The sequence below is a fragment of the Anser cygnoides genome, chromosome 21, assembly GCF_040182565.1.
Source record: "Anser cygnoides isolate HZ-2024a breed goose chromosome 21, Taihu_goose_T2T_genome, whole genome shotgun sequence".
Classification (NCBI taxonomy): Eukaryota; Metazoa; Chordata; class Aves; order Anseriformes; family Anatidae; genus Anser; species Anser cygnoides.
The window spans coordinates 3,503,939-3,790,628 of NC_089893.1; the positions used below are offsets into that span (position 1 = coordinate 3,503,939).

At 46.0% G+C, this 286,690-nt stretch overlaps 5 protein-coding genes and 3 long non-coding RNA genes across 22 annotated transcripts in view; 2 read left to right on the forward strand and 6 right to left on the reverse strand.

Moving 5' to 3' along the window:
- The first annotated feature begins 229 nt into the window (after positions 1-229).
- On the forward strand, positions 230-27,759 carry DRD2 (dopamine receptor D2). Of its 2 annotated transcripts, none has more exons than XM_013187290.3 (8): positions 230-461; positions 19,396-19,708; positions 22,488-22,597; positions 24,161-24,297; positions 24,931-25,121; positions 25,973-26,059; positions 26,852-27,044; positions 27,529-27,759. In XM_013187290.3, exons 2-8 carry the CDS (start codon positions 19,427-19,429, stop codon positions 27,720-27,722), a joined length of 1,194 nt encoding a protein of 397 aa, XP_013042744.1. In that variant the 5' UTR covers positions 230-461; positions 19,396-19,426; the 3' UTR covers positions 27,723-27,759. The 2 variants fall into 2 exon arrangements, with proteins under 2 accessions (XP_013042744.1, XP_013042743.1); XM_013187289.3 differs by having other exon boundaries at positions 232-461; positions 26,705-27,044.
- Positions 27,760-48,208: 20,449 nt separating this feature from the next.
- ANKK1 (ankyrin repeat and kinase domain containing 1) lies at positions 48,209-57,443 on the reverse strand. Its single transcript, XM_013187203.3, has 8 exons — positions 56,970-57,443; positions 54,313-54,607; positions 53,768-53,919; positions 52,783-52,832; positions 52,523-52,678; positions 52,138-52,256; positions 51,178-51,223; positions 48,209-50,799 (listed from the first exon to the last, which is right to left on the reverse strand). Exons 1-8 carry the CDS (start codon positions 57,155-57,157, stop codon positions 49,451-49,453), a joined length of 2,355 nt encoding a protein of 784 aa, XP_013042657.3. The 5' UTR covers positions 57,158-57,443; the 3' UTR covers positions 48,209-49,450.
- A 590-nt stretch (positions 57,444-58,033) lies between these two features.
- Positions 58,034-71,533, reverse strand: LOC106039792 (uromodulin-like 1). Of its 2 annotated transcripts, XM_013187199.3 has the most exons (7): positions 69,741-71,533; positions 68,479-68,716; positions 62,188-66,676; positions 61,394-61,633; positions 60,549-60,705; positions 59,926-60,055; positions 58,034-59,436 (listed from the first exon to the last, which is right to left on the reverse strand). In XM_013187199.3, exons 2-7 carry the CDS (start codon positions 68,534-68,536, stop codon positions 59,285-59,287), a joined length of 5,226 nt encoding a protein of 1,741 aa, XP_013042653.3. In that variant the 5' UTR covers positions 68,537-68,716; positions 69,741-71,533; the 3' UTR covers positions 58,034-59,284. The 2 variants fall into 2 exon arrangements, with proteins under 2 accessions (XP_013042653.3, XP_047919444.2); XM_048063487.2 differs by lacking the exon at positions 62,188-66,676 and having other exon boundaries at positions 58,106-59,436; positions 68,479-71,533.
- A 141-nt stretch (positions 71,534-71,674) lies between these two features.
- On the reverse strand, positions 71,675-89,364 carry TTC12 (tetratricopeptide repeat domain 12). 2 transcript variants are annotated; one of them, XM_048063490.2, is made up of 21 exons: positions 89,206-89,364; positions 88,828-88,979; positions 88,188-88,218; positions 87,604-87,681; positions 86,974-87,095; positions 86,122-86,181; positions 85,070-85,141; positions 84,316-84,376; positions 84,045-84,233; positions 83,388-83,457; positions 82,230-82,318; positions 80,981-81,146; positions 79,296-79,388; positions 79,031-79,094; positions 77,869-78,003; positions 77,236-77,337; positions 76,865-76,933; positions 75,910-76,011; positions 74,927-75,026; positions 72,954-73,179; positions 71,675-72,007 (listed from the first exon to the last, which is right to left on the reverse strand). In XM_048063490.2, exons 1-21 carry the CDS (start codon positions 89,264-89,266, stop codon positions 71,932-71,934), a joined length of 2,118 nt encoding a protein of 705 aa, XP_047919447.2. In that variant the 5' UTR covers positions 89,267-89,364; the 3' UTR covers positions 71,675-71,931. The 2 variants fall into 2 exon arrangements, with proteins under 2 accessions (XP_047919447.2, XP_013042658.3); XM_013187204.3 differs by having other exon boundaries at positions 80,981-81,149.
- Positions 89,365-95,095: 5,731 nt separating this feature from the next.
- NCAM1 (neural cell adhesion molecule 1) lies at positions 95,096-209,373 on the reverse strand. 9 transcript variants are annotated; one of them, XM_066981306.1, is made up of 23 exons: positions 209,100-209,373; positions 151,514-151,588; positions 149,760-149,978; positions 148,873-149,016; positions 147,877-148,014; positions 147,268-147,385; positions 146,886-147,055; positions 146,211-146,353; positions 141,748-141,777; positions 137,870-138,020; positions 137,117-137,301; positions 136,633-136,729; positions 135,709-135,879; positions 135,408-135,539; positions 134,238-134,252; positions 132,331-132,366; positions 130,539-130,580; positions 118,949-119,073; positions 117,404-117,584; positions 104,431-104,638; positions 103,895-104,011; positions 101,289-102,071; positions 95,096-98,891 (listed from the first exon to the last, which is right to left on the reverse strand). In XM_066981306.1, exons 1-23 carry the CDS (start codon positions 209,149-209,151, stop codon positions 98,771-98,773), a joined length of 3,453 nt encoding a protein of 1,150 aa, XP_066837407.1. In that variant the 5' UTR covers positions 209,152-209,373; the 3' UTR covers positions 95,096-98,770. The 9 variants fall into 9 exon arrangements, with proteins under 9 accessions (XP_066837407.1, XP_066837409.1, XP_066837412.1 ...); XM_066981308.1 differs by lacking the exon at positions 101,289-102,071 and having other exon boundaries at positions 209,100-209,364; XM_066981311.1 differs by lacking the exons at positions 130,539-130,580; positions 132,331-132,366; positions 134,238-134,252 and having other exon boundaries at positions 209,100-209,371.
- Positions 159,964-167,328, forward strand: LOC106039771 (uncharacterized). Its single transcript, XR_007163163.2, has 3 exons — positions 159,964-160,100; positions 165,728-165,802; positions 167,026-167,328. It is a non-coding gene; the product is annotated as an uncharacterized lncRNA (long non-coding RNA).
- A 266-nt stretch (positions 209,374-209,639) lies between the features above and the next one.
- LOC136786729 (uncharacterized) lies at positions 209,640-220,672 on the reverse strand. 4 transcript variants are annotated; one of them, XR_010826229.1, is made up of 4 exons: positions 220,574-220,672; positions 211,501-211,590; positions 210,455-210,811; positions 209,640-209,827 (listed from the first exon to the last, which is right to left on the reverse strand). It is a non-coding gene; the product is annotated as an uncharacterized lncRNA (long non-coding RNA). The 4 variants fall into 4 exon arrangements; XR_010826227.1 differs by lacking the exon at positions 209,640-209,827 and having other exon boundaries at positions 209,835-210,811; XR_010826228.1 differs by lacking the exon at positions 209,640-209,827 and having other exon boundaries at positions 209,835-210,811; positions 220,532-220,672.
- A 46,229-nt stretch (positions 220,673-266,901) lies between these two features.
- LOC136786723 (uncharacterized) overlaps positions 266,902-286,690 on the reverse strand; it is a 21,565-nt gene continuing 1,776 nt past the window's right edge. The window contains exons 2-3 of the long non-coding RNA XR_010826178.1: positions 278,428-278,543; positions 266,902-268,995 (exon numbers count right to left, since the gene is read on the reverse strand). This is a non-coding gene — a long non-coding RNA (uncharacterized lncRNA). The remainder of the gene's footprint in view (positions 268,996-278,427; positions 278,544-286,690) is intronic.

Here is a 286,690-nt window from a genome sequence, read left to right on the forward strand (position 1 = left end):
CCGTCGCCGTCCCCGTCCCCCCCCCCCGGGGCCAAGGGAAGCGCCGCGGGTCCCCGCAGCCCGGGGGCAGCCCCGGGGGTCTCGGGGGGAGCAGGGCGCTGGGATCGAGGCGTGCGAGGAGGGGCGAGCCCAGCCCAGGCTCCGCGAAACGGGGCCGGAGCCGCCGCTTCTCCACCCAGCGCTGAGCCGGGGGAAAGGGCCGGGGGATTTCGGCAGGAAAAAAAAAAAAACCGCTCCGAAACCGCTCCGCAAGTTCCAGCAGCTGCCAGAGCAGCTTGGGGTGGCTTTGGGTTTGCTCCTCTGCGTGAGCGTGGTCGGGAGGAGCGCCAGCGAACACCCAAAAGTCTGCCCCCAAAACCCGGGAGAGCCGGAGGAAAGCCGCGGCGGAGAGTTGGGGTGCTGTGGATCTATTCGGCACAAAGTCCTGCCACCGCTGCTGGAGACATTCGTATGGCTTGAAGGTAAGAGAGAAGTGCTGATGCTTTTCTGCCAGAAACCCAAGCGTTGTGAATATGCCGGGAATGCGATAGAGACAACAGCAGATGTTGTAAACCGCCACTGCCTAGCAGTGCAAATAAAGACAAGCAAAAAAGAAAACGCTTGGCATTGTACCGTCTGGTCTGTTGAGGCTGTTCTCTTTTAAAAAGAGTAGGTGAAAGCAAGTTTTGAAATGAAAAAAAATAATACAGAGTATCCTGATTATTTTTTTTCTTCTAAAACACTAACTGCAAACCAATGAACAACTGCTTTAAATACTAAAGATGCATTTAGGGATGCTAACAAATTAGGGTTGTTTGTAGAAGTTTGGTGCTCGGTGTTGCTCTCACGTACACACAATGGAAATAAAGTGACAGGGAAAACTGTAGGAGGAGGACGCGTAGATGGAATATCGTGTAGGTCCATTCCCCAAAAGAATGAGAGTGTGCAGATACAGTGTTTGAGGAAAAACACTCTTACCACACTCATTTTTATAGATAAAGCAAAGCTTCTGTCCCTCCCCTGCTTCCCAGCACCAGTGTTGATGTGGAGCTATCCTTCCCAGTGAAGGACGGCAGACCCGTGCTAATCACGCTTTCCAGTGAAAGCCCTGAAAGGCAAGCTGTCAGAAATTCTCCTCTAAATACTGGGAAGAGATTTTCTGCGAGGTTTGGAGTAACCTCTGTGGCATGAAGGAAGCCCGAGTTGTTCCTGTTTCTGTCTTAATATTTTCCGTTGTCCTTCAGCTACAAGTTGCATCTGCCTTTTTGCAGACGGCATAAAGCAGGGAGATGGGGCAGGCAGGCAGACAGTAAGGTTGTTTTGGGTCAGCACTGTATTGTATTCAGCACTGAAGTATTTTTGTTGCAAGTTGTTGACTGTAGGTGGTTTCTACACAGCTCACACATCCTCACATGTTAATTGTCAAGTCTCCTCAGCCTGACTTACGCACATGCAGAGCCTGGAGCCACAGAGCTAACAGCATGTGGAGCATGAATCACTGCTCTTCAAGTAGGGTTTGGAGTCAAAAAGAAAAAAATAACTTTATTGTTTTATAAATAACCAGCCATGAAATTATGATATAACTCATCAAATAGATTGCACACACAATTCACGGCAAAATAGCATGGGTTGTATTTCTCACATGTTCAGTGTTTCGCTTAGTTGTTCCTCTTTAAGCACACAATGGTGTTCAGAATTCACGTCTTAAATTAAGTAAAAGTCCGTGAGTTTCTCTGTAGCAATTTAGAAAAAAAAAGTCTATTGACAGTATTACTAAATCCATCAGAGGAGTGTAAAGAACCCTAACAAAGAAGTGTGAATAGCACAAACTCCGTAGTTTTTGTGTATTTTTTTCTCCATTTATCTTCTTTTCCATGCTGCAGAAATTCTGCTCCCTTAGAACCTTTATTCTTTATGTGCCATCCTTCCGGGCAGAGTTGCTGTGAAAGTATTTCCACTGATCTGTGTAGCCTGTGATTACCTGCTGCTTGCATGGACAGTGGATGGCATTGCATGCAAACGTGGTGGAGAGAGGAAGAAAGAAGGGAGGACTTTACCATTAGAAATGGCAAAACTGTAAATAACCATCTATCTACAGATTATACAGGTGTGAGTTTGGACACTGCCTTTCCCCTTATTATTATATCCTGGGAAGTCCCCCATACGTACTTCATGCAGCTGTGCATACCCAAACCCATTGTGTGTAGCCTGCCGAGCTTTCCATTTGCATGTAACTTCCATAGGCACACAAATATTGGGATTGCTTGAGTGTAAAACGGCTTCAGCTTGGTGCACAGTGGCATTCATAAGGCAGAAGTGCATGTGTCAGACCTAGAGGGAAGTACATGAACCTCTGGAAAGCAGCTGAGGCTGGGTTAATAGTACAGGTCAACTTGTAGTGAACATGGACCGTATCCAGAAGCAAACAGCTTCCTTTTTACGTTGCATATTCCTTCTGTGTCACTCCCATACTCTGCATGAAAGCCTAGGTTATGATTAGATAGGTGGTCACCCGGTGCCCATCCTGGCAGTGCTGCACAGCCCCGTCCCAAATCCTCACCCCATCCTAAATCCTCGTGGAGCCTGCTGACGTGGGCAGGCTCCATCCCTGCAAACCTGCAAAGCGAAGGCGATTTCCTGCATGTGCTCCTCCCGCGAGGGGATCGCAGCTGGCCGTCCACTCGCTCTGCATGCGCTGCATGCATGCACGCAGCAGGCACGGAGATTGCTCTTGAATCCTTCCCAGCTTGGCTGAAGTAGGAGACACCTGCCTGGGAAAGACACTCAGCATTTCCCTTAACGGCACTTCATTGCGGGTTCGGTGTATTCTTCCTCACGTCCTCGCAGGGCAGCAGACTCAGGCTGTTCCTGCTGTTACCAAAGGCACTGGTCAATACATAACAGGAGCGATCAACGTGCTGCTAAATGCAACTGGAAGAGAACAGCAGCGTGCTGCAGTCAGGTTGGAAGGTCTGAGCACTGGCACAGGCTGCAATGAACAGGAAGGCCCTGCACATAGCTGCGAGTTCTTGTGCGTTCTTCTAAAATCACACCTTTGTATTAAAACAAACAAAATCTCACCCTCCCACTCTCTGTTTTCTCAAACTTTGGAATTTAAATTTGCCTTTAAAGAGCTTATAATGCTTATACTTTGGTGTGTCTCAAAAGGCCACAGGGAATTGCGCTCTCTGTGGTAAAACCTACTCTCGGAAAGCGTAATTACCCTGGGTGCCTCTGTGTTCACCACTGGACTAAACAAAAAAAAAAAAAAAAAAGAAAAAAAAGAAAGAGAAAAAAAAAAAAAAAGGACTGCCTTATTTTAAAGCCCCTTGCTGCCGAATGGGTCACTTCAGTCCTACTGGGTAGACGGAGCCCACACTGTGTAACATCCGAATCGCCCTGGGGTTGTGATAACCCCAAGGAGCAGATAAGAACTGCCTTAGCCCGAAGCTTTCTCATCCTTGGCATCTGAGGTATTATACAGAATTATCTTCTGAAGCTGCTTCTGAAACTGCAGGGAATAGTTGGATGGGAAACAAACAAACAAACAAACAAACAAAACCAAACGAACCTTACAAAATCAATCTTCCTCCAGAAGGGAGCAGAATTTATATTACTTGGAAACATTTGGATGTTTTTATTTCCGCTGTGTGAATAAAGCCACGGAATGCACTTCTAAACCCTACTCTCTTTTTACAAAGCATTTGCTTGCTCATCTCTGACAACCTTTTGCTTGATTTACCCTTTTTCTCATATACTTCTTTATGTAAATCAGAATATTTTTGACAAATCTTACATACAGATTCTCTAATACAACAAGGAACTTAAAACAAAATACTTATCTTCAAAGGCACAACTGTTCGTAGCTCTTTGGATGTGAATAAGAAGGATTTGGCTCATGAACCTTACAAGCATCTCATAATAACTCTTTTTCAATTTCACCCTCTGTGCACAAAGTCCTTCTGAACACTTAGGAAATCTGGAAATGAGCATTGGCTCTCTCACACGGACACAGCTGACTTTTCATAGCTAGGAGATGTAGGATGGGGAGCAGGTTGACATAACATGCAATTTAGCTGTAAAGCTTCTTGCCACAGGATGCTAAATGTGCCTAAACGCTGTTGACCAAGGTTTAAGGGGAGACTAGGCAATATCAATGCCAACGGAGGAAATCCACTGATGGTTAATAACTGTATAGAAAGCACCCTTGCTCAGTGAATGCCTGCAATATAAACTGTTGTATGATGAGAGAGTGTTTGTAAAAACACGTCTGCTTGCTTCATTCTTATGCTCTTGCCCAGGCAATAGTTTTTGGTTAGCACTGGGGAAAAGATGCTGGGCTAGGTGAACTTTGTCTGATCTCTCGTTGTTATCCTTTAAGGCTACAGGCAGAAAATACAGTAGGCTACATTTTAAATCACATTACAGTTTGAAATTTATGGAGGAAGGATTTATAAAGATTTGTTTGGGGTCTAATGCCGCTGTATTTTACGAAGGAAAACTTTTAGTAACTGCATTTGCTTTGGCTAATTCTTTAGGCGCGCACAAATGAGACTGATTAATTTGTGCCATGGAGTTGCTAACAAGCTTCTCTGGGGAAGGGGGAGGCAATTGTTTAAGTCCTGTCAGATGCATCACTCCTTGTGCTGTTACAAAACCAACCTATATTCAATCTAAAATGGTTGCTAATAAGTATTAACTCCCCTACCAATTGTTCCACCTCAATCATGTTTTCTCTTGCTGTCCTTCATCTGGATATTTTTAGCATTATAATTTTTTTAAAGATGTGACTATGTGTTCAATTGCTTCTCTGCTGTACATCCCTCCCAATTATCTTGGTGGGTATTTTTCTCTCAGCCCCCTAGAACGGGTTTATTTCTGGTTTACTCTTCCCTGTTGGTTTCCATGTGGTTATGTGGGAGGCTGCACACTCTTTATCAAAGCAGAGAGCCGTGATTAGTCCATTCAGAAAATGTAAATGCAGCCTGATGTGTTATGTAGCACTGGAGAAAAAGAGATAGACTGTGAGGAGCAATAAAAGCAGGCAGGCACAGAACACAGTGCCGAGCCCTGTAGGTAGGCCTGGGTGATCAGAATGACGTCCACACTTCAAATTTCTAATGGAGCTGAATAAACACCCAACCTGTGCACTGCTGTCTGGGGAGGGCTAATCAGAGTGCAATGCAGTCCTGCTGAAGTAAGTGAAATCCGCTGTGACTGTGCAGCCCTGGCAGTTAACATTCATTTTGATTCGTACCTCCCTTCCTGTGCGTGTTCCATTATTTATCCCAGATCTCAGACTCTGTAGCCTCAGCTGTTCCTATCTGAGATGTCCCAAGAGATGAAAACACACTTATTAGCTGATAAATACATGTATTTGATTTTACTCGCTGCTTCAGGTTGCCAACTGCTAGCGCTGTGGATGTATCAGCAAAATCAACACTATTGAGGACGCGCTGCACAATTTGCAGCTTTATAGAAAAATGAACTCTTCACCAACATCATAGGTTTTTGAATCATGTTCCCTGGGATGCTAGAACTGAGAAAATGTCTCGGAAAAGTTAAATGCATTACCTCATATATTACACCTTGCAAATTACTTGTCTGAACAAGTAATTGGGCTGAGTACCGGCCCCAAACACTATTTACATTTATCTGATAATTTGGAGTTTTAACAAATTACGGTTCTGTCTGGTGCAGGCACTCTGCTGACCTCCAGTTACCTCCCTATCTGCATATTTCAAGCTTTCACGTGTTTCTGTAACAATCCAGAGAATTGTGATTATCTGCAGGATTGCAGAAGCCTGAAGTTAGACGTCTAACCTTTTTATCTGCTTTCTCTGGTGGCCACTCCAGGCAAGAATACCTCTGAGGTAGAGCCTTATCTCCACGCTTGGAAATCTCACCCTCTCCCACATCAGAGAGAGCAGGGTGCCTGCAGCCAGCCTGCTCTCCCTCAGACATCTACGTGCAGAGACTCATTTCGGTTAATCGTGCTTGAGAAGCTTCAGTTATAAAGATCTTATTAATTTAAAAAAATTAAAAATTGGGAAAAAAAAAAAAGCCATATATGTGATTAAAGAAGAACCACCCTGGTCCCAGTAGGTGCATCATTTATACTCTCTGTGGGGCCGTGGATGCTTTAAAAATGTGTTTGTGGTGGTACAGGAATACCTCGGCACACCATGACTGTGTGAATGGGCTGAGCGTGTGTAAGCTCCTTACTTGTGCTTTTTAGTGGCAAACTGACAGTAATGATTGGAAGGTTTTAATTATCTGACTATCTGGGGAATCACAAAGTCAACATCCAAATCCCCGTGCTGGGAAAGATTTCTGCGTGTCATTAGTTAACATCGCTGTTGTTATTCACAGAGCGTGGCTCGCGTTGGCCACGATCCATGTCTGGGGACCCCAGACCTCAGTGTAAAGAAGGACGAGGAGGTTATTGAAGCGTTGGGGTTACTGTTACTCTTTTACAGCTGCACACAAGGGTACCAGGCAGCCTCTGGGCTCCCCATGTAAATGGCGAGCCCCCAGCGCCCGCCCAGGTGCAGGACAGGCTCTCCTAGGCATGGGATGGGGCACTGGGCGAGCTGAGTATTTCCCAGGCTTAATTAAAAACGTCAGCTCCCCACAGGTGCAAGGTGCAAAAGGTGTCAGGCTCTGGCCACACCGAGTGTTTCCCAGAGCTGTACGGCCCTGGAGCCCTGCAGGATGCTGCGGCACACGCGGAACTGGCACGCTGGGAATCACAGCGTACCGAGAGCTCGGCTGGCACAGGTGTGGTTTCAGGAAGCTTCGAGTAAACTGGGAGGTGTTGCTGCGCTTGGTGCAAAAGGAAAAGTGCTCGTTCAGCAGGCTGGCTGGGGGGAGGCAGCACTCATGGAAAAACGCTGATTTGGTGCCCCCAGCCACAGCACTGCTTCTGCAGAGCTTTAACAGCCAGGGCTTGCCAAAAACTTCATGGCCAAAGCCATTTCCATTGGAAGTTGAACTGAATCAATGTTTCGCAGAAAATAATCCCTTTTCTCACACGTTTTCTTGCTTGCTTTTTTACCCAGTACAAATTCAGTAATATTTCCTCACTAACATTTGGTTTAGCTGCAAAAGTTCTGGGTTCAGAGCTTCCGACAGAGATTAATGGTCCTGAAAGAGAGATCATCTCTGTCACTAGGATTTTACCATCCCCTTGTTGCACACCACCAGTAAAGCCCCAATATTCTTTCTAAAATAGAGGCATATGCATTTCCTTTGAAAGATGCTTTACTAATAAAAAGAGAACTCCATGCGATGACGCTGTGCAATTACTCGCTATGTAGGAGGATGTTTGTCTACATGTGATGTCTATTGCTTTGCAATTTCCTTTGCCGTCCTTCCAAGTGTTATTTTTATTTATCTGTAGATTTTTTTTTTCTTACTGTGAAAGAAGAATCAATTAGGAAATTACAACAGCAACAGAAAACGATGAAAAAGGATAATAATATACTTAAGATCCTTTGGCACTTCACATCGCAATTCAGCTAACTGCTGAATTTCTGATTCAGAAGGCCACAGAAACAAACCCACAAAACCTCACGTAACAGACGGTTTATAGAAACAATAAATGTATTTTAGAAAAAGAAAGAAAAAAAGAACATTAAGAGGAAATTATAAAGAAAAGCAGTGACTAAATATGTGCTGGAGACAGTCCAACACTGTGGCCATTTCTACCAGCATTTCACCCCACAGGTCTTTTCCTGAAGATGTCCTTCACGTGCCAGGCGTGGCAGCACCTCGACCACTACAAATGTGTCTGATTTTCAGCTGAGTGAAAAATTCAAGTCAGAAACAACAACAGCAATCCATGCTCACACTGCAAACTGTTTTACTTACAGACGTGGGTTGATTTTTTTTTGGTTTGTTTTCTGTTTTTCCTGGAGAGAACCACACACTCCAAGGCCGTGCCGACTGCTACCCTGGCACGCTGCTGCTCCACGTCCTCTGTTGCCTCTGCTCAATGGGAAAGGTGCAGCTTTATCATTTCATGAGATTCCCATCCTTGCTGTAGATGTGATTTCAGCCACAAGTACCAAGTTTCAGCAAAACAAATATATCTCAGAGGTCCCTAAGGCAAAAAGAGATGTAGAATATACGGAGGGGTATAATGGAAGTGTTTGCATCCATCACTCCAGGGGCTCTGAGATAAATGAAAGGAGGGCTTATCAGTGATGGCAGCTGGGAAGAGGGCTTAGAATTTGTCCAGCTCAGCATTTGGTCTGCTGGATATGGGGAACCAGTAGTTTCCCCTGCAACCCTTCCCGTGTGTGTGTGTTCAGAACCAAATAATAGGTGCTGGTGCTTGCTCTTTGCTTCAGCCTTGCTAAACACAGCAGAGAGGCCACAGATGGCGGCAGCACCGCGAGGCAGCAGAGGCAGGCCGGTTTACATGCGCGAGGGATGTCACATTCACACGTTCCTGACTGAGGCTTTCCACTCTTCTGGCTTGTGTTTATCAGAACGAGAAAATATTTAACACTAGGAGAAAATTCACTGTTATTTTGGTACTGTTACACAACAGTTTGCAGAGAAGAATCAGACACGGGTTTGGTAGAAAACAGCAATTAAAACCTCCTTTGAATCTCATTGCAAAGTATTTCTTCAGAAGGGGATGCCAACACTGAGCTTTGATGGGAGGATGAAGGGGACTGTGTCTGCAGGATGAGCATGTAAGAGAACACAATCCTTCTTGCAATGTTACCAGGCACTTCTGTTGGGAAGGCTGGTGCCTGCTGGAAGGTTTTCCTTGGACTTCTCCGCTTGTTTCACCTTCAGCAAACAGGGCGTGTTTGTTCAGACCATGCACATTTTGCTTTTAGTCGTCCCTGCTCCCTTATTTATACTGCTGATGAATAAAACAGCCCCTGAAGATAGCACTGGGTTTAGTCCTGCTTTAGCTGTCACAATTACTTGTGCCAAGCACTCCATAATTAAAAACATTAGTGGCTCCTCGTAATGTTTCATCGGAAAGAGTATCTGCTCCCCCCGAGGTAGGGTGGAAATATTCATGACTATCTGGAGCCCCATTAATGACGTTCTGGATTAAATGAATATGCAAAGGATATGGAAATCATAACTAGAGCAGGTCCAGCTTACTGGGTGCATGAATTGGACTCCTTACGGCTGCTGTTTGCTGTGGCTGATTTAAAAGCTTCCGATTAAGCCAAGTCCTTGCTGTGTTAGGTGGGCACCTAGGCAGTGCTTTGGGACAATGGTCACAGCCACAGCATTTTTCCAGCTGCACCCACCCAGGGAATTGTACTGCAGGAGCTGTCGGTGCACAAATCATCCCCAGCTCTCTCTCTTCCCTCGCTTGCACAGAGGGAAGCTGGGGACGGTCCCTGGGGACCGAGGCATTTCTGCAGTGTAAACAGCAGCCGTGAGGATGTTTCCTTTCTCGTCCTCTCCCGGTGTTTGTTCTGCTGATTCAGTTTACTAACTTTTCAGGGCAAAATGCCTGCTGTGTATACTAATGCCTTTTGTACATTAATGGCTCGCAGCAGGAGGAAAGTTTCACAGAGGACGTGAAAGCCACCAGGTAAAACCTCCCAGAGCGGCTGTTCAGTGTGCAGGGAGCCAGAGGAGCACAGGCAGAAGCCTTGACCAAGGTGGGCTGTGAGCAGAGGCCTCGAGATCCGCAGCCAGTGTGTGTTGAAAAGCAGCACTCGTGTGGCCGAGCTCCTGCAAGCAGCTCTGCCAACTGCGGCTGCTCCGAGCTGGCCTCTGGAGCCACCTCCTGCTTGCAGTAGCTCTTTTCTGCGGGTTTGAAACCCCAATGACTCAAATCACTCAGGGGATCAAACATCTCTCGGACTTTGAAATTGCTTTTGGAGCTTTGAATAACATTTTTTCCTCTGGCTAAGGATTTGCTGGTGATGCTCCATGGCAGAAGGGGGGGCTTCATTTGGTCTCAGAGCTCCCACCAGCCCTGCTCTGCTGCTGAAGGATCAGCCCAAGGGCACCAGCTGGGCAAAGGGGCTGCAGCAGCAGGTGGGTTTCCTTGGCCGTGAGCAGCACATGAGCTGCAGCTGGACTTCAGCATGCTAATGAGCTTATGGGGTGCTAATGAAGGCCTCTGTGAGAAGCTCAGTTTGGTACCTCCTGACCAGCAAAACCGAGCAGGACAGGCACGATCTTCACCCCCCCTGCTTCTCCCATCTTAGCTCAGGGTGAGGCGAAGCAGCCACGTGGTCACCTGGAAAATGAATGCACCGTGCACCAGGGAAACACAACGCCACCTGTGTCACCCACACGGGCTCTCGGAGATCTCTGACGAGGCACAAGGAGGTGGCTGCCTTCTTCTCCCACTACCAAATTCCACTAAACACGGAAGCACCTAACACGCACTGTAAACCCCCTGTGGTCTCACACAGCTTGTTTGACACCAGGCAAAGGGTTCATAAGAGAAAAATGCACCCCCATCATAGACAAAAACCTCCCCTCCTCCTGACCCTGCTCAATGCAGCCAGGGGAGCATTGCCATTTAGGAAACCAGAAGAAAACCACTCAAATCAAGCTGGTGAGGGGTTCAATAAGACATTTAATTTCTTTGGCCATGCTTGAAATCCCATCCTGAGACACTGGTGGGATGAAGGCCGGCCTCTCTTCAGCCCCTCTGCCTCCACGAGAGGCTGGGACCGCGGACGCTGGGTGCTGCAGGAGGACACAGGGCAGCGCTTGGCTCCCACAATCCCAGCGAGGGAGCCAGGCAGGGGCACCACCGGCATCTTACGGGGCCGTCTGATCACGAATGACACTCCTTGTCACATCGCATCTCCAGGAGCTCAGCCAAAAGGCTGGGGGAAAAGGCGCCTGAGTCCTCTGGAGCCTGCCTCCCCGCCGCGTGTGCCAGCAGGAGGGGCTGTCCTCGGGTACCCCAGGGACAGGAGGGGTGGCAGCGAGGCGTCACTGCCTTGGCATCACGGCCAGGCACAGCAATTCCCCTCCCCAGTCTCTGCAGGGTGAGGGAGGACACCAGGGAGAGGGTCCTGCCAGGGGGCCCGATGCTGGTAACTCTCTGCAGGCTCACTCTCTGTACAGTTTATGTGCTTTCTTCCTTTTTTTTCTTCCTTTTTTTTTTCTTTTTTTTTTTTTTTCAATCAGTGCCCTGGCACTCCTAGGCAAGTTTTATCTTAAATATTGCATGTGGCTCTTTCTCTCACTCCCTTACATGTCTGCTTGAGATCCAAGTACATATGCTATTTCTGCTCCGTGAGCTGGGGGCCAAATCCATTTGAAATAATGACAAAGCTCCCACTGGGAAGGAAATCATGCCTAGTAGCAATAATTCTTCTAGGAATGCGCGCTTCTGTATCACAACAAGTAGCAGCAAAAAAGATCTCTGCCTCCATGGGCCGACTGAACTGAACGAGGAGGGGGACACGATAACGCAGCATCATTAGAGCTGCACATATATTGCTTGTATGAAAGGGAACGTGCTGCTTTGCATATCTGCAAGATGCTCAGGAAGGCTGGATCGAGATGATCAGACAAACACTTGCCGTGGAACGGCCGTGGTGCAGAGCAGGACCCCCACGGTCCCTCCCTGCCCTTTCCAGCACTACTGCTAGGACGGCAGATGCCAGCTTGCTGAGGATCCAGCCCCATTCCTGATGGCTGAGCGCCCGCTCTGCGGCAGGAGATGTGACAGGACAGGTCCCGGCCTGGACCTCTGTCCTGCTTCCATTTACATTTTGCTTGCAAAGCTGACCAAGGTGGGTGCTGGAAGTCAGCATTTAAGCTGATTTAGGCGGAGCTGATTTGGGTCAGGGATTAACTGATTAAAGATCATTAGGATGTGAAATTTGAGAAGCACTGGTGGATGTAGGAGGAATACACAGAGGCTCCTCGCCTCCCCTGCTCTGACTGCGGCTGCCCTTTGTGGCCGTTCGGCAGGAAGGACAGGGCAGAAATTCATCTCAGGTACCCCTGAAGTTACAAACACAGGGAAGTGGCACGGGGAGCGAGACGGAGTCACGGGATCTGCTGTGTGATTGACACGGCTGCCTCGAATCTGCACAAAGAGTCTATTAAAAGGGGCTTCATGGAAACTATTAGTCACGTACAGTTCAGGGCAAACACCCACAAAATCTTGGAAAAAGGGGAAGGGAAGGGAAGGGAAGGGAAGGGAAGGGAAGGGAAGGGAAGGGAAGGGAAGGGAAGGGAAGGGAAGGGAAGGGAAGGGCTCGGCTCTGCTTTCCTTTGGAATTTGCTTCTTTTGGCAAACATTTTTGCAAACAAGCTTAGTGACAAGAGTGGCAATGAAAAGAGCAGATGTTAAATGAATGTTAGGTGGCATAAGTGGAAGGCAAATATTTGATCTCCTCAATCTGAATTATTATTATTTACTTTTAATAAAGTGTGGCTGAAGGCCTCGGTGCTGAAACATCCTTGTGCTAGGTGCTGCATAAACACAGCAAGCCTGACTGCAGGGAAAAATTGTTTATTCAACCAAGGAATTAACACAATCTACTTCTGCAATCAAATTAAGTTATACTCTTCAAATACCAAGCATCAAAATGCGGAGCGAACGTTAAACAGACAAAACCAAGTAATTTTTAAAATCCTTCAACATTTGCCACATTTTAACCAGGACTTAAATAAACATTTTGTTCAAATTTCAACCACCTCTGTAGATAACTCCTGCAGATGGGAGAGAGGAGATTCATCCTTTTCATTTCCTCAGAAATAATGCAATTATCTCTACCAATGATTAAGGGTTATTTGCAGACATTGGTGGATGATCTCAAATATATAACAAAATCTAAAAGGATCACCAGCATCATAAGGCTGGGAGGTTATTAGATTAGTCAGAGTCTCTAGTCAGAGATTTAGCATTGGTATACGTATAAAAGAATTAGGGAAAAATGGTCTTCTGTACCAAACAGGATGCTAGGTCTATAGTAAAGCAATAGTTAATCAGAACCGATGTCTTTCTAGTCAGAAGACCTGTCGCTGACAGCAGCCATCTCCATGTGAGAACACTGGAGCGAAGCGATGTGCGATATCTACCCTATTAATTCACAGCCTTATCTGTGGCTGTCGCAGACTTCGCTAGATCCCGCGGTACAAGATCTGGTGGTTTCCACAATTAGCTTTTGGGTGGGCCTGACAGAAGACTTTGGAAGGGGTCTTTGTTTTTGGGAAGGGAATTGTTCAGCCTTAAACACTGAAAATCGAGGTCTGTGCAGTATCTGGCTGGGTGTCCAGAACCGAGAGCACATACAAGTGATTTAAATCCTTGTCTGCCCATCCTTTCCACCGAGCTGAGAAGTGTTCAAGTGGGCTGCGTTTGGAGCAGCTCCAGCCTGCAAAATTCTTAATCTGCCAAATGCTCAGAGGATTAAAGCTTGCCCTGTACCCACGTCTTCTTCCAGAGTAACAGGAATCAATGGCTCTGCCCCAGCAGCCTGCCAGGCAGGAGCCAAACCTCTCCCGAATTACGTGGGTAAAGGGAGGGATGGGGTTTTCTGGAAGGAGATTATTGCTGGAGGAAGCTATTTATACGTACTTCCACTTTGGAAGGAAAACTACTGATTTGCAATGTAAAGTGCCCTTCTGCCTTCGAGATGCCTGTGAGCTGCCAAGCCTGCTTTCAGGAGGGCCAGCAGCAGGAGCGTGTGCTCTAGCGGCTGCCGGGGACCTGGAGGTGCCAACGCTGCAAGGCTGGGGAACCTCACCAGGGCAGGAACAGCTCGGGATTGTCCATATCACGATAGAGGATCAAATCCCTAGAAATGCTCACAAAATGTGTTCCAAACTCGGATAACCAAAATGTTTTGAGTTAAAGCTTTTCAAGGAAAAGAGCATGATTTAACTAAAATTTCAGAGCAGGCACTTATTTTATGTTTCTTAAGTTTTATTTTTTCATTTTGATGCAAGATGTAACAGGTTTGAAGTCTTGATGTACTCTGAAAACTTCACTTAAAAAAATCCACAACCTTTTCTTGCTAACATTATTATTTTTGATTTTAATATAAAAATGGTAAAGTTGGAAAATTCCAAGTAAGTTCTGGTAAACCCCTTTGAGAAGCTGCAGGTCTTGAATGAAGAGATGGCCTTTTTGGAAACAAAATCTGCATTTCGTTGGCAGAAAGAGATGCTAAGGCAAGGTGTATGTGCAGTTCCCCCGCTCTGGGGAGAACATCACCGAATTTCTCCCTTCCAGTAGATCTTGCAGGAGAAAAACAAGCCACACACCCCATAGTGGCAAGCCCTTAGTTCTGGGCACTTACAGGAGGAGCTGCCTCCGTTAGGTGCTTTACAACATGCTCCTGGGGGACACACGCATGCTTCCTAGTAGGAAGACACAATTAGATATTACACAAGACCAGGTGAACCGCAGCAAGGTTTCTGACTCAGAAGTGAACAATAACTGTGGTTAAAATGCCGTGCACTTGTATTTTGAATAACAAAGGACTTGAAGAGTGGGGACCCATAGAGGAAGGCAGGAGAGAAGGAAGCCTTTCTAGAGGCTTTTGCAAGGAGCTGATGGGAAGAACTGTTGTATTGGGTAGATACGAAGGCTGTGTGATGCTGGAGAGCTAGATTTCAGCTCCAAAAAAAAATCTTTGTCTCCAATCTCTGTACCTCTAGGTGCAAAGGTAGCTAAGACTACTGCTTGCACAGTGCTTCTGAACAGGGAGACAAAACGTCTCTTCTAAACCAGTTTCCCTTTCTCTTGCTCTTCCACCACTTCCCTCCAACATAACATGTCATTCCCCTTCACTGCAGTGCCTGAGCAGCATTCTCGGTGGAACCCAGTAAACAGCATCAAGAGGCATCTTCAGGACAGAAAGGATGGCAGTTTGACAGCTTTCCTGTGGCCCACTGATTCCCAAATTTCAGAGGAAAATGACAATATTCCGGGAGGCACTGTACTGTGCAAACATCACTTAGACATTGATTTCTGTGAAACTGCCTTTGGAGCAATTCTGTCCCTGAACACCTTTCCTATCCAGCCCTAGGCTAGGTGCTCGGTAACCTGCTGGGCACCTCTGGGTAGCTGCTGCAGGGGGAAACAGGCAATGTGGCTGCAAGAAAAATCTTGGGAAGGGAGGCAGGGGATGCTCTGGGGCTGCAGGAGGAACACCTGCCAGCAGGGTGCTGCTGCTGGTGGGTTTTGTCGTCGTGCTGCTGGTGGGTCTGCGCAGAGCTCAGCCACCGCAGGTGCTGGCAGGCGGCAGTGGAGGGACGGTGATGAAGCTCCGTCCCCCTTGATGTGTTGTGCTGGGGCACAGCCTTTGTGCTATTTTAGGATGAACCAAAGGCTGGCTGCATGTTTTGGCAGCCTGGACCAGCTCAGCCCCTCACCAAGGCTCCTAGGGCTTGGGTTGTGGTGTCACAGGCAAACAGCTTCAGGGCTGCTAGCGCTGAGCACCGCACGAGCACCAGGGTTGCGATGCCTGTTTGCCACAAATCTAATGAGGTGATCAATCACCAGGAGCCAAGGAGAAATACCTGCATTGCAAACAACTCCATTTCCAGTTTTCTCTCCAAACAGAGCAGGGAGTTACCTACAGAGGGGAGAAAATCCCTGCGCTCGCAGCCTCCACCCAGCTGCATGCAGACCCGTGGGGAGAGGCTGATTTCCTCAGGGTGGCAAACAGCTCCCAGGCAGGCCGTGCCGACCAGGGGCTCTCGAGGAAGCTGGTGTGGTAGGGATCAGCCAGGGCCGGCCGCACGCAGCTCCCATGCAGGGGAAGGCAGCAGAAATGCTCCGGGTGGTGCTGGCTCATGGCTGTGCCGCGGCATCAGGTGCAAGGCTGCAACCGTGCTGCTCCGTCCTGCCCTTGACCGCTCGGCAAATCCGCAGCTGGATTAGCCCTGGCACGCTCACGGTCTGTGTGGGCTCTGAGTGCGAATTAAAGAGGCTTTGCTGCAGTTAATTCACCAAATAATTTGTTCTGTTTCAGGACTCTACCCCCACCCACGTCCCGAGTCACTGCACTGACAGACCCCTGAGGTTCCCTGCTTTGCCTGGGGCTGCTGACACTCCACAGGTCACACAGGGAGGGCCCTGAGACCTCCTTTCCTGTGCATTTGTGGTCCCTTCCCTCGGCCACTGTAAGAGCATGCAGGTGCCTGGACAAAGCACCCTTTTCTCGAGTCAGCTTTGCAAAGTGCTGCCGTGAGACTGTCAGCAGCAGAAGAAGCAGGGCTCCGCACCGCAGCGCTGAAAGTCTCACAAGATGCTCTGATGGCCACTGTAACGCTGCCAAGTGATGCCAGTCTGAGTCGGGAGAAATTAAGGTTATTTTTAGGACTGAAAACTCAAACTGTCCCAAGTTAGGAATTAACAGAGATTAACAGAGTTGTGCCTGTAACTGTTGTTTTCTACCATATAGATATGTACTCGGTACAGCCTTTAATTACACAATCACAAATTGTGCTGTTTTAGTTCCCTTATTTCAAACAAAATATTTGGAATTTTGTGTTTTATTTCCCCATATATATATAACAGAAACACCAAACCTTTCCGTTTTTCCCATGTTCAGCCATAAGCTTTCAACTTTTCCCGTGCTGACCAGCTGCCTGCAGGAGCACAGAGGAGGCAGAGCAGCTGCGCTGTCAGACGGCCCCACCGGCAGCTTCCACAGAGCCTTACACAAACTCCAGCCTTTGCTTCTGTTTCTGTGATATTGTTTGTTTGTGTGAAACTGTGGAGAAAAGGAAAATAATTCCCTGCTGACCTCATCTCTCTGTCTAGCCACACCAGAAAACCAGAGCAGACCTGCTCAGAGCCTCTTATGACAGCGGGTTTGGGAAGGGTGGCAGGGACATACACCTGGGGTTTGTCCCTTCCATTGACCTTCCAAGCCTTCCATTGACCACCTGAGCAGCAGGGAAAGAGGGGTTGGGTTGCAATTCTCTCATCAGGAAATGTCAGGCAGCATCCATTGGGTTACCCTAATTCGCAGCTGCTGAGAATATGTCACGACTCTAGATCCAAAAACTTAAAAATCCTGGTGTACAAAGCCCTTGTGAAAAAGAGAAACAAAACAGGACAAAACAATTTGCTGTATAGATGGGTCTATTTAAAGAAGAAAAAAATCTTGCAGAATCTGCAGAGGAAAAGGGAAGCGAAGTTTTTGCTCAGTTTATCCAGGGTTTTCAATATCCCCCCAGCCTTGCCAGGTAAATCACCGATACCTGGACCTAGGGGACTGGCTGTGCACAGATCCTCCACTTCCTCATTTCACAACTCATTCCTGAAATGAAAATAAAGGTTGAGGATGCTGGTGGCTGGTGTAACAGTTCTGTGGTGCAGATGTGTTTGCAACCAAAAGCCAGTCACATGCTTTCCTCTTTTTTGCACCAGGCTAAAAGCGGAAACAGACCAAAGCCGCCACACAGAATTAGGAGAGGCACAAGGTTGCCTTATTATTCGGCTCTCTAAAACAACCTTGCTGTTCATCAATATGATGCCACTGTGGCCTGCACAAAATGGTCTTGAAAACACCTCTGCAAGACATGCTGTAAATGAAAGCGTTGTAGTTTTAATGCGTGAAGCCTTTCTGCCTTTATACACCGTGAACTTCATGCGAAAGCCACTGACGTGGGCAGGGTGCTCAGGGAAGGGATGCGCACGACCTTGAGCTGTTTTTGTTCCCCAGACCAGAACTGAGCCCGAGCTGTTCTTTGTGACTCCCACTGGGAGCAAACACCCTCTCACATCACTTCTTCTTCTGGGTTCTGAAGTGAACCTGACTTGTGGTTTTGAAATTTTGTGGAGTTACCAGGTTGGAAATGAACTGCGGTCAGAGCTCAGGCACTGGAATAGCCACGGGGCTGATCCTGCACATACCAAGTCATTCCACTCCTTTTATACTTTCCAGATACTTTTCTATATTCCTGATTTTTTTTCTCTATCCTGCATTTTATGCATGTTTCTGCCTTCTGTAGATAGCTTTGCATTATCAAAGGGCAATGGGAGAAAAGAAAAAATTGTTGCTGCATTTAGCATTGATTTTTCCCCTTCACTCTGAGTCACATAAGCTAACATTTAATTAATTTCTGACACTTTGACAGTTTTTAAGAAGACATTTGTAGAGCTATCAAGTGCCGCTGATAGCACTGTCAGACAGACACTTTTTGAATTATCAGCTATTAAGGACCCATATGCAACAAATTTCCAGGGTTTATTATACAAATTGTTCTTTGAATGAAAAAAGCACACAAAAGCTCAGTGAAACATAAAGAAACCATTGTTCCCAGGTGAATTTGATATTTGCAAATGTTTTGCTATTTTGATCACTTGCATGGCTTTATAAATCTAATTCGCTTTGTCTTTTATTAAGAAAATGAAATGGCCTGCTTTAGGATGTCTTGAGAACATGGCCAGATTTTCACATCGCAGTGGTCTTTATGGAGATGCAGCTTGAGAAATATGAAACCCTTGATTTTAGGAAGTGCTGAGCAGTGAAATGAGGTCTGTTTAAGATCTTTCAAAGCTGAAACTCCAAATCCAAAGCAGCCAAAATCTCCAGTTGCTTTTAAACAGCTCTTGCCTTTATACTTTAACCGTGCTCTCTGACACGTCACCAGTTCTTGATATAATGACTGCTTCAGGTAGAGACCGCAACCCTTTGCTTTTAAACACACGTTACCTCGGGAGGGGCGTGCAGCACGAGGCCAGCAGCCAGGAACAAGGGGACAACTTGCCATGGTGCCCCAGGTGCCCGAAGTGACTGGTCCTCCCAGTGCCAGATCTGCAGAAGCTGGGTTCTGGGAGGCTCCCAGGCGTGTCCTCCTGTTCTCCCCTTTGTGCTGCAGCCTCACCAGGAGAGCCACAGAAGGCAGGCACGGTCCAGCACTGACTTCCAAACTGCTCTGTCAGGTCTCATCTTCATCACAATTCAGCCCGTGGTTCTTTTATTTATTTATTTCCCTGCTGGGGGGGAAAAAAACATAATGAAAAGCAAAGAAAAAGAAAAACAAACAAACAAAAACAGAACCCAGCCCAAAGCCCCATGAAAAATAAACCAACTGGGTCATGGCTCATCTGCTCTGAACCTTGTGCACCTAACATAGAGCAGTTAGCAGACAGGGAATGTCAGGAGAGCTGATGCAAAGATCGCGAGCTCTCTGCCTGAATTAGCTGTGGCACAGAGCAACTGATATCCCACACCACGGAAACCTGGGGATGAACTGCGAGTAGAAGCAAACTTCCTGAATCCCTGCCTAGTACCTGACCACCAGCTCAGCCTCCCCTCTGGCTCTTCATCACATTTCCAGCCCGCCAACCATCTGCACGTAATTCAGGGAAGGGGGAGCAGGATCTGGGGAATCCCAGGAGTCAGGTAGCACATGCACGACCATTTTATTCTTTATTTTACATGTTGACATTTGACTGTCTTTTCAATACCTTTTTTGCATCAGGGTGGAGCTGGGACCTGGCACATTTATCTTCATGGATCCCCTAAACCTCTCCTGGTACAACGGTGACATCGGGGACAGGAACTGGAGCAAGCCGCTCAACGAGACCAATGCGGACCAGAAGCCTCAGTATAACTACTATGCCATGCTGCTCACCCTCCTCATCTTCGTTATCGTGTTTGGCAACGTGCTGGTGTGTATGGCTGTGTCCAGGGAAAAAGCCCTTCAGACAACCACGAATTACCTGATCGTGAGCTTGGCAGTGGCAGATCTCTTGGTAGCAACTCTGGTCATGCCGTGGGTGGTCTATCTGGAGGTAGGTGACCCAGCTGTTTCTCCCAGTACTGAACGTTTCTGGCAAGTGGATGGAGAGAGGGAAAGTTTAGCAGCCCAGACATCAGCTATTTCAAGGCCTCCTGATTTTCACCAGACAAAGGTGTTTTACATTTCCTAACAGTTGATCAGATCTTGCCAGGAAATGGACATGCTAACAGATGACAGATTCATTTGAAAATACACTGGTGTTCAGAGGGCTGAATTACAACCTAATTACATTGAAAATCTGGCCTATAAATGTGGAGTGAAAGGACCCCAAGTTTGTTTTCAAAACTACGCGGGCAAACCATACATTCCCAAGCATAAGACTGAATCTGCAACTACATCACGGATATCGCATTAAAAAAACTGCAACAAACAGTAATCAAAAACGTCTTTCTGAAGGACTACTGTAGTAAGAGGAGCACGCAATTGTAGAAGTACGATGTAAATCCAGAGCTTTTATGTCACAATATATGAGAAACAGAATCACAAGTGAGCTACTTGTCACATTCCTGCCGTTAGCACGTCGCTTCAGTACAAAAGAGCTCTATGCCTCTGCATACAGAGCCATATTTGAGTGGCACAGTGTTTTGTGAAAGCCAAATACTCCCAAGACTGCTACCTGTTTACCCGACAGCAAATTATCCTTGCAACAGTAAATAGCAGGAAAGAACAAAATACATCTCTAGAGGAAAGAGCAGGAGAAGCTACACTTTCCCCTTGCTGGGAAGCCCACGTTCTTCAGCCAGCCTGGAGCTGGAACACCATGCATCACGACCAAGAGAGAAACCATAAGGCTGAAGCTCCGTTCAATTTACTATTTATATTCATGCATTTGTTTAGGAGAGAAAATGATGAAACAGAGAGGCGAGCAGTGGAAGCCACAATCAATCAGTCCATTAAGTATTAATGCGAAGCAAAACAAGCCCACTGACATGATATGGGCTGTTGAGAAGCCACAACACTAATTATCACTCTAGTTAATTATTGTTTGTGTTGCACTTTAAAAATGTAAAGCATTGTGCATGTGCTAAAGCGTATTAACATGACCACAGGCTGGTTGTGATTGTAGTTAATGCCTCTGGGATTAGTTACACTCATCTATTGTATTTCTCTCTTATAACACTCCACTTTAAGCAGAGGCTCATGCTGTGAGGAGCTCTGGCTCTCTGAAGGCCAGCTATGAGTCTCTCAGACATGTTGTATATAATGTGGAAGAGTAAAGCACAAATGATGTAAGATGCTCCCCTCTTTCTGCACTCAGATGTGCACGGAATTGGCCAGGAAGCTCAGATTTCTCAATCCGCAAAGTGAGACAAATCCAGCTCTCTAGATTGCTGCTGTTATTGATGGACTTTTGCACTCTCTGCTCATATCCACACTCTGCTAAGCCTACTGGTAGCTTGAAGCAACAAAACCCCTGACGATACTTGCTGGCAGAGACGGAGCTATTGCCATGATGTGTGTTAGGCACACTATGGTGCCTCGCTGGCTCTGCAGTCTGAAATGAAAACTGTCCAGAGCCCTTTGTTCTGTAAATATCTTCATGGTTTTTAGGCTTTGTGTCACAAGGTGGTGCAGAAATGAAAGTCAAAAGACAGAAAATGCTTTTAAAAATCCTTCTGGGTGCAAACAAACTTCCTACCTCCAAACTTCTGACGTTTCCCTTACATAAATGAAAGCACTAAGAGAAAGAACTGCTGTAGTTTGCAGCATCTTCCATAAAGTCAGATCTGGGAGTTCAGGAAACTGATTTTGCACAGGCTTATGTCTGGCTGGAAACCTTTGCCTTCGGGCAAATTCTAGTCAAAGTTACTGATGTGACTTTGTCTCAAGTGCTTTTTAAATCACTGAGTGTTCATCTGTCACTCAAGCTTCAATGCAGTCATTCTTTCTTTCTTCTTCATGCTGCCTATGGTTATGTATATCAGAGCAGAAATAACCAAAGAATAGATATCTTATTCATTCTATTTTCAAATGCAGTAGGACTCTATTTTTATTAGAGGGAAATATACTTTTTTCATCACATGCCAAATACAGTAGTCCTAATAATTGCTATTAAACTTTATTTTCAAAGTTTGGTTTCAACAGCAAGATAAGGGAAAAGAAAAAGTCTACTGGTAACTAGAAGTGTTATCATAAATTATTTGTCTTTATCGCAACATGTAACACATCAAAAAAATTCACTATGAATTAAATTCATTTTGGTCACAAGAAATGAGATGCAAGGAATTACTTCCCCAATTTCTAAAACTAAGAAACAAAGGAAAGCTTCTGCTTCTCTATTACTGATCTTTGCTATGTATAATTAATAAAAAAAAAAAGTGTCTAACAAAAAACTACAAATACAATTGGGGTTGCTTATATAAATAATATAATATAAAATTAATGTATTTCCTTTCTGATTCTTATTTGTAATGCTTCAGAGACCTACATAAGTTACTGCATAGTTCCCTGGCTTTGAGGAGACTTGCGCTCCCATGTCTCACTGCAATACGAGCCAAGTCTGTGTTTGCCATTTGGGCTTTGCAGCTTGCCCCACAGACTAACAGGCTGGACCCGAGAAGGATAAAACCCCCACCAGACCTCAGGGAAACGCTTTAGAGGATGGTTTGGATGATTTTCCTTCTTGCAGTGCCATCATTTGAGACACCTTTAGTCTAGAGAGAACAAAGACCTCAAAGGGATCAGTGGACAATCCTGCTTGGCTCAGCATGGGACTGATCGAATGCGACCTGATTCCAGCTGCAATTTGACCACGTTCCCTCTCTTTGCAGGTGGTTGGTGAGTGGAGGTTCAGTCGCATCCACTGTGATATCTTCATGACCCTTGATGTCATGATGTGCACCGCCAGCATCCTCAACCTCTGTGCCATCAGCATTGACAGGTGAGGGCTCTGCGGCAGAAAGCCATGGCCATCTTGACACGGCCTGGGGGACTCAAAGACTCGGGAAGGGTGACAGCTAGTGGTGCTAAAGTCTTTGGGAAGAGTGATTTAGAGGGCATAAATGACTTTAAATAGTACAGTAGTCGAGGCCGGCTGCAGCACCCTGCCCCAAGCCGCAGGTGGTTTGGGCCCTGCCTCGCCAGAGGCTGATGGGGGGGCGGGCTTTGCCCCTGGCCTCTGCCTACAAAAGGCCCTGGGAGGGCAGCTCCATCTGGGAGGGCTTTGGGGCCATGTGGAGAGCTGGTTTTTTTTTTTTTTAGTGAAGGGAAGTGTGCAGTGTGCCTGGACCATGGATATCACCAGCACACTTCCCAGCCTGGTATGCTCCACAGGCTGCTGCCTGCTGCTGATCTCCCAGGCAGGTGGGGAGAAAGCTGTGGGCTGAGGGGAATGAGGAAAGGCCTCAAGGCTTTGGGATGGTTCATGAAAGAGTTTGGGGTGCAAGTGTTTTTCTCTTCCCCCCTGCTTCTGTTCTGGGGTGATGATGTGGGACAGAATATAAAAATCCAGTCCACAAGTGATTGGCTATGTGACAGGTGCTACAGGCCTGGTCTTGGGTTCTTTCCTAATGGCTGGTTTTATAGGGCACCAGGCCTGACAGTAAAATGTGGGAAAGGTTTATCTCCCAGGGGCAAAACTGTTCTGGGACAGGAATTAGCAGGGCTTGTTTGCAAAGCTGTAAACTAGATCTGAAGGGGGATGGGGTTGCAGCTGGGCTTGCATAGGTGGGGCAGAGCTTTAGCAGTGAAGAGCACCTCTGTGATGAGGAAAGGCTGTGGGAGCTGGGTTTTTTCCTCTTGGAGAAGAGGAGACTGAGGGGTGACCTTATTAATGTTGATAAATATGTAAAGGGGGAGTGTCAAGAGGCTGGAGCCAGGCTTTTCTTGGTGACATCCAATGATTGGACAAGGGGCAGTGGGTGCAAGCTGGAACATGGGAGGTTCTGCTTAAATATGAGATCAAACTTCTTTGTGGTGAGGGTGACCAGCCTGCCAGGAGGGTTGTGGAGCCTCCTTTTCTGAAAACGTTCAAAACCCTCCTGGATGTGTTCCTGTGTGATGTGATTTAGGTGTTCCTGCTCCAGCAGGGGGATTAGACTAGATGATCTTTCAAGGTCCTTTCCAATTCCTACTGTTCTGTGATTCTGTGAGGTCTGAGCCCAATTCAGTCAGAAGCAGTCATAGAAACACCCCCTGAGGATGTAAATGGCTGGCTGTGTGTATCCCCATTAGTTCAGTCCTTCTGTTTATAAGCTTGAGTGATGGAGCAGTGGGCAGGCAGAAACAAGGAAAGAGTGGAAGAAAAGAGCTATGCTGAGCAGACCCCAGCATCGTGCTCTCCAAAACAGGGAGTGTGGAGATCTTGGAGATTCAGCAGCCTGACTCACCCTGTGCTCTCACGCTGCTCCAAGCGTTCAGACACAGTAACCAGCTGTGATTTCCTGCAAAGTTTGTTGGCACTTGCAGAATAACCAAAGCCTGGGTTTGTATCTTCACTCCGCAGGTACACAGCGGTAGCGATGCCAATGCTGTATAACACCCGCTACAGCTCAAAGCGCAGGGTCACCGTCATGATTGCTGTGGTCTGGGTGCTTTCGTTTGCCATCTCCTGCCCTCTCCTGTTTGGCCTCAACAACGCAGGTGAGTTCTGCCACCTGCAGATGGCTATTGGCATCAACCTGGCTTTACTGGCTCCCCAGGTAGTCTTCTGTTACAAGATAGGAATAAAGGCGTGAGTCTGGTTTTAGGTGTCCTAGGATGCATCCATCCCTGTTTCAGGTATGCCCTCCCCACACCAGTCCAGGATATGCCAGCTGCTTCTAGTCCTGTTTCATCTCTCGTTGTTCCACACCAGGATGGCAGAGGCCTCAGATCTGCAGTGACACGAAGCTTACACGATGCTTGTCAATGTCACAATGTTTGTCGGCTACAAAACCCAAATCTGTGTTACATTAAAACGTGATAAGGAAAGGCATGGAGCAGATGTCTTCAGCGAGACTGGAGAGAAGGGAAATGGCAGTTCAGCTTGCAGTTTCATGGGAGGACTGGATTGCAAACAGCATGGCATCAGCACGCTCTCAGTTGTTGGCCAAGTAATAGCCAGGGCTCTTGGCCTTGAACTGCTTGCTCAGGGTCTCTGGCCTTGAACTGCTTCTAGCTGATGTGGTGGGCCCTCCACTCTCTGGGTATCTCTCTTCAGAGAGAGAGAGAGAGAGGAGGGGGAAGCTGGTGCTAGCCCTGAGGGATGATGAGCCCAAACTTTTTGTCTTCCAGATGATAATGAGTGCATCATTGCCAATCCTGCCTTTGTAGTGTATTCGTCTATCGTCTCCTTCTACGTCCCCTTCATCGTCACCCTGCTGGTGTATGTGCAGATTTACATCGTGCTCCGCAAGCGGAGGAAGCGTGTCAACACCAAGCGCAGCAGCCATGGCCTGGACTCAGACACGCAGGCACCGCTGAAGGTAACCAGACCCTCTGCCTCGCGCTCGCCTGCCGCCGTCCTTTCCCTTTCCTGCCCCACTTCATCCCCAAAGCGCTTCCTCCTCTCCCCAAAAAAGACTGTCTGGAGGATGTGAAATATTGGATTACAAAGGTGAATGCTGTGTCGTGAGCTGTTTGGGAGGCCCAGCTGCACACGCTGGATTATCAGGTCACAGGCTGGTGTTTCACAGGGATGCTTCAGCAGGCCTGTGTTAGGAGCCATGTCACTACCTAGACTGCATTCCTTTGGCTCTGCTGAGTTTGGGTACCCCAGACTACAAGCTGTGCCACCTTCTGAGTCAGCTGTGCTGACAGAGATGCAGAATTTCAGTGGCAGTCAGTTGTTGCATGGCTGGGGTACCAGCTCCATCCCTGGTAACAACACATCTGCAGAGCAAGCAGCCTCTTGAAGCATGCAACAGGCATGATGCTGGTGGAGTCAAGCTGAGCATGCTTAGTGTGAGACGGTGAGAACTCTACTCTTGCAGCATGTGCAAAGCAGCTAGCAGGGATATGTAGTCCTGGAAGTGCTACCTCCAGCCCACATCGCCCCAGAGGCCAGGGCCATGGCAAGCAGAGGAAGCAGCGAGGCAGGGTGGACCAAAACATAAACAGATCTCTGTAGCTTCCTTCCTTTGGTGAAGAGCACAAGGGATACTTGCCTCCACTACTGCTTCTCTAGGGTAGTTTTCCATCGCTGTTAGCACCTTAGTCAAACTGATGAATTTCTGCTTCATGCCCTGTGTTTGTATTTTCACTTGCCTCCCTTACCAGCTACCCCTCCTAATTACTATCTGCTTGTGTAACCTATGAGCTGGTGCTTGCCCCTTAGGACAAATGCACTCATCCAGAAGACGTGAAGCTCTGCACAGTTATTGTGAAGTCCAATGGGAGTTTCCAAGTTAATAAGCGCAAAGTGGTGAGTGTTAAAGAGAAGTGGTAGCTTTTCAGAGCGCTTAGCTTTCCCCTTTTCTCTTCTCAGGACACAAAATGAATTTATGCAGTGTGGGAGAAAATAAGCTAAGAACAAAGGTTACCATTCAATCTAAAAATTTAAATATTCTTCCTGTTCCTTAGAGTGAAGCAGGGGGTTTAACATCATAGAGCTCAAAAAGCCAGACTAAGCTCACCTAAAGATCAGCTATAAAAGCCATGACATTTTAACATTTTTTCTCTTTGATTTTCTTCTCTCTATTGTTTATTTTAAGTCCTGGACTGCATTGGCTATGTTGGGCTTTGCTTGTTGATTTTGTTTTCATTTACCTACATTCTGAAATAAAATACATGGGGAGTGGAGACAGCGTCTCCCATTTCTCAGCCTCCTTGTGTAATACAGGAGTCAGAGTCATTCTCTGCAGTTCTGTCAATCTCATCTACCCAAATGTATCCTTATGTGTAAATGATTTATAGCCCGTTCTTCAAACATCTACCAGAAAAGGTAGGGAGGGAGAAGAGGGGTTGGTTGTTTTTCAGCATCATCCAGCTTCACTCTGTAAGAAACATTCATTGCTGCTCCCTGTATATTTACCTGTCTTTATGTTGTGGGCATTTGATTCTTGTTCAGGAGGCAGAGAGTCACATAGAGATGGAAATGGAGATGGTGTCCAGTACCAGTCCCCCTGAGAAAACCACCATCAAACCAGCAGCCCCAAGCAACCACCAGTTGGTTGTGCCGGTTGCTTCTAATCGGGGCACCAACTCAACCCTGCAGGCACACTTGGGCAGCCCTGGGAAACTGGAGAAGAATGGACATGCCAAAGAAAACCCCCACACAGCCAAGGTCTTTGAGATCCAGTCTATGCCCAACGGGAAGCTAAGGACCACTCTTCTCAAGGCTATGAACAGGAGGAAACTGTCACAACAGAAGGAAAAGAAAGCCACTCAGATGCTAGCCATCGTACTTGGTGAGAGTGCGCGTTGGATTTGTCTCGTGATCCTGTAGAAAGCCAAGAGCTACCCAGAATTAGGGCATCCATTTTGAATGTCCAGTGTAGACTTGTTTTTTTTTCTAGGCCTCCACAGAAATAGTTGCACAGGATGCATCAGAGTCTGTGTGGCTCTCAAGAGGAAGGCGACCTCCCTCCCAGCCAGGAACAGCACACAGTGCTGTACAAGGGGCTCACAAAACTGTCCAGCTGCAGGGCGTGTGCATTGCCAAAAGGCATGGGTGCTACAGCACAAGAGGCAGTGTAGTTCAGCAACAAGCTGGCACCTCTGCAGGACAGATTTCTTTAATGTAACCAGTCTACTTAAATCAGCAAATAAGTTCTTTGCTACTTGGGCACTCAGAACGAAACCAGACATAGCAAACAGACAGAAGGCTTACTGTTCTCAGTCTCAGAAATTTTCCCGTTTTCAGCAATCAAAGTCTGTTTTTTTTTCCCTCAGGTGTTTTCATCATCTGCTGGCTCCCATTCTTCATCACTCACATCCTGAACATGCACTGCGATTGCAACATCCCCCCAGCAATGTACAGCGCCTTTACGTGGCTTGGATATGTCAACAGTGCTGTCAACCCAATTATTTATACCACCTTCAATATTGAATTTCGCAAAGCTTTCATGAAGATCCTCCACTGTTAAAAGGAAAAACAGTAACCGCATTTTTAAGAATGAGTGGGGGGGAAAAAAAGAATCCAATGCCATTCACGCACACAGACAAGTGGGCAGCCGTGGAGAGGTCTCAAGCTGTTGCACTGGGCAGGGGGAGTGCAGTGCCACAGCAGCGCCGTGCCCATGCACCTCTTGGCAGGGACGTAATGAGGACCTTCATGCGGGAGGGAGGTTCTCTTGCCCCTTGAGGTGACCTTTGGACTCCAGGACATTGAACCCAAGGGCAGTTCTAAGAGCTACCCTCACACTGTGCTTGAAGTGGAAGCAAAAATGGAGGCTCTCACTTGATTGTTCCCTGTGGCCACCTGACCTGGAGTGCATTAAACAGATGCTTGCAGAGCCACATGCAGGCAACAATGGGTCACTGCCGCTGGCTTGCGTGTTAAGTCATTGACACAATCTCACCAAAGACAAGACCATCTTTTCCGCTTTGCAATAGGAGCCAGACAGAGCTTGCGGAAACTCCGTGCAATAGCTTTGCCTTCACCTCCAGCTGACTTACCCAGTATTAAACTGCTGCAGCCTTGAGGGGGAAAAACAAAAAAAAAACAACAACAGGTCCGCAGGTGCGTTAGGAAGGTTCTCCCACCTATGGATCCAATCCTTGCAACAAGCAATGGGTAGAATGAGGAAAGGGAGCATAAGTCTCAGGTGGGACCGCTACATCAGCGTAAATACAAATAAACAAGATGAATCAGAAGCCCAAGCCAAAAAAAAAAAAAAAATAAGTGGAGAGAAATTAAAGAAGTGATACCTGGTACTGCATGGTATGCACTTAGATCAAACAGGACCCCACCTCCCATCAGCCAGCCCAGCAGCAATTTTTGCTCACCAGCATTTCATCTCCAGTCGCTCACAAGAAGTTACAAGGCGAGGTGAGGAGTGATAGCATGATGAATGTAGAAACATGAAGACTGTGCCAGGAGCAGCATCTGGAGCCACGTCCGTCTCAGATGTGAACTTGGACAAGTCAAAGTTAGGTCCAGTTCTTCCTACCTAACTTGAAGGCATCATAAAGCCAAGGATCACCTCAGATATGATTTGCCTAAGTCTCTCAATAGAGAGTGTGCAGAGTGACATCGTGCCTAATTTAAATCAATAGCAAATGAGATAAAGACTGTGTATTTTGGAAAAAAAGCCAGAATAAAAGCCCAAGTATATCCTTACCTAGATCTGCTTCTGTGTCCGAGGTCGACTGTTGAAAGGTCTGGATGTTTCCAGCTTCCCTTACCCTCTGCTAGCTCTGTTTCACAGTTTAAAACAAGTGGAAATCCATAACAGCATAACTTCACCGTGCTGACTCTGGCATTGCCAAATCCACTCTGTACTTATTAATTGTACTCAGTTCACAATATATTTTGTAATATCTCTGTAAATAAAATACAGTAAGACGAATAAAATGACACAGAAATAGGTCTGGCTAGAAATTAATGTAGGCTCTGGAGAGCTCAATGATTACAATAGCCATATGCAGAGGCAGGCTCCCACGTTTCAGTTACCTGCTGTTTTCTAAAGATGTTAAAATATAATCTAGAGAGCAATAGAATCCCTTTTTTCTCTATGCAGTTTGTTGAACATCCGCATAGTTTCTGCTTCAGAAGAGATAAAGACCGCTACCAGGGTGGACTTCTTTTGTTACCTTTTTTCCTGTATTGTTAACAAAGCATTTCGCTGTGGGATGGGCTGTGCTGGCAGTTGTGTTCAGTATGTGTTCCAGCTGCATAGCAGGGAGAGACTGTGTCAAGCAGCTGTAATGTACGCTCTTGGCAGTCTTCTCACGTTGCAACAGGAGTCCCACCTTTATCCAAAGGTTTCCTATCTAATCCTTTTGTTGTGGAGGAGGCCGATAACCAGTGTTATTAGAATTTACCCCATGGGTTGTATAACATTTGAATGTGGCTCTTCAAGATCTGGTCGTAGCTATAAATTTAAATTACAAATGCCTAAATGTGTCCTGCCTTAGTGAGGGGTTTTTGCATATACTTTCTGCAGAAACAGATCCTGTGTAGGAAAAGAAGAGCAAGCCCCTGCTTATCAGAGCAACCTTTTCTTGAAGTACATGAACCAGCTGTTACCTGATGCTGCCAGAACCAAATGTTATGAACATATAGGATGTGGCCAGTCACTCCTGTGTTGGCACTGTAATGCACATCTCGGGAAGCTTTGTACTTTGTAAGTTAATGGGATTATAAGGGTAAACGGTTTTTACAGAAGCATAAGAAAATTGTTTTTTCATTTGAAGACTGGAAACACCAACAGAAGGGGTTTCAGGCACAAGATTCAAAGACATTAACTGTTCTTTTTATGCCACTTTTAACCATGCACATTCACTCAGGGATGGGAATCATTTCAGACTGGCCCGAATTAAAAGAGTCAAAAAATCATATAAAGTGTAAAAAATAGTAACAAGCTACTACTCAGTTTTCTAGCATATTTATAATTGCAAGGTAAAAAAAGTGCCATTTGGCTTAGTGAATTACCGGGTGGGGAGCTGAATCAAAATAGAAAATAATAAGCTTTAAAGCATTTTGAAGTTGCCATAGGTGATATTTTCCCTGTACTAAAAACCGGTGTGAGCCCCAAAAATAAGTTGAATGTGAACAACGTCTTAATTTTATGCCATACCTTTACTTCATGTTTAGTGTTAACCCAGGATGGGACAAAACCATCATCTTTGATACTCTGTACCTTTTCCTGATATTTTTTTTCTGATTTGAACCTTATAGCTCAATACACCTGAATTACTAGATGAACAACTCTTCCAAAGCATCATGGAGAAAAAGCTGCTGAAGAAGGGCCTCCGTCCTTCTTAAGTTCTCTAAATTGTACCAAAAATAACAGGTATCATTTCCTAGAGATTAAGTATTAGTTGGAAAAATTACCTGCAGCCCATCATTCATCCCAATGACATTCTAAGCCACTTGTTCCTAACACTTCGGACTCAAAGGTATCCTATGGATTTAGGATATCTGTATGTGCATCCCCACTGCCCTTGGAAAGGAGAACAAACTACAGCACTTTCCACCCATGAGTCAAGCCTTCATAACTCTGAGAAAAGACAAGAACACATCATCTCTGGCTTTGCAAAGAATAAATGAATGCCGAGAGCAAGCACAGCCTTTGCAACCTGTGTTTGTACGGTTCCTGGCACAGTGACATGCGGCGCTGGGTTGTGATGGAAGGTGCTTGTAGAAACTTGTGAAAGCGACGAGGAGTCAGCTGCAGCACGCAGGGCTCCCAGGCCTCTTGCCCCCAGACCTGGGTCTGGCAAATGCAGTCCTCACTGTCACTTCCCTCTGAAAAGTACTGCTTTCCTCAGGACTTCAGATGGCAGAACATGATGATGGCGGCGAGGGTACTAATTTTCTTATTTTTTTCCTTTTTTCTTTTATTTTTTTAAACACAATATGAGAAGGTTTTATTTCTCTGTTCCTGAAGAAAACTAAAAATTGCAAGGAGAATTCTACTAAGAAAAACTTGTTTAGACCCTTGCGGTAGTCCCTATTTTGTGATTCATTATTTGTGTTTGAAGCTTTAGTTCTGCTTATTGAGTCTTCCCATTCCTGCTTTTCCTCCCTGTGATTCACGGCTCGCTGAAGCCCAGGTGGCTCTGCACCCCGAACGGGTTTTAATTAAGAAGCTGGTGAATCCTGCCTGCACTGTATCGGCGCTTGCCTGCTTGCTCCCACCACAGTCATGAGACTGTTTATCTTCCTGATTGAAGAGTAAACTAATTACGGTAGCTCTAACCAGCTTGTTACGTCTTGGTGAAATAAAAAGGAAAACAGAAAAAAAAAAAAGCCACTACCTCTGTGGTGAAAATCTCCAGTGAGAACATGACTCCCTGAAGAGTCGGGAATGTATATTACCCATCACAAATACGTGTGACGCCACCAAATGTCCTCATCCAGCACTGTAATTAAATAGAGACTTGCACAAGCTACCCTGATGTCATATGCTTATTTTGTTCTTTTTACCAGAAGCTGCAACAAAGGTGCTTTGCTGTAATGGGTCGGTCTCTAGGGACCTGCGGTTATGCTGTACATCACACAGACTCATAACAGGAAAAGATGGCCTTCAGGTGAGATCTTGCCTTTTTTCTGACTTGCTTTGCAGACTAGTTGCATTTTCTTTTTCTCCCTTATCTCAGTTTCTGCTCAAGAATCCTAGCTTTTCTCTAGACTGAAGCCTAGAAGCCTCAGACTGGGAAAGGAACAGAGACACAGGCAGAAAAGAAATGGCTCTTATCTCCCCAGCTCTCCTCTCTCTAGACAAAAGCAGACCGGGGAGGATTTGGGGGAGGAAGGGATGAAAACCAGATGAGTACCCAGCCAAGAGCAGTCACGCTGGTGCTTTTGGCATCACCACGGCTGCCTGCATTTACTTCTTGGCACTGCTCATTCTGGCACATAGCAGTGCAGGTTGAAGGTGGTGGTTAAAAGCCACTGCTCTCACCAGGGCACCATTTGTCAACCTGGCTTGTAAGAGTCAGGAGAAACAAACAGAAATGAGTCAAACATAAGCACCAACCTGTTACGAGCTTGGTTGGCAGCAGTAAAAAATTTATTCAAGAACTAATCCAATAGATGCATGTGAACCTCAGCCAAGCTTAGTCAGCACGACAGCAAAACCTCAGCCTTAGCTGGCATGCAGATGGGGTTTTCTCCGGATTACTTTTCTTCAAACAAACAAGCAGAACAATACAAACAAACAAAAAAGAAGAACAAAACCACCAACCCTTCTTACTGCTAGGGTAGAAAACTTTCAATCTCCAAGAACTAGCAAACTGAAATTTCAGCTTAATGGCAGTTTGCATCCTTGGCATGAACCAAAGGCTTTGGTCTACTCGGTTTTGAAACAACACAGAACAGAAAGGTAATCCTTGCCCTGAAGCCTTCAGTTTCCACAGTAAGCAGGATTTCCAAAGCTACCACGTTAAACACGTGCTGAACTCCCCTTGCTGCGTGACCCAGCTCAGCGCCCCCACAACCACCCAAAAATCAGGCACTGAGATGACTTCCCCTTCCTAACATAGCAGAATTAATGGTATTCCCAGATGAGACAGCAGGACACACACACACCAGCTTGTTTTTAGCATGTCTAGCCCCAGCCCGTCAGGATAAAAGGCCAGCGACTATGGAGGTCCTCCCTTCCAGCAAAATTTTATTTTGGAGCCTGCAGACTACAAAACAACCCCAGCCACCAGCGCCAGCCAGAGCTGTTCACACCACTCAAAAGAAATAAGGCAGAGCTGATCTGTCCATCTCCTGGGGCATCTCAGTGAGCCCTACAGTTTCATATCAGCCCTGACAGATTAATGGAGATGCTTTCTTCTGCACTTCTAGGAGGGGGGAGACAAAACAAAACAAAGCCAAAAACAAAAACACAGCCAGTTGTACCTGTTAAATTAACTCATTCTCTGTAATCAAAGCTTTTTTTAATAATTAAAACAAGTCCCTCAACTCGCATCTTTCTGAGGATACCAGACTGTCTGTTTCATAAATAGCTTTTGACTCATAAACAAAAACTTTCTTCACCAAAGAAATAGCGACGAAGACAGACTAAATATAATTAATGTATGATGAATAATTAACAGACCTAGAAACGAGTTTAAAGAGATTTAAAAAGCAAAGCAAAATCCAGGCCCTTTAAGTGAGGAAGATCTGCCTGCATTCCCAAGCCGCCGTGCTTGGCGAGAGCATTTACCCAAGCTTAGCGGCGCTTCCCTGCTGCATGCAATCAGCTGTGTCCGTAGCTTTGATGAGTCTGTGAAGATTGTGTCACTTCAGCCCCAGCTGCAGGATTTCATGCCAGGCGTGCTGAAGGGAAGCGAGCAAGCAGCACGGGGGCTGTGATGGCTGTGCGGCAGGAGCCAGCGCTCCTGGTTGTAACCAAGCCACCGCAGGGAGATCAACGCGCTGCCAGGGGAGACCGTAACACGTAACTGCAATACGATGTGCTGTATGTTCGCAGTGAGCTTTATAAAAATAAAGCCCAAAGGGGGTGACTTTAGCCCTCTGGGGACAGCATTGGGTGCCTGTCCTGGGGCTGGGGACAGTCACTGCTTAGCGGTGGTGCCAGGGATGCCCTGAGGCACAGCAGATGCCTGCAGCAGGGCCTTGCTGCTTTCCAAAAGCAGCAGCTCCGGGCTGGCAGCAGGACAGGGAAGCACCAAACCTGTGCCTGTGGTCACAGGTCTACTGCCAGGCCCCAGCTCCTCGCACTCGTGGAGCAGGGCTGCACACATCCCGTGCGAGGGCTGTGCCGCGTCTTTCTGCAGGCACACGGGGCATGACTGGGACGTGTCAGGGTCAGGGGCTATGGCCATGGGCTTTGGCGGTGGCTCCTGCGTGTGGGGAAACAATTTAGTAGATGACAACTGTCTTCACAGACCTCTGCTTTGCTTATCCACCTGTGGTTTAAGCACCATGCAAACCCTCTCGAGTTGTGTGCAGAGCAGATGGAAAGGCAGCAAGCCTCACCTGGGGGAAATCAGGCCATAGCTCCAGGCTTTGTATCTGCATCAGGCATGTAGTGCTAACTATTTTGAATACAGATTTATGAATGCAGTCATGAGGTTGATTTTACAGACCGCAAGAAAAAGCTAGGAAACCCCCAAATTAGCATTAGCAAGAGACCTAATCTTGTCTCCAAATAGTAACAGTGACTCAGGAGTCAACAACCCAGAAAACCTCTGCAGAGCTCGTGAGCACTGTCAAACCAAGCTGTAAAATGTCCAGGGCTACAGAGGAAAACACAGGAGCTGAGAAGATGATGGAAAGAGACAGGTTATGAGTTTAGAGCTTGTCTATGTGAAGAAATCAGCAGTCACTGCTAATCTGAATAAATACTCCTGCACATGGCTTTCAGAATCCCTCCCTGCAGGACAGCTTTAGTGCAAAACAAAATCGGCTTTGATCAGACATAATTCTTCTGGTTTACTAGAAAAAAAAATATAAAATAAAATTAAAAAAAAACATGAAGGCTGCAGAATGGCTGCGATGGTTCCTCACAGGGCACCAAAAGGCTCCAGCAGCAGCAGGGCGGCCGATGCCTGGTCTGAGGCTGATCCAAACCCTGACATAACCGCGGTGCCAGCAGGTCAAATACGCTCTGACGTGCCCACGTCTGGCCAGGATGAAATCCATTGCATCAGATGATTCAGTGGCACATAGAGCTGATGTTAAAGAGCTGAATTACAGCTTTGACAGCCCCCTGGGCCGTGGGCTGGGCTCACTGACAGGGAATAGCATGGATGAGGATGAATGAAAGGGTTTGACCAAAAACCAAAACTGGTGAGTCTGGAAAGGGGCTGATCCAAGCCTAATGAGTAGGCTGGCTAAAGGCAGGGACGCTGGGGACAGGGACTTAGGCACATGTAGCACAGTGCACTCATTTTGCTGTTACAGAATCACAGCATCATGAAGGTCAGAAAAGACTCGGAGAAGACGTTTTGCTATAAATGACAGTACAAACGCAGAACAACAGGGAATCGGCTCCCGCAGTATATGTGCAGGCTGGAGTCTAGATGAGAAAGTCACACCAAATTAACCTGAGGATGCAGATTTATGACTGAATTATTGTGGCCTGGCAATTTACTGCGCTATGGTAATTGAGTTTGGGCATGTTCTCAGCTGGTGGCAGATGTGCAGCAAAATGCTCTGGGTTACGCGCTTTCATTGCGTTTACAATAACACACTTACCTTGCACTTGCTTTGAGTTAAGATTACACAGAGTGATTTACTGTGGCTCAGGTGCATGGAGTAACCTGTTTAGCCACGGAGCTGTGCCCGTGTGTCTGAGCCCAACTATGCACAGATCCCCCAAGGCCTGCATGGGGGATCTCAGGGCATGTCCGACTGCCTTCTTGGAAAACAAGCTCAGTAAGTGACTCGAGGGATGAAAGCAGAATCACACAGGAAGATTACAGAGAGTGAAGCACCAGAATGTGATCCAGAGAGCTCAGTGCAAGGGAAAGGATTGGCAAACTTTATCTACTTAATTAAAAAAGCAACAAAGTTTTCCATGAAGCAGCCTAATTTTGAGACTTTCTTCTTCACCCCCAGTCTGACAAATACAGGCTCTCTGGGTGACGCAGCGTGGTTGGAAACAGATATTTAGGTATAGAAAAGTAGACTGAATGTTTCACCCTGTCTGCAAATGCAGCTAAGCCAAGTCCCAGAGCGAGAGGGACGCATCAGAGCTGGACTCCAGACCCCGGTCTGCAGAGGAAAACCTCTGCTCTGGTGGGACAGGGACCGCCAGCTGCTGAGCACAGCACGCACAGCACACACATCTCCTGCTGCTGGAACACATCCTGCAGCTTGTAGAAAGGAGCAGGCAGCCCCCTGGGCCAGCGGTCCCAAAGGGGCTGTTGGCTGGTCCAGTGCAGCCCCCTGCACGCTCCGTGTCTCCTCGCCCAGCACCGTCTGCCTTGCCCCCGGTCTCATTCGCCAGCTGCCTCCGGAGGCTGCCCCGACCCGCTCAGCACCTCTCCCGCTCACCCGAACAGTCTGAAACCCTTTAATCCCTGCTGATAACCAAAGGTGTGCGTCTTTCCACACGGAGAGGGCAAAGAGTAGATGAGCTGAAAAACATTCAATAACAACAATCTGGGAGTCGTTTCTCTGTCGGACGTAGGGCGGAAAAATCCCTGGTAAAGCTTTGGCCTTTCTGCTCACATCATCTAAAGCTGATTTCCTCCTGAAATGAGAGTGCAGCCAGCTCCCAAGGAACTAATCCTTGCAATTTAGCCCCTGCTACCCACACTAAGACAGCTGAGCACAGGGCACTTGACTCCGAGGTTCAAGCAGCAGACCAGGCCGTCTTAAGCATCTGTTGTATTTGCTGGGTTCAGCTAGATCAATGCAGCATAGAAGAGGCAATTAATCAATTGTGCCCAGCTGCTGTGACCCAGGAAATCCAATTGGAGGCAAAATAATTAATTATCACAATGACCCTGGTATGTTCTGATGGGCTGCAAGAGGCAACGCCCCAGGGTGTGCACCCAGGGGACCGGCTGAGGATCCCAGCACTGCGCTTACGGGCGGCAGCAGGCAGCAGTCCCTCTGCCACCCCCAGGTGCTCAGCACAAGCAACTGGCAAACCTCAGCCTGGCAAACCAATTTTGCCAGGCAAAAAGGCCAAAGAGATCCATTTCAAGCCAGGGAAGGAACATCAGAGAGCCTTTCTGAGCTGGGGAGGGAACAGAGCTCCTGTTGGCATGCACAGCCATTCCTTTCTAAATTCAGAAAAGCTCCCCAGCCCAGGTGCAAAGGGCAACATGGGGTTCCTCTGTTGCTCCCTTATGGATGTTTTTCCATCAGGAAGTGCCCATTTCTCCCAGCCCTTCAGCAACATCAAGAGTCTTGACATCCTGAACATCTTGTTAACGTGAAAACGATCTAGAATGCTCTTCTTCTGCCAGAGCCTCAGCAGGTTTTGGACAAGTTCCACCTTTTGTCTGCTTTTGTTTTACGGTGGCTGTTGGTTTTGTTCCCCCCATTACTCTTTAGAAATGTCTCAGAGGGTTCGTGCCCTGTGACATCTCCCTGCTCTCACTGGGGTCCCTGGGGACGAGCCCTGAGCGGGGCACAACCGTATGCAGGCACCGGGAACAAGCTGGCTGCCAAACGGACCCACTCAGCTCCCACGGGAGACAATAAATATCCCAGCAAAATATAGGCAGGTCAAGCTCTCCAAAACTTTTCGGCAGACTTGTGTCGCTTCCAAAACAACACATTATTTCCCCAGACCTCTTATAAAGATTTTTTTTTTTCCTGTTTGGAGCAGACAGATACATTTATCCAAAGAAGAGCAATAACATCTCCAGTTATATGAAAACACTGCTCTGCCTCACTGAGAAGCAAGCTTTTATGAAGAGCAGAAGTGCCGTGGAATAAGCCCAGATATGCCCCAAACTTAAATGCTGTCGAAGCCAAATTCTGTCTGCATCCATGGGGTTTCTCTTTCTGAGGCAATGGCACTGTACCACAACATTCACAGCGGTGAACAAAGTCTCGTTTTATCCTTTATTGCAGTTAATTTCTGTACCTCTTTATTATCGACCCTAGCCTGACCATCCTCTCCATAATTGCTCCGGAGAGAGAAGGAATATCTTTTTCATTTTTATTTTTTTATTTTAAATTCAGAAGCACAATTGCCACAAGTCTCTGTGCTGGAGAACCAACTTGTGTTCTGTGGGGGCTGGCTGAGATTTCTGTCCATTGGAAAACTTTGATCTTTTACCTCCTTCATTTTCCAGTTTTGAAACCTTTTTTTTTTTTTTTTAACAAAAAGAAACCAATTAGCAATTAAATAACTAACAGGCTAATGAGCTATCACTTACGTGATTCACAAATTGCCTCTGTTACCTGAATGGCACTCATGCAACTCAGGGTATCATAAATGGATATTTGTATTCTCGAGATATTGCAGCCAGCAGATCAAAAAAAATCTCTGGGATATTTATCCCGGGAGTTCACACCTGCCCTCCTTAAGAAGTGGCATGAGACAGAAGGGAGCTGTAACAAAACCAGCGTTAAGCTCTTCACACTGCCCTGCTGTGGAAATTGGTTAACTTAGGCTGAGCACGTATAGGGTTGACTCGGTTAAATGGCTGCACATTACAGATTCGGGACCCAAAGCCCCAGTCTGTTAACCTGCGTTCAGAAGTTCCAACTCCAGCAATAAATCTCGGAGACTCGCTTACAGAAAAGCTCCACCGTCACCTCCCTGCAGAAGAAGAGCAACTTAATAAATGCAGCAGTGCTTATTAGTGACTCATGAAAGCATCTGCAGTCTTGCCTGCGAACTAAACAGAGCGCAGCTTTTCGACAGGGATACAATGAGCAACTGCCTCTCTGAACCATTAGGTGATTAATTCTGTTCTCATGGGATTTTAGCCAATTTGTAAGCAAGCTATACAGGAGAGCTTGGCCCATGATCCACGGCTTGCTAACAAAAATAATAATGTTACGTATACTTTTAGTTTGGGACTGACTTATTTGCAGGTGCAATTATTTGAATCCTTATATAAACTACAGCAGGGAAAATACAGATTAACCTCTAGGTCTTTTTTTAGTTTGTTTTTAAACTGTAACAACAGTGCAGCATTGGAGCAATTGGAAGGAGAAGATATCTCCTTGCCAAACTGTCCCCATGCTGCTCAACTCAACTACAATGACACAAAGCATTAAAAAGAATAATTTTATTTTATTTTATTTTATTTTATTTTATTTTATTTTATTTTATTTTTTATTTTATTTTATTTTATTTTATTTTATTTTATTTTATTTTATTTTATTATTTTATTTTTTCCCAAAAAGGAGAAAAGGGTTTCATGCTTTGCTCTAAGCCAGAATAAAGGAAAGCAGCAGCTGATGAAAGGATCAAAAGATGTTCAACTTGCTGGGGACGAAATGCCTGGCAGAAGAAACCAGCACATGCTCCTTGATGCCCAGTCAGGCATTTCTTCCCCTTCCTCTGATGCACGCGGGGATGGAGCCGGGTGGAGAGCTGCTGTTGGGAGCCGTGAAGCCTGGCCCTGGGAGCTCCGGTTCCCCACATCAGCCCTGGCCAAGCCCACGAAGGATGAGCAGTGTTTTGCTCACCTGGCACCTGATACATACAGACCCTACAGCTGCCTCCTTGTAAACACACAGAATTCACCACTTCTTACATTAAAATCACATCAGTGCTGTCAGACATCTTGATTCACTGCACCTATGGGGCCATGTGGGAAAAAAACAACAACAGGCATTTCCACTGAACAGACTTCTCCTCCAGCTGTATTTTATTCAGATCTCCCCTCCCCAACACACAATTATTTTAACTTAATCTCATATCTATCGTAATTCCACTGCTGCTGAACAAACACCTTTGTCACTGCAGGGCAGAACGAGTTTTCCCCCGGGGATTTCCCACTGCCGAGAAAAAGCCACTTAGGGAGGCAAACACTGGAAACGCAGCCAGGAGAAAGTGGCGGCTTCAAAAGCTTTCTGTTGTGAAAATCCAGGGCTCTAAAACACTTCAAGCACAACAGCGCCTATGGGGTGAGCGCGGCTTCAGCCCGAGCTGTCTGGGAGGAAGCGCCACGGATGCAGACAGTCTTTGAAGACGTATTTGTGTGATAAAGTACGTCAGGAGCTTTGGAGACAGCAGGGAACAAAAAGACAGAGGTTGTGACAAAGTTTGGCGTGCTGAAAGATCTCATGTCTTACACCAGGGTGCGGACAGGGTGGACAAGGAAGAGCCTAGGTTTTAATGGGCAATTTTTAAAAACAAGAATTGAGCAGCTGACAGTAGAGAGGAAGAGCAGTGTGTCGCAGGCAGACGTGGGGCACCCCAGGCAGGAGGTGCAACGATTTAAATGACGCCGTGCTGTGATCCTCTGACCAGATTCGTCCCGACAGAGGAGGTCACCCTGCAAGCAAGCTGACTCAGCATGTAGATAACACCGGGGATGGATTTGTACTGAGGCAGGACAAAAACTTTCCGATTCCTTTCCAGAGCACGACATCCTCCTGTCTGCACTGAGCTGAGGGCAGATATATATTATTGGGGAAAGGGTTTTCTTCCCCTCATCCTCTCCCGCTCTGGACCACCCTCCTACCAGTCTCTGCAGCAGAACCGAATGGTGAAAAGGGCAGGAAACACTGAAATCTTTTCCTTCTTCTGCCTCTTCTTATGAACAACTTTTCAAAAGAAACACAAGATGATGATGGGAGGTTAGAAAGGTGGTTCCCAGAGCTGGACCTGAATTTAAAGGTTGGGAATATTTTTTTCCCCAGAAAAGTCTCTTGGTACTGAAGAGTGTCCTCGTTCCTTTAGTGATGTTTCCCAAAGAGCCACAGTGAATCAGGAGGGATAAATTGCAGAACTGCTGGAGAACCATAAATCATGCACTTATGCACGATAGCCCTTAGTCTGGAGAAGAATCTCTTGGGGGAGTTTTTTCCCCTGGTTTTGGAAAGGGGAGGAGATAACGGGAACAACTGGCCAGTCTTTGCCTCTAGCCCTGTTCCTAGGAGGACCCCAAGACTTGTCTAATCACAAATGGAAGTTAACCCTCCTCAAGCCAGATACTTTACAGAGCTCTAGATACTTTCTTCTAGAGGAGAGGTTCTAGGTGTGACACCTGAATTCATTTCAGATCAGAAAAATGCCAAAGCGTTATCAATTTACATTGACCATTATTTTGATTTCAATAATATTGAAACAAAAATATTTCACGTTTCACCAGTACAAAACACAAACTGAAATACTTCAAGGCATTCTGCTGTAAAGAGTTCCCCACAGAAAACCTAAACCTCTTACTGAAATTCCCACAAATTATTTTGATCACGACAAAAACACCTCTCCTGCAAACAAATTTTTCATCAGAACTTTTATTGTTCCATGCTAGGCATGACGAATGCCACTTGCTCGCTTTCCCTTACCAGACTGTGAATTTCTCATGTGAAAAATTGTTTGTAGTCAGATACAGCACTAAGAGAGCAGACAGCACTTAAGAAATCGATAACAGCCCCAGCTTTCACCCCTCTGGTAAGAAAGTGAGATGTGGCAGGACCATTCCCTGCTCCTGCAGATCTGTTACCTCTCCACTGAGTATATTTGTGGTGTTTGTTGAGAACTGTGTGTGGTAAGAGTCAGAGAGGAAGCAAAAAGCAGGGTACTAATAGCATCCACTGCACTCCGAGATGCTCCTTGGGATGACTGGAGACCTTGGCTTGCTATGGATACAGCTGTTTTCCTTCGCTTAAATAACCTGAGGAGATTTAGGAGGTTTGGGAGATGCTATGGGCATTCAGTAATATGGGCAGAAATCCTTGGTCACTTAAATGTCTGCAAGTGGCCATTAATGCAGACGGTCTCAGTGCATGGAAAGCCTCTGTCCTGAAAACATGGGATTTCCCCACTTACATCGTGTTAACACCCTAGCCCTTTCTCCATGGATCTCCTGGGTGGAAGCAGTGAGAACTGAACGCAGACAGCACGTTCAGCACTCCCAGATTAGACCGGTGTGGTTAATTGAGTGGGAATTGCTGCAGGAAGAGCAAATAGGATCGAGGTCATCGGTGCCTCCAACCCAGTGCAAAAGGAAATAAAATATCCATCTGAAAAAATAAGTGACCAGAGTGGTTGTTTATTTTATTGAAGAGCTAGTAGAAGCTGCTGGGGTCCAGTCTCATCACCAGAGCTGTAGAGAAATACTTTAAAAGCACCCCTCCACCCTCTGCATTTCAGCAGCAAGTATTTAATTAACTAAAGGCATCTGAAATTGTGTATGAACCCAGTTGCCTCTGGAGCTGATTCTTCAACATCTTCTACAACGCATAGTGCTAAGTAAATGGAAAACACTGTGAAATCAGACCGGGAATGAATTGCACCAATTACCCACGTGCATCTATAACTCTGCGAGGTGCCAGATGACAGAGGTTCAGCCTGTCTGGCTTTAGCTTTTCAGCTTCACAAGTACAAATCACAGAAAACCCGAGTTCCAGACACATTAAGTCCTTTTTGTACCACGCACAGCGCTGATGTAATCTGAACGTTGCCCCCTTGCACTGTGAAGCGTTGCATTTCCCGAGGGATTTGAGCGACAAGGAAAGAGGTTTTGGGGAGGGTTGGTTTGGGACCGGCCCAGCGGCAGGGGGCAATGCACGGGGTAGAGGTGTTGGGGTGGCTCTCCCAAGCCATCCTGCCTCAAGCACAGCTCCACAGAAACCCCGACACAAAGCACCCATTGCAGGAGGAAGCTGCTTGGGGTTGTGGATCGCAGCAGATGCAAGTGAAGCATCCATTCTCTGCCCGTGTGTGGGTCACCGAGGGCTGCTCAGCCTCACAGGGACTGATTTCCCTTTCCCAGGTTGCAGCCAGCCTGGAGGGTTGTAGCACTGCTTTGTTCTGCCAGCTTGAGCCCCAGATCCAAATTTTTCTCAGCTCTGGGCTGCTTGCAATTTGTCCTCCAGAGCAGCTGTGACCAGCAGGGAAAAGCAGCCACTCAGTCACAAAAGGTGCGCCCATCCCACACACCCCGTGCCCAGAGCAAACTCAGAAGCTTCCCTCCAGCCTCAGTCTCACAGCAAGATGCAGAAGGTGCTCTCAGTGCAGGTCTGCTGTGAAAAACATCACGAGGAGCCCTGCCATATAAGATCACTGACAGGAGCATGCTGCTCAGCACCATTTACCAATGGCACTTTTCAGATGGAAAAGAGAAAGTTTGTTTCCAAGCGCACGGGTCCAAAAAGAGCCAGGTTAAGTTTGGCCTACACAGGCTGATGAGAAATAAAACTTGGCACTCCTTCCTCGATTTCCATCCACAAATCTCAGAGCCTTTTACAAATATTAGCAGAGCAGTGACCTTCCCGGCTCGATTGCAGAAACCAGACACTGGGAAAGCCTCATCCAACCCCCCCACCCTGTATGTGGTCCTCACACTGTGGCTGCAATAAAAGCATTTCTTCTATTGCAATAATAATAAAATATAATAGCACTGCAGAAAACGAGAAGCACAACATGACTGTGTTGTGTATCGGGGCAGCGAGCAGCACTGCTCTGAGTTCTCCCAAGCGACTTCGGATACTTTAAAGACATGATTTTCGTGAGGCTTAGGGCTCGACAACATAGGTCTTTAAGGGAGCCGAAGCGGTGCACTCAAGCAATGAGCTGTTCGGAAGATTTACGTCCTGCTACTGCTCCTTTCGAAAGGCACAGCTGATGTGCTGCCTTGGCTGTCAGCGTTGGCAGCCCTTGGTTCAGAACATGATATAATCATCCGTATATTTATCAGCGGGGACAAAAGACTAAAATGTATTTGAACAAGGGAAAAGGGGGGATGGAGACCCACGATTAATTTTAGAAATAACAAGCTGCAAGTTGCACAGTCACAAAGCGGGGGCTGGAATGCAGTTTTCCAGAGTTTGTAAAGACTCATTTAATTTCTATAGAAACTGAGCAGCAAACAGGTAATTTTCTCTGAAAATTGCTTCTATCACCTCCGTAATGCTCTGTAAGAGGAATACATTTCCCTTGTGCCTTCTTAATCCCCTGTTATTTTCATTATAAATTTAATTAAGCTCTTCTGGAGAACGCTCTATGACATACGAGCTGAGTTTTGTTTTTCTATCAGGGCGATGATAGAAATGAGCTGCTGAATTATGTGGCAATTGCATTTCTTTATTCTGTGTTAATTTTTCAAATGAGATTAAGCAATTTGCTCCCGCAGGTCAATCTGTACCACCAAAGCTGAGTGCAGGAGATGCGTGGGGATGCCCAAGAGGCCGAAGTGCCTCCAGCCGCTCCTCTCCTCCTTGGTTCAGCGCTGCAGCTCCCACCTTGCAGAACATCCCCAAGGAAAGCAGGTGAATTAAAGCAGCTCTCAGCGCCACAGCAGAAAGGAATCCAGAAGCATCGCACTCCTTCTGGTGAAATCGGTGTTTGAGGATCCTCCCTGCACTAGGGCTCAGCTGAACACCGCGATGCCTTCTGCTGTGGGCACTGGCCCTTGGAGCAAGATGTTGGTGCTGTTCCTGGGGGGCTGCAGCTGCCCTGGGCTTTACGGGGCCAGTTACCAAGCAACACGTGCAGCATCTTCCCTGCTCCTCAGAGCAGGACCAAGGCACCTCGCCTTGTTGTTTGCCTCTCTGCACATTTGGAAGAGAAGATTTATTCGAGGCTGATCCCCTGCTTCTCAGCATCCCGCTTGCTTCATATAATTAGTTGATAATCCTGGATAAAATCTATCGAATCATGAGATTACCAGCATCTGCAGTTGTACAAATTACGTCTGAAGGCATTATAATAATTACAATTTATGTTACCAACACAAGGGTTCTCAACACAGAATCTAGGCTGTCTCTTGTGCGAAAACCAAACCCGTGCCCCCTAATTTTCCATTTTCCCCAAGTGGCAGCTGAGAGCAGCTGCCTCTCCTCCCGCCCGGCAGGCGGCTGCAGCACTGCCTCGAGCTCTGCTCGAGCTCAGCACCTGGCTTGCCAAAGACACACACGCAGTCTTTCCACATCTCAGCCACAGGGTTTCCAGAGCTGGACACAAAGATCAAGAATAAAACCTCAGGTGGCACCATCATTACTGAATAATTAAAGACTGAATGCCTGTCATTGCTCAGCATTTGTCAGGGATGCTGCTGTCCTAAAGCCTTCAGTTCAGTTTGCTGGAAACAGAGCGGTAACGTAACATCAGCATCCCTGAGAAGGGAAGGAAGTAAGCAAGAAAAGCTCATGTGACATGGGCTGACATCAAGGATGAATAGGTAAATATATATATATATAATTTAAAAAAAAATAAAAATTATTAGTATTAATAAAGTCTTAATTTTACACATTAACACACTACCTGGTTGCTTCTCCCCTCATCCATCATGACAAATGCCATCACATGTAGGAGTACGGAGGCCAGCAAAGCAGCTAACATGTATGGATAAGACACAGGGAAGGGAGCTCCCATGTCCCTGCCCCTTGCTGAAAGCCACAACAGCACAGACAGGCTGGGACACAGGCCCTGTGCGCGGGCAGAAGCCCGTCCTTCACGCCTCACTTTTCTCCCTCTGCCTCTCTATCTGGAGATTATAGCGCATAAAATGAACACCAGAGGTTCCTGTCACAAATCTGGGCCCCTGGGAGTGCACATTGACAATCCCCCCCCCGACTTACTTCAGTTACCACTGATGGTTTGGGTTGTTTTTTGGATTGTTGGCTTTTTTCATTAGCAAGACACTACCAGTGCAGGGAGACAGACATGCCTGCTGCCAGTCACATCCATCATCTCGCAGAATTTCAAGCATCACTGCTAAGAAAAACATCTTCAAAGTGGTGTTGGAGAAAAAATGTCACACCAAGGGAGAGCTATCTGTCTGCGCCTCATCCTTCTTTAATGTTACGCCTCTGACAGCTTAACAACAGCTAAACAGCTTAGGTCTCAGCAAGAGATTTCCAAGCTGTTTGAGAATGAGAAACAAGACGTTTTAATTAGAGGCAAAGCTTCCGCTTTGCTGCCGCCGCCCCTAGGCGTGAGGCTCGTGGTGAGGAGCGCTGCGGCGGCACGGCGTGCGGGCCCTGGGCGTCACTGCACACGCTGCCTGTCCCCAGGGAGGACACCCGTCCTCTCCAGCAGGCATGGAGCATGGTGGTGGCATTTTAGCCAGGCACCCATTCCCAGCTTTGCTGTTGTCGATAACAGCGCAATGAGTTTTGCCTCCAGCACGCCCAAGAAGTAACCGTAACAATTGCAAGATGCGTGCAGAGGTATTGTCCTTTTTATTCTCCTGCAACACAGACCCACAAGAAATAGAAGATATTTGCCACGGTTCTGCTGTCCACACGATGTGGTAAAACTGCCTTGGATTTCAAGCTCCCATCAAGGCGCCAAGAAGCACAGGGAGGTAATTTCAGTGCATTAAATTGCAGGCTTTCCCCTGATTAACGAGAAAGGGATAACCCCACCCAGCCATCCCTGCCAGTGGAAGGTCCCCAGAAAAGTGGCTTTGTGAGAGTCACCGGGGACACCGGCTTTAGTCTTTGGTTAGCTGCCTCCTCCCCATTTCTTGGGCACTGACTTTGTGCAAGAAATGCAGTTATCCTTCCACCCTTACACTCCAACCGTTAAGAAAAGCACCAGCAGCAGCACAGCCTCTTCCGAAGCCCAGCCTGTGTCCATGCCCTGGCCTGAAGTCAGGGCACATTTAGCAGCCAATGTTGGGAAACAACTTGGAATTTCAGAACTGGGCTCCAAAGCTAAACAGACGGGTTTAGCTCTTTGTCAGGGAACTATCTGAATGGCGGAGAAAAGCATGGGGACCGAACTGAGCTAATGAAGCTCCCCAGTCATCTGCGGGGCAGTTCTGCAGATGCTCTCTCTGCACACAGTGCTTCATCCTTACAAAGGGAAGCTCATCCATGAACAGCCGCTAAAGGGTCTGTCTGAAGTGATACAGCTGATGTATATATACAGTCTCCACACTGCACAAGGCGTCCCTTAGGGAGATGTAACTGGGGAAAGGAAGGAAGGAAACTGAAGAGATAACAGCACCATCTGATAAAGGCTTCACCCTGTACTGCACAAAGGGCACAGGCTACAGAGTTCCTTTGTCTCACTTACGGCAGCCTCTGAACCCACCCTGAAAGTCCCCTTCCTCCTCCAACTCTTTGGAAACTCACATCAATATCTGTAGTTAATATAAAAATTAAAATGAAATTAGTAGATATTCTTTAATCTTATCAAGATAGAATATTTGGATTTTACTAGGGAGCAGTTAATGAACCACTTCATTTTTTTTCCCATAAGTAACATTATCCATTTCCCCACAGAAAATGGTTCAATTGAAAACAAAGTCAATTACATCCCATCATATTGTAATAAAGTTAGTCTTCTGAAGACAGCCAGAAGAAGAAAACCTTTTTGGCATATGAAAAATGGGGAAGGTTTCCTTCAGGATCCGAAGGCAGAGAACAGCAAAGCCGTGTTGCAGACGCCAGCCCTATTCCCACCGGGTGAGGCAGGTTCCAGAGCCCAGCCGAGGACGCTGCTGCCCCCTCCCTCTGCCTGGTTTATGGCACAGCCCTCGTTACATCTCCAGCTGGTCAAATATCAAAAGAAAATAAATGTGCAAGGAGTGACTAAGAGATTTTTAATAGCAGCCATGGTCATTACAGCCATCCCACCTGATCTTTTATTTAGCGCAGTCCAGAGAGCTTCAGTGGGTTAAAGCTAATGTAAGGAAAAGCACGCTGTGCCGAGCAGTGAAATACAGTTATGACTCACACTTGACAATATATCATCGTTTCCACGGAGCACTTGAAGCCTGATGTTTCTGTTCCATCTCCCTGCTCTGTTCTGCCCAGCCAGCTGCCAGCTTTCCCCATACAACAAGCAACCCTCGGGCACAGCGAGCCTGTGGGGAGCTGCTGGGCACAACCTCCCCATGTTAGGGCAAGTCCAGCTTTTGGCCAGGGAGGGCGAGGAGCTCCCTGTCCTCTGCCATTCGCCCTGCTCACACAGTACAACATTTCTGAGTGGGTAAAGCACCAAAGATGGCACTGGAATACCAGCAGAGCAAATGAAAACAGTAAGAGCCATCTACCTGGAGGAGATGGAGCCTCCAGCACAGCTATGTTGCTTTTCAGCCTGAGCACAGCTACCGGAGCTCATACAGTTATTTTTCTAGAGCCCACTGCTGGCTCACTGCTGGGGCAAAATGACCTGTTGGCACGATGGCTGGGACCTGGAGCAGGGCTGCTGGGGGTTGTTACTTGTAGGGTACTGCCTTCCAGTCACTTTACTGCGGGGTTTGAGACCAACGACTAATCACTGTGCACATAAATTGACATTTCTGTCCCTTCATCTACAAAGGCTGAGAAGCAACGCTTGCCAAAGCAATGGCTCCCAGCTACTAACGTCCATAAGGAAAGATGCACCCCCTCTGGGGAGCTGTGGAGTGTTTGGTTATGTTGCCGTATCTTTCTAGCTAAGACGAAGGAAGAGCCATCGTCCCATGCGTGCTTTGGAAGTCCTTAGTAGATCACAGTGGGATTGGCACAAGCTGTACTAAAATACTACTTACTAGGACAAAATAATCAAATCCGTGAAGACTGCATGTTTTCCAGAAAGATAATCAAGCTTTGTGTGCTAATTACCTGAAGCTAATGGGTGTAAGCAAGCCCCATCTGACTGCTTCCACGGAAGTGCTAAGTACACTCCCAGCTACTCAGTGCCTTTAAAAAAGCAGGCCATGAGATTTGGTTACCCAGATTAAATACTGCTTTTCTAAGAAGGAACTCTTTTAACCTGTGAAAATCTTAAAGCAGCATTTTGTCACTAGGACTGGAGGTTATTGGCAGCCTTTATGGCAGAGAACAGGATCCAGAACTGCACCCCTTTCTTGGCTTATCCTTCAAGTCCTTCAAGCCATCTTTCCAATGACAGCCTCAGTGCTGAAAGTCTGAAGTGTGGAGGTGGTCAATAAATAATTTGAACGTTCATGAAAAAAAGCTCTTGGATCCTTTTTTTATTTTCTGTGAAAGGATTGGGTGGAATTATTCTGGAATTTCTTTTCTCTATGTTGCATCAATTTAAATCCTTCTTACTAGTGATTTTTCTTCCTAGTTTTATTTTTAATAAAGATTCTTGTTACAAAAATGAGATGTCAGAAAATCTGACACGTTGCTGTACCATATGCTTAGTGTCTAATTCCAGCAGCAGGTGAGAATCTCAAGATTCAATTCCCACCTGTGCCAAGCCATTTTACACCAATCTGCTCTGTAGGAAAACATGGAATAAAAGCAATAAAATCTGTGGAAGACATGTATATATGTGCACTGCTGTGCAGTTTCAGCATTGTCCTTATAAAAAGGGAGTGCATATATCCATTTCCATCCCCACACAATGAGTATCACAACAGGAAAGCATTGCCTAAAGCCAACATCACAAAGTCAACTATAAACTTGATCAGACTCAGCTATTAACTTCTATAAACTTGGTCAAACTCTCAAAAATAACCTGTCATCTTCCTTCTATAGCTCTGTTTACTTTTACTTTTTTAGTGTTTATACTTAGGAACTTCCATTAAAGAAAAAAATAAAATAAAATCTCCTGCAATCACCAGGTGCCAGGAGATGGTGGTTTAAGACACAGCACCTGATGTTGGAAAACTCAAGTCGTAAATACCAGACTTGATGAGTCTACAAATCTGTCCTTCTTGGAACAAATCTGGGTCTTGAAATCTTTGCATCATTCACCAGAGTCCTATTCCCTGATTTATTCATCAGTGAGTCCTTGCCTTGGAGCAGCGTAATGATATTTTCCTTCTGATGTCTAATTGCCAACTGGAGGGCTGTACAGCCAGTAATATCTTCCACATCCAGCAGAGCACCGGCCTTAATCAAGGTCTTGATAATGGCCATATTGCCCTTGAGGACAGCAAGGTGCAAGGGTGTCCAGCCCACTTTGTTCTTAGCATTGACATCTGCCCTGCACTCCAGCAGGTTGATGACGGTCAGAAAGGAGCCCCGCTGGACTGCAAAATGCAGGGGGGCCCACTCCGACTTCTCGGCGATGTTGGGGTCTGCCCCACATCTCAGCAGCTCGCAGACCACCGGCTCTTCGCTGTAGCGAGTGGCCAGGTGAAGCGGCGTCCAGTCCATGCTTCCTCTGGCGTTCAGCTTGGCGTGGCTGTCCTTCAGCAGGTGGATGATTTCAATGTGCCCTTTGAAAGAAGCCAGGTGCAGCGGGGTCCAGCCTTTGTCCGTCCTCAGCTCCACGTTGGCTCCGTATTTGATGAGCTTCTCGCAGATGAGGTACTTCCCCCTGGCCACGGCCAGGTGCAGGGCACTGTAGTGGTTTTGATCCAGGCTGTTGACAGAGGCCCCGTTCTTCAGCAAGTAGTGGACGACCCTGAACTTCCCCCGCTCCACCGCGACATGAAGCGGCGTCCTGTGGTTCTTCTGCTTCTTCTCCAGGTCTGCTCCTTGGCTGGCAAGGAGTTTGACCAAGCTGACGTGCCCGAAGCAAGCTGCCACATGGAGGGCCGTTTTCCCGTCTACCTCCTGGGTGTTGGAGTCAGCCTGGCGAGACAGCAGCACTCGGGCCACGTTCTCGAAGTTGTTCTGTGATGCCAAGTGCAGGGGGGTCCACCCGTCGTGCTCCTGAGCATTGACCTGTGCCTGGTGGTCCAGCAGGAGGCGGACAATTCTGTCGTCCCCATTCTGAGCTGCAAAGTGAAGAGGCGTCCAGCCATCCTCATCGGGCATGTTGATGTCTGCATTGTGCTCTATCAGCACCGAGCAGATCTCCGGGGACCTCTTCTGAACAGCCATGATGAGCGGGGTGTAGCCGCAGACTGCCTGGCTGTTCACGTTGACTTTACAGCTCAGGAGAAACTTCACCTTGTCCACGTCTCCCTGGATCACCATGACGTGAAGCAGCGTGAGGCCGTTGTCGTGGACTCTGCAGATCTCCTCGGACAGGATGTCCTCGGGACTTTCGGTCTCACCCTGAGAAGGTGGCACATGGACCTCCTCTTTACCCGTTTCTAAAGGTGGGGGAAACAAAACAGCAGGAAGGGAGTGAGACCAAGTGAAATGGCTTGGTGTGCACAAAATGGGAGGGAGGGACGGCAGGTGAATCTTCATACGATGCGATGAAATAAAGAGCATCTTAGAGATAAAGAACATGAAGTTAGGCAAGACGGCTACAGGCAGTCTCTTACAAAGCAAAGAGGCCAACCTCTCCATCATGGGAGCTCTGCTATTTCCTGTATGGTTCATTTTCCTTCACTTAAAATGAAAAGTCACCCACATGGAAAACTTCCTTGAGCCACATCCTTATCTGTGGAGAACAAGGAAATAGGCTATTCTTGTGGTTTTCCCCTTCTTTACCTTTGAAATATGAATAAAAGTTCCGTACTCACCAGCACTTCTGGGGACTTGGGAGAAGATAAACTCTTCTTTGTCACTCTCATTTTCAGGAAGGGGAAAAGAAAAAGCCATAAGAGAAAGTTGTCTATTTGCATTATATACTTTTTGCAGATTTCTTCTTTGCTCTAGAATTTCGTATTACCATTAATGCAGTTTTTATCCAGTCCTGTGAAAGTCAGCAAAGCAAATCATGACACTAATGGGAATGCATGAACTTGAAAATGATCTCTGGATATCAGTGAGGTTTTGCCCCTCTCACTCCTCTGCTCCCAAACATACCCGTACTCTACCTCCTTATTTCAGCACGTGCCCATGGCAGCATCTCATCTGCTCATTTCCCTTGTTGTGCAGAGAATCCAGACCCCCCCCTCCTCCTCGATGTGCTGTGCTGGATGCTCTCGTTTCTTGCAGACTGCACAACTAGGCAACCCCCCAGAATAGCACTAGTCCTCAACTACTAATTCTGCTGAAACCTGATTTTTTACTAGTCACAGAAACAAAGGGATTTAAAACTCTTTTTTTTCGTTTTTTTTTCTTTTTTTTTTCTTTTTTTCTTCAGACGTTATTTAAACCAGAATGTCCTCGGTTCCCTGAAGCTAGAAAATGACCAAGTGAGCTCATATGCCAGTGCCATGAGCAGAACCTGAGTGACTCTGTCTGCTTGAGCTTCTGTTGATGACCAAGGCCTCCATGACAAACCCCCTTCCTCTCAGCAGGCAGAAAGAAGGGTCTTCCTCTTGGACTGTCTATCATTTAGCCCACTGGCCAGCTTCCTAAATTTATTTATTTATTTTCCCATCCCCCTAAAAGAACCATGGGCTTAACCCTATGCAAACAAACTGGGCAAAGTGTGCCCAGTGATGTGAGAGGAAACCTAGCCTCGGGAAGTGGTAAGATGAGGGAAAGGTGTCAGAGAAACTTCCCGAGGGCGCTGGGAGGCCTCCGAGGCTCACCTGCTGGCTCCCCGAGATGGCAGGCTTGTGGGACATCTTCCTGACAAGGCGCTCGTTCTCCGGATCTACGACGAGGCTTTGTATCAGGGACAGCAGCATGTCTGTTTCCACAGGGATATCTGCAAGGGGACCGTGAGCTGCACCGACTGCCCACATGCTCAGAGCCCAGTCGGCGCCCAGGGCTGTGGAAGTCCTCCGCGCAGCCCCCGCATGGGGAGGGAGGAAAAAGGGAGAAAGGGAATGTGTTGACAGCAGATGGGCACCAAGCATTTCCACGGCAACAGGCGATTTATCTGGCAACGACTTTTACACAAGCTTATCCCCCCCCTTTGTGAATCCCTGCAGCTGACCTTTCCCTAATCCGTGCCATGTTTGGTTACTGCACCTGTAAAGCTTGGCCGCTGCTTAGGGTCCTGGTCCCAGCACCTCTTCATCAAGTCTACCATCTGCTGGCACTCCCCTGGCCAGTCGTCGCTGGTGGGCTCCAGGCAGGGCCTCTTTCCTGCTGCAACCTTGACTATAATGGCCATCATGTTGGCTCCTGAAAAAGAGCCACAGCGGTGTGTGCTGGGCTTTTCTCCGTGAAGGTGGGTGTAATAAACATTTCATAAGTGCAGAGCATGTAAGAAGTGCTCTCATATTTACCTGCATAAGGTTTCTTCTGCATAAGCACCTCCCAAATGACGATTCCGAAGCTGCAGGCAACGAGAGATCATGAGCAATCATTCCCATCGTGTTCTCATTGTGCATGGACATAAAATCCACTTATTGCTTTCATCTTCTTGAGAAATGGAAAAATTAGGAACGGCGTCCTTCAGGATGGAAGAACTAGGATTGCATCCCCCATGCCCCAAAAGGACAATATCTTCTGAATCACTGCATACACCTCTAATGTCTCAGCCGCAGGGCTGGTGCAGTGAATGAGTGACTTACAGCATTTCCCATGAAAGTCAGGCTCTAAGTCCCTTTGTAGTCCATTTTATCCCTATTTTGTCACACAGTCCCCGACTAGTGCAAGTTCATGTGCCCATGCAAATCCTTTGCTTTTTGTCTTGGGTTGCTGTGTAATGCAGTAACCAAGGAGCTGACAAATTTCCATAATGTACCTTGTATATGTGGGTTGCACAGCAATTTGGCCAAAAGGAAAAAAAAAGTAAAGCTAAACATCTTTTCTCCACCTGCTACTGACCAAAATGAGGCTGAATACCCAAGTAGCCAAGCAATGTTACAGTTGTCTTAAAAAATCAAAATAAATCTTAGCAGTGACTGCTATGAAAGAGCAGACGCCGTCTGCTCTGTGCTCTAATCCTACTCCTTTCCCATAACTGCTCCCAGCAGCCTAGCAGGGTGCGAGGGAACCTAAGGCAATGCAGTCTGAAGCTCACATGGGACCTGGAGAGGCTCCTGGAAAGGAACAGCTGGTTATCCACACACCATCCCCTGCCCCTTGTTTCCACCTCTGAGGTCAGAGCAGCACACATCGCTCCCAGTGCTCCCAGCGTGTCTCCCACCAAGGACATTTGCAAGGCAGAGAGCCAGGGGGCAACAAAAGGAGGCGATGCCGCAGTCTCTCTTCCTCTGTGTCAGGTGGCAACCCCGTCCCACCTCTGCACAGAAGGGCAGCCCTTACCTGTACACATCGTATTTGATTCCTGGGGGCTTGGTGTTCTGGAGGAACATTTCTGGGGGGATGTAGCTCAAAGTGCCTCTCAGTGCAGAGCTTTCAATGTATTGCATTCGGCTCGACTGCTCCATCCATTTGGAGAGCCCGAAGTCTGAGATCTGCAAGCAGAGACAATGAGAGGCCCCCCCCCCAGCACTCGCACACCTTTCCCTATTTCAGCTGGGAGATACCTCCATCCTTTGCAATCAGGAGGCTCCTAGCAGCTGAAACACAACAGGACCCTGGTAAGACTGAAGCCAGTACTTTCCTCTGAGTCCAGCAGATCAGCATTTGCCACAAAAATGGACCCCAAAGCTCCCACTTCTGGCGCAGATTGCCTGTATGATCTGGAGTGCACCAGGCAATTTGTTTACCAGCTGCTTCTTACAACCCAGTGGTCAATTGTTCACTGAGTGTTCCTGAAGACCCCACCTCATTAGGTTTCTGGACTGAAAACAATACGCACTACTGCTAAGCGAAATAACCTGTCCCTACAAGCATTAAGGCCGTACCTTGACATGCATATTCCCGTCTAGGAGAATGTTCCCTGGCTTTAGATCTAAGTGAAGCAAAGGAGGTGTCATGCTGTGCAGGAAATTCATAGCCAAGCCCATCTCATGGATAACCCGGAATTTGAGCTGCCATGACATTTTGTGAGTGGGGAGAATTTTCTCCAAGGACCCTCTGGCCATATATTCCATCACTATGCCCAGAGGGCTGTTGCAGACCCCATAGATAGTGACAATGTGCTGGAATTTGATTTTCTCCATCTTGGTTGCCTCTTCCATTAGACAGTTCACACTGGTTCTGGAAAAAAAAATAAATAATAAAATAAAATAAAATAAAATAAAATAAAATAAAATAAAATAAAATAAAATTAAAATAAAATAAAATAAAATAAAATAAAATAAAATAAAATAAAATAATAAAATAAAAAAAGGAACCAAGGGGTGTCATCAGTGTTGGTCCACAGGCAGAGTTACTGAGAGACTGTATAGCTAGGGATATCCAGCCTTTCCAAGCAGCCCTGCAGACCCCAGAAAGATTCATTCCCACAAATCTAACGCACGAGGTGTTAGGACTTTACAAAATGACCTGAGGATTTTGTGGGCAAATTCAACCGCCAGCCTCCTAGAGGAATCCTCGTCCACCCGCTTGTTTTCACACCTTGGTGCATTCCCCAAGTGCCGCTTCCCCGCGAGCACGACATGGGGAGCAGCAGGGTGCTCCCTGCCTTTTCCATGCCCCGTCCCCAGCTCACGAACCTGCAGGGACCTGCCCACGGCTAACCTCTGCCTGCAGCTTTGGTCCCGGGGCAGTCTAGACGTGTCTGCCCATCGTTGCCAGCTTTGCCAGACCTGTTCCACTAAACCTTCGCATTTCCCAACCTGTTGAACAAGCCGGGGTGCTCAGAGCACGCTGACAGCAGCCAGGCAGTAAAAGTGCCAAACCTGCACTCATAAAGCACGCCTGGGAATGGATCTGGGCTTGCAACTACATTATGCCAAGACACTAATGTGTCTAAACTTAGTTCAGCTAAGCAAATCCCTCTGCCAGACTTCCTCCAGCAGGCTCCCCCCAGTAAAACACAGCTCTGAAGGAGTTGTCTCAGGTATTTTGCTTCCCACGGAGGAAGAGAGGCTTACCCCAGGAAGGCAGCTGCTACCCGCAGCACGGCGCGGCCCCTTGGTGCTTGTCCCTCCCAAAGAAAGAAGCGATACGAGTGGCCTCTGGTTCCCTTCCTGGGACAGGACCAGGGCTGGGCACAGCAGGAAGGAGGACGCTGGAGCCCCAAGAAATGAGGCTTGTCAGGGAGAAGAGCAACAGCCCCGAAAGCAATTCTATAAGAATCCAAGTGCTTTAACTGTCTAGGAAACCTGTGACTGCATCTGTGGCTCTATTTTTTTTTTTCTATGTGTTCCCTGGGATTTTTTTTTCTTTTTCCTCCCTAAAAACTGTCATCCCCAGCAGATCTGCAGACTAAAAGCCTTTGCAGCTGACAAGGGTTGAAGCAAGAGCACCTTTCAGACACCCCTGTCCTCCCAGGTGATGCACAGGTTCACCGAGCTCCTGCCCTCGTTGCATGTGCGTGCCCACTGGGATGTCTTGGATCATTCCACTAAGCCACTGAACAAAATCCCACAGATTCGCAGGGCTGTGGGACGGATGCTGGTCCTTCCAGCCCTCCTGGAAAGGAAGGATTTGGGGCAGAGCCATAGTATAGGACAGGATGCTCTTGCCTTGTAATCCAGAGCTTGTGGGGGTGACAAAAGCATGTCGCTAGCCAGAGCAGTCCCAAGGCTGCTTGCCATACGTAAGGGGAAGGAAGGCCTTTGAAAAACGTACATTAGAGTGCTAAATTGTTTTAAGGACAAAATAGAATAACCTCAGTCCCTAGGAGACCCGTACAGTAACTCATAAAGGCACATGCACTGCCAGATATTTTTCCTAAACTCAGATTTTCAGATTTTTTTTTTCCAAATCCTGGTGACTGCAGAAATATTTTTTAAATCAGCTAACATTTCTGCTTGCATTCAACAATTCTTCTGGAACATCTACTAGGAGTTGAGATAATCCACAAGATCAAACTCATTAGAATGGTACACACAGAATTAAAACTGATTGACTTGACACATTTTTTTTTTCCCCAGAAGAAAAGTGCAAATCTAACATCTAAAGAGCGCAAGCATCGCAAACTAAAGGAGACAATCATACAGTCTATGATCCCATGAATCACTGCCCAAATGAAACCACCTCAACTGTTGTCAGCAACATTGCAAGAAAAGTCCTATCGCTATGTGATTTTTAACCAGACAGGATCCTTTCAGCTTGAACACAACAAAATTTTAGATAAATAACTTCTTTGTCTCAGCAAGCGCAGCAAAAACAGCTGGAAATTCTCTGTCCCTGGGCTTTAAATCTGGCGACTTTACTAATTTAGTTTAAAGTCTACTCCTAACTCCCAGATTTCAATGCTGGCTGTCAGAAATAAGCGCTCCTTTCCCCTTGCACGTGCACATACACGTATAGGAAAGAGAGTCAGACCTCCAGGTCGCCGGTGCTTGCTGAGTACCCAAAACCTCTGGGGTCCCCCTGTGGACACCTCGGCCAGTTTTAGCACCACGTCACTGCAGACGGCTGTCCTTGGTGGAAGAGAGCTGGCGGTTACCTCTCCGCGCTGGAGTCCTGCAGCAGGTATGGCGAGCATTTCACCGCATAGACCGTCCTCCACCTCCTGTGCTTCACTTGGTACACGCACCCAAAGCCTCCGCTGGCCACCTTAACCCAGTCCTCTTCGAAATCCTCCTTGCTGAAGACGGTTAAGCTGCCCAGTTGCGGGTCTGCCTCCGCAGTCATGACAGACAAGGCAGCCTGGCTGGCTGCCTCCCGCTCGGGCGCTCTCGGGGAAGAACCAAGGAGCTCCTCCGCTCCCGATTTGCATGGGGAGGTGGGGAGTTACCCGAAATGAGCCATGTTACTCACTGCCAAGAGGTGGATCCCGAGCATCGCCCTCGCCCCATGCGAGGAGCCGCACTGCTGCAGTGCCTGGAGCCTCGCTGGGCACAAATCCCCGTCCGCCCGCCTGTCCCACATCACGCAGTGCTTACACCAAGCCAAGGACTTTCCAGCTTCTTGCTCTGTCCTGCCAGCGGGCAGGCTGGGGGTGCAGCAGGAGCTGGGGGGGGGGGGGGGGCAGACCCGACCCAGGACAGCTGACCCAAATTAATAATTAATAATAAAAAAATTAATAAATTAATACGGGGTATTCCGTACCATAGGCCATCATGCTGAAAAATTATATTGGGGGGCTGGCCGGGGTGGGGGGACCGGTTGCTCAGGGATAGGCTGGGCATCGGTCGGTGGGTGTTGAGCAGTTGCGTTGTGCATCACTTGTTTTGTACACATTGTTATTAGTAGTACTCTTATCATTGTTGTTGTTATTTTCCTTTATTTTCTGTCCTAGTGCACTGTCTTTATCTCAACCCCCAGGCTTCATTTTTCTGATTCTCTCCCCCATCCCGGAGAGGGGAGGGTGAGGGGGCGGCTGTGTGGTGCTGAGGTCAAACCAGCTCCTCCCCCAGATAACTCTGACCCCCTCCACCATAACCATGTTACCATAGGGTGCCTGCTGAGCACCACCCCGACAGTTCCCCGCCTGCCCCAGAGGCAGCTGCTGCCCCCCGGGCCCTGGTCCCACCACGGAAGCCCCCCCTGTGTGTCCCCCGCACTGCTCCTGGCCGTGCTTGGGCACCGTGCCCAGCTCCTGAGCCACGACCAGCTTCTCTCCATGTTCCTGAGAAGCTGCCATGCTTCAGACGGGGCTGTGTTTTGGGCGCACATCGGTGCAAAAAGCAGCATGGCTTTCTGTGTCACTGCTCCACTCCCTGCTGCTGGTGCAGAGCCTGTTGTTGTAGGGAGGAGGGCAGTCCTTCGGCTAAACTGCAGGGCTGGGGTGCAGGAGAGCCAAACTCTTTGAGCTATGATGTACACAGGCTTTTAGTTTGCTTTATGCCTTGAAAGCTGTAAAGAGGGTTTAATGACACTTGTCTGGGGCATAAATGGCATTAACAACAGCACAGGGACGGTGTAGGTAAGTCACTGTCGAATACAATGTGGTGCTGATTTCCTTAGCACTACTGCTGTGCAAATAATAATTAGTGTTTCTGCAGGGTAATTGCCATCGGGTTTTGACCTAGAATTTGTAGCTACATAGCAGATCTGCAGAGATTCTTGTAGGGAAACGGACCCAGGTAGAAGTGTGAGCTACTCCTCTGCTGCATTTGGCACAGGTGCTCTGGCAAGGGCCCTTTTGCTGCCTGCATCCTGGCCCCAGGGGTAAAGAACCTTAGGACTTAGACGGTGAATGGGGTTTTTTATGTGCTCTGAAATGCAGACTTACGGACAAAGCTTTTACGTGCTGAACTTTTTCCCCATTATGTAGATTTTACTAACAGGCAGACACTGGAAACTTGCTTCCACCAAAAGCAAGAGACCACCAGCATGAGCACAGGCAAAGAGAAAGGGGACCCAGCTCCTGAGACGTGAGACACGCCAGTGAGATGAGCTGCTGAGCTGGATCTCTGAAGCTCTTGGTTGCTGTCCCTGTTCCCAACCAGTAACCTTGAGTTTTTTTATTTTCTCAACAATCTGGTCTCCCTGATGGCATGGCTCTAGTCTAGTGCTTTATTTTAGGTAGATCTACTGCACCCTGACAACTTTTCCATTTCTGTGAACAGACTGTGTGCTGGTGCTTGCACATATGGCATTTTAAGCTCTGCTCTCCCTTTTAGCTGAGCTGCTCCTACAGCCCTCTCCATGCTGCAGCTTGTGGGTCTCCTTCACACTTAAAGCAGCGGCTGGAGAGCTTGCTCCCTGGGTCAGCAGAAGCTCTACAAAAGCAATACAGTGTGCAATGCAAAATCAATCGCTCTTCTGATCATTGTAGCTGTGGTGTGGGATCTGCAGAGGTCAGCTGCTCCTAGTTCACAGGCCGCGGATTTCTCCAAACTGTGGACAACCTAGGCTTTTGGTTTTCCGTCTGTGGTGCAGCCAAAGGCTGATGAAAGCACTGCCCAAAACAGCAAAGCCAGTCAGGGACCCCAGCAGAACGGGCACCAGCATGGCAGAATCAGGACCTGGAAATAAAGTAATCGACCTGTGAACAGCGTTAAGGAGGTAAGGAAGAAGAAAGGGGAGGCTAAAACCCCATCCATCTTTACAGCACACCAAGCAGGTAGGGCTGTTTCTTCCACAGAGTAATCTGGATGGGTAGTTCCCTTTCTTTGGGAAGACCCAAACACTTTGCCTTCAGATCTCACAGTAAATAGTCTTTGCATAAGAATGTCAGACACAAAAGTTAAGTGACTCTCAGAGATGGTGCCACTGATTTAAGTAGTCTGTCATGCTCGTGACATGCTGGAATGAATCTCTCTCCTTTCTAACTGCTGGACAACAGCTGATTAACATAAACCAGCTGCTGTATTTCACCTGCGGACAGAAAGAAAAATGAAAATGCTCCCAATTGGTGACCAGCCTTATTCTGCTATCATTTTTCTTACAGCAGAAACACTGAGCAGAGACTTCTGCAGGAGAGAGGCAGAGAGAGATGCAAATCAGGGACCCACCTTCCACAGGTTTATAGAGAAACCTGTCCTTGGTTCGCAGAACTGGACCAAACGAGATCAGGTTGTGCAGCTGCCCAGGGCTGTTCCTGTCACCTGGCTGGGGAAGCGGCTCCACACTGTCAAAGCAGCCCTGGGGAAGATACGTGGAAGGCTCTGAACGTGTCCCGAACACGGCGGTGCCTGGGCAGAACCCCGCACCAGCGGCTCTGCTCTGTCCCCATAGCTGGAGCCGTCCCCTGGGCTCAGGCTCCATCCAGCTCTGCTGCTGCTCCAAGGATGATTTGCCCAACACTTGGACCTGCCCCTGTGTCAATTCCATAGCTCCTTTCCCTAGCGATTAACTTGCTTGTTATTATGCTTCTTAGGTGGACTACACGAGGCAAAGGTAAATCATCTGTGGTCAGAAAGTGAAAATAAAGCACGGCGAGCTCAGTTGGCTTAACCAGGTGTAGAAATTCACCTGGGGCTTTAGGAGACACACAGTGTGCAGGAGATTAAAAGGAGGGCAGGAGGCAGAAGGTGGAGCTCTGTAGCCTACCATCAAGGCTCTTTACATCGACCGCACTTGCTGGAAGCACCAAATCTTTTCAAAAGACCAGCGAGGGCGGACCCTTCCCACTTACCTGTTCGCAGCCCGGTTTGCCGTGCAGACAGACATTGAGCTCGCAGTGCAAATAGGCCACCGAGTGATTCAGCACCTGGAACGGCTGGATGGTGAAGCTCGCAGCTCTGGGCTCGCTGCTCTGCAGTAACTGGATGTGTCTGCATTCGGACAGCAGCCTGGCAAGGACAAATGGAAGCAGCTTCAACTTCCAGCACCCCCTGAGTAAGGGAGGGAGGAGGGAGATGTGCTGGCACTGCTCTGCACAAGCTCTAGGCCAGGTGTCTGTAGCTGCAGGCAGAGTCAAACAGAAATCCAGCAGCCTCAGCACCCCAGCCTGGACGTGTACCTGCTGTGGAGGCCAGCACCCTCGAATAGCAGAACTGTTTCTTGGAGGGTTATCACGCTAAACCATAACAAAGGCTGCTGTGATGTGATGACCCTTCCCTGAGCCAGACATCTCCAGAGGCAGTGCAGAGGTGACCTCCCCTTATATCCAGTACAGGTAAACCTGAAAGCCCTTTTTACTGATGGCACTAACATGCAGCACTTCCAAGACACATTTCATGCCCCGGTGGCTTTATAAACATCAACCCATGAATCCTCCAACACCCCTGTGCTCAACCCAGACAGGTTAGGCAGCAATAGCCGTGAACTTCACGTGGAAGTGGGACGGCTCATTGCATAAAATAACGGGTGAAGGGAGGAGAGCCCCACGTCTCACGGAGCCCTTGGTGCTGACAGCGAGGGGAGCAGGGCACTCCTGGACTCATTCCCACCGCTTTCATTTTGCTCAGCACCAAAGAGGCCGGGCTGCAGCCCTGGGACAGGAGTGAGGGGTGTCCCCAGGCCAAGCCCATGCCGTACCTGGGGAGCAGGCAGCACACGGCGCTGGGGCCCCCCGGGCTGCTGGACGGCGTCACGCAGCAGGAGCGGACCCGCAGCACGGGCTGGCTGCTGCTGCTCCGCACGGCCAGGGAGGCCAGGAAGGCGTCCTGGGGAGGTGCTGAGCCCTGCAGCTCCGGGCTCGCTTCTGCCGCAGGGCGCAGGCTCATCTGCACCGTGTAGTTGCCAGAGCCACAGGCCTCGTCGCTGACAACTGCGATCCTGGAGGGAAAGAAGGAAAGAAGCTGAAGCCCAGCCCAGCTCTGCATTAAGATCAGGTCCCTCAGTGAAACCAAGCAGATCGGTGAGCTCAGTTTGCAAACGAGCTGAATTCAGGTGAACGGCAACTGGACCCTGGCATGGCAGAGCCTCCCATGGACAGAAGAGCCTCCTGCGGCTGCACAGGCACCTCGTCTGAGCGAGGGAAACGTGGGAGCGTGGCGCTGTGTGGGGATATCTGCCGCTTTGCTAGCACATTGATCGTACTAGCAGATGCTTCCACTTGCAAATCTGCACGTAGAACTGTTTTGGGAGGCGAGGCAGAGAGTCAAAGGCTACTGTGAAAAAGAAAGCGAGGTCCAAAGGACAGCATTAATATCTGAAACATGAAAAGATTTTTTTCCTGTAAGATGTGAGGTCATTGCAGAATGAACTAAACGTTTTGGAAACAACAATACATCATACCCGTGATGCTGAGCTCATGGAGCCATTTGGATATTAACCCCTCACACCCCATAAATCACACAGCCCAAACACCAACTCGCCGTGACAATTACCCGCTGAGAACGGCACCGTCCTGCTGCAAAACCCTCCTCTGCCGGGATTCACTCAGCAGCGCCCTGGGCTCCGAACCCGGGGGCATTAGAGCAGATTCTGAGCCTGCGGGGTCTCCGTGGGTCACCCCGTGTGGTCCGGCCTCCTCCTCGGCCTCTGTGCCCGGGAGCAGCCCCTCGGTGGGTGCAGTGGCCGTAGCACCCGGCCAGGGATCGCTGGCTGCTGTGCGTGCTGCCACGGCCCCCGCAGGATGCGAGGGGCTCCCCAGGCTTGGAGGCAGCGGGCTCAGGTCTCTGGTTAGGAGCATCTCAGCACCATCAGCAGCTGCTTTATTTAAGGCAGCTGGCCGATTGGTAACCTTACTCGCAGGCACAGAAAGTGATTTTGCTGTAGACGGCCCCGCGGCCTGCCCAGCAGCGTGCTGGCTGGAGTGGCCAGCCTCCTGCTCCGTGCTGGCTCCCAGGGGCACCTTCTCCTCCCGTGCCCGAGGTGCTGAGGAGGTGGCTGCCCGACCAGGCACCTGGCTGGCGGTGGCTGTGTCCCCTTTCAGAAACACGCCCTCGCTCTTCGCCCCCGATGCAGGGACCTTAGCTGAGCTGCTCATTACGGCAATTGTAGGAAACACCACGTTCGGGTCAGATTGCAGAGCCGATGTTGGCAGGAAAAACACTTTCTTTTGGCTAAATGAAGCGGTGATATAATCATTCTTAGCCGCAGAGAGAGAAGTCACCGCTAATGGAGATGGCGAGGTGGTCTGTGTCAATTTAGGCTCGCTCTCGAGAGCAATCATAGGCTCTGCAGCCGCAGACGGCTGTGCTGGAGCCACACCAGCCTGGCTGCCGAGAGCTGCTGCGGGGGGCTGCTCTGTCTTTGTGCTAAACACGGCCGGCAGAGACGTGCTGGTTCCCAAGAATCCACCAGCTCCCATTTTTCTCGGGCTTGCGCTGCCTTCGGTTGGTTTCCCATTTTCTCCCACATTGGCTGGTGAGAACAATGCAGAAGGTGCTCGACTGCTTTGCTCACGTTTCACAGCCGATGGCAGGGGAACGTGGGCAGACACCGGTGAGGGCAGGCTCGCGGGGGACCTGCCGTACATCCTCGGGGGGGTGCTGGTCGCCAGCAATTTCCCAGAAGCTGCTGTTTTGACCTTTGTTGCAAATAGGGTACGCGCTGGTACTGGTGTTGGGGTCTCCGTCCTGACAACAGGCTTGGGCACAATGGTAACAAATTCCAAGTGCTTGGTGAGATCAGGCTTTATAGAGGTGGGGGGGACGGGTGCTGCTTTAGCACGCAGAGTGACTCCAGAAGAGGCAGTGCTGCCCGCTGCCGAGCCTCTGCCATCATTGCCAGCTGGAAATACTGAGAAAGCCAACACAGCGCTGGGTACAAATGGAACTTGTGACGGCAGCCTTTGGAGCGACTCGGTGCTTAGCTGACTTTGCGACGTGGACTGCAAAGGCACGATGTTTGGGGACATCTTTAGCGGGTATTTTACAGTTCTAGCTGAGCTCAAACAATCTGTGCACGGTGCACGGGCAGAGGAAGACGGGCTCACTGAGCCCTGGCCATGGGTGGTGGTCTGCAGCGTCAGTCCCGTACCGTGCTGCACCTGACCCACAGCCCCTGCGACAGTAAACGGAGGCTGGGCCGGCATCGGAAGACCAGCGAGCCCCACTGCTGACAGCAAAGGGGTTACAGAAAAAGAAAGCGGCTTTTCAGCTTTGAAAAATCCTGTGGGGGCTGTAGGGGGGCTGTGCTGTGCCCGCACCAGTACTGGTGGCCCCAGGGAGGCGGGAGGCTCGGTTGCCATCCCACCAGGGGAAGGCACCTCAGCCCCTGGGGAAGGGGCAGCAGCTGCCTGCAGCTCCTCAGGCAGCCCCTGTAGGTGAGGAGCCTGCGCTGCTGTGCTCGTCCTCAGCTGCGGGTCCAGCAAGCGAGCTGCTGCTGGGGCAGTGGCTTGAAAAGAACTAGGGATGGCCACGTAACTCGCAGTAGTCAGCACTGGCTGAGAAGTAACTTTGGCTTTCTCCGCTCGCTGGTCAGAAGCAGTGGAGAGAGTAGTTTGAGGTCTCAGAGACTCACTAGTGGGATGCGAGGAACTAGTTTTCTCTGGGATATCACGGCTGTGTTCATGGGTAACCACGGTCTGACCTTGCTTGTTTGTGAATGAGAGGGCGCTTTTGTGGTCATCTTCACCCTGAGGAGAGGGCACCATCTGTAAGTCTGCTCTGTCCGTGGGAAAAAGGATAAATACAGGCTTAACCAGAATTAAGCTAGAAGGACTCCCATTTCGCAAGTTTGCAAGATCTGCTAACGAAGAGTTTGATGCTGCCAGGATTTGCTGAACAGAAACCAGAGTCCCAACACTGACATTAGGGAAACTTGCAGGCAAAGGGGACTCTTGCATGGGAAGCAGGCATATCATGCCATCGGTATTCCTAAGCAAAAAGGACAAATACAGGGATGACGGGAGCATTTTAGGGTGATCGGTTCTGAGAGCACTGAGGTTTTTGGTAGCTGCATCATGCGATGCACCAAACTGCTGCAGCAGTGCTTGGGCCAGATGTGCTGGGATCTCAGAAACAACAGGTACCGCTGGCTCAGGACGTGCTGTTGTTGTGCTGGACTGGCTTTCCTGTGCATGGGGTGGGTGCAGTCTGCCAACAAAAGCTTCCAGGCTTCCAGCGTGCTGGATGGGGGAGGCTGAAGGGGCAGAGCTGTCAAGAGAAGCTTTCTGGTTCTCATCATGCAGTCCAGAGGGGCTGGAGACCACGCTGGCTTGTGGAGTCAGGGGAGGAGAACCAGCCTTATCTATCTGATGTGGAAGACTTTTCTGTCCCTTGGAATCTCCCACCGTGCTCATCTGCGGCACCACAGCGAACGCTTCCCGAGGTCCGGGATGGGCTGAAACGCCTCGAACCTGAGACCCAGAACCAGCAGCAGCAGATGAAGTCAGTATGTGGAGTCCTCTCGCGGCAGAGGTGGGGACACCCATCGGCTGCAATCCAGCATAGGAAGCAACAGATGTAGCTAGTGGCTGAAGTGCTGCGTGAACAGCAGCAGAAGTGGTTACAGGTGGAAGGGCTGTCTTCTCAAAGGTAGATGCACCTGGAAGGAGTGGAGATGTTGCTCCTTTTAGCTCTCTAGTAGTTTGGGAGAGGTTTAACGTGAAGCTTTGTGACTGGCCTGATGAAGATGAATTAGAAGAAGCCTGCGGGCTTTTAGAGGATCTGGATTTTTCAGGCTTACTTGTCATCATCAGGTGATCTGCATCTCTTTGTAAAGCTAGGACTGTGCTTTCCTGAGCGCTCCTGTTGGTGTCATGTGAAGCATGGTGTTTAGTACAGTTGAGAGTCTGGGACAAGAGGAGAGGCTGTGGTTTATCGGCTGCATCAATGGGCCCTTGAAATGGAGGTGGAATCAATTCGTCATGACCTAGAGCTTCAGGATGCATCAGCAATGAAGACAACTGTACATTGCCTTGCAGGAGCTGCTGAAGAGCAGGCAATAGGGTTGTGTGTCTAGAGCCATTTATTACAGCTGTTACTGAGTTTCTGCCTTCACTGCCTGCTGGTTCTTGGTTCAGAGATAAAAGAGGGGAAAACTGAACAGCAGTTGTCTGTGTCACTCTGAAATAAGCTGCATCAAGGCCCACCGAAGCTGGCTTTTGTGGGAATGCAGAAGTAGTAAATTGAGCATCCACACTCCGAGTCCTCTTCACGTATGTAGGTGTCACAGCAGCTCTGCTGTCAGGCTGGACTTGGGGACTTGCATCCCTTGGCCTTTTGGTAGTGGGAGGTGCTAATGGTGGTAACCGGCCCAGCCCTGCACTTACAAAAGCCATCTTAACGCTGGTCGGAAACGGAGATGGTGCTGTTTCTTTTCTTGGAGGATGGAAATTTACCGTTGAAGTCAGAAGAGAAATTTTAGGACTTGGCACCTCCGTCTGCTTGATAACAGGAATGGGAGAGACAGCTGCAACCCCCCGAGAGTCTTGGTGCACCCCCCCAGTGGGAGTGGGCTGGGGCAGCCCAGCGCTGGAGCTGGTCGGGCTGACAGCAGCCTCAGGGACAGTCTGTGCTTTGCCTGGCACTGACCTCTCTGACTGCTCTGGATGGGTGGTGGCCTGTGAGCCTCGTGCAGAGGTGGGGACACTTACATTACTCAGGAGATCGTTAGAAAATGCATCTCCATCCTGCAGTTTTAAAGCGGACTGTTGATCAGACCCCTCCAAGTTTCTAACCACCTCCTTAGGCAGCGTGGCTGTTGCTCTTGCAGCTGTCTCTGTGCGGACAGGAATGAAGTCAGCTGTCATTTCACTGGTAGGATCAATCCCTGCAGTCTGGAAGTGGAACGTCACCTCCGCCGAGTCACCTCCTGTAACGGGGAGCTCCTCGCTGGGCACCGGGCTGCTCTCGGCTCTCAGCTGGGCTCCTCCGGGAGAGCCCAGGCCTGGTGCTCCACTGACGGGAAGCTCGTCTCTGGAGGCACCTGATGAACAGAAAGCAAGCTTTTGTCTACTTCCTCGTAGGTGAGCTTTTCACAGTTTGCAGCAGGCTGAGAGGGAAGCAGAAAGTTTCAGAAGGAGGACGGGCAGCTCCAGCACTGCTGTTCTTACAGGCATTACAGAGAACGAAGCCCCCAGGTTGCCCAGGAATAGGCTGGTAGCTCTTCAATAGCACCACAAAAATCAATGTATCTGTGACTGAGCTCTCCCACGTGGCCCCCCAGCACCCCAGTCCTGTGATGAGTTTCCCCATCCGTAGTGAGTGACCAGGCTGCACAAAGCTGTTTTGTTTTGAAAAAGTGACACAGGACTTAGTAAGTTTGCTACCTTTAGCTTTTCACATCCAAAGCAGACACCGTGTCATTTTAGAGGCAGACCTAAGGTTTTAAATGCTATTGTTTTGTCCGCACATTTTATTTTTTTCTCCTCACATTCAGAAGGTTGACATTTGCAAGGATGCTTTCAAAGCCATGGACTAAAATATTAATGTACTTTCCTCCCCCAAAACCTTTAAGCATTTTTCCTTAGGCACCTGCCAGCAACTGCATGCATCTAAAAACTAAGATGTGATTATGCATTTAAGTGCTATGCATTTAAATTGTGTTTTTGACAAAGCCAAAGCAGAGGCTGGGCAGCTTCATTTCAGATAAAAGCCCTGGGGTTGGTGCCCAAGTGCAGTGCCTTGAGAGGAGATGATGACTTGCCCATGGTCACCTGCAGAACCAGTACTACTCCAGTAATAATGAGCAGGGGAAGCTGATAAAAGGGAACCCAGGGCGCTGATATATTGCTAAAAAACAAATGGAAGTTAATGGGTGATGGAGACAGGGATATTAAGCTTACAAAATATTTTGAATTGTGATTTTGCATAAACAGACAGAATTCCTGTTGTTTAGCCCCAGCTCGGCAAAGCAACACAAGTGATCTGCCTAAAGATATGCATGCACTCAAATGCTTTACTGAATCAAGGTCTCAGATTAAGAAAGTGTTATAAATATACATAAATACACCTCGCAATGGGACAAGTTAATTTAAAGACAAGACAAATCGAATTACAAATTTGGTGGAAAATTCCTTGAACGCCCACTCCTAAGTTTATCTTTACAGAAGAAACTACCCTGCCTGAAGACACAAGGCTGCTTTCAAGAGCCAAGTTTAATTTATGCATCCTTGCAGGGTATGCTCAAAGGCTCACAATAAGAGGTAGAAAGTGAAGACTGACTGGTGCCCTGCTATGAGTGACAGTAGCCCTAGGAAGTTGCTTGAGGCACGACAGCATTACAAACTCACCACTGCTTTCAAACTGTCAGAAATGTTTGGCCAGCCAGCTGTACCCAAAGAAAATGCCGAACAGTGCACTACTGTACGGTGAACAGGCAAGACCATGCTTAATGTAATCAACAGTGATGCCTGGAAATATATTTTTTAACCTGGGCTGCAGCAGACGTGAGTTTGGCCCCCAGTTCTGCTATTGACCGGCTCTATGAGAAGTGGCTGTTTGGCTCTGCTTTCCCCCGCACCCTTCAGGGAAGGGACCCTCTCCCAGTTCAGATTCATATCACAGCTGTGCCCTGATCCCAACACTCCCATAGCAGAAACCATTCAAACCAAATCTTGAGCCTTACAGCACAGCTGCACAAACGAACAAGTTGCTCCTTCATCTCCTTTCTGTCTCACACCTGAGACTGATGGCACAGTACCTGACATAGGTTTTCTGCTCACTGACACTACAGGAGGAGGAGACAGAAAGACAGCACATGAGATTAGGACAGGGCACATCACTCACCAGATAAATCCAATAGTTCAGATGCAATCAGGATAAAGATGGGAAACTTTTCCTGCATTTTGTGAAGCAGCTCCTGAGTCACCCCAACAACAGTCTATCCAGATCGGGAGCAGCTTGCTAAGGTCTCACTGCTGCCCCGTAGCAGTGAGCATTTGCTGGGATTGTTCTGGAAGAGTTTTGTTTTGGGCAGAGTATTGGGTTACTTTATAAGAGCTTAGGCCAGGCAGCAACCAATAACCTGTTCCAAAAAAAAAAATAAAAAATTAAAAGCCTTCACCAATTGGAATCAAATGATTTTTAACAAAAACTTGTGTTCATGTGAATGGCAAAAATAGAAAATGTGAAACGTGAGAGGTTGCCTGTGCAAAGCAGCACTTTGTTTCTGAATTAAAGGTTAAAATGGTGCCTGGGCCAACAAGGGTCTGAAGTTTCTGACAGTTTGTGCTGAGGCAGACATACACAGGGATCGGCCTGGATGCCCGACGGAGGCACCTCACTAAAAACCAAACCATTCTGACCGCTCTTTGCCACCGTGAGCCCAAGGGGCACACATTCTCTCCCCACGACCTGTCGGGTAGGACTAGGCCACAAAGGAAAGTGGCTGTGGTGCTGTCACCACCACCCCGCTGTGCCCAGCCTGGGTTTCTTCCCCAGGCCGCAGGATGAACCTGGAGAGGCGGGTCACAGCATGGGCCTGACCCTTCTGGCTCCTTCTGTGAGGCTGGAGTAAGGACCACGGGGAAAGAGCAAGCATGACAAACAGCTTAACAAGTACAGCTTAAACTTTCATAACAACAGAAAAGGCCAGAGGCTTGTTAAGCAGTCACAGTTACGCCCCTTTCTCCTTCGGGAGTTAGGCCCCAGCGTCCTCGCAAATGTTGGCCTGAAGTTTGCAGGCAGTAGGGGTCAGGCACCCTTTTAGCACCAGGCAGCTGCACACATACAAAAGCAAGAGAAACTCTGGGAGATGGGAAATTTAGAGCAATGCAGGCTAAGGAGATAAGAGAGAACATTATTACATAGCCGCGAGTGTTGTGAGTGCAGTGGAAATCGCATCTAAAAAATGAGCAAAATTCAGATAAGCAGCATAATGACAGCTCAGAAAAGCACTGTAAAGGACACCAAGGAAGAGGTGATTGCTCTTGAGGGTTATAACAATAAACCATTATCCGCCCTTCAGCAAACTGATGAAGTGTTGTGCAGATAGCACGGCAGGTTCGGTACTGACAGACCCCATTTCCAGTCCCAGCCACGTCACTCACCTGAGCAGGATAAGCAAGGTCAGGCCACTTCATCTCTTTCCCACTCTGTAAGATGTTTGGAAACGGAAATTATCCTGACTGGCATTTGTACAGCACCTGACACACGGGGACGCTAGTTTTAGTCAGTGCCTTAACCCCCAACCAGCACACAGTAATTTGTCGTGTTAGCTAGCACACAAAATGCTCCATTTCCAGGAGCTCCACACCTCCCAGCTGCAGCCTCCTTCCTCTGCTGCTCACTAGTCTGACCCCTGCCTGGCCTTGAGTGCACACAGCTGACAGCAGGCCCAGTCCTGCAGTTCTTAGATTAGAGCTGCTCTTTCTGCTTCCAAGGGACTGTGATCAAAATTTGAGATCTGCCGTTCAACCTGTATCACGCTGGCAGGTTCTTCGTACTTCAAATGGGATTATAGCTTGTACAAGCTCAATGACCCTTCAGAAATGGCCCATTGGCTTGGGTCCATGCCCCAATCCCAAATGGCAATAGTGCCCGGCCTGCTCATAAACACTCTGCAGTACTAATGCTTTTTGATGAGGATGAGTGAGTTCAACGACCTTTTGCAGAGGGAAGTTAGAAGCAATTCTGTTACGAGTTCACCATTTTCTTTTGGGAGCAATAGCAACTGGAATGTCAGGGCTTTTTTTTAAGCAAAACCCAACTTGTCAGTCAAATTCAAGAAAGACCTTCAGCTTTCAGGCTTTTAAGGGGATTTCAACTCCTGCAATTTTCTGGTGACACAGTACATCTGCAATTCCCCTCTGACATCCTACCTCTGTAAACACAGGGTTCAATGGATTTTTTTGCTAAAACAATGCTTGGCATTTGTCAAAGTCAAAGAGCAGTGCTTATTTGAACTCGAACACTCCACGAAGGTAGCAACGTTTGTTACATATTTGCCTAGGCAGCACATAATTTAAAGGTAGTGGTTTTAAAAAAACCAGGGAGATTATTGATTTTCATTGTGAGTGGAGAAAAACCAGGCACATGAGAAATCCTTCTTCTGAAGCGAGAAGATACAGCTGCTTTTTGAAAAAGGAGATGATCTGTAATTTGTCAGCCACTGTTCTAAAGGGATAAGTTTACATACATAGACTTCAAAGTCTTCAAGGGATATGTTTTAAGAAGCATCTTAGAAACCCACTAAACCTGTGCTTTTTTTGATTTACAGATGATTAACACACACTCCTAGTACTTTGCCTTGATTCTAAGGCTGTGTTTTATTGCTGACGATGAACTTTGGCAATAAAGCTGCTATACTTTAATGCAGAAAGCAGGTTCTTTAGACTAAACTCTTCTTCATGTGATTTAAACTGCCTTTTTAGAAGAACACATAAGAGCAGCAATGGATTAATGCCTTGCTTTTCAAATTACACTTTCCTTGCCCTTACCCTTAAGTCATTATTGACCTCCCCAGAAAACAGACATTTGAAGGATGCACTACTTGTGTTATTGTGTAAAAAAAATGACCATAGAGCTGATTAGAGAGGAACACAGAGGGCCACAAGAAAGTACTTAGGATCAAGATCAACTACTGTTCTTACTCTGCACAAAACTAAAGGGCAATGGAATCTGACTAAATTTACCAAAACAGCAAAACTGATGCTTTTAAAAGTAACCACCCCTAAATTGTACACAAACTGCATTACCATAAGTTATCACAAAGGCTCACAGCTTAGCGAAATTAAGACCGAAGTATTTAACCACCTAAGAATGATGTTTAAGCAAAGCGGGAGGTGATATCACACATGCAATACCAAAGCATAATTTAGCAATCAATGGAGAGTGCATGGGGAAAAGGATTCTCCAAAGTGACACCCTACTCCAGAAGTGTAGAGGATTATTTCTTTTCTTCTAAACATTGGGTTCTGTCACCAACTAGAAAGTAGAGTAGATGACCCATTGCTCAATAATTAAACAGCAAGGAACTTGCCGCTAAGAAAGGGTGACATCATTTATTAAGGTAAATACAAGCTTAGCAGAACTGTTATTTTTGTAAGCTTAGATAATAAATTAACTTCTTTCTCTTGATATTTACATTGATGTTGTTTCACTGGCTTCTTTGTAGGATGAGCACACACTTCTGAAAAGTGGTTGAACAGGTTATCTGCTTTGAGTTAGTTTTATTAGGAAAAGAAGATATTCAACAGCAAGGGCTATTAAACAGCTTATACAAAAACTTTCTTGAGGACATCAGATGCTATGTACATATTTCATAGAGGAGTTCAGGATGGCCATGCCATTGAGTTCACGCAGTTGAACGATATGCCTGAAAAGACAACAGAAAAGTTGCTCAGAGATATGAGGTGACTAACAAGAGTTTTAAGCTACCACTGCTCTGCTGTACCCCATGACCAAACCATCCGGTATGTTTGATGCTAAATTTGAAGTAACAGGGCAAAGTGTTTCTAAATTATTATTCCTCACAAAAAAAAAAAAAAGGAAAACAGAAGTTCTAAATAATACTTGACAATTGTTCAAATAGGTGAAATTCCAAATTAACAGAACCAACTAAACAAGGTCTTTCCCTTTCATTCTTGCGAGTGTTTTGCAAATCTCAGAGCAGATAGTTTAGCTATTGCTCATCTGAGAGCTCCAGCAGGAGCAAGGTCCTTGAACTTCCAGAACCTAAACGTTATCCTTTGCTTTCTGCAGTGGTTCTGCAGGAGTAGGAAACATGCTGGAATTCAGTTCTACCAGAATGCAGCTCGGTGTCCAACTGACAGTTTGCAGCTAGCTAGGACTCGGCACACTCTTGGTAGGCAGCAGCACAGGCATTCTTTGCTGACATACTTTTGTTTTGCGTTTATTTCTCTGACCTCTACAAAGAGAGCATCACTTCTCCCATTCTTCCAGCAGAAGCAACAACAAACAATGCAAAATGAACTCCAAGAAACAACTTACATAGGACAACTAAGAACACAGAAATCCTAAAGCAAAGCTGTGTGGACAGTACCACAAATGGAAATTCCATTGGAGGAAGAGTGATACATTTCACAGAATAGTTAAACTGCTCATCGGCTCTGTACCTGCCAGGTCTATGAATGGAATTGACTTATGCTGTTTTGGTGTTACTAGATTTCCTCATTTTTCCCCGCACCAGACTCTAGTTCCCAAATAAGTTCCCATATCAGTTTAAGAATTATCAACTAGTAACAAGTGAACAGTGCAGGAGAAGAATAGTGGTTTTTTGGTTTTTTTTTTTTTTTGAATACCTTGGTTCAGCGACACACAGCTTCCCCAGCGCAATTGCAGCATTCTCCTGCACTGAAGTTCTCGTAGCGTCACCACCAGCATGTTTCAACAAAGTCATCACAACATTGGAATTCAGTAAGGATGTCGCTGCTCCAGGAACTACAAGGCACTGGCCAAGGCAGAAAGCAGCATTTCCCACAATGACTTCATTCTCTGATTCCAAGAGCTTCAACAGCACGCTGAACCCTGTGAGCAACAGATTGCTTGTACAAGAAGTACAGACTTGTTCAAATAGCATTGATATTTTCTGTTGCCTTTACCTACACTAGAGGGCAGGCATTGTTCCATGGAGTGTATTTTTCTACATTTTTTTTTTTCTAGAAAACTTGGAAGAACAAGGGAATTTCTTAGCAAGGTTCACGGTCCAGTACGCTTCACCTTCAGGTCCAGTCCTGCTTCACCTACCCAGATATTTTTCTCACAAAACTCAATCTACACTCTACTCTCCATTTGTTAAGTTTTCCCCTGAAACTGAACATGCCACCTTTGTTGCTTGCTAAGGGATATTGCACTGAACTTGAAAAAGCAACCCCTCTCACCCTACCATACCAGCAAACCAAGAACAGGGCTGAGATTGTGGAAAGAGCAGCTGGGAAAAAAAGGAAAAGGGACATAAAAATGCTGTGTGTGTGTGTGTATAAATGTATGCTTAGCTAACACAGAGCAGCTCAGCTCCATGTACTTCTGCAACCTACACTAACGTACAGCAGCAGACTATTTGGGCTATACTCCCGACACAGAGCTGTAGAGCAGCTGCTGCTGGCATCTGTGAACAGCAGCCCCATCTCCTCAGGCCATAGAATCTAGAAAGAGGCTGCTTTCAAAATAAGATACACCCATGGCCTTCACATGCATGAAGTCTCCTTGGGGTTACATAAGTTTGATTTTATTTCCTTTCCTGTCCCCATCTGTTCTTCCTAATCACATTATGCTTCTTCACTTTTCTGCTGCAAAAATACCTTCTGAAAAGGGAGGGCTGCTTCAGACTGCCACAGTGGTACCAGCACGGGCCAGTGAAGGCGAACTAACTGGCCCAGCTAGAACATCATTTCATGTCATAGGCTTTATAGCTTGATTTCAACAGGCTCCTAGCAGCAGAGCAACGTCTGGGTTGGCAAACTGAGATGACAAAAATAGTGACTTTTCAAAAGATGAATATCCAGGGTTTTGGCAAAAGCAAAGAGAATTGCTATCGCTAATCTGAGGTAATGTAAGCTACATCTGTATATGACAGTGAAACTAATTTAGGGTCTACAAAAGGAAGACGGTGCTCTGAGAGACTTTTAATGAGGATAAATCCTTAGGGTTCAAGTTGAACTACACGAGCTGACAATTTCTTGACAGGTTCAACCATTTAGATATCACCTAGGTATTCTCAGTTGTAATTGCATAAGCATTAGTTGAACCTGGATTTCAAAGCCATTCAGGCAGTATTATACCATACAACTAGAGCAAATATTAGTAACTCAAAAATACTCCAAGACACCTACCTGTCTGATAGCATCATTCCATCTCCACTGCCATTTCCTTTTAATAGCAAACTCTAAACAACTTCAACCTCTTGAAATCAGATGTCTGAATGAAGTTGCTTGTTTTAGCCACTAACATCTGGAAATATGACCCAACTCAGTTAAACTTTACAAGTACTGTTTTCAAAGATACAGATTTCTGGCCCTGAAAATGTATAGCAAGCTATTTTACAAAAGTAAAGCACAGTTTGTCTACATCAGGCTCATTATCTGACGTGCATGTTTCCATCCACACACAGAGCTAAGGCTCATTAAGCATTATGTCAGGCTTTGTTATTCAGAAAACATCACTAAAGTCTTGCAAGAGTAGAAGTGTTCAGTTCTGTTCTAGGGAAGAAAGTCATTGGATGATGCTGAGATTTCATCTCTGCATTCAGTCTCCAATTAATGAAGTTGTCACTTACTTTTATCTGACTTCACCACCTCTTCTTGAGCTTGTTTGTTACTTCTTGTGCAGATGGAAAGAGTCTTTATAGCGTAATTGGATGTGATCTGTCCTCCAGCCTAGATTTTGATTAGAATAAAGTGTACACTAACAACCATACAGTTCATGCCCCAACTTGCTCAAGGTTACAGAATAGCTTAGGTACCATGGATACAGTTATTCCTTACGCCTAAACCCAAATACAAAATTAAGACATTTGTAGAGTAGGTATCTCAAGACGAACAGATGCTGAAAACTAGGACAAGAACCATCTCTTCCCTGCCAACAACACGCACACACAATTCCTTGAATCTCTGGAGCCTAATTCCTTTCAAATTAACAACTCCTCTGATGCTGGTTACTTACAAGAGCTAAACTGAACACCACAGCCTTTTTCTAGACTTATTTTATCCACTGGATAGCAGGACTGTGGCATCTACACCAGCCTGGGAGGATATACATTCCACTAAATATACAGACATACAGCAAAACAGTGTCTACAGATTCATATATGTATATATTTAGGGATAAATTCCTCCCTGGCTCGATTCAACACTCACTGGTAATCAGGGTAAAGGGTTCCATTGACTTTCGGTGGTCCAAATTTGACCACTCCTATTTTAAGCTTGAATCCTCCAACTGAGCCTGCAGTAGCAGATTCTTAAATTTGCACATCCCTGCAAGCACAGTTGTACACAGGTAGAGACAACTGGCTCATACGTAAACCACTGAAAAATTTGGGCTACAGACTACAAGGCAGAAGCCTAGGCTCAAAACTCCTTAAAACTGTACTTGAGACCACCATTACCCTGATACAATGGACAACATAGGTGAAATTCGTGCAGTCAGAGTGACTGCACGGGTCTTTTTCCTTAAAAAAGAAGGCTAAACACAGGGGCAACTACAGTTTTCTTCAGGGACTATAATAACACAATTAAAGCGAAGTCAGTTGACATAATTTACCTTCAAGAATTTGATCATTTTCTTCACCACCCCTTCTTTCACTACTGCTTCTACTGCCAAAGAGGATGCCGGCAGGACACGACTTAACACTCCAATGGCTCTCTTAGCAAGAACAGTGTGGGAGGAAAAAAAAAGTAATTTATTTATACAGAAAATTTTATTTAAGGAATTTTCACATTATTTTCTTTCTGCAAATTGTTGAATAAAAGCAAAGTAATTAAAGCAATAAAAGTAGAAGTTTACAGAAATATTAGGAACATTCAGGACATGGCTTTATTTTTGCTTACTGGAAACTCAGCTCAGCACAGTTTCTAAAGATTCAGTGTAGAGAGAGGTGAGACCAAACCAAGATCGGGACAACTCCCAGCATACTTATTTATTGAAACAAATACCTAGTAGAAACCAGCCCAGCACTGCTGGCATTGAGTCAAAGTAATTGCAAATAAAACAGATCAGAACAGTTCATGTTAGTTCAGAGAGGTGAACCGACTCCCAGCTGAGACCACATCTGCTTCTACCCATTTGCCTTGAATAATTGCTATCTGTGGGAGTTACACACCATTAATAGGAGTACAGCCTCCTAGGAATGATTCACATAGAGGAATTGTAAAAAGAAACAGCTGTTAAACACCCAAATTGTTCTTGCTCCTTTGCATCTCCATTGATTTAATGCTTTATACTGAAAACGAGCCTAAGGATGAAATCTTTTGTATAAGCTTCTATTCAACAGATTTCAAGGGAACGCTGAAAACTCTTGCACTAAATGGCGTACCAAAACCCAAATAATTTAAGTGGTATATTATTTCGTTAGTAATAACAATACTCAAATCTCATTGTAGGCTTTAAAGCCTGAAGTACAGGCTTCCACAAGAGTTGCACAGGGCAGTAGTTTGCACAGGAGTGTTCAGGACAGATCATCTGTCAACCTCTTCTTAGTCTACAGATATCTACTTACAGTCACAATTCTTCCATCCTTATCCCCGAGGAGAGACATGCATCTGCCACTTATGTCCACAGCAAGGCACTGAAAAACAGTGTCAAGAACTCAGGAACAGCCGATTGCCGGAAAGCATTAAAGCAGGAACAGGTTAATAGACAAATTACTCTACACGAGAGAATCCAGGGGAGATTAGGGCACCCACGGCTCTGTGTTACTAACAGTTCAGCACCCTGTTGGAATGTTCCTGTATAGCTTCAGAGACTCGCATCAGGCCCATTTACAGGGACAAGGGAGGAAGATGCTCCAACTGCTCAAACACCTCTGAATCTCCAAGAAAGTGATCATAACAAGAAAGCTACTGAAGAACATTCACAGATCTTGCATACCTGGATGATCGCATTTGATTCAAGCAGTAAGTTCATCATTAGGCCCAGCACCGCAAACAAACATTCCTGATACTTGGGAGTGTTCACATCAAAGTACTCATCCTATGCACGAAGGAGAGAAAAGTGCAGTCAATTCAGAGGTTCCAAATGGGGGCTTCCTCAGACTTCTGTGTGCTCACCTAGTGACCAGTGTTCCCCGATGCACCAAAAACTCCAGGGAAGAAAAAGTTCTGTCAGCACCAGTGACAACGACACCTTTTTGATATGGATTTGTTCACGTGCATGTTTCGCTTTGAAACTTATGATGTGTAGGAAGTTAACAAGATCCTTTCCCAACCCCTGAATTCTTCAGTTCCTGAGGACTGAGTTCATATTGCATCCTCATCCTGAAAGGGGCTGCCTACAGTTAAGGACCAGTCATTCTCCTCTGTCCATCTATTGAGCCACAACTGAGGTGAACAACAGACTGCTTTGAGACTTCCTATCATGCTATCAGATTTAAAGGATATCAGTCAAGGGTCCAGGGCTACTACGGGAGGCAAGCAAACCCAAGTCACCAAGATCACACAAGTGCCATTTTCCAAACCAATAGGGTTGAAAACACTGTTGTAGGGAGCCATCAAGTCTCCTTACCACAAGCTTTATGCAGGCTTGCCAGCACTCTTTGCTCTCAGCCATCTGCATTCGGATGACTGCATCTGCACACAGATTCCCCATGATGCCAATGCATTGGGCAAGGGCTGCCTGGTTCACCATCTTGGCAGAGGTCTAAAAAGAGAAAACAGAAGAGTAGTGTAAGAAATTAAGAACACATGACAGGAATACCTGTATGTTGTTTGCTTACCCCCCTGTCTGGGATTCCCAAATCTTTCTTGCCGGTACTAAAGCCAAACTGCACAAAATTTGCAAATCAACCCCATTTTCACAGCTAATCTCCCGCTGAAGCTCTGACAGTCCTACGTCTCAGGAAAAAGTGACTGGCTTCTGTAGCCCCTAACCTCGAACTGGGAATGTAGCCTCTAACCTCGAACCTCTTACTTGGGCCACCGAACAGAACAACCTCTGCTTCAGTTGCAATTCTAGGAAGTTCCGTTCAAAAGGAGAGAGCAATAAGCCATATAAAAATGGTATAATTACTGCATTTTCTTGGTGCTCAGCTGGAGAAGTGGAAATTTCTGAGCAAAGTGGAAATGTTTACTTTCCAGCTGCACCTGCTCTTCTGCAACAGAACCCGTCTCCCCTGTCAACTTCCTTCTTCCTGAGGATGAATTTATGTGTCAACAGTATTTTAAGTTTGTATAGTTTAAATAAATGATAACCAGAGAAGGGATCTGAACAACCCAACATCTTTTACTTGTAGCCTAATGTGATCTTTTTACCCTGATCTCTTCTTAGGAGAATACAGAATAAGCCACTATCCAAGATCTATTTAGTTAGTGACAGTGGATTAAAGTCTCATTACGAAAAGAGTAAAACAAAGCTGAGGGGTGAAATCATCGCCTGACAGATTACCAGCGGGAACCTGCAGCCAAGTCTAGAGCTTTCACTGAATATGCAACATGTAGAAACAGCAACATGTAGAAACCAAGCACTAAATATTGAAGACAGAGCATTTTCCTGAGGGAAGCGTATGACAAAATTGGATTTATTACGCCTACAGAACTCGAAATGTAACTACTGTAGTCCTGCCACAGAGGAGTTCTGTCTATGAGCATCTGGCTATAAAACTGGAAGGAGTCATGAGATGTGGTACAGGAGAATAAACCAGAGATATAGAAACTGAGACTTTTCGTACCAGGAACTGGGTGAATAAAGGTAAAACACCTGTGGAAAACATGATGCGACACTGGGTTTTGAACCTGTTGGGGATAAAGAAAGCCATATTTGGACACTTAGAGCTTTAGACCAAAGTTACACAGAAAGGCAACAAAACAGCAACATCCAGAGAAGGTAAAATAAGTCAACAATGTACCCGTGCAGCAAAGACCAACAGCCTCTATCAATAGGTCATTTAGTACATTTCAAAGCACAACTTATCAAAATGAAGAAATGCAAGTTACTTCTCCTCTTGAGTTAAATCAGACAGTATATTCATGGCACTGCTAGCTCTGGCATCAGTGTTTTTGACGAACATCACCAAGATCTGCAGCCATCTGTTATTAAAAAACAAACAAAACAAAACCAACAAAACTTACATCAGCTCTGCCTTAATAATTAAAGATCAAAATTTTATTTTAAGTGTACCAACACAGTTTATAATCTTACGAGCTACTCTCCTTGAGCTCACTAGATTTTGCCCAAGTTTCACGTACTAGGCCCTACAAATACATTCAGTCACCTAACTGCCCCTAGGATTTTGGCACTATATTCTCTCGCAAGGTCATACCTCTTTGCACAACCACAAATACCATGTTCCATCAGCATCAGAACACTTTATCAGCATCTAAGCTTCACAAGACATTTGAAGCCTAGCTGCTTTGCCACTGACAAACATCTTCGAGATGGACAAGTAGAAGGTAATAGTCAGGGCGGAGAACACTGTCAGCATAGCCTAGTACTGAACAGCTTCCGCAGATTGTAAAGGCTCACAGGGAACGTCAGTGACGATTGCATGGCTTAAAAGGACATGCTGAGCAAACCCAACAGCCTGTGAGTGCGCGCGTATGGGTCAGAAGGTGTTAACTTACAAACTTTATAGTAGCAAAGAAAGATTAATCTCCTGCCTGAATAAAAACATCCTACCAGTCACCTTTTGAGCTTTTGGAACAGCATGCTTGCTGCTATGTGATTTGGAGCTGCATGGAATTTACAGGACTGCAAACCCATAACCTCTGCCCCACAATAAGCACCTTTGCAGACGTGCTGGCATTTCCACGTGCTCCTCTGGTGAGCTTAAATTCCCTGCTGCTCTTCTCCAACTTCGTAGTTTGGTAAGAGAACCTATAGTTATCAATTAGCTCCTGAACATCCTAACTCTTTTATAGCAGTCAATCCCAGGATCTCTTTCAGAAGCTGCCTGAAGTTTTCAGACTCCTGATATTCCAAGGCGAAGTAATATTATTTGCCTCTTTTAAGCTTCCCCTTAGACATGGCTCATTTCTTTAGCCTTTCTTGCAAGGAAAAAGGTCTTGTGATTAATGTTGTATATAATACAGTGAAGTGTGTACATCTGTTGGAGAATATTTTCTGTTCACCCGTCTCTTTAAACCATTTAGTGCAAACCAGTACATTAAAATTTCTCCTCTGCTTAACTCTAGAATAAAATAGCAGGACAATAGCATAGAGGTAATAGACTGTTTCTTTCTCCACTCAGTGAGTCATGGCAACACTGAATAATCATAAATGCCAATTACCAGATGAGGAGCGATTCGCAGCTTGAAACCATGAGCTATTAAGAGACAGCAATGTAAGCTCTTGCTGGAGTGCTAGACAAACACACACTTGTGGGTTTAAAAAAAGGTAACTATGCCTCAAAATTACGTTACTGTCCTCAGAAATAAGCCCTTTCTACTTAGTTGCAGAGGCCTCTGCAAGTATAAAGTCTACTGAAGTTGCTTTCTCCATATGCCTAACTTCCACTTTTGCTCAACTAGGCCTAGCCCTCTAGGGCAGAGCCCTCAATATCATTATATTCCTTTCAAGAAGTCTGACATTTATTGCTCAATGTGGTGCTAGTGGAACGAGTTCAGGATCTCTGAACCCAGGGATTAAGCAAGCTTTGCTGAATTTTAGTTGCATTAACTACCTGGATAGGTCCTGATGCCTGACCAACAATCTCCTCCCATTCTCATTCTCCGAGTAGAGCATGATTAGTGCCAATGTCTCCTTTTGGATCTCCGATGCACCAGAAGCAAGTAGTTTTGACAGCTGTGCATTTACATCAGGGTGAGTCAATAGAAGCCGTTGATTTTCTTCTGAAATCAGAACACATCTCAGAGCAATGTCACACATGATGAAATCCCCATTATTTGATACTTCTTTCTCTCTAGGTGCTGATTTAACCGGTTTAGTATCTTTATTTCATCCACTAACGTGCTCATTCACTCTGACGTGTTCACCTTGCATAACATTCCTGCAGAGCAATGGTAAAGTAGAACTCACTAATCTGCTCTCAGCTTCATCACTTCATCACACACACAAGTGTTGGAATTTCTACTCTCACAAGCTACATGTTAGCTTCTCAGGCACCATACGTTGCTTCAAAGGAACAGACACCAGAACCGTGAGCACAAAGTGCTCCTCTCAACAGATCCACTTTGTCAGCCGCCTGCAAACTGCTAGCAGCCAGGCTGTTCAGGCGCAATAGCACACTGCCCCACCAGGCGAACATACGTAGCTGCACAGGAGTCTGTTACTTTCTTTTAGCTACTGATAAGAATATAAAGCAAGTTTTCCTCCTACCATGCTGCATGAATATTCTCTTGGGCATCAGCTGTACCCCAGCCTAGGTGCAGATACCAAACTTTCTGTATTGTCCTCGAGTGGCAGTCTTGCCACACCAGTGGACACTTCGCTACCCCAGCCCATTTCTGGGCTGCCTATAGACTTCATAGAAATAGAGGCTAAGGCTACCTAACCGGTCACTGCTTACTGTGAATGACAAAGGAATTCACCCTTCCCTAACACTATTTCTACACAGCCCTGTTTTTCAGTGGTATAACTGCTTAAAAAAGATAAAATCATAGAAGTGGTATTGTCTTAAGAGCCAGCAATAATCACAGGGAATTTACTTTCTGCCCCTTCAGTAGATTTAAAACGTTCATAGAAATAGCCTGTAAGTTTCATCTCACGATAGACAGAAGCACCACCGCTGTGGCTGCTGTTAGCAGCATACACCCAGCACTCGTGTTTGACCTTTAAATCTTTGTTTACAATAAGGTCTAGACCCAAGTGCTCTGGGAAAGTGATGTTCATGCCAAACAACCATTTTAGACACAGCAAGTGCCATATTAACAGTACATTAACAATGATTAATGTCGGTTACACCGTTTTACCATTCCCGGCGCAGACAGCTTGCCAAAGGAAGAGAAGAGAAACAGACAAATCCACTTCAGCCATGTTTTTTCTCTCTGCACAGAAGCCCCTAAATTAGAAACGTGAGCTTGTAAAAAGAACTAAGGACAGATGAAACAATTAGGGTTAGCTCTTTGGCTAGGAGAACTCAGCAAAGCCTCGCAGAGATGAGGCTCTGCCAAACGAACACTTCAGCTTATAAGCCCCAATACCAGCTTATTAGTTAAACATTCTTAGGACTCCCACACTTGTTTTCCCCGGGACCTCTTCTGAGGCCAGATTTATGAACTACTAGCTCTACATGATCCTCAACACACACAGACCCTACACGATCATTGTAAACCACAAGTAATAAATTCAGTTCTGCACTGACAAAGTTGTGGCTAGCCAGGGCATACCAGCTTGGTGCAAATTTGGAATTATGCCTCAGGAGAAGAATAGCTCTCGTGCCTTGTTTAACCAGATCATGCTGCTCTGAACCAACTTGGCTGTGCAAAATTTTCAGATCACAACTTCTGCAGAACTATTATTTGTTTCCATCATCTGTCTGGAACTGACTCAGATATACATTCAGACAGGAGATTCCTTATGAGGCAAAGATTAGAAAGCAATTTAGATAGGTATTAGTCAGACGTGTTTCTTATTTACCAAAACACGGTGTAATGGCTGCCAAGAAAATACAGCAGCAGAAGATACAGGTCTCCAAAGAGAATCCTCTTCCTTGATTACAGGAGTGAAGAGTTTCACAGGTTACATTATAGAGCTGAGGCTATTTACCTACATCAATTACTAGCACCACGGAGTCCAGCCAGCATACTTAAAGCAACTAACTTCTTACATCAGATGTTCTTTTATGGAAAGCTTTTACAAAATTGCTCTCACCACTAAAGATAGGGTAACTGCAGAAATAGGAGATCACAGACAGAAGCAGGAACTCAGGAATTCTGTCCACTGCATCTAAGAGAGCACTATTTGTTTGAGTCAGATATAAGCCAGTCTATTCAGACATTAAAATCAGTTATTCCATTATTATGTGATCATTTCATCTGCATTTCATGAGGTGATTGTGTTTCTTGAAAACAGTATTTTCATTTCCTTATGCTGTAACATGCTACTGTTCTCTTTTGGAGAGCTCTTACCGTCTTACGACCTCGTTGTCATTGATGATACTGAATCCATTGTTTGTTCTAAATAAAGTTTGCTCAGTGCCTGAAAAAAAATCAGAGATAAACAAGTCAGCTCTGTGAGCCATCTGGCTGATGCATCATTGTGAAGGCAGACACCTGCTCTTCTGTAATACAATGTTGAAGGAAAAGGTCACTGGATCAACAGCTTTGGGGAAAGAATGTTTGCATCATGAAAAGAAGGCAAAATCTTCAACAAAATACTTAAAGTAGAAACTGCTTTGAAGCTAAAGACTACTCTAATTCATGCCTGGTGCTGTAAAAAAATGATAGACTTCACATTAAAGGCTTTTTAGGATGGCTTAAAAATGAGAATAGCTTTGAAAATCCATATACTTTAACCGAGAATTACCTACTTAAAAAAACATAAAATTAAATACCTCTTAAATGACCCAAATACTTAAGGAAGTCTCAACAGCTCTGCTACAGTATCAGTTTAGTTATTCAAAAAAATAAAAAAATCTACTGACCATAAATTTTGAAATATCAAACAATATTGATTTTATTTTTTCAGAGGAACAGTGCTTTTGTTCCTTTAAAAACTACTCCAGTTGTATTCATCTAGTTGGATTACAACTCCCATGACCAACCACCTTTGCAACAAGTACTCACAGTCTTTCACGGCTCCTGTCAGAGCTCTGATCCCTCCTGTATAGAAGAGGATATTCCGGTCAGGCCTGTCAAGTTTCTGCAGCAATTCTTTTACTGACAGAGCCTCAAGTTTTCCGGACAGAAATTCCTTCATTGCTCTGTCTTCTTCTTTCATTCTTTTTTCCTCCAAGTTCACCTCATTTATACAATCTTGGAAACCAAAAGAAAACAAAGCAAGTTGGTTTTTGATCAGAAAACAAGAGTCAACAGTATAAAAATTTATATTTCTTACCTTTGAACAAACTTTCCTTTTGGGGATCAATTTGTAAGATCTTCTGGTAACAATGCCTAGACTTAACTCAGAAAAGAAATAGGCTCTTAACTTATGATAAAAATGGCAAGATGATAAAAAAAAATCCTAGTCAGAATCATGCTGTTTAAGCTCAAAAGTTTTTGGGCTACAGTACTTAGAAAGTCTGAAGAACAAGATTTATGAAGCAAGGCAAATCAAAACTTTTTTTTTTAACCAAAAGTGTGAGATAAATATTATTATCAGTCCCTAGATCTGAAAGAGCAATAGCCTGCTATTCCAAATTAGAAGGAAAAAAGTTAAGTACAAACCTGGGAACACAACAACAAGTTCCAGTGACAAAACAGCAAATAAGGCATAAAACGAAAATTGCACGAACTCTAACTATCATTGCACGAACTCTAACTATCATCTGGGATTCAACTTGTGTGTCTTGTTAGCATGCTTGGAATTAAACACATCAATAGGCTTAGGATAGCAAGAACTTTCTTCACAGACCAAACTGCCAACAACACTCTCACAGTGGACTTGTATAGACTTCTATGGTCCATCCTCTATAGCTATTTCTATTAGAATCATTTCTGAAAGGTTTCCTCAGCTAGGCTCTTTGTTAGTTTTTGAACCCTATTTTTTTTGTCCAATGCACAAGACCACAAATTAGTCCCTCTCACTCACAATGTCACACCAAAATCAAACTGAAGCACGGTCTCACAGCCACAAGATTTAGTCAACTTACCTCACTGTAGTGCTTAAGGGCCAGGTGAGCTTTCCCCATTAGAAAATAGGCTTTAATACATTTTTCACTGCACTGTGTTAAAAAGGAATTATTCGTAAAGTATTTAGAAACTTGAGATGTTAAATACTTTTTCAGATTTCTAATTAATAGCTAAATGTTGGACTTGATGATCTTAAAGGCCTTTTCCAACCTACGTGATTCTATGATCTACTAGAGACATCTAAAGTTTATATGCTGAATTAGTACCCCCCGGTACTAACTTCTCTTCTGCATGCAAGGAACACAAGCTTTGGTCTGGTTAAATGCTGAAAGCCGCTAGTGCTAATATCCTTCCCAGAAAAACTTACCCAGAACAAGTTAGGTAATGTTAAGGCCTGCATCAGTAAGTCTGTAATCACAGAACTTGTATAATAACAGAACTTCCAGACGTGTTTTTATGAATTCTACCATGAATGAAATGAGTAGTAATTTCCATTAGCTGTACACAGATAAATAAATCTAATTGTTGAAACATCTAAGTCAAAACTAACAATCCAGGTGACCTTTTGCAGCTCAATTATGTGTCAAGAGTAGTGATTTCTTTAAATGATGCTGCCAGTAATATTAATAATCTGTTAATCGCATTGTACTCATGGGCATCCATGGGCATCACTGGTGTAACACAACTCAATTTGGATTCAGCTATTTGGCATTTTATGTAATATTCACCTTTCCACCTGACATCAATACTTGCTCTTTGTGAGCTTAAAGACTCACTTTTTCCGTTTCTGAAGGATGGGCAAGGTATTGCTTGCCAAAGTGCATAGTTATAGTTTATTGTTACTTTTTTTTAAATGACAAGTTCTTAAGAGCTAAGAAAGTTCCGCATACAGGTAGCGCTGAAATATAAACTGCCTTACAGCATTCAGGTTAACTCAGGATGCAGAAGTCTGTGCAACACCACCACATACTTCCATTTCCATTAGCAAGTTGTCTCCGTATCATCAGCTATACACACATCCTTCCTCCAAGAGCATTTAACCTGATCATAAAATACAGACTGCTGAACTTACCTTCAATGCCCATTCGCAATCACCAATGGCTTTTTCATATTCATGCATTTTCAGGTAGGCCTGAAATATGACCAAGAAAACCCAGAGAGCAGAATTAGAATACGTCAAATGATTTCCAAAAACTATTGCACGAACATTAGCTAACTAAAAAAAATTACATTGTTGATATGCCTAGCTATTGATTTTGCAGGGTAATTGCTAGCTGTTTTTGAATTTCTTTTCCTTTTCACTGGAGTTTGTAATTTAGAATACATGTAATAAAACAAAATTTAAATGATACATATGGATTAGACCAGGCACTAAGAGAATGCAAAGTAAATGTTAACATTCTACAATTATAAAAGTGACCCCTAAAAAAAAGGAAAAAGGTAATGCATTTAAACAAAACTATACTCCATAATGATTTTTCCCCCCATTTATTCTGGGGGGAGCAGGAAGGAGGAGGCATGAATACCTCCCCAAGGACTTGCCCCTGCCAAAGGGAAGGTTCCTGGGAGCATCAAGTACCTTAATTAAGAGGAAAGAGTTTACAGCTCTAATCATCTTCTTTGTGCAAGTCTTTCATCAAGTGTGTAAAAAGATTAAAAACTTCAGTCTGTACTGCCTTGCTGTTAACTTGTAGCCACAGAAGAATTTACCGTTGGTAGTATTGCAGCAAAGCAGAACTCACTAATTCCTGGAAGCGGAGAATGGCCACGAAAAACTGCTTGCACTGCACTTTAAGCCTCTCTATAAGGCGGCATATTACCTTCTATGAAATTCACTTAAGTAACAGAAAAATCCTTTTTGGATTCTATCCTGGCAATGTAATACTGAAAACAGTACACTGGTAGCTCACTTTCACGTGCTCACCTGTGCTCTGTTGGTATAGAGCTCCTGCTTGTCTTTCAGTTTTTCCAGACCTTCAGTGTATCTCTGAATGGCTGTGTCATAGTCTCCTTTCCTGAAGGCATCGTTTCCTTTCTCTTTCAGAGCTGTATAACAACACGTATGCATTCAGAATAACATTTTGGCATTTATTTTTGTCCCTAAACGGTGACTGAGGAAACAAGCCATATTCTCCTGTTGGAATAATCATCAAAATTCCAGTCCAGCTCCACTGCAGCTATCTTTGTTAGTCATTATGTGCAAGGGACCTCTGAGCTCTTCAGTGCACAGGGTGCCCAGCCCTCTTTCAAAGAGGAAACTGAGCGTCTTTGCCCAGCCCATCTTTTAAGCACTGAAACCTTCTCCCTCCATCCCAAACCCTTAATATAAGAAAGGGATTATGGAGAATAGCCTGCAACGCTATATGAAGTATATAACCCTGTTATATCCTGCTAATCGGCAATGTCCACAAGACCACTGTCTCAGAAAAGCAAATCATTGCCTCAGTGTACCTAAGAATCGCATTAACAGAGTACCACAACAGACACTAAAATCATCCCAGTTCCTGCTAGGTAGTTTCTGAAGGCTTTAGCTTGAAAAGCCTTTAGCACTTACCATTCGCTAAACGTTCATTTCTTTTCCTTCGTTTAGCTCGTTCTCTTGCATCTTTTTCCAAAGCTGCCAGAAAGCCATCTTTGAGACAGAAAAGTTGGTGGCATTTTAGTTACAAAAATAAAAATAATTGCATTATTAAAATCAATCTGTAGATGAGAAAGAAGTCATTTCTAGGGGATTTCTTCGTCATTTCTCTACATAGGGAATCTTAAGGGGATATTTCAAAAGTTAAACTGCAACGTGAATGTCACACTACTACACAAAAAGACCATCTTACCTTTCAGGATTTGCATACTTGCCACAAAATAGCTCATGTCTAGATATAAGCTTGTTTCTTTTCAAATTCAGAATACCAGCTTTGTACATGAGGCCAGAATATGATGACAAACTACACCAACAAACTTCCTACTTATGAACGAATGCAACCATACTGGTAGATTTCTAGATGTGACTGAATTCTAAAGAAAAGTTAGCTTGGATTTTAGTGGGAGTGGAATTCGGTCTTGCATGAAGAGCAATCCTCACTCCATTTCTGCTAAAACAGATGGAAGAGCTGCTAAATGCTAGAGGGAACACTGTCCTACCTGGGTTCATTGCCTCTGCAGTTGGCACGTCCTAAAAAAGAGAAATACAGCACACACATGTACACACACAGATGCTTCAGTGAAACAACAAAGGAACACGTGGTTAAGTTGCTCAAAGCTACAAGGGCTCTGAAATACCTGGACTGACACATTACGAATGTCAGTTTGACGCTTTACCGAGAGATGGCAAGGACAGGCTTAATTTCTTCCAGCATTACCAGAAAGCTTCCATACGCATCATTAATGAGGCAGGTCACTGAAATCCAGACCTCCCACATGAATCAGAGCTTAATGAACTTAGCAAAAAGACTCTTGTGTCTTCAACTGGTTTAACTTATACAGCTCAAAGCCCTGAAGTGCAAGTAAAAGTTACAAGTTTTAGCAACCCAATACTTTCATCCAGCTTGAATAAATGGGAAGTACTTTGTGTCATTAGCAGCCTTAAGACAAAGACAACTTGACATCAACTAATTCCCAATAAGATAGCTAGGGAAAAAAATTTAAAAAAGTTTACATTCAGAAGAGGTTTTTATGTATTGTTCATTTTTTTTTTTTCCTACTGGGCAAGGTATGTGAGTTAGTATTAGCTGAGAACACCTAAACTGCATACAGCTACAACTCTAAAGGGAAAAGCCCTTACAGAAGCCCGCGTGTTGATGACTGTTCTGTTCACCGTAGTCTTGCTTTCTTCCTCCTTGCCAGCCTCCTGCTCACGGAGCCTTTTCTCTGTTTCCACAATGGCATTTTCCTTCACAGCTGGGTCCGGAGAGTTCAGGCCTTGAAGTAAGTTGGCTAAAAACGGGATAAAGGAACCAACAAAGGGATGAAGAAACCAATAAAGGGATAAAGGAACCAATGGCCACCTCTGGTCACAAAGCAACTCCGGCACCAGCAGGGCCTCGACACAGGGCAAAGTTTTCCCCTTTTTCCCCCTTCCTGCCCCATTTTTCCCCACCCAGTTTTTCTCCCGGCGCCCTGCCCGGGGACTCCCGGCCCCCTCCGGCCCGGCCCCGCTTACTGATGTCGTCCACGCGGCGCAGGAAGCGCTGGAAGTCCTCCTCCTGCCGCCCGGCCAACATGACGGCGCGGTGCCGAGCCGAGCCGAGCCGAGCCGGGCCGGGCCGAGCCGAGCCGAGCCGGGTCGGGCCGGGCCGAGCCGGGGCCTAGCGGGGCCCGGGGGCCGAAAGATGCGCAGCGTCCTCGGCGTTGTTATGGAGACCGCGCCCCTGACGTGGCGGCTGCGGAAATGGCGTCTGGGGGCGGGGTTCTGCAAACACAGGGGCGGGAGGGAGGCGGCCGCCATTTCGCGGCCCCTCAGCGGGCTGAGTGGTTCAGGGCGCCGCGGCCCGGGCTTGGTTTTCTCGCAAAATCATGGAGTCATTAGGGTTGGGAGAGACCTCCAAGATCATCTGGTCCAACCATCCCCACCGATGTCACCCACTAAGCCATGTCCCCAAGCACCACGTCCAACCCTTCCTTGAACGCCCCCAGGGACGGTGACTCCACCACCTCCCTGGGCAACCCATCCCAATGCCTGACCGCTCTTTCTGAGAAGAAATGTCTCCTAAATCCCAACCTAAACCTCCCCTGGCGCAACTTGAGGCCGTTGCCTCTAGACTGAGGCCTCCTGCTGCTGCTGCTCTGTCAGACACCCACTGGGGCTGCTTTGGCAGAGCAGGCAGGCTGTCTGTCCCGCGGGCAGGCTGTCTGTCCTACTAGCAGTCTGTCAGTCCTGCTGGCAGGCTGTCTGTCCTGCTAGCAATCTGTCAGTCCTGCTGGCAGGCTGCCCGTCCTGCTGGGAGGGAGTGCAGCAGCAGCAGTACAGGCCCTTCTTTCCTCCAAGGAGCATTTCAGATCCTCTAGCCTCCCCAAAAAGAAAACAATTAATAAATAAATAGTGAAAAGGGGTTTCTTGGGTCAAAATAAAAGTTACCAGGCATGGATTAGCAGAACCAGCCACAGGGAGAGGGGGCCTCTTTTAGGAAACGTGCATGCTCATCCACAGCGATATCCTTGAGCCCTTTGTGCCCTGATTTTTATACCACACCGAGTGTTTTTTAAAGATACCCTGCAAAGACTTGGGCACAGCGACCGCTTTCTGTCCCTGGGAGGGTCAGGCCCCGGGTTTGCAGGGCCTGGGGGCTCCATTCTCAGGCGGGACACGCAGCCTGCCAGCAGCGAGACAGCCAGAGGATGGCACCATCCTCCAGCACAAACACATCTGGGCATCTCTCCCAGAGCTGTCATTTCAGACCTTCCTCTGCTTTGTCTCCCGAGTCCCCCAAGCAGCCTCCACGCAGCCACCAGTGCGTGTGCAGGCAGACCCCAGCTGTTCGCCCAGCTGTGCTGCCGATGCCGGAGCCCTCCGGCTGATGAAGATGCAGGAAAGGCGACGCGGGGACTGGCTGATCTCCGGCAGCACACACGCCGAGGAGCAGCTCTCAGGAGCTGCCCAGCCCTCCTTTACACCATGTGGCCCTGCTGGGATGCGTCAGATGCGAGGTTCAGAGCACTCCCTGCATCCAGGTCCCCCCGCATGGGCACTTCACCCAAAGCACGTCCCCATCAGGTCACGCACGAGAGCTCGTGTGGCTCCAACAGCCCGATGGGGCCTTGTCACCACGCTCTGGAGACACATTATTAGAGCCAGAAGGTTGGAGATTGCAGCAATTGGAAGACATCAGCTTCAGAGCATCACTGAGTCCCTGCTGCCCCAGGGTATTTTAATCCCAGACATGGTAACGCAGCCATCTGAGGAGAGGAAAGTGAGGAACGGAGAGGGAGGTGCTCTGGCGAGTCTCCTGAAAGCGGCAGCGTTGCCTAAGACATGGAATACCAAGGACAGGCCACTGCAGTGTCTGCTGGGCGTGAAATTAGAAATCTCACTGTGAGCTTACAAATCTCAGCCACGTTCATCCTCCTGCCCATCAGCACCCCACGGCACTGCTGGGAGGAGAAATGCGTTCCTGGGCTGTGTGTGCCCACAGGGTGCTGAGCTGCACCATCCCTGCAAGCCCCTGGCCCCAGGGGCTGCCAGGAGTTGCCTTTCGTGCACATTTAATAAATATGCTTCCTTCTCTTCTCTCGCTGCAAGGCAGCTCTGCTCATGCAAACCTCCATCCCAGAGGCGGGGCTTGGTTCACTAATGAAGCTGTTTCAAATCCAGTGTCTATGGTGTCCAATTAAAAATACCCAGGAGGCAATAGCTATATTGCTGAGATGCTCAGCAGTCTAGCTTGTATTCGTTATCCTAGGAAATCAAGGGAATAAAGCCACCCCTAAGGTCTAAGAGAATAAAAAATGTTATAAATAAGCCACAGGCAAAACAAAGAGCTGGGCTTGTCGGTTCATTAAGTCTGCTTTGGAGGTGCTGAGCTGCAGCAGGCAGATGCGAGGCAGGCTTCCCCGCTTGCCTCTCTCTCCTGTCCCTTGGGTGCTGCGTGCGAGCAGCAGCATCGAGCCCTGTGTGCTGATGGAGAGGGAAGCGTTGGGTTCTGCCTCTTCCTGCCACAGCACTGCGAGACAGAGAGAGGGAAGGGGGGCACTTCGGAGGGTTTCTGAGCGCTGAGAATTTGCAGATGTACCCCTGCAGATGGGCGGGAGATGGGCAGGCGCTGTTCCTGCAGGCTGTCACTGGGTGCTGCAGTCCAGCTGCCCCTGCACTCTGCTGCCGGCTTTGCACTCTGCTTTGCTCTATCCTCCTCTCCTGCCTCCCGGATACCCTCCTGGGTCAGCGGCCCGGATCCAAAGCCTTTTGGATTATAGCTGTGGCATCTCACATCACCTGCATGAAAACGGCCTTTATTTCTGCCCCTCCCATTCAGCTTCCCATTCTCTCCCCGTGCAAGAAGCTGCCGCTCATTCTGCTGTCAGATCCATTGTTTATTCCTCCTGCTCCTCAGGCTCGGCAGGAGGGCTACAGAAGAGAGCAATTTGCTAGCGCTGCACAGAGAGCCGCTGCTCGCTCCCCGTGCCCTTCACATGCTCCTGTAGAGTAACTCCCAGGGCAGCCGCGGTGCTGTTCTGCTGTGGGGCCCCTGCCGTGCCAGTGCCCCCGCACAGCGCCGTGCCCACCAGCTGCACCCAGCAGCCAGAGAAGCCCGAGGAGAGAGCTGAAGGACGTGAGCCTCTTGTGGGCAGAACAAAGCTAATAACACGGCTGCGGAAAGTAGAGTTGGGATTCATTTAGCAGCCGGGCAGAGATTTCATTACAGCAAACGAAATGAAAATCTCGGGTCAGCTGTGCCGTTCAGCTTATGAAGAAGGCAACACCTCCGCTGTAAGCAGATCTGCTTAATCCCTCCCGGCGAGCGTGGCTGTGGCGCCTGCTCCCCGTCTCAGCTCGGTGCAGCCCTGGCAGGTGCAGGATTTTCCTGCCACTTCGCAGCTAACGGGGAGAGCTTACCTGGCGACGTGCAGGGCGGAGAGCTGCCTTCACGGAAATGGTGCCAGGGGGGTCACGTTGCCATACAGCTCTGTGCAGAAGCATTTAAAATGATGTCCTGGAAGTGTTTGCAAGTCTATTCATAAATCTGTATTGGTTTTTATTATAGCTATGGATCAAAACATATTAGGTATATATGAAAAAAAATATCTGTCAGGGATTTATATCCTATCCAGGGATTATATCCTATTTATTAGGATTGGTGAGGTGAATTTGGGATCACACAGTCATTAGCGGAGTCTACCAGCAACAGAAGGAAACATCTTCAAGCTCACTCTCCCCTTGCATCTGTTCTCTCCTTGCACCTTCCTGACGTACCCATTGCCTTGCTGCAGGCCTGCGGGTTGCTGATGCAGCAGCAGTGAAGCTGGCCTCGCCCTGCCGAGAATCCAAGAACCATTTAATTTGTTCAGGGGGTATGGGAAGGTGGGGGCTTGAGAATATCTCCAAAAATTCAGGCAGCATAGACTTCATTGTCAGGTGGAAATTTCCACTTCGCTGGAACAGAGCCGTTTTCACACTGATTAATAGTTCCGTTAGGATGATCGCGCTTGTACTTTTTATTCCTTCCCCACACTGATGCACTTTCTGCCACCCGTGTCCTCCTTCGTGCTTTGCTTGGAGTCCAGCACAGTGTTTGATCCTGGTTGAATTTTCCGGGTACCACGAGGATGTGAGTGTTGCCCCATGACAATAACACCAAAAGGGCCCTGGTGCTTTCAGCCCTGCTGTTGTCCTGCCCTGCTCTCAGCCCAGCCTCCCTGCCTTTAACCGTCGGAGAGAGAATTACTGCCACTGGCAGTACCTCTTGGACTTTCTTTGTAATCACTCCCTGTAATTCTCAATGATCTTTGATTTCAGTTTACTTCTGTCCAGATCTCGTGTCATGCAGTGTTCTGGTCCACTCCAGTTGCTTTTTGGTTACCATTATACAGAAATGAGAGACGTGGCTGTTTTCCTGCAGGATCTCACTGTGCTGAAAACAGTAATTACGCTTGTTGGTACTACTATTTAATGGACACGCACCCTGCTTGAACCCTGATTCTGCTTGAACACCTTTCCCAGCAAATTCCTTTCCTCCAGGAGTTTGGACGCCACAGGTTTCAGGCTTTTGAACGGTGACGGTGTTTGCTCTGGGGTTTATCAGTTACATCAGCAGCAAAAACATTTCCCAGTTCCCGGGGGATTAAAGCTTCCAGAGAGCTGAGCGGGGCTTCCAGACCAGACCAACGGCGGGGCGATGGTCCCACAGCGTGCTGCTCCGCCACTGCACGCGCTTCTGGGCCATTGTCTCAAACAGGGGGTGGGAAACTGTGATCCCTCATTAGCAGACCTGCTCTGACATTTGCCTTGCAAGGAGGAACTGAGAAAGGGTTTTAGAAGAAAATGATGCCAGCGATGCACCCTGAAGCACAGCGTACACACAAATCTTTTGTTCAGCTGCATTCATTTGGAAATGAAAGCAATAAAGGGATTGGATCTGCGTTGCCTCGGGCTAGGATTCAGCCCCCTGACTAGGGTGTATTCAGAGCCCGAAGATGTGGTTTTCCTACGGAAGCCATGTTATAAGCTAACATCGATTTTGACTGCTTCAGGCTGCTGTCATTTTCCAAGAGGAGACTGGGACAGCCTTTTCGAAAGCAGTAGCACCAGGCACATACGGGGCCAGTCACAGCAGCTTTGCTCAAACACTGACCGCAAAACACATCGCAAGCTGCATTCAGGAAGAGAGAGGAGCGCTGGCGAGGAAGCAGAAAAGACAAAGCTGTTCTCTTGGGATAACAAGTGCTTTAGCTCAACACACTTACCACTTTTTTTTTTTTCTGTGAACAATTCTGGCAGCCGTGTACTGCCACGTACCAGAGCTCTCATTTCCCCGTCCACATCTCCTGGGAGATGGGTGCTTAGGACAGAATTGAATTTGGTTACGTTAGTCCAACATTAGCCCCGGCCAGGGCCCTGATCTGGGATGTGATAATGCCACTTTTATAGCCACCACTTGTGCACGCACACACACAACACTCACAGCCAGTGAACAGAGCAATGTTTTTATGGGAAACCCGGCGGACTCAGATCCACAGCGGGCATCAAACAGCATTTGTGTGCTAGTGATCTCAAGGACAGAACCCGAGGTGCGACAGAGGCTCAAGCTTCAAAAATACTCCTCTTGTAGAGCATTCAGCACTTGGGAAGCGCTGCTCAGTGGGGACACGTGCGGTCAGGTGCTCCTTCTGCACATCAGGGGTTCGGAAAGGCACGCAGGGTGCCCACTGGCATCGTTACGCACCTGGTTGTGTTGCCTGCTTCGCTACAGCCCAGGGCCTGGCTCATGCTGCCGGCATCCCATGGTGGGATGATAAACACTGGGAGATGAACATGCATGCAAATACAGCCCAGGGAACCCATGCTTGTGCACGGGACCTAGCAGAGAGCATCTGAAGAAGAGCAGACGGTAGGCGTGAGCTTTTTTTTTTTTTTTTGTAACTTTTATTTGAACACAGTATTCTGACAGAATGCAAAGTCAAAATCCTCAGTTAGTATCAGTATTTACACCAGTGAGAATGGGAATAAAGGTGGAATCGATGTTTCACTCGGTAAAAAGATTTTTTGTTTTTTCGTTTTTTTAACAAGATAGAAGGCCCCCAAAAGTAGGGAATGCTGGGTAAGGATGTCAATGGAGGGTCTGAGAACAACTATCAAAACAGCCTAGTGTGAAAATCTGGGGTTTGAAGGCTCCATAGAAAAGTGTGAAAATAAAACTCCACTCTAAAAGCTGAACAACTGGATGCACTATTATCTCATCATCTTTACGTATGGTGCAGCATGAAATGCAATCACTCCACAACTAGAAGCTGATCAGTCTGAGTTGCCATATAGATATATATATGTATGGCATGGATACATATATAAACATATACAGCGCAAACGGCATCAGGTTGGTCCCTCTTCAAAAGGTGAAATAAAACCAATGAAGCCTAAGCTATCTTCGGAGCGGGATACTTCTAAATTAAAACAAATTCTTCTCTGGTAAGGGGAAGTATAAAAACACTCCTCAGAATGGATCTACAAGCACTGGGTGTCGGGCGGTGTCACGGGAGCACTAACAGCAGGAGGACAGACAGACCCAGGGCTCAGGCACCACGGGGGGACTCCTGCCTTGGGACGATGCTCACTCCAGCAGTTGATAAAAACCCACTGCAGCCAGCAGGGTAATTTCTAAAGACGTGGCTGGGTGGTGGATCGGGCCCTCAGCTGGTTACCTGCTACGACAGAAATGCCAGCCCAAGGTGAGAGTCACAGCTTTCACCCGGCAGGCGCTGACCAGCGTCCCCGGACAGGTTTCTGGTCATTAGCATTTGTTCCCTATCGGCTGCTCAGCTCTCAGCGGGTCATAACTTATGAGGTATAACATAAAGAGGACAACAGCAGTCAAAAACGTCACAGAAATGAGGAACAAGCTGTTGTGGCCATCCCAAGGAACAGAGGTACGTATTGCCTGCCACCAGTCAGTCCTCCGCTGCCCCAAGGACTCTCCCCAGCTGTAGACCATGGTGGGTTTTTATGGTGGACTGATTTCTTAGAAAAGAAAAAGCCCTAGGGAACACAGACCAAATTTTGCCTTACTTACACCAACACTGCTGTCCTGGGTCAAGCAAAGGCCAAATCTGCCACAAGGCTTTGAAGTGAGGACCTATCCTGCCCTGATGTCCTGCTCGGGATGGGTATTGCATGCGTGTCTGTGCCTGCATATCCAGTCATCCTCCATTTCCATCCCCAGGAGCTGAGGAAAAAAAATGCAAAAAACCCCACACTTAGCAAATGACAAAACCATTATTTTCACAGCTTGAAATTCTGCGATGCCACTGGAGAAGACTGCGTACTTAGAAGAGTACATCAACGAGAGTGGCTCACTTTAGCTGAGCCAAACCGCAGTCTCTCTGCCCCCCATCATCCTTCTGTTTGTCACCTTCGCACATCGGAATGGATGCCATCGTCAGCTCGGTTTTGTTTTTCATTTAAAGGCTTCTGTTCCTCGTAAGAGTTGTTCTCTTTTTTTTCCTGAATAAATTCTTCAAATCTGAACTATCCGCTACACCTTCCACATTCAAACTATGTTGAAGCTTTTTTTTTTTTAATTATTTCAATACTATGACAAAAAACACGTTTCACACTAAAATAGTCACGCACCCACAGTGCACAAGCTTGCAGATCTAAAGTAGAATTAAAAAAAAAAAAGAAAAAAAAAGAAAAAAAGAAAAAAAAGAAAAAACAACCCCCCCCCAGAGAAGGAACAGCTCTATACAACGGGCTGGTCTACCCCTGTACACCTCTGCCTTCCTTCTGCTCAAGCGTCTTCTCACCCCTAAATCTCGGTATTACTCCGTGACTCCCAATGATAACTCCCACTGATAAGCTCCCCCCTGCACAATGATGCCGCATCAGCCCCTTTTCTGACTCTTGAAGACATGATCCAAAGACCAGGGAATCAAGGGGAGCCTTGGCACCGCTTTCCAAGCACTGATTGCATGGTTTTGGTTCTGCAGAGCACCCACGGACAGACGAGCCCTGCTGGGGCTGCCTTTGCAGGAGGGGGCTCACACGCTGCCAAGCATCCTTGTGCTCAGGAACTTCACCCACATGAGAGAAGGACGTTCCTTTTTTTTTTTGGTGTTACCACTCCTCAAAAGCAAACTTCATTTTTCTCTAAGTGCAGAAAGTCATTGCTTTTAAATCAGCTTTCTGGGGTCAAAGGAAATGGCGTTTACTGACGTATTAAGGAGAAACTGATGTCCTCGAACATCTGAGATAAGACCAGCCCAGCCCTAACTGTACAATCTCTCTTCTGCCTCTCAAAGCTCTGGGAGGGTTCCATGAAGGAAAAGGGAGAATGTCCTAAAAAAGCAGAGATGATATTTTTCTTATGCAGTCAGGCCCAGGTCCAGCAAGGGACTTACACTCTTCATAAATTTAGGCATATAAGGACTCTCGCCAGCAACTCTCTCATTCCAAGCTAAGCGTGTGTTTATGTGGACTGCTGGGTACAGACCTCGATTGGTGACAAGTGGTTGGAATATCCCCACCCCCCGCCCCCCAAAAAAACAAACCAAAGACCAGCATTACTCTTTTTCTTACTCCAGTAAGAAATAATAATAATAATTATAATTATTATAATAATTAAAAAAGATAAAGGGGAAACTACTGTAAACATCGATATTTAAAAATGTCTCCCTTTGCAAAGCAAGCATGCTGCTAACCTAGTATCTATAGACTGGATTCACTTAAAAAAAAAAAAAAAGGCAGCTATTTTACACATACATTTAAACACAACAAAACTTAAAAAAAATATTTGTCAATTGTAAACACTGGAAAGAACAAAAGTTGGCAAAAATTAACATAAAATTTAAAGAAATGTAGAGTCTGAATACTGCAAATTGAAATATATCCCCCGAAGCTGCAATTTTGGCATTCTTCCTAAAAAAAAAATAATAACCCCCCCAAATAAATGTCTAACGTGGAGAACAGAATTCAGCCACAAAGAGCTCAAGACACTTTGCATCCTGAACAAATACAAGGTGAACAGAAATTATAACTTATTTATGAGGCTTTACATATTTCAAACTCGACTGAAAAGTATAAAAATAAATTGTGGACTTTGTTCATTAAGGACCATCTGTACCAAGTAGTCAAGCAGTACAGTGGTTATATCTAGTATACTAACCAAGGAAAGAACAGGGTCTTTTTTTCTTTCTTTCTTTTTTTTTTTTTCTTTGTCTAAGACTAGTTGATTTTGAGCTCCTCAACGATGTTGTAACTGGTATTTGCAATTTTGCCTATTTGAATATACAGGGTCAGCTAAGCCCTGGTTTGGTTGTGGGTTTAACCCTGTTTTTAAAATGTATTACTTTTTAAAAGCAAGTGCACAACAAATAGAACCTTTCTAAAAATCTTTTTAAAAAAAAGAAAAAAAGAAAAAAAAAAAGAAAAAGAGAGAACCCCCCCCCCCGTTTATGCATTTTCTGTTTTGTTTTGTTTTTTTTAAAAAAAGGCAACAGACACTAGAGGAATGAGATGTGTGTTGTGTTTCGTGTTTTAAATGCTTGGGTGAAGTTGTTCTGTCATTTTTTTCATCTGTCGCTGATCATGCTTTGCTCTCATTTTCATTTGTTTGTGTGGCTTCGTTTGGGACCGTCTTGACTTCTGCTGGAGGTGTCTTAGTTTCCGTTGCTTGCACTTCAGATTTGTCTTCTACTGGGGTTTTCCTGAGGAAGAATCACCAAAATGGCACAGTTTAGAGACAGAGAAATACAGACCATCGATGGTGAATTAGCGATAAGGAAAGAATATGTTCCTGGAAACATTCAAACATAGCTCCTTGACAAATGCAAAGATAAATAAAACCAACCTCCCGTCCCCCTCCCCTCCATTCCCCCCAGCATTTAGCTCTAGGATTTCCCTCCTGCCCTGAGCTGACACACGAGCAGGATCTGGTCTTAGGCTGCAGCAGAAGCACGAGGCGTGCTGCGGTGTGAAATGCCACGGGAACGAACAGGAAACCACACAATCGCACAAGAACTGGATTTTTACCGTCACGAATTACGTCACCCACACGTCCTGTCGGAACAGACTGCCCCTCTAGCAGCAAATCTCTTTTTCTACAGGAGCTCGTTCTCGGAATTTCACAGTACGCAGAAGGAAACGCAACAAGGGGATTCTGTCAGATGCCTTTTCGCAAGCATGCGGAAGGCCAACAGCTTCCCATGCTACAGCTCAGATTCATCAGCCTGCCTTTGGCACTTCACTGAAGAACGAGAGACGCCTGCCTGTCCGACACTCTCTTCGTAGTCAGAAGCGCCACGTCTCTGTAGCACCCAGCAGCACAGGGCGGTAGCTTTTACCCGCAGGGAACTGAAGCGGACGGGGGTTTCTCTGCGCCCATCAAGCTGCCTGGCTCCCTGCAGCCCCAGGGCACCTGGGGAGCCACCAGACATCCCAGGGAGGATCCGGAGCTGGGGGGGCACAAGGCAGTGCTGTGGAACCATCACGTGGCAGCACGTCCCCTGATTTAGGAGAGGACAGGAGCACAGCAAGGGAGATAGGGAGACCAGGCCTTAGGATGAACAACAGAGTAAAACAGCATGGGTTTTCACTCCGCTGTGGGAAAAAGCCTAACTCTCGGCTCTGCGATGTCTGCCTGACTTCCCTTCTGAAGTGTGAGCACCACGGGAACCACAGTGTCAAAGCAAGACAACCCAGGCCCATGCTTTATTTTGGATGAAATGCAAAGCTTCCAGAATGAGGCGATCTTCCTGGAGAAATGAGGGTGGAAGAAGTTCTAACCAAACCTGTCGCTTAGGATATGCGTTCACTGTGGTAGCTGCAGCATAGCTTAGAGGTATCAGCGTGAGCTGCAAACCTGGCTCACGAGCAGCTACTTAGGGCCTGGCAGCAATCTAGCTGAGGCAGTGTAGGGCCCCGTGTCACCAACACGCCTTCCTTTGCCAAAGCCCAAGATGCGGTGTGGACTCAGCCTTCTGGGAGCTTCTCCCAGACCAGATCTGAGCTGCCTGTTCAGGAGTCTTTCTAGTTACAAAGCACAGCCCCTGCTCAGGCAGGAAAGAGGAGGTGTTCCTTCTATTTGATTCTCTGCCTTTGTCAACACGTGGAGAACACACAGGAAGCCCGAAGGAACGGGGAACTTCAGTGCTTGTGTCCTAAAGAGAGGCTCATTCAGCCAGCATTTTCCAAGCTTCTGCTCTAACGCCTCTGTCACCACCACTGCCCAAACTGCCACACCAAGAGCGCTCTTGTCCGCCATCTGCCTAACAGCTGAGGACCCTGCCCCCAGTTAGCAGGTGGGGACTTCAGGCTTTCACTCTCCAGTTACGGCATCTCCTGCCAAACACCAGGTGCAGACTCATCTCAGCTGAGAAAAGTGCGTCCTGGCCAGAGGGAGTAAGGCTCCAAAGGACTTGTATGGCTGTCCCGCCTCGGGGCGTGCCGGTGCTCTCTGAATGAACCAGCTGGGTATAAAGGTGACCCAGAATGGTGGATGGAGACTTGTCTCTGATGAACCAGGACAACAAAGACACCACCCAGTTCTCCTGACCCAACTGTGAGTGCTCCCCCTCTCCCAGACAGGATCGCATTGCATCCCCTTACCCCTCTGCCTTATCCTGTCCCTTCAAGCACAAACGCAGAGGTACCACAATTTAGTTTCACATGGCACTACCTTCTGCCCTGCCTTACACTGACGTCAATTCTGACTGGCTCTGCTGATCTGTTAGGAAATGGAATCTGGGTGGCTGCAGGAACTCAGAGCCTCTGAGGACAGCGCTTCCTTTGCACCAAACCAAACTGTTTCCAATCTCTTTCACAAAAGAATAATCTATGATAGATAAAACTGCAGAAAAATATAAAGAATCACACGTTCATGATAAATTCCTGGGTTTGTCTTTTCTCTGCTGCCCTGGCACAGCCTATTCCTGCTTTCCTCCTGGACCTTTAAAGCCAAGCCCTGCTTAGTTGGTTCACTGGTGAGTTAGTTTGCTATGGAAACAATGAGATTAGTTCAGAGAACACCCAACAAGAACACAGCACAAGCACCAGTGCACAAGAGAGACAGCACACAACCAACAGAAGATTAAAGGCAGCCATACTCGGTCTTTGCAGGTGCAGCAGGTACAGAGCTGTCTGCAGTGGAAGAAGCAAGCTCGCGAGCTTGCCCGCTAGTCACACTGGCAGGAGTAGTAGTGCCAAGAGCTGCAAAAACATCCTTTGCAAGATCAATGTCTGGTGTCTTGAAGGTCCCTTCGTCCATTTTAAAGTCCTCATTCTGGGAAGGGTTTGTGGTGCTGCCTGAAGCAGCCTCGCTCTTCACATTGCTTGGGTTCTTGGTTGTCTCTGTTGGGCTCTTCACTGTGCTGGGCTGCACAGTTTCCTTCTCGGGGCTCTTGGTGCTCGAGACCTCCTGCTTGGGCTCTGATGGAGCTGAAGGGCTAGTGAGGTTTGCAGGGGTCGGGGCAGCCGACTTGTTACCAGCTGCCGCTTTGGAGGTCTCGGCCACATTAGCAACAGTGCTGGGGCTGAGCACTGCGCCTTGGTTGGACAGGACACTTGAAGACAAATTATTAGCAGCTGGAGTAGAGCTCGGGGTGTCGCTGAGATCGACAAGGGGAGCCACTTTGGGGGTAGAGGAGGGCGGTGGTGAAGAGACTGAGGCGGCTCCCCCTTTGGCTGGAGTAGCCTGGCCAGGCGACATGGAGTTGGAGTCGGGAATGGCCGCGGCTGGCATGGCAATACTGGAGGTCAGTGTGGTGGTCTCGCTGGTGGGGCTGTTCTGAGCAGTGGCAAAAGTTTCAGTGATAGTGTCAGAGTTAGTGGTGCCCGTAGTTACAGAAGGCAGCATGTCCTCAACGGTAGCTGCGGTATCGGCGGTGTGCCTGTGAAGAGGACAGGAGTAGAAGAGAAATAGAGACAATGAAGCCCATAAACGACAGCAAGGGAAAGGGAAGCAGAGCGTAAGCATGAGAAGGCAGGTGGGTGGCACGGCAGCAGCAGCAGCAGCAGCATGGCATGTGGTTACGACACAAACACAACATGGAGGCAGAGAACGAGAAACTTTTCAGAGATCGTATGTGCAAAGGGTAGCAAGGGCTGGCAGGGATGACTGAAGGACAACTAGGAAGAGAAGGAAGAGCAGAGAGGACACAACCTTCAGGAATGGCTTGTTCGCGCAGATTTTGGTTCAAGTCTTAGTCAACGTAACCCCATCGACTTGCAGAGAATCTTCTCTTTTAGCCTAACTTCCCTCTCATCCTCCTACAGCTAACCTTACAAGGAAGCTTTCTACAAATTCCCTAAGCTTGCAGCCTGGTGCCATCTGTAACCATGCAACAATGTCCCGGTGTAGGACCCCTGAATTCTCTCCCTTGTCTTGGCCATATCTTTTTGCCAAGAAGTCTCAGATCTTCACCACACAGCACAGAATATTTTCTCATACACACACTTAATATATATACATACACACGTAGCTTTGGGATGATGTTTTCCACCCTTCTGAGCAGATTCATGTCTGCCTATTGTTCTAGATGGAATAAAGCTTGCTTCAGGAAAACGTCTGACTCTAACTACGCTTTAGTAGCCGTGCTATAGCACTGATCAGTGTAAGAAGTACACAGATGAGGCTGGAAAAAACAAACAAGAACTCTTACTGCATGAGAAGCCAGCGTGCCTCAGAACACCACCACAGGCTTATTAACTAAGAGAAAACCTTTGTAGAGGAAGGTAACTGAGCTAAAACCCTGGTAAGACAAGGCAAGAAAATCATGACAAGATAAATCCCAGCTATTCTACAGTGCGTCACTTCTGCATTTCCGTACCGCTTGTGGACACGGCCTCCTTTCTCCTCTCGCCTCACACAGACTTCCAGCAGAGCCGTAGGAGCAGTGGGCGCCACTGCTAACCTAATCAAAGTTGGTGAGACAACGAAGATGGAAGAACCTGACCACATCACCACTGTGGTGACTCTGCTGAAGGAACCCAACTTGTTCCATCAATCCCAAACCTGACCCAAACATTACCAAGCATTTCAGCAGCTTCCTGCAGTGAGCTGCTGCTTTTATTACTCCAGAAGTTCTGGAAACGTTCTTGGAAGGCTCTAGAACCTCACCAATTTAGGAAACAGTTTAAGGTAGGCAGTGGGCAACACTTAAACCTTATCGAAACTCTGTTAGCAGGGATTCACAGATTCAGGTCCTGAACAAATTCTGATATGAACAAATTTTGTAGGTAGTTTTCAGCCCTCCCAAGGAATAATCAGACTTACCATGCCTCCCCCAACATGCAGAGCACAGCAACTCTGCTGCTGTCAGTATAGAGGGCTACTTTCACCACAGGGTGTTCACACGCTCATTAGACATCGGTAGGGCTGAGCTCAGACAGGATTCAGTGCCATCTCAGGTCTAACTTTTGCTCTGGATCCCTTGCAACAAACCACAACGGGTGCTGGATCTACACACTGGACTGGACCAGCAGAGACAAGCCTTTCAAGCAATACTGCTTCATTCACCCTCCAGTGCTGGAACTAGGAGTCAGTCAGGAAAAAGAGGAAGCGTTTTCTCACCAGTATGTTGGGAATCAAGTACGGAGATTTTACCTGTCTTCCTCTCTTCCTGCCCTAAGTCACGTGCATTAGAGATCAGGGATTAAGGCAACTAAGGGCACTGGACTGACACTGCGCTAAGATCAATGGTTATCAACATACTCTGGCTCTGTCAGTGGGGTGGTCTCGTTGGGCTCTGTGTGTTTTCCCCCGTCATGGTTGGGGGTCCGCTCCTCTTCAGTCCGCACTTCCACGATAGGCTCCTTGGACTCATCTTTCCTGTAACGAGGGAATTACATAGAAAATGTTTCCCATTCATGTTAGGAATCCTCCTGCAAAGACATACTTGAAATACCAATGGTGACTGACAGAAACAGGTTGGCTTGGTCAGCAGACCACTTTTTTTTGTCACCCCTCCTTCCAATTATTAGCTACGGTACAGAAGACCACTATGATGTCCAGCATATGGGTCAGCCATTTGATAGCTACTCAAAGGAACGGGACAAAACCTGAGAAATGTCTGAAGGAATCCCTTCCCGGAAATAAAAAGCAGAAACAGCATGGCCCCGATTATTTTCAGTACCCTCCCAGCAGAGATGGGAAAGCCAGAACTCCCTGAAACACAGTTTCTTTTCTGGAGTTGCTGCTGGGACACATTGCTCAACAGAAGGAGTGAGAGAAGTGATAACAGTACTCACGAAAAGGCGGCTTTGCCCTCCTCCATGTCTTTGCCCTTGGCTCCTGGTCCAGACTTGCCACATAAGTTGACAGCAATGCACATCAGCAGGCCACATTTGTTCAGGAAGTAGCAGGTGACATCCACAGCCACCAGGAGCAGCACAAAGATAACAATGAGAATGCCTACAATGGCAGCAGTCCCAAGGCCTGATGTAGGGCTAGTGCTGGCTTTAGAGACCAAAAGAGAAAAAAGAAGGCGTCGTAGTTAGAAAAAGGCGACTTGGGGCTAGCTATGGCTCAGATTTGGCAATACTAAGGTTGCAAGCATGGGAAACTTAGAAGGCATGCACTCTTTCCCTAGCAGCCACGTGCTATAATTAGTACTTTATCCTTTAGACATGCAGGACAACCTACCTGAAAAGACAGATTCACTGGGACCTGATGGGGCTTATCTAATCTCTGCTGGACTAAAGCCAGGAAAGCAGACTACAGAGAACTCTCCTGCTGCAACGTACACCCAGCTGGAGCTCTGAACTGCTCCTGCTCTCCTTCACCACCTCCCCCAGGTGAAGGCTGCGCCTGGGGCACACAGCGACTGCCACTGTCAGCCAGAACAGGACTAGTGTCACAGCTGGAAGCGAAGCCTAGACTCTGGAGCGTGATGTACGCTGGTGGGACACAGAAAGCTGATGAACACCAGCGAGGCCTGAAGGTCGACTAGCCCCTTACGTGGCAAAAATGAACGCGGTGCAACCAGCTATGCAGCACACAAGCTTCGTTTTCACAGGGGTCGTGCAAAGGTGCTGCCTGTCTCCCCACATGTTCTTGTTTCCAAGCAAGCACTTGTGTGACCAGGGACTCATGAGCTCTGCCACCTGAGACCAACTTTCATCAGCATGAAGGAGGCAAAGAGCGGCCCCTGGCAGGGACAGATCAGCATCTCTCAGGGTTCAGGGATGTGAGCAAGGCAGGCAGCAAAGCCGGGACTCACTCCAGGAAGTAAATGACATTGCTGGAGGAACCAGACTCGCCAAGGTTCTCCCTTCTGCTCGCCTTGCTCTAACAACTGCAGGCTGGGGAGGTCTGCTAGCTTATCCAGTGGGGTGCTTGAAACAAGCTGGTGGTGGCAGATCACCCTGAAGAGGAGAACTAGTGGCTCCCTAAGGAAAGCTCCAGGTTAAACCCCAGATCCATCCTCCTCTTCCCCTGCCCCCGTGAGAGGCACATGCTTGCCTCAGAGCACAGAGGGACCGGTGCCAGCAGGCTCCTCAGCAGGTCAGTCGCGAGAGTAGTACAATTTGTACCAATGAAGTCTGAAGCGATTCTTTAAGGCAGCAGCCAGGCAATAAGCAGCAAAACCCACAGGCAAGATATGCATGTTCACATGCGCTGCAGTAGAGAACTAGGCCCAAACTCATGCTGCTATCCGAAACTTACAATCTTCGATGATTTCAGTATTTGAATACAAAGGCGAGACATTTGTACAAGGCAAACCTCCAAATTTACAACAGCCAGGGCAATTCTGCAAGGCTGCAGGAGCGAGCCCTCTAGAACCAGGTCAGGAAACACCCTCTGGGCACGGTGCTGTGCAGGTCAAGCACCGATAACGCTGCCTGTGGTGCTGCCTGGTTGCAGCTTCCCCTGCCAGCTTCCCCGACCAGCATTAAAGAAAGGACACTTAAATAACTGCTTGGTTATTCATTTCTCTCTTACCAGCTAAAACATTACCTGCAGAAGGTTAACACAGTCCGGAGCATACCTGGCCCACAGAACTGTGCTATCCTAGCAAGAATTGACCCCTTCCTGAAGGAAACTCTCCAAACTCTATGAATCGGTTGTGGTTTGCAATATAACAATACCCTCCTTTGCTGAGTGATATCCCAATATGTACCTAAAGGAGGAGCTGCTCCTGAGACAAAAATCTAAAACCCCACATCAAATCTCCCCCCCGACAAGCCTCAGAACTTACAGACACTGTTATCTGCAGTATCACAGGCAGCTTCAAACAGCTGGGCGGTGTTACTTGGGGCCTTGGGCTCTGCGAGAGGCATGGCCTCAGGTTCTGTTGGTCTCTTCAGGAGGGGGAGATGACTTTTACTGTGCATTTGACTTCTCTTTTGTGCATTCCTACTTTCTTATTACCTCCTCTTCCGATAGGAGGTGACAGCAGAAATGACTGAATATGGATCAGGGTACAGGGAACAGGCCACAGGAGGAGGCGCACCCCTTCCTCCGGTAAGACCCAGCTATCCAGAAGTGAACCAGAAATGAGAGGGAAGTCACAAGCTGTTCACGTCTAGTCCACAGACTGCTGAGCCGACTAGCGAATGCTCTACGAATATTTTGGCTTAGGTACAGCCAACGGCCCAAGCAACCTTCTAAGGAAGCAAATGGCAAAGGCAGGCAAGTTGTCACTCTGTTGACGCCGTCCTGGTCACAGCAGCTCCCTGTACCAAAACCCAACCTCCACCACGTTTCCTCAGCTGTGAGACAGAAAAAACTCCTTTGCCTTTTCCGGTAGACAAAATGTCAGCAGCTGAGAGGTGCTGAAGGAAGCCTGGATAACACACGGGGTTGCCCATACACTACTAACCTTCAGACAAGTGGTTTTGACTTCCTACCTGCTTATCAAATGCCAAATACTTCCTTAGAAACAGGAGCAGATAAACATGAGTTAATCCTGGCAAAGCATTGGATTGTCACAGAACCAGTAAGAATGGCCTTGAATGCTGTCAGCTGGGGCTTCCCAGCCTCTTGCTAGCACGCCCTAAGCACAAACTACTTTTTGTTCCACTTGTTTTATTCAGTGATTCTTCCCAAGCTGACCTGCAGGCAGAGATTTGGCTGTTGGCTCTCAGGCAGTTCAGCACCGAGCAGATGTACCGAGCCACCCCAAAGAGCCTGCTGGTTTCAACCATCACGTACCCTGCGCCTCGCTACGGGACCGTGCAGTGAGCAAAGGCCTGTGCATGTCACAGAGCTTATCGCTGATGTTTGCAGAGACAGCTGAACAGGACCAGCACGCTCATCATTGTCCTTGGAACCTGTTTTTTTTCGTTCAATTAAGATGCGATTCTCTTTATTTCTCATACATTTTCACCACTGGATGTCACAACCCCCAACCACTTGGAATCTCTTTGCTGAAGAGCCCTGCAAAGCACCCCTTGACCTGTGAGGCTAAGTGATGTTGACTTTGGCACGTGGAGAGATTACTTCCAGGGCTCTCACAAAGAGGGTCAACTCCTGTTGCTGTTCTTTTATTACTTAAAACCAGGAGGTGGGACGTCCTTAGCACGAGGTAGGTAGGTGTTGTTTCATTTTGTAACACCAACGTGTACTGAGAAAACCAGACTCCAACAGGAAAGGTTTTTTTGCTTATTTTATTGTATCTAGAAGTCACTCTTAGGCACCCAACGCTGACACTTCCATCACAAGTCCTTTAAATGCTTGGCAAAATGTCTGTGCCACAGACCAGCCCCAGCCAGCACCTTGCAGGGAGCTGCATAATTAAACAAATGAATGAACCTGTGGTACATGCAGGAAGCGAGGGGGACATACATTTGGTCTTCTAATGTATTCAGTATTCTTTCATGGATTATTCAATAGGTAACACGATCCCGTTCCCAGCAGCTCCTGGAGGAAAAACTAAGGATGTGTCAAACTTCTCATCTACAACATCTTTCCAGGAACGAGCTCCTTGTCATGCTACTAAAGATGCATAAGAGAACGCATCACCCGTGAGCTACGCAGTCATACTTTCTCACTGCACCTCCCAACTGTACCTCATCCCAGGCCACCACTGCTGGAGTGACACAGAGGCAATCTTCTCATGTGACAGAAACCGTCTTCTGGAGAATTTCATTCAAACAAGATTCCTACTCTTGGCTTCCATTCTGCACCAGCTTTTTAAGGCCTGTCAGTATCAACTACAAGTCTCAGGTCAGGAATTTTCTGTGGCATAGATCACACGGATAGCCTTATCACTACGCTGCCCACACGCTACAGCCCACCACACATGACCCACTGGATCGGTGAGGACTGCAAACCCAAGCCAGGGCAACCAGCCTCGGTCTCTGGAGCACAGCCACCACCTCTGGTTCCTCAGCAGGCAGTGCAGTAATGTTTTTTTCAAGTGATTTAGTGTTTGCACATCGTATGGGACTTGGGCAAGCTGCTTTACATTAACGGGATGGAACCGACTTCTTCCCCAGGCAGGAGGCACAGTTTGCTGTACCACAGGAGATCAAAAGGTTGAGGCATTCCCAAGGGAAGGCGGGCTGGCCTCTTACCACTTCACTTCTGGCAATACCCAGCACGTACATAAGCAGGGACACAAGGAGCTAGAGATGAAAGTACAGTTCTCTGGGGCACGGGTATGACTAATGGGGAAAAATTCAGGAGTATCAATAGTTGCTGTTCCCTACCAATGCTGAGGAATGAGGCTAGTCAGGGAAATTAAAAAAAAAATAAAATAAAACAGGACTGACTTAGGAAACTCAGCCAATATAACTTAACAAAAGAAATGTGCAGGAATGAACTAGGTCAGCGTAACCCTAAAAATACCTAAATGCAGCAGAACGGCACGTACAATAAGGCACTTTATTCGAGAAAAGATACAACAAATTTCAAAAGCTGGAAACAGAAGGTGGATGAGCTCAGGCTAGAAATAATGTATGAAATTTTTACAGAAATTCCCACAAGAGCAGAATGCCATGTCTTCCTCTACCAACACGGTTGCACATATCTGCTTTACTTACTAACCAGAGGTGTTATGGAGATTACTAAGCACTACTGCAGAACAGGCTGTCTGAATACTCACCTTGCTATTTAGGATTAGTAAGAGAAAGCAAAAACAGATGAAAAATGGTTCCTGTTCCAAGTAACACTTGCCGCTCCACACAAAATGACAATAGCAGGTTCTCCTGTTTGCATCTGCGTGTTTGTACACAGAAATGTTTGTGCATTTCTGTGATTCATGTTTGGGAAGCAGAGTATCGGGTCTCTGATAGCCCTTGGCAAGCATGAAGATCCATAAGGGCAGCAGACTCTCTACTTTGCAAAAAAAGCAAGCAAAAAAAAACCCACAACAAAACCAAACCCAAACCACCAGTGAGTATCAGGCCCCACGAAATGACTGATCTTGCTAATTGCAACGTGTGCAATGGAGAAATTGATTGTACATCACCCAGTGATGGCTCCATGATTTGATCTGCAGCCTCAATTTTGCTTTTCCCTAGCTTCCGTTAGCTTTCTTGAGAGGCACTGAAAACACTTGCAAATGGAACGTGAACAAAACCCTACAGGTTTACAAACAGAAAGCCTGGAAACTGCTGCAGGTATTGGAGGTTTGATGGATCTTGTCCAAACCATAGGCACATGCTACCAGATAACCTGCAAGGCTTTTCCCACAGCAAAGGTTGGATATAATTGAGAAAACATGCTTCTGTGAGTAACAACAGATACAGATGTTCAAGCCTAGCATCAGTTCTGTGTTATGCCACTGATTTTCTTTGTGACTCTAAGCATCCATGAAAAAGCAAAGCTTCAGACACTGAATACTACATATAACTGCCAGAGATCTGCTGAAAACAATATAACCAACAGTTTGTGTCGAAGATGAGCCCTGCTGTCTTTCCTTCTGCCTTGCAGAGGAATCCAGATCGACTGGAGCACTGGGCAATCATCAGCGGGATGAAATTCAACAAGGGTAAATGCCGGGTGCTGCGCCTAGCTCAGAGCAATGCGGGACACAGGCACAGCCTGGGAGCTGAGCGGCTGGAGAGCAGCCCTGCAGAAAGGATCTGGGGGTGCTGGCTGACAGCAGGCTTAACGTGAGCCAGCAGGGTGTCCTGGCAGCCAAGAGGACAAACTGCATTTTGGGGTGCAAACGCAGCACAGCCAGCTGGCCCAAAGAGGTGATTTTCCAGCTGTATTTAGTGCTGGTGCAGCCTCACCTTGAATATTGCATGCAGGCCTGAGCGCCACAATCCGAAAAGGCTGTTACGGTCCTTGAAAGCGACCAGAGGAGGGCAACAAAGCTGGTAAAAGGGCTGGAAGTCACGTCCTGTGAGGAAGGCCGAGAACTCTTGGGTTAGCAGGTCTGCAGAAAATAAGGCCAAGAGGTGACCGCATTGCTCTGCAGCTTCCTGAGGAGGGGAAGTGGAGACAGAGGCACTGATACCTCCTCTTTTGGAATGGGTTACAGGACACATGGGAACAGCACAAAGCTGCACCAGGGGAGCTTCAGACCAGATATGAAGAAGAATTTATTTACTGTGACGGTGGTCAAACACTGCAATGGGCTTCCTTGTGAGGAAGGCGATGCCCAACGCCTGTCAGTGTTCCAGAAGCATTTAAATAACGCCCTTAGCAAAATCCTTGAATTTTTGAGTAGCCCTGAAGTAGTCAGGCAGTTGGACTCAATGATCTTCGTAGGTCCCATCCAAGTGATCTAATTCCAATCTCTCTTAGGGCCCTTTTGTATTTAGGAAGCAGGAGCATAAACCTTCTCTACTGCTACGCTAGGAGGGCTCCCATATAACTACAAAATAATTCCAAGTCTCCTCAGGGGTCCTTTTGGTTTCGTTAGCATGCGGATACACTTCTAACAGAGACTGCTGCTGTTTTGCAACCACAGGAAATGATCTGCAGCCAACCCACAAACTCATCACGAAGAACACCCAAGCTATACTGAACGTGCTGTCAGTGAAGCTCTTCAGCGTGAGGTGCTGCAGGACAGCAGTCCCGAAGAACTGCTGAAACCTCGTGGGGCACTGACTAGCTCTACACGTTTGGAACCCACTGCATAAGGCCATAAAAACCACCGAGCACTTCTGTTTACAAAGATTCGGTTTCTTCTGTGATAGCTACAAATAACTCCTTTGTCTCTAAACACCCAGAGGACAGCTCCGAATGGGAGATCTCCCTCCTTTCTTCTCCAAATCCTATCTTTCCTGCTCCGACCCTCTGGCCCAAGGGATCCCAAGTAGCTGCAAGAGGAAAGGCAGCCAGGCAGAAGAGTACAGGGAGAGTAAGGGCAGATCTGCAGAGGAACGGCCTTGTTTTTGCACTATTCTCAGGTTTTGTATTTCAGACAATGAAACTGGGCCAAGTTAATTTCCTGCAATTGACTTGGGCCCAGAATTGTTTCTTTCCTAGGCTGGGAAGAAAACCCTGCGATTTTCATTAACTTTCAAATCTCCTCCGCTAGTTCTGGTCTCATAAATTCTAATTCACAACACAAATTGACATTTCAAGCCTTTCACAGACTAGCATTAAAAGTAATATAAGAATCCTTATAGACCTCATGTTGTTGATGCTAACCTACTTTGTCTGTGTGCATTTCGTAAAGGAATTTTGCTGTTGCTATAAAATGCAGGAAGCATGGAGTATATTACTCGGCTTCAGGGACCGGTGCATTTGATTAAATTCCACTGATCTACAAATATTTTAAGAACCACTCATTCCACCCTACAGCTAAAATGATTTAGTATTTAATCAAATTAACATTTAGACTCTTAATATCTCTAACTAGTTTGCTGGAGCCCCAAACAATTAAGTATACAAAAAAAGCGTCTCTGTACATAAAATGCATCTCTGTAAAAATGTAGAAACTTAACAACAAACTGGGAATACAGGTGCTGGAATCCCATGGGCCAAGTAAGATCCTGCAAAGCTCTGCAGTTCATCACACACACATGGAAGCACCTCTTCTAAAGCCCTCCTGTAGGTATGAGTTATTCCCCCAGAACATTTACTTGCAAAATTGTACGTGTGCTGAAAATCTGAGTGCTTAAACCTCTTCTGGGTCCAGATCTGAATCTCTGTCTCATCTCCGAGTCCACAAAAATAGCACTGGCTTTTCTGCAGGCTTTTAAAAACTTTGTTCACATCAAGAACAAGACTTGGAATCTTGTCCAGTTTTGACTGTCAGACCTCAAGGATCTAACATGTTACAACCTACATAAACAAGAGGTGAAAACACCACTTATGCTCCTTATTTTTGCAAGCACAGGGATAGGAGCTCTTTTTGCTTATTTTCTATATCAATTGCATTTTCAGCTCAATAGGGGATTCATTTCAAATAACTTGAGCCATGTAAATGATCTGGGCTTTGCTTAGTCACTAAAGGGAGCAGCCCATGGGAGGGTAATGCACCTCCAAAGTCTTCAGTGGGAAGAATGGCTTCTGGAGGCGGTGCTCTCTCTTCACCCAACAGTTATGAACTCTAATAGTTTAGGCAAGATCATTTTAATACTCTGAGTTGGATGCTTACTCTCACCTAGTAACCTCTGTCTGTGGATAAAAAAGAAAGCCACAGGACGAGCTGGCGTCAGATCTACAGATGAGCTTAAACTCAGCTAGGTGGAAGTTCACACGACTTAGAATTACTTAGAATTACATTTACTTGAGCTGTACTTCAGTAACGCTAAGGTGTAAACTCAAGAGACCAAACAAGTCTGCTACACTCTAGAATACCAGAAGCAAGAAGGTGTTGCGTTTTCCTGTTTTTTTTTTTTTAAATAAGAAATCCACATGCTTTTGTGTGCGATGCCTGCAAAAAGTTTTCATTTATAATTTCGACAGACAAGAAGTTCACAAATTATCATGAACAAGGTCTGAATAAACACAGCAGAGTCTTATGTGCAGAGCATAAAATGCATAGTTAGACAAGACTGATGGCAGAGTTTGTTCTTTGTCCCTCTTAGCACTTTGTTAGGAAGATTAATCCCATCCTGGACAACTGACAGAATTTGAGATGTTCGATACAGACAGCTCAATAACTACATCAACAATTCATTCTTTTCAACCCCAGGCCCACTTTCAGAGAAAGAGACCTAGATGGAGAGAGCGCCCTTTTTAGAAGAGCAACACATCCGAATGGATTTCCCATCACAAAAGACAATTCATGAGGGGCACAGGGTTTTGTTGTTTTGTTGTTCTTTTTGAATAAAAACAGCAAAGAAGAAAGTCACCTGAAACTTGTTCATCAAAATGCAATACACAGAACTCGGTAACAAAGCTGCATATTTACACCATGGATTAATCCTGTCTGACAGCGTCACATGCACAGTTAACCGTGAATATGATTAAGGATCAGTAATAATAAGCATTTAGATCATCAGGTCACTTGATCCAAGCTAATCCTTCCTGTTAAAATGGCAAAGAAAAAAAAAGGATCTCTCTAGGAAGTTGGTAATACAGTAAGTGGAGGAGCAGAAGACGTTAGACAAGCATCCATTGCAAACTTCAATGTTCTTGGGCTGCATTACGCCCCAGAGATCCGCTATGGGTCAGGAGATATTTGACTGCTCACAAGGGGCCAGTGAAGTCCCAAGGACTGAACCACATAGAAGGGGAAAGAAAGAAATGTCTTCAGTGCAATTCCCACGAGATGTTTATATTCAGGCCACCACGTCAGGAAAACTTTCTGACGGCCATCAATTCGAACCCACATGCAGAAGCCCACAGAGAAATATGGGCCAGCAATAGGTTTCTTTCCTTTTTCAGTCTGCCAGGTTACATTTGTGGGTGAGGCTTTAGAGAAGTTTTGCACAACACAGTGGTGATCAGCACCAGATGTGTGGACAAATCAGTAAAGATCAGTTTGCATGGGGTTTTTTCGTTTGTTTTTAAAAGACTTTCAATATTGTACCTTCTTATGACAAAAAAAAAGCAAGCAAACAAAAATATCTTCCTTTACATCCATTAAAAAGGACAAATTCATTACAAGTAACAAAAAATTGTTAAAACACTTGGCTTAGACCATTTTTCCTCATTACAAAATATTAACTCTTTCAAATCAAAGATTTTTGTTTCCTCCTGAACTGACAGGATCCTCTGAAACAAAGTTATCTGCTTTCACACCTTGGCAGGACCCAGGCCTTTTCAAGCAAATATTGCTTTATTTTAAGTTTCTAACAGAGCAAAAGCAGAGTCACTGCAGAAAGAAGCAATGAAACAAAGGAGGACGACGTTGATGGACTTCCCAAGGTCGCTGCAGGTGCCAGACAATGGTTCCCAGGAGGGGAAAATATGGTTGTTTAAAAAGCAAATTTGGTGCATGTGGCAAGCGTGGATGTGTCCCGTGAGATCCAAGGTGACATGTATGACGACAGACATAGGAAAGGAATAAGGGGGAGAGGGGAGGGAAGAAAGGACGAGGAAGAAAGAAAGAAAGAGAAAGAGAAAAATAGATAAAAAAAATTAGGTCATAAATATAGAAAACATAAGAATCAAAGGTTTCTTTAATTTAGTAAATTAAAATGGCTAAAGGTTAGAGGATAGCATTAGCACATTCACACCGACAAAAGGGTCAGGTTCAGAAGCTCAGCAATGTCCAAAGCCGCAGAGCAGCGTCCGGGTCAGGGCTTACGGGGTTAGCAAGCAAATGAGATTAAAAATGATGGAACAGAAGGCTCAGTGATCAACACGAGAAAATGGCTGGCTGGTATTTGAAAGGACAACACTGCCTTTTACAAATAAAGAAAACAAAAGCTTTTGTGGAGCAGACCATCCACCTGCCTGTCCAAGTTCTTCCCCCAAAGCCTGCTGTACCAAGGATTTGGATAACAGATCCAGGTGAGCAAAACCTCAGAGGCAAGATGGACTCAAGAATACGGGGCTGACTTCCATTCGGCCTTCTAGTTGCGTGTGAACTACTGTAATGCAATTATTATTCTTTTCAGCAATACTCTTATCCTTCCATCCACTTTAGGAGCACTGTGAAAATTCTACAGATGATGGTCCTACAAAGGACTCTACTCAATAAACATACATTTAGTTTGCATAAAATATCTAGCTATTACTGTCAAGCACAGCAATGCTATTTTGAAGGTCTTGGCTCTGGCTTTGCTTATCCAGCTCATTTCGAAATCAAAACACAAGCTAAACTCTATGAAAACAAGAGATGCTAAAGCAAAGTAGCAGACAGAGCCTCTTCCCTACTGCAATTGGGCATAGCTGCCTTCATCTCCAGAGAGGCCGTGTCAGAAAAAACTACCCTGGCCTCCTGAAGTATTGTGCCAAACATGATCAGTTTGGAGTACAGCTCGGGGAACCAAAGGATCTGGAAATACCTTGAAAGGCCTAATGTAAGCCGAAGTTCTGTACAGAATGAAGACAAAAAAGCTAGAGAAACTGAGTCACCCATCCAGCATCGGCAGCAGTAACCATGTCACTGCACAGTGCTCTACTTGCTCCTTAACCGAGGCACGTTCTTCCTGAGGATCAGCTGCATCCATCTGCTGGGTCAGCCCTGCAGCAAGATGCAGTTTGAGAACAACTGCTTTCCTACGTGCTTCCAACATTTCCAAGCGCAACACTGGAAGCTGCAAACTCAAATACTGATTCCTCCTGTGCTTCACATAGTAATTCCAGAGAAGCCAAAGAAATTACACCCATGAAAACAAAATGGATATTTCAAAAATTCCCATCCTTTTAAGGAGTCCTTGCCCATGTTTCTGCTGCATTTAAAGGGCTCGGTGACAGCTGTGCTCATCGCTCCTCACATGCGATAGACTGCAGCACGAACTGTATATTGCAAAGGAAACAGAGTTCTCCAAGATTGCTCTTAGACCTGCGCAAATCATCCCAGCTGTTCCAGGTACCTCTTGGCATCCCACTGGAGCATGTAACAAAGTCTAAGAGAAAATACCAGCACCAGAAAGCATCACTGGCTGCAACCAAGGAGCATGGAAGAACAAAAATGTTTATCAGTGCTTGTAACTTTTCCCTGAGGAGATATACAAGAGTGTAAAGGAACCATCTATTTGCTGTTCCAGCCTACTGCATTTGACTGTTCTGGTCTGAAATACCATTAAGGCACGCTTTGCCAAATACTCCCCACCTTCCCCTGCCACATTAGTCACAGTTGTCCTTCAAATATGTGAGGGTAGTAAGTAGTAGTGCTGCTGAAAATGAGAATCAGAGGGTAAGTTGCTTAATGAGTTACTGAGTATTCTTCCAACCAAAACTGCAGCCCTGTTCAAACACACGTCCCAGTCCCTTTTGCCCCATTTCCCCTCACTCTCCCTACCCTCATCTTCCCTGCCACAAACATTTTTGAGCCCCAACCACCCAGGTCACTCCTTTGTATGTCCAACAACGCTATCTGACTTAATCCAGTGGAGTTTCGGCATGCAACTGCACGAGCTCTCAGCTGTTTACTTCAGACAGGACAGGAATAGGGGCAGATTAAGGACTGAAGTCTCAGTGCAAGGCGAACACTGATGAAAACTTTCTGATTGTTCTAAGGAAAACATGAGACTGAGTTAGAATCCAGAGGACAGAATGAAATCAAATCACTCCCTTCAGCACAGACTGTCAGCACCAGTCTCGGCACGAATATGCTTAAATGGGGCTGCGCAGTCAGGAGGTGGCTGACACATCAGCTTCAGGCCAGCTGAAGTTCGTCCATCTGCCTTAAAGCAATCAGAACTTCAATTCACAGGTGGTCCAGCAATTTCATCCCTGAAGTTTTTGTTTTGTTTTGTTTTGTATTTTTAAATTGTGCATTACTATACCTGCGCAGAAATAAATAAAAGAAGGATGAACTGGATGGACAAACGGGCAGTAAGCAAGCACCAAGCAGGTTTGGAAGGGAAATCTGTATCGTGAAAAGCATTGCGCCAGAGAGCTCTTCTGTGTCAGTTTAAGCTGGGGATCCTGTTTTCAGAAAGCATTTTTCTGTCCACTGCTTTTCTCATCTGGTAATCCCATTACCCTGATACAAAAAGCCAAGGTTCCCTGTGAACAGTCAGACAGGGTGGTTGTGCAGCATTCCTGCCCGTGTACTGCTAATGCTGTACATACTGTAACAGGGACTGCAGTACACGTATGTACGTGGCAAAAACTAAGCTTTGGATGGGTAACCAATTATGATAATGGCTTTAAGCAAGCAAGTTGTCAGGGTTACTCAGGCACATTAAAAGATGCAGCACTGTTGCATTAATTGGAAGCAGAAAACAATGGTAAAGCTTATGACTGCTGTACCTGGGATGACAGTGGGCTGAGCAGACGTTCGGAAAGCGTAGTGAGCTGGTTTGGACTTCCCTTGCTGGTTTTCAGCTATCACATAAACCTCGTACTCTGCATTCCAGTCCAGAGACTTGAGCATGACGTGGTCGCTGCCAGAAGGAAGTCTGATCTCTGGTTTCCATTCTGAGGAGTGCTTCTGCAGAACAGCAACAAGGCAGGCAGAGATGCAAAACATACAGCACAATGTTAGCAGCCAGCTTTGTGAACAAGGTAATAGCTAACTAACAAATGGAAAAGTGGGGAGGCTTCTACAGAAGGCACATGCTTCTCAGGTAATTCAGAGGTGCAAAACAACATTTGCTGATGGCTCTAAGTGGACAGGATAAGAGATGCTGAAGCAGTCTCTTTCCTGCTCGGAAATCTGTTTTCTGCAGTATTACCATGGCTGAATCTGTCAATTCTCCCTCTCGTCTTTGTCACATCATGAGACTACTTCAATTTTAGAGGAGAAAAGCTGCAACTTCTGTACGTCTCTGCTCCACAAAGCACTTTAAGCGTGTTCTTACATGTCTTTAAGTATCAGATTTTTATCATCTGCAGGACACACTGACCTCTTACCAGGGGGCTGGCACAGCTTATCAGGACCGTTCTACTCTGCACTGTTTAAGAAAGATTTTAAAAGGGGCATAGAACTATCAACTTTGATAATTCCTACTCCAATTTTTCAGGGAATCCAGATGTCCACTTTGCTTGCACTTATTTGAAAAAGCTATTTCCAAGGTAGTCATAGGTAGTTATGGGGCAAGCGGAGTGGACTAACAAGCTGCTTCATCTCTGCTGGAATTTATGGTTCTGTGACACTAAATAATCCTTTTGATACTCCAAAGACGCTCTCCATTCTAAGAAGCTCTTGGTAACCCAAAAAGCACAAAATGATGGTTGTAAAGAACCACAGTGCAGGTCAATTACAAATGAGATCTGATTTAGTTAGCCCTAAAAGGGAGTTGCTTCCAATAGCATCTCTTACCTTATTATTTGGGTCTAAACTGTTGACGCTGAATGTTTTATTCCATAATCTGGAGAAAAATTTGGTACTGAAGCACCTGTTACTCAATAATACGTGACAGTTTTAATGACCAATTGAAAGCTGTGGTTAGACACACCTCTGAATATGGGCAATGCTCTACACTATGAGCCTCTGGTCTCGTTCCAGTTGCTGCTGGCAATCCTGTCTCAGAAGCATATGTAATGAAAAAAAAACCCCTAAGTGTATGTAATTATCATATGCTGACAGCTCCACAGAAGATAGAATGGAGAAATAATCTTTTATAATCAAAGTGAAAGGAAAGAAAATGAGACAAAATATTTTCAGTTGCTCCTGCGCATATCATGTCTCGTATCCTGTCCGCTTCCACTACGCCTGCTTAGCACGTACTTCTCTACTGGCCTACCTGCAAGATCTAGCTTCAGGGTTGTCTGCCAAGGTATCTGCTTGCATCATAAAGCCTGAGCACTGAACAGGCTACATACAAATCAGGCTTGAGTGTCAGTCATACTTACGGCTTTGTATTTGATCAGGTAATGTCTAATTGGAGAGCCACCATCATCCTGCTTGATAACATTCACTTTAATGGAGTTTCCGTCTTCTCCCATCTGACCTTCCAGTTTGGGTGCACTGGGTTCCCCTGAAACAATGGTGGATTTACATTTGTGAAAAACTCATTAGGAAAAGAACACTCAAAAATCAGAAAAATACTTCACTACGCTAAGCTGCCAGGGTGTTGGCCTTACCCTGGCTCAGACACATAGGATGCTGCATGTCTAGAGACACGAGTATTTGCAAGACTCAAGTACTTCTTGAATTTGGTAGTTTGTTTCCACTGATGCACTTTACCATTTCTGTGTGTGCCTAAATTGAGTCAGAGGCTAAGTGAAAAAGACACAATCATTCTGCAAGGATACCCTGGAGCAAACCCCAATTCTTCCCTTTTTCTGTTCAAAAATGCTTGTGTGAAACAACCTGGAAAATTCAAGTTACAGAACGTCGCAAACAGGCAGGATTCTCCTGTGCAACACGGAAAAAGGGAGCATCACTGATAAGGGACATCACAGCTGTCATACAGACCTGTGTTTGCACTTTGAATGCTGTTTAGGTTTTATAGTCCCTGGACCAGAGACTCACTGTTTGTGGCCGCTTAAGCGGGTGTGAAAAAGTGGTACTGCATTGCAACAGTTTCTGTTTTCAGTCTGTTTGCACTGGTGCATCTAATTGCAATAATGAACACAGGCTGGAGAGAACTAGAACCCTTTCGCTCTTCTGTACATTTTTGAAAAGAAAAAAGCCATCGTTTCCCAATTTGCATCCCTGACATCAGCAGAAAAAAAATGAAATTTCATTCTCCTCTTCCGGGCACGGTGATTTAAAACAACATCCTTTCACACCTGTGTCTCTAACAAGTGCCCTTTCCTAGCCAGTTTCTCCCTAACTTTCACAAGCAACCTGCAGAGGATGCTTTCTCTCTCCCACATGCAATCATCCTGTACCACCTCTAACAAAAGTAAAATCCACAGGTTGATTGTATATTCACAACATCCCACTTCAGAAATACTGCAGCAGACTGATAAAGAGACATTCTTCCTCCTTCCACTTTCGTACTACCCCAGGGATCAATTGTTTCTCAAGTGCTCTGATAGCCTGTGAACGCACTGTGCAAGAGACGTTACTACGTGCTTATTTGCTTTTATGGAATAAGAAACCAAGCAACCAAACAACCCCAATGACATAAGCATCAAATTAGCAAAAGTACTTAAATGATAAAAGAACATTGGTCTCTTTTTAAAAATGACACAGACCACAGGAGAGCTCAGATCCTGCTAACTTTGTCATTGCCTGGATGCTCGCTTTGCTCCATTTTATGCAAGATAGAGGCACAGGTTCCTCTATGCCAGTGCTCATCTGAGAGTGCACCTGGAGCTATTATTTCTACAGCTCTGAAATGTCTCAGGAGCTTAAATGCTACTGAAAGGCTGTAAGATTTGAGAAAAATTATCATAAATCTCGCTGAAGCTTGCCAGGTTGTTTTATAGTACTTACTGACTTCTTTACTATCGGCTGCAGTCTCAGTGTTTCACTCATGAATTCTGGGCTTAAAAGCTGTTTAGGAACTTCTGACCATTTCAGCTGTTATTCTCTAAAGGCTAATCTACCCAATTTCTTTATGGGTAATTTGAGCAAAAGCAACACTGCAATTATTTGCAAATTAAAGCTTACAAATCAGCTGCAGTTGGCAGTTCCAACAAACTCCTGAAATTAATTGCGCTACGTTGACTGGTCTCATTACAGGCTCCTAATTCTTACCAGTATTTTATACATCTATTAAAGTGGCTGGGCGTTAAAAAGCAGAAAAAAACCTCCTACACCTCCATTTAGCCACAGTCTGTACAGGTCTGCTAATGCTGAGCACGCACCTTACCATTCTAGCTTCAAGTGGCTATGGTTCTGCTAAAGCACTTTTGTCTTTACTGGTAGTGCTGCCTGGGATTTGGACAACAGGCTTTCTTAAAGACATGCCGACATGTGCCCCAAAGTGTGGTGAAATGTACAATTACAACACGTCCAATTCTGAATGTATCCCCCAAGGAGAACAAGACCAAAACTCGGTGACGTTTGTGACTTAAGAGCCTGAACGACTGAGAACAAAGCCAGGACTCTGAAATAACATTTGTGACCTTCAAGTTCAGCCCACTGCCTAAAACAAAACTTTTAAAATTTAGTTCTGCTATATTACACTAAAAGTGGAAATAAATAGTAAGTCAGCAGTTGTATTAACTTTGGCAGGCAACACCAGCTACGCAAACTTACAGGAGCTTCTGTATTTCAGCCCAAAAACCATTCTCAATTCTAAATCTCTTCTGTCTGGATTTGTATTCAGCTGTTAATGGAAAGCACATGCAGTTTTGACTGGCAAGAGCAAGGCTAATGTTCCAATAACTTTCAGAGTTCATCTTCAGAAGTAATTTGAAGCCCTTCCCCTTCCACCTCCAAAGCAAGAAATCATGGGGATTTATTTTTTTTTTTGTGAAACATCAATGAAAAAACCCCAAGACCTAGACTGAAACAGTAATTTTAGATTAATTCCATTTCCTTGCAGGATAACACACCAACTGTTCCAAAAAGGTAATTACAATCCACGGATACACAGTTCTTTAATGTAAAATGCATTTGTGTCTCACAAAGTCCTAACTTTTCTTAAAGATGTGAAGATGGAACGCTCCTGTTTGCCATGCTTTTCCATGTTTTTCTGTATTTCTCTTTTCCAAATCCTCGCTTCTGCCTACATCCCCACGACAAGGCTTCCACGGCAGGAGGAGCAGACACAAAAGCTCTGCATCCCGACATGCAGCAAGTTTCTCCGTGGCTGTACGTTGAAAGCACAAACGCAGGGCTCTCAAGGTAAGTGTGGAGCTGCCCTTGCACGGACCTCTAGTGCAGTTTGAAGCAGCCCGAGTTCTATTGCCGTGTGCCATATTTATCTTACGGGAGGTGCTACGTGCTCCTCTGGAGCTGTCCGGGTTCACGCAGTACAGGGCCAACTGCATCACGTCCTCAGTAAGGACGAGAGAATTTCGTGATTAACTGCTGACCGCATTTGCCATCTACCATACAGACAAAGGGGTGGATTTTTGTCTCTGCTGCCAGCTGAGGCTGTATATTTGAGAATCTCTTCCCAGCCCGTGTTTTTCCTGGAATTATGAATGCTGAAATCAGGGAATGCGTTACAGTGAAAGAAGTGTGAACAGGTGAGTTCTTGATGAGCAGAGGTACCTCACCCAGGCATACTGAAAACACCAGGTTAACCAAACTATTATCTGTCTTTCCTCAATCCTGAAAGAAAATATCACTGAAAAGGCTTTGATTTTGAATACTGAGATGAAGAAGCTATTACTGGAATAACCGTCCAGACTACTAGCCAACAGTGAAATGAAAGCAGGAGCAAATGTCCTGCTCTATGTTTATTTTCCCCATGCAAGCAAACTAGCTCCCAGTAACAACCGGGCTGTTCAAGGCCTCTTACTTTGCTAGATGCTGAGACACCTGACACTGCCAAAACATTCATGAGCAGCAATGCTCGACTTCTGCCTTATTTGTAACAGATTTGATGAATGGCTTCACTGATAACTAGACAGTACAAGATCAACATCTCCTTGGTACTCTTTCCCATCCTCATCTCAGAAAGAGAATTATTACTAGGCAAACAGATGCTGAAGTCATAAGGGAATACTGTAAATAAAGAATCAGACCTCTTATCTGATATAGCCTAGATTTTTTTTTCCAGTGATTGAGTACCAAGACTAAAACGTGAATTACCATCCCTTGTAAAGATGCTCATTTCTGATACAATGCTTTTATAAGCTACATTTGCCGCTGTACTTTATACACAGCCATTCCAATGACTAATTACCCTCCCTGCTGAAACCTTTCTTCATTTTGAATCGCCTAGTTTCCACATTCTGGTTCTTTCTTTTCCCAGTTGTTTAAATATGCTCCTGCTCCAAGAAACATTCCCTTCAGATAAGAGAACACGGACCAGTCCTAGGGCTAAAGCCCAACAGTTCTAGAGGTGCAATATCTAGTGAAGAATATTTGACATTTCTTTCTCCATGAATAGATAGAATTTAATTCATCTTAATCAGGCAGATACAATCCAGATAGAGAGCTGAAAAATTAAACATGGGTTAGTGTGTAGTTCCAAACAAAGGAGGAAGAGGTTTAGTGGGAGAGGTTTAGTCCAGCGGAATCAGCATCTCTATAATAAGTCAGTGTCAGTAGCTGAAGAGAAAAGGTTGTCGTAAGAAGGTTAGAGAAAAAACTCATGCTCTTGGAACATGCATCCTCCCTACAGGAAGAGGGGCTGAAAAACAAAAGTGCATTATGAAGGTGTGCTACATGCCTGGGGTCTCCCATTTACACTGGGCCCACTGGACGCATTGCAGAAAACAGCCTGTTCCAGCCACACTTCGTGGTTCTTTTTAAAGAATCCTCCTTGTGACAACACTGCTTAGCTTACTGAGAGCACGGCTCCAAACGTGCCAGACTTGCTCCACTTTGAATTCGCTCTGCTGCAGAGCAAGGGATGCAGGATCTTATGCTTTCACTATGTGGGGTGCTGATGCTGAGCAGTTACGCCTGAGCCATAGGGCGCCCTGCACACTCCTGTGACTGCACTGCCCCACGCTCAGCCCAGCAGTCAGAGCACCAAATCGTACAAGCGGAGCCCACTGGAGGGCAGGATAAGGCAAGTAACTAAAATCTTCCCACACTTCACTTGGGAAATGGTGCATTTTTGTTCAGAGATGTAAAGTTTACAGGTTTCAGCAACCCTGTGGAGTTTGCTAGAGCTTGACAACTTCCACTGACTTCAACTTCACCCACAGAACACTTTTCCGAAAAGGAAGAGAATAAACCAAATAGTGTTTTACACAGTCTGCTTCTCCCAGTTGAAACTATATTTGAGCAAACCCTCTGTGAAGCTGAATTCAAGGCAGCTCAGCTTTTGACACGGGGAGAGAAGAGCCATGGAAGTGCAGTACAAACTTTTCCCTGGTCAGAGGGCACTAAATTTGTGCTGTACGCCAGAAGTAGCAGTGGTGCAACGACAGACTGTCACCTCTCTTCTCTTGTCCTACCACGTTTTCCTTTTGCCCATTCATTGAAAAGTGGGTCAAATGTGGCACTAGACAACTGCACCGCTTGAGTCTATGAGCCTAAATCCTTGTCCAGCTGGCACCCGAGAACAATCCTGCATCCTTGCCTTGCGTAGAGAATACAACTGCAATCTGTCTATGGTAATTTCTGCAATGCATGAATGAGGAAGCAGCTGATTTCTGCATTTTTTGACCGCCATGTAAATGGGATTAGACTGTGATCTACAGTGTCACCATTTGAAACTAACATCAGCCACAGTTATGCAAAGTCTCCACAAGTGGTAAATACACAAGGGTGAAAAAGAGTAGGACGGGAGTCTTCACAGTGTACACAAGAGAAACGAACACTGACAGTAAGAAATAAGGAACAAAAACAGAACATGCGAAAACGAGACAACCAAGCCTTCAACCCTCCTGGATTTCACCCAGAGATGGAACAGACCAGGGAAAGAGGGGCTGCCTCCACTCATGCAGTCATGTGGGAAGGTTACTGGTGTTAGTTTTGTTTTCCAGGCAAACCCCACCTCAAATCCTTTCCTGGTGGTGGTCCAAGACAATAAGGTCATTTCAAAACTCATAGATTGAAAAAAAAATTGCTTCCTGGGTTTCAAAATGGTTTATTTACTTGGGGAAGCAGAGAAGCAGGGTTTCCCCACCTCTCTTTAAATTATGCACATAGTAGCAAGTGAAGTTGCAAAAAGCAAAAGGTTACAGAAAACGTTTGTGCTACCATATGTCTTACTTGGAGACAAATTTCATCTCCACAAGCTGCAAGGGTCAATCATTTGCTTCTTGATTTCATGGAAATCACCAGCCACTCTAACTGTTCCTGTTAAATGAGTTCAGACCTGGATTAATTCCCTTGCCTGGCACTGAGACACTGTGTGGGAGGAACGAGGTGCTCTGGCAACAGAAGTGCAATAGTACTTCTCATGCATATAGCATGAAGTGCAGTTCCCATCATCTACTCTGGGCGTGCCTATACATACCCTACGCTATAAAAGCATATTTCCTGCTCTAGCTACGGTTAAGTTTTGCACTTGAAAGATTTCTTTCTTAAATCATAATGTGACATGCTTACCAGTAACTGACTTTGAGAGATGAGGAATTTCTTATCCTTTTGATAAGCGACTAAACGTGTAGAGCATGAACATATGTACATAAACATATAGCACAAAATGTTGCTGAAACAACAGCAAATACAGTGGTTTGTATCACCTGAGCATCTCACCCCACAATTTCTCCAAGAGCCTGTAGTTGGCACACCGATCATTTAAAATGCAAAAGGATTTTTGCCATCGGTTTTAATGGCAGACACAGGCTTGGATGCTGACTGGGGGATTCTGCCAGGGAAAGAAGCAAATGACTGAGCTGCACGATTTTTGTCGTCCTGCCCCCCAGCTAGCTTCAAGCTCAGCGCAGAAGACCGAAGTTTAGTTCTTCGCGTGCGGACAGTGCTGGGCAGCTTCTCCAAAAGGCCTGCGGGAGGATTTTGGAGCGATGCAAGTTGGAGGGCCCTGGCCGCTGACCGAGGGGCTCCTCCCCCAGAGCTAGGCAACCCGTCAGAACAAAGCGTTTTACCTTCTGTTCACCAGCGAGGACGACATCAGCAGCACCATGCAAGGCACATGACAAAGTCACATGATACGCACGCACATGATGGGTTGAAAGGAAAGTGGAGTAGGTCACATGGAAAATACAAAAAAATCAAAAAACTGATGTAAACAATGGGCAAGGGAAAAAAATCAACAACAGAATTACAGACTAAATAAAACAGGAACCAAATTAAATTAGCCAGTATATCTCAAACACTGGGGAGACAGTAACAACGCCTGCAAATAGAGAACATTAACCCACGGGCGGCGCGGAGTTAGGGTGCGCCAGGCACAGCCACACCACTGCTCAGTGACAAATACCGAGTCGAGGAAGAAACAAAAACTGCAAGAGGAGGACTGCGCCCCACAGCTTGGGCAGCTGAAGGACTCCACGCGACTGTTGGAAAGAAAAAGGGAACACATCGTTATTCAGAAACACTCCACGCATCAGAGGTGAAATAGTCAAAATCGTAGCTCACAGTTCAGTGAAGACAAACCTCGGCACTGCACATTGCGGTGTTCTCCCTTCTGCTGGAAGAAATGCCTTCCTAAATATTAACAGTATCTTAAAACCCTACTATGTGCATACATTTCCAAGGACAGGGCTTTTTGTCTCAGCTGCAGCCAGGGTTTGGTCAGACGGCCAGTTACCACTGAGAGTGCCCAAGCTCCACCCAACACACGAGCCTGATGATTCAACGATACACAATGAGTCCCGTGCAATGCTTTACACTGGTGATTTCATGTCTGCGAGGGTATTCTCTGACAAGGAGGAATGAAGTGCTCTGCACTGGAAGTTAATGACAGAGATGGCACGAGGAAGACAGCTACTGCTGGCAGAGATGAAGAAGCCTACAGACCGTATGGCAAGAGTAAAAACAATCAAGTGTCAGACGGGAGCACACCACTACCTCCATACCCAGTTTCTCTCCCTAAATTATGATCTGATTTTTCACTCGCCTCATTAAAATGAGGCTACTTCACACTGCTCTGGCACTTCCCCGGTAATTTTGTGTAAAGGAGAATGAATCCCTTAATCTTTCACCTGCTCCTGTCTGACAAGATTAAGGGCATGCCGTTATTGGGAAAAGAACTGATAATACAAAACGTAAAATCAGTTTGTTTTATCTGAGCTTTCAAGCCATTGTTTCTAGTTACAAACATAGACTCATGGAACTCCAGGCAGGTGCACAATGAAGGAGGGAAGTTTAGAAGTTGGACTGCCTGGAAGGGCATTCAGCACCTTCTGCTCACGAGGAAACACACTGCCAAATCCCCACTAAGTGCACTATCAATCTTTACGTGCTGTAAGTACATGAGTAGGTTTAAAATTAGACGAGAGAGGTTGCCCTTAAAAATCACTTCCTCCCGAGGGAGAGATTTAGTTAAAGATCAAGGGCGAATTAGCAGTGTAAATACGACTGAAAGCAAATTTGGGTAAGGCTTCTAAGACACAGAAGACTTCTGAAAATATTAGTTAGCTTAAAACCTTGAAATTCATCCTATTGTCATAGGCTGAAGCCAGACAGTCAGAGCACTGATTGCCTTGGAGCATTCAAGAGAAATGAGGCCCTGGTACGCACGGGCTGCTACTCCCAGGCAGTACTTACCGTGTGAATTTGGAAATGCAAGGGCCTTCATAATCAGACCTGTCTCTCAGGATTACCAGTCCAAGGAACACAATAAAAATGTCATTTACAGCTACTGTGATTATCGTGGCTTGTTGAGAGATATGGACCATTGACCAGCTTACTTGCAGACCGTATTTAAACAAAGCACGAAAAGCGGAGATGCCGTTTTGTCTGCCCTGTGAGAACGCTTCTCCCTCACTCCCTAGCTTCGCTAGCCAACTAGATCTTAGATTGCAGTTGTCTATGAACATTAAATTCCTTTGGGTGCAGCGACCCAGGGTAGATCTTTCTGGTAGCATTTTGGTCAGAGCAGCAGAAAATATACATCTGTACTTACTTCCTGGCAAATCTGAAATGAGTGAAAGGAAAAAGAAAAGGAATATGAAAGACAAATTACTTAATGGACAACTGCTATTGAACTTTCATTTTCTTGTAAATTGGCTCCCTCCCCTGCCATTTTTATCTTAATATAAATAATACCTAGTGGCCAGCCTCATTTCTTGGGGAAAGAAATTGCAAAGCAAAAAGAGTCACCAGCACTATGGGATGCCAACGTGACCTTTTTCCCCAAGACTGCAACCTATTTTGACTGGACACACTGTGCAAGATAACAAAGATTTTATAGAAAAATGCACTTGGCTTTCCACCTGCATGTCACTTGCTCAGTGTCCTCAACCTCCCTACCTCCCTTACCCTGCAACTTTGGAATCCATTCACTTGTATCTAGCAAATATGACAGAAGTTCCCATAGCTTCTGGAAAAACAGCAGCCTAGACAGAGGAAAGACCCAATTCACCACCTCAACTGGAAGAAAAGAGGAAAAAAAAAACAACCTTCTAATGTGACCTCAAACATTTTGCTATGCAAAACAGATTCTACAGTGGAAACAGCTGCAAGAAAGCCATCTTCATCACTGTCTCTGATACAGAACTAAGTCAAATGAGGTGCATGTTCCTAAATCCCTTACTAGGCTCTAGACATCTCTTCCCATACATTACTGATCACACATTGAAGTAAAAAACTCACTGAAGTCAGCTAAGAAGCTCTCTTCAGCTTCATTAGGTTTCAGTTATATCCATTGTTCATTTTACTGACTTCATGGTGCTACACAGGAGCTTCAATTTCTAATTGCTCTCACTTCCATTCGTTTACCCACTGAGGTTATCTCGGAGCAAGACACAAGCTCATTCAGCAGTGTCATCAATAATTAAATGAACCGAAGTTCTAGGAGCATCTGCCTTGTGCAAATGCCCTTTTATGCTGTTGTGTATAGCATATTCATGTGCTGCAGAACAGCTTAGCGTGGAAAACAAATGTGCCTATTTGCATAAATCAACTATGTACACAAATGACAATGACACAGTGAGAGGCCACATCTGCTTCTGCTCAATAGAAGAGCATGAACTTCAGCGTAGGTGTAAACGCAAACTTTTACCCTTAAAATAAAAAAAAAAAATAATAAAATAAACCCACCAAAAGAACCCTCCGAAAAAACAAATGAACAAACACATAAAAAAAACCAAACTACAACAGCAAACAAGCAAAAACAAACAAATCACATGGAAAATGTCTATCATGAATAGCTCCTGGTATCTTTTCTGGATAAAAAGACCCGTTATTTTTTTAAAGAACAAGGAATGTCCTACAGAACAACAGCAACACATTTTCCTTCACAATTAAAGCCTACCCCCACACATGTAAAACCAGAATGGAGTACCTGCCTCCTCAAAAGCAAACTCTAAGACCATTAGTAGACCTGCTGCTTGCCCTCTTTTCCCCTGCCCTTCATCCTCTCTACTCAGCCCCAAATCTGATTAGAATTAAAAGTTCTCTTCAGCAATGCAGAACTGCTGTCACTTCAGGTGTGTCAGGAATTAGTTTGACGTATTTATCCATAAAAAATACAGCAAGAAGAAAAGCGTTTCCTGTAGTCACCAGCATGTAAAAAAAGTACATTTCACGTCATGTGTAAAGGCCATGGAGCGTGCCAGTCGTACATAGTAATGCTTTTATTTTTATTTTTTAAAGCTTCCTTTGACAGTTGTAGATTAACTTTCCCTCCATCAGAAAACCGCCAAGTAACCACGTATTTCATGCTTTTAGTATTTTCCATTTAGAGGTCACGAACCATTTCTAACCCACTACATGTAAGCACACCGGTCTTTATCTCAAAGACCATAGTCACAGCCATACGCTTTATTGAATCAAAAGAAAAACATTTGGGTTTGTCTAAATGATTAGTTGTTGAAAGCAAGCACATGCACTAGATAAACCTCTCTCTTCTTAAACTGGTTGTCTTCATCTTCCAGGACTGCGTGGCAAATATTTACTTGACTTCTGTCTGCATGTGATAGGCTACAGATCGTTTGCAAGCAGGGTCTGAAGTTGCACATCTAATACATCCACTCTGTGCCAGGAAGGTGGATCACTGAACTGGGAGCAGATCATCTAAAACAGACTTTTCGCAATGGTTCTTCTGCCTTCGAATCAACTAATTCAAGTTTTATCTAGTTTTGGTGACTACTTGGATCCAGCATGGAAGCGTCTGCTTACCTGACTCAACCTCACGAGGAACGGCTCAGTACCAACCATGTACTGAGCAAGAACTGAGGGGATCCCAATTCCATCCCCAGCTGAGACGAAGACTTGTGAAGTCTTGGACCTCTTAATGCTGGCAGGGGATCACTGGCACGATGGGAGCAATGCTCCCTCTCCCTGCAATGCCCTCTCCTGTAAGATACTCTGTCTCCTCATATACATCTCCTTTCAACATCCAGTATCAGAAGTTGCAACGCTACCTCTCTGTCTCTAAATTCACAGAAAATAAGCAAGACAGGATATCAAGAAGGTTATCCAGTCCACGTCCCTTTTGTGAGGGCAGCTTTAACTCTAAAATTCACTAACGGAAAGCATGAAAAGAAAACATTCCTTTTTGAAATCACCATCTAAATTTCTTTCTTTTTTTTCCTCTGTGTGTCTTCTAAATCCTCTATTTCAATTTTTTACCACATGCTTGGTAGGATGACAGGAAGAAGAGGAGTCAGAGTGGTACCGTGCTGGGTTCTTAACAACTACGTGCTCACATAACACTTTAATGCCAGATTGTTGGTTAGCAGACATCAGAACAACAAAGCATAGCGCTTTAATTCCCTCGACGGAAGGGCTGCAGCATAACAAACAGCACTCCGGACCAAAGGGGAGCAGTTCCCATCTACTCACTTGGCGGCTCTGTGCTCTCGGATTCAGTAAGAGGCCGAGTTGCTATGGAAACATGAAGGATAGATAGGACACGTAAAGGTGAAGCATAGCATGAAAGTGAGTTATAAAAGGCAGGGAGCAGGGGTGATAGAAAGGAAAGGGAGCAGGCCTAATGAAGAGAGAATGATACTGAATCCTCATGGCAGATGTTTTTTACCTTAAGAGCCTGCAAAATTGGGCCGTACCGCTGCTATTTTCCAACCCCTCTGAATCTGATTTCAGAGGTAGCTACGGTGTTTCTGACTAATTTTGACCCAAATAGCAATCTAGGTTCACATCCTGTCATCCGCTAAGTCCTAGATGTGCCAGAGGCCCTCCAGAACAGCATCCCATTGCTAGCTTTGGCCAGGCCCAGCTTTAAAAGACAAAGGAGCAAAGATTCCCGACGACTTACCCTCCTGATACAGAGATCTCTCTCACCTTCATGCGCTGGGGCCAGGGTACAGGCAGAGAAAAGGAGGAAACAACATGTCTAACAGCCCAAAAAGAACTGCCCTGAACTTCTTTCTGTTCACAGGATGGCCATTGAAAGCAGAGCTCTCCAAAGACCAGCACTAATCCACCTAGCTAGCTTTAAGGGAGAACACCCTCCGTTTTGGTGCTCATACATAGCCACCACATTCTGGTTCTCTTCTCTGCACTGTGCATTCATAACTTCTCTTCCTCGCTTGTTAGCCAGAGCTCTTGCAAAGAAGAAAAAATGAAGCAGAATATGATGGAATGATAGATGACTGCTCCATTGCTTTCTCAAAAAAAAAATAAATTAGGGAAATACTGAAACGAAGAGAAATAAGGCATTTTTTTGAGAGAAGATCGCAGACTGAAAGCCCCTTAGGATTGTTGCTAAGCACTCCACTTCCAGGAGCTAGGGCAGACTGTACAAGTACCAAATACAAGGATTAGAGGGAAAGAAGGACAAAAAAGAATGTCTCTACTTCCAAAAGCCCTTGGGAGAACGCAGCATGAGAGATGTGAGTTGTGATGATTTCTCTACTATAGAACATCTTGAAAAACAAAAGAATCATCACTGGCATGTCTTTGTGACTGAGCAGAGTACAGGTACAGCTACAGAATGAGGTCAAAATCAGATCTCTGGGGTTCATTTCTTTTCCTTACCCATCACGGCACCAGTCCTACTGGCATGAGGGGCGAACAGGATGGACCTTTGTGCGGCTTGCAGCCTAAGTCTGATTATGCAGATTAAAAAAAAATGAAGCAGGATATAAAGAAATGAGTTTCCTTACACAGCTCCTGAATGTGACTAACTAATAGGGTTAATAAAGCACACGTCATTCACTGCTGATCACTAAAATATCCTCCCCCTCTATTTGGCTCTGAAACTAGACTCTTGTTTGCTGGGCTAAGATGATTTCAAGAAATTTAACCTCACATCACAAAAGCTGAGCAAGTCTCATAAAATGTTGCACAAAATGGAAAAAGCTGATCTGAAATCTTAAAATCAAAGGCCAGTGACAACACTTTTACCAGCTTTCACATGGGCAGGCTTTCACTCTGCGACCTTCTCTTGATCCCTTTCCCTCCACCACGCCAGCACGCCTGGGAGCTGTCTGTGGTTTTTCTCTGTCCTGGAAGCTCCTCTACCAAGAGACTCAGTTTTTACTCAGGGGGAAAATATATATAGAAAGAGAAAAGAAGGAAAACACCCAAGGTTGTTAGCCAGACCGCACCACACTCAGTGAGGAGCTGCATGCAGAGCAAGGCGGAACAAGACAGCCTCTTCCATCATACTCACTCTCTGCTAAGCGGGAGGTGGGGGCAGCAGTACTTGCTAAAGGAAGAGAAAGGAAAGTGAGGAGGGGAGTTGACTCCTGTTCAATGCTGCCAAAAGAAGGACAACTAAAGAGTAAAGTGTTAAAGTTTTGTCAGATCGAACCTCTCTGGACACAAAGCCCAAGCAAAGCAAGTGCTGCCTCCAACTCCAGACTCGGCACTTTGCCAAACCTGTATTCTGGACACTGAATTCTTGCTTTAAACCAATTTTCTCATAATGTAGGATCACTGAACACATACCATTGGGCCTTCATTTGCCTCTAAGATAGGGAGAAACTACTTTGGGGGAATGTGCCTGGGGGAGATGGAAAGGGTAACGACAGAGACATCTCAGCAGGCTTTACAGAATGCCCTCAGTTTTTAGACTATTTGAAGTAGAAAAAATTGGTTATTTTCTCTGGTTTTGACTTGGCCCATAAACTGGTAATATCGTGTGGCCATAATTCAAACACAGATGAAAAAAACGAATTTTTGCTATGCCAGTGATCTCTTCACCACTGCTGCAACCCAGTTTGGGATTTGAGAGCCCCATAGAGCACAGAAGAATTAGAGAACCAAATGCTCGGGTGGAAACACAGGGCACAAGCTTGCTTGAAAGAGCATCAGCAGAATTGAATTTGGAAATGAAAAAATGCTATACTCCACTAAGAAGGGAAAACAAAATAGAGCTTCCCATACAGGGGTGCAGAGTTACGGATTACAGACTAATTAATGGCTGATTGCCACATTAAAAAAAAATAGCAAAAAACAATTGCAAAAAAACCCAAACCACTCTACAAGAATTGTGATTTAATATTCTCCTTCAAAGGCACCTACCTGTCCCCAAGTGGTGAACACGAGCTTTGGCACACAGGTCTGTGGACGTGGCTGAAACAAGGCTTTTAAATATTCTTTTTCCTCTCTGCTGTTGGATCTTTTCCCATGGTACTGATCTGCACGGAGGCTAAATGCCTACGGTCTTATCTCCCTTGTGTATCGTTGATGATGTTCAAATTTAGAAGGGCCTACCAAACCGTTTGCCTGACAGCTATAACACCAACCATGAACAACTTCATTTAAGGGCTGAGTTACTTCTGCTGAAATTAACAGGCTCTGAACAACTTTAGGCAGCATTTTGCGCACGCAGTTCAGAACCACGTCTTCCAGTTGACTCTGCAGGTACTGAAATTTGCCATTCTGCCTGTCCATCTGTCCATTCAGCTCCCCACCTTGACTACCTGTCTGTCTTGTTAGTAGTCTGCTAAGTATGAGCTTTTGTATTACACAATCTTCAAGGAAAAACAGTGCAAGTGTGGTTCAGTTAGTTTATTCAATTAGTTTAGTATACAATCTACACAGTTACTGGAAGACTGTTCAAAGAGTACTACATGTAAAGAATACTAGGGAGAAGAAGGGAAAAAAGTGATGTGTTTTTTTTTCCTCAAATTTTTTGCTTGTTTCAAAGTTTTGTAAATATTCAAAATTCGGAAGTTTTCAGTTGGCTCTTAATTGGTATAAAACACCTGAAATTCAGCCAAAGCTTTTGCCTTAATTTTTGAAAATTTTTAATAAATTCCTAAGCACGAAGCCTTCCACTACTCCACTGTCATCAACAAGCTAACCTTTATTATTAGGCAAGCACTTTAAGTTAAATGTTTGAATCACATGCTGTACAATAAAGACTAAGATGTTAAGCCCATAGTTCTGTTCTATAAACGACAAGTATTAACCAGCACAGGATGACTATTCTAGTGTCAGTTTTGTTAGGAAACAGACAGTACCAGACACTTCATTTCTAACGACCCTAGAAGGAAAAAGGCACTAGATTAAAAGCTAGTGCTATGTATGTTAGGAACAGAAAAAGTGAAACAAATGCAGAGAGGCACTTACGTGAGTGAGGGATACCTGCAGTTTTTCCATGGATGGAACACAAACAAAAAGAAGACAGATAGAAAAAAAATGTAGAAGAGGTGAGAAAAGGAGATAATGAATATGGAGCTGGAAATTCAAAACACCATCAGCTGTCCCAAATCCAACCCTAGGGAGTGGGGTAGGCAACAGGAGTTACTGCAACCAACTGGATATTTATTGGGAGGGCTGGCTGACTGCAGAGGGCCTGGATTTCTAAGCAGCAAGACGCGTACTGTTCCGTTACGCTCAGCAGCTCTGGTGAGGCTGAAGTCGGCAGACCAAATCAAGACCATGCACAGATCTCGGGGCCTCCCAGCATGCACATACATGGGGTAGGAATAATGCCAGCTCTGAATTCAGAAGACAGTCCTGGACAGTGGTTTCAGAAAAGCTATGAAATAGGTACGCAAGTATGTGTGCGATGGCAGAAGAAGAACAGGCTCTAGATCTAAATGCAAGGAGAGCAGGGAAGAAAATCCCAGGAGTTGTGAGGGGTTGACTGCAGATCCTAATATTTGGATAAGGCTGGGTACAAGGATAAAAGACGACCTCTTCCCTTCCTGCTTTTGTCACATGTCCCCTACCCACTCTACACTCTGCCGCAGCAGAGCATCCCGCCATCAGAGTGGAAGATTGCCCAAGTAAAGCAGATGAGAGGCTGTGGAAATTGCTCACATGCTGCATGGACATCTTAAAGCAGTAATCTGCAGAAGAGAGAAATCCTCCTCCCTCCTGCCACAGTTCACGGCCACTCCTTTGCTGAACTTATTAATTTCTGATTTGCAAAAAAACCCGGTCTTGCAACAACGAAGAAACATTACATTCTTTATGAGCATGCACTTCCCAACCCACTGCTTGTTCTTAAAACATCGTTGAACTCTCCATTGCATAACCCCTTTTCTTGACAGTATGCAGTTTACACTAGTAACCCAGGGCACACACTAGTGCGAATAGCTTCTCTGCCTCCCACCTTCAATGAAGATTTTTAATTAGTGAAAGAACTCATTACTATCAAAAAGTACCACAAAAACAATGGGTGCAGCAAGGTCTGCGAGAGAAGAGGGCGTTGTCCATGCATGACAGAGATTCCCTGGAAAGATGCAAGGAAAGAGAACCAGAGAAGCAGAGGGAGGTCTCAGTTTTACTTACGAACTGGCTGCGTCTTGAAGTCGGATGGCAGGCTGATCTCACCCACACCCTTGCCGTTCACCGCAGACAGTCTCACAGAGTAGGTTGTCTCGGGCTTCAGGCCACTGATAGTGATCGTGCCCTCCATATTTGCTGTGACAGAAACAAAAGAGGAAAAACAAAGAAAGGCTCAGACAACAATAAATGCCATTTTCCTACTGTACTCATGCCATGTTTACGCCACGTAACAAAGCCGCCTTCTGGGTCCAAGCTCACAGTCACGAGACGCAGATGGAAGAGGTAACTTCTTTTATCACCCTACCTTCTTTTGCATCATACAGCCTCGAATGCCATTCTCCCTCGCCCAGTGCTCTCCACTCTGCCTTATATTTGAGGATGGGCACCCCACCAGTAGCTTCAGGTTCATCGAACCCCACCCGGGCGGTACTAGAGTATGGCTCCACTCTGTCAATAGAAGGAGAGGACGGAGTATCTGGGGGAGGAAGGGGAAACAACCAGTGATACATAAGACAGCGGGAAGAAAGGGTCCCCAGCTCCAGTGGCAGAGTAAGCAGAAAACTCAAAATATCAAGAACACCTTGTCATGGCTTGATAAAGGAGAGAAAGGCAGGCCTGAGGCTCCCCTCAAACGGCTTTTAAGAATGCTAATTAGTGTAGAGACCTTAATCTTGTGCCTCCTCTAACATGTCAGAGCCTCGAAGTACATTCTCCAAAATCACATCTTTTCTTTAAGAAAAAAGTACAGCCTGAACGGAGCAGCAAGAGCGTTCTGGATGCTGTTCTGTCTCTACAGAACATCAAAAGAGTTGATGATTTAGGAACACCAGAGGCCCTTCGGGTCTGCTGTGCAGTCAGACAGTGGCCTTTTCATTTGGTACATAGTGGCTTCTGTCTTGCATTGCTTATATTATTAGGTGCATTTTCCTAAGTTTGAGAAGCACACCCACATGCATGTGCACACTGACAATGTCTGTCAGAAATCAAAGATCATAGCTCTGTCAAAATGTACTGAAAACACTGAAAAGAATGAGACCCTTCAAAAACAAGGAAACAGATGGCAAGATCTTGTCATCTATAACCCACCCCAACTCAAAAACCTACGAACAATCTCTTTCAAAGTGGAAACTGGCTGTCCTGTTAACCTGAACTAGAAAAAAAATGTCACTGTCACCCCAGCTCAAGGGCTGCCTTTGCCTTTCCATATCTCCCTGTCTGGGATGCTCACCCGCCTGCACAAGAATGAACTCTGAGGACTCCTGGCCAATGCGGTTCACAGCAGTGCAGTTGTAGTTTCCAAAGTCATTTTCAGAGTCTGGTGTCACCTGTAGAAGGAATGAAGGTGCATGCTCGGATCAGAAAATACGTTTCACTCTGCCAATTACATTTGCCTTTTTATGTTTCACTCTGCCAATTACGTTTACATTTTGCCAGGGGAAGAAACAACAATATAGTATGTGTGCTGACACTCTGAGGGCTGTCCACAAAGGGTAGAACTGCAGTGGGCAGAAAGTCAAAAGCAAGGAGGGAGTGGTGTTTTCCATTACCCAATGCCCTTTGCATTTGTTTTTCAGAAACACCGCACAACTTCCTGCCCACTAACAGGGTGCCCTGATGAAAGACTCAACTTCATCTACATCAAAAACAAATTACTTGATAGCACTAAGCCTTCTTGGCTGCATATCCCTTCTCCCCTCCATGCTTATCCTCACCTCCAGGTAGCTTGCTGATGGGGTGTTGTAGATCTTGATGTTGCTGTAGTTTGAGCTGGGAAGCAGCTGCCCATCCCGGAACCAGGAGATGACAGCACTGGGGTAAGCAAATACCTCGCAAGTGATATTCACTTGATTCCCTTCCCACGTATAGACAGCCACAGGGCCCTGAAGCTTTGGGGCATCTGAAAGAAACATATACGTGAAGGCAATATGAGCCAGAAAAACTCTGGAAGTAGTCTAGTCAAATTGACTGTAAATATTCCTTGTCTGGGGCCCAGTCTGATGTAGGAAAGGGAAACTAATGTAGGAAGAGGACAGCCTTCTCATCCGAGGGTTGGTGGTGGTGCTGGTCTTTTGCTGAAGGACGTAAGGAAGAAGTCAGCTCGGTCCCAAAGGCTGTTCCTAACGCAGTGTTGGAGGATAAACGGAGAGCATGCTGTGCATCTGAGGAAGTGCAACACTGACATACCCAATGAACGAGGCTGTGGCAGATTCACAGCCCTTAATCTTCCCGGGGTGCAACCAGCACCTCAGCTGGAGTTAACCAGTGCAACCATTTGTGTGTGAGCACACTGCGAAACGCGACTCCAACGGTAGCGTTGTTTCAGACTGAGCTGCTTCTCATGCCCTCTACCAAGATAATATTGATTTCCCTAGTTGTACGTGCCTCTGCCTCACCAGGAGACAAGAAATCAGAGGCAGCCCCCTCCCCGCCATCTAAATACACGAACCACCCCCCTCCCTTCTTACACTGCACTTCGAGGTACATGGCTTGGGAGTCCTGCCCGATGGTGTTGCTAGCTGTGCATACATACTCTCCGGCATCTGTGTACTGAATTTCTTTCAGAGTCAGGGATGACACCCGGGCGTGGCTCCGCACTACGATGCGCCCATCCAGGGTCTGGCAGAAAAGGAAGAAAGAGTCAGAGGCTGAGCTGTGAGCCTGCGGCGCAGACTACAGGGAAAAGAAGAAACGAAAGTCTACCTCGCGCCAGCCCTCCAGTGCTCAGAATTTCAGAAGTGATCACCTGGCACATGAAATCACAAGCATGGAGCAGCATTTCCAAAAGCCACTCAGCCTTGTTGCACAGGACCAAGTGCCATGAGTGATTAGAAGGACTCGGGTGATGGGAAAAAAATTTAAATGAAAGACCAAAGTACCAGATGTGTCTGAGGACAGCTGGATAACATCAAGCTGCTTCTCAAAATAACAACTGTAGAGATCCAGCTCTGTTAAAACATTTTTGCTAGCATGCTTTTGCAGAAACCCTCCCCAACTGGTTCTGTGTTTTCACTCTGAGAGAATTCAAGACTTACTCTTCTCTCACTGATACTTGTTGTATTTCAACATCCTTGAAATGGCACTAATGAGAACACAGATCCAGCCGTCAGAGCTAAATCAGACAAAATGAAAGCTCAGAGCTTTCACCCGAATGCGGCACTGAACAGTGAGCAGGGCAAGAAAACTACATGACCCCTCTAAACACAACCTGCTTCAATGTGTTGTGATGCTTCAAGAAAACTCCAGAGCAAACTCCACTGGTTACATGCCAGTTCAGAAATTGCTCCCACAAGCAGGAGAGTGTAGGGACATCAATGACAGAGAAACAAGAAATGTAAAATCCAGGCTACCATCTGTTCCAAGGGATTGCAACCACCCAGGGGTCCCAACCCATATACCATTCCCCCCCTCCGAAATTGGATTGCGGCCTCTTTGGCCTGGGACCAAGCCCAAGTGCTCTCTTAATACATGAAGCACAAGTGGCTCTGGACTCCTTTCTCCACACTGGTGCTTGTGCAAGCTCTTGCTGCTTGTGATCAGCTCAGAAGCTTTAAAGGACAAACTTTCTCATCTTGTTTCCAAAACGACATAAGTACAGGTGAACAAATTAGATGCCCTCATTGCTGTGCCTGCTGCTGCAGACCGATGCCACAAACTCTACTTCCTCTCCTGCACTTGTTTTGGAACCAGTTTTGGAACCAGTTTTGTATTCCATGAACACACGCCATGGAAACATGCGCTGTTTCCTAGAAATGGAGAAAAGTCCCTTAATGTGGCATTAGTCCGCTGTGGTATCTTACACAACCGAGCTCTGCTTTTGTCTTTCTGCGTTGGCCAGTTATGCTGCAATCACTTTGCCTGACCTGTGATCTGACTCCAAAATCCAGCTCACTTCTGAAATTATTGCAGCAGGATCCACAAATGTAAAGGCTCCAGAACTGCAAAGGCTACCAGCCTTCCTTCAGCTCCCAGTCAGGTGAATGGTCTGTTTGTCTCTATGACTCCAGTAGACAAGAATATGAAGATGGCAAAATATCAGCCCACGAGCATTGCAGCAAAGCTAATTGTACGTTGTGTCACCTCCTTTCTCCTCACTGCCAAGATGCCATACAAACAAAACAGTGCCAGGCAGTTAAGATAAAACAAAAAACTTTAGCAATAATACAACCAATCCTGAAGAAGAAGCTCTACCTCTTAATATAAAAGGCACATGTAAAGAGAAAGACAGATCGGGAAAAATATTCAGAGAGAACAATATCCACACAAAAAAAGCACACCATCACTTTTCTTTATCGATATTTCAGCCCAGCAGATGCTAATAATTCCTGGCTATTAAGAGGTACAGGATAGGTAGAAACTTGTGAGGCAGAGACGTGGGCAGCTGTAATCCCTTTACCTAGCCTCCCTGGTTCAGCTGTTTTGCATCCCACTGTGTCCTAGCGATGGCGAAAGCACCTAAGAGAGACAGGCAAGAAGTCATGCCATACCAACTGCCAACGCTACAGAAAAGGGTACGATGGTGCTCCACACTGCCGACTGCTACAGGTTATCCTGAGATGCACACAGGTGTTTTTCTCCAAATTCTGACAATGCCACGGCATACAGTCGCTACATAAACAGCTGGTGGAGATTTTAACACCCTAGTGTTAAGACAGCCAAGAAATCTATTTACCGTCTTTCCCTCCAACTGAAGGATTTTTCAGTCCTTTCATCAACAAGCATCCGTGACAACTTCGCACAGGCTCCTCACCCATTTTCCACCCAGGAGATGTCATTATGGAGCAGCACCTGAAAATGCTGCCCACAGCACCAACTCCTGTGAAGGAAGATGAGTGCTCCTAGCTCTGTGCTCGCACTTCACTAACCGGAACCCATCTGCAGCTCTTCCCACCTGTAAAGTTGGGCTAACTCCCAGTTACCAGCCTGTGATGATGCAACAGAGGTGCAATTTTGCTTGTAACTGAGTTTTTGTATTAGCCACTTATTTTCCAGATAAGTCTACACACGCTGCAATAATATGCTTCAAGAAGTTCTCACTGACAAGTCAGATACTTTAAGACAGAGAAAACAAGGAATTGAGAGACAGCAAGCTTATTAGTATTAGTGTTCACATTAACAAAAAGCTTGAGATAGAGAGTACACTGAATACACTGAGGGGGGAAGGGATAGACAATTGTAACAGGAATTAACAGGAAGAAGGAATTAACTTGAGATGCGACTACTCAAATTCCAAATTCTTGAACGCAAACTGATCCGAGTCTGATGCTTTCACTTGGCACAATTATTCTGTTTCAAGAGATTATTTCAAAGGAAGAATGGACAGTAAGTTCTCAGCCCCAGATAAGAGAAAGACTGGTGGGGCTTAAGTTAGAGCTTCAATTTCCCTCTGTTTAGGCTACATCACCCTTAAGACAGCTTAAAAAAAAAAAAAAAAAAGAATTCAAGATAGTCAAAGCGTCCACAAAGCTGATTCTAAACATACAGATTGGAGTCATCATCCGGTTCTGGTAGCTCATTTTGTTCTCCACCTGACCTCCATTTATTTGCTTGGAAACAGTTTCTGGTCCATTTTGAAGCAAGCATTTCTACAGATCAGGTGAATGTAAGGGTGTACTACTGTGTATAGAATACACAGATGTATATAACGATCATTATTATGTTTAAAATACAGCACTGAATGTGAAACAGAACAAACCAGACTTGCATCAAACATTTACTGTATTATCCTGTACCCTTTCACTGACCCTTGCAAATTAAAGTCAAATAACAGTAATTTGGGAACTGGGAGCATTTTTTTTGAAAAATATAACTTGTGAAAGATTTAACTGCATTGATTTTGAAATGGAACATGATGCAGTTGTCCTTTAAAAGAAGGTCAAAACTTAAGAAGTGCCATGAGCAAACAGATGAGTTGGCTGGAGCAACAGGCTATGCTTAGAAAAAAAATACCATCCCAGACTGCATGCTGTGGCTAATTCTTGAAACTCTAGAAAAGAAACAGGATCCATGCTTGTAGCATACAAGAAAATCATGGAAGTGGTATTTGTCAGGTTTCGCATTGGTCTTCCCTACCTTCCCCCTTCCCCCTTTTTTTTTTTTGAAGTGCCAACCAGGATTACTCACTCCCAACGCAGCTAGTTTGCTCATTCAAAAGCACATCACTACATGCCAAGCAACTTCTAACTATTAGCTGTTTCTTTTATGTATTAATATTTTATTTACTCATAATATTAATGCTGGTTTAGTTGGCGTGGTTGCTGGACTAGAGATTTGTTAATCTGTAATGCTTAAAAACAACAACAACAAAAAACCTAAGAAGTTTGCTAAAGCTCTGGTAATCTTATACCTCTTGCTTCTCGGGCCGGGTCCACGAAGCCTGGAGAGAACAGATATAGAACACAACAACAACAGGGAAAAAAAAGCAATAAAAGTTTATCAAAGGTTGCTTTTAGGTATCATAGCATATGCACCACACTACTTTCTTAGTACATGCAGGCTCCAAGTTGTGTATCTCGTGCGTGGGGTGGCTGTGATTTCCATTTCCCAACCTCAATTTCCATTTGCCTTCGGAATATAATATCCTAAAAACTGATCTTCAAGTGACTAAACAAAGGCTAGTCATATCTAGAGACTCTGCTTCTGTTCTTAAACTTGGGTGACTATTTCCTCTGTCACATCTCACCAGTTCTAGAAACAGGCCCCCAGCACAGAAGGTAAATGAATCTGATGACCTACGTCACTTCATTGCAAAGTTCTCCACCAGTTTGTTAGCCACCCGGACATGCTAATTATTATTAAATGCTCGTAGCATTGAGCTGATCATGCATTTGTACAGGTTTTTACATGCAAACTGTGCCAGGAGTAGGAGCCCTCAAGCTGCAGAGCACTGAAACACTCCGACCCCTGCACAGGAGACCACAGGGCAGAACCGTGTACCTCCAGCTGACCATGCCCAGCTCATTACGGCTGGGGATGTGCACACCCAATCCTTACTGGGCTCGGGACAACCAAACGACAGGCATCAGTGAAACATGCACAAACCTTACTGGTAAACATACATTTCCCGTTCAGAGAGAGACAGCAACAGCGTGGACCATATTCGCTCTGGTTTGGAAAGACCAAAGTTGCCGAGTTCCCTTTTTCCCACTATGAATTTCATATGTTTTCCTTCTGGTGCCTATTTCAATCTCAATTTTATCCTTTTCAATTTAGGAGGCAAAAATCACCTGCTAATATCACAGCTATGATAGCATTTTTGAATGCGGGGCACAAGCATTGCTGGCATGTGGATATAACAGCATACACAAAAGTGACGTTACAGAAATGGAGATGAAAGTTAAAGAAATGAGAATAAAAAGCACAGTATTGTTTCCACAGTGCTTCCAGTGAAAAATACAAGACTTAAGTATTAACAAATGGTACAGACAGTCTCATTTTATAACATCTTAGATAAAAGCAAGCTATTTACTTCTAACTTGAGGCCTGAGGTGGATCCACCTGAAGAAAAAGCTCACCAGCACACGCATGGGCTGGGACTCTGCCCAGCACTCCCATAATCTCATCAGTTCTATAGATCTAGATCTCTTGTGCACAAGTTCCTGAAAACTGAGCAGGCAACCATCATCAGAATTCAGCATAATCCCTTTTTCATGTACGAGTTATGCTCTCTACCTGAGCTAGCCAGGGGACTGCCTCATTCGTATCACCCCTTTCAATCCTCTCCGATGAGTTTCTATAGCATTAGCACAGAGGGATGGAAAATCAGATGATCCTTTATCCAGTGGTGTTCACCACCTGTCAACCTAGAGGAAGAGGGAGGGTAAAAGCCCGTTTCCACACTCATTGAGCCTGCTGCTTCTTTGTACTGGGGCTGGCGGGTGTGGGGGAACGGCAGAACCACCTGCTCCATCCTGGAGAGCTTCAGCTTAGCTCTTCCTCACTGAGACTAACAGATACACAAGCTCACGTCTGTAGGATGCACCTTCCCCAGAGGGAGAACCAAGACCCTCATGCACACCAGCATCTTCCCTTCAACTAGGAAGCAAGGAGTTAAATGGGAGCATCTTCAATTGCAAGGGAGTTTCGGGGATCTGCCAATGTCGTCTACTCTCTGCATCACTGAATATATACCTGCTGCTGGCAAGATGTTAAGAGACCTGCAGAAAAGCATCGCCTGTTCCCCATCCCTTTCCTCACACACTGAACTATGCTGCTGGGCAAGACACCCAAGACTGTCTCAGCAACTGTTCCATGGAAGTTCACGTAAGAGTAGTCAGTCACTGCCTCATCCAAAAATCTGGCAGGAAGCATAACTGTGTCTGCAATGAGATCATAAAACCTGCACACACCAATATACAATAGATTAAAACTACGTAGACACTGAAGCAGAGTTGATGTTCTGCAAGAGAGAGAGAAGAAGCATGTCTCTTCTAAAGGGTATAATGTCCAGTGAAGGCGATGAGGAATACAGCATACTGGCCAAAATCAGCATTACAAGTGGTAACAACAACAACAACATTCTCCTCCCCACATCGGCACAGCAATAAATACTTGAGGAAAGACAAAGCCAAATCATTGCAAATAATTATGGTAATGACTTTCCAGGGCTGTTAGCTCTTGCTGTGTTCTGCAGCAGATAGAGAGGAATTTCAGTCTGAAAGGAAACAAGTTTTTCCTAAATAACATGTTTCTACATTTGCAGCCAAAGTAAACCACTTTTTTTTTTCCCCTCCTCTCAAAGTACCAAGTGCTCTGAAGTACCTAATTCATGGGAGTTAAGGCACCTGTACACCTTGAAAAATAAGGACTGCTGTATGGTTACTGAAGTAAACAAGTAAACACCCTGTAGCAAGACAGATGCATCCAAGTTTCTAACACATGTTCAGAGTTAGGGCTCAGTATTTTAAGAAATTGTTCTGTCTCCCACACCATCCATTTACCTGTGCTGTCCCAGAGACAGTAAGTGGATGGTAAACTGAACGTACACAGCGTAGCATGTCATCAGAGCCATTCTGACCTGAGGATTTTCTGGAAGTCTGTACCATTCACCTGAACTTGCAACACAAGATTGAGGATGAGAAAAAGCAGAGAGAGAGAGAGAGAGAGAGAGAGAAGAAAAGCCTGCCTTGAAAGCGAATGGCATATGATAGCACATCTTTGTCGCAAAGGTTTGAACCAGTACATGATGAACATGATGGTACCTCAAACCTTTGATTTTCTCCTCCTCTACTAAGCAACTACCAGAATATGTAACATCATTCCTTAATATCCATCACTGCGTTAAACAAGACATGTGAGAGTCTCAAAAATGCTTAGCAGTTTTGCCACTGAGATCTCATTAGTTTAATTGGGCTGGACAGACAGGACTCTCTGTAAACAGGCTCTCCGACAGACTTCTGCTTGATTTAGTCTTATTTCGGTTCTTATATTCTTCTCTGTCAAGGCTCTTTTCCCTGGCTGGATTCCAAATTCTAGTGCTAGAAGCGCTGGAGCATTTAACTCTTCTCATCACACTCCTAGACTGAGACAAGACCATGAATAACCTTACCCTATAAAAACAGGCCCGCCAATCATGCTGTAGTCAAAGCCCAAGCACAATGCTTTCAAAGGCAATAGGAATCTCTCCCTAAACTTTGCAGGGATTTACACAAACCTTTGAATCCAGAAGACATGAAGATTTCTCTGCTGGGGGGAAATTAAAGCTACAAATATTTGGCACCCCTGATAAAAAAGTTACACATTACCGACATCGTGAAGAGCTGACACCACGGAGATAATACAAAAAGCTCATTTGGGAGGCTGTAGTGCAGAATGGTAGCTACATGGATGTCTGACAGTGGTTACCTCTAAGACTTTAGATGTCTTTCAGCTGCTACCTTCATGAATCAGAATCCCTCGTATTCACAACGTAGCTCAGCCTTGAAGTATCTTGTCACTAGAAGATTATTAACGAGCAGTAATTCCTTATTCCAACTTTTGTCTAAGTTTTCTTCAGCTCTAAACTATGCCTCCTAGTCAACTTACTACACAACCATTATGCAATATTCAGAGTAATAAAGCCCATCCTATTCTTGTCTGGTAAAGGGGAATTCTGCCCAATAAAAATCCCAGCACCTTTTTCAAAAGAAAAAAACTGCTAATTATTTTTGCCTTTTAAGAACAAAATGATGCGATCCACAAAACAGGTGAACACGAAGGCAGTGAGGTTTTTGTGCTCCTAGTACATGCAGAGTTAGCATACAGAAGGGCGAGAATGAATTAACAGGTTCATTTTGGTCCACTACATCTTGGAGAGAATACCCCACGCCTCTTCACCTGCCATACTCCTGGATGATATCATTATCATGATGACAGCATGGACAACACTGGAATCAGGGTACTCGTTCCCACCTCCCAGCTTGGAAACAGAAGACAGAAACCCCATTCACAAGTCCCCTGCGACTGTATGTCCCTTGGCAAACTCCTCTGAAAAGGAGCCAGGGCCTAGTGCTTTGTAAACAGTTTCAGCTCGGACCCACACAAGCAAGAATTACAAAGCATTTGTCAGTTGTTACAAACGGTGATGGTTCTTTGCACTAAAGGACACCTATGGCTGTGAGAGCTGTGAGAGCTCCACCTTGAGCTGTGGAGCTGGCCCTTTAGTAGACAGTCTGCAGGACCACAAGTGTTCTCTCCATGGAGGCAGGGAATCACCGTGATTTCCACGTGCATCTGCCTGTTGCCTTCATGCAGTGTATATCAGTAAAGGCAGGAAGGTAAGAGCAGCACTGATCCCTGCCAGTGAGCCCATGGTTTGGGGAGTGGTGATACCTTCTCTTCATTGCTGATGTTCCGGGTTGAAGTTCTCCAAGTGATGGAAGGGATTGGGTCCCCCGATGCCTCACAGGTCAGCGTGATCTGATCCTCCAGCTCCATAGCTGTTTTATTCTCCACATATGTGATTTTGGGTTTTGCTGAAAAGAAGGAAAAACAACCTTCATTCGATTGCTGCTCAGAACAAAGCTTGCCTGTAAACAGCGATGTCTGAAACAAGCAACATGGGGGAAAAACGCTTTTAAACTGGCAAAAGTTTACTGCCATACGGAGAAGGGGACAGAGCGATGTGTGAGTGATGCCCAGGATGGGGGTGTCTCCTTGCAGAACTAGAAGACCTTTTCTACCTCAGCTTATAGCTTTTTTAGATTTGGATTCAGCCCTCTGGGCCTGGAAGAAGCCTACGAACCTCACACCACCCCCACGCACAGGACTGTATTTATTTGTTATCAATGAAGCAGCAGAATGGAGTGGGCAAATGTTTCAGACACAAGCTCAGAAATTGTTTTGCCTAGCATGATGGAACAGAGGTGCACAGCACTATTTGGGAAAGAAGTAGTGTTGGATAAGCCCCATCAGGCAGTATCTGGGATAAGGAGGCTACTTCCAGCTTCCACTAGTGAGCTACCAACAGCCAATGGGCTTGGAAAGGGAGGATGAGACCATGCTTACCAAAGACTTTGAGATGAATGGTGGCATCCTGCTCGCCAGCCTTGTTCTCAGCGATGCAGATGTACTCTGCTTCGTCACTCTTATCCACCTTCTTGATGATAAGCTCGGACCCATCATAGTTAAAACTGTATTTCTCTTCATCATCCTCCGGCTCTATTGGCTCGCCGTCCCTGCAGAGCACAAAGCGCACTGGCTGTGTTGGGGAGAAGCAGTCAAAGGCTACTTGTTTGAGGTTTTATGTTAATGAGAACTGTATTATTACCCTGAAACACACATCATAGTCTATATGTAAGAGCTATATACACCACTGTGTTTATAAACACCACCTTAGTGAAAACCTTCACAGTCACACAGAATCAGCATACTGTGTGCAGTATCTTACTTTGTCCACGTCATGGTTGGCTCAGGAAAGCCATCAGCATCACACGCTAAGGTGACAGACTGGCTGAGGTTGGCAGTGGCGTTCATAGTGCTCTGCCTGGCACGCACAGAAGGAGGTACTGGAAGAGAAGGAAACCACGCTGAAGTTAGCAAGGGGAGACAAAAGATGTAAGCAAGAATAAGCCCTGGAAGGCTCACTGTAAATTTCTACAATACAGACAGATGCCACTAGTGATTTAAACCCTTGAACTGTCACTTGCACGTTTCGGCCAGCAGGTTTGATGCATGAGCTCTCCAATCAGCTTAGGGAAGGAAAAGCAGGGGATGGAGAGATGCACGGAAACTTGGTACCGTGGACAAAACCACTCGTGAGTCTCAACTGGATCAATACCTCACTAAGTCATTAAGCTTAAGCTTTTTCTTGGTATGATGATTTCCTGTAAACAGCTGGTAAACACTCATGGACGTTTTTACTTGACACAGCAGAGAAAGCTTAGTAAGCTGTCGGTAACTCCTGAGTGTGAATCTAAGGCAACGTTTCCATCAGCAGCTTGGAGTGCAGGTACTATAGGCCTCTACCATTTACTAGTCTTAACTCTGTGCTACTCACCATTTACGATGACCTGAATATCTTTGAAGTTGATCTCCCCACGAGCCAAGATCCGGCCCTCACAGCGGTACATCCCTTCATCTGTTTTCTTGATTCCCCGGATCTGCAGGTAGTTGTTGGACAGGACTATAAATCGAACTAGAAGAGAAAAAAGGAAAGTTCATCCAAGGATCCTCAGGAAAGCTCAGTGCAGTTAACAGGTTCTTCACCTCTCCTTGCCCTTTCTGAGTTGGAGATGAGGCTTAATGTAATGAAACTTCCCTTCACATCACATTAAAATGGAGATACTGCAGTAATCAGATCTGACATTGTCAAGAAAGAAAACCAGACAGGGATAGCAGACAAATTGCTCTGGTACTGTAGTATACACGCAGCTATGAAAAGATAAATACACACACACACAAACACATTTACATTTCAGTACTATCAGAGAAGAAGCAATTTCAAACTTGACCCTCTTGCCCAAGGGTGGCCGAATTCAAGTCTTACTACAGTTCCCTTGTGCCTGCAACAAGATGTCGGAAACAGCCGAGGCACTAATGCTCGGCTGGAGGCGGGGCTCTGGAATCCTCACTGCCAGTGAGATGCCACTCTGGGCAAGACAGTCTGTAGCATCTTGAACTAAAAGGAAAAGCTCTCGCCAGGAGCTTTTAGCCATTTTTCCTTAGGACTACCGTAAAGTGTCACAACACGCAGCTCTTCTGTCTGATGACATTTTCTGTTCATCTGAAAAATGCTTCCAGAATTCCCTAGCCTAAGCCATTGTAAAAGCCTGATGACCGTCTGTCTCTGTGGGAACATCATAGTCCTGCCTCTGCCAAATCACAGCACCTTGAAAAACCATATTCACATCCTAAAACCTAGTGTTACATGCAAATGACTTTTTTCTCCCTTGTGAGCGCTACCACTTTGTTTTCCTGAAATGATCTTGAGCCCTGATGGGAGGTGGACATTTGACCCCTAAACAGACAAGCACCGACACATCTTGCACCTTACCATCTTTTTTTAGGATAACATCCCTGCCTTTGTGTTTCCAAATGATGGTAGGAGGCAGCGAGCTGACCACATCACACACAATCACAGCATCATCTCCTTCCTTGAATTCCTGAGGAGTGGGAGCGTTCTTGAACATCAGCTTTTCTGAAAGCAATGGAAGGAGAAAGTCACTGCAGCTTTTTCAACACACCTCAAGCTGTGCTCCCAGCTCAAGCTTGGGGAAAAAAAAAAAAAAAAAAAAGAAATCCAAAAGGGCATATTTTCCAGAAATCTGCTTGCCCCAGAGGGCAGGATACACAGAATAACCTGACCCAATACACTGCACTGCGACCCAGGAACCCCATTTTCCAGCCCTGCCTCCCATGCTTATCAGCGGGCCAAATCAACACTCTGCTTAGCTCACAGATTTGCCCACAAGGTGAAAAGAAAATGTCAACTTGGAAGCTACTGCCCAGCTCCCCAGCAAGAAGCGGAGGAGCTGCTATCACGGCTCTGTTGGACAACATGCCAATAGCTAATTATAAGCCTTCTGAACGTGTGAAGCACTTTACTAACATTAGTCTTATCTCCTAGCATGTTTGTCATCCACAGAAGCTGCTCTGTCTGCTTGTTCCTCCTGGACATTTATGATGCACCAGAATCTTTTCCTTCTGCTCTCTTGTCTTTCGGAGTAATTTAAGCAGCAGACAAGCTGTTAAACACTTGACAAGCAAAGGTCTCAATATCTGTTTTCCCCTCAAAACCAAGGAGAAGAATCTTCTTAACACCCTCCTTCCTCCCCTTTAGCAATAGCCTTTTCTAGGAAGGTAAGGTGTCTCCCCCTCCCCAATCATGCCTCATACATGTGCAAAGCAGACCAGAAAATAGCCTCAGAATTGCTCTCTTACGGAAAATTTTGACATTGACGGTGGCCTCGGAGTCTCCCTCCTCCACGCTGCTGACAACACATTTATAGATGCCAGCATCATCGATGTTGGCATTGTAGATGGTGAGGGTGGAGGAGAAGTCATCGTTTCGCACCACTGAGATGCGCTGTTGGTTGGGCGTCAGCTTCTCACCATTAGGAGAAAACCAGGAAATGTCTTTGTATTTGGCTTCCCCTGCCACTAGGGACAATAAAAAGAAAAAGCAAATTCAAATGAGTTCCCAACAAATATGCACAGAGGGCATTAAATACAACCAGGAGCACTATGTGGAAGACTGAACCAAGGGAAGGGCTTATCGTACCTGAGAAGCAAACAAAGAAAATTATCTTTCACCACTGTGAATGGTCAGCTGCTGTCCTGCAAAAATGATATTAGTTGTTTGCTTGTTTTTCATATAATCTAAACGGGAACAATTTTGTTTCAGGTCACAATGGCCTTCCATGCATCCTGGGATCCCCTGTCCCAGCCTCTCCACCACATATGCAGTTTGAGGGGAAAAAAAATATATAACTTCCTGCTTCAGCTCCACCATGTTTTGAATAACTGCCTGTATTTGCAGGCTGGGCTACTTTGTGTATCCAAATGGTGACACTGCTGTAGCAGCAGCTCTGGCATTGATCAGCTTAAACCTCCTGCCGCATTGAATGTAAATTAGTATTGGTACTAACTGGTTCCAAGCTGTGCCTCTCCTGCAGCTCCCATCTCTGCATTCCTGTGCTGCTTCGTTCTTTGGGACAAGCTCCTCCTACTGGGGAGGCTTTAACTGATCCCCAAGTTTTCTGAATGCAAGTGTCACCAAAACAGCACTTGCAGAACACTTCCGTTTTCAAAACAGCAGCATTAACAAATTGTTCTGCAGTTGAGCATCCCTGGATCAGTCAACGGCATTACTTGTCCCAGCTGGTATGCTCCAGAGGAAGTGCGGGCTTCTGACAGCATTTTGCACCCAGAGCTCACGACATCATCTATCTGATCTGTGCCAAGCTCCGTGATGCGATTATTGGTGTGCCAGCATACCAATTCCTCCCACTAGAAGCCAGGCTAGCTGCTTTGAAGAGGACATGTAGATAGTAATTCAGATAACACCATAAAATTGTAGATCCCGCTCTGGGAGACATGGAATGTGCCAGCACTGCACCTCCTGGTGCAGGAGAACAGCCTGGGGCAGTCAGGAAGCTAAACAAACACTAAGTTTTGTCACAAAGAAAAACAAAACTACAGATTTCCAGCAGCATTAAAATCCTTAGCTGCAGAGATGACGACTCTGAAGTGACCCAGCACTCCTATTAGTGCTCTTAGCAACTCATTAGAATAAAAATTTGGGAAGAAAAAGTACCCAGCAAAACCAAGCTTAATTCTAAATTCAAAAGATCAAAGAGCTGCGGAAAGATGCAAGGTGCCATCGTTGTGGCTATTGCTCAAGCTTAGAGACAACATTTCAGTTGCTGTTTCTTTTGTTTTTCCATTTTTAAAGCTGTTTGCTGGAGCTGCTTTCTGCTGCCAGCTCTCAAGGGAGAGTGCATTTAGTGTTCCTGGTAAACAGCATGTGTTGCCTCTGCTCCTCAGCATCAAAAAAATATAAGGGCATATAAGAAAGAAAGAGCAAACAATCTTGCAGCTAGACCCAACAAGAGAGCTTTTACCAGACTTAATACCTTGATCAACCTTCCAGCAAACCCAGATGTAGACACCTGACGCCATAAGCCATCGCTCACCTTGACATAAGAAGAATTTGGATTCTCCAACGCTGATCTCCCCCTGGCTTGGAACGATATCCACTTGTAGAGATGCTGGAAAAGAAAGGAGCATGCAGGATGGGGTTAGACAGTAAGAGTTGTCTACAGTCAAAAAGCTTGGCGAGGCTTCCGACCCCTGTGCCGGCTCTACACATCCAATGCAGGAGCATAGGGTGGAAGGTGCTTGGCTTCATAATCATTGCTCTTTGTCGGTATTTATCTGAGCGTACAGTGCCGGGGTCCCTGAGGATCCAAGAGAACTTGCTAACATTCCGTCACTTCCAGTCCATCATAAAACTACACAGAATGACACAGGGCGATTGACCTTCGAATCGGCACCACACTGCAAAACACAGGAGTGGGGATGGGGTGCACACCAGAACATCGAGTGGCTTTTAGGGACACCTCTGAATGTTAACTGGAGCTGGCTCCAAGACCTATTCTGGCAGCACTGTACACAGGTTATCTTTGCTTTGGAGATGACTTCTTGCTGTGTAAGATACTCGTGCAAGTCCCAGTCACCAACCATCACAGGTGGGAGTCCCTGGCTCCTTGGCAGTATCTTCCAGTCTAAGCCCACGCAGCCAGTGAATCCAAGGTGCCCACAGCAGCCAGAGCATAGCTGGATATAGAAGGCAATCTCCTCCAGGACGCATTGATGAGGACTGCCGACAGTTTGTGATTTCTGCCTTCACAGTAGTGGCTGAGACTTGCTTCCAAGTTCATCCAGGCACTTTTCACCTAACTCCCTAGCACTGAAAAGCACTAGCGGTATACTTTGGTGTATTCTGCTGTCTTCTCACAGAATATCATCAATCCTTTGGCTTTTACGTTAGAAGTGAGTTTCTGTTTGTTTGTTTTAAACAAGAGACGGAAGGGGTTTTGGCAGCAGAGACACAGGAGGCGTTCTGTTGACCCCTGTGGGTGAAGTATCCATTACATGCCTGTCTGGAACCGAGGGAGCCTGGAGTCAGTGAAAGATGATGTACCTCCTGAGATCCCTGCAGCTCAATGCAGACCAATCTCCAAAGAATCATTTAAAATAATCTAAGTTAGATAATGATCCAGACAAAATATCTGAGGATACTGTTGCTGAAAGAAATCAAAATTAATCCTAGACCTTTTAGATCTCCCTTTGGACATCTTTATTTAATTCACATGTCTTGTCTGAGGGTACTCTCTCTCTTTCCTGTTTTCAATGAAGTACACATTGCCCTTTTAGCTCTTGCATTCAGCCTGTTTTATTTCTGGGTAATCTAATTCCTCTCAACTACACTACTCCAATATAATTCACTCCCAGACAGAACTGCAAATACAAAGAACCAAATATAATAAAAGGCTAAAGGTTTATTAGATTCAGTGCAACAAGAACTAAATAGCCTCCTTCTGTAGGCTTATTTTTTTGTTCTTGTTGTTCTATAAATCCTTTTGACATCTGAATATTACATCTGGAATCACATTCTCAGGTGCTCTTCCTGGGAAGATCTCTGCCATGTGGAATAACTGCAAAGGTACCGCAATGACCTTAGCATCAAATCCAGACAGCTGAATTCCTCCAGAGCAGATTTCTGCTTTGCGGCGCTAAAAAGACCATCTAGAAAGACTTTGCTGCACTACTACAGATTTGGACTTAACCTTCTGCACTACTATGGCGCTACTACTAGATTTGAGCACAGGCATCGTTACAAACTCAACAAATGCCTTGGGACAGCAGCTGCAGCAATGTGCAGCGATGCAGACACCCAGAATGACATTACAAAAGTTTCCAGTACGAACACCGTAGCAGCCAGAGGAATCAGCAGAAGACAGACACATTTTAATAAATACAAACCTCTATTGGGACCTCTTCCCAGTGTTTTCAGATTGTGTACCAGTAGCAACATTCCTTATAGGACTCTGGAAATAGTTTGGCCCACAAACTGCGGGGCTTACGCAGCAAGTGTATAGCCTTATGCAGAACGAAGGACCTCTGTCTGCTACCGTTAAAAAAAGGACATAAGTAATAAAATTTTCTGATAAGGTGTCTGAACTCAGGGCTCTACAGCACACTAGGAAAAGGGATGGGTTTAGAAGGCGGCTCTGCGACAGATGACATTCTGCAGGCTCGTATCCCAGTGGGACTTAGCTCACGTGTCTGTGGTTCTGGGTCACACTGCTGGGACAACCTGGGTGCTTCTGTTCTAAGATGCTTTCCCTGCTTTCATCTCTCCTCTAGCACACATTGACTTCCTTCAAAGGACAAGCTGTGTAAAAAAAAAAACACGCAGAAAAGGCCCCCCCTCAGATGCTTATTCTAAGAAAGTGCTGACACACTTGAATCCATGCCCTTTACACTTGATTTACCTTACCCCAGAAAAACTGAGTAACACCAGTGTCATTCAACAAACTGCTGCTGTCAGAAGCACTGATTTATCTTCTCAAATTGTCAGTGTCTTCTTGAATGTTGCTATTAAACAGTGACAACGTGACTCCGAAGTCAGTGGCAGACAGTGCTGTAGTAGCACGCTGGCTGGAGAAATGGTGCAGGAGAGCTGTAGCAGCACTCGGCCAGCCTAGGTCTGTGCTACCTGCTCTTGTTCTGGCACACTTGAGTGTTACAAACAACCCTCTTAGCATCCAGAGCCTGCAATTACCTACCTACCTTTCTCTTCACAGCCACCACCAGCTGCTCTAAACTGCTGCAAAACGTGACCAAAGGAAGCCCATCAGCTTCCTGCCCTTCCCCGTTCCATTAGCAAGTCAGACAGTGGCTCGATGGTAGCCTCGATCAGTGGCTACCATCACGTACCTCATTGCCCGTGTCTGTTTTTGTGCCAGACATCCAGACTGTCCCTATGTTTCAGTGCCATCCTGCAGCACGGTAAGGGAACTAAACTTGTGTGTTCTCGTCTTTTCTCTTGTCTGCAGATACCAAACCAGACACCACGGACTGAGTTCCCTGGAACTTCAGAAGACGTAACTAATGAATGCCAACATTACTCACAACATTTTAGTTTCTCATACAGCTCTTTGCCCACTGTCTGCTGCTCTTTTGCATGGCCTTTAAGGAAGCCACCAATGCATTGGTGTTATCAACAAAGCTCCTACTCAGATTTGCCAAATACCTACCCAGCTTCTGCTGCAGAATCATTTATGTAAGCAACTAACAGCAACACATGCTAAAGAAATCTGATAGATGGGCATTGCTGGCACCTAGGAATCCAAGTCTCTTTACCTTCTGACTAGCGTGCAGTCCCAGCTTTGGAGGAGTTGAGATGTTCAAGTGCTTTTCCACCTGTTGCACTGGAATAAGCGATTTAACTTCTTGCAGAACTGGAGCTTTAAACTCTCAGAGAACGCAACTCAAAAGAGATGTTGTGGCTACTGTGTTTTGCAAAGCTAGCTACGCTGTGCAGTAAAACACAGCAATTTTTGTGTTCCTGCATTGACTAAACAAAATACACCATAGACACTTCTGAAAAGACTTTCATCCGCTATCAATGTATTTTGGTTTCCCGACTGTCAGCACGCGGCTTTCTTGTAAGATGATGTCAGCACTGAACAGAAGCAGGTTCCGCCTGCACACACCCAGCGCCCTGTCAGCGCAAGGACATTCTGAGAAGCTCCCCCCAAGACTCAAATGAAGTGCCAGCTTGCAGCTTTGGTGATGGGAACAGCAAGGACGAGGCAGAGACAAGCACCATAAATCCATCTGTGCTGCCAAGGAACAGCTATGACACCGGGGCACCTCGCAAGGGAAGAGCTTTCTGCTGCGGTGGGCTCTGGAGCTGGCCTTGACACTTTGTCCTGCACCCCTGCCTTGGAGCCCCGGCTGAAGCCAGCGATGCGGGGTGATGTAAAGCTTACCTTTTCAGCAGGATTGTGACTACCTAGTGAAATCAGTGACAGCCAGGATGGGGTTTGTTACATCCCAGCCAAACTAATCAGACCTCTTGATTTCATTTCAAATACAGTAAGATATTTTGGATTTTTATCAATTTTTTGGAATGGAGAAGTGTACATCTGGCCTCTTTGCTTGCACTGGGCGGAGCATGCTTTTTTGTCAAAGCAGTTCCGCAAAATCAACTTTGTTAAAGTGATTAAGGAAGGGGACGGCTGCGTGTCCAGAAGCTTTCAGTCAAGGAAACTGAAAAACAGATCTGGAAATTAGGTATCATCTGAGAAGCAGAGTTCCCCTGAATTATTCATGTCAAGCTCATCCCTATTCTTTATTTTACACCAGGGAGAATTCAAACCCAATTGTTCTACTGATAAAGACAGGCTGGAACAATTTGCTGACATCATAACCTGGATAAACGGGTTCATCATAACAATGAACCATGTCTTAAATTACACAAACAACTGTTCCCTACCTGCTACTTTATTGCTTAGTCTATGATCAGGCTCACGAATCCAGCACTGACATGGATTGTAATCACTAATTATTATTTTTACTTTGCAATTAAGAGAAACAGAGACTATTTTTTCCCACTCTTCATTTAATAGACACTGTAAGCCCATTTGTATTCTGCTTCCAACTTCAAGCAATAAAGGCCTTTTTAGCAACACATAAAAACTGCATTAAAAGGCCTCTTCATAATCACACAATAACACTTTTTATAGGTCTGCCCTCCCCCGTACCTTTTATCTGGTTACAAAGTTCCCTAGCCCCCCAGAAATGCTGAATAACTCCCTTTTGATTCGAAAAACTCCGTTAATGCAGCTTCGTGTTCATCTGTAGTTAAATATAATTAGCTTTGCATTTCAACAAAAGAAATGAGCTCAAATTAAGACATGATTTTGGTAAGAAGCAGGGAGGACGTCCTCCCGCTGGGCTAGGACTAAGGCTAGCACAGCAGGCTGTACCTGCTAAGCAAATAACGTGCCACGTGGAGCAGAGGTGAGCCTGCTAATTGCTGGGTAGCGGTTCGGCGTCTCTCTCAATTCACAAGGACTCGAGAGAAGCAGAGTACAGGAGCGCAGTGAGCGGCAGAAGCACACCCTGATGCGCACACACGCTGCTCTCGGAGACCCCATGAGTGTCTCAGGGCCCTGAGTAACTACTGGGAAGGACGCAAGGCCCTCCGCTTCCAGAGACAGGAGGCACCGGCGCTAACCTGGGACGTGGCTAAGCCAGCACGAGCAGGCCCTTTCCCCCTTCTCTGACTGTTTGCCTGTCCTCTAGGCAAGGCTCACGGTTGAAGACCGAAGATGTTGCCACGCTGCTTCACCCACCTGTTGCCTTTGCTATGCAAGAATTTATCAATCTGTTTGGAAAAAACAAACTGGATGTTCATTCTTCCGTGGGTACTGTAGACAACTAATCTTTGGAACAAATGCTGGCAGATTCTACATGGATTTTCTGTCTTTCCTCTAATTACCCTACATCAACAGCTGCCACATAAATCACCTTCAGGGTGGTGGAAAAAATGAGGGAAGGAATCAGCTTCCCTCTCCGTATCAACTCTAACATTCTCTCAGCATAATAATATTACGAAGTGAAACTTTTACTGACCCATGCTTCTTTTTAACCTCATCTGAAACGTCTCTTATTAACACTCCAAGTCTCAGTGACGGTCCTGAGACACACTTCCACTCGTCCAAAAGCTCACCCTAAATAAGGTCAGATTTTCAGTCTCTTGACCACTGAGAAAAATACCATGCAAGCTGAGAAAAATGAAAAAGAAATGAAAAAGAAAACTTGGACTTGAACAATAAAACTCTACTTGTGCCTACAGCCAGCTCAGCTCATATTTTCGAGCTCCTGCCAACAGATTTATGACCTATGCATGTGTGTCGCTTCCTCAAGCTCTTCTGTGCTGTTCCTGTCACTGAGTATTACTGAAGCAACTCTCTGCAAGCGCAGGCTCTCTACAGACAGCAGTTAGCATGCTATGAATTCACAGTATGAACAAGCTTCCCCTAATACCAAAACGGCAAACAAGTATCAGTGAACAAAGTACTAACTAGCCTTCGGAGAATTCTTGTGAGATTAGTACCTCACTACCCGGTCTGTCTGTGAAAGCCCGCCGTCTTACAAGAAGAAAAACAAGGCAGAGTTGTTCCCCTAAACGTGCAGGTAACATACTCAGGTACAAATTCAGATTATTCAAACCCCTGGGCTACCACACTGCAGCTACTCTTCTGTTAGACACGTTTACAGGAGCCCCGGTATCCCAGCAGCTCCTCGTCTACATCCTCCCGCCTGGCTTCAGCGCAGCCCCCTGCAGCCACCAAAAGCAGCAATTCCTCTTCCTGTCACAGACGTGCCCGGGACAACTGTCGCAGCAAGGCAGGCGCTCTTTCACTGGACGTGCATCATTCACTGTCACTGCAGCGTTAAGAGGAACCACCGCTCAAAACAATGCCTGCTTTAAATAAAACGGAGAGAGATTTGAGATGGGTTAGAAGTGTATACAGCTGGAGATCCACGCCTGAAACAATAAGCCCCCTTGGAACTGGCGTATCGCGGAGCAGCCGAAAGCTGCAGCAGTTGTTCCGAGGCTCATCAGGCTCCCTTTTCCTTCCCAGCCGTTAGTCCAAACAAAACCAACCCAGACAAGGAGCCATTTGTTGGTTACAGCTCCTGAGAGGCAATAAGGAAAGGAATTGCAAAGAATAATCTTCCAGGTAGGAATTTGTCATATCCCACAACTATGCCTACGGGATCAGCTTACTTGTTTGGAATCAGAGAGGGCAATGCCCCCGAACCTTCCTTAAACTGGACGCAGGCCATAAATCTGAGAGTCACAGCCATCGCTTTTGTGACAGCAAACACCCAACAAAGCATTGCCTCTGCCAGAACTTCGCCAAGAATCCCACTTTTATTCTGCCAGATGAAGAATTATTGGGATCGACTGGATCTAAACAGCGTTCAGCACCTTCCAGCTTGATGGAACAATTTGCAAAAAGCTCGGGATGCTCACCTGCCTTGCTGCAGCAGTTCTAATAATAGCCCAGGAAGCAAAATGACTGAGCACTTTGTGCTTAGAAGAAAAGAGCTGCTGTGGCCTCAGCAAGCACAATGCCCCAGGCAGGTAGAGAAAAGGAGATAAAGAAAGCTGGACTCATCTGTTTATACAAACACAGCAGGCAGGACTGCAAAGAAAAAGCCTGGAACCGTGCAGCCGTGACACAAACAGAACTGCCATTTGCAGGAACCCACCAGTGGCGCTCTCTCACAGGAGGTCACCCATTTCTTTAGGTCCTCCAGTCCCTAGGAGGCTTGGCTAAGCAGGTACGTTGGCTGCTCTCACTGCTTTGAAGAAAATAACTTCATGCAGAAAGAGTTCCAAAATATTTCCCAAAACACCGTCCTTACTATCTCTTCGGTTTTTCAAAAAGTCATTAAAAAATGAATTATTCTTCTGAGAAGGAAGTATGGGCAAAGAAAATGAAGTGCAGAGCAACAAATAACAGCCAACCCAAGACTATTCCCAGCTTTCTGAATTCACTGATCCAACTCCGCATCCACCCTGTAACAGAAGAGCTCACAAAAGCCTGACTGAAGCAGCACCTGCAGGGAGCCTTGGTTTATGGCCTCAGTACAGAAGAACAAAGCGAATTTAGAGGCCCGGGGCCAGACCGCACTACCTTCTGTCATCAGGCTTGTGGAGTCTGAATTACGCACCTCGCTTCTGCTGATCTAAGGGCAGCTCTAAATACGGGCAGCTAGAACCAGCTGGGGTGGGACTCAGCATCCACGTATAGGCACTGGCTTTTCAAAGAGCTCGCCCTGCCCGCTGACACCATCTTTGACACCTGGCAACAAATGGGTTTATGGAAATTGCTGGAAAGAAATGCAGGCTGAAGGTCGAAGTCTAGAAGCAAACCAGCTCACAGCACCAACCTTCAGTTTTCTGTCCCCATTGCTTTTTTTTTGCATTACATTTCCCTGTGACATGCAAGTGAAGCTAAGAGAAAACGCGTTAGCTTTTTCCAAATGAGAAGCAGGAAGGTTTGAGTGAGTTGTAGTGGCAGAACCCTAAGTTCACTTCTTAAAGACCGTACCTTTAATTTGGCTCATTTCTAGCTAAAATTCCTCCATTAAACTGTGAAGTGCATACAAAATTCCAGAAATAAATAAAATTGACTAGAAAAGAAAATAGTATCTACGGAGTGTAAAGCACACAGCTTTGTGAGTAAGGGTAGAATTTGTAAAGCTGGCGAGTTTGGCAGATTATGGTGAAAGCATTCAAGATTTAAGATACAACAAAGGCTTAGCAAGACAAAGCCATGCCTCCTGTACAGTGCCGTGTTATTAAAAATGCACTGGCTGCTCAGGAATAGGAGGCGGGCAGCCGGGATTGATCTCAGCTGGTCTGCTGATCCAATTCCTTCTTCCCCAGTCACCATGGTAACTGCTCAGTAATTCTGACACGAATCGGAGGAGGGGACTGTCGATACCTTTGGGGAATAGCAAAACAAAGATTCACAGGGGAAGCGAACAGCAGCTTACCACAGTGCCGTGACAACACGCAAAGAGAAGGACGTGGCCACAGCAACACCCAGAATCAGGAAAAAACAAAGCCACCAGGATCTTCTCTTGACTTTCCTCCAGCCTCCGCGGGATAATGCAGCACCCGAAGTAGGTCCAAGGTGATTTTATAGGAGGAAAATCCCCCTTCCAATATGCCTTTTGGCGCTGGGAGTGGGAGAAAACTCGCTCACTTGTTGCTTTAAGAAACCTGTCTGCTTTCCCAAGGCAAATACGTCTTAATTTGCCTCCTAACAGAGTGTAACCTATCCGATCAGGAACCTAGCTGCCTGCGGGGCTGGGCATAGGCCCACGATGCACCCCACGAGGGACAAAGCCATCCGTCCGAGCTGAAAGCCTCACGCAGCAGCCCAGCCCATCTGCTGCCCTGCAAGTGGCCGCATTAGTTAAGCTGCACCCTGCCAAAGGACGATGTGCTGCCGAAGCAGCTGCTATCAGCGAGCCAGCCAGCCCGTGTAGCCATGAAAACACTGACAGGGAATTCAGAAAGACTGCTTCTAAGCTTAATTTAGGTCAATATTGTTTTAATTCCGGACAAAGTGATATACCTAAGATGATGCAGGCAGCGTGGGGCAGAGAAAAGGAAGAATGCAGATTCTGCCCTTCCCTTGCCCAGGTTGTGACCCAGTCCTTCATAAGTACGGGACGTTTCCAAATATTGCCCAGAAGTGCTTTTATTTTTTGATAAAAGATACACTAAAACTGATACCATTAACACCTTCTCCTGCAGAAATGTATAAAACAAACTGAAGCTTCTCAGACATATCAATAGTTTTATGGGGAATGGTTTTATGCCTCTTCTGATGACATTCTTGATAAAAACGTTTTATTGCTAAATAGCCCTATTTGCCACAGCAAATATTTTCATTTACCAAACTAAGCCAAGATGTTTTATGGATCCATTAAATCACAGAATGGACAAAAGTAATTGAAAACTAAGGAAGTTACAATCTTCTGCTGAACAGCAGCAGGATGGATGAGTGGCATTGCGTTATGGGTATAGTAAGGAAGAAAATGAGAACAGGATTCGTAAAAGCTCAGGATTCTAATCTTACTGCAGCTAGTTTGTCTTAGCAGCTCTGCTGAGCACCACGTACACGTTCATTAGTCATCAGGAAGCTGCAGTCTTCTCTGGAGCAGAATTACTGCTTCTCTTCCAATGCAGAAGTAGCTAACAACCCTGGAAGAGCTCTTGGGATGTCAGAGTCATTCTGAAAAAGAAACAATCCCCGTGATGTGCATCCGCTTCCACTACAGTCTACTGCAAGTTCACCTTACTCAAACTGCAGTAGCATTAGAGCACGAGATATGATTCTCAAGTCTTGAAAAGAATTCTTATACCACTTTATTAAAATGGCAATCTTGTTTTGGAACATATTTTTAGCAACAGTTAACATGGGACTAGCTGGGAAGTTTGAAATTAAGTCTTGTCTTCACAGAAATGATTAATTTCACCGTAACGTTCCTGTCACCGCAGTCATCCAATTTGCTCGAGGAAGCTGCATTCTAGGTCTGGCTCATTCTTTCTGTGGATGGACAGCAGCTCCCATTCTGTGTAGCAATTCCTCCGTCTGCCTGACCTATCACACGTTGGCTCTGGAATTCCTCAAGAGGAAAACAAACATCTCTTTTTGGTCACTTTGGTTAAAAGGAAGAGCAGAGAAAACATGAAATGTTTTTTTTCCTGCTTGCTCCTCCCAAGTTTCTCACCTTCTGCTTAACATTACACTTTTCCTAAAGCACTTACATCAAGGTAACAGCAATCAGTCCTCATTGATACACCTGCCATGGCAGGCATCTGTTCTGCCACAGACAATATCTGTTTTTCATCCGGCTCGCTGTTTCTGTTCAAAATTAATGAGAAAAGTGGCTGTAACGGTACGCAAAAGATCAGGTCAAAAATCAATTCTGTCACTTGGGCAGCATTGTTACCTGGCCATAAATCAAGCGAGCCCATAACACAGCGGTGCCGATTTGCTGACAGCAGCATCCAAGACTAGCTGCACGCACAGCCACTCCTAACCCACAGGGCACGAATTTATTATCTATGAACCTGTCCTTTGGCAGCTCAGGGGAAGACAAAGAAAATCTGATCATTAAAGGGAGAAGACAAAGGACTATTCTGCAGAAGCAGAGCACCTCAGCTGTTCCTCTGACATCTTCCCCTCCAGACCCTTCACCATCCTTGCAGCCCTCCTTTGGGTGCTAACTACTATTTCACGTCCTGCTTACACTGCAGGGCCCCAGCCCGCACCCAGCGCTCGAGGTGAGGCCGCAGCAGTGCGGGGCACAGCGGGACAATCCCTTCCCTCGACCGACTGAGCCTGATGCACCCCAGGACGTGGCTGGCCCAGAGACTCAGGTTCAACAACCTTCTGGACAAGCCTTCGATGACGATGAGCAAAGCCAGCCCAGGCACTTACAGCCCAGAGACAAAGCACTGCCACGGGGTGGAAAAGTCGATACTGCTGGAAATTTGATTGCTTGCTAAGCACATCACCGTCTCTTGAAATACCACTGTAATTTGTGGGTATGCTGCAGTAACATTTAAAGTAGTGTGTGTTAACTGGGAGACCTTTTGCAACTACCACATTTATATAATCTCCAGAATTTTAGCAAACCATTAGGGCTATTAGCATTATCAAGACATCTTGGCGTTGAATAAAACCTAAAGCATTAATATAATGAAAACGCAAGTCAGAAGATTAGACAATAATATGCTAATACACTGGCCTATTTGCTTAACAAGCACAGGAACTTAAAATGCCTTTAGGCAAGAGTGAAACGAGCTTGTTTACTGCCTCTTCTCTCTGCTGCTGCGCTGCTCTTTCAACTACGCTGTTATCAGAATCATCTCTCTCAAGTTACAGGCAAAAAATCAGTGCTTGTCCTCATTCAAGCACTACAACATTCAGAAGAGGAATAGAGTTCTACACGAACTCAAAATTCAAAGTTGTTTACAGCTATGAAGCTCAAAAAGGCGCAGTCCCAGGAAACTGTCAAAAAGCCCAGAACCAACCAAACTTGTCGCCTTCCCCCAAGTCTACCCAAACTTGTCACAGCATAAGCTGCAGCTGAGGGGATCAAAGTAACCAGGCAGAAAACAGGGAAATGCTCCGTCTCCTCTCCTGAAGTTCTGAAGTGTATCCAAGACTTGCTAGACTCAAACCCTTACATATAAAAAACATAACGAGACAAACAGGTGTCCAACCGGAGCCCTTGAACCAAGAGATTTTTCTGATACGGCCTAATTCTCTCGTTCCATGTTCTCTCTGGTAATTTATTCCATATAAGCAAAAGAGTGGATCGAATTTATTTAGCTCTACACAATGGTTTGCATCTCCCCGGTACGCTGGTCTCTGTGCAGAGTTAGAGCAACGTAAGTCAGCGCAGTGGCTTCAGGCATCGAGCAGTCGGCGTGTGTAATTTATTCTGCGCACAAAATGGCCCATAAAGATGATCGCTCTGCTATAGCAGTTTTGATGGAATGGAAAATAACAGGTGAAGGTTGTAAATTACGAGAACTCAGCCTAAGCCATAGCTAATCACCAAGATTACTAAGAGGCAGCCTTGTATTAAAACCGTAAAAGCAGAACAAAACCAGGACATATTTAATCTGTCCTAAAACCACTGCAACTGTACTGAAACTACTGATCAAAATTGAAGCGCAAATCTTTAATCCTAGGGAAGCAAAATCAGCCCGGCCAAGCCGCACGCATCAATCCCTTATTTTTTGTAGCTTAGCACTTGGCTACGCTCACATTTTTTGTTCCACCTCACGCTGACCCGCCTAGAGCCTCTCTCCCCAGGAGGGTAACATCCCAACGCCTCGGCCTGTGCAGCTCGCTGCCCGCCAGAAGCGGCGATGTCTTCTGCGTTCTGCAGAACCTCGCAGCACGCCAGCACGCTTCCCTGCCCGTTCTCTCTGAAGCAGGCTGTTGGTATTCCCTGCACCGCTCCGAGTCTGCTCTAGGATGCAGCATTTGTTTCCATAGTAATGTCGCTTGCTTACCCTCCTTCATTGATTTTGACCAAGGAATGGCTCTGTCTTGGCTGAACTTTATCTCCTCAGTATAATAAAATCAGCACGAGAAGCGAGGCTGCAAGTGCCTTGATTACTGCAATAATGCGAGGGGCCTGCAGTGTTCTTAATGAAACTGGCTCATAGATTTATTTAGTGGCTAGACTAAATTACTGCATCTGAAGAAAGGCAGCAAGAATCCAGCTTCAAGCTTTTATAAGACGCAGCATTTGCTTTTTAAAAGCCGTTTCTTACACACAGGAAAGGCAAGAATGCCCATCAAATACCTTCTGAGAACTGGTGAACATCCAGTTGGCTCTCGCTAACAGCTGGTGATGAGCCTGATGGCAAAAGCTTAAATTAGGGGTAATGTAATAAAATATAAACAACTATCATACTGGAGTGGTAACCAAGATTTTCAGAACAGCAGGTCTTAATTTAAGGATCGCAGAAGTTGGTCCTGAGTTAAAGAAGCTTTCATCCTTCACGTTCCATGAACTACCTCAGACCCTGAATCATTTGGGTTCACCAAGCAGCCCAATATTCTGCACAGAACACCCTATGTCAAGAGGTGTTTGGTGCCTGCTCTGCACTTTCAGAAAAACCACATCTTTTTATTGAGATGAGTTCCCTAAATAGGAAAATAGGGACTGGCACAAGGGATTATACAGACCAGAACTGCAGCTAAGCTCTTTAGGGCAGGGCCTGTTGTTTTGTCCCTGGTTTAAAGAGCACTTAGCCGAAGAGCACCCTGGTCTCTAATTACAGCCCAGTGCTCTCCACAATACAGCTGAGTTCGGTGCAATCGCTGGGCCTGAATGTTACTCAGCACCAGCTTTTGAAACAGAAGCAGGCAAGGTTAATCCCTGGGGTAAGGTGTAACCAGGGAAAGCCCCCGCCTGAGCCCTACCTGCTAGTGGCTGGGGTACACCCTGAAGCAGGAGGATTTCTCGGGCTTCTAAAGCTCCCATGTGTACATCCATTTCCTTTGTAATTCTGTCAAGCTCTTCCTGACAGAACTTTTGCCGAGAGGTCTACAAGCTCCAACATCCAGGTATCACTGGTGAACACAGATGTATCTCGTTCAGAACAGCAACCACCCAGTACGGTTTGGACTTGGAAAAACAACGCATGACAACTTCAGGCAACTGGACATTTCCAATCAAGTTATTCGTGACACAATGGGGTCTAAGGAAGCCTCAAAGCCAGCAGAGCAAATTAAAATGTTTCTCTAAATGTAACAGCTTCATAATTCAGCTGTCCTTCCTGCCACTCTCTGTCATAATTAGGCTTTTCATCATCAAAACTGTGAGGGAATACTAGCGCAACCAGTCCTGGAATACAGAGCACAAGCAACATATTGTTAGACTGTAAATCAATGCTGACATTAATAAAATACTGTTTATTGCTAACGCATTAAAACAGTGCTTTATAGGGGGCTTTGTGGGGGGCAGACAGAAACGACTCTTTGAACCCGCTGACATTTGGCTAGAAGAATTTTTAAGAGAACGTATTTCCTCTCTGCTTAGCCAGCTCAGGAAAGAAAATGTCAACTAAATGAATCCCAAGTGAAGAATTAATTTCAATCTACATGATATAAACTATTACTTCTACCAGCAAGGTTAACTCTTGTATTAGTCTTAATAGAGCAAAGTGTCCCAACTTTCTCTTTTCCTTTAAAACCCGGCACAACCAGCAACCACACCGACGAGCTGCTCATTGATGCTTTTTGATCCGGCAGGCGACCGGCCAGATACCACAGGAGGCTAAGGTAACACTTCTGGAAGGAACAGCATCAATTCAGTGTTCACCTTGTATTTCGTAACCAGAAATGAAAGAGGCAAAGAAAATCTCTTTCTGACGAGTACGGAGCGGAGATGTGTGCCTAACCACTGAGCACAGCAGTTAGCTCGGTGTACGGACAGTACCTGACTACTCATCGTGCTGCCCTAGAACGTGCTCCTACCGGGCACACCGACCCCATCCCCAGCTCTCCTCTAACACCTTCCTACCTCCACACGTGCATCTCTGAGCTACTCACTCACCCCCAAATTGTCTCTTCATCACACCTCACTGAAGTCAGACACCAATGCAGTACAGACTCAGCTCACTTTCAAACCATTTCAATTCTCTGACTGTAAAACGGGGACTGTGCTATCTTCTTGTCTTGTCCCACCCATCTAGAACGTAAACTGGGGCCACTCTGCCCATATACAGAGAACCACCTTGCACACAGCACCTACTGCAGTTAGAGCTAAGTCTACCACATTTTGCTACTACTTACAGTGTTTGTATCGCAACTGTAGTGTAGGAACTCCAGTGAGGCAAGCAGGGGTGGGAGGGCTGAAGGAGAAAGTTGGGCTGGAGTGCTCTGTCCACGCTGGCTGCAGTGATCTGTGAGGGCAAAGACCTTTGAGGCCACCTGGGGATTGCCCCCTGAAGAGCTTTCCTCCCCCCATCACTTTCCAGGGCATGAAATAAAAGCCCAAGAAAAACACCAATGTTACATGATATCTAACAGCAGAACAGAAAACTCTGAAGAAATAAGACAAATGTCCTCTGGGAGTACAAGAAGAATGCAACTGCCCTCAAACAGAGGAAAATCATACACACAGAAAAGAAAAAGTAATCAACGCAGAGTCTTGCTGAAAGAATAAACCTAAGTATCAATGCACTTCCGTGATTCAAGTAGCAAAAGATAATGTACCACTAAAAAAGCTTTTATAATAATTGTTACCGTTATTAATTGCTCTTTACTATAAAAGTCCCCAGGGACTAGTGAGATGCGCGAGCATCTGACTCTCCCAGATACAATATCCTGCCTTTTATCTCCGTCATCAAAAGCCAATGTTTGTTTTCATAGATGGAGTTTCAGTATTTCATTTCCTAACCTTACCCAGAACCACAGCTATGCAAATAATCACCAGCAACATGAGTCACAGATGAACACAGGTCAGTCAGTCTCTACCGATCTGACTTGCGCTTTCATTTCAGACCGAGAAACAGCGGAGCTGTAACGTGCAGAAAGCCAGACACTACAGGGACGAGGGGCATCAGCCAGCTCTCACAAAGCACTGAGGATGATGCATTACATAAAAACTAAATGGATACAATAAAGTTGTCAGAGGTGATCAATAATTTCCATTACCAATCTACTTTGAAAGCCCCAGCAGCAGCAGTTAACAGCTCCGGGCAGCAAACTGAGCCCTCCCTGCAATAAAGCCAGGTCTTCGGGTCCAGGCAGCTTCCGCTTCCCACCCAGAAACTATTTCATACGACCCACACTCCTCCACAGACACTTCCAGTGATCCAGAGAGAAAAGGGACGTAGTTTATGGAGGGAGCTGTGAGGACAGAGTAATTGCTTCCACGTGTGTATCTATCACTGAAATAGTGGGAGCTCAGTAATGGAAACAAGAGCTGGAGATGTTGGTGCAAGGGCTGGTGTTCCGCCGCGTACCTGTGCTCTGCGGCACCGTCCTGAGCAAGCCACGAGAGGGAGCGTATAACCCACGGCACGGGACAGCCTGCTGCGTGCGCTGCTGCGACCGCCGTGGGCAGCAGCCTTCTCTGACAACTCAAGGCTGGGGAAACTTGGGGGCAAGGCCAGAAAGGAGCCAGAGAGGAGAAAAGGGTGCAGGAGAATCCAAGCCGTGATGGGATGAGCTATGCCCCAGCAGTTCTTTAGCAAATGGGCAGGAATGACGTTCAGCACAGCAAGTCCCCATTCATCCCGTTGCTCAGGCAGTACCCAAAAATCTATTGCAATCCACCCCTGTGCAGGCGGCCTGTTCCTTGGACAGAGCTCTTCAGCCACAGTGAACATCTCTCAGCCCTGATGGCCACTGTCCTGGCCGCCTGATGCATCCCCTTCCAGCTCTCAGGTATCTCCAATGCAACGTGGCTGGAGTTCTGTTTTACAACCAGGCACTAGCACCACAGTGCATGTCCTGTCACAGCTGAGATGGTGCAAGCTCCACAGACCATGCCGAAAAAAGTCATTCTTACATTTGCATCAAGAGCATGAAATGTACGGCGATCCCAGTCAAGGACTGGAATTCAACTCATCCAGCGTGGCAACGCAATTCTGTATTTTATGCTTCCCGTGAAGTATTTGTAATTAACGTCAGTCAGAAAGAATAGCTTTTCAGAGACTTGGCAAAAAAAGTACTAAAAAAAACCATCAGTGCCAATAACTTAACAAGAAAAGAAATCCTGCAAAGGATCTTCCAGGAAAGGAAAAAGGATATTTATGCCTCCTCCCCTCATCCTTTGCCAACCAAGCACACAAAATAATCCTTGTCACTGCCCATAAAAACGTCCCAGATGGCACCAAGACAAACTGTAAATACACATTTTTCTCCTCTTAAGCCCATAGATTTTAAGGCCAGAAAGAATCACTGAGCTTATCTCCTTCTTTGAAGGATCTGAGGAGGAAGAAAGGCAAAATCTGTCAGCAGTGGTTTAGTTGAGTGGACCCATCATTAACTGTGGCTAGTTTGGGCCCTAATGTATACAGGTAAAGCAGTTCGGGTCCTACAAGTTCAAGTGCTTGGTACTTCTAAGCCAAACAGGGGAAATGAATAAAAAAATAAATCAGCACATCCCCTTGGTTATTAGAAGGTACAAACACTTCATCGGAGAGGAGAACATTTACTGTCAGTTCCCCAAATGGCTGCTTCTGCTTTCCAGCAGAGAGGGAGCGAGCACGAGCAGTGCCTCCGCCAGCTGCTTCTCGAGCACATCCCTGATTTCTTCAGACACAGACACCTGGGGAACATCCCATAAATCGCGCAAACAATAGCAGCCTTCCCTCCATTTCAGTTTTGCACAGAAGCCACCTGCTCACAGATTGGGCCATTCAGATATTGCATGACAGATTAAGAAAGTGCCCTAATTTCAATGAATTTTAACCTAATTTTCCTGTGCCTCCAGTGAGCTCTGCTGTTCTGCCAGCCAGCCATTCATGACACGCATCCACCGCAGATGGACCGGCTTGCTGTCCATATTACAAAGGGATCTCATTCACAATTATACCATCGCATTTCCACGTCCTTGGAGCTAGGATCAGAGCTGATACACCACAGACTGTAAAAGCCAAGACAGTAAAGCATTTCCTTAAATATCTGCATGGTGGGAAGCTGCACGGTGCTCACATCACACCGTTAGTACCAGGGCGGTCTCCTGGGTCCCATTCCTCACCGTCAGAGCCACGCAACCAGCAGCTGCTGCTTTCAGCTCTGTGCCTCACGGCTTCACCCAGCCACACCGGTAACCTTCACCGAGAGCAGAGCAAAGCCTGCGCGGCTCCTTCTGCTGAAAGGACTCGTGAGCACTTGGGTGCTCGCTGCTCCCGAAGTGACCTGCTGCAGTAGCTAAGGTAGGTTCTGCCTGGTACACTTCATTTATCTAATGAAACCTCGAATCATGAGTTCACATGTGATGAGAAGAGCAGGAGCCTGCTGTAGTGTTTCCCAACGGCAATACTGCGGCACCAATGTGTCATTTGGACTACCTGCCGTTTCAGGAAAGGCACGAGGCTGGAATGCCTTTCTGCACATTCCTCTAGAATAAGGAAACACGAAGTCTTCACCTTCCAGGCTTTTTCCGCACCACTCCATTCCTCATTCTCTTTTCACTTCTCAGTCCATTCCAGTCCTGCCAATTTATCCTTCAAGATGAATTAAGTTCTCCAGAAGTATCACCTGTTATTCATATCATGTTCACACAACACTTCGTAAATTAAGACCCTAAACCTTGCACAACATTTTAAAGCAAAATCAAAGCTCAGGATGAAAACAGACTTGAAAGTATCCATCTCCCGGGAGCCCAAGCACAATACATACCATCCATTACCAGGACATCAAGGCATTATCACCACGGTCAAGGACAAGCGTACATTCCACTGTAATTCAGACAGTGGTTTGGCTCAGGGAGACAACAGGAGATCAACAGCCCCGAAAGGCAAAAACTGACCTTATGTTCCCATTTTCCACTGTCTGAAGACGCCGTCATGTGGAAGGAAGAACTGACATCAAAGCTAATTCAGTCTAATGGAGAAGTAATATTAACCTACTCCCAGCAGAAGCAGCAGGTTTGAGATGTCCGGTTCCATCAGAATGCTTTACCAGTTCAGACCGTAGGATATTTGCGTCCCCAAACTTGCTCGCTCAACTGCCTCTGCCAAACCCCAAATACAGTGCGAAGTGCCAAAAGTTATTTTTCAATCTTTGCTGTGAATTCTAGTGTTTATTACGATTCCAGCAAGAAGATGGCAGATCATTAGTGGACTTCAGTTTGAAAACTGTTCTTCTGAGATCCTTTAATATCCCTCCTCTCTGTACTGCTTCCTCAAAGCATTGTACCTGCAAATCCTGGATGGCTGCACTTACCTCTGGAATACAGTGATGAAGTTAAAAACAAACAAACAAGAACAAAAGCCCCACAGACAACAACAAAAAAACAGAAAAAAAGCCACACTGGCGCCCCCGCTCCCCAAATTTTTGCCCTTCATGATTTAGAGTACGCGCACAAACTGAATCATGGAGCAGGAAAGAGAACACAAGAAATGCAGGATTAATGTTCCTATTGAATCTGCTGCAAACTAATTGGCTTGGGACATTTGGGATCCAGCTAATGAATTTTGGAGCTCACAGGGCTATCAAGATGCACATTTTACAAAACCTTGTCCTCTGTGTCACTAGCTGTCATTTAGAAAGTAAGGTATATTTAGGATTCCTCTAACCTTTCTAATGATAAACCAAGCATGGGCTTCCTAGCTGCCCCTCCCTTCTCATCCTTTCTGTGACTGGTTTGCCTACAACTAATCCCAGTTTTATTATAGATTGCTACCAATCTAGAATTAACAGACAATAATTTATAGCTAGTATACCACTGCCCGCAGTCTGTGACTTTCACATGAAAGCAAGGCAAATGAGTTCTGAATACCTCCTTACCAAATTAATCTCATTGTCCTTAAATTATACTGCTTTATTTTTAACTGCTGTAGAGGTGAAAAGAGTTCCATCAGAATTCCCACCTGATCCTGCTTGTGTCTAATAACAATAATCGCCAGGCATTGCAAAACGTTCAGTAGCAGAGACCTGACCCGTACTGTTTATCTGTAGAAACGGGATCCACCGTGTGCTGGGGGTTACTGTGCTCAGTGCTGCGTGGGCTTCGAGAGATCCCTCGCTGCTTGGTTTCCCCGGACTGCAGCCACGCACATATCCTACAGCTCCTCTGTCAGACAGCACTCAGGGCGTAAATAACAATGAGCACTCTCAGTAGAAATAAGAAAGAGAGAGGGAAAACTGCTGCACCTCTCCTCCCTCCTTCGACGCGCCCCTCTGATGATGAGCACACAGAAAGCGAGGGAGGGGAAGCTGGCGGCAGACAACTGCTGGGACTCGCCTCCCAGCGTGCACGATACAACTGCTCCTGCCTGCCACTTCGGCATTTTTTTCCTACATGTTTTATTAGGAACAGATGGGGCTCCTGGCTATTATATTATCAAGTCTCCCTACACAGCTGCGCAACCCTGAAATTGCAGGAATAGCAATCTCCTGAATACATTTCTCCTGCTCCTAACAACTGCTTCCTTTGCTGCGATGCAGACCATAGTGGGTCTGGAAAGCGTTCTTCCAGTGTCGAGAGCCACAGATGGGTTTATTTTGAGCCACAATGCATTTCTGTATTCCACAATTGAATTCTATGAACATATGCCAAAAGTCCTCCTCCTCCCACCCCTCCCAGCCCCCAAAAGCAGCTAGTACAGTCTGTAAGAAGTATGAAGCCCATGGGCCCACAACAGACCACAGAAGTAAAATAATAAGCATTTCTTACCCACAGTCACTTGACAGAAGAGAAAGACACATCCACTAATTCTAAATTGCTTCTGCTCTGCTTGGATCAACCCCGAAAGGAGCCTACACCCAAACCAGAAGTTTCCAGAGCAGGAGCAAAGCTGCAGTGAAACAACAGCGGTGGGCACTTAAAGCTAAGCAGCAAGTCCTGTCTGCACAGAGGCCGAACCCTGGGCACAGCAATCCCCATAAAGCCAGATTTTTGTCAAAACCTGGAAACCAAGATTTACATTTGCAACACAGGAACCAAACCAAACTGAAGTTGACACTGAAATTTGGCTCAGTAATGTGAAAATATAGGACAAAACAAGCAGTTTTGCGAGGAGTGAAACAAAAAGTCTGGTTGTCAGCGGATCAAAAGGTTTCAATCCTATATGGATTCTTTGATGCGCAAAACAAGCAGTGAGCTGCAGATTTTCTCTCAATGGGAAATGAAGGCTTTTCCCTTCCCACAGCTTAAGATGTTTACAACCTTACCAAAACCAGTTAAAATAGTTTTAGCATGTTAAAAAGTGCTAAAAGGAAAGAGGCATATGCATCAAAGTGCGTTACGTCTGTAGGAAACAAGGCTAGAAAGACCACAGGAGTAAAAAAGAATTATACATAAATGATTAATTGTATAAAAATTTTACATGGGTGACTCAGAACCAGAACAGTGTCGGGTTCTCCTGACTAACTGGAAGGTGAACAGCAATGGCAGCAAGAATCTTGACTGCTGTTGGCGAAATTGTCAAGAAATGCAGTTCTGCTCACTCCCCAGTTGGTCCTAAGCTGGCCTAGTAAATAAGCGTTTCCCTTTGGCACAGGTGAGTCATTTATTTTTAAATGAACGTCTCACTGAAAGAATTAAAGCCAATTCTCCTTTGTCCTGCATAAACCACATGCTGCACGTATTGCATTAAGGCTTAGCCAAATAACTGGGATGTTCCCAACTGAGCTCTCTCAGACTGATGTTCAAGATTTTAATCATTGCCTCTCCCTCTTCAAATTAATTTCCACGACGCCATTTGCAGCAGAAATGCTGCCTTCTCAGAAAACATACAAAGCGCCGTGGCACAGAAATTAGCATAGAGAGCAATCAAGAACAGAGGTCAAACTGAGCCACTGATAATCCAGCACAACTTCACTCCATTTACTCTGACACTTCAAGGAGCAAAAGGAAAACAATTCCATGTGTAGCAACTGAGAAATGCTTGGATTTTATCCATGCCAGTAAGGTGCCTTAAAAGATTTTCCTTAATCACAATGATTCCAGATCTTAACTCTTTGATTGTTGCTTCTGTTTGGCTACCGTGCCACAAGGGACATGAGGGACAGGTTCTGTGGGTACCATGTTCCCGTGCATTCAACTCGTCTGGCTCTGCTCTTAACCAGGCTGATCTCTCCAGTCTTTTGGCTTTTATTTTCAATGCCACAGATGCCTGGGCGCATCTCCTAGTGGCACGTCCCAGCACAATTCACTAAGGCTTCTGTCCTGTGATACGGTAAGAACAGTGGCAAACCTCTCAATGCCAAGGGTTTTTTTTGAGGCCAAGAGGACGAAGAACACTGAACAAGGTGAGCTGGATCCTGGGACTTGCACTCTGTGATTTTATTTTTTGATTTTTATCAACTTCACTAGATCTCTGATACCAATCCTGAAGAAAAACATACATACAAACAAGCCAAGCCTGAAAAAAAAGAAAAAAAAATCACAAGCAAACAAAACGTCTTCCCCTCTGCCCCCGATTCACCTCCAGCACGCCGATGGGACACGTCCACAGCAGCAGGCTCTGCGGGCAGCTCCCCCAGCTGGTGCTGAGCAGAGCCAGGGGCCCAGTGGGCCTCCACCAGCAGGGTGCCCAGCACCCGCAGGGCCCCTGCTGCTTCCCTGGCAGGAGAGCAGATTTTGATCTCCAGGACCAACCGTGCTCGCCTATGTTGGTGTGCAGCATGTTTCCATACACATAAATTATTAACCCAAAGACCCTGGAGCTTGCTCACGCCGTCTCCCCCCTGGCCCCAATAGGAACTGAGATATGAAACAATGCTTTGCTGGAGCCCCTGGCAATTACCTGGCATGCTGCAGGACTCCGACACACAGCTGACAACGCAATTATGCTCCGAACGCTACAGACGGTGTAAATTATCCATGTGCTGTGAAAGCTGGGCTGCCTTACACTCACTGCAGCTCTCCCCTAGGATCCAGAACTGCTGCGAGACACCAGATTCAACCTTGTCACTGCACCCCAGCAGTTTTTGGAAATACCAACAGAATCTTCGTTTTTTTGCCCTCCTTTTCTCTTCTTGCATATCTTCCTATGCTCTTTCATCTCTAATGAGAAGGGGTAGGGCGAAGAGAGCTGTTAATCAGGCAGCGCTCACAACAAGACAACTAGATAACCTCCAAATAGCAAACCAGCCTGCCAACAAGTGAAGGGAGTGCAGGAAATCTGCAAAGAGCCACCAATTAGGAGCTTACGGGAAACATGTCAGAGAAGAACAAAACCAAACCGTTACAGCAGCATCTTAAGGCTAGCCCTAACTCGCATTCTTAATGGTACTGTAGCATCCAATTATTTACTGACCTGAGCGTGCTGTGAGTGTTAATGCAAAGTGCACCCCCAAAAACGACAAACCCATGTGGTTTTGGGGCCCTTCCATTCAGAGCGCACAACAAAGGCAGTAAAACAATCTGTGCTCCATGCGGGCGTGTATTAATGCAGAGAGCAGGTAACTGAATGAGCTGCCCCTATGAAGAAAAGCATGAAAAAGCAAGGTCTCATTGGGATGTTAATGAATGCAGCATCATTAACATGAAATGACTGGCTGCAAAGTTAAGCACCGAATGTAAGCAGACTTTGAACCAAGCCAAGCAAGCTAATGGCTGCATCAAACAAGGTCAATCATTCCACTGCCCCAATTATTAAAGGGGGAATTCTTGGTGTTATAGGATGACATGAAAAGGAATTTACTGTCGCTTTTATGTTTTGCATTCACTCTGGGTACTACAGTTATTCCAAGTATTTGGCATACCGCGTTTACAACACAAAGGGATGTTTTGTTTCTGGTAAAACGAAGGACAAGACAGACTGACAAGGACAGAGAAAAATAAGAGAGAAAAAAAGATGACAAAGCAATGCGCCTGCAACGTTGCACTGAAGGGAGCATCACGCTGAAGGTTGGAGTGGAAACACTTAAAACAACAGAGCACCACACAAAAGAATTACATTGCCAAGGGCAATCCCACTACTTTTCAGTGCAGTCAAGTTTTACTATATGCCAGGCATAATAAATAAGAGCAGGCAAGCCAGAAAAAGACATTTTCAGTCGGAGCTTCCCTGCTGTCTGTGCTGCACGAGCACACCATTTTACAACAATACTCCGAAAAAAAAATAATCCTCTTTCTTCATGGTTTACTTTGAAATTAATCTAGCTGAAGGTTGGATAAAATTTCAGAAAAATAATGTAGCGGCCAAGGTTAGGAGCCTGAATATAAACTTGATCCCGGGTAAAGGAAAGAAAAAATGAATCAATTGCTTCCTCTCCCTCTCGGCTTTGGGCTTTTTCTTCCAGGCAGAATTCTTTTTGTTGTGCAAGGTCCTTTAATTTATTAATTTACTGATTTGTAAACGAGAGCACGCAGGTCACTGCAGTAAATCACAGCCCTTAATTTCATGTGAAAGAAGGGAACGTTACACTAACACGGGGCCCTCAAAGAGCCCTTTGTTAGGGTGGAGGCTTGCACATAAATAGGTTTCAGAAGCCCAGAGAAAGGGGGTTTAGAAAAGAAAATGCCTCTAGATTTTTGTACACTTTGTTTTATCACCTTTCAGAGAGCAAAGCAGCTGAAAATAATCAAGCAGAGATAAACCCGACAATTAACCTTCACCTAGCACACATGTGTAACCATTTGCACTTTTTCAGGAGCAAAGAGCTCCTCCAAAGAGCCCTGCTGCATCTTTAAAGTCCCAAGAGCACAGAAGCAGCAGAATAAAAGCACAAAACCGATGGCATTGTCTTCATTACCACAGCAGATTATACCATCATGAGTGATAGGATCGATGCAGCTACCAACCCCTGCCATGCTGTTCCACCAGACAAATTCATAATCGAGGACAACTGTTGCACACCGCACCTCTGTGTTAGCTCAGGTTGTCGAGTCTTGCCCCCTCCTGCTCCCCTACCTCCCAGCTGGTATCTTACGGTGGTTTTTTAGCATTACAGATCTTGTCTCGCGTAAGAACTACTACTCTTGGTAAGACCACGTCTGAAATTTCCATGTCGACGTCTGTGGAAAATTGGGGAACGCTACCAAAGATGTTCATCCAGCACTGTGCTGTCTGGGACTTCTCCCTTGACACTTGGTCGTGGGCTTCCCATCACCTAACTGAGAAGGTCCCAGAAGGTCACGTGTGGCCAAAGGGTAACCCAAGCACCGCAGCTGGATTTCCCCCAAGCTTAGCACTGTGTTCTCCACAGCCACTGAAATACGCTAGAAAAAAGCTTTCAGATAAAAACAGACAAAAAGCCAAGGGCATCAGAATGGAGCTGACAGACATGATTTAAAACCCCGCAGCAAAACGCCACATCAGCAATTAGTGGATGGACCATTAAAGGGAGCAGTGTATTTTTACAGCTGATTAACGTAAGCAGTTGAGAGAGGAAAGCAATTCCCTGCGCAGTGACCATGCACACGCACAACCGATACGTGCTCGACTTGTACCAACAACTGACAGAGCAACGTGCACCACCTCCACCGCGCTCTCCCAAAGCAGATTTCACATCTGAAATTTTTTTTTTCTTTCTTTTTCCCTAAAAAGGAGGATTTGTGTGGGAATGGGAACATTTCTAACACGCAATGAATTACCCTATTCTCTGACACAACGTGCTGGTGTCTATAATTAAAGATCTTCAAAATGGATGCAGCAGTTTTCTAAAACTGAATCCCACATTAATTATACCCTCACGCGATGATCCTGCATTGTTACACGTTATAAATGGAACAGTTACCAGCACATGATGTGACTGGTCATTAAATCGTGCAGGAACGAAGTAGCTGAACTTGGTTCACATAGGCACGTCCTCTGCACTTCTTCCCAAAGGAAAAGAGAGCGCTCAGCTGGTAGCCAGCAGTCCAACATCATTTTATCGCAGGCTTAGCTCGCTTGCCAGCAGATGTACCCGAGCACAAGTCAGGCACAGAGGACATGCTCAGCCACCCTTCATGAGATCCGTTGCCCAACGCTACTGGTAGCAGTCTGATAGTGCAGCGCCTTTCCAACCGTGACCTGGTTGTCCCTCGGAAGCCTTCAGCCCTTAAGCCAGCGTAACCGCCTCCGGCTTCAGGAATCGATTCCACCGTCAAGCCTTAAGACTCATACTGTAAAATTCAACAAACGTCTGCTCTGTTAAAAGGGCGGCCTCACAAATTTCCACCATTTCTCTATTTGCTTGAAGACCAGAAACAAAATCGTGGCGGTGGAGTAAAAGGGCATCTAAGGTTTTTATGTTTGTTGGTTTCAATAAGCACCTCAGATGTACACGGGCCCTTTTCTTATACCTCCCCCACTCAACTCCTCCTCCCCTTAACAAAAATACCACTAATAAGTTTTCATATAGGAAATACTACAACATGGTAGTTATCTCCACAAAATTAAGGAGCACCTTCTGCCTCAGTGAAGACTGCAGTCCTACAAAACCACCTCCAGTCCAGCGTGAACCCTCAGAGCAGACAGATGCCAGTAACGGTCACAAGTCCAAGTTTCTTGACATTGTGGGGTTGGTATTACATTTACTAATTTGAAATCAATTCCAGAAGCATAACTTATATTACATACACCTGGCCAGCAAGCTAAGAAAAGATTCCATCCAGTCAGAACCTTTCCAGGCTTGCTAGGTCTCTCATGGAGAACCTAATTTTCCACAAACTACGTTAAAATCTACATGAATTTTCTAAAGAAGAATGCTTTCACTTCTTTTGCAGTTTAGTTTCTGAAAAGAGAAGCCCTAAATACCTCAACTTGCAGACTTCGCTCATAGCTGCAAGTCTGCTGTTCACATCTCCTGCCGAAGGCCTCTCCGTGCTTTACCAGCCCCATCTACAACACCAAACCAGCAATAATGTAACCACAGGAAAACGATGTCCCAGTGAATGGTAACTCAACTAATCCTTACAAAAACTTCTCTTCTGGAGAAATCAGTCCTTCTTTATAGGGCTCCTCTAAGTGAATGCTTTCTTTACGTGATCAAAAGAAATGCTTACACGCAGCACACAGAATAGCGTATCAATACTGCACTCACTGGCTTTAAAATAAGCATTTCATCAGTTGCCCATTAAAGTTCAGAAGGTTTCTGCTTACTTACCAACGTTTTATCAGACAGCACGTGTAAATCAGTATGGTAATCGTATGTTAAGTCTACCAGTCTACGGTTGATATTAAAAAAAAAAAAGCATCAAATCAATTGGTGGTAGTCCTTCCTTCATCCGCCTTACGTTTCTTTTTCCTTTTGTCAGTTATGTTACCCTAATGGAACACACTTCAGAGCAAGAGCAAGTCATTGCCAGAGTGCCTCGATTGCATACCTCCATCCACTTACAGAGCAGTGCCCTTGGTATGGAAGAGGATGTAACACCTCCTGCAGTCACGATGATGAGCTTCATTCATACATTTAGCCAATGAAACAGGACGCGCGGTGGCCTCCTATCTCCAAGTGTGGAGCACAGAATTGTACAAGTCCCCAGCTCGAGTCAAAACCACTGTGCCATGTCCCTTCCAGCCCCAAGGAGAGGCTGCTCCATACTCATCATTCCTACCCCATCCGTGAGCAGCTCTGTCAAAGTTAATCAAAGCGAGAGCATAAGACGTAATAAACAGTGAATCGTGACATTTGTGTTGAATTATCACCAACTGCATTTCATAACAGCCTAATGACTTCATGTTCATGATCAAATTAGCCTTTGAAGATGTTAACTTGGAATCAAGCATAATGAAAAGCTTAATTCTGATGTCTCAACAATGCACATTAAATGTATGTACTATAAACAGCTCGCAGTTTATGGGATATGACACAACTGACTACAGTCCCTATTTGAGGCTGCAAATAATGTTAATGGGTTTTAGTACAGACAGATGAAGATTGCTGTATTACAAAACAGTTTAATGGATCCAGAATCATTTTTAGCTGTCACACTAAGCAGCAGTTTGCTGTCCTCTTAATAAGGCATCACAAACTTGCGGAACCCATAAATGGTCAAAATCCCTCTAGAAGCAAATACGGTGACGTGAAGTCTTGGCCTACGAACCGTCGTTCAGTAAGCACTATAAACCCTTAGGAAGAGCTAAAACTAAAACCCAGACATTACCTGAATATAAACACAGCAATTTGGCAGAAATAGAAGAGAATGGGAAACGAAAGCCTGGACTACATAAACAATAAACACCAAACAAACAATAGCATCAATGACAAGTCAGAAACCAATCTGCACAACACAGATATTGCTGTACAGAGCCACCATGCCTAGCTGTGACGCAGTGCACAAACCATTAAATACATCTCAAAACTAAAGACCTACCCTCAGTCACATAAAAGCTGTGAAAAAAAACCTATGTGTTAAGGGCAACCAACCCTTGGAAGCAAGAGAGCTAGAACAGTGATAGTTCCATTTATAAAACCGTGCTTTCAGTAAGAAACAAAACTGGAACCCAGCTATCGAGTATGCTGGAGAGAGATCTGGAACAAGTTGGTTATCAGGGAACAGCTGATTTGTTTTACAGAAAATGCAAAGATCCTCTTCCTGCTAACCCATCAGAGGGATGAATGGATAGCTGGACAGACAGTCTGAAAAAAAATAAGACTAGACATACTGCTGGGAACAGTCTTTCTGAAGTCCACAGGGAATGGATTATACATGGCTTGAACAGTCTAATCCACTTTATTTCAGCAGGTCCCATATAAACAAGGCTAGAATGCATGTTAAATAAAAGCCCCATGAAATTTTAATGAAAAGCAATATGCAGTTACATAAACTAATCTTCTAAATGGAATCACTTCACAAGTGGCAAATTTCACAAAGCGAGAAAGGGTGTTTGAAATAGAAGTCATGAAATAAGCTTAGCTAACGAACACGAGCAGAGATGGCAATTTCCATACAAACAGGCATTCACACACAGACTTCAGCAGTGATTTTGCACTGAATTTTTAGTACTCACATTACTAGTTGCCTGCCAAGAGAAAGAGACAAGTAAGGGAGACCTGCACTTCCCACTGCAAGAGGAAATAATGTTAGCTACACAGTTCCAAAAGAAACAAAAGATGACTGACAGATCCAACACGCCATCATGCCGGCACGGATTTCAAGGCAAGTCAGAGCTACACTACACCTCCTCCGAGCTCTGACACAGTTTACCAAATTCTCCCGTGTGACACAAAACGGCTTTGAACTAGTTCAGCTCACTGGTACAATGTGACTCAAGGATACAAATCTGAAAGTAAGAAGAAAAGTGAAGGCCACAATTCCACCACTTACTTTCTCAGACTCCAGTGCTCCCTTTGCTCTGCCTGCATGCCCAAAAAAGCACCAGCAGTCTGCAGGAAGTCTGTCACTCAAGTAACTGCCGTATGATGTACAGCCTCTGACTTTGTGACAGGTTCAATAACGCTCCAGTCTGGCCACGATATTGACGATCACTATCATACAACTAGCAGCAGACAGGAATAGAAATATTTCAAAGCAAGTTCAGATGCTGCTTGCTGAAAACCACCAGGTTTTCCAGAAAAAAAAATCTTCGCAACAAATACCAAGAATCTTCCTCTGGGAGAAGTGAGCAAACTACTTCGTATTTAGATGTACTTTTATATTATCCTGAAATCTGTCTTCACAAGGAGGGTGAAAATACACCCTTATCTACCTACCTGTATCATCATAAATCAAAATAGCACCATAAAAAAAAAAAAAACACATTCAGGTATGCAGCATTCCAATCAGGAGTATTACAGGAATGAAAGAGAGTGAAAAAATGCAGCGATAAATACCATTAGTCTTCTGTTCACTGTGTCACATCAGAGTCTCTTGAAAAATATTAAAAGATGACTGTGTCAAGAAATTGGTACTGTTTTATCAATTCAGCAAACAAACACCAAAGAAAATAGACAAATAGTATTTTTTTTCCTCTAATGGGTAAAATAATTGCAGTAAATCATATGCTTCATTCTTTATTTGTTTTGAATAGGAAGAAATAACAAAGAATGAAATACTAACTAAAAAAATGGGCTGTAATAAAATGAAAATCAGAAATAACCGTGCTCTACATAGGCAAGGATATCACATGGGCTTCTGCTTTCAGTTGCTGACAAAATCTGATTCTTTCAGATCCTACAATTGTGTTCCCAATTCAGAACTTCTAACTGAACATCTGCATCTTGCTATGTCTTCTAAAACAAACAAACAAAAAAGAAAAACACCAAAACAAATAAAATAAACCAACCCCCCACCAAAAAAGCAAAATGGAAAAAAAAGAAGAAAAAAACAAACATAGGAAGAGAGACACTAACTACATTAAATTGCCTTCAAGTTCCAAGGGAAAACACCATCTACAGCGCCTACTTCTTGGTAAGACACACTTGGTGTATTCGCCCAACAGCCAGCTATGGCAGAGATCTTCACCGGCATCTGTCACAACCAGGCAGCCACACAGTGTGGCAAAGCACATCTCGTGGCTGCTTCGTAGGAAAAAATAAAATCAATGCATATTCCACAAGCTCATAACAGAAGGATGTTTTCTATCCGGATTTGGGGCTGTTAGTACCTGAAACCATCACTCTTGAACACTGGGTGAGAATCTTAAGACATTTCCTTTCTTTTTTTTCTAGGAAAAGCTCCGTTGTTTGCTTTGAATTGCTTTTAGTTTTGCTTATTTACATTTCAGAGTAAATAATAGCATGCAGTTGTTTGTTTTCTAATGAGTCCCATTAAAAACTCGTTCCAGAAAGTGGCTTTTTCAGGGAAGCAGTGATGTTACAGTTCAGCTGGTTATATATTTAGGCAACTAACCAGCAGGACTGTCTCAGTAATCAAATGAAGACAGCAAATTACCTTTCTTTATTAATATCTCAATAGAAACACGGTTAGCAAAAGCCAGCTAATTTGGAAAAGCCGTGCATATGCTGCAAAACTTTCAGCTTCCTTCCTTGGATGGCTTGAAGACTGCATCTTCCCCAGCTGCGTTTGTGAGAGCTCTCCGTAACTTCCATCACTCCACAGCCAGCAGACAAGGTGCCTCTGCTTGCCACAGGAATGTCACCCGCCTTACCGACTCCATACAGAACACACGCGGCTGAACGATGTCAGCAGCGTAAAACAAAGCCTTGTTTGGCCAACAGTGCAAGTCTCCCACTCATCACCGAAGGAGCTCCCAAGGCAGAACTGCTCCTGATGGCTGCAAGCGCAGCTCTGCACGAGCTCCCAGAAACATATGCTTCCCAGGCTGCTTTCCACGCTGGAAAGCCAGCCCGACGCACACAAAGAATGCCACAAGGTACCGCGCGCAGCATTCCCAGGGCACGGCGCTTTCATTTGATCGCTCCTGAGAGTTTTGCTCCCTCCAAAAAACAGAGACCGGTTCCTGAGAGCTACAGCAAGAGAACCTGTGACATGTCCCAGAAAGAACCGAACCCTACCAGCTCCATCTCCTCACCCCTCCGCTCCCTTAGAGAGCCTCCTTGGCCAGGGGTCAGTGCAGACTGACTGCACTAGCACTGTTCTGAGCTTTCTGCAACACCAAAGCCTTCAATACACAAAGACACAAATATGTGTCACACCTGTCTTGGGAGTGACCAACAAAGAGTCCCTCCCTTCTTCCTGGAGTATCAATTAAGAAGAAGTCAAACCTATCAAATACATTTTCAAACAAGCAGTGATACCATAACCTTCCGTATTTGTTTCTGCAAGAAAGTTGTCATGATGAATAGCTCTCTTGTTTGCTCTGTGGCACCATGAAGTGCAAGCGTCTAGCCAAATCCTTCACCAAGCTGTGTTAGCTTCAATTGAGGATGAACAACAAGGAAACGGGTTTTTCTCTGCATCACACTGCCCCCTTCATTAGAGTCACAGCCACAATACTGCCACTAATTGCAAGTCTATTAACTCCTCAATGAAGAAAAGAAAAAAACCAAAGGAGTTTCCTTCAGAGCAGATGTGTAAAGAGTTCACAAGAACATTTTGTACAGCAACAATTATTAAAAAGAAACCACATCCAGATTAGTTTGAATGCCCTGAGAATTATATTTCATACATAAATAAAACAGTCTGTGCTTCCTGAAGGCTGAGGCACTGAGATAGTGACAGATCTCAGTGACACTTCTGTCAATGACAAGAACTCCCTTCAGTACCTGTCCCTATGAAATGCTGTACTAAAGGTACTATATTCCTTATAAAAGAAAGAAAATTATCTGTTTCGTGACACTAAATTAAATAAGAGCAAAGAAATCAACTGGACACTGACAAAAGTGATAAGGTTACTTTAAATACAATAAAATCCCTATACTTCATACAGGCATACAGGGCACCAGCTAGAGCAAGCAGCCATCAGACCTCCCAACACACCAATTATCCCACGGAGAAGAGGCTCGCGGTGTTCCTTAAGCAGAATCCTTCCTTCCTCCAGAGGTCAATCGTTACCCGCTTCCTGTGCCCATCCTTTTGCACGCCCGTTACACGTGTGGCTGTGGCAGGCACCCGGGAGGCCGTGCGCTGCTGTGAGGCTGCGTCCAGCACCCTGCCGCACGACACAGAAGATGCTGCGCCCAGTAACGCTGCTTTGCATGACTGTAATCACTCAGGAACGTGCCTTTCGGCAAAGCGAACTGGATAAAATCAGCTGCTCCTCCAATTGTAAATCCCAGTCTCCGCAAGGCCACAACAGAGACCTCCGCAAGCTCCTTGGGAGCAAACTACAAAACCGCTCTGCTGCCGTGGTCCTTCCCAGGAGCCCAGTGCGGCTGGGAGGGCTGTCCCTGCCCCAGCACCAGCACTTGCCTTCCCTTTGTATTCATCACAGCGAAACCATCAGCATTTGCCAGTTATTTTGACAGAGCTGTATTTTTCCGGTCCCTTCGCTCTACAAGGAGACACGAGGACCAGCTTTCCCGCTCGTGGCAAAACCCAGCATCATCACCCTGCTAGCTGAATTACAGCACTGACAAAATCTTATCTGCAATTGAGAATTTGCGGGTTTTTAAGCTGTTCCTATCAAATGGAATAGAACTTACGTGCGTAATTTTGACAAGCCTTAAAACATAGATTTAGCTAAGTGTTTTCTAGGGGAGGGTGATCATTTAAATGAATTAAAAATCAAGCAACTGCTGCCAAGTTAAGTCTTGGCTCTAACTTTTTCTCTGGAAGTGCTTTGTGGGTAGACAGCTGAATGGATCGCTATACAACTTGTGCTGCTGGCATCTAATTATTTCCGTTTTTCTGTTCTTTGGCTGCATATGATAGTTTTGCTTGTACAAGAAGTGTCAGCTCTGTAAAAGGGCATCTGTACTGAACAGTGTTTTAATGTTCATTTTATATGGGGGGAAATGCTCGAGCTCAAAGATATGCAATCAATTGTCTGAATGCCAGTTATCCAGAGCTTTCTGCTAAGATATGAACAGCCAATACAAAACAATGTGAAATTAAGACTTTTCAGTAGAAACTGTTTTAAAAAATTGCAAAAACTCCGTGGCACAGAGGAGACTGATAGGAACCAAACACAGTATTCCTTTTACAAGCATACCGCTGATTAGAAGACTGGTGTTAAAATACTGCCATTATTTCATCTCCTTCTTTATCCGTATTGGGAGTTGCTTGTTTCAACTGTAACTACACCAAATTTTGCATCGCCTGATACAGCTTTTATTTTGTTTCTGTGAGTAGCTGAGCTTTTCCCCAGCTTCTTTCTCTAGTGAAATCAACATGCAATAAAACCCATGATAGTTCCTGCTATAACTTTCTGAAGCAATAGCAAAACTTCTGTTTTTAGACATTTAGGTATAGAACAAATTAAATAAATCACATCTTCTGTCAAATAAACAGATAAGAAATAACAGGGTTTAGAAATGAAAATGGCTAGAGGCTGACAAAAATTTTGTCTGACAAGACTACAATTATTTGTTTTATGGTGGAGATAAGCAGAGCAATACTCAATAACATACAGTATAAAGAAAATCTTATAAAAGCAGGTTTAAAGCTGTGTCTAACGATCAATAAAAATTTCAAAGGACAGAGAAAGACATCTTATAAGCGCTGTTAGCATTTCAATATCAGCCTTTGCAGAAAACCTAATGGTGGCCCAGAATGCTTAGTAGCTGTGGAGCAGAATTCTGCCTTCACCGTCATGCTAAAGACATCCTCCGTGAGATTCTTCCAGATGTCAAATATTATTTTCCAGAGGAGAAAATTTATCAAGAACAAGGACAGGTAAAAAATACCCCTACTGGGGAATCATGTTTTTAGCATCCAATGCAAGACACCTGGAATCAGCTGCTGCCAGAGGCAGGAAGGTGGGCTAGGTGGTCAACAGACCTAGGTAGGCATAGTAATTCGTCAGTGCTAAAAAAGTTACCACTACCTAAATCAACACAGGCTGAGCCAATGGTGTACTTTCACACCTTTAAAAAGGGTTACCTTGAAGAACTTTTCTTTCGCGTACAGCCACTGTGATGTACTTAGACCACTAATGCACCAGGAGGCCAGCAGGAGCCCAGGAAGCCGCACACCTTCCAGGATCAGATCCTCAGTACACGGCCACTGCAGACACCCAGGAAAGCTACCAGAGCACCGAGTATTTCACAGCTGTTTGATGAAGAATTTCTCTTATGAGCGTATCAGCAAAGTACACAAAGGCATCTCCTACAGAAACTGCAAGGGAATAATCCAACTCAACAGCTTTTATTTGTCTTTCCATTGTCAAACAGACAATGAAATTCCACGCTATATTAATTCAGTACCGAGATCACCCAGTGACGAACTGTAATTAAAAAAAAAAAAAAAATACACAAAGTTCATTACTTTCTTTTGACCAATGCTTTTACACATCATCTCCTGCTCTTTAATAATGCTCAGTTTGTTACCCTTGAACATATTGCTACCAGCCAGGGCTATTTTCCCCAGACTGCTGTAGAGGCTTTGTAAGTTTTCCAGAATTTACAAACGGAATTCCTAAAAAGATACCTCACGAGATTCTGAGCCAACTTTCTGACCTCCACCTTTGCCAGCAGGCACAACCACTCACACAGGGCTAACTTGTAGCTAGGTGTTTTGCACTGTGGGTAAAGAGAGTAAATAGTAGCTGTAAAAGTAACAAAACCAAGAACTAAAGCAGATAAAAGGCACTATCTCAGGAGCAGGAAAATTCAGGACTGGAAATTTTCTGCGCCCTCTATTTCCCCGGTGTGTACAAAAGCCTTTCCAGTCTTCAGTTCACGTGCTGGATACAGTACTGCAATACTAGTGCGGGCCAGGATTTCACCTCTAAGGACAACAGGTGCTTAAGTTCTGCCAGAAACCTAAACAGCAGGCCTGTGACAGAACTGCCTCGTATTGCAAAGCGCAAGTCAGCGCCTGCTCACACCCCCAGCTCAACAGCCACTGGAGCGAGGGCACAAAGCAAAGCGTGAGTGTTGCTGCACCTCAGCCATGGACATTCGTAGATCACTCACAGGGCTAGGACTAAGCTCCAACCTCTTGCAGAGATGCCCACGTTTCTGTCTCTCTTTGCACAGAGCAGCAGTTTGTCAGCAGAAGCGATGGTCGTCACACTGAGACAAACATCAAGCTGTCACGGTACGATGAGGGAAGCAAAGGAGTTCTTCCTTGCTTTCCACATTACCTCTACTCGGGGTGTAGCTGTCACTTCCTGCAGTAAAGCCAGCTGGCCTTCGAAGTGTTTAGCTTCCACCCACACTTTCTGCTAGCTGGTGCTGAGACACCACTCCCGAGTCCCACTGGAACCTCCCGAAGACGTGCAGTGGGCTGGCACCGCGCACGCCGCATCGGCTCCAGCACGTGACGAGAGGGAGGTTAAGTCCAACGGCAGACTGCGGCCCATCTGTGCCACTCCTTGTCACAAAATACCTCCCACAGCACCAGCACCATGACAAACAACCCAACTCATTAAGAATATCAAAGACACTGAAGAAATACAATTAATGCACATGAAACGCACGACCCTTCGTTAGCATTACAAACCTGGAAGCAGTTAACGGTGGTGAACACACACACACCACAGAAGGCTCCTTGGCCTCTCCCATCCCCTTTTTATATTCCAAGCAGAACAAAAAGAAAAAAAATAATGTGTTTTGCTCTAACATGCCATTGTTTTATCCAACAGTATATGAGAAACACAGGAAGCTGAGGCTGATCAACCCACAGGAGCAGAGTTATTCAGCTCAGCTCAATCTACTCCTGCTTACCACCTGTACGCTGTTCCATCTGGAGCCATCCAAGAACAGGGACAAATGCCAGTACAGACTGAAACACGAACCTATACCATGGAAGCACAAATAAATCTACGTAACACCTAACCTTATCTGTTTTAATGCAGTTTAATGCAGGGACAAGTTCTCTGTTTAATGCAGAAGTGCTTACGTTGCCAACAAGGGTTACGAACGATTCTCAGGATACGTCAGTACCATCAGAGAACCTCAACTGTAGGGAACCATGTCTGCTCAAGACAAACACCACAGTACGTCGTAACAGGAAAAAATATATATATAAAAAAGGAAGCTCTCTAATTGGGGAAAAAATACTGGCATTCTCCATTCCTGTAATTTACGTTTCCATTTAAACTGAAGACAAAATTGGCTCTTCAGATGTACGAACCTTAGGCACAATTATCAGCTGACAGAACCGCGCTCGACGCAGCAACACGGAAACTCACACATCACCCCTCTTACTCTCGGTACCTTCCAGGTCTGTTTCTCCTCAGAAGACTCCCTATGCCAGTGAAGGCAAACCACAGGCGAGGGCAGGCAGGCCAGCAGCTCTGTCCTCCAAGTGAAGCCCTGCCTCCAAAACCCCTTGGTGAGACACCAGGCAACATCAAAGCGCTGACATCTGTATGAACAGGGCACTCATCTCCTGACCACATTCGTTCAGTAAACAGACCTCCTTCTTCAAGGGATTGCATACTTTCATTCAAGGCAACGCCAGAAATCGTTTCTCTGTGATTACAGAAAATGCAAGAACTATAGATAGTTGCAAGAGGAACTGGACACATAGTAAATGTTGTGTTTTCAACACTTCTGCCTGCAATCACGCACTGTAACACACAATGCAGCTGCAGAGTTATAAATATCCACGGTAACCAAAGATAATTTAAACTCTGTGGCAGTATCTATGTACTTATGTCTATATCAAACATTCCTGAAATCAGTACCAACTCGTAGATGACAGGGTGCTTTGGTTTTTGTTGAGAAGCATTTCCTCTCTTGATGGAAAAACACTAAGCCTTGTTGACTCTTGCGTTGATTCTATTTCCTCAAACGACTGTTTCAAAGATTGTAGCAAACAGTAAACTGGAAGCTTTACACCACCAATACACAAATAATTAAATATGTACTTCAATGAGTCTCGCTTTCGCAGCTACTGCTGCAAGAAAAGCTAAAAACCAAATGACGACTACCATAGCAAGCAAAAACCACTGTCCAGCCAGGGAGCTCCAAACCAGGCCAAACTATGACTTGTTTGTAGAAAGAAGAGAGTGTCGTCCTGGTGGGGACGCTCATTAAATGCTGCGCTCAGGGGGATGGTTTCTGAATTGGAACAAACAGGCAAGGTGATTTTGTTATCAGCCATTTCCTCCTGGGACATCCTTTACTTTGTCAGAGATAATGAGCTGCAATTACAACAATAAACACTTTAAAAGAAAAAACAGATACTAGCTACTAACAGGGCACGCATTGTAAGTGATCTGCACTACGCCAGAAATGTCATTTATTTATTTTAAAGGAAAAATCTTCTGTGGAAGGCTAATGATCAGATGAAAAACCCAACACACATACTTCTCTTACCATTACACTAACACTGAAACACGTACGATGCTTTGTATCACTGAAACCCCATCAGAATTCTACTCCTAATGACCTTCTCTATTTCTCCTATTCTTCCTAAAATTGCTGCAAACTGGTAAAAAACAAAATCTCAAAGTTTGGTAACAGATGGCATGAGAATGTGGTATCTGATATATGAATAAAGCATGAATTTAGTCAGTTCTGTCATTTTGTTAAACAACAACAACAAAAAACCTGCGAGAACATGACTCATTGTGGTTCTGAAACAAAAATTATTGCAATTGAAAATATCAATGTGACTGCATTGTTAAGCTTCCTTGAAACCTGATAAAAAGTCACTGTCAACTGTCCAATCCCATCAGAAATCTCTGAGTACAGAACCAAGTACTTTTTCTGGGTTATAAATAACAGAACTTCTAATCCCCGGGTAAGAAGTTCACCACACGGTGATCACTACGTGTGAAGCTCCTTCTTGCTATCCATGTTTTACGTTCCATGTTCACACCCATTTTTACTTACTTATTTATGGAATTCAGACAGCCTTTGGCTGGCTGCAGTACCTCAAGACCACCACCACAATCACTTCCCCATACACCGGTACACAATACATGAACAATCCCCACCTAGTATCGAGGCATTCCACTACATTTTTTTTTTTTTTTGAATATAGGATTAATCTTTGCAAACATTTACAGGATGCTGCTTCAAGTCACTGTTTCTTAAGTTGAGAGCTGCTGTTACATCACACCAGGCCGCCTATCTGAACGCCCCAACACGGGGCGTTCTCTTTTAAGCGCTTGTAAGTAACCAACATCTTTCAAGCTGCCGAGTCCAGCTTGAAACAACATCTGCCACAACTTTTGGAGACATTAAGACGAGTAAGGAGACCGCTTAGTTAGAGACTAACTTAGTCTTAGCTGACTGCTGTTTTACACCAGTTCTACATCTTAACCCAAGCCACTCTTCTGATGGTACTTCTCTTATCCATCCCTTCCAGTCTGCATCGTTTCCCCATTCTTACAAACACGCAATTAACCGATGATAGCCCCGCTGCCTCCAGTCTTCTTACTGATTTGTAAAGCGCCTAAATCTGAGTGCAACAAATAACAATTTTCTGCACTCAGAGACCCCCGTCACTTGAACATATCGGAATGAATCCCCCAGCAGTCTCACATACACTGGCCTGTCCACTTCATCAAACGCCACAGGGAAGCGTGTTCGTGTTCTCTGCAATTCCAAACAGAAACAGTGAGATTTTGGCAATGCACAACCAAGGTCACTTCAATCACAACTTTTTTTTCCTGAACCTTCTCCCTCAGCTCTCTCCAGCTGTACTAGAAATATTTCCCCTTTAAAGTACAATTCCCTCTGAATTAACTTGGATTTCTTCCCCTTCAAGAAGGACAATTTTTCCTCTTCTCATCTTAGCATGAAAAGCCTGCTGCTTGTAAAATGCAACTCAACTAAAATTCTGACATCGTACTGGAGTTTAAATTTCTAAGCAATTTACAGCCAAAGACTTGTATGAAGTGTTCTCCTTGGCATCTTACTCAGCATTATGAACTCAACACTGAACAAAGAAAAGAGCAACGAAAAGCAGTTCGAAGTTGGAGCAGCGATCCACCTGTCTCTCCGAGACATCAAAGCACATGATGCAGCTGCTCATAATGGGCAAGCACTCAAGGGAACACGAGAGCTTGTGCGTGAATTTGATTAGTTGGAAATGACATCATGATTTATAACACAATTTTCCAATTCTAAAGCAGTAATCTATAATGAATTAGACAAGGCTCATATGGGACCTGCTTAGCTTTAAACCAGAAATAACTGCATTATGATTTTCCCCTTTTTTTATTTTTTCCACGCTAAAGGGGAAAAAAGTGTAACCTCATGACAGAAAATGGAAAAAGCAAGTCACAGCTTCAGAGGTTACAATTAATCATTTCATCAAATGATGAAAATACACTATAAACAAGAATGATAGAGTGCAAGTGGCTGATATCCAAGCCTTCCATTAAAATGAAAATTCACTGGAGATGCATGAAGACATGACTTCCCTGCTTCAATTTATTATTGATGTTCATGCTATATTCTTATTTGTATTAGAACGAAAAAAAATCCAAAAAACAATCAAATGAAAATATTGAGTCACCTCCACAGTTGTAAATCTCAGTCTCCAAGTCAAACACATCTGTGATGCACATCAACGTGTCCAGGTATCATGGGATTCTCGATCTCCTCCATACCCAGCTGACCTCGTGAGCAGTTACTTCCTCCCTCTAGGTGTTCTGAGGGCCTGCTCGGCCAAGCTGCACAGCTAAGAGCGCAGTCACAGCGCCTCCAACCACGCAGCAAGGCTCCTCAGACCTCCCAGAAGGTGGAGCAGGGCAGGTGTGCTCAGTGATATTGCTCCGGTCAAGCATCCATTTGATCCCACACTTCCCATGGCCTTCTTGTTTTATTCACGCATTTGCCATCTATTTGACACGTTCATGTTGGATCGTTTGGGGACTTTTTAAACGTGCTATCCATCTCACCAGCAAGACTCACCTTCACGCCACAGAAGCTTGTTTCCCATAACAAGGACGGACTCAACTCTTCTGTTTTTCTAAGCATGCGAAAGGGTGCAAGGGGGGCGGGGGGGAGGACATATGCAAAGCCTGCTTCCAAAATTCTTTCCCTTGCAAATTTATAAGCATAGTGTTTTCCATCTGTTTTCAAAGAATGTCAGATAATAAATTACCGTTCCACCTTCTGTTCTGGAAAGCAGACCTTGTACTCGGCCCCCGCCATGTCTCCACCCACCTCAGCCAGCAGTCCTGACTGATCATCCCAACAGAACAAACCAAACAGGCTGAGATACGCTTCAGTAAATTTCCTCTTTTTAAGTTAATTTACAATGAGATTTGTGGTTGTCCGAAGAACAGCAGGCATCCGATCCCCATCAGCCTCACGCAACAGAGGCTTCTCCCAAACGCTTGTCGCCGCACTTGACACAATCAAGTCAGTACCAACGCATTCATTCCTGTCTTGAACAGTAATATCCAAGCTGCAAACTGGTAAACAGTATGCTGCAAACTAGAAGAAAAAAAATTAAAAACAGAAAAAATGGCAGTGGAAAAAGCCTTTGGGAAATAACGATTATAACCCAGAAGGGTAATCTATTTTCACTAACTCCATAAAACCTTTGTTTGGTAGCGTATGCCTGAATAAGGTTCAAATAACAAACGTTTTACCAGCTCATACGTTTTATATACTGTCTGAAAATTCCATGTACACTGTGAGGTTTTTACAGTGTTTACCTACAAGCATTTCTAATTAATAGGAAAACCTTTGCAGCATTAAAACGAAACTACACTAAGATAAAAAAAGCTGAATCACCTGGACTGGCATGAAATTCAAAAGCCATGAATAATATTACCAACTGCCTCCTCACAAAGGGTTACATTCTGAAAGCACATACATTTATGTAAAAAATAATAGCATCGTGATGGAAAAAAAAAACTAATTTAAAAAAACCAACTGTCATTTTGACTGGAAGGAGTCTGTGCAGATCGCAGTGCGCTGTGCCTGGTGAAGGATAACTATAATTACATATTAGAAGCCAGACTAACAAATGAATCTACAGCTCGAGAGGGTGGGGAACCACACAACTAAAAGCGACAAAGAATGTCAACACATAAATCAAACTGTTTCATGGTACTTGCAACATAAATGCCAGAAGGCAGATTGCCAACTAAACTGAAATGTATTTTAACTCCCTCATGCGCATCACCATGGTGTGTCTGATGAAGCCACTATCAGCGTAAACATCTCGATAGAGATTTGCAAGGATTACAGCCTTGTCATTTGGGTTTCAAGCTGCCCTTGCCCTGTTTCATGAATAACTTCAAGCAAGGAGCTGGCTGGCACAGGTTAGATTTGAGATCCTGAAAACTGGTGTCGGATGTTAAACGTTTCTCAGTGTTACAAAACCCCCGCTCCAGACAGGAGGACACAAAGCCACCAGCTGCTGGCGAAGTGCCTTGACCTAGCCCAAGAGCACAGCAAGCCCCCAAGGAAATGGTTTTGCACAACTCCAGGAAGTGCAACCGAGGCACAGCTGAAGGATCAGAGGCCTTCAGGCGTAAGCTGTTCAACATTTCCAATACTGATAAACGGACAGGGATTTGCTGTCACATTTATACTTCTCTGAGTCTCCAAGTTCTTCTGAAAGACTTCACGCCTTCAAATACAGGCTGGACAAAAGACAGACATTTCAAGAGCAAAAAGAGACGTCTGTTTTCTGTGAAAGAGCCACTTGCAAAAATTGCTTGCCAGAAAGGTGAAGGGAATAACTAGTGTTTATTTAGGGTGGGAAGGAGATTGGAGATGGAACTATACGTACTCTGCAAACACAAGGGCAGGAACTCTTCAGCTCAGATAAAAATCGTAAGAGAAGCTCCATTTATCTTGCATAGCACCAGATGAAAATACCCACCAGTTCTGGATTCTAAGCCAACAGAGGCAAAACTACAACCCTGCTTATAACTCCTCCCCAGCTTCACTGCAAACTAGATTAAATGAAGAAAATAAGTCACTGTTTGGTAGAACAAAGCCTTATTCAGCATTTATTCTCAACTAGCATCCTAAAAATCTCCCCTACTGGCTTGAAACCAAGGCCCATATGAGGCTCATGTATTTACAACGCCATTAGAGGCACTATTTGGTAGGACTGACATTGTAGGAGCAAGACGAGAGAACTGAAGTTCCTGCATGTCCTCCTCACGCCCCAGCTCTACTGAGCACACTCGCTGATTTTCTACAGTGCCACAAACGTCGTTCTCAGCACCGCATCGTCACCGATGGCAAGGGATCGTTGTAGCCTGGCTCCTCTGAGCAGGCTGTCGCCTTTGCGCAGCACCTGAAGAGCTGGCTCTACGTGAGTCAGGATCTCTGCCGAGCACCCTCTTTGTATCAAGTGCACAGAAATAGCTGTCGTGGCCCTTTCTACCCCTAGTGTTGGAATAAAATATGCTCATGTCATACCCAATGCCCTTCAACAGGGTCATGTTTAAATCATTTTGACACTAACCAGAAGATAGAGAACTTGGATGATTATAACCCACTGGAAATACTCGTGCCTTCTGCTCGTCAGACCGAGCTTCTGAATACTGACTTGTTTTGAGAAAGCCTTGGAAAATTTATCTGCCCATTAAATGCTTTTGATATGCTGAAAGCCGAGATGTCAGAACCACATGCAACCAAATGGTTATCCATCTATTCAGGAGGAAAGATCTATCCAGCTGGGTTCTTGCCATCACTGTTACAGATCCACCCCCTTCTCTCTCACCTCAATGTTGATGATGCATTTCCAATCCCACAGTGAAATCCCATCCCTCCCTCTTTTTTTGAGAAACATTTTTCCCAAACACTCACACAATACCAGATTATACTGAATTTCCTTTGGGCGCTTCTCCCTTCAGGTAGTCAAGTAGATTTCACAGATATTTTGCGAACAATCTGCAGTGCAACTTCGAGTACCACCACTCTGGGGAGGACGGGTTATTCTACCTCAGAGAAATGACCATATCACACCAAAAAACATCTGCAAACTGCCCACAAAAAGCATCTACAATAGAGCTGCACAATTCACAGGGTCTTGAAGGATACTTTAGTTGTATAGACAAGGTGAACAGAGAACTGTTTGTTATCATCGATGTTTTATTTATACTGTGCTATTCCCGAATCAAAAACCTCCCACCATAATTCACAAAGTGCATTGCCTTTTTTTCTGGAGAAAGCAACTTGATAAACAGAACAATAAATTAGTGCCACCTAGTGGAGTTCAGAATGTTAACCTGGACCAGCTTTCAGATCATACCTGTCTTTTACTGCACTGTCTGTAATTTATGACCTCTATAAATACCACAGTAAAATAGAAGCAGAAATAACAGCAGGTCTTCCCTGCAGCACACACAGCTAACCAAATGTATCAGTGTAACATGCATTTAAGTCTTCCACAACGTCCAGGAATCTGTAGAAACAGCAATCGAAGCCTGCTACGTGCCCTTAGTTATCAGAAAATCATCTTTCCAGCTATTAAGCACGCAGCCAAAAGTTTTGCAATCTAAGTATGGGCCAAAAGGAAAATCAACAAAAAAAAGTTCGGTAGAATGGAAAAAATAAATTTTAAAAAAATATGTATAACTGCTTCCAGAAGTTTTGAAAATACAAGGCATGGGGAGGTGTAACACAGTGATATCATTGCACCCTATTAAAAAAATGACCATTTTTGTGTGATTGTGTAGTTCCTGGTTTTCGTCCCTCTGCAAGGGCACCAGGATCATTTTTCTGTTACATGTCAATAAAAACATGGCATTTCCACCGACTACCATTAACCCACCAGCTACTGAGTGAATTCAAGCAACGTTTATGTGAGCTTCCCTACCACTAGATTGAGAATGATAAGCCTGGCTGCAACACTTATCTTTGTTAATGCTTACGTGCAGAATTGGTTTGAAACCTGTGTAAGAGATATCAATACCCCACATCCACAAAGCATACGGAACGCAAGGTGATCATCCTTACCCAGTGATCTTCACACAGGACACGAAAGAAATACAATGCAGAATAAAATCCCAAACCACTCTAGGCACTTTGCCTCACTTTCTCTTGACAACGGCCTCTTAGAGAACAAATACCTCTCAGCACATTGTGCCATTCCTACAGCTAGCTGCACAAAAACACCCTACAGCACAGAAGTGCCGTGACTCAAATGAGGAAAAAATAAGAGGGATACCATAATGAATTCTTCCCATGTCTAACCTGATAATATAAAGCAGCAGCATAACCAAAGTTACCCCCATTTCACAGCACCTGCTTCCGATTCATGTAACTGTAAACAAGACAGAAATATGGAATTAAGTCCGCTCACCAGAGCATCCTGGAAGACAACGAGCGCAGATCTCATGTATAAAAACGGAAGGCAATTTCAAGGGCATTTGTCCAGCACCCAAAGATGAATGTGCTTTTCTGTCTCATACCCAACAAACAGAACACAGTCCAAACAAAACAGGAACACGTACCACAATTTCGATCAGAAGATTGTCATTTGTGGTAATGCATTTCCTGGCTTTTTGAGAAGCACAAAATACGATTATTTCACTTTCCATTGATAAAACATCATCGTAGTTTTTTTATGTGATTATACGCAGAAGTACATATTTAACCATAACGCAGTGCTAACATGCCATCCTTTAAAAATTAGGAGCTAGTTGGCACTAGAAGTCATAAGTAAGGTTAAAAAATGAAAAATCCAAAAACAACTCATTTCCTTGAGAAGAACCCATATAAGCAGCCAGCCACTCCTTCATGTTGGCGCAAGCTACGTATTTTTTTCTCATGCACCCAGCCACATTTCACTCATTTTGCAGAGGTACAGAGGGCTACAAACTGCACAGCAGGTACTTCAAAACTGCAAGCAGAATTACACATGGAATGCTAAGATTACAGTCAAGTTGCTGCAAGCTAGAAAACACCCAAAAGTTGCAGAAAGAGGTTAATGTTTGTTACAGTTTCCACATAATTAAGGAGTGAATTGTACTTCCTATATGTAACAAAGATTACATTTTCTTTTGGATACCCTTGGATGGGCTTGTGTTTGAACAAAGTATACGTTAATGTTACGATTCTTTCCAATATTCAGATGTTCTAATAAGACTATTGACTCCGAAAGAGCTTGCATTTACGTCATTGGTTAGCTCAAATGGGGAAATCTTGTTAAGTTTACATCAAATATGTAAATGCAGATACTTTAAAATGCTTCTGGATCTGTCACACTGTCAGGCAGAGATATTTTTAGGTCTAATCCATTTAAAGTGCTAAATTCCACAGGAATAAGCAGCATTGCTTTCACTCACCACTTCAACTAAATTCACTGCAGTCTGTAAGGAGGAGGAGATAAGATAAAACCATTCACCTGATGAGAAAATATCTTACTTTTTTTTTTTTTAATAATACTTGCAGGTACTTCTGTATGTCCCAATAAATAATAAACCAACTGCACTCATACACAAGGCATTACAAAAATACATAAACAATGCCGGGTCTTAACACGCGAAATAATTTAGTGTGGAATTTGCTACTTGTATCTCACGTCTTATTTGCATGTACTAATCGAGCTTCATGAGAAGCACTACCACGAATACACAAAACCTCAGGAATATGGCACTAGTTCTTCTCTAAACCTGATGCTGTGACTGTAGCTGGCTACAAAGACACAAGACAGAATCTTAAGTTCACGGATAACAACAACCAAAACAGACGATTTCAGAGAATAAAGGTGTATTTTTTTAAAGAAGTTAACCAAACCAAAACACTTCAGTACACTGCAAATTGTCTTCTGGCAGAGAGACCAAATGAAAGAATATGGGATGTGACAGATGTGACAGGTATTAGTTTGGTTAATGAATTACTTGATGATGTTCAGATTTGCTGATGATAAGTGAAGAGGAAGATTATCATTCTTAGAGCAGAACAGAATGTGTGAAATACCACAAAATGTTGGCAGTCTAAGTATTTTCATTACTAACACTGCTACCATCTAATATTTCTGAGTGGGAAAAGATCATTATATAAATCAATTCCCTATATTTCTTCCTGAGAATCCACAGCAAATCATTATTGGAAACAGCAGGCCCAGCGAATTGTAGCATGAGCAGTTAAGGCAGGTTTGATATAGAAAAAATGCTTCCTAATTAGGCTATTTTTTCCTCCCTTTCCATTGAAGAAAAATCTCTATTTTTTCAGCAGGTATAAGAAAGATTACCACAACCCATTGCAGCTCACAGGAACGCCCACGTAGGGGAAACGTAGTCTTTTTGGCCAGTCTGCAGGTTTACATGGCTCCTCAGCCCAGGAAGGACTGTGAGCCTCCAGCTGTGCTCGCTGACGGCTGCCCACTCACCTCCATCCCTCAAAAAAGCATCGCCGAGGTGAGGCAGGATCCTCCCGGGCGATCCCACCCAGCCAGCACTGTGCGGGCAACGGCTCTGAACACGTGCCAAGGAGCAGGATGCGCTTCCTAATGACTGACACCATGCAAAAGCCAACTGAACGAGGCCGTGACCATAAAAAAGACATTTCTTTGCTAGGAATGGGAGCGTCCGATCAACAGAGGCACTCATTTTCCTCTTAACTGGTCACAGGACGTGTGGGACCAGCATGAAGCTGCACCAGGAGGTTCACACCGGACAGCAGGAACCATTTCTGTACCGTGAGGGTGGTCCACCACTGGAACAGGATTCCGAGCGAGGCTGGTGATGCCCCACGCCTGTCAGTGTTCAAGCAGCCTTTGGATAATGCCATTAATAAAGTGAGCCGTGAAGTAGTCAGGCTGTTGGACTCAATCTTTGTAGGTCCCTTCCAACTGTTTTATTCTATTTTCAAGCATTAGACAAAATAACTTTTATTCTATTAAACAGAAACATATCACCACATATCCTTAATGCGCAATTCGCGTTAATTTGAAGCAAAGAATGACAGCCTTTTCCTAGCTATAAATACAAGCAAACAGAGCAGTTTGCAGCATTCTTTGCAGTACCTTTTCCATAAAGCACAAACTGCTCTGAATTTGCTTGTAGAAATTAAGTATTTTATTAAATACTCATTTTGGAGGAAAAAGGGAAAAACGATAGAGCTAACCAGCCAAAGGGAATCCACAAAAAGCAATGGCAAAGCAAGGGAGTGAATCCATATTAAATTAAATCTCTACTCCATACGCCAAACCTCTTCTTACAGGTCAATGAGTTTTCTTAAGCAAAACTCAGCTTACAGACGAAGGCTGAAAAATCCTGCTAGTGACAACAGGAAGAGAAACTGAATAGGATTCATATCTCTCCGTAAAATTGAGTAAGGTTGTTTATTTTCCCTTACAATGATTTTCTTAGTATCCACTCCATCTTGCGAGCTAAGTGTCAGTAAGAAATACACATACACATTCTTAACAGTATGCCACGACAACTGTTTTCCTCTAACAAACACCAAACCGCTAGGGAGTATATAATAAATGCTGAACACCTTCAAGTCACATCCCACAGATCACGAACAGATTAAACTCCAAAAGGATTTGGGGAATTGTGCAGTAATTCTGTATGTCTGTTCACAAACCCTAAAAGCATGTTATACTTCTACGAGATTATCTTTTGAAAACACCACAATTGAAATATGTTTACAGTAGTCTGTTCTTTTGAATTTTGCAGGCTTATAATAATTTAATAAGTTACTTGGACAAGCAGCTGTTGATTATATTTTCTAAAATGGTATACACAAGTGTCTGATGACTGTTTCTCCCAGTATTAACATATTCAAAAACAGAAAATCAAGTTCTTGAAAAATTATAATTAGCCAATACTGTCAGCATGCATTTTGCATTCTAGATCATGAACTGCGCAAAATGGATGTTTTAAGCACATTGATAAGTGCTATTTCAACTAACAGCGACAGAGAAATATTTTAAATGGATTATTTTAAAGGCTTTCAAAGTATACAGAGGTTGACTGTATAAATGCATTGTTTTATCATAACAATGCCACACCTTGCACAACCATCCAGTAAGTTCACTCTCATTAGTACGCATCACAGATAGAACTAGCACTACCATCAGTTGTATAGATTATTTGCTGCTACACTTAACCTCTGAACGCTGCAAGTGCTAAGTGCTTTATCTAAACCTACAAAGAAAATAAATGAACAAAGTAATGGAAAACTATCACCTGGGGCTTTTTGTTTTTCTTCTAACTACAGCTGAGCTAACAGCAACACAACACAAGCGAAACTTCTGATTCTATGCTTTACGAAAATCTTTCCATCTCTACCTTAGAATCTATGTGCTTGTACATATGCACTATGAATCTGTCCTCGCTAAAATACAAAAAATGTGAAAGCAAATCAGAGAAATGTTCTTCCTGTCTTCTTGCAGTAATAGCATTACCAAATTGACGCTCAAGTCCTCATGGTCACAAAAACAATTAAGAAGCAAAACAACAACAACAAATGACCATCTGTTCAGCTAAAAAGATATCATTTTGTATTACAGAAGACAACAAAACCACCGAAAACTCAATTCTTGCAATTAATTTCCGGAAAGATTTTTACAGATAAAGCAACTTCACCCCAGCCAGAATACCAACACAAGATTTTTCTCCGGGCTTTAGTTCAGAGAAGGATAACTGTTTCTAAACCTCCCCTGGTTTACAGTACTTCATTCAGCACATTGTGAATTTCACATTAAAAGGAAACTACCTGATATTTTTCTAGCTAAACAAAATTAATTTCAGTGTAAGAAAATATGCCCAAGTAGTTCATAATTCAAGGATAAGCAAAAGAAAGGAGATACCAAAGACTTCAACAACAGCAGAGCTCAATATTATTGATTAAACACAAACACATGATAACATCTTCGGATTTGGAAGTAGAACCATTATTTTAGTTATCCCAGCTACAATTTCTCCCTTCAACAGATGTCTGTATTTCCTCATTGCCATCAGCATAAACAATGGCAACACAGGAACAGATTTAGATTCACCTGTACTTCAAGCAGAAGCTGTTGATGATACTACTCATAACCGCCCCAATCACAGACTCAGTTGGCAGGCCAATGTTCTTACTCATTGTGCCGCAGCTCCTTTCGAAATCGAGTTCCCACTGCAGTGGAAAAGATGTATATTTACGTACACACAGGTTTTTATCTGTACATCTTCCCATTTAGGATACCAAGCGAAACAGTTTGAGGGCTATCACTCAGCGAAACATCTCTACCATGTCTCTTCAGACACAGTTTCATTTCTAGGTAGTCTGTGGAGCCAGAAGTTGGACTCGATGATCTTTGTGGGTCCCTTCCAATTCCAGGTGTTCTCTGATTCTACAGTTCTACCATCCTCTTAAGTTCAAGTTTCAAAATCTCAAAATAAAAATGATGCTCGTGTGTGCTTTTGTTTTGGCTTGTACTTTCTGTTTCGGTTTGTGTTTTGAGACTGCAGACATCTTCCTTGCTTAAATGAGGATATCTAACGCAGAAGAAAAGCTCACCTTCCCTGAATTTGCAGTCAGAAGATAAAAAGTGCAAAGAGAGCAAGACTCATTAACTTGTCACCCCACTTTCCTCCAAAGTAACAGCTGCGGTAGTGTAAAACCACATTACCAAAGGAATAGACGAGCCCTAAGAAATCTTGTTATGCCAAAACTTACGCAACCTGAAGACCACCCCAGCCTTCACATCTCCCACGTATTTTCCAAAGGTATCAAAGGCCTGGTGGTTTGGTCACTGTATTCATAAAAGGAAGGTGCTAAATGTTTTGCTAATATTTTAACTTAAATCCTAATTGTCTGAAAATCCAAGGAGTACTTACAGATTTAATGGAGAGGATCTTGCATCCTGTAGATTACATCATGCGATGATGAGTCACTCCCCTCTTAACCCTACCCCCAGTGCTCAGCCTCCTTACGCGCCAGGACTGCTCCACATGAAACGCGATGACCAAATGGGACTGTTCTTCCACAAAACACTGCACTAATTCTCCTGCATTCAGTCTTTCCACTTGAATGGAATAAAAACCCTTTTCAGAACAACAATTCCAATTCCCCCCCCCCCTTTTTTTTCTCAGGCACACTATGGGACTCCTCAGTGCATGCACAATGCAAATAAGGCAAACTTCCTTTGAAAGAGTGATTAATATGCAAAGACAGCCTGCTTTTTAGTGGGATGTGAAGAACCACCAACAAGCATTTCCAAATTCCGAGGTTTCTTCAATTATTTCCTCTGTTTATTTTAAACATCAGATTATGCAATAATACCACACATTAAGACCAATTTGCCAATATTATGTAAACAATACCAAACTGACTGCTCATCTTTTGTATCATATTTAAATGCAGCCTCGGGTATACTAGCTAGGAAGGCATCAAAATAAAGTAGAATTTAAATTTGAGTGCATCATATGTCTCAGTCTTCTTGTTAAAAAGATCACATTTAAAAGTCCCGTATAAATAGTTGCACTTTTTTTTTGTAAAAAAATACATGCGTGTTTCTTTAGAATAAAGCAAGAATATTTTACAAAACCTAAAATATTTAAAATTATATTATTACTTTATTACAAACTCTTTTCAATGAGAATTAGTTTGTGTCTCAATATGTTACAATTCCAGTACCTTTCCAAAATATTTTTTCAGGAGACATCTGAAAATCCCATTCAGATTTCAAGACACCAATTTTCTATTTCCATTGTTTCAAATTTTCATCGCAATTTTTCATCACTTATCACCAGGTCAACTACATCGCCTCTGTACAACTCAGCTAGGAATCTCCTATGGCAAGAACCTTGCACCTCGAGTGCCAATACACCATACAAAATCAGGTCAAAAGGCAGTTTAAACACATTAAGTGACCCATTTCTTATTCTAGCCCTTCACTTCACACACTTCCCAATCATTTCGCACAGCTTTAAACACTCCCTTCCCTCTCTTCGGACAGGCATTCCAAGTTAGTCAGTGTTGTAAACTATTATTAAAGTAACCAATAATTAACGTTCCTGTTTACCTTAAAGATTCCAAGGTTGATACGTACCATTAATACAAACAACAAAAAATCAAAGTAGATGAAATCTTCCAACAAGAGCCTACTGCACCCCTTTTACAGCAGCACCTGCACGAAAACCACAGAGCCGCTGAGCTGGGGGGGCTCTGGCCCAAGGCCCCAGCGGGCAGAGGCAGCCAGAGCCCCAGCAGGTTGCGCAGGACGGGTGCAGCTGGGTGCTGAGTGCTACGACGCAGGCTCCCCGGCCTCTCTGGGCAGCCTGTCCCATGGCGCAGCCGCCATCCTCGCAGCGACGTGCTGGGTTCCCTTGGGTTTCTTGTGGGGATGCAGGAAGTCAGGTCTGAACAGTCTGTGCCCAACGCTTCCTGTCCTGCCACTGGGCATCGCTGAGAAAAGCCTGCCTGCCTTCTTCCCTCCCTCCCCGCAGGTATTTACACACATTCAGATCCACAGAGCCTTCTCCCGGGCTTAAAGGCCCCAGCCTTCTCAGCCTCTCCTCGCACAAAAGATGTTCCAGTCCCTTCGCTGGACTCTCCCCAGTAAGCCTGTGTCTGTTTGCTGCTGGGGAGCCCAGAACTGGGCACAGCACTCCAAACGTGTCCTCACCAGTGCTCGGCTCTGTAGGCAGATTGTAAGGAATCACCAGACCTCCAGACTTTTAAAAGCAATTAAGAATACTGAGAAGTATCTATCTTCATTGACAAAGATCCATTTCTTCTAAAGGTCTCAAAAAGTAGAATGTAAAGAGAACAAAATAATTTAGATTCAAGAAATTATGAGACTGACAACTCTGGAACACTTAAGACATTGAGGAGTTTCTTTGTGTGTGTTCTGTCCTAGCAAACAAGAAGACGAGAAGGTGATGGATATCTAATTCAGAATAAACCAAATGGTTTCTCCATTCTAATAAAGTAACACTTTCAATGGCTTCATTTTTTCTAAACCCTGCAAACAATACTTTGAAAACCCTTTTCCCAGTAAGTCAAAGCTCAGTATAATCAACTGTAGAAAAACTACCACCACTACTAGCAAATATATTTAATTCTTTTCGTAACTTTTTAAACCTTTACAAAGATGATTTCCAATTCATTGATCAGGACTGCATTCACTCATTGCAAGTAACTCTCTCCCAAGGCTTTACTACTTCTGCATTTTGAAACTTCATGTGCCACTTAGCCCATTGCCCTCTCAAAATATTCACCAGAGCCCTGGTTCACAGAGCAGGGAGCAGACGATACAGCTTCTGAAACTTCTATTCCTTGGTCTGTGAAATAAATCTCAAATATGTTCTGTTTAGAATTCGAGTGCCTTTTCCAATTTTTCCCTCGCATCATTCCACCACGTTTGTACTAAATCAGGCAACTCCCAGTTTTCACAACACATCCCGCGGATCTCTACAGCTGTCTTGCCATAAGACATGGGATGGAAATAGCTGGAGGATCAACCACAACACGTATCACGTTACTGTCTCTAGCCTAAACTTAATTTTCTTGCATCAGATTTACCGGCACAGGACTCCATCCCGGCTATTATGAACTGCTGGCGGAAATAGCTGTAGGGTCAGTTTCTGTCATCCCCTGGTTTTGGGTCCCTCGGGGGCCTGACTTCAGGCCAAATGAGGGCACGTTTGCTACTGATTTCTGGGGGCAGACGTATCCTTACAGACCTTCAGTACCTCAGGAACCTGGACAGGGAAGAAACACAGGACCTGTCCTGCAGAAAAGCTGAACTATCACAGACTTGAGCCGAACACTTCTCTCTCCCATTTCTAAATCTGAGGTCTAATTTTGAATATCCTGTAGAAAGCTGAGGCACATTCATCTTCAGGAGCAAACACCTTATTTCTCCAAATGCTGCAGGACTGCCTTCCTTCTGATGCAACTCACAGTTGACTTGCAAGTCTAAATGGCAAGCTTCGCAGATATCCATACCAACTATTCACTTTTTCAGTGTGATGGCTTAAGAATTTGGACAACTCATCCAGCTCATAAGTACAGTACTACGTGGCTATTCCCCACAGTTCCTTCCTCGGTGTAGCTACTGAGGCATGGTTTCATGATACCGCTCTTCTTGTTGGAGAAGGATGACTGCCTAGCAAGCTGAACGACGTGTTACTGCAAAGATGATCATTGCAATGGCTGCTGTGTATTCATTTCATTTGCTCCTATCTCAAGGCCTATAAAAACTACGTATTTTCAAACCCCACAACATAAAGCACGCTTGAAAGTAACCTGCAGACGTTCCACTCTATCTGCTTCCAAAAAGCGCTCCTACGATCTAGAATTTGACTCACTCCACTTTCCAAAACAGTCTGGCAAAGCTCAACATTTCCTCAAAACATGTGTTGGCGGTCACCAACTAAAAGAATGAAGCTCAGAATCTCCCAACACCGCCATGCAGAGGAAGGAGCTCCATCACTGTATCCAAAGCCATTTTCATCCCCAGATTTGTCTCCGCACTGCAAATAAAAACATCCCTACTGTGCAGAAAGAGAACTATCTGTGGGCCAAACTCAGCAAATTACAACTCTCCTATTCTAAAGCAATTTGCACATGCTTAATTGGGCAAAACCTTCCATTAAGAGCTATTCCAAAAAAATAAGCTTTTCCATCAGCAGCTGCCTGAAGATCTCAAGTTACCAGGACTAAGGCCACCGAATTTCTACATCGGTCCAAACCGTAGTTTCTCAGAAGAATCTTTCATACATATACATCACGTGATAATACAAAAGCAACCTCGGATGACAAAGCCCTCGCTTTCCAAAACAAAAAAATTGCTATAACCAAACCTGTTGGCTAGTTTGGGTCATTTTCAAATACATCACCATCTCCCCTGTGCACGCCAACATGTTTTGACGCAAGCTTTTCTTTCATCTCTCCTTGGAAGGTTCTGAAGCTGCAGGTATGACTCGCTGTGGATAGCAATTACCTGCCGCCTCATCTTTTTCTTAGACAGATACAATGAAGACCCTCAGACTTGAACCATAAGTGAAAAAAGCATTCTAACCTGTAGTTTATCCTTGCTTTCTATCTGTTCCACTTCCTTTAGGCGCCCGTCCTGTACACTAAAACCCACACGGCACATCTCATTCCAGCACCTCGCAGGAGCTCAGACACGCAGCGAGGCCGGGGGTATGGGGAAGGCCCGAGCGGCGCCGTTTGGCTGGGGGTAACTTCAAAAGAACACGCTCCGAATGAGCAGCTGCAGTGGGAAGCTGCATTTCAACCCCATGAACTGAAAGGGCATAATGGCACTGCCCCAACCCACCTCATTTACATCCCTTTGCATCAGCAAGGGCTTTAAACTTCGCTGATGTGGTTTCCTAAACAAAAGAAGCCAGAGCCAGCGTAGGTCTGACCTTCAAATTTGCTTCTGTGATTTTCATGTCTGACAAAAGTCTATTCGTCTGGCGGCTCTTTTTTCCCCCTTGAGAATTGGAGAACACGGATGAAAACCAACACACCCAGACCCATGGAAATGCGTGCAGGACAGCGCTCAGAACAGTGGAGGTGCCTGGGAGCTGCAGTTCTCCGACAGGCACACCCGCAGCCAGGTGACTCCCAGACCTTCTCCCCGTTACAGAAAGCCAGTGCAGAAAGCCAGAAGACACAATTTAGTCCCAGCCGTTTTCAAACTTTTATATTTACAATTGAGTTCTGCTACTTAATCCATCCCACTTTGCAGATCTTCAGGAAGATATAAAATGAGGAAAACAAAGACAGCATCTTTTTACTTCACCTCATAAATGCTGTGATGGACCTGACAGCTCCCTGGGTACAAGCTGTGATCCACGCTTCCAACGAACACAGCTTCTCCCCAGCCTGGTTACACGTGCGGGCTGGTTAAGCTGTAACATCCATCTCCCAATTTGCGAGTTGTGAGTACAACAGAATTGCAACCGACAGATCAAACTCATTCGGAAATACATTGCCCTGCAAATCCAGTACTTCAAAAGCTACACACAAACACACACAAAAAAAAACACCAGAATCATGCATTCTCTACAGAAATGATCTCAGCAGATGTGCAAAATAATGAGCAAAACGCAGCACAGCCTTTTAAACGAGAAAATAAAACCTACTTTTGTCTCTTGCTAATGCTTTTCTCTGTTCCTTGCAGACTGATGGCAACAGATGCACTGTTCCTTTCTCCTGCCCCCAGCGATTGGTTCTGCTTTGCTGCCAGCCAGCCAAGGCAAACCCATGGCTACCAAAAAAACAACCCCCAAAAAAACTAAAACACACTACCACGACCACCACCAAAAATATTAAAAACAGCCAAGCCACTCTGTCACAACAAGAAACCAATCACTTCTCCCCAGTGCAAGAAGGTCTACCCGCAAAACATTTCTGGAGATGAGCCGAGAAAAGGGAAGGCACTTTCAGTCTGGAGAGCAGCCACAATCTTTTAACGCTTAAAAACAGGGTATTCATTCCACTACTGTTATATTAAATGTCCTTTTAAAAAAATATTCACGTCAGGACTTCTCAATTTCATATGCCAAGAGAATAAAGTTTATACAGAACGCTGTATTATTTAAGAAACCATAGTTCTCAGGATGTAAATGAAAGGAGATGAGCCATCTGCTGTACCTATAAATCAAGTTCTAAGTTACAGGAGAATGCACTTTTCATTTAACAGTAAATTAAATCATCGTTGTCCCAGCCAAAAAAATACATACAAAATACAGAATTACTCTAAAAGATGTGAATGTTTGCTTTTGTTCTCAATCTGTCACGTAACCACTTCTCAGACAACGCTCTGTTCAGGTATTCTTCACTAAAACGCCCCTCTCTTGCCCCCTCCTTCATGTTAGCTACTGCAAAACTGTAGTGAGGGTTTCTTTATTAGCATCATCACAGCTGCGCCCCTCCCCTTCACCGACTTCAACATCCCAGCTGCCAAAGCCCCACGCGACAGCCCCTCTCTGCCCTCCAGCCCCAAACGCGGTCGGGTCAGCAGAAAGGAAGGAGGCACAAGCTTTAGCAGACCAAAGCATCCTTTAACGTGGAAAACGTAACTGATACGCTGGATGCCGTTTTTACCATAAACAGTGCTGCTGCTTTGTTCTGGCTTTTTAATATTTTATTTGGCTTTTGTATTCTGCATTTTGTGCTGCTTTAACAGTCCTGTTCCAGTTGTGCAGCTCTCTAGGCACTCTGCATTCATAATTATTATTATTATTGCATGAACGTGTATTTGAGTGGGGCACTAGATGATCTAGAGATCATTTCTCTTTGCCTACTCCCATCTATTTTCCCTGAAAACCTACTTCATTCTCTCCTCCCACAGCTGAGAAAGCCTGTGCGAATGTGTCAGAGAGGTGGCAGCTAAGGAATCACAGACAGCAGTCTGGCATCTCGGAAGGGTCGAGATGAAGAATGTATGCAGAGATGGTGATCGGAGGGCGTGGCCGAGCCAGATGCAGAGCTAGCTGGAGCCGTGCTGGAAATGGGAAGACAATCCCCCTTGTTTGGTGATACGTGCTCCCTAATCAGCAGTAATCCTGATTTTTAAAACTATAATAAAGTATATAATAGTGCTTATGTCACAGGAGAGCCATGTATCATTAAGATTGGGCGTTGCGCTGATGTTAAACAGGTGGGTTAACTTGGCAACAGGCTCAGGCACACTGGTGGCAATGGTCCGGCACGAAGGGAGCTGGAATTGAGCCACAAGATAGCGATGGTCGGTATGTACGATGGTTCCTAGCCAGCTACGGCACCGGCAATTGCTTGAGGAGATAAGGAGCCACCCGTACGGGGATGAGGCAGCGAGGAGTTACGGCCAGCACCGAAGTGATGGGTGAAAAGGAGCTGTGGTTTGCAAGAGCAACGACGGGCACGAGCTGGGAGCAGGGACACGGAGCTGGGTGCAGGAGGCACCCGAGCGAGCAGCGAGCTGCCGGGGAGCGCTGCACCGAGCCAGCACCGGCGATGCTGGGGAAGCAGCTCCAAGAAGCGACGGGCTGGGAAGGGGCTGGAAGAACCACAGGCGGTGGCAGCTCCGGGGGCTTCGACCGCTGATGCTTGGAGAGAGACACCGGGGGGCTGGGGGGGAGGCACGGCGTGGGTGCAGGGCGGGGGGTGGCAGCCCGGGGGGGGCACAGAGCCTGGATTTGGGGGCTCACCGCCCGGATTTGGGGGCGCACACAGAGCCCGGATTTGGGGGGCAGGTGCAGCCCCCCCGGGAGGGAGGGGCGGGGGCTGGGGGGGTGCTCGTGCACGGCGCCGCTCCCTTCGCGGCCGCTGCGCGCTCCCCTCGCCCCCATCCCTCTCCCCCCCGCCCTATTTTTTTTTTTAATTATTAATTCCCCGCAGCTGCTCGTTAATTGCAGCCGCATCCCTTCCCCTTTCTTGCAAGGGGAGGGGGGGGACCCGGCGGCGCTGCACCCCCCAGCCCCTCACACCCCCCTCATTGTCTGAGCGCCCCCCCCCCCCGCCAACAAAGCCCCCTCACGGGCACCGGGAGCCCCTCACGGGCTGCGCCCCCCTCGCCTCACGGCCAGCACCGTCACCACACGACCACCACCGCCACCTCCATCACCACACGGCCGCGACCACCGCCCGGCCGCCCCCATTGTTCGCCCCGCCGTACCTGCGGCTCTGAGGAGAAACAACGTCCAGGGCAGCGCGGTGGCTGGCAGCATCGCAGCCGGCTGAGGGACGGCGGCCGTTGCACCTTTTCCTGCAATTCGGGAGAAGCGCGGCTCGCCTCTCGGATCTCCCCCCGGATTTTTAATAAGGCTTTTATTTTATTTTTCTCCTTTCTCCCCCCCCTCCCCCGACGTCTCAATTCACGTCTTCCCCAGCCGCTCCTCGACGGGCTCCGGTCCGCGCGTCGTCCCCGCACCGCCTTCTGCCGGCTGCGCCCCGGCCGCCTCCCGGCGCCGCCGCCGCCGTGACTGACAGGCGGCCGCAGCACCACCGCCGCCCGGATCCCTGCGCCGCCCGGCCCCGCGCGGCGGGTGGCACCGCGCCGCCGTGTCCTTCCACGCGCGCCCGCCTCAAATAGTGCGCCGCGGGGGGACTGGTGGGCGCCGGCGGCCGCCTGCAAAACCCGGCGCGGAGCGAGCAGCGCGGAGCCGGAGCGGCCGGCCCGGGGCTGAGCGCGGCCCCCCCCCCCCCCCCCCCCCAGCGCTCCCCGTGAAGGGGGCTGTGGTGGTAACGTGCAGAATAAATTGGGAGGGTTAATAGGTCGTAATTTCTGTCTCAAAATGAAGTTTGAAACGCCGCGAATGGACAGTTCTGAATTCATCAGGACTCCCGCCGGCAAAGGCTTTGACAGAAAAGTGACAGCTATAAGCCATCCAGGCCCAAGATACCCTACATAAAGACAATATCCTCTAAGTACAGTTATACATCATCAGTATTTCAACGCTATTTTAATATCATCAATCCATTCTAGCACATCCCTATTGCAGGCCTGAAGGATCTCTCCAGGCCAGAGCCTGTTCTCTCGGTTTAACTCTTTTCTGTTCGACAGATCCCTTCCCCCTTTCCATTTTATAAAAATGCTTCCCTAGAAGAAACAACAAAATTACTTATTGCGATCTGATTGAAAACATGCCTGCTCTGCTGCCTTGGCCCGCCTAGCCCACGGCCTCATATTGCAATGATTATCCGCAGAGCAACCTTGCTGCGCCGTGCCACGTGCGGTGCCTGGCCGCCCCCTGCTCCTCCAACCCCCTCAGCCCCCAACACCTCACAGTCCTGGGCTCCGTGTCCCCCCTCATAACACAAGGTCACTCATTTGGATGGGTCCCAGCGGTCACTGAACATTTTTCAGGTCATATATGTTGGTAACAAAGAGCCAACATCTCAGTGTTTGGGATAAAAACCCTCCAAAGAAACAGTGCCTTCTATCCTGACATAAGCAAGCCAGTTTTGGTACACACAAGGTACTTCTCTTATAATGAAGAACATACTGAGCGTACATCAATTATTACATACCTGTAGCAGATTAAATGAACTGGTGGCTGTAGAGCAGAGAGGCAGGATCCCTGCCATCCATCACACCAAAACATCTTGCGAGACTCCCACCTTGTTTCTCCAGCCTTTCAATTGCTGGTTGACAAATGTGGGAAAACATAGTGGCAAACCATCTGCTGCTCCCTCAACTCTGCCATCAACTCTCGTAATGAGCCTGTCCTGTAAAAGTCCCCCCAGAAGGCAACAAAACATGGTTTCGTGAGATGCGGTGGTCTTCGGACACCAGCTGGATTCCTGGCACTGGGGGACGTCTGCCTCTGCCCTGAGCAGTTAGGTAAACTCCTCGCCATTCAGCAGGATTGAGAGCCCAATCATTTCCTAAAGAGAAGAGACAGAGCTGTCGTACTTTTATTAGCACTGTCAGAACCAGTTTGCAGAGTTAGTTCTAGTTCCCAGAGGCCTTACACAAGTGTCTGTTTCTTTCCATTCACTGCAAAGAGCATCTATGTAGGTAGCAACCTCATAAAAATTACATTTATAGCATTCATAATAAGAGATCGTGGGAGTGCACAGGTCATTATATATTGAATGATGAGGCTATAATACTACTTTAGAAGCTGCAACTGTTCATGTCAGTCTTTTCCATGAAATTTGAGTCAACTCCACAAAAGTCAGAGTATACCTGCAAAAAAGTATTACTTGCATGTGTTGAGCTATGGTCTTGTAGAGAATGTTACATCAGTTAACAAGAGTCTATGGGCCATGCATTTTTTTTGCTTAATCTGTAAAAAAAAAAAAAAGGGGGGGGGCAAATCACACAGGCAGGTTTTGATTGTTGACTTCATTTGGTTCTTGACAGAAACAAAAGTGAATGGTAAATTTGGATTGAGTTTTCTCCCTTGGTTAAAACCAGCAGCAATGGTGTCTATGAAACTAATGCTACCTCTGCTCTGCAAACGGGAGAAGAAATGAAGCAGAGTTGTAGCTATGCAGGCATTTCACAGTGTCATGAGACGGCAAAAGGACTCAAAAGCCAGCGTTCCCCTTTTCTTGACGTGACTGCTCACCGGTTGCTGTTTGAGGCAGGGTTGTTACAGGATGCACTGGAAATTCTCTCTGCCATCAAAGCATTGTGTGGGGTGAAGAGAGGACTTCAGCTGTCAAGATGAAAAAAATAACAGAAGAGACAGTTATACTTCATAGTCGGTCTTTGTGAAGAAAAGCGTACTATCTAAAATCGCTGCTGAGGTCAAATCCCGAGATTCAGACCTGATGCAATAGGACAGTAATAAGCACTGCTGTACAGGCAGGTGGGTATGTTGCTGATGCTTTTCATCAACCCGTCCCTTATGATAGCATCATTAAGCAGAGGTAATCTACAAAAAAATTACTTGCGTTTTTCTGTGAGAACTGTTAGACCCAGGTATATAACCCACAAAAATAGACATTACTTATTTGTAGGTGTACATCAGTGGCACACCAAGGAAACGCACTTTAATAGTCTCTCTGGTCAAAATGTTATTCTATTCTATTTATCGTGACACATAACACTGTGCAAAACACACCTCAGATCAATACTCCTCTTCACAGATAGACTATGCAAGCAGAGATAGTCCCTTCAAATACCCTTCTGTTTGTAACTGATTTTTGTTTAAGAGTTTTAATAAAGGGGAAAGAAAATAGCATCTTCCCTTCCTCCTTTAAGCAATATGACATACAAACCTAACTATTAAGGCTCTTCTGGTGATGTCACTAACCACAAGAATGAAGGTGAAGTCATCAGGATTGGGAGAGAAAGTTACGATTCAGAAATTCAGAATCTTGGCATTAAAAACATGTGTCTTATCTACATACCTGGCACAAACTCTGACATTGATCTCAACATTTGTCCTGCTCTGGGATTTCGCTTGCTACAGCTGTGTGAGCAGGTAATAGTTCCATGCACAGAACAAAGAAATATGTGCATGCCTGCTGTTAACCTACTCGTGAAAATATCATGGGAAAGAAACCTCATGAAAATAGCCTGTCAGTCTGACTCACAATGGAAATGTCATTGACAAACTAACAGCATTTTTAGAAAATATCTGGTAGTTACTTGCCACACTTCTTATCTCCAAAACACTTTCATTCTTGGAGTTAAAATTTGAAATTTCATGTGCACAATTCTGTACAGAGAACCATTACACTTACAGCGTGCAGTGCATGTCTCATCTTAATATTCTTAATTTGTGTTAATCTGTACAGTCACTCAGATGTTTCAGTTCAGAAAAGAGAGACTCCCAGCTGATCAGAATCACAGAAAATAACGGGGCTGTAAAGAGTGCATCAGGATGAGCTGCCTGTTTTTTCACACTCTTCCCATGCCTTTACTAGAATCTGTTTTAATTGGAGCATTGCAATTAACCAGGGCATCACCCAGTGCCTCTAAATGATAGCGGTATAACCAGCACCAATACCTACCTGTTTTAGAAGAACAGCTGTCCTAGTTCTGCTGTTATTTATACTAACTTTAATTAGAAGACTCACCATCATCATATTATGTGGAGTAATACATGTGTAAAACCAGTACATGCAAAATTAGAACAGAAGAGACTAAAGCATTAGGGTGTCCCTAGCTAAACATTTGGTAGCAAGTAAGAAATGGTTATCTTAATTGGAAAAATCCATCCCTCAACCTGCTTTTGTTTAAAAAGTATAAATACGCCTGACAGGAATTTTCAAGCACATATGAAAGTTATGAGAAACCACATTCTAGCAACACGGAGCTCCATTTCACATTTAGACCCAGAATAAACAGATTTTTTTCATACAAGTGGATCCGAAACGTATAAATGACTGGGGGGGTCTACTTAGCAACTTAATGACAGTACTCCCGCCCCCTTATGGTAATAATAATAAAAAAAAGGTTTTGCAAGAGGCAGCATAAAAGGGCCGTTTATGACCCTTCACCCTTCTTCTCCCTTACTGCAAGGGTGGTTCCTGCTCCTCTTGGAAGAGGGCAGAGGTACTGAGTGTGCTGACACTCGGGGACATAAAATCCTAGGGTACCCAACCCACGTTCTGACTCATGTTACTTCCAGAATCCTCAGCAGAGGTAGGACTAGAACCCAGCAGTCCAAGATCCCATTCATCAACCCTTGTTCCTTGATTGCTACCTCCCAGCAGTGCCTGAGGAGTTCCAAAATCTTTTGAGACAGAGATTTCATGTCTGTGAGGCGTTCTGTGCTCGATAAGCCATGGAGGAGGGATAGGAATGGTGGCTTACCCTTCAGAGCTTGCCCTCCTCTACCAATCTACTTAAAGCCATCAGCTTTCATTCAAAGAAAAAACAACACACAAAACAAAAAACACCAAAAAACCACCATAGCTCTTACCCACAGTCTCAGTATGAAGGAAATCTAATCATTTGCTCAAGAGCTTTTTCATTTGCTTTCTGTAACACTAACAATGGTAGCTTGGCCCTTGATATAACCAGTCCCTTGTCACACAAGGAAAACTCAAGAGATTTTTCTCTTCTGTAGTTGCAACATGAAACAAGGACAAATTTTATGCAGCTATGTACCAAATTGCTGTTTCTTTCAGCTATTATTATGCAAATAGAAATACAAAGAAGTTTATGATTATAATTATCAAAAGACTTTTCTAAATCCCCCTAAAACTAAGTTGCTCAGAGAGGGCTCCAGGTGACCCTATGGCTAAGGAAATCCATTTATTTGTTCTTGGGCAATGTTGCTGATATATCACAAGCAGCTTTCATTTTTTCTTTCATGTGCTTTCGGGTCCTTCTGTTGGGATATTACTGGATGGTCATGTGTTGCTCAGACATAAGGCTCAGACTTTTATGAGAACAAATAATTTTATGAGCTGACAGAAGGCAAAGAAATTACACTTGGTCTTACTCTTAAAATGAGGATTGGCGACTGGGTTGTTCTGTGAGTAAATAAAGTCCTTGAAGAAAGCACTGGAATTTATGATGGTCTGAACAATCACAGGTCATGAGGTCCACCAATTAAGTTCTCTCCCTAATTGCTGCTATGTGCAAGAAAGAGAAGAGTTGCTTGTCTTCCCTATGCTGCACTGGAAAACACAAGTCTTCGCACTTCTGCAGAATAAATTGTGCAAGTCGATGATGTAGTAGGAGAGAGAATAATACAATGAGTGGTAGGGGGGTGCAAGTTATAAATAAAACGCAAACATGAACCTTCGTGAGATGGAGAAAGTAAAAGTATAGGGGAAAAAATAATTTGAAAACATGATTCTGTAAAGAAAAAACTAAAGAAGCGGTAGCAGCCCTGCAAACAGTTTTCATGCTGCTGAATAACTGGCACACAGTGCGTACTTGTGCCTTTTGGAGAAGACCCATCTGCACTGTAACCTGTTAAGACTGACAATTATTGGGGATTTTTCTGCTTTGAAAACATAGTGCTAAGCTGTTTTGTTCTCATAATCCCTCAGTCCTGCCCAAAAGGAGGTCTTCTGCTTCCTATGGGGAGTCTTCACTGTTCCCCTAAATTTCTGTTACTTACACACTGCTCTTAAACAGTGTTCAGAGGGCTTTGTCCTTGGCTTGAGGGCCAAGCCACGTGACAACGTACAAGTTGCATCAGCAGCTAAAGAACTGCGCCCACTTCTCAGTCAGTTCGTGCAGCCCCGTGCTCGAAGCTTTCCTCTACCTGCAAGGCAAGTGAACAGGGCTGTGCTGACTGCGTCTAAACTCATGGGTAGGCAGTGACTCAAACAGAAAAAGGAAGAATTCCATTTAGAAATCAGCCCCGAGCACAGCTTAAGGCAACATGCAACCATGCAACATCTTCCTCCTGTCTTTCAGGGTTATGTCTTCGGTTTCCTCAAGATCTTCCGTTACAACTGGATTTAAGGCACAGAAGAATAGCACTGGTAATAGAATCTCAGTCTCTGATTCTGTATTATCTCAGCCTTACATTGCTCTAAAAATATTGTAGAGGATAAAAATGACAATAGTGGTGTTTCTATTTTTGCATAATGGTCTTAAGATGGTGCTGAAATTCAGTGAGAAAGAAAACATCCTAAAAAAATCCTTGCTGGTGAGGCAGGATCATTGTTCTTGAACTGAATTTATCCTCCGCTTTAGTAATAAAGACTGGATCAAGACATCCTGGAATCAGATCTGGCAGGTTTTGATAGGCACATTTAGGTAATTGCCCCATCCAGGATGAAGTCCAGCAACGAAACCCTTCAGTACCCCATTAGTATTTTAGTCCTTGCCATAATCAGCCTGGTGGGATGTGCAGGGGCCAAAAGCACTTAGAGAATCCCCAATGATGCCACTGCAGCTGTTGCATATTCAACCCAGATTATGACTTTCAAAGGTTGGTCTGATGAATCTTCCCTTGCTTTTCAAAGCCAGTTTTTATCACTGCTCCTCTTGTAATGTAAATCTTGGATCCAAGTTAACATAATATTAAATAATCACCTGGTTGGAAGGATGTAGACAGGCACTTCATTCCTTTGGAGGACATTGTCTGTTTTATGAAGCATTTCACATTAATAGCTGTGGCAGTTGATATCTCTATACCTCGAAGTGAAAGGGCTTAGGCTAGCATAAATGCTAATCAAGTCCCCAAAATAGGATTAGAGCCATGCCTTGGATGTGCGGTGCTAGTACTTTTTGCAGAAGGAAGTTTCGTCCCTAATGAGGTGGTTGTTAGGTAACACATAAATGGCTCTGCGCCCATAGTAGTAACATGAGTAATAGCAGATGATGGAAGATGATGCATTTCTTCTGCAGATGTCTACCATCTGCACAGCAGCACCAGCTCTTTTTGGAGAAGGGCCGTGCTTATTATGAGAGGGGAAAAAAAAAAAAGAATACTTGCTAGCAGCCAGGATCCTCTCCGATGACCTGGAGATCCTAGTCAGGTAGGATAAACATAGAAAGAGCCTGCATTTAGCAGAGTTATGCTAGCCTCTGCAGGGGTGGCTTTTTTTTCCCCTATATGAATGGATTTCTAAGTAGAAAGACATTAGACAATTTCAGACAAGCCAGAGGTTATAAGATCTATGCATATCACTGGCTGTACGCAAGCCATCTCAACACATGACATGACCTGAGAGAGACCTGGTACCTCTCTAGTCACCTGGTGCCCTCAGAAAACCTGACAAATATCTGAGAGCTTCTATTTAGAGCTTTGGAAGTGTCCTCACCAACTTAATTAAAAAATAAGAAGCCAAATGGAAAAGGTAGCTTCCTTGCAATTGGAATGTTTTTACCTTCTCACTAACTTAGAGAAAGCAAGAGCACAGTTACAGTGCCAAAGCTTTGCACGCACTGAAAATTTTACTTCCCAGTTATTTCCTTTCTTAACTCCTTCACATCAAACCTAGGAGTCTCTGTGCCTCTGTAAAATAGTTCATCCTGCTAAGAGGTGATTGCCTTGGGCTGGATAACAGGGTGTTCAGACGTACAGCATACACTGTTTGTTCCTTTTGTCTGCGAGAAATCATTGTTACTGTGTTAGCAATATTCTACTCACTGTGCTTAAAGACAAAAAGCACATTTCCACACAAAACAGAAATTAACATTGATTTTGCATGTAATTTTTTTCAACAGTCAGTTTGTCCCTTGGGGATAAGATATTTCGTTAATTCTCATGAAGAGGATAAACATCCCCTAACACCTAAACGCAACGTACTTTGGGGGGGGATGTCACTGCATTCCATCAGCATCTATTTGCTAAGGAGTGAGATTCTACATCTTCCTTTCTATTACTACATATTTCTGTCTATTTTTACTCTTGCTGAGGATTGCCAGTATAAACTTCGGGTTTGCCAAAGCTGTTGTTTTAGCAGAGCACTCAGGAGAACCAAACCAAGTGCTTGATAAAAGCGCAGTGAAAGGCAGCCCCTGCTCAGGACAGCATCTTGCCTAAATAGGTGAGGCAAAGAAAGGGAACTTGGCCGAACGCATTGAGAAATTCGCATTAGTGATGTGCCTTGTGCTTCCACCTAGGAGATCCGTGGCCAATAGGAAGTGAAAACAAATCTCCTGGGCCTCAGTCGAAACCATTAACCAAAAGGCCAGTCTTGCATTTAATTCCATCCTCCTGCTTTCAGGAACAACAAAAGATGACTTCCCCTCCCCCTTGCCCACTCCGCAGAAAGCCCTATTGCCATATTGTTGGTAATTAAGAGGCTGACAGCAGAACAACCGGGGGCTCGTGCAGCTTAGCCGTCTCCTACGGGCGCGTGGCATCGCTGACCTCCCGCTACCCACCGCACCGCTCTGGGCTGCGAGCTCACCCCGCGACTTCAGCAGCAGGGCTTGGTTTACAGCAAAATCTGTCCTCTGGTCTAGATCAAGGAGTTGTTTTGTTCTTCAAGTGCTTCTTGGATCACCACTTGAAGCTTCATTACTTGTTTTCAGCATCCTTCAAAGACCCAGAATCGAGCTGATTTCCCTGACAGCATCTGCGGGACAGTTCTCCACCCTGCTTTATTTTCTTATGTACCAAGTGAAAAGTTTGGCTTTCATTGACATGCCAGTTAGAACAGCTGTGTGAAACTCCATATGAGAAAGCAGGGCCCAAATATGTTATTTACCTGTGAAAATCGCTTCTTGAAAGGAGAGCAGCACAGAACGTTCACACCACATAGATGGTCCCAGATCAAACCATGTTCGAGGCTATTGCATGCCATATTTCTTGCAACAGTTCAATCCAATCCAAGATTTGTTCTTTCAAGTATAGACAATGTTACAAAGCCTTCAGATGTATAGAATCTAGCCCTCTTTAGACATTTTTAACCTTGATTTCTTATTCTCTAAGTTCTGTAGTGAAAGGGATCTGACTCCTTTTCTACTCAAAGACAAGATAGCTTGTGAAGATGTTTTCTGAATGGAAATCATTGCCACACTACAAGCACCCTTCCTTTCTGTTTCCATTTTTTAACCTAAAACAGCCCCTTGGGCATCCTAACATCCATTGGCACAAGCACTCCATCAGAGGAAGTGACTCAATTACTCCAGCAATCAATACCTACAATGCATTTCTTTCACGGTATTACTAAGAGTCAGATACGTCCATATAATCAGGCCATTAAATATAGCCATTTGTAATGAGCTTAAGTTTGTTGTCAGCATTTACTTTATAGATGCCAAAACGGTTATGGAAGTTGTCATGAAAGGAAATCACAGGGCTAATTTTGTAAGCTTCTATCTTCTGTTTCTGACCAAGCATGCTTTCTGAAATAATCCTACCCCAAAACTGTCTTCCAGCTCTGACAACAGCCAAAGGACTATCTGCCTGGGGTCCGGCTGGTATTTCCTTAGTGAGATAATACTTTAAATGTACATGCGCATGCTTCAAGTATTAAGAAAACAGCCACTTCTTAAAAAGAAATACCAAAGGGCCACGTTCACACAACCACAATTCCAGCTAGGCCAGCATTTTCCAGGGCACTTACCACTTGACACAAATCCTCTGAGTTGCTCGTTATGTGTAACTGGGGACCTACGTAAAGTAAAAGCCATTGTTGAATTTTACCCAGTTTCCAAAACACTGCAGTTGCGCCCACGGTGTTATACTATATACATATACAGGGTATGTTATAGGAATAAATAGGTTCACACGATCTTTCCAAAGTTCCTTATCCCAACTCCCCTTGCAGATTTCACGGCAGTGATTCACTAATGGCTGAGTGATAGCCCCGCAAGAGGGATGGTCAAGGTAAATGCCAGGTATTTCACAACACTACTCCCAGGGTCATATCTGTGTGCCAGTTTGGTGAACAAAAACTCCCTGTAGCGTTAGTGACACGGTGACTTCACCCTCATTCTTTCCTGCTTGTGTGTCGCTCTATTTCTGCTGTTATCAGTGACTTTCAGATAGAAACCTAAAGGTTCCCAAACCTCTTCTTCATGCTCCTGTGCATTGTCTCAGGAATTAAGGGAGAGCTTTGCCCTATTCTTCTGGACAGGGCTGGAGCTGACCCTTCCCCATTGCTAAGCAACACACCCAGCCTGATCCAAGCCCCAGCTCCTATTTTTGCTGCAAAGTAAAGGTCAGATTATTCAGAGGGAGCAGAATTGTTTCTAATTGTTTATTTATAGCACCTTTAACATGACTTATAGAACGTGCTTATTCCTTGGGAATATGTTGCACATTTAACCTGTAATTAACATCTTCTACTCTGGAACTCACCATAACATGTACCAAGTTATTTGCATCACTATCACAGCCTCAAGATAAAAATCCAGAAAAATGCAAAGAGGCTCAAAAATATCTTTGAAGTCAGAAAGGGATTACCACTGCTTCTCACCCCTCGTAGCATACATTAGACTCTTTGCTTGGTGTCAGCAGCTTGCCAGGCTGTCCGGGCTGACAAGCCTTTCTCATCAGGAGGACTTCAACCCACCCAGGCTCTGGCCTTTTACCTGTCGCACAAATCCTCCTGCAATGCGTTGTGCTCCGTTCTGCAGCACAGCCGCCTTCCTCAGCGCAGCTTTAGCAGCACGCTGTGGCTAAGAAGCTGTCAAAGCTGCCTGAGCCTTGTTTTTGTGCTCGCCTGGCTGGCTTGAAGGGAAGGCTGCTGACTCCTACCCTGTCTGTCTGCTTGTCCATCACCGTAGCCCTTCTACCCACCAGCACACCTTATTTAGGGAACATACGTGAGGATGACTGAGTCACAGTGAGCAAGGAACAACCTGCCTGCAGTTGTTTTGTTAAGAAATAGCTTATCAACTGAGATCAAGGAGTGTTACATTTGTGCCTTTGCTGTAGGCAGCACTCCTGATGACTCCAGAAACAAGGTGGATTTTAAAGCCTCCGTGGCTCACCAAGGCACCTCTTCCTTCTGCAACACAGCCGACCGCTTGAAGGAAGCCCTTCCCTGAGGGCTGCAGGAAAATACCCTGCAGAGGTGCTCTGAGGCATGGGGGACACCCGAGTTCTGGGACTGCCACAAATTTGCTACCGAGAAATTTGAAGAGCAGCAGCCCAAAACTTGACGTTGCCTTGTTCACTGCACCCTGTTCCCAGTTTAAGGTGCTGGGTGGAAGCTCAGGACCCTGGTGGTCCTCTAAAACTCCCCCCAGCACGTGGCTCACCTCAGGTTCTTGCTCACCGTAATCAGCACTGCTCTTAAGTCACCTTTATAGGTACTCACACCTCCACTTCTCTTCAGATTTTCCCCAAGATGAGCATCAAAGCAAAGGCTGAAACAGTTGCGCTGTTTTACATAAATTCTTCATACAGGCAGTCACTGCCAGGCAGCACCAAGAAAAGAGCAGGAGTGAAAGCTGAGGTTTAAATAGAGGAAAAGACATCCTCAACGGAGCACGGTAAGGGTGAGATTAATTTCATCTGGGTTAATCCCATCCTACAGCAGGTTCCAACAATAGATCAGAGACACCTGGCACAGGAGCTGAGGGGAAGCAGCACAGGTGTGGATATCTGCGCTGTAGAGGTTTACGTTTGGGATCCCAACAGTTGGAGTTTTTGGGTATGGCTTGGCTCTATCGTGCAGGTTAATCCAGAAGTTGTTATTTTAGCAACTGGGCCATGACTGTATTCTGGTAAACTATCCAGGGAATTCATATCAGTAGAAATATATTTTCAGCTTCCTTATGCAATTAATTTCTGTTCTTTATCAAGGCAAATGGTATTTGGAGAAGGTGAATACTATCATTCATGGTCTGTAGCCTGGATTCAGCTCATCAAAGTTTATGTAATTAACTGAGGCAGTAAAGTTCAGCACTTATCTCTGTCTCTCTGAATGGAGGGAGAGAGGTACTTCAAATGAGAATTTATGCCTCCTAAAATCTGAAAATTTCCAAAGAAATTATATTTTTGTAGTAAATTATTGCTTTTTTTCCCAAAGTACCTTTTATTACGTAATAAAGAAACATTTCAAAATTTGGAAACCCACACAAAACAGAAAATCTAGTTTCATCACAGATCCATTTTCTACCCACTGCCCCAGTTCATGATTTAACAGCACGGACAGAGTTGCAAAATAATACGTCTTGGTGTAAGGGAGTCAACGAACATTGTGTGGTCTTATTGCTAGCATAACAATACAATCTTCCAAATTGCGTTCTCCATATAAATCACAGAACAAATTGAGCAAATAAAAGAAAAATACAATAGCAGAGGATTCTGTTTCTCATTTCAGTGGTCTGGTTCCAGTTCACAGCTCTTCAGTCTGAAAACAAGGCTGATGCCACACTTGCAGCCTAGCACATGGATCCCCTGCATGTGGTCAAATTCTTGCTGTTTGTGTGCTTCTGATACTTGTGGGATTTTATTTACAGATGACTTTATGTGCCATAGTGCTCATCACAAATGGCATTAACTTCAAAAACTAAACTCATAAAATGAAATTAAAGTTGATCATGCAGAAGTTCTTAGCCTGTGTTTTCAACAAATCTGTTGAGGATGAACAGCACAAGATAAGCCGACTTTTCCTTCAAGATAAGCTTTATTTTCTTGCCATGTGAGATTCTCTTGTAGCCAGTGAGATGAACATTTATTAAAATTTCAATAAATAGTAATTCACGGGAGATAAGAATGTTCTACCTCCGAGCTAGCATGCCCTCCAAAAGTTATTTTTGGAAGGATGTTGCTCAAAGTACCGGGTCCTGCTGTTGATGTACTGCTTTGTCCCTGGTCTCTTTTACACTCAGAGCATGAGACTACAGCAGAATCTGTAAAGCAATATTAATGGACTGATACAGAAGAGCTCACGGTGGGAAATTCAGAGGTGATGTCAGCCTCTGAGACTTCTTTTTCACTCTGCTTGTGATTATCACTATTATCTTGTGCTTATGTGATTTGGTCTTACAGTATATTTACACCACAGATTTTCAGGGCAGGAACTAAATTTTGGCTGGTATTTGGAGCATTTAATAACATGGTTTACTGATAGGAGCTTTACTGATAGCTTTTTTTGCACGGCTTATGATCTCTTGTGTACCTAGGCAGAGTTTAACCTTCTTAATCGACCTCAGGAAAGAAGGCGCTTTTTATTTTGGGATGTCTTTGTGGTTATTTTAGTCCTCTCCTGGTTTCGTAGGGTGCTTACGCAGGAATGGAGACATCACTTTCCAGCTGCCGTCCCCCACGGCGGGCGGCACAAAGCGCACTTGTCAGCTGCTGGTCAGGGCTCGATGTAAACAATCACAGATGAGTGCCTCGGCGCCTGTCTCCCTTGAATGCTGATCTTCAAGCAAAGATGCCGTTTGAAACCGAACACGTCTTTATAAGCAGGGAAAGACAACAAACCTTAACGGCAGCTTGGTCGCCGTTCGGGTCGCTTGCAAGGACCGGGCAGAAAACAAATCCTAAAAGCGTTGCCACATAAAAATTGTTCGAGCCACTGCTGATGGAGAACGAATTGAGCAAGGCAGAGGATAATTACCTGGCTTGGACCTCTGCCAGGAGAATTGTATCAACACTCTACTTGTCATGTATAACATTATAGGGTCTTTAATGGGATTAATTCATTGCAGTTGGTTGTTCAGATAAGGACGCAGGGCTTGTACAGGCTTGCACCTGTTGCCCATCCGTGTGACGGTGGCTCAGCGTGGGGCAGCAGGACGTGCTCTTCACGTCGCTACCAGGATACTTCCACCAGCCCTAGAAAGATCCCCTCGCCCTGCATGGGCTTCTCCTGGCGGCTCGACCTGCAGGAGCGGGCAGGGCCACAGCTCCAAGCACGCCGCTGCCCGCGGACGGCAGTGCTCTGAGCCTGTGCTGCTGGAGAAAGCCAGCTCACTCTGTGCACTGATTAACATATTATTCCCACCAGCTTTCTGAAGGAAGGAGGTTGCTGTGTGGGCTGCCTGTCTCTCTCTCTGTCTCACTGCACATCTAGGATGCTGCCAGTAGCATTCACTGCCTCGGCGGCCGGCTAGTATGAATTCTTCACAGTAAACTTGTGACATTCAGATCCGTATAAAGCAGAGCCCTTCAAGTGGTCTAGCTGTGGCATTCGTTTCCTGCACTAAGTCCGTTACAGAAAGGAAAATAAAGCGGGATGCGGCGTGAATAGCAATGGTGGCTGCGGGAACTGGCTGTACCGCGGCACTGAGCGGCTCCAAGCCCCCAGCCCCGCGCAGGGATGCGCTGCCTGGGGGAATGGCAGCTCCCCTTGCCCAGCCACCACCTTCAGGCCACGTCTTGACTTGTACAAGCACTGTATGATTATTGCAGATGAGGCGTGGAAGAAGAAGACCTGTATTTCATAGCTGCGTTTTCCAAACGCGTTGTTCATTTGCCCCAGGGTATTTATGGAGCATGTTTTGCTTTGCATCTTTGCTGCATCTAATGCAGGTGGCTCCCAGGCACGACTAGCAGCAATAACAATTGCCATGGTCTTCATCACCGTTATAAAGTTAGAGATTTCACATTTATTTTCTGTACTTACAGGTAGAAAAAAGGCACTAGAGCTCAGGAAGCTCAAGTTTCTTGATCTGGAAGCTCCGTGATCTTGTGGCTGAGCTGAAGAGCCCCACTGAGCTCTGGTGTTTGGTCATCTTCTTCTGCGACCCTCTGCAGTACCTTGCAGTGCTTCTCCCTGTGAAATGTTCCCATTCTAATTATCCAAAGTGTTTAATAAGGAACAGGAATATTGCTAGTAATTTAGCATATCATTAATGATGTATTGCATTAATGCATGTATCTCTGAAATCAACCTTTCATTCAGATGACACATCTTCTGGTTTTGGAAAGAGAATGGCTTCCAATTTTCATTACTTCAGCTTCTTGTAACTTTGCAAGGTTTTCCGTAACACTCTAAACTTCATTAGGATATACCCTAAGTTATCTGACACTGCTTATGAAAACTTCCCATGCAAGTACTGAAATAACTGCCCATCCTTCCTAAAGAGACATTTTTAGGAGTCATATTTTGCCTTGTCTATATTGCTATTTCTTTGGAGTTTTTAAAAAATTATTTTTATATATATATTATTTTTTTTCTTTGGCATTTCTGTGTATCCCTGAACAGGTGCTTTCTCCTGGGAAATAGCTTGAAGCCTTTTGGTATAAGCATCTCTGTACACATTAGCTTATGTCATTCTCGGGGGAGGACTAACCAGAGCATGACATTGGGCTCTTCTACTTGAGACCCTGCGCACAATGCCAGGTGGGGCTGCCTGCCAGCAGCTCCCCGAGCCTCGCATGCCATGCGGGCAAGAAAGCATCTCAACCTCGAGTCGTCTGTGGACTCCGAAGGTCTGAGCCTGGAGCTTGTAAGATACCGAGCTTGTTTCAAATGCAACAGCTGAGAAATGGCGAAAGGCAAAATTGTAAATGCGGTGTAAATTTTGCTTCTGTTCCTGATTAAGATTTTCTTGGAGGCTGAATGAGTACTGCAGGAAAGCTCAGAGCCTCTCCTGTGGCTGTGATTTTCCAATTTGGTTCTCAACTGGTGAGAAAAACTGCCTGGTGTTTGTACCTTTGCTTTCAGAAGCATCTCACTGATATCTCTCTGCCACTAGCTATAACATCTTAAAAGTAGGAATGAGATTCATCCTCTGTCGGTGTCCCTGCACATGAAACAGCATAGCCAGGGGCGCTCTGGCACGGGGGTCGGGGACTCGGGCTTCCTCTGCATACAGGATGGGAAACCGTGACTCTCATGAAAGGCAATGAGAAATCTGCTTAAGCAACAGCTGGAAAACTGAAGAAAAGGTGCTTGCCGGCTCACAGATGCTGCATGGGCTAAGGGACCCTCCTGACTGCGGCATTAGTTAGCAGTGCCCACAGTTGCTGTGAAAGGAGGTCACTGCCGAGCGTGCTGAAACATCGCCAGGAGCTGCTGCTTTGCGGCCAGCCGTGTTCTCACCCTCAGCAGTTTTCCGTGGCTGAAGCACGCTGATGGCCAGAGTAAGAGCACAAATTGCTTTTGGAGTCCGAAGCTCTGCCAATGTCTTTGCTCTGCTTTTCTTCCCCATTCTTGTTTTAGTCTCCCACTGACCCCATCTGCGAGAGGCAGGGTTCCCGTGACAGCGACAGACACCTTGTAATGACCTGGAGACACTCGGGGCTGCCTGTTTGCACTCATCGGGTGCATACAAGTCCACTTTCAGGTGCATAAAGCCAGGCACTGTGCTTGGAAGCCCCTCCATCGCCTGTCTGTGCTTTATTTTAACCCCAGTGAGCCTCTGAGAGCCCAGTATTGGAAACTGCAATGGGGGAGGAAGAGCCACAGGCTGGGTGGGGGCTTAGCGGGGCAGTGCCTTGCTCCCCTCCCAGCCTGAGCCCAGGACACAGTGCTGGAAGCCGGGTTCGTTATTTTGTTCACACACCGTGCCTCTCTCCGCCGGCTTGGCAAGGTGGTGACATTTTCTTTTCGGTGTTGCCAAACACGCCGGTGCTGTTCTGTGTTCTTTGGGAGCGTTTCTGAGGATGGATTGTTCCCCGCTTCTGGCTCCCTGGAGAGCCACAGCACCATCTTCTGCCTGCTGCTCCTTTTTGGTCCCCCACCTTCTACGCTCCCAACCTTTCTGCACAAACCTGAGGGCATTTCTTGCCCTTTCCCCAGGAATTAATGGAGCCATTATGGCACATTTCTGCCTAGTCTGCCACGCTCAATTTCACCTTAACACAAGCATAGGCTCATCCGTCAGTACGGGGATTCAGAGATGTGTCACAGCCTTGCACACACACACACACAAAAAAAAAAAAGAGATGGGGGGTGTCTAGATAAAGAGTACATTAATGGCATTTGGAAAAAATGTTTGGATGGAAGCTGTTCTATTCTGGGTGATTCTTGGGTTTGAGAACAGATCAACGATTTTGGTGAAGGGAATGCACTGACGGACCGTAAGCTGCGTTCTCAAAGCTGTTTGTCTGTGCTAGAGCTGTCCTCCTCTCCCATTACTTCTCCGGCAGTGAAGAGCTCTGTTTTTTTGCCATGTTTGGCTGCTGTGGAGTTTTGCCAAACCAGAGACCCCAGGCTGAGAGGACCCTGCAGGCGGTCGGGTCAGCCGCTGACCCGCTGGATATCGATTGCTGGCGCTGATGAGTCTGTTCCTGGGATAAGCAAACGCCCTGGGGAATTCTGCGCCTGGCAGGCAGCCCACATCCATACCCAGTGCACAGGCTGGAGTCGAACATGAAGACTATGTCTTAGCTACACTGACCCCACCTAAGTCTCCCAGGAAATAGTGCTTACAACGGAGGCCTTTTGGGAAACCTGAACGTCCTTTGGCAGCCTTTGCACAGCCCCACGCACAGCAGGACTCTGCACTTTCTCTCTTTCCAAACCCTAACCCTAATTAGAGCCATAGAATTTCAGGTTGGAAATGAGGAGACATTTGTTCTCAGGAAGAGCAGTCAGGCGTTGGGACGGGTTGCCCAGGGAGGTGGTGGAGTCACCGTCCCTGGGGGTGCTCAAGGAAAGCTGGACGTGGTGCTTAGGGACATGGTTTAGTGGGCGATACTGATGGTAAGGGGACGGTTGGACCAGATGATCTTGGAGGTCCTGTCCAACCTTAATGAGACTATAATTAATGAATATCATGGGCTAAGGTTCTGGGAGCATTTCTTTGCACAAAAAAGCAGATGGCACAGGCTGATTGTCAGCATCTCTCTAGGTCTCAGTGCTGCTCAGAGATCTGGTTCTTCTGCATGCTGCCTGTCATCTCTTCTGCTTTAAGCTCCTGCTGGAGATGCTGAAGACTTTTTTTTTTCTCCTTTGCCATTCCTTAGAACATCTGCTAGCAAGCCCAGATGTCAGCAGCAACTTTCTTTACATGCCAGGCAGTTTAAACTGAAAGCAGGATCCTTGGTTGTGATCTAGCAAGTGCGTTGTTTTGGGAAGGCAGGACTGGCTCTGTTAGTTTAGGAGGGAGCTCTCAGACAAACACAAACAAAAAGCAAAACAAAGTCACTGTTTTAAAGCCATTTGGCTTTCTTTGCCTAGGTGAAGTACCAAGGTCTAGAAGACAAGTTTACTAAACAGATTCAATTCATCGCTCCTTCAAACAGATTTCCCCAAGAGCAAGAAGCCCACCCCAGGCCTGCAATGTAGGTTAAATCGCAGTTTTCCTCTGGGTATAGAAGTGTAACTAGATTTCTTGATAGCAGCAATCTTCCTACAAATTTTTCGTGTTGTTTTGGTTCTGGGCATATTTGACATAAAATATGAAGGTAACCAAGGGAAGCCACACTGATAAAACACAGACTTTCTCTTTCTGCTGCTATCGAATGAAGAATGTGGACTGTGACCAGGAGAGAAAACATTTGGTTCAGAGCAGGTCCAGACTTTACAAAAGACAAAAGCTGAAGGCTGTGTTTGGGTGTGAGTGGTGGCAGTGTCCCGGTCACCTTGTAACAACCATCCCAGTAAATTCAGCCTCCTTTATGCATGACCATGCCCTGTGCTTCCATGAGAATCAAGTTCCTGAGTCCCAAGATGGACTGGGCCAGATTTTCCATCTCAGTAGTTATCTGGAAGCATCTGCCAACTAGAAAATGCCTCCTCTCGTGAGGCAAACACCCCACTGCCACCTGGGCCGAGGTTTGCTCAGAAGGAAGGCTTTGACATTTTTTTTACTGTTCACATTTCAGTTGTGGTTTCTTTTGATGAGTTCATTTGCCTTTGTGTGGGTTGTCTGATTGCAAGGCATTCCTTCACAGAGATAACATAAATATTTACATGGTACCCTACATCAGAAGCCTCTTTTAAAAATAGAGCGATTTCACCATTTACAGTCTGCAAGTAACACTTGCAATTAACCACAACGGGTTGCTGGCATTAGCATCCAAGAGACAGATCAAAATTTACAGGGTCTGATGTCATGGTGACTGGAGGGGTTTTTTAATGTGCATCTCAAGAAAATTTGTAGCCTCCATATTGCTAAAGAGCAGTTCTGTGCCAAATTTTGGATTGACCGCAGCTTCTGATCAGCTAGTGACACAGTGCACAAGTGTGCTCTGTGAAATGCTGCTCTTGTATTATCTTCGCTTGGGTTATGAAGGATATTTCATGGTTGGCTTTAGGCAAGGCAGAAAGCTGCCAGCAGCATCGCACCTTGCCGCAGTTTTGGTGCTGGGTAGCAGTTGCAACGTGTGCAATGCTAGCGATGCTTTAGTAAGCACGGCCTGAAAGCACCTTTTGGGAAACTGTCAGCAATGCTAAGGGCATTTCCTGCCTCTTCTTGAGGTCTTTCTCTTCAGGGAACGGTCTTGATCAGATCCTTCCCTGCAGGCTCTCTCACCCTCTTGGAGCTCGCTGGGTAGAGCAGAAGGATCTGCTGCAACGCAGAGACCAAGCTGAGACGTCCCAGGCATGGAGACAAGTCAGTGTGCAGATGAAGCCAGGACCCAAGATTCCCCTCCAGGAAACAGAACTATTTTATGTGTCTTTTCTTCTGACTAATGGACCGCATCACATTGCCCTTCAGATCACCAAACTCCCAATTCCCATGGGCAGAGCTGCCGAACAGATGCAGCCGCGATGCCTGGAAGCAGCCCTGCTCCTTCCCGCAGTCCCTGCCCAGGGAAGGTGGTGGGAGGGCGGCTGGAGCTGGGGACCCTCCCTGCACACCTTGTCCTGCAGCCTTGTAGCAGCTTCGTGGGGGTCCCACTGCTTCTCCCCTTCAAGTGGGAGCAGCAGAGCTTCTGTCACCAGCCGAACTTTATTGCCCTCCTCCATTACCTCCATCGCGGTGTGTAGCTGTCCTCAGGCCTGCTGCTTCTGCAATATAATTCCCTTTTTTTGGCTGAAGCCAGCTGTTTCTGGTAGTCTGTTCTCCCGAGCCTTTTGGCACTGCAAGCTGCTGTGTCAAAATAAAACACGATCCCCTGCACTCCCCCACGCTGGAGGTAAAGGATGCCTGTTTGCACAGGGTACTATATTTTCCGCAGAAAGTTGTGCTTGGAGCCCAGCGAGAGGTGCGGGGAGGCTGTCAACTCGTTTTTCACCAGAGTTCAAACACGGGCTAACAAACAAGTGCCGGGGCCTTTCCAGCCGGCGTCCTGCTGAATCAGTGACATGCAGCCGCGTCCTCACGCCGCAAAGAGGTTTTTGCTCTCCTCCCTCCCTTCAGGTCTCTGCACATTTCAGCCCCTTTTCACTTTGAGTCTTCTTCAGGCAACGCGCTGAGTTTCCTGCCTGCCAGTTCGGGTTTAAAGCTGGCTGCCTGCTTGCTTTCCCTGAGGGCAAGGCAGCGCCGGTGGGACACGGAGTCAGAAAGTCTCAAAGCGCCCCAGGAGATTCTCGGTGCCGGAGGCGAGCAGAATTCCCCGCTTGGAAGGGGCTCGGGGATCTGAACATTTTCTCCTTGTTATCCACCCACCTGCCCGGCCAAGGCAACGAGGATCCAATGTCGCGGGGGTGTGCTGTGCAGGAGGAATGCGTGACCACGAAAACAAACACGGTCTGGCGATTAAAGCACATCGAGGAGATCCGCGGGGAGCGGGGGGAAGAGGGGTCTGAGAAGGGAAGTGGGAGCTGGCTCCTGTTCCTGGCCACTGACCGGCTGTGTGACCTGGAGCGAATCCCATCTCCTCTCTGTGCCTGCTTTTCCCTTTTGATATGTCAAGTGGGATGATGTCCCTTACCTAGTTCCCAGGCGGGGGAGAAAGGCAGCCTCATTACTATTTCCCATATCACCCTCGGCAGCCGCAGCAGAGGTCGGGCCCCTTTTGCTGGGACATCCCCACGGTGAGGGCCCTGTCCTGAGCGCCAGGAGGCAGGGGACGGAGCGGTGCCACGCTGCAAAGGGGACCGAGTCTCAGAGGAACTGTGTCCTTTACCCAAAGTCTGAGCAGAAAAGCAGCAGAAACTCCTAGAACATCACAGCACGTGAAAAGTGCAGACGTCCTTACACGAGGTCTTTAAAAATGAGTCTGAGAGCACCAGCAGTGTGTTGACACAACCACGCAAGGCTACAACCGATTGCTGCTCCCTCCTGCCAGCTCCAAGGTGCTTTCTTGGCATGCTGGGGACACTGGGTCCTTATGGAGCGGCTCCTGGGGCTGCTCTGTGGAAGGGGCTTCCCCTCCAACGGGGCTAAGAACAGCCAGGTGCCCTCCGAAATAACGCAGCCGCTGCAATGAGAATGGGCCGAGCACATTTTAAAATGCAACGTGGGGGAAATGAAAAGTATTTGCTGTTTTGGAGCAAGGAAAATGGCAGGGCTCGGGTAAGAAGCTACAGCGTGCAGACAGGGAGATACAGCTCCAAAGGGACACTGTTGTTGGCACACACCTGCGAGGGGATGAGAGGTGTTGAAAAGTCTCACCTCCGCTCTCACCCTGGCTTGCAGAGCCCTTGCTGCCAGGCTGTGGGTTTAACTTTCTGTGCAGTCTCAGGCGATGAGCTCCTCGCTGTAGGTATTGCAATGAGGAGCCCGCATGCCAAAATCTGCTGGCGCATCGAAAACCTGCCTGAGTCAGAGCTGAAATGCCAGTTCAAGCTCTGCAACAGCTGCAGGAGCAATAGGGGAGGCAGAAAGGGTTCTGGGAGTTTCAGAGCGGTGAGAACAGTGCTGCTGGCAAACTGGGAGGTTAGAAATGCTTTAAAGAATCGGAGGAATGCAACTCTGTTTACAAGCAAATAAATAGAAATAACTTGCAGAGCTGTGTAGGACACAGAGGAATATATGTCCCACTTGTGCCCTGTCAGAGAATAGCTTCTTGGATGCTGTCTCTAAAGCTGTAGATGCTGGAACGGACACGAGGGACCTGGAAGATGCTTACTGCTGCCAGCCTTCATGAGAAATAGCTGTGAAAAAGGGCAAAGGATCAGTGGGGAGGGCAGGGGGGTGGGAGTGCTCAGCCTTGCGTTGATGACCCAATTAACCCTCCACACCCTAAACATTTCAAATATTTGATGTGTGACTCCGCACAACTTTCCTGCTTGGGGTTTTTACATCTGCACAGAGACGCTGATGAGATAAAGCTGTGTTTTCTTTTGTCTGGAGAACGGTTATAAAGGGAAAACAGTATAGCTGTCTTTTGCAGGTTGAGATGCATCCAAGCATTTCCAACCCATGACAGCATTTGGTTGTTCTCTGTGCACCCAGCGATCAGCAACACCCCTGCTGTGATGCTCACCGCTCTCATTCTCCACCTTGCAGGATGGGGCAAGAGTCACGTTAGCCCAGCTGGGTGGAAATTATCCTATCACTAAGCAATTCTGCTTCTGCCTTTACCAGAAAGTGTCTTTGGAGTTAGAAACACAGGTGAGAGCACTTTCAACCAAGGTAAGTGATGGAGTGGATGGAACTCCTACTGGCCACAGTCGATCCTTTCCCAATTTGTATCTGGGAATTACGGTCGTGATAAATATAGGGCTCTGCAACTTTAATGAAAGGGCACTTACTGAGTGAAGTGCCAGTGTCTCCAGGTGGCTTGCACAATTAGAAATTCTCTTTAGTCCATCCTCTGGCATGGATTTATGAAGCAAATGCAGTTGCCCAAGTGATTCAAAGCCCTGTCTCTCTCTTAAAATATGCTGCATGCATGCCATCGGGCAGCCAGGAAGCTGTTCCTTACCGTGATTTAATTTATCTCCATGACACAAGTGAAGTCAGAAGGGACTCAGCAATGACACTTCAGCGTTGTTTCTTGAGTTATTTTGTGGTGTGCCCTAGTGCGGAGCTCACAAATTCACGAGTGGGGATCACAGGAGGCGATTCCCTGCCGCAGCGAGACTCGGTGGCTGCAGAAACGCCTCCCTGGCACATGTTTGTAATCGAAACCAGTTAAAACCTCATCGAGCAGGGGCTGGGGGTAGGAAGTTTCTTCCCAAAAATAAACACGAGGGTGGGAGTAATTTCCATGTTTTTTCATTCTGAGCTAAAAATAAGCTTTGCAGAAAATCTCTTCCATTGAGAAGGGATGTGCTTTGTTTTATCAGATAGTCTCATCTTAACATGTTAATTTCATATTTGGGCTGTGATATATGACAGTGAGACTTCATATTAGTTTTTCATAGGGGAGGATACGTTCTGATACCATCTGTGTGTAGCACTTACATTCCTGTTTTTCCACACGGACAAATAGCTGGAAATTACCCGGCACTACCTGGCTTCACTGGCACATGAACGCGGAGCTCTTTTTCTGCACGTCCTCACCCAAAGCCCTGAGTCCTGGTTTGTCTTTCATGTTTTTCAGTATTTAGGGTGGAGAATGCATCTTCTGTGATGCCCCAGTAACAAGCACAATGGACATTAAGCTCAGCTGGGAACTTTGTGGGCTCATGTAGCAATACTCCTGAATGCTGAATTTATTATGAATAATCAGGCCCTTCCTCAGAGGCAGGGATGAGCCAGTAGATTTCACCTTGGAGTCTTTAACTGGAAATTCTTGTTCTGGATCCAAATCCTTGCTGTAAACCCAGTCATTCATCTCCTAGATGGCAGTGACAGCCAGCCCCGTTCTTTTTGGGTTAAGAGGCTCAGATATTAGTGCAAATCAGAACTAAGTCCCTCAGTCGTGGCCCTTGTGAGTACTTCTAAATCAGAAGCATCACAGAGAAAGGAGCTGCTTAGGTCAGCAAAGCTCAGAGAATCCTTCCTTGGAAAAAAAAACAAACAAACAAAACAACAACAAAAAAAACCACCACTACCAGTAACAAAGGTCTAGCAATGAAGTTGGCACTTTCTAACATTTTCTTCCTCTTGGAGGCTTCTTGTGACTTCTGGCGATACCCTGGCCTGCATGAATTCACCATTTGGGGTAGGGAAGATTTGGAAGCATTCAAATCATGCACACCTCAGCTGTTATGCAAGTAATAAATAATAATAATCATTTGCAATTACTTCCTAACATAATTTAGTTTTTAAAGAAGAGCTCAGAGTAACCTTCCTTTTTCCTAAAGTGGCTGTGACACAGGCCCCAGCGGGGCCGATAAGGATTTAATTGTGGCACTAAGTAATTTATCTGATGTAGAACATCAGGAACTGAAGTGGAGCAGGTTAGCAGCGGGACTACTGCATTGTTGCAAGACCTTTGCTGACATTCAGCTGTTGTGAGGATAATTGTAAAATAGGAAGGTGACTTCTTGGCTTTTAGGTCTAACCTTCACCGTCCTGAGCTCTGGATTTTGTGGGAGAGTTTTAACCTTAAGGTACCCACAGCATTAAAAGCCCAAAGCTTTTGGATTGTCCTGGTGACACAGGTTGAGCTCGGTTTGCAGGGAGTTAATGAATGTCCCCTCAGAAGTGATAGCAGCACTTCAGAAGATCTCCATATTGCTGGATTCACTGTGATCCCCAGGGAATGAACCGTAAACGGCTTCACTGCAGAGATATGACACCTTCAGCATCAGTCAGGCAGTGATGGCCACACTAATTCCCCTAAATTCTATCCTATAAAACAACGTCCCTGCTGGACAGGTAGGACTGCCCGGTAGGGTTTCCCTGGGATGGATTGTTTCTGGTTTCAGCTTGGCAGAAAGCAACCAATGGTCTGGCTGTGCCACTGCAGTTCTGCCAGCTTCAAACGGTCAGATCCTATGGGTTCGGTGCACGGAGTGTGGGCAACACATTCAGGGGCCGAGCTGACACCACAAATCACCGGAACAAGCACAGCAGAGCAGAAGCAATGCCAGGTCCAAGGACAGGAGGCCGGCAGCCTGTTAAACACCTCATAGACTGCAGTTGGATGCAAACGTTAAGGAATTAAATAGAGACACGGGTAAGTGGAAAGGATCTCTCTCACGCAGGCTATTCCCAACAGGAAGCCTCCAGCCCGTGTCCAGGCTCGTCCTGCATCCACGTGGGCTCACAGAGCGGACCCAGGTGAGGCTGCACCGGAGCAGTGTTAAGGGAGTTAAATGAAACATGCCACATAGCAGAGCTCCTGGCTATTTTTTGTAAGGTTTATTTTCTATTTTATTATTGAGCAGAAGTTGCAGAATCGCCCTTTGAAACAATAAAACCAAGGAGACACGACTAATACTGAAGCTGTACTCACAGTCACTACTCAGTCCCTGTCTCAAATTAAGCTTAAGTTTTGGCTTATATACCAAGCTGGAAATAGCAAGGCAATATGTATGGCCAGTATTTCATGTGCCATTCCTTTTAGATGATTAGATGGAGGCAAATGACAGGGCTTCTGATTTAAGGCTATTGACTTTTCCTTATTTCTCGAGATGGGTGCAGCAGAGACCCATCAATTAAGTTCTTATAAGTACTGGCTTTACATTCCTTATTTGAGTGCATTTTTCTATTAAAATGCAATGTATCAGTGAGATAAAAAGAAACACCAATTACTGCTCCCCAAATGTTTACTTTTTTATAGCAAGGAAAGGTAAACATGCAGCCAAATCCTCTTTTCTCCCCCTCCCTCTTTGCAGAGGTCGGTAGAAACTGTAAATATTGGTGCAAACACATCCTAGATGTTTCCCAGATACCTACCAAACAAACAAATCACTGACTGCTCAGAATTTCTAGCCTCCCCCAGGAACTAACCCACTTTACCCGTTGAATGTTACGTTGACTCGGTTTTGTGAAGGAGGTACTTGACACAAGGGCTCAGTCGTAGATTAATAGTCACCGAGCAGCTCTAGTTAGGGAAATGCTTCTCACTGCTGCAGGTGATATCTATCTTAAAGAAATAAAGCCAGAGCTATCATCCAGATGACAAGCCGGCGGAGAAATCCATGGTGTGTATGTTCGAGCGAAGCAACCTTAAGAGAATAGAGAGAGTGATTTAATAAGCCAGAGAAATTGTCAGATCCCTCATCCCATTCTCAGGGAGACAATGAGAATGAGGCAAAGTCACCGGGACTTAAAACTTCTCTGTCAAATTAAGCACGTGCGTTATTGCTTTGCTGCTTGGTGGCCCACGTCCCAGGGATATACAGAAGAAAAAAAAAAGGATCTTCTGTCCCTGCATTACAGGAGATGAGATATCACGATTCCCTCTCACAACAAACAGGGTGGGCTGCGCAGGTGGCACCAGCGCTATCCCTGAAGGCAGGAGAGACCCGAAAACCAGCGCCACGACCACCCGCGGTCTGCTGGAACAGCAGCCAGGGAGCGGCAGAAGGAAGCAACACAAGAGGAGGAGGTGGGTTTGTGCTCCTCGCTCCCGTGCCAGGAGAGCTTGTGTGGGCGACACAGGCAGCGGGTGGAAGTGCAGGTCTGGGTTTGCTCGTCCCAGACAGAAGGAAGTTTCTGATCGCGTAATCCTCATCCCGCCTCTTTCGTGTTTTTGCCTCCTCCTCAGTGTTTTTTGTTTCCTTTTGCTTGGTGGCTGGGGAGGAAGAACTCCTGGATGATGCAAAGCACCTGAGACTAGGGAAGATGCAAACCCTGGCTGGGTTTTGGGTTTCTCTTTTCTGTTAGTTCCTGGAGACTGGACTTTTCCCTACATTTCCAGTGCACAGTCAGTGCCTGATGAGACTTTCCCCCCACCTCGGTGTACAAGAACCTGCTGCTGCACATGGAGAGCAAAGCCAAGTGGTTTATGGTGAGAAAGGGGGTCTGTGGTGAGGGTATTGTCTCCCTCTGACCCAGGCACTGGATGAAGGGTGGACAAAGGGCCGAGTCAGGATGACTAGCTTTCAGGTGCTTTCCTTGCACCGTGGGCACATTTTTCAGACTTACCGTGTCCTCTTTTTGCTGTCCTGTACCATTAACACCTTGCTACAGCTCCAGAAAAGCCTTAAAACAGGGCAAACTTTTCCTCTCTCCCCTTTTTTTTTCAGATCTAACAAGTGGCTCCTGAGTACTGTCCCTGCTGCTGACAGCTCAGACCCAGTCCCTGCTACGGCATTGTGAGTGTTTGGCATTTGACAGATGAATTTGTCTCTGCATTTTTCAGTCCTAAGGACAAGTTGTACAAACTGGAGAGCAGAAAATTCATTCTGCCTTCACAGCCTCACAAAAGCTTCTAGTTGCTATCACACGTTGTGTGCCCCAGACACGGCAACAATCCTGTCAGTGCTTGGCATCGGGTTGGTGTATTCATGCCCGCACGACAGGAAGGTGGAAGAAGACAAGATAAACCCAACTGCCAAAAAATAGGGGAGGAAACGGGCACAAAGAGTTAATTCTACGGCCACTCCTTTCGTGTAAATATTCAGTCCTTTCTTCAGGGGGATCCCAAATCGTGACTGTTTACCAGCTTGCTACAAACAGAGGCTTTCATTGATAGATGATTACAGCTCGGTTTCTGGACTGGCTGAGGCTGATCTACACCAGCTGAAGAAACAAGCCAGCTGTTACCACTGCCTCTGCACCACAAGATGAAGGCTCTGCTCTGCCTTTCCACAAGGTCTCCTCACCCTGTCCCCATCCTTATCAGCTGCTTGTCCTCTTCGGTCTTCCCAGGACTCGCCTTTTACTGCTTTGTGGCCCAGTTTGCAGAATTATTTTTGCTAGCAAACCGTCTTCCACTCCCACGTTGCAATGGATTAAGAGCTTATAATTGCTGTTGCTTTAAAGTCTTCGCTACATAGCTGGTCAAAGCAGGTTTAATTAAAACAGCAGCAGCCGCCTGTCTACGGAAGGGCTCCCAGAGTTGGCAGCGAGCAGCGGGAGTTTACAGGAGCGCATCCCTGGTACCTGCAGGGCCCTAGGGCCTTTCAGGGCAGCCTGGATGTGCATAAACAAGCCACCGCTCCCTACAGGCTGCCTTCTTGCAGGATCCAGAGTGATTTTTCTGTACACTTCACTCCCACCGAGAGCTCCTTGCGAGCAGAAGCCAGCAGCTCACCAGCATCGCACCCAGCGCAGGCTGCATCAGCGCGCAGCGAGCCTGCCTGGCTGTGCTCGGATCCCGCAGCCGAGGGGTTTGCCTACAAACCCTCCTTCACATTTTGGAGGGCGGGGGTGCAGAATCACCGCCCAAGTGTTCAGCTGAGGGATTTTTCAAGTCTCCTCTTTCTCACTTGTGCACCGAGTGCCTCCTTCTCACGGCTGCTTCCTTGCCTCTGCTGCCAGCGCGGGGAGGGACTGTGCGAACTTCCCCAGCAGCCTCGCTAGCAGCATTCAACAAATTCCTCCGTGGAGAGTCCTTAATAGCAGTCGCCCACAACTCCTCTTTGTGCTTGTTCGCTCTTCTCCTGGCTGCTGCCAACGCGGAGCCTGCTGACCCACTTCCTCTGCGAGCCTCCCTCCTTGGGTTAATTCACAGGGAAACGTTCCCAATGCCTCAAGAAGTGGGAAAGCGAGCTCTCTGCAGCGCTTCGCAGAGGAGGGAGCACATCCATGTGAGCGCACAGCAGGAGCCAAGGCTGACTGTTGATGCAACATATCTAAGTGCAATGTAAACACCAAGGCAGCAGATGATTTGGTGCTGAGAGAGCTCGGCTCTAACCAAAATGCGGTTCATTAGCTGCACGGGTTGCTGTAGCAAGTTCAAATGCGGCAAGAGGCAGGGGTAGGAGGAGGGAAGGGACAGCCCATTTAAATTTTTGCAGCGAGCCCTGGCAGGGGGGTGCGTGGCGGGTGTCCTTCAGCTCATTCCTTGCCTGTTCCTTTCCCTGCAAGGTCATTTCAGCAGGTCCCCGTGGGGACGAAGGGTCAGTTGCAAGCAGGGTTTGTAACTAATTCTTGCCAGCATCTACACAGTTATTGCTATTGAACGTCTGTCTCCAAAGTAACCCTCTAGTTCTACATGGCTCAAAATCAAGGTTTCTTGGCTAGTGAGGCAGCACCTCGGCCCGACAGTCCCAGAAATTTTTGTTCCTTGGTTTTTTGGAAGAGCCCCGTGAAGAAATTCAAGATGAAGCCGTAGAAAGAAATGCTGTTTTTATATAATGCAGAGAGAAGCTGTGGAACCCCTCACAGCAGGTCCAGAGCATGGCAGTATATGGCAAAGGAGCAGAATAAGGACTGTCAGAAATAACCCCACATATCAAGAGGGGAGTTTGGTGTCCTATTTAAAAACATCATCTAACTCCATATAGCGGCTCTGCACAGACCGCGTGCGCAGCATCTGCTATCGCACTTCCTTCTACTCTGGGTATTCTTGTGCTTCTCTCTGGAGCATGCAGAGGATGTGGGCTGGGCTGCTTCAGTGGCTCTTTTGTTTGAAACTCCCCCACCTTCCCCCTCAAACAAAAATCTACTACTTCTTCAAATAATGTTATGTTTTCGTAGGAAAAAAAAATGCACTGGTGGCATGGCCCGCAAGAGCAGTGATGAACGCTCTGCACAGCCCTGCCGAAAGCTGATGTTTAGGGATCAATTAACCTGTCATACCAGCAGCACCATAGTTTTCAATGCAGTCATGCCTGATTTATCCCACTGTGAGCAAAGAATCCCATTTCCTAGCGGTGGGAAGCTGACACAATCCAAGTGCTATGAAAGAAGAGCAGAGATCCAGACTCCAGGACCACAAAGACCAGCTGCATTCATCACTCGTGTAAGCACATTACTATGATTTCAATCACAGAAATAAAATGTGGGATGATGCCATTCTTCACTCTCAAATTTCCATGCTGTGCAGGGTCTGTGCTCTTTGTGTCTCCCTACGGTTTTCTCAGGACAGCCTATGGCCTGGGAAGTTCCCAATGAGACCAAGGAAGCAGTTGTAGCAGTATTCCCTGAGCTTTAATAACCATCATCTGATGGAGAGCAGTTCTGGAAAGAGCAAGGTGAGGATGTGTTGGAAAGCTCTAACAGCACGATGAGAGGTCATCCCAAACTTCACATAAGTTTCTGTTGAAGTTGATTTTCTTCCACAGTGACAGCACACACGAGTGTCAAAGTTGTCAAAGCTCAGCCACTGAGACTGCCATGAGAGATTTGAGAAGAGCAAAGATCCCATTGTTCCCAACAAACTTAAGATTTTGAAAGCAGATTTCCATAATTGGACAGCCTTCATTAGTAGATGTTGCACATGAAGCTATTTTTTCCCCTTAGCCCTGTTTGTTTTTTCTCCCTCCCGATCTCATTTGCTGATGCAGATCTCAAATCAACACGCATCAGAAGCTCTCTTGAAAGAAAAGCATATTTTCGGTGTCTAAATATGTCCTGGTAAACAATGAGGCATCTCTTAGGCAGGGCAGGAGGGAACATCATTGGTAAAACTGCTTATAGGAAGAAACACTCAAGGGCAAAAGAAAGAGACTTGAAGCCAAAGACAAATGCAATGACAAATCCACACATGGGCTGGATCCAGAAGGCTCCCACCTTACATAAATAGAGCTTCCAGCTCCTGCATTCACAGATGGAAGAGATGCAGCAATCGTCATATGAAAGCAGCCAGGCACGCTCAGCTTAATGGGCTTTTTTTTCCCCATTTTTAAAGTTTTTCCATATTTCAGCACCTGAACCTGCTGCAATGAACCAGCTGGCTTTTCTACTTTCCCTACATTCCCAAGCAAAGTTCAATTTTCACCAGTCATCCCACTGCAGAGCCTCAAGGGGGTAAGGGACACTGACCAGGAACTGACTCAGGAACACCGATTATTGGCAGAAACAAGGGCTTCAGCTCCTTGCAGCCATAGGATCAGCACAAGTTCAGGAAATAAAGATGAGTAGACAACATTTACTACAGCGATGATTCTGGCTTCCTGCTGGTCAGAGCTTTCCTCATTCAGCAAAACAGAGATCAAACGCTTGGTGAACTGCTGGCTAAAATGCTGTTAGCATCTCTCTGGAGTTTGGGAAGAAACCCTATTTTAAGCTGCAAGTATTGCTTAGGTTATGAACAGTTTGACTTTGAAGCAGTCTACAGGAGCTGGTTTGGAAGGATGGGGTTCTAAATATTCTTTAATTAACCTATTCGTTATAATTAGATACCACAGCCACTTATTTTCTAATCTGGAAAATGAACATTCCAGATGCAAAGGGGAGGTTTTCTTTCTTCCCTTTAAAAAAAAAACTTTTTTGCTATTTAGTGAAATGTTTAAATGCCTTGTCACCACAGAAGAAACACACAAAAAAGTGACACTCGATGAAAGATTAAGGAAAATGGGGAAGATTAACAAAGCTTGATAGGCAGGCAATTAAAATAGAAGTGAAGGATCGTTAGTATTCATTACCAGAACACACAGGCAGGGAGGGCTGCAGCTGTAGGAAATCCCCAGTATACAACTGCAGAGAAGTCTTCCCCCAAATGGTTTGCTCTTTTCACTGCCGAGGTTTCCACTGGCAGTTAAGTGGATTAGGTGCTTTTGTTGCCTCTTCGCCCTCCAAGCCTTATCTGGACTAAAGGCAGCTTGAAAGGCCTTTGGAGTGCAGCAGCACCAGGTTCAGGGCAGGTGAAGTGGCCGATGCCACAGGGCCACCTCCTGCTCAAAGCCAAGGCCAGGCAGGACCCTGCTGCCCTTGGGATGTCGGGCAGGAGGGGTGCATCACCCAGAGAAGCAAGCACCCAGCAGGCAGCCGTGGGACTGCCTCCCACTGGTCCCAGTCTCTCCCCTTGTTCTCTCTAATGAGATGAAATTAACACACACGCACACACACAAAAAAAAAAAAAAAAAAAGAGAGAGAGAAAGAATAAACAAGGTGATGAGGTCTACACTTGCACAGTGATTTCAGGCATAAAGAAGATGAGATTACTGCAATTGGCAAACAAAATTTGAGAGGTGGAATTCGGGCTGCTGCTGGCAAGGACAAGATCCTGCACTCCAGTCGATCCCCCGAGCGCAGTGCACCAGTGGTGACCCCCTTCACTGTCGCGCAGGAGAGGAGCAATGCCTTGGTCTCCAAGGTGAGGAGATGCTGTCTTGTGGTCCAAGGAAGAAGGAAAGTAAGAGTTGAACACGTGGCTCAGGCGCCTAGAAGGCCTTTCACTGCATCTTGAAAGCAGAGCAGCATTGTTTGCCTGTGACATCCCAGAAGATCCCTCAAGACAGAAGAAAGCCCAGAAAGTTTAGATGGCTTTCCAAGGGAGAAAACCAAATCAGATCCGTCCCTCCAAGTCCACTGAAGTTCTTGAATTGATCCTTCATGCTATTTTGACAGTAACCAAAACATATACCTGTCAGTTCTTGAAAGTCTCTGGATGAGGAAAGAAAGAATTTGTTTTCACTGGAGCAGTCATGGACATAAAGAGGAATTTCCACCTAGCTCCATCTTCGTCCCTAGGACGCAGCCATCAGCCTTCCTGGCACCCATTTCCCTTAAGCAAACTTGTTCATCAAAACCCAAGCTGATAATCACATGCAGCACAGAGTGCTAAATACACAGATACGAAAGCAGGACAGAAAATGAGCCGGAGAGCTGTGGGAAGTCTCCCCTGCTAGAAAACTGCTCGGAGCCACCACCGAGCCCAGGGAACTGCACCGGCTGTGCCTGGCCGGTCCTCTGCAGGCAGGGCTCAGCTCCGCTCCCTGAGCACCAGCGGGGCCGCGGCATTGCACCTGCTGCGGATTACACCTGATCTGTCTCAGCAGCTGTGCGGAGAGAAGCCTCTTTGCTAATCCTTCTGCTAGCGGGGAAACAAAGATATTTCCTTCTGGGTCTCACTCGAGCGCAGCGAGCTGCAGCACGCCACGGGCAGCAGGGTGTAGGTGAGCGCCCATCTCCTCCAAGCTGTTCCCACACCTTTGTGGCCCTGCAGAGGTTCCCCCTGTATCACGGACTCATTAAGCTCCTGGTTCTGATAATACGTTGTCTGATGGCTGCTGTGGGACTACAGGGACAGCCCCGTGAACGAGCACCGAGTCGAACCCTGGCTGGAGTAACCGAGGAGCTCTACTCACAGCAGCGTTGCCAAGTCAGGCTCTTGCTTCAGCCTTTCCCCAGTTCTTCACCATTTGTGGGCTCATGGCTCTGCTGCTGAGAGCAAAAAAAAATCTTCCTTCTCCTAGGGGGAAAAAACATGGCACAAACTGCCTGCTTGCCCTCACTTCCAGCCCTTCCGACAATGCAGTCAGCCCCAGCCTAGCCTCCCCCATTCCCAGATTTTCCTTGTTTTGAACTCTGGAGTTCTCTTCGGCCCAGGCATTCATTTGCTGCTGAGTAACTTCAGGCCCATCAATTTCATGTTTCACAATCCGATCTGATAGATTAGGGGGATTATTTAAAATGAGAGCCCAAATTAGCCATGTTACTGACAGGCAGAAAGGAGACAAAGACTACCCCTGGCTTTTCATCCTCCTGATGCAAACGCAGCCTTTGTACCAGCACGCTTCTTACACGGCATTTGAATGGAAACACAGCCAGAGCTTGTTGGACCAACTCCTGGAGCTTATAGTTAGGAAGCTAAGATCAAAACATATGTGTGCGGGGGGGCCGCACGCACACGGTGTGGGTACAGCAACAGACAGACGGGACTTCGGCGCGCACGCTGCACGGTGCAGCTCTGGGCACAGCCCAGCTCAGCAGCTTCAGCTTGCGTTTCCTTCCTGTTCTCCCACCGATCTGAACCAGCTTTCCCAGTTGGTAATGGGTCCAAGCTGAGACCAGGAGCTGAACGCAGCCGGCGATGAAGCCCCGCTAGCTCAGGCTGCCTTTGCAGGGCTCCACGTAGCAAGGGCAGCATTTTCCACTCAGCCCAGGCCAGAAGGATCCCTGCTTGCTCCTGTGTGGTGGAAGGATTTTACTTTGCACCCACATCATCCAGAGGAGGACAGACAACATGAACCCCCCCAAGGGGTGAAAGCAGCCCTACGTTCCCTGTAGCTCTCTGGCCAGTTCCCTGACGCAGGAGCAATAAAAACCACAAAACATTTGCCAGGCCAGCAGCAGAGCAGGTGCCAGCAAGCCAGCTATTTTGCTTCCTGCCCTAGAGGAATGAGAGGGCTGAGGAATGTTCCTTCACCCCCTGCAGCCTGTTACCCACTCTGCCAGGGGCTCAGCACCTCCCCTGCACTGATCCTGCTGCACCATTAAGCTCAGCGGCTGCTCCGTCAGGGCTGGGGGGCTCTGGCGTGGCTGCTACAGAGAGAGACAAACTCAGATGGTAGGAAAGGCCGTTATCAGCATGTAGCTGCAAGGAAAGATTTATTGCTCAAGCATCTTCTTTCCTATGCTTTGGGATCTTTTACACAGCTGCTTTTTGCTGAAACTCTAATCCGCTTGACAGCCTGCTGGTTGGTGGCTGAGCAGGGCTGCGTGCTGGTACCTGAGTCACATCCTCTCTTTAGAAATGGTCAGGCTTGATTTTAAGGTTCAATAACATTTGTTCTTTTCCCGGAGTGAACAGAAAGACAGCTATTCCAGCAGATGCAGTTCACGTTAGCCCTGCTATCACCTTTGGTCTTCCTTTCATCCTGAAGCGTTCACGTAATGGATGAACAAGCAAATAGAGGTCCAACCTGCCTCGCCTGTCCCGCAGACATCACCGCCACTCCCAAGCTGCCTTTGGACACTTGGCTTAGCACCCATCTCCACACCAGGCCTTTCAGTAGCATCCTGCTTTTTTTAAAGCAGGATCCTGCCCTGGATTTCACCACGCAGCCTCTCCCCAATGCTCAAGCCCTCACAGGAAAACCAGGGTTGGAGGGTGCACGTGAGCAGCAGGCCAGCCCCATCCTGCGCAGCAGCTGCTGCGGACCCAGGCAGAGCCCCACCAGCTTCGTGTCTGCCGGTGGGCACACGATGAGAGCCCTCTTGTCTAGAAACAGGCAGCTGGATGGCCAAGAGATGCTCTGTCCTTGCCTGATCCTGCGCTCCCCATCGTTCAGATCCAGCCCAAGCAGGCAGAGGGGTCGCTCCCTGCAGGGCAGCAGTGGGTTGTGTTTGGGTGGAAGGGCACTTCCATCATGAGAAAGGAAGGGAAAAAGCTTGCTTTGCAGAGGGAGGTACATGCTGTACTTGGCTGGATACTTTATTGGGAATGAGCTGAGCTGGTAAATGTCTGCTTTCTATTCTTTATTGTGTTCCAGCTTGTTGGAGACCTCCAGACATGCTCCACTTAGAGAGCCTGCCTGCAGAATGGGCTAAATTAGAGGGCTGCTTCAGGGAGATTTTAAGGTATTTTTGGCCACAGTGAACTACTGTAGCTCAAACGCAGAAGATGAGCTTTAAATATGGAAAAAGACAACAACCCAGCTCCAAATGAGGCTGATGAACAAATCACGAAGGTTTCATAGCCCACTGAATGTTCAAAGAAGCATGAATACATGGCAGCCACGTGTATCTGTGAACCACATACTCTAAAGATTCATGAAAAAAAAAAAAAACATTTTTCTTCTTATTTCCCGTTTTTGTTAGAGATTTGAAAGGAGAAATAAGGCTCAGTCTCTCCATTTCTTTAGGGATACTTGTTATGTGTGTCTGGTACCCTGGGGAGCCTGTCTCTGACTTGCAGCTAACAGACCTACAATACTAATGAGAAATAGATCATACGAATGATATAACCAAAGTGATTCGGTCTGAAACAGGAGGCAGGACTTCACAAACACTTCTGGATACTTCCTAATTGATAACAGCAAAGAAGAGCCCTCCTAGGAATAAAGGAAGAAGCTCACAGCTGAAACAAAAGACTAGGAATCAAAACCACAGCACACTATTTCTGGCACAAGAGTTCTGCAAACCTGCGGACCTCTGAGTACAGTAGCATCATTACATACAAGAACAAAACATGCTCCAAAAGGATGTTAGGAACTTTCATAGGTACTGATAAGTTAAAATGATGAACATTTCTAGAAAAGAGACTGGCTGAAATGCTTATAAAAAATAAATCAAAAAACAAAACCTGGACACAAAGAACCTATGTTATTTTTGCTCATCATTGGTGCAACTTTTCCGCAGTTTTGTTTTGCCTCTCTTTTCTTCCAGGAGCACTGCCTGAAGCTGACAAGAACATGAAAAAGATTCACCTGATGTGTATATATATATATATATATATATATATATATAAAGAGGGAGAGGGAGTTATTTCCAAGGAAGGCTATACCAAAGGGAAGGGCATAAGCACACCTTTTCTGGATTAGCAAAGCCATTTAGGGATTTTTTTTGGCTTGTAACATTTCAGAAAGTCATGTCAGGGTGTAAGTAGAACCCAGCTGCAGCTTGCCAGCACCTGAGGAGCCTCGCAGTGGCCTTGCCATTAGCTGCTTTAACTTCAGATACAGGTGGCTTCAGGTGAGCCCTGCTGCTAATTAATGCCCCTGCTCGTGGAAATGAAGCAGTGCTTTGAAACTGGAAGGAAACAAATTGGTCCCTAGGGAAGAGAGGGATGTGTGGCAATGCTAGTTGCATCATCTAAAAGGCGTCGCGCAGGCAGCCAGGCCACTTCACTTCCCACAGCAGGGGCTTTTGTGAAAGGAAACTGAGGATGAAGGGACCCCCTGGGGACCGGGGCCATGAGGCACCTGAGAGCTGCAGCGTTAAAGCTGCTGGGGCCTTTCTGCAAGTGTTTTGTGATCCCAAACCTCTGCTGGTCCTAATCGGGTCAGGGCAAAATGGTATTAAACACACCGCAGCCCAAGTGAAGAGCGCAGGTGAGGGAGGACTGGGTTTGCATCACTGAACACATTTAAAAGTTGAAAAGCTGCCAAAAAGGTTCCTTACCCACTAGAAGGGCAGCATGAAAGCCAGTACCCTGCCCCTGCTGCTTGGGGTGTCTGCTCTCAGACGGCTGCGGCCGGGATCGGTTCCCCAGCTTAGAGTCATTTAGTCACGTAGCAGCCTACCTTTACTTGGTTTTCCCTGGGTTATCGGAGGGCTGGTGTCTGGCTAGGTCTTGGGCAGGGCTTTAGGAAAGCACTCTTCTTCTCGTGTATCTGTCACAACTTTTCCGTATGAGTCAGGGCAAGTTGTTTTGTATGTCTGCACCCTGGTTTCTGATCGGTAAAATGGGAATAACTACCTCCCCTTTGTCCTGGGGAGAAAGGGGCATGGCCGTGACAGCCTTGATGGACGTGTTGAGGCTAAAACCAGCCGAGGAGCTAGGCAGCAGCTCTTCAAAAGGCTCCGAGGTCCCCTGCGAACTGCCTGGTCCTGCCTCTGCACAGGATCCGCACGCAGGGATGGGAGCATCACAGCCCCTGGGACGGAAAGCGGATGATCAACATTCCTCCCAGCCACTACTGTGCTGCTAATTACTTTTAGTAAATGCGTGCTGTGGAAATCGCAGTTAATTTATGCCCAAATTAAGCCACATAGTTTCTATTATTTCCCTCAGACACTTGATGTATAAACAAAAAGTTTATCAATAGCAAGTAAGCGACATCTGCTTGCTTGCGGAGTCACTCCCTAAGCTAAGCATGGGGTCTTTTCAGGTAAGTCCTAAGAAAAGGTTATGGTGTCTGAAGTCGGGTCACGGGTGGTTTTATTTCGGTGAGGAGCAGTAACCGCCTTACCCCACGCTATCAAATATCTTCTCTGCATGTACAGAAGCCCCGCATGCAGTCTCTCCACTGATTTTTTAATGGACTCTGTCTTATGATAAGGCCATATGCTTTCCCTGACAAGAAACAAATATTGGGATTTTTTTTTTTTTTCTTTTTCATCCCAAAGTCTTATTGCTAAAAAGGTCAAGTTTCATCACTTGACTGTTAAAGGTAGCTAATTTCATGGAGGAGAACTGGAAGTGTTGCATTTTTCTGTGGCATTAGGGAAATGTTTTCCAAAACGCCCTTGCTACTCTTTCTGAAGAGGTGTACCCACATTCCTGCACAGTTCCTTAGATTTGTGGAGCAGAGCACGGAACCCATCATTCAGCCGCAGCGTTCTCCTTCATACTGTGTAAATTATGTACAAAGTTAAGGAGGTGTGTGAGCATTTATAACCACAATATTGTGGAGGTGGCAGAGCACTGCAGCTGGGCTGCCAAACAAATCAGCCAGATGACATTCAGAGGTGCTTAAAGGAAAAACATGGACCCCTTCCTAAAAATTCCCTACTCAAAATTTAGTTTGAATTAGGGATGAACACACAAAAAAATACAGACATTTCCCAGAGTTATCTCTGCCTTTTTTTTTTCCTGCCCAAGGTCCCAAGCCCACTCCTTATTCCCAACAAATAATCAGTCATTCTGAAACCCCAACAAAACATATTTGATGTGTGCTCAACCTGAGCTAACAGAATAACTCCTTGGTGCTCTGTGCATAGAAGTACAGGATAGCCTACACTCCCTCTAAGCTCCCACCACCCCCTCTTGTTTTTTTTTTTTTTTCTCCCCATGTTTTTACAAAAAATCTGAAAAAAAAAAAATAAATACAAAACTCTCTAACAGGCGCTGCTGCCAGTGAAACCCAGGACACTGCTGTCCGTCTCCTGTCCCGAAGCAACAGGCCAGGCTGCTTTGGCAGGTGGGTGCTGTTCTCGTTTACGCACCAGTTGCGGTCCCGCAGATGCTAAGATGCGGCTCCTCGTGCCCGCTCCTTCCTTGCCTGGCAGCAGGCTTGTCCATGACCCCTTCCTGCAGTCCTTCCCCGTGCAGGGCATCTGAATCCCACCGAGGAACCGCAGGGGCACCCTTGTTTTTGTTGCAGTGAGGTGCAGGCATCCTCATTTCTGGTTAGTCGCCTGTGCCATCGTTACAAGAGCTCTGTTCTGCTGTTTGACGGGGAGGGATGCGTTTCACTTTCACACAGTCAAAGCAAAAACGAGCCCAAACTGCCATCTGCGATGCAAGTGCTCTTATGATTTGGAAATATTTGGAGTCTGGAGACGTGCTGCATAGATCTCAAGTGGATCTTGTTCAGATGCTTCCCACCTCCTGCCTGGATTTCCCTCACACTCAGCTCCGCTCCCAGCCCTCTTACTCACAACACAGGTGCCTTACGTCTTGTACTGCATTCACATTCACTTTCCCTAATGAATAAGGTGAAAAAACACTCACTGCTTTTTCCAGCCTTACCTTGAAATACAGCTTTTGCCTTAGTCTCTGCGCCAGGGACTATCTGCATGTGTTTAGTAGGCCTGTCACTTACAAACGCTCATCCCCAGTGAATCACATACCGTGCTCTCCGAGGGCTGCTCCCATGAAATGAATGGGGTATGCTGATTCTTGCAAACCACTGAGTTTATTTTCTGCCGGATGATCTTAGCAGTTTAACAGCACCGGGTGACAATTTTTACTATTCCCTGAGAGTCCAGGAGCTGAGCTCTGACCTAATTGCAGCACTTTGGTGCTAAGCACTGGTGCTCTCTCTCTTGCCCTCCATGGGATGACTCAGTAGGATTTTGGGGTCCCCCCCCTTCCTTTACAGCTCCGGATGAGGTATAGCTTTGTGTCTCTGTCGTGGCCCAACATGGTTCAACAATTTTTCAGGGTAACTGTTGGTGTAAATAACCCAGATAATCTTGGCTGCCTGCACTACTTTTGAGAAACACATTCTCCATGATTGTTTTTTGCAATACAGAGCACCAAGCTGGTTAATTCCCGTCCTTGACAAAAGTGAATTACACTCTGCATGGCAGCTGAAAGCCAGTTAAAGCCACCATTGGAAGTAATTGGACACCTTCAGGTCTGCTGTCCTCCCCGGTGTGATGTGAACAACTACGCCAGGCACAGAAACGCCGCCCCGGTGACAGAAGTGTTTTCAGTTCTCACTGCTCCCAAATCCCCCACCCCTAATGCAAGACATTAGAAAAGCTACAGAGATGTTCCCTTCCCAGCTTTTCCAGAATGTCTCTTGCTTTCTAAATCCTTTTATTAATCTGAAGATATGACTAGCCTCAGATAATGACATGCATTATTGAACATTTATTAAATGTACTGAATTAATTATCTGCATTTATTGAACCATGGTAGTAGAAAATATAGACGTTCTCCTCTTTAGCAGCTCCAGAATGCTTAAGAAGATTCTCCAGGGAAAGGTTTAGGTTCCTGGGACATGCAAAGCTGTAGATGAATGAGCCTGGCCACAGAAGTCTCCTTCTGCTACCACCTCCAAACGCCACCACTTTTAGCTTCCTTCAGGAATGTTGCTGGTTTCCTTGTTTTGTCGCTTCCTGCTAACACCTGCGTGGCTGTCGTTCTGGATTGCCACCAGGACATGCAACCAAACCCGCCCTGTTCTGCAGATGGAGAGGGAGCCTACAGCCAGCAGAGGCAGAAGGATGGCTTAGCTTCCCGTGACTGCTGGTGCTTCTTTGCACTGTTTGCAGAGGTGATGCCTTCACCACCAGAAGCATGGTAATTCAGTTCATATTCTCTGGACCTAGTGCAGATCTCTCTGACAAGGTAACCTACGCGTTTGTCCCTTTGATAAATGGTGTGCCGGGCCAATTACCATTTTGAGAGTATCTTCTTGATATCTTTTTCCATAGCCCAAAGCAACCAATATATATCTTTTTAATATCTAGGGTGAACTCCTCTCGGGGTTGAACATCCCCAATCATAACGTTTTCTGGTTCATCAGTTTCACTTCTTGCTCCTTCTGGAAATGACACCCAAGTATTTACACCTATGCCTCGGTGCCTGCGCTGCCGAGTTCCTGCCTGATATTGGTCACTTCATCACGAGTGACAGCTCCGGGGATGGAGGGAGGCCGTCGATCAGCGCTGGACAAAGGCTGCAGGACGCTTTGGGCCCTGCGGCTCCCAGGTCACTGTTTGCATGTTGGGATAGCCGTGTAGATATTCAGTTTTAGCTTCTTTGGAGATTATCTAGGTCTGGAACAACTTTGACAGGTCTGGAACAACTTTCATTAGTTTCTGTATAACTTTTAAGTAGCGGATGATGTTTTCCATGCACACTGGAGAGCTGTACTACAAATACCAGTGGACTCTCCATTAGTCTAAAAGAAGAAAGTGCAGGGGCATCTTGGCCTCCAGGGTAGTAACTGATTTTTCTGCAATTTTCAAAATTGGCTGGAAACTTGTAAAATGCCCTCTTCCATTTATCTTTCCCCTTTGTGGATGTTAAACTGGGAAAGAGAATTTTTAACAGCATGTGTGACTTGTGCTTAAATAGCACCCTGCTCAGTGCTTCTGGTTTCCTGTTCTGAAGTGAGAAGTTAATGCACTTACTACAGTAAACACAGGGGCCGAGGTAGAATTTAGGTTATCTGAATGTGGCCTCGAGAATATACCAAATGTGGGATTGTGGTGGTGCTCTGTACATCTCAGTGTTTTTAAACCACCGAGCATCTGTCATGACCACCTGTTCTTCCCTTTCCCGAGCTCAGCTTTATAGAAGGGCTTTGGAAGGAATGTATTTTGAATCACTTGGCCATTTGCTTCTACTGGTGTGACTTGCTAGCTCCACGAAACCCAGGAACTGCTCGCACACAACAAAACTCCTCTGTATCCTGAAAGGGATCATCTGTGCCAGCTCATCCACATATTGCCAGAAACATCGGCTGATTCACGAGCAATTACTGCAAAACAAAGCAATGAACCAATTCTTGACTGCACATGAAAAACTGGGACACTTCCCACGAATGCTACATCTCTTTGCAAGGGCTATCTATCTGCAGATGGAAGCACTGTGATATTTCACTCATGCCCCCTGGATGGTATCTGCTTTACAAGGTGCTGTTCCAAAAAGGCCTCCAGCATCCCCTGCCCTAAGGACCGGTGAGATCTCCGAAGGGCTGAATGCCAGCTGCTCACACGGGACACGTGAAGTGGGGGCTCAGTTCCTGCAAGCGCTTGGCTTCTGGACTGATGCTGAAGTCAGCTACCTGAAGTCCAGGCTAGCTCAGCCTGCATGATTCATTTTTCATTTATGAAGTGAGAAAACTGGTTAAAAACAGAAACCTGGCAGCATCTGAGCAAAAGAAATATCCCTTAAACAGAAAAGATGAGAACTGGAATCTAAGCGGAGCGTGGGTTATAAAGACTGTATCTCTCTCCTGCAATTGCACATGCTGTTTATTCCAAAGTCTTCCCTGCAATTGAACTAGATGGAAGGAGAACAAGTTCTTACAGAGCACTTGTGTGGCAGAAACCGTCTCTTCTGGTGCAATACTTGCTTCGCCATCTGTGAAATTAAGAACATTAGAGGTATTCTCACTGGAGCTCCCTGACGCTTCCTAAGCTTAGAGGAATGCTGAGGTGGGAAATGTTCCTTCCCAGAGCCTGTTGATTGAATCCATGTGGAAATCTCTACCTGACAATTAGGCTCATATGCCTGAACTGGAGCACAGTTCTCCGTCAGTTGCTGCTCTGGAAATTTAACCCCTGCAAGAAGTGTTTGCTCATTTCACAGAGGCATCCTGCTTCCAAATATTCTGGGTAAAAGAGCACCTGCATATCAGTTGCTAAAGGGAAGATCTGACCCAGGAGTAGACCAGAGGTAAAGGTCACGTTCACCGTGGGTTACACACGCTGGGTTATGCCACCAGAGCCACACGTAAGAGATGAATGTGGGTGCTCTTGTTGGTGCCAGGTAAGAACTGGATGGATACGCTTGAGCTGCAAGAGGCCACCTTGATGGCCCCTGAACGCAGGCTGGGCCCATCCAAGTATTTAAGTGATACAAAAATGAGTAAATGTCTCTTTGAGGCAATGAGAGGATTTGCCACTAAAATGTTTTAGTGAGATGAATCTACTGAACTAGTGACAATATTCTGTGACAATATTCTGTGACAATATTCTGTGACTGAGAGAAGAGGTTTTGCTTCAGCAAAGAAACACCCCAAAAGATTGGGCAGGAGATAAATGTCAGCAGTCACGGAGAGATCGCAGCCTCTTCTCTTCATGCAGAGGGGAAAGAAAGCCTCCATCTCACACACAGCTATAATTCACAGCTCCCGAGGCCAAAGCAGCTTCCTTTGCTCGCAGGCAGAATGCTCCTCACAACAGCTAGGCAGGTGTTTTTCGCTCGCTGTCGTTTGCCAGCCTTGGGCTATGGCTGCAACCCCAGTATACAAAGTCTAAATCTGTTCAGAAGATGGGAACGGTACCCAGAGCCACAGCTTTCAAGAAAATGCAAAAACTATTTGGTACAGACCTGGTAAAAGGCTTGGTTGGGATCCTCTGCTTTGGATACCACCCCCTCCAGCCATCAGGGCAGGTTCTTGGTGTAGGGCACTTGCAGAGGTGAAGATCTTCAGTTTCCAAAGCACAAGCTAGGGTCTCCCTGATTGTCACAGCGCTGCTACTAACTGCTCCTCTGGAGGGACAGCCTTGCACTGAGTGGGAATGCCGAGTCCCCTCTCGGTTATAGGAGCCGCACGCACTTGGTGAGGAGTAATGAGCCATTGTGAGCCTCTGTGTGTGCCAACGTTTTCTCTGCAATGCACATATTTTGAGAAATGCATTGCCAACTCTAAACCCAGGAGCTACCGTTCATGTTTTTTCACTGATCTCTCTCCTTGAATAAGGTTTTGAATAATGGGAATTTGTGTTCCACCTCTTCTAGTAAACGAACATCTTTGCTCTTCATTTTGAGAGAGCGCTGTCTACCCTTCAGCCTGCTGCAAAGAGGTTTTTAGTGTCCCAGAAATAAAGGCTGTGGATTTGTGGAAGCCAGTAAGACAGGGACCAGTAGCTGGCTGAAAATTCAGGATTAGACCTTGGAAGAAATGTACCTGTCCTCAACAAGAAAACTACTTTTCCAGCCCCAGTTCTCCCTACCCTTTGCCTTGCCTCGGTCCCAGCCCTGAATGTACAACCATCAGCCGCAAATGACTGAAAATTCAGGAACTGGTCTTGGGAAGAGCTGGTCCCAGTCCTCATTTCCTTATCTCTTATTTCACAGCTGACTTCATTCTTCAGAGAGTACTCTGACAATCCCTATCTCAGTTTCCACCTTTTATTTTTAACTTAAATACTTCTGCCTCAGAATAGTTGTTTTTATCGTAGCCCTGGCTCAGTTGCTTTTCTCCCTCTTGAGGTTTCATAATGTTGTGTTTATCTAATGATAATCTCAGTTCTGACCAAACATGAGTATCTACACTAGCTTATTGTTTCACGTTTGCTGGAGTGCTTTGCACCCATTGTTTTGCAGCCATTGCTACTGCAAGGAGAAAAAAAGACAAAAAAAAAAAAGTGCTTTCAGCTAGTTACAGTTTGGTTCAGTTTCTGATAGCATGCCTGCTGTGTAATGGAGACATGCAGAGGTGAATCACATCGCAGTTATTTTGGCTGCAGTCCTGAAAAGTGATCCGTGTGGCGAGACACTCATTGACACCAGGGGCGTTATCACCGGGGCAGGCGGTCTGGGGCTCGGCAGTCCCGGGAGAAACATGGGGTCCCTCCCTGTCCTCACACCAACAAACCTTCCCATGCAGCGTTAGAGGAAACAGAATCCCCTTCTCTCTGGCTTCAAGCCTTGCCCACGGGAAAGGTGGCATGCAAGCCTCTTCGAGAAGCAGTAGGAGGGAGCTATGTGTTGAAAATGGGGTGCTCTGATCCTGGCCCCTTCCTCTCCCTGATTTTTCTCAATCCCATTTCTTTGACCTTGGGAAACAGCCATTTCCAAGCCAAGCCTAGTCTCTTTGCCAAGCATGCTGTTAAATATTGAGGGAAATGTTCAAAGTGAACAACATATTTATCCTTGTGAGGCAAATGATAGGTTTGCTTCAAACCAAGCCCTATTCTGCTGTGATTTATTCTCATAGTCTATATTCCTTTCTTTTTTAAAAAAGGTATTGAATTCAGGTGATGTATTTTTGACATGATTGATTTTGACCTGAATGTGCCTGAGCTAAATGAATCAACGTTGCCAATTTCCCCTGCCCGTGACTGAGGAACAGCCCAGCTGATAAGGGCATTCTTCTTTCACTTGGATGTTAGAGCAGTGGTCCTTGTTTCCAGCAGAGGAGCCAGCTGCATTGTATCAACAGCACGCTGAAATCGTGGCAAAAGCATAGAACAAAACTAGAGGTCTTGCATTTCCTTTGAATTCAGCTTTCACATGTTCTAAGGCAGTTTATTCCAGGTCAAAAGAGAAACTCAGGTGGACCAATACCGGCAACTTTCATCCCTGCCGGAGCTGCTCTGTCCCCGCACAGCAGCTGCTCAGCCCACAAAGAAGTGCCTCACATCGCCCTTGGGAAACCTCTGCTCCCAGGTTTGGCGTGCGCTCAGGAAAACTCCATACAGAGGAAAAGCTGCTGAGATAACGGTCCTTTGGCAGAAGTGATGTGAGAGAGGAAATAACATGGTCCTCGTGGTGCTTAACCCTTCAGCCTAGCACATGGACATGGATGCTTGCTGTAGCCGGTGCCCTCTGCACTGGAAGGGGCCTGGAGGTGGCTTCGTGGTGGTTGCTGTCCCTGCCAGACAGGTTTCCAGAGGCAGCACCCGTCTCTAGATGCAACGAACAGCAGGTCGGGTGTGTGCGAGGGTGGTCTGGCATCAGTCGGTGAGTAAGAGGAGTGGCCCCGGGACGTTTGGTATCTCTAAGGTTTGGGAAGTCAGCGGTGAGTTGCGCAAGGTTTCGTCCAGACTTGCCTGCTCCCAGCTCCCGGGTGCCAGTCCCAGAGGCTGCTCACCAGGAGGGCAGGTGCAGCTCTATTGGTTCCTAAATGACAGCTTGAGATCAAGCCTGGCTTTATCCCCGTTGTCTCCTCTGTACGTCTTCAGTGCCAGGTTCATTAAACTGCAAATCCTTATCTCCAGCCACTAATCACGGGGACTGGTGTTTAAGTGGGACCAGCGTCCTGCTGGCTGTGCTCGCACGGGGTTTCAGGCAGTCCCTGGGGCTAGATATATAGGAAACTGATGAAGGCCCAAATAGGATCTGGCCCCAGGAATCACTATTTCCTATATTCCACATTTTGGCAGAAAACTCCTCTTCTTTGTTTCAAGGCAGGTAAGCAAGGGCACGGATGTGGACACATTACTTATTCTGTTCACTGTTGCTTCTTTTAACATTAGTATTAAGGAAAACCAACCAACTAAACAACCAAAAAAACAGAGGGCAAAAAGAGAGCCAGTGACGGTCACTGCCCGAAGACCTTGGAGCCAAGGCATGTGACCAGAGCAAGCCAACAGCCACAAGACCAAGGAAAGGATCTGCACAGTTCCCAGGCAAGTAGGAACGTTAATTATAACTTGCCACGTGCCCATCCCTTGTCAGCTTGGTAGCTGTTGTTATGGTGAATAAGTAATTACATGAGTGCCTAGAGGCACTGTTCAGGATCCCATAATACCAGAGAAAATCACTTTCCCACATAGTGCACACAGAGACTGTGTTGCAAGCTTGCTTTGAATCACAGAAAACCCTTTAAAAATAGCTGGGGAAATTCTGTGGAACCTTTAAAGGCTTTGCTCCTCATCTCCTGTTCTGTAAAGTCAAACATTGTCAGAGTGGACCTCGTGATCTCAGCGCTAGCTCGCTGTTTTCCTTTCGTCTTTTCTCTGTCTGTGACAAATGAATCTGTATTTTTACAAGGGATAGCAAAAAAAAAAGGGGGGGGGGGGGGGGGGGGGGGGATTCAGAAACTATCCAGGAGGTGAGGGAACTGTGAGACATACCTGGAAGGCTTGTGATTCTTGTCCTGCCACCAGCAACCACCGAGAAAAGCCTGCCTTCCTTCCCCCTCTCCCATCGGGTATGTACACACACTGATTAAGATCCCGTAAGTATACACCTTGATTAAGATCCCATATGTACACACATTGATTAAGATCCCACCCGAGGCCTCTCTCCCAGTTTTAATGGCCCAGCCTTCTCAGCCGCTCCTCACACAAAAGATGTTCCAGTCCCTTTGCTGGACTCTCCCCAGTAAGCCCGTGTCTGTTTGCTGCTGGGGAGCCCAGAACTGGCACAGCACTCCAGATACACCATAGGCAACCACAGCAATGAAAAAAGGCATTTTCTGCCGTGCTGTTTCTCAATCCAAGTGTTTCATATTTCTGGGAACGCTTCCTCTTCCAGACCCTGCTGCAGCCCAGCCAGATGTATTTATATGCAGCTGGACAGAGATGTCAAAGTGTAAATGTAGGTCAGAAGCGTAAATGCTGCTTTAACATCCTTTCATTTCTGTGCTGCCCTCCGGTGCCATGAGACTGACCCTGCCCTGGGGTTTATTTTGCCAAGCCAAAATAAAGGCATGGCTCTGCGCATGCCTCAAACATGCCTCATTTTTACCTTTCCTGTCTGCATCCCTACAAGTCCTCTCCGTGAGCCGGAGCTGAGCCCCTGGGGGACTCGATATTGCTTTAGCAGCCATAAATAACCTGCTCGGAGGAGAACAAAGGCGTGGAGGAGCCTGGTGAAGCTGGGCTGTGGGGTGGCTGCAGCTGGTGAGCGGCTGTGGGCATGGCCCCAAGGCCTGGCAGGGGACACCTGGCTCAGGGACGGGCTGCTCGGTGTTGATGTCACACCAGGGACACGCAGATGCACGTTTGCTTAAACTAATTAACACAACGGAAGCTACCTCCTCATCTGGCTCTGCTGACGGCTGGCGCAAGCTCGTTTTTGTATCAGTTTATTAGCTCTGATAGCTGATCTTATCTAATTGAATTATCTGCTAATGATGACTGTGCTTTGTGTGTGTATTAGGAAAGGAGAGAGTAGAAACCCAGCATCACGGGGCTTTTCTCCTCCCAGAAGAAAAGAAAAGCTCGCTCTGTTGCTGTTAACTTTGGCAAGGCGTTGTTAGGGAATTCGAGGGCCTGGGTTGAAGGTTAATGGCATGAAGATAGGATTAATGGCAACTCAGGCCAGGACTCAAGAACCAATATTACAGCTTGTGGACTGAGAATTGAGCTGTTTTCTCAGTGGATGAAAAAAAGACTGATTGAGAAATGGCCACAGTAATAACAACGGGCACAAAGAAGCACAAAGCCCCAGGGTCGGCAGCAGGGAGGTGCCTGGCCGGAGGCACGCCGTGCCGTGCTCGGCGAGGAGCAGCCCCGTGGAGCAGCGTTCTGGCAGATGATGCTCCAAAGCTGGCTGCAGATCTGAAATGGAGGGATGTCAAACCCAGATTGAAAAGAAGAGCAATATCTGAGGCAGAAACAAAGCCCGAAAGCCTGTGCTGTGTTGTTTAATTTCTCCATAGTGCTGTGGTTCATTCTCTAGCATGTTCTCTGCTGCAGAAAGCAGGTCCTGAAGGGCTCAGTGCGTCTTTTCTGGGTTGGTTCATCTCAGAAGCAGAGACGTGCTCCACCAGGCCATCCTCGCATTCTTGCTTTCCTCTTCATCTTGTCTGATGTTTAAGACTGTTTATATTTAGCACAGTGCTGGAAAGAAAGATGTTTTTCAAAAGCCTGCTTCATGCATGTCTTCTCTATTTCTTTTTTTCCTTTCTCATTTTACTAAACTAAAATTCAACGACAGCTTTTGGATAGAGGATAGCAATATTCCATAAAAACCTGCGAAAGGCAGTAAAGTCACTACAGACTAGGAATAAGCTGAAGCCACTTGGAGTTGCTACGAAGCTGGACTCTTCAAACAAGGGGCTGCAAATCCAGGGCAGTCGTGTTGGGATGGGACTGACACAGATATTTGTGGTGCAGAAGTCTCCACTTGAGCCAGTTGTCTGCGATCTCTGTTTTCACTTTGTTATTTTCACATGATTTGCCAGTTCAGGACGCAGGAGGAACACAGCGCGCCTGCAGGCCTCGTAGCCAACCGGCCCTTGGACTGGGAGCACTGGGAGCAGGTGGGACCACAGGGAGTCGCCCAGCTGGCTTTGCTGCCCTCTCTGTAGGTGTTATGAAGTAGTTTGTGTGGCTTCAGTTGGCTTCTACTTGGAGTCCCCTCAAACGGATAGCTTCCCATATGAACTGCTGTGTGCCAGCAGTGCTGGGAGGGAAGATAACAGGTTGTCTTCAGTCTCAGGCTGTTGTCGGAATGAACAACGGGGCCACTGCAGGGTTTCCTTCACCTGCTGAAATACTGGGAGCTGCAGGAGCTCCTCAAAATGAACTGCGGTGAGGGTGTGAAAAAGCTGTGTGAGAACAGAGGCTGCAGTTCTGGCTGGGAAAATACCACCAGGTCCATTCCAGGACCCTTCCTGCTTTCCCTTCCTGCCTTCTCCTAGTCACGCTGTGGCATTTTTTCCTGCACAGAGGCAGGCAGGTGAACGGAGCATCTGTTTTCCCTCAGCACAGCCCTCTGCACGCGGTGTTCAGCGCACCCCGGGGCATGGAGGCTGGAGGCTGCTGCTGTATCTGCGTGGGGCTGGGGCTCCATTCGCTGCCTGAGTCCCTGCAGCCCGGCCCAGCATTGCTATAGAAACAAGGAGAAGGGAAGAGATGTGCAGGAATCTCAGCAGCTGACCAAAAATAGCTCCTACCTACCCGGCGTGCTGGAGCCGTTCACAGCCTGACCTTTCTGCTGGAGCCTCCTGTGTTTTGTGGAGGAGACACAATTAGCTTTCGCGTGGCCCCGTTACGACTCGTCTCTGCAGCCAGCCGCTGTGCTGCCAGCTGGATCCCAGGGCTGGCTGCTTAGGGGGTGGTGAGGGGGGAAAAAGCGACAGATCCCAAGAGCCAGCTGCCCTCTGCAGCCCTCCCCAGCACCAGGCTGGGAGCAATGCGACGTCCTCCCAGTGGGTCTGGGTATTTCTGTGTGTCTTCACACGTGGGGCCTGTAATGCCGCTCACCCGCTGGCCCTTCTCAGGGCTCTGGGGGAAGTCTGTGGCTCCTGGGCCTCGGCCGGATTCAGGCCTCCCAGGTTGGAGCTCTCCAGGGATTGCAGCCCTCGTGTCACTGGCAAAAAAAAATACCTTGGTATTCATTTCTGAGGCAGGCGTCTGACAACTGTGGGATCTGAGAGAGCCGTGTGCTGTTTTCTATTCCTAGGACAGCTTGAGTCATGGGACCTGAGAGACAGAGCCGCATCCTGCATCCCACCGGGGCTTTCCTCCCGTCTAAATCAGCATGACAGGCTGAGGCTCTCTAAGAAAAGAAAGGCAGATCTTTGTCAGTGCCTCTCAGCCGTCCTCCAGCTGCTGCCTTCCATGACGGAGGGACCAGCTCCCTGGCGGTCAGCCTTTCTCCTCCCATCCTCCCACCATGGGGCAAAGCCCCCCAAAACATCACTCCTCTGCCCCTAGGATGCTCCCGAACCTCCCACAGTGGCTCCTCCAGCTTTACATGCCTCACGAAACTGAGACCTGAGAAATTGCTTATAGACAGCCACTGGATTTAAGACTGATACCCCATAAAGCTGTTTTTTCTTTCTTTTCCTCAGGCTTTCAGAATCAGATGGATTTATTTATCCATCAGCACCCATGCCTGCCTCTGGAGGGATTTCTTTAGGCACTGTCAGCTCTCTTTGCCCTTGGCAGGTGGGCAGCATGGCTACAGAAACCTCGCTGCTCCAAGGAGGCAGGTTGGATGCTTCGTTGAGGGGAGATGACCTTTGTTTTGACATATATTTTGCCTCTTAAAATATTTCTTTTTTGTTGTTGTCATTTTTCTCCAGTGATAGGCAAATCTCTCTTCGGGCTTTGGGCTTGTTTTCATTCTCACTGTAAGAGCTGGGAAAATTATGCAATTTTTTTCCAAAAAGAAGTTACTTTATAAGCAGCGGAGGCAAAAACCACTTTCCTTCTCTCGCCCAGCTACGACTGCAATAATCTGTGAGCAGGCAGTGCCCGGGAAGCCACAGCAAATGCCCACGGCCATCACAGTGCTCATCGGCAGCTGGCAGCAGGGACAGGCCAGTGCTGTGCCGGGCTTTTTTCTGTGGGAACAGAGCTCTGACGTTGGTTATCTCCTGAAAATCCTTGCTGCCAAGCCCTGCCCTGCGTATTGTGAGTGCCACTTTCTTCCTAAGCCAAATACTCTCTGGACATGTTAGAACAAGTTGATGAGAGCTAATGAGGCCAGGCTGATTTATTGAAACCAGCTCGCTTGGTTTTTCTCGCCGTAGCGCAGCTCTAAGCGAGGGATAAAGGCACTGACATCACCGGTGTGAGTCTGATGTAACGCCAGGGAAAGGAGGGGCAAGCACACGCTGTTCAATCAGCTGCTCTGGCTGCAGATTTGCTTGGCATCTCCTATTTGTGTCACTTGTCTCAAAATAGGAACTGCCAGCACTTTGCTAAATGCAGTGGAAATTCCTTTTCTTCCAGTGCTGGGGCTCGAAAATCTCCTGGAGCCTCCTCCTCTGCTACGCTGCTTCTGGAGCATCCCACAGACGCGCCTGGGGAAGGTGCACCAGGCAGCTCTGCCCATCTCTGCAGCACCAGCATGCTACAGGGACCATTTATTTCTTTTTTTCCCCCCACGGTGGAGGCTTCCCAGGCTGCTGCCCCGAGCCCTGGACCTCCTCACGCCGCTGCTGCTTCGCCTGCGGTCTGCAAGCACTTGCAGAGGGCCAGGGGCTGAATCCACCACTTCGCAGTCTCTGGCCCAGGCTCCCAGCCAGATCTTTAAGGAAGCAAAAGCGGGGGTCTGCAGCTACAGCTATTTGAAGTGCCTCCAAGTTGGCTGCCTGGCGGGTTGTGTAACTTCTATGGCATCTGCAGCAGCCATCCTCCTGGGAATCCTGCGCCTTGAAGTCCCTGACAGAGCCACTCTGACACACGTTCTGCGTAGGTGTTTTCTTTCACCACTTAATCAGCAAATGGTTGATCTCTTGTTCATGTCCCAGACAAAGCGGGATACAGTTGGACCTAGGCAGGGTCACTGCGGTGACTCGGCCGGGCAGGAACAGAAATGCATTAGAAATTTTCTGCTGCTTGCTGTTGAAGCCACCTTTACACGGTGCATGCTTGGTATGTCGAACAACAGGAATCCAACTCTGTTTGGGGTTTCAGGGGCTGTAGTAAGACATTAAATCAGCTCTTAAAGTGGAAAAAAGGGACAGAGAAGGAGAGTCTTCCTGTAATGAAGACTCCAGTGGAATACTTCATCCTGAAACCTGCTCAGTGCCAGTCCGCGGCAGCAATCACAAAATTTCAATAGGAAAACAAATGATTTCTACTAGCTTCATCATTAAATAGTGGCACTAAAAGCTGGCTTTACAAATTAGTTGAGTAAAGAGCCTCACAAAGCACTTACTCTGGGAGCTCCCTGCGGTGGCAGGCTGCTGTCCCCAGTACCCCATCCATAAGAGGGATGGAGCAGTCCCACGGCCCTGGGAAAGCTCTGCTTGTCTGCCTTCTTCCTCTTCCTCATGTATTTTCTTCCTCCAAAAGCTGCCGTTACCTCTCACTCCAACAGCATTGTCCCTGAGACCGAACTGCGCCGTCAGTAAAATTGTTTTAATAAATGATACATTGTGTGCAACCTCATTCTTGTGCGTTCCACATAATGGGGATTGGAACTTAATAAAAACCAAGTTTTCAATGCCTCATGCATTCTTTCTTCGTAGGAATTAGGCTCTTATTTAAAGGGGGTTTTATTTGCTGATTACAAATAGTGCATTCATGCATCGAAGGAAGTTATTCCTTGATTCTCAGCGGGCAGAAATCAACATGGGCTTCTGACTCCAGAGGGCTGTGCTGATTTCCCCCACTGAAGAGATGACCCTTTCTTCCCAGGCAGCTCTGCCTTTCCCTGAACAGCTTCCAAATGATGACTCTACCCACAGATAAAGAAGTTGATACGTGTCATGTCTAACTCCACAGAAAAGGAGGATTTGTGACTCACAAAGGTACTTACACTTCCTTGGTTTGATGCCTGGCTCGGAAAGGCTCCTCCTGTCTGAACCGGTGCCTCTGTAAGAAAAACGCAAACACATGGAGCTCCTGCTGGGGCCTGGGAGTGAGAAGGAGGTGTCCTGCTGTCCAGGTACGGTCTGGGTAAGCTGAACAGGAACACCCAGCGCCCCTCGAGATCACTGTACCTGTCTGAGAAACCCTTGCAGGCTTCTCTCCTTCCCTCTTCCCAATGACACCATGCTTATAGCCAGCTTGAGTCCCAGCCAAGCCCTATTTACAGGGAGGGAGCTAGGGCACCTCCATTTAAGATTTTGGAAAATCTCATGTAATTCGAGGGCTGTGGAAGTACCTCAGGAGAGGGAGCAAAGTTCACCAGGAGGACATCCAGGACGCTCACTGCCCCTCAACCTGGGTGGCTGCAGAGCAGCACAGCTGGGGGCAGAACTGCCAGGGAAAGAGCCTGTGCAGCCCTTCAAACACCGATTTCCAGGAGCTACAGGTGGGGAACACAAAGTCAAGAGATGATGCTAGGCAGGCTTCCTTTACTTATTTTGTAAATAAGTAAAATCCTCCCCCAGTCCACTAATATTAGCTCTGGTGTGGAGGCTATTACCTGCACTCTTGTTTTAAACTTTTTTTTTTCTTCTTCAGTGTAGCACCTACCATTATGTAGCTGTTCACGCTTCGTTGGGATCATTACTATTGGTGCTTCTGTTTGTTGTTTTATACTTCATTTCCCCCCCCTTCTTGATTTTTAAATGCCCTTTGGTGCGTTCAGCTAGTGTTCATTTATTCCTACGAGTGAAAACCCTGTGTTTAACGCCACGCAGGATTCCTTCCACTTCACGGCCTGGTAATGAGCTCTCTCCAAATTACTCTGCCTTGAGAGTATTCTTGGTAAGGAAATATGCAACATCTGAATTCACCAAGTATTTTTAAAGTTTGATGCGTTTAAATCTTGGCCTCTGCAGATTGAACCTTCGGTTAAGCTCCTATTTTTATTCAGTCCTATAATCACACATACTTGAGGGTGATTTATCATTTCCCAGTAAATATGGAGCAAAACATGCTCCCTTCACACCTTTAGGATCTAGGGTGTGATCGGGGTGCCTGCGAGGGACCAGCCGGTGCTGCAGCTCTCACCAGCGGTGCTGCCCCGCGGAGATGGCCCGCGCCGAGCTCAGCCACGCCAGGAACCAGAGCTGCCAAGTGCGATTTCTGGCTGGGGCAACCAGGCAACTTTCAGACATATGTGAAATTTAATTTGAAAATTAGCATTATTGGTCCCAGCATAAACAGGAGGAGAGAGAACAGGCTTTGCATTTTCTGCTTTATGGGCTTGGAGGTAACGGGAAAATCTTCCAACATATGATTGTTTACCAGAGCCGCAGTCGCAACATCCAACATACTCCAGATTTTTTAAAGCGTTTGTAATAACAATGGTCCAGATCTGTATCTTAGAGAAGCCAAAGAGCGTCTTTCGCTTGGATTCTACTGAGCCATATCCTTAGCAGGCATAAAATGGCCCAGCTCCAAAAAAATTAGCAGAGCTGCAAACATTGACACCAACTAAGGATCTGGCCATATGTGGATTTGGATGAACACTTTGATTTTATATTTTCCAGGCATAGTGCAAAACATTGGCTAATTGGCAACATTTGTATTTAAAAGGCAGTTAAAATAGTAACTGTATTTATACATCCGTGTATAGAAAAATAGATGCAGAGTGGGAGGAGAGAACTCAATGGATGCAATCTTCTGGAATGAAGAAGCTGAAATTCAGATTTAGGGCAGCAACAGGCTCCCTTTGCAGCCTCCTGTCATTTATTTCCAGCCCATTGCTTTGCAGACCTTAGATTCTTCTCGGGACTGCTTTTGAATTTAGAACAAGTAACGCAGCGATACTAACAGAAAGGCCAAGTGGCTTTTCAGACGTGTATTTTTTTATTAACCTGCAGGTCCCCAGCTTTCAGCTAGTTGGTAAGTTGGGACAATTATAAAACTGTTTTGCTGCTCCCTTTTGCACAGAGAATCCAGATGAAGATGAAGTGGAAGCCGTGCAGTGTCAGGAAGGGTGAAATCTCTCTGAAATTTCACACACACACATACACGCACACAGACAAACTGCAGACCAGCAGGAGAAAAGCAAACGCATCTTGGTCCTGCCTCCGAGGGGAACTGGAATATTGGGAAACCCTACCCCAGGCAGCTGAGCTGGTGGTTTCTTGCCCATTTCCTATTTTTGTTCCTCGATTTATCACTGATGTAGCACAGGAATGAAGTGCCTGGCCCCGAGGTGAAGCCGCAGCAGGACGCTCGCCCGGCCTCCCTGCGAGGGGTGCTGCAGAAGCAGGCAGAGGTGGCAAATATTGACTTTAGGTTTGTTTGTGTGAGCCTGATATGAATCCCCACACAAACCCAGCTATTTATCAAGTGAAAAACTATCCCATTATGAGTCCCTGCTCCAGAACCAATATTTGATTTTAATATTATGTGTACAGGCACTTGTAAAATAAACAGCCCTGTTTGCACTGGTATCCAGGCTCTCGCAGACAGCGAGTCAGATACATTGTTCTGCTCTCCTCTCCCCTTCCAGAGCAAGACCATGCAAAACTCTGGGGAAGAGAATAGAAATTGAAACAAAAAGTACAGATCTGGATTTCAGGGCTGGGAAAGACGTGAAGCTGTTGCCATGGCCTGTGCCGGAGACAACAGTAGATTTAATCAGTTAAATCTTTCCTCAGCTGACACCTCCATGTGAAGAGCACTTGTGGCAATAAGCTCTCCACTTTGGGGAATGCAGCACCAAGAAGTAAGCAAATCAAAGACAAAAATGATGGCTTAAAGGTGACAATTTCTGTGAACCTTTTCACACCAGCCTCACCACCACTCCACAGAGCTAGTTCAGCACGAGTTGCCTGCTTCCTACTGAAAAAGCCCTCCTGTGCAGTGCTTGGAAGAGGGCAGCTCTGTGAAGCTGTGAGCATTTGCCTCCATAGATGACCATCCTATGGGATAATTTGGCCATCTTAGGGTCATCTTCTGAGTTCTTTCACAGCTTCATGAATCTGAAATTACCCCTTCGAGCTGATGGATTTGCTCTTGGGTAGATCAGGAGGCCAAGGAGAACCTAGGCTGTAAATTTGATTTCTTCCACAGATTGAACTTGCAGTTTATCAGTTGCATCTGCGGGCTACAAGGCTCTCCGCAGTCTGGACAGATGGTTTGAAAGATATAAAGGGTATGAGAGGAATAATCCAGCCATATCCTGCTGGACTTAGCATCTCCTCTGTGCCATTCTCATTTCATGCCCTGGGTCCCTCAGGGGAACTCATCAAACCCTGTTTGCTTTGACCAGACAAATGTTTCTTTCCAGTAGTTTGAACTGCAGTATTAAGAGGCCTGTTTAATTAAGGTTTCTGCCACTTAAATCAAGCAGAACACCATGCAGAGCACTGAGTAATAGGACCCTGATCTCCACAGCAGCTTTTTTTTTCCCACCATACAGAAAAATAAATGGCATTCATGCAACTCACCAATCTGCTGTGTGTGCTTTCCAGCAGAGGTCCCTGATGCAAATTGCGAGAGCCTGAGCTCTTGCCTCTTCTGTGCCAGGGACAGCAATAGGGGAGGGGGGGAGACACTGCCTCCCGCACGCTGGGATGAGGCACTTGGAAGTCCTCATGTACGTGCCTGAAAGGCTGGAGCACTGTGTGACAAGGTAAAGTCTTCCCCGCTCCCTAAAATTCCCATTCACCCTGCCAAGCTGAACGTGCTGTCTGTATTCCAGTCCCTGCTTCGATGCTCCTGCTGCAGGGATGGAAGCTCTGCTGGCTGCTACACCAGGTGGCCCTGAGGACGTGACCAAGGCCGCTCTGCTGGTGCTGCAATGGGGCTGTGTTTTGCAGCTGACTTCTTATTTAATTTCTTCTCTTTTGGCTTGAGAGGAATTCTCTTTTCTTGGCTTTCATCTTTCTGCAAAGCAGCAGGTGTTTTCAGTGTCTCTAATTCTTGAGGATAAATATATTTGTTGCTTCACCTGTAGCTACTCCTTAATAGCACTCCTGTTTACATTATGGCTGGGATATGCTCATCTCTGTCTGTCTTTATTTCCAGGTTTCATTCCACTCCCATATGCAAAGCAGAGCCAGTAAATCTCATTTCATCAGGGTGTATTCATAATGAATTCATATCCAAGCCTCTTCACAGACTTTTGGCTTTAATTTATTGCATTTACACCTCCAAATAAGCAACATCTTTTCGTCTTGCACAAGAATAACGTTTTCAGAAGATGTTAGAGCTAGATAGGATAACTGTAGGAGTTCCTAGGAGAACTATTTGGCCAACCAAAGCTGGGCTGTGGATTCCCAGCTGTAACCTATTCTACACCTTGCACATGAAGCCATTCTGTTTCTTCTGTGCCTATATTTCTTTAGAGTCATGGCATTGTAACTGAAATATTGTTTCTTCCCATGCTCTAGTAAGCAAGTCCCTTTTTTGTGAAGCATTTCCCAGGTCACCGGTATTCAGCTCATGGGCTCCGGCTGGTCCTGACTTTTCATTTTTTTTCCCATTGATTTATTTGCAAACTTCAGTATCTCTTTAGCCCGTCTCTGAACAATGTAAGTGGGTCGAGGAGAACTAAACTCTCCAAACACCAGCGTCCTAATTAATGTTCAAAATTAAAGTGCTAATTGTGAAATGGCGTGTGATTCAGCTGCCTCCATTCAAAAGCCTTTTATCAGTGTGCTCGAGGCATGCTTTTCCTTTGTTTTGAGGCTGCAGAGGGGGATTGCAGGGACCTTATAAAAACCTGGTAACTGCTCAGTTCGCCTGGGATGCTTTGACGGAGCCACGCTGGGGGCAGCAGCACATGCTGTGATGCCGCCAACCTCACTGGGTCAAACCCTCCAAGGAGCGATGCTGCTTGGCTTTGAAACCCAAACACCAGGCAGGGAGCTGCTTGCTGCTCGACTGCAGGACTTGGGAACAGTGGGAGAAATGCAATCGCTTTCAAGTGTTAGAAACACAGAGACCGGGGAATTTATGAGTCTCACCTCTTTTGCTAAAGCAGGTCCATTAAGCGGACTGCCACTGGTCCTTTCTTCTTGCACCAGCTAGGCTTGAAGATTGTTTTTCCCAGTGACTCATCAACCGCTTTGTATCATTTAATGCTTTCAGAGATAAATAATCCATGACATCGTCTAACAAAGAAAGCAATTGTAAAAAAAAAAAAAAAATCAATTGTTCTTGGCACCTATTGTGAGCAGGAAACCTTTGGTGGTGGATATTGAGTTACATTCACTGTTTTAGACATTTTTTGGCTGATACTTGGTGCCAGAGGATTCGAGAGCATGAAATAATTTCTTGACGTGGTGTGTTAGTCAGGGATATCAGAGACTTCTGCATCAGCAGGACAATATACGGCACTTCGCTGTGAGTCATCAAGCCTGTTCCCAGCTTTGTGCTGTGACTTGTGTGACCTTGCGGAAATCACTCCTCCTTTCTCTGCCAGCCCAGCCCTCACGCAGCTATTTCACCCTTCTGGCTGTTTGTGGCAGGGCCTTCTCTTGCTCGCTGCCCATAAATCATCTAGCTCCGCAGGGCTAACCCTTGTTTGGCACTAGACCTCTTTTATGGGCTTCCAGGGAATACAAACAATAACATCAAGGTACTGAACATCAGCACAGACACAATAGCAACGAGATCTGCCTGAGAACAGAGATACCTCTTCAGCAAAGCCCTGGTTTGTGAGGTGTTAAATTAGATTAGGCTTTGGAGAATAATGAAGAAAATCCAAAGTATCAGGGGTCCTTTCCAGCACCTTACACTGCCCTCCCCCTGCACCGCTGTCTCTGCACAAAGGAGCTGGTCTTTGGATCATTCTGGTTCAAAATTCCCCCTCCTCTATAGCAAATTCCAGGAACTCAGAGAGACCTCAGTGTTCATAAATCAGAAATATCCCCAAAATACATCCTTAAAGAACAGCCTCTCCCCCCCCAGCCCGTCGCTTGCTCCCTTGGACAAAGCAGCAGCCGCTTCCTGGGAGTTTTGGCACAAGCTCGCCTTGCCCTGGCACTGCAGGACTTTGCTTACATTCATTAGTGCTCCATTGCATTTGCATAAGCAATGTCTCAACAAGCATGGCCCTTTATCACTGTGATTCATGGAAATGACACAGTGGATGGTTGTGCTAACTTCGCCTTGAAATTAGGATGATTTATTCATTAGGAGGGTTTGTTATGAAGTCATTGCCATTGCTGTTGTCTCTACACACAATTAGAAACAAGGGTGCTATGAGAGAGGTACAGGGTAGGATGAAAGTCTCCTGGGGGGCCTCCCTTGTCTGTGCTCTTCAAAGTGTGCAAGTAGAGGGCAGGAGAAGAGCAAAGCAGGGCTCGGATACACTGACAAAACTTCAGGGCACAGAGCAGATCATTATGAATTCTTGTGCTATCCGCTCTAATCGCATTAGTCGTGATGGATTCTGGTGGTGTCCGTGCTGTAATTTCCATTGCTGGTCGGCACTAGTCCACTTAACGTCCACTTTCTGTGGAGTGTTTCCAAGCAATTAGTATTCTCTTCTTTTATCCGAGGGGTCATGGGTTACAGTATGCTACTGAGGAGGACAGGCTGGAAGCAGAGGGAGGGGGGCCAGCACCTCCATCCACAGGGAAAGAGGATAAACCATGGCTCAGCTCACTATAGAGAGACCGGGTGCTGCCTTCCCACCTGCTGAGCCCTGCAGGGCGACCTGTAGGATCACACCTTACCTTTCTCAGATGAAATCCTAGCTCCATCTTCTAGTTTCTCTTCAGGATTGCTGTGGGAGAAAGATCTCTCAGCAACACGGTGCAAGGGGCTTATTCCCACATCTGTAGCCGAAATGCCCCATTGCTTCTCTGAATTCACATTGTGCCTTCAGTAACACACCTGTTATGGATGATGTTTGCAAGCTGATCACTTATCCACTCCTATGAACCATGGGGTGATACAAACACTTCTATTTATACCCCAAAGACACTAGAAAAACATGCCCTGATCTGCACCTCCAGCTCCCAGAGGGGTGATCAGGCACCCTCAGCAATGCCTGAAAACGCCGAGCTGTTATCCAAGTCTCAAAATAATTAGCCAGCCCACATGTTGCAGGTGTTTCCTTACTTTTGGAGCTTGACCATGTTGCCACGTCTGCTCCCCAGATGCTGCAGGGTGCTGAGGAGCGGACAGGCTCCCTGGAGACAGCCATGGAGTGTCACGGGGAGGTGAAGAGAAGGATATTTGGTGCTGCTTCTCAGCAGAAACTGCCCTGGGAAAAGGTCAGGAATGTCAATTAAACAGAAAAGGAAAAGAGAGCAGGAAAATTATGCACACTTTCTCTGATCACTGCCTTCGTGTATCTCTCCTTGAGGCCCACAATTGGTGTGCCACATGCACCCATCAGCATCCCAGAGCATGGTGCAAGCGCTCCCATGCTGAGCAGGGCTCCCACCCCCATCCACGTAAGGACACAAAGCTCTGCTTTCAGGGCTGGGGCTGGCAGAGGGAGGGATGGCAGGGGGCAGGCCAGCTTTCAGATCGCTCTTCTGCCCCCAGGAGCTTCCTATGAGCATCACCAAGTTGTCTGCGTGCTGCTGGCAGGGGTTCAAGCCAAGCCAGAAAGGAGGATGCTGCAGTTCTCCGTGTGGTCTCACGTAGCTGGGGCTGAAGAAGGACTGTCATATCATCATGTTTCAAGACACTTTATCTCAGACATCGGCTACTGCCTCCACAGGAGAGCCCCATCCTGGCCTCTTCTGGACCCCTGGAAGAACATTGTGCCACCAACTTCTGATAGCGCTTCCTGAACCGAAAGGAACAGCTTGCCCGCAATATTTTAAAACCTAGATGCCCATGGAGCATTTGAACCTAGATGTTCTTTGCATCCTCTTCTTCAGTAATAAATTGTGTTGCTCTTCCAAACGCTCAGTCTGTTCTGGGGACAAAGCGTGAGCGGGGCCATCTAAATGCAGCCTGACCTCCTCATGCATCGGAACACATTTATTTCTCTCCCGAGGTATGGGTACGAGAAAGTGACTTACGCAAGAGGAAATCAATAGAGCTCATCAAAACTGGAGCACTGGGTGGGGGAATTCCAAATATTTTGAACTTAATTGTTCGGTGCTTGTTTTTTAAAATTTATGTTCTAGATTAACACTTCAAAATTTCCTCTGAATTACTCTGATAAATTCCCACAAATTAGGAAGACTTGGGACCACTGAAAAGTTTTTGCTTGAAAGGTGTTTCAATAGCAGCATAACGTCAATATGAGATACGTGATGTCTGTATCATGCAGCACAGCTTCCACCCTTATGGAAATAGCAGCAGAACACTGACCTGCTCACCTTGACTTTTCCAGAGTGGAAGCTCCATTTCCATTTTTCCCATGAAATATTCTGGGTTTGATAATGAAGTGGCACTTTGTAACAGAAAACATCAAGCAGTTCTTGAGAACAAAGGCCCGTGTGACCCCCTCCTTCCTCAGCAGCATTCCCCGGGGGTACTTTTACACCCACGACCACCTCTGCAGCCCCCGGTGCCGCGCTGGCAGCCTGCAGCAGCCTCCAACACCGATCCCAGGCGGATCACCGGGCAGGGATCTCGGCAGTGCCACCGAGCAGATCCATAAAAAGCTCTCTGGCAATCCAACAGATGAGAGTAAAACATTTCTTTCAGAGCAGAGCTTTACAGGATGCTTAAAAATATTTTGTGCTCGACTCAGTGTGCTAATTGGCAGGGCTTCAGCTGCTGGCCCGGCTCTGGCAGCAGCTCCAGGGCAGAGCAGTGAGCGGCTCTCCCCGTGCTTGCAAAAACCCCGAGTGCAAACCATTTCCATGCTCTCTCCTCTCTCTTTGGCAGGACAGTTTGCTTCTTTTTCGCTCACGTGAATCCCTCTGGCGCTGCCGGGGGAGGCACACTGCCTCCTTGAGCCACGGAGCTTTCTCACAGACGGGGCCAGGGAGCTCAGCCTGCCCAAAAGCAGCTCCGGGAAGCTCAGCTCGGCTCCCGCTGGGCTGCGGCTGCTCCAGCAAGTGCTGGCCTCATGCTCCAGGTTTGCAGTGAAGACAGACTGCATGTACCAAGTACATCGCAGGAGATCCATCACGTGGCCACGTGGTGGAGTTTCCTTGGGAACCCATCTTCCACCTGTGGGGAAACCCTCACAGCTCTCCCTGTATTAATTATTATTTTTTCCCTGACCTCTCTGGCAAAGCGCAGTGTATTTCCTGAGAAGCTCACAGAGCCAGTGAACGGAGCTGATTCTCATACCCGTACTTTCAGCCTTGTCCATTTACAGCCCCCAGGACAGCTCATCCAGCCACATCTCCCTGCAAAGAGCCCCTCACCCACCAAACCATTCTGCAACTCCCTTTGCAAACTGCAGTGCAATTACATTTTCCCCCCCCGGTGAACTCTGCTCCTGTTTAATGCCACTACGTGTTGTAACAGAAATAAGCAATGTTTCTAGGCATCTGTCAGATGATGTTGCCAGCAGGTACCGCAAATATTTTAGACATAAAGCAGCAACACAAGGAACAAGGTTACCTAAAATTGCCATTAAACCATATGGAAGCAAACAGTCAAAATTGCCTTGCAATCCACAGAGCAAAATAATCAATGTCACTTGAATGCGACTGAAGTGTAGGAGGCCCTTTGTCGTATTTGGTTTGTGTACAGGATTATATCAGAAATTGATCCTGTTTCTTTAAGCAAATAGGCTTTGTTTGTTTAAATTACATGGATGATTTTTTTTTTTTGGTATATCCTTCCCCTAATTTGAGAGATGAAAGTACAGATATGAAAGACTGGCTTTTCTCAAAGGTACTACAAAATTCCTCCAGTAATCCCCATTAGCGGGGAAAAAACAGGACCAAGAGCTCAGGCATTCTGACCACAGAATTCAGGAGTTAGGGATGGTTATTTAAATATTTCCATACCTAGAAATGCAGAGAACCCATAGGTGTGTTTCTCACAGGCAACTCTAGGAGTTAAAGATCTAACTGTCCTTAGAAACATTTTATCACCAGGGCAATCAGGCACCACGCAACAAAATTTTTCTGGCAGAGGATGAGCCAGGCAGGCGGCTTGATGCTGAGACCTGAAGAAGAAGCCTACTATAGCCATGAGACTCCACTGTCCTCTGTGGTTCCCCTCCAAAACTCACTGATGGCCTGGAGAGAAATACCAGGCTCTGAGCCCAAAACTGAGTGAAGTTACCATGTGACTGGATTGGCTGGTTTGTGTGAAGCGATGCAGGCGTGGGAAATCGATTTTTTTTTTCCACCTCCTCTTCTCTATTCTTTCCCAAGAGAAAAAAAATTGAATTTGTGCCCCTCCAGGCACTTCGTAACATACATGTAAGCCACCAATGTGGTGATCTGAAGGTAGAGGAAGATGTGCTCCCTCTTCCATTTTTCTTGGGATATTGTGCCAAGGCATCCCATGAAGAACTGCACCTTGAGAAAATTTTATCCAGACAGGACTTCCCCTGATCTCGTTACTCTGCTCAAATGTAGGAGGCGGCTTAGGCTCAGAGCTGGGACAAGCAAAGCAGATCACACCCTAGGGGTGGAAAATCCCAGTGGGTTATTTTGCCACAGTGCCTCTGGAATAAGGTTTGTTCCCCCCTTTCCCTTCCCTTCTACACCCTACACAGACAGCACAGCAAGGTCGGTGCCTTGAGGCCACAAAGGGACACGGCCACCAGGGCTGTAGCCAGCAGCAGCTGCAGGACGCGCTCCTCTCATCACCGAGTCCTGGGGAGTTGAGAAAGCGACGCCGGGGGAAGCACCTTATTGTCTCTTCTTGGCAGCCCTCTAATCTATGGGTGCTGTCAGAAGAAATGAAATAAACCTGCTTACTACAGATTGGCCTGTCTCTCTTTACTGCGTCTCCGGGTGATGGATGAGTGCTACTCGTGATCTTTGAGAAGCAGCTGTAACTTTCAGAGGTCTAACTAAAGCCAGGAGCTGTAATTGCTGCGTTGCTTCATTGACAGGGCAACCAAGAAGCAATAATCATTACCCCCTGCAAAGGTTAACTCCTTTGTATCTCCGCAGAAGGATGAGAGAGAGTCAGGAACAGAGCCGTTCCTGGGTGTAATTTCAGCAGATAAGCCCTGCAGCAAGGCTGATGCCTTCAGGTTTCGGAAGAACAGACCGGTGCCCCCCTCCTGGGTGCCTCACCCCATGGGTGAGGCCTCTCCAAGGACACAGCCTGCTGCTGCCCCTCCGACTGGCTTCCTGGCGTCTCGCTGCCTCCTGCTGCTGGGCTGCTGAGGAGAGGGATGGAGTGGTTCTGGTCCTGCACATCAGAGCGGCTGCAAAGCGGGAAGAGATGGACCATGGAGGCGTGCCTGGAGGCCTGGCAGAAAGTTCCAAGAGGAGGAAAAAAGAGATGGAAGCTGGGGAAGAAAGCAAAGCAGGAAGCAGCAGATGGATCTTTGTCCTCCCCTTTGCCCATCCCTGCTAGGCACCACTGGTGAGTGCTGTACGTCAGAGCAAAGCAGAGATTAGGCATGGCTACACAGGCAGGATGCAGAGCAGAGCTATTTCAGGGGGCAGGAGTTGTTGCTGAACTTGCTCGGCCCTCACTTGCTGCCTGGAAAGATGCTGTTCTCCCCTGTACGTTGTTCTGTGCGAAATGCTGCTGATTCTGTAGCATGTCAGCATGACTCGGTGCTGGAAGAAACCCCAGTGCAAACACAGAGCCTTCTGCAAAGCCGGTTGTGTCTGACAGATGGGGGCTGTAAGGGGGTGTCTGCGTACGTGTGGGCTGTGTGTAGGGGAGAGGGAAACAGCTTTTGAAAAATGGTGACGTTAAGAGTAAAAACAGTTCAGCAGCAATTGATCCTGAGGAAAGCTTATTATGAAGAGCCACCAAACTGCAGGGATTCAAACTGCCCTGCACGCATGGAGCTGGAGGGTCAGGTCTGCGATTAGAGGCAGGCTGCATCACTCCTTTCTTACCAAGACGTGGGAGAGAAGTAGTAAGCTTGGTTAAAGGAACGAATTAGCAAAGTGGCACTGGGGATGAAGGAAGGTGGGTTATTCAGACCCTTGGGCAAGATGAGCTCTTATTTTTACTGCGCTCTGAGTTTGAAGGTTCTTAATGGGACTGTAACACAAAAGATTCAACTCTATGTGTATGCAGATAACATCTCCACACTGTCTTCCTGATGGAAAAATACCTTGTTTCAAAGGTAATAACCATAAAGCCAAAATCCTCATTGTTGTGTGACCAAGAATGACTTCTTCACAGGTTCCTCAACACTACTCTTCAGGAAATAATGTATTCGGATGCCCAAACTAGAACAGGCAGGGGCTGAGACCAGACAACTAATGAAGAAACTATTTATTTTGTTTCAAAAAATCATTTGGATCAGGTCTCTGAATGGATGTGTACTGTTTCCATAGCAACACATAGCAAAACAGAGAGAAAGCAAAGCAAAAGTAATTGAAATTCTGGCTTTGGCATCAAAGAAAACATCAAGACAAAAGCTATACCAAAAAAATGGGGACAAGACAGGGATAATGGGGCAGAAAAACTGGAAGAATAAGAAAACGCCGACCTCTCGTTTTCTTTCTCGAACTTGTAGCTTTTTGGTTGGGAGAAGCACCAGGACTAGGTGGGAATCAGACCTTAGACATTTTCCATATTTCCTACCACAACAAATAAATCAGGGCCTTTTGTTCTGCAGGCGTAAACCCTCCCTGGATGCCATCAAGAAGGATCTGAAGAGAGCAGGAATATTTCCTAGCTTTCAGCTCAGTCTTTCAGTGCCTCAACACCGCAGCTGCTGTTTCCAACTTGCCTGACATATCTCAGAGCACATCCTGAAGCCCAGGGACACACAAAATTTATGTTCCCACATGGGTGAACGCACAAGGTGCAGAAGCCAGCTAGCTCCAAATAACCCCTCTCACCTGCGCCCTGCATCTTGTGCCATCATTTACTGCAGTGCAAGGCACAGCTTGTGACACCTTTGGCATTTCTATTGTTATTTTTATTAATGACTTGCCCTACATCAATGTCTGTCAGTCCTGACTGACATAAAAGCAATAAAGTTCGCCTAAGCTCTAGACTGATCTCATAACTTGACAGCAACACAACCTCATGACTGATCTAGAATAAGTAATGTTCAGATGCCAGAGCTGTGACCCAAACGCCTTCATTAGGAGCACAGTTGCTTGAGTTTCCGTCTCTTGTCAATGGAGAGAAAGACAAAAAACACCTCCAGAGAAAGTCTCTCTGCATTGATTTGCAAGTCTAGAGCAAACTCAGCTCAACGCCTAAGTTAAGGAAAAAACCCTCTTTCACAGAAATCGAAGAACTGTAGCAGGCAGAGTCACTAGAACTTCTTTAAAAACACATCTCTTGGTTATGGTGCATGAAGTGAAGCTTTTTTTCCTTTCTGTTTAGGGCACATGTGTTCGATTGCCTCAATTTTCTTTTGAAAGGATTTAATTGCTTGTTTCTTTTCAAAATTCAACAAAGCATTTGGGGAAACAAAACTTCCAAACCTAATCTTCAGTTAAACAGACACCCTGCCTTGCTTCTACTGCATAGAAGAAATTATTCTATTCAAAGACATTTGTGCATTCAACTTGGCTAAAACCAAATCAAATTACCAGTACAAAATGTGCGATATTTAATTTGGTTGCACCATCTTGAAACTGCGCGATGAGTCATGGAGTGATCTTGAGTTCCTGTAATTACATCTTAACATTACTGAACCAAAAACCAGAGAACAGAAGCAAGACCTTGTTTACCTCTAAGACCACCTCCATTGAGGTACAGGGTCTGATATCAACATGAACAGTACCCTTGGTAATAATTTCTATGCCATCTTTCAGGGCTGCTTCTGGGGAACTTGGTTTCTTCTAGGCAATTCTGTGCAGCCACTGGCCAAGTTCAATCGCAGCAGGCTGAGGGTGTTTGTTTCTGAGCAGGGGCATGGCACAAGCCAGACAACTACTTCTCCACAGCTTCAAAACTCTTGAGAGAACGAGGCCAGGCCATCACTTGCAGAGAGAAGCTACATCACCAACCCCACCTAGGCTAGAAAGAAACACTGATCCCTGGTTTTGCCTTGGAAACTGAGAAAATCCAAAGTTCTCTCTCTCCAAGAAAATACAGGCCGATGGCAGGAGAGGTGACTGTAGTGCCAGAGCAATCGGTGATGTGATGGCTGCCCAGTGAGGCTGGAAGACGGAGTCCTGGGTAAGATGGGGTGCCTTATCCTTTTTGTGTGCAGCTGCAAGTGCCTCCCAGAGATTCTCAGCAAAAAAAATCCAATGCAAAGTTTTTCCTTGATCCTTTTGTGCATTAAAGGGGCAAGGAAAGATGCCTGCAATCCCTAGAGCATTTCTAGAGCAGAGAGCCTCAGAGTGTTTTATACAGCAAATGCAAAAGAAAAAGAAATCAATAAAGCAAAAACCCTTGTCCAGTGACACAGGACTATATATAAAGCATTCTGGCCTTGGACTTTCAGCTCCGGGAAACTGAAGACTTCTCAACTGCCCTGGACACCAGAGAACTGGTTCTGTTTCACCCATGTTAAAGGAGCATTAGGCTCTTTGGCCTCAAATTTCTGATCCAGACCCCCACTCACATAGATCAGGGTAGCTCCATTGGTTGTTGACTACACAGAGCTGATTTACACCCTTGAGCACGTGGTCCTTGTTTTGCTATGACCAGAAGCTGCTTTGCCTGCTGTTTTCCTGCTGACAGCCAGTGACACCCAAGCGATCCTGATGTAGCTGGCGAGGCGGCTGCCAGCTCCGCCAGCCCTTCCCGCAACACGTTCCCCTCCTGGTCAGACCCTCAAGGCTAACTTGCATCAGCAGGAGTACTACATGGGCTATAATTTAAAATCTATTAACTCCGAACATCAGTACACCACATAAACTTAACTGGCCCTTGCAAGGCTGCAGTTAGTTCCTGTCCCTAGTTATTCCTATAAATCACCCCAGATAGGCTAGGGCCCGATCAATGGGAAAAAATTATACCATAACATTAGATTTCATCATACACGACTTGAACTATTACTTTTCTGTCTTGTGGTATGAAGAATCATGAAAATTAATAGTCTCTCTGTGCCCAAACGAAGTGTTTATGGGGCAGAGCATTACCTATCCTGTATTTCTTGCTTAAAACCATCCATTAATTTCTTTGCACTTACACCCGGTCAATCGTTATTTTAAGAATTGCTATTGTACCAAAAACACTGAAACCTAATGGGATTTTTTTTTTGTTTTACAGTTTCCTGCTCCAGAAACCCTTCACATCAAAGCGTTATGCCACACAAAGCTTCTCAGGACTCAGCTCTGGCCATTGCTCAGAAAACAGGCTGCTCTCCTGGCAGCACAGACCGAGCACCTCCGGGCTGCTCTCAGGGGCACCCAGATCAAAGTCTCAACAGATTTCTCCGTAGAGACACAGGAAATCTGCCACCACCCGTTGTCTCCAAGGACAGCATCTTTCTGGGATGCTTGTTAATCCTGGCCTGGAGAAACCTTGCAAATTGAAAGACATAGCACCTCTAAGGCTATTGCACTTCAAAACACTAAAAAGCAAGGAAAATTAGTAATAGCCAGAAGATGACAGACTTCTCCCTTGTGCATGTGTGTCTTCAATTGCCATTCTTTTGGTCTGCAGCCTGCCCAAACTTTCCAAGGGCAATAAACCAGAAAGATCTAGCCAGATGATCTAGCTGCTCCATGCTGCAGAGCTGTCAGTTTAACGTGACAATGCGGGCCATCCAGAGAATATGGGGTCCTGGGCTCATAAATGTGACTGAGCTCAAGTGGATCTTACTAAACATCTAATTCCCTCAGCTGTGGTGATAAAACAAGTTAAGGACTCAAGCTGTGATTTTATATTGCAAATATTTGTGTGTCGTAAAATGCCTTTGACAAAGCGTGCCAAGTAACCGGGTATTGGAAGCCTTGTAAAAGCAGCCAGATGTCGTGTGTTTTGTTCTGGGGTCTCCCTGCTCTAGCACTGCTTGGCATACTTAAAGTTAACCAACCTGTGCAATTGCCTGGGTAAAGCATTTTATGCAGCTGCAACGAGCAGGCACTATTTCACCTCCGAGGATTTTTTTTTTTAATATGTTGTTTAAAAGCCAAATCCATTTGAGCGTGGCCAGGCTGTGGGGAGAGAAGAGGAGGAAGGGCTGTGGACAGAAGGCAGCAAGCTGCCTGCATGTGGACACAGCCCTGCCGTGCGCCCCAGGACCACCTCCCAGCAGGTGCTGAGCTCCCGAATGTCCCTGAGCACCAGCAAAGCCAAGGGGTGGATGCGGCCCCTTGATCCTCACTGCAGGCTTCACAGCTGCCCCTGCTAGGGATGAAAGGGACCTCTCCTACCACCTGCTGCTCCAGCAGTAATGAGCCAGGAGGCAGGGATGTCTGCGTGAGAGCACTGGGGCACTTCTGTGAGGCAGATTGCTCCCGGTAGGACAGGAGCTGGTGTGATTCCCTCGGTGTCTCATTAGATGCAAGTGTCATCTTCTGTATATCTGCAGCCTTGAAAGTTATTGATGCATGTGCATTAAGGAAGATGAATGCTCAGCTGGTTAAAACTACGCTCCTAGATCACAGTCCAGCCTTACTGTGGGCTTGGGTGCAAGTCAATCATCCCCGAAGAAGCAAACTCCTTGACCTTGGCATTCTTGTAAACAAGACCACGCACTTACCTGCTGTAGGTAGCAAAATCTCTGTCTTCATCTCCCTGGTTCCCAGCTGCCAAATGTTTCTTTGCAGCTTGGAAGTTCTGGAGATTAATTTGTTCACATAAATGGCATAGTCTGTGCTGGGAGATGGAGAGGAAAATGTCTTTATTAGTAGAGGGTAGACAGCAAGTTATGGGCAGAAAAAAATGTTCTAATGAAGTTACCTCCAGGCTGGGAGGTAGCAGGTAAGGCAGACTGATTTTTTTCCATTTCCTTAAAATGGCAGAAATCAGAAATTTCATATTTTAATGCATTCCATAAAAGGAATGAAAACTTTTTTTTTTAAATGCAGTGTGAAAGTCTAGACTCAATTTTTTCCAATGATTTTTGTATTGAAAAAGTCAATTTCATTTTTAAACACCCCCCCCAGCTGCTGTGAAAACATCACAACAGGATGTTTTGACATTAAGGCACTTTACTTCAATTATGTACATGTGAAATATAAACGTTGTCAGAATTGACACATTCCTAAAACACATCAATGTCACAGACAGAAGCTTTAGTTCCTGTACATAGTAAGAAAAAAAATACATATATATACACACACCCCAGCCCCTTCACTCAGCTCCTGTCTGAAAGATCATCCAAGGCCACAGCATCAGGTGCTGTGCCACCCAAACCGCTGCAGGAGGGAGCCCCCAGCCTGCTCGGCAGCATGAATGCACGCAGCAGCCCTGCCTGAAGCACCTCTACCAGCTGTCTTCAGCAACAGGCCTCCAACGCAGGCGTCTTTGCCAGGGAGGTTGCGACAACCAGTTCGAGAGAGGCCAGAGAAGGCAAATTCCTGAACATCTCCGAACAGCACGTGCGACTGCTGGTGAGCTGGAGCGGCCCCGCGCCATTAAGCAGCCCCCTGCTGCTGTTCAGACCCGATCAATCTGCTGCTAATGACAACCCCAAAGCACAACAGTGAAAAATCAATTGAGGGATACGTGACAAAATGGAAAATGCTGCAGTGCACTCAGCATATTGCCTCTGGGAGAGGACTGCCCCAGCTCTGGGATCCGGGTCCCGGGGAGCAGAGAGAAACGTGTCTCTGCTCCTGTTTCCATCCTGCAGGGTCTCACCTGGATGTCCGACTCCTAACCTAGCATGGGTGCACAGACACCGCCAGGACAAGGGGCACAGCTGGGACAGCACCATGCACCGTGCCCAGCCCAAGCCCTGCAGTGCTGCTACTCTGCATGAGCAGCTGCTCTGCCAGCGCCCTTCTCTCGCTGCACGCTTGCTCTGGCCAGTGGTGCTACTGGCAAGTTCCTCAGATAAGGAGCAATGCAGAGCCTGCCTTGCTAGAGCTAAATGCCTGATTTTTATTTCTCTTCTTTCAGATAGCTGCCCAGAACGGCTCGATGCCTTCACCCTACCTGTGTGGACAGTATATATGGGTGCACAAGGAGCATTACCTGTTTCGCATCATGCAAGATGATCCTTTCAGCTGTTCATAAAACATTCGATTTCCAAACAGAAGAAAATGGAAAAGGAATGATAACTCTATAAATATCAATGACAGCATTTCCTGAGATGGCTTGCAGAACAGGAATCGCATATGAGGAATATTAGTGTGAGCTCAGCACCTTTGAATGTAGCTGCTTAATTTGTGGATTGGGGCAGGCTCAATCTGGAACATGAGCAGCGTGAGCTCATGTCTGCTTGCTAAACAGCGTGTGAATGTCCTTGGTATATTTAGAAACTCAGCGTAGTTTGAGAACTTTGACCTGAAATAGCTCCTCATCCGATGCTGACTCCCAATACATTTTTATTGTGGCTTCTCATTATTACTGCAAAAATGCAACAGAGGAGCCAAGCGCACATTGGTGACCAAAGCTGGACCAAGGCATGGGCCATGCCCTGCAGCCCTCCTGCACAGAGCTCCCCACGTGTCTTCTGGGGAGCTCAGTGCTGTAAATCCTGCACTGCAAAGGGGCAGAGCTGACATTGGGACTTTGGGCTAAACCCTGATGAGACTTTCTACTTCATCTCCTTGCTTTCCCCCACCCACTCTTTCCTACTCCTTATGTCACATTTGTTTTACATTTACTTGTTACAGAAATTTCAGGTTTTGCAAATGTAATAACAATTTTCCCTCTAGAATACTGAGTTTCTCTTGGCAAACGTCTCTGATCCTAGATTCAAAAATGTATTTTCTTGACCTCCGAATGGGGAAAAGGGAGCAGCTGTAAAGCAGATGAAATGTGTCCTACATGATCCAGGCTTTTCTTCCAAATCCTGAAAGCTAGGAAAAAAAAGCTCTTCTCTTTAGCTTATCTTTTTTTTTTTTTTTTTAAATAGAAAGAGTTGAAATCTAGTATAATCAGGAGGGACTCCAGGAATCAGGACTCTCCCAGGCCTGTCATACTTAACACTTGATGTCACCTGTCACTGATCCCTTCAGACTTCCCAACGCTTGCTGTCACTCTAGCAGAGCAGAAACCTACAGCAGGGGTCTTTCAGCCACCTTCTTGCCGTGAGTTTTGGCCATACCCTGGCTGCCTTGGGGGCTGGCAAGGAGGATGCAAAACCCCCAATTATTTCAACAGGAGCTGAAAGCAACAGAGGTAGGGACTGTACCATACAGAAAGAAAAACAGGATTATTGCCACACAGGTAATTCATTCTCATTTGAACTGCAGCTCCAGCTGCAACTGAGAAATCCTGCTCAAACACCGCATGAGGACTGCACTGGACACCTCTCATTCAAGCAATGCTAACGCTCACATGCAGAGGCACAAGGGCCCTGCCCAAGTGGGAAACGCAGCAACCATGTACAACCAAGCAGGGCCACCATCCAAATGGTTATAACCTCGCCTAAAACACAAGGATAGAAGCCAGTGAACTGAAACACCTCCATAACTTATACAAGACCTGTTAGCCTAAACTGCCAGCTACTTTCTAAAATGATGGGCTAGTTTAAAGTTACTGCTTCTCAACCATGGCTTTCAAGCAGTATTAACTTGTTTTCCTTGTGCCCTTATAAATTAAAGCAACTGAAGAGAAACTCCTGAGAACGTTTTGTAATAGGCAATTGACTCCCAAGGACAGACAGGAGCTCTCAGGTTAGAGCAGGAGCATTACCTCCTCCTTGAGTGTAAATCCCCGAGAAACCGTGGGCCCAACAGCCTGAAAGATGAGGGCAAGGTGGGATTCAAGCATCAGGATGAACAAAGGGAGTAACTTGCTGCATCCTGGACTGGATTCACTAGGAAGCTTCTTTGTGGCTGATAAAACTCAGCCCTCGAGCAGAATTACAGTGACAGGAGGCTGATGAGTCACTCTTTAAAATACTAAGCTGTGTAAATTCACTAAACATCCTGGGGTTTCATGACCCATAATAGTACTGTCATTCTTTGACAGCCTAACATACAGCAAGGATATTATATCCTAAGTTTGCTTCATTATACTGTATAATATAAAGAAGAACAAAAGACTTCAGTAGGCAATATAAATATTTGGGAATGCTTTAGAGTGCTGCACATATTTTTAGTGTCTCGCTCATTTTTTTTTCCTGCAACTGAATAGACTCGGATTCCTACCCCTGCAGTCCTGCTCAGGTTGCCAGCTAGAGAGAAGCACCATTGCTGCACGGGTCAGAGACGGTGCCTGGTGAACGCTCACCCTCTGCCTCTGCTCCACCTGGTACAAGTGGCTCGCGTGGGCACCGAATCACAGGAGGGGCCTCTGGGGATCATCTGGTCCAAGCCCTGCTCAGGCAAAGGCAGCTAGAGCAGGTTGGCCAGAACCCTGCCCAGGCAGTTTCCGATTAACTCCAAGGATGGGTAATGCACAATTTATTTATTTTACTGTTCAGTCAGAATTCCCTGCATTTCTGTTCATACCAATTGCCTCTCATCCTGAAACCAAGAAGAACCTGAGCCCATCTTTGCACCCTGCATGAGATTTCCTCTCTGCCCTCCCTCAGACTCCTTGAAAATGCACCCACTGTGCCCTGATGCTGGGGCATCCCGTGCTGGCCAGTCCTGGCACTGGTCTGTGCACACAATAGGAATCACAACAATAATTACCCACCAGTCCACTGCTGTGGACTTTTGTGGGGCTACATGGCAGCTGAAAGCCTGAACATGCTGCACTTTGCTTAATGCCTGTACTTGTTCACCTCACAGCAAAGCTAAATACACGCAAGTGCACGCTACCTTTGTGGTATTAACCCAGCCCAAGTGTTGAGTGCTGTATTTACTGTGACACTGGTATTCAACAGGAGGATAAAAAAAATGCAACCATGATTTACACTCTCATTACCCCTTTGATGCACAGCCATGAAGTTGTTGAGACATATGAGCACATGCATACGGATACAGGTGGATGGAAGCCAGAGTTCCCCATTCCAAGGCAATTCTGAAATGTTAAAATACTCGTTCCATCTGGAAATGAAAACTTGCTATTTGAGGAATTTCCTGTTGAACTTCAGCTTTTCACTCACAGAAATCAATGTGACATCTTGGCTTTGCTTTATTCTTTTGTTTTTACTTTTTAAAAAATAATAATACATTGCACTGATGAGGCACAGGTTTGGTTTCAGAGCTACTAAAAAACCTTCTTGGACACTGAGAAACTCAGAGCACTGGCATTACTTGGGGCTTGAATTCCTGGAGTTTCCAGGCTCCTATCCCTGCCTAAACTGTGGATTACTCACAGGAAACAAGATTATCTTTCTTTCCAGCCCTGCTTCATTTTTATCACTTAATCAAAGTGAAACAATCCCTAAAAATAGTTAAACAGGGGAAGTTCTGATGGAACAAGCCTTGGTAAGAAGTGTCCTGATGGGCTGAATGCACCTCCTAGCAAAGCTGCTCAGAAGGGCAATGAGCCATAGCTTCAAGGAGGGGACCCTTGGTCAGAGTCAGCTGAATTCCCCAAGGACAGCCCAGACAAGGAGTTAGCAGCCAAGGTGAGATGAGAGCCCCAAAATCCCTGCTCATTTCACTAATGGACTTGCTCTATCTCCGTTTTGTACAGAGAAAACAAGCGGCCACGCTGCTTTCTGTCAGGCACACAGCATTTGCCATGGAGACAGTAGGAAATTTAAACTATTCTGAGAAATGTCTAACAAGCTTTCAAGTAATCATTCATTTACATATGGCTCTAAATGTTAATAGAAGTTGGACTTCTTGGGGTGTTTTTCCTTTCTTGTTGTTCCCTGCCCATCACCACTCCTTCATGGCTGCCTCTAACTGTACATCTCCCATCGCTCAAAGCTGTTTTAAAAGTGTCTTTTCTAAAGTTCAGCATAAATGGTTTAAAAATAAAACCCTGCTGTATGTGCATCTAAATCATAACCCCACTCCTTCAGATGCCTGAAGGATGCCTTTCCCTCCACATGGATACTGTTGCTGAAAGGTCTGGAAAGCTGTGATTTCTGCTCCAGCAGTCGCTGTACTTGCCATGGAGATCAGAAAAACATCCATGTAAAGGGCTAATTATCTTGCCACTGTTTGAGGAAACCTGCGCCTCCTCAGATGGAAACACATCTGCCTCAAAATAAAAGACAGTTTTGTGGGAAAGTCACTGGGAGGGGACTCAGGGACCTAGGTTCAGTTGCTGGCCACAAGATTTCTGCACCATTTGGGAGCAGTCACTTCATTTCTCCCTTGCTCTTTTTAATTAGTAAAGTTAGGCTCTGAATCCCACTCCTCTCAGCCCTTTCTTTGTCCCCCGTCTTTGAGAAATGGCCATTTCAAAGGACAGAGATTTTAAGTTGGCTAATTTTAGAAAACGGATGGGCACCATGTCCAGAGGGCAAGGAAGGAAACCCAGGGAAAATTGCCTGCTGAGATCAAGGGTGGGGTAGGGCCTTGGGAGTGGAAAATTAAGAATTAAAACAAGAGGGAAACTTGAGCAAAGAGACAAGCAGGAGCCCAGAGCAGTGCAGAGGGAGCAGCACCAAGGTCTCAGTGCAGCTCCATCAGATCTCGGTGCGATCACCGCTCTGTCCCAGCCGCCTCCCAACAGCCCTGCATTCAGCACTTACTTTCCCATGGGTGTTTGCTGACTCTCCTTCAACTCCTGGGAACAATTAACCTTTATGCAAATATAATTAGCTACAATTAGAAACAAGAAGTAGTATAACAAAGGTGAGGCAGGGGCAGCCAAGGCAGAAGGCCATTCTCCCCTGGGGATTTGCTCCCTGTCGGGGGAAGGATTGTTTATCATGGTAGGGAACAGCAAAGAAACCCTCAGAGCAAAGCAAAAAAAGAGACTTTTTAAAGCTTTTGCTTGGCATCTTTGTGTCTTACTGTGTGCCTGTGTAACAGCCAGGCTAGTCCTTAAGCTTTCAAAGGCAGGAGTGTGTTTGCTCATTTGCTCGCTGCACTGCTCATTAATGACTTACGGTGGCAGAGGGAAGGAGCAAGCAGGTTGCCTGCAGCCGACCCGTTAACCTTGATTTTAATTAGCTTTGGCAAGATAACAAACAGAGCTGTGGAGTGTTGAGCAATCCGCAGCAGTGGTGCTGGAGAGCACAGCTCCTTGGGATCAGGGGAACAAGCAGGACTCAGCTGATGAGCCTTCAAGCACATCTTTCACAGGAGACTCCTTTCTTCCAACGGGTAACACTGGGAATAGACTGTTCAATAGCCTTCTGTGTCATTTGGGGAAGAACAATATTGTACACCGCATCTCAGCATCTCTGGCTGAGCACTCCTCTCCTTATCTCTTCTGCCATGGCCTTAATCAAGTATTTCCAGCACTTGCTGTTAGCATTTACATCACAGAGTGTTACACAAATCATACTGCCTGCTCTCACTTATAAATGCTCAATAAGGAATACGGATGCTATAGACATGGCTTTACCATCCCCTTGTCTCTGTAGGTGCATGACTAGGAGTTTTTCCATACAGGTAGCAGGAGCCCTCTTACCCAGGAGGGACAGACAAGGATACATTGAGTACAACTGTGACATTCCAGACTGACATTTTGTTCTGATTTGCACTGAGAAGAAAACATCTCTAAATGCTTTGTTCTCTCATCTGTAGAGCACCCATCTACCAGGCTCTTAGACTGCTAAGGGATGTGGCAGGTGAAACAGCCTGACAATGCCAAGCCATCCTCCCCAGATGCCATGATTTCCTCTGATTACATTTCACCTATAAGAGGAGTCCTCCAGAGCATTTCCATTCCATGCTTCTAATGCTAGAAGATTTAAAAAAAAATCTTAAAGTATCTTCAAACCACCTTTTTACATTCCTTTACAAATGATATTTTAATACAAACTTGATTTCAGGATATTTAGCCCAGATTTTCAAAGGAGCTGCAGAGAAGCAAACACAGAATATTAATGAAATCTGAGTCTCTCAAACACCAAGGTGCCTTTAGAAACCAATCCTGAGCTAGTAAAATCCTCTAAAGTTTCTTGTTTTGATGCAACATAATGAAAGCAGGACTTGCTTTTCTGATTCATGTGCAGTGGAGCTGTATCCTGTAGTTTCATCAGAAGAGAGTAAGCAAACACTGAGCCTAAGTAGGACCACTTGAGTCTGATCTAAAGTTAGTAAGAAGTGAATTGTTTTGGTGTTAGCATGAAGTGATTCAGAATAAACTTGCATGGAGGTTTGCAACAAAACTTGTTTTTTGTGCCTTGCCGTTCTGAGATGGGAAATAAAATTTAGAATACAGGCAGACCTTGGAAAAATAAAGGACTTTGGCATAAAGGCTCATCTAATGTGATCTAAGCCTCAAGAACCCCAAAGGAACGGAGAAGTATTACCCCTCACAAATCATCTGATACATGGTGCTTAACCCATGCCCTCCTGCCTCCCCTGGGAGAGCTCCTCAGAGCCAAGCTGGAGCTGTGTAATTCGAGGATTTGTGGACTGGGATGGGCTTTATCCAGAGAATATGTCCAGCTGTAGGAGCTACAGCAGCTTTTGGAAGTTTTCTGATACCTAACCGGAGAGCTCGAGATAAATACAGCGAAGCATCCCCATTGTTCCAGATGTAAAGGCAGGCAGAGATTGATTCTGAGCTGTTTCTATAGATGGTGCCATCAGCAGCCTGACATTCCCCTGGCAAGAGGGAAAGAGAGCACAACAGCTTGGCTACTTCTACTCCCAGCTGCAACCAGAGACATGTGCCGTCACAAACCTGCTCAGGCTCCGCAGGAAGGACCGAGCCCCTGGCAATCCCTAGGGGAACAGGGCTGCTCTGATGTCCAGGGAGGGTTTGCCTTCCCTCAAAAGGGCAACCATGAGCAGTGCAGTGATTCCACAAGGCTTTCA

Bases quoted from the DNA above. Each gene is read 5' to 3' on its own strand.
- NCAM1 (XM_066981306.1), bottom strand. From the start codon at position 209,151: ATGCTGCCAGCCACCGCGCTGCCCTGGACGTTGTTTCTCCTCAGAGCC. The intron at 147,386-147,876 runs GTGAGTAGCACA...CTTCTCTTCCAG, and splicing joins TATTCAGGTCATCGTAAATG to TACCTCCTTCTGTGCGTGCC. The intron at 135,540-135,708 runs GTAGGGTGATAA...TTTCTGTCACAG, and splicing joins GCTGTATGATGCAAAAGAAG to CAAATATGGAGGGCACGATC.
- TTC12 (XM_013187204.3), bottom strand. From the start codon at position 89,266: ATGTTGGCCGGGCGGCAGGAGGAGGACTTCCAGCGCTTCCTGCGCCGC. The intron at 79,095-79,295 runs GTAACTTGCATT...TATCCCCAACAG, and splicing joins GATTTAACTCAAGAGGAGAA to GTTCAAAACCCAGTGTCGCA. The intron at 77,338-77,868 runs GTAAGGAGACTT...CTTCGTGCATAG, and splicing joins AAGCCTGCATAAAGCTTGTG to GATGAGTACTTTGATGTGAA.
- ANKK1 (XM_013187203.3), bottom strand. From the start codon at position 57,157: ATGACTGCGGAGGCAGACCCGCAACTGGGCAGCTTAACCGTCTTCAGC. The intron at 53,920-54,312 runs GTACGGCCTTAA...CTCTGCTTGCAG, and splicing joins ACGGGAATATGCATGTCAAG to ATCTCAGACTTCGGGCTCTC. The intron at 52,257-52,522 runs GTGCAGTAACCA...GTCCCCTTGCAG, and splicing joins GCAGCGGCCAAGCTTTACAG to ATATCCCTGTGGAAACAGAC.
- LOC106039792 (XM_013187199.3), bottom strand. From the start codon at position 68,536: ATGCAGGAAAAGTTTCCCATCTTTATCCTGATTGCATCTGAACTATTG. The intron at 60,706-61,393 runs GTACGGCATGGG...TGTCCTTGCCAG, and splicing joins GTGTGCTGCCTGCTCCCCAG to GCTGCTGTCCGAATGCAGAC. The intron at 60,056-60,548 runs GTAAGTGGGAAG...TATCTTCCCCAG, and splicing joins GCAAACCGGGCTGCGAACAG to GGCTGCTTTGACAGTGTGGA.
- DRD2 (XM_013187289.3), top strand. From the start codon at position 19,427: ATGGATCCCCTAAACCTCTCCTGGTACAACGGTGACATCGGGGACAGG. The intron at 26,060-26,704 runs GTGAGTGTTAAA...ATTCTTGTTCAG, and splicing joins AAGTTAATAAGCGCAAAGTG to GAGGCAGAGAGTCACATAGA. The intron at 27,045-27,528 runs GTGAGAGTGCGC...TTTTTCCCTCAG, and splicing joins GATGCTAGCCATCGTACTTG to GTGTTTTCATCATCTGCTGG.